The sequence below is a fragment of the Podarcis muralis genome, chromosome 1, assembly GCF_964188315.1.
Source record: "Podarcis muralis chromosome 1, rPodMur119.hap1.1, whole genome shotgun sequence".
Lineage (NCBI taxonomy): Eukaryota > Metazoa > Chordata > Lepidosauria > Squamata > Lacertidae > Podarcis > Podarcis muralis.
In genome coordinates this window covers 108,358,854-108,570,022 of record NC_135655.1, presented here as the reverse complement: position 1 = coordinate 108,570,022, position 211,169 = coordinate 108,358,854, and the positions used below count along the sequence as shown (strand labels likewise).

Below are 211,169 nucleotides of genomic sequence, written 5' to 3'. Positions count from 1 at the left end.
TTTGCTTTGTGTGCTGTCTGAAACAGCGCTCATGCTTTCTCTTCATCTTGATCTCAGCTTGTGATGTGAAGAACTGATCTCAGGTAGGGTGTTCCCCAGCTGAGATTCTTCCGTGGCTCCCAAAGGAGCCAAGCAAAGGTTGAGGGGGTAGGGAAGAGATATAGGAAGGAATGAACATTTAGCACCTCTTCCTGAGCTCTTCCAGCCTGAAGATGTGGTCCTTCTGCCATCCATTCCCCAGTAGCAGCAGAAGAACAAATAAAGTCAGGGTACTAAATAAACATCATTTATGCTCTCAGTGTTTTTGTTTGCTTTTAAGATTGATTATTCCTGTTTGGTCTGTTGACCATGGATTCGTTCTTTGTAAAGTTTTTAAACTTTTTCATGATTTTATTATAGAATACATAATGCTTATTTTATAATTTCTTAACTTTATTCTTTTGCTTCTATTCGTTAGTCAGGAAATACTTTCTCTAGTTTGGTTTTCCCCCATTAGGGTTTCCATCTCCTCAGCCTTCTAGAAGCCAAGAGTTTCAGAACCAGAGAGGGTGCCTTTAAAGAGCACCGCCAGCTCCCTCAAGGAGGGAAGGCCACAAAACAGACCTTGCCAGACTTCATAAGGCTTCTAGTGGCTTCATTAGTGGGGCAACATCCCTCCATGACCCATAATAAGGGGAGAACCAGCTAAGAGAGCTCACAGATAGCTTTCTGTGGTCCTGATAACGCCTGTCAGAATCTGGACGTAGCTTGCCGAATCATCCGGACTCGGCCTGATACGACCCTGCTTACCAGGACTTGACATTATGTGACTGTATGGAAGAGACATTACTTGATGTGACCTTACTGAAATAAGTTGCCCACCGATTCCTCTGTGAGGCCCAAGCCACAATGGAACAGGATAGGTGCCACTGATGGAAAAAGCACTCTCCTTTCTTGCCACCAGCTTGACTTGCAGTGACAGAAGAATCTCAGTGGAAGATCTTGAGATCTGGCCACAATGGCATGGGTCCTTCAGGTACCTAAGTCCCAAAAATAATTACAAAGAAGGAGCACATCTGAAACGCCACCCTTCCACTGTTAAGTTTTAATCATTATTTACTCTTTCACAGTTAACATGCTTCTTTAGTAATGGTAATTTTTGTGCATTTTACCATGAGTGACTAAGGGTGACCAAGATGTCAGTCTGTGAAATGCTCCAGAAATGGGCCACTTCTCCACTTGACTTATAAAAACAGGACATCACACTGTGTGTTTGTGTTTTGTTTTGTTTGTTTTTTGTAATAGCAGCACTTCCAAAATCTATTTTTGCCCTTTTTGCCTTCTTTAATTTAACTTGGAGGCAACTATCACAACAGTTTAAGCCGCAGAGCTTCTATTTAAAAATGTATGCCTGTGACAACATGAAATTCACAGCGCACGGAAGGGCATCCCCTGGAGAAACTGAGGAGAAAGGTTCCAGCTTCCATTTCCTAAAGGGATCGATAGTCTCATCATTTCTGGGAACATGTTAATCACACTTTGTAATGACACAATTGTTCAAGCTGTAGGAGGGCAAGCCGCCTACCAGCCTCTTCTGTACTTTTCTTGCAAGGAAGAGGGATGTTTTACCATATCTTGTTCAGGTTCCATAGAATTACTATTTTGAGGCAAACAGTGCCCTCTCAACAACCCTCACCTTCCCACCCATCCCCAAGAAGTGGAATAACTGGAAAAACAGTGAAAGCTATAGAAATCGTCGTCCATATGCTTTTCCACTCAGGGGAGGGGGACTTGACCACTTTCAAATTTATGTGTAACTAAAATGGTTTAGGGTGTGTTTTTGCACTTCTCAGGCAGCTGCAGGTCAAAGTGACCTGTCCGTATCGATGGGGGAAGAAATTCAGTTTGGTTTAATCGTTTAATGCGAAGCTGTGCTTTTCAAGACAACACACAAGCCAAAGCTATCCTCTTGAAATTTGCACTTTCCCCAATTTTGCAATGAAGTTCTCCAACCAAAAAAAAATGTGCTCAAATACGCATTAAAACGCAAATATCGTCACCATAGGGGTGGGAATTGGCTGTGGGTGCTAGATCCAGTCCAATTTTCCATACATCGGCACTTGGTGGGTGATGCCTTGTCATCCACTGGACAGCGTGGCGAATCTGTTTCGCCATCCATGTTTCACCAAGACCAGATGTCTCCACTGATGTGTATGCACAAATCCTGTCCTGCCTGAGCTGATGTCCTCCGACAGTTGACCGAGTTCAGGAACTGGATATAGATGTTCTTGTTTCTTTTGTGCCAAAGCACTTCTCAGCACAATCAGGGTGGTTGTTTGCATCTCTTTCAGTATAGTCATAGCTACAGAGAAGACGAGGGGAGGAGGGTAGAGGGCAGAATGACACAGCCTGTGTATCATAAATAAATGTAGCATTCTAGGTTTGATTAGGATGAATCACCCAGCCTCAAAGAGAAAGCGGCTTAGTACAGTTGCATCTGGCACTTCGGTGATTGTGACCATTACTCTTCCATGACAATAACACATTTCTAAATAAAGTAGGTAGTAATTTTCTGCCACCCATGGCTATGCCCCCATTCACAAAGAATGAAATTACCACAGACAGATTCTTACAGAGCAGGGGTGCCCTCAGAGGCCTTCCCTGATGCCCGCAGTGTCCCTTCCTACTATGTTTTCAGTTGTATGTGGTGCCCATGACAGTTTCTGTGGGCATTTGCACCGGTACAAACTGGTGCGCAAACAGCAGGCAGAAGGTTTTTACTTTTCTTACCATAACTTTCCTTGGCTGCCCAAAATCAGGTCAATAACTAAACCCACTCCCAAACTGTTCCAGGAAACTACACATTTGCTTATTACATGCAAACTGAGCTATTGAGTGTTGCTCTTTATTGTTTGCTTCAAGTTTGGGACCAGGTATGTTGAGGGATGATGGTGAAACAGAGGTCACGATTAACTCTGTGATTCAACAACTGGGTGTAAGCCATGTACCGTATTTTTCCGTCTATAAGGGGGACTCAGATTTAAGAAAATCCACCCTCAGCACTCTCCGTGTATAAGACGCCCCCTAATTTGGGGCATTATTTTTTAGGGGGGAAACCTAGTCTTATACACAAAAAAATACGGTATTTGTAGCCTATGGGATGGGTCAGGTCCACAGATAGTTCTCAGGGAGTTCTTGGAGGATCTAAGAATCAGTTAGTGAGTTTCATTTTATGCTCTAAGGCACTCCATATTAAATTCTTATGTAACAATGAGCTGAAAAGTTGGCTAAATTCCTTATGCTTTCACTCAAGCTAGAGATCCATTAATTAGATTGAAGGGTAAATTTAATCACTTGCTGTCATGAGATGAACTTGGTGATGCCTCCATTTATTATGGGACAAAACAATGGAACATCCTAAAGGCAATATTATTTGTGATGGCTCCAGTGACCCAGTTTTTCATTGTGCCTACTCTATAGAACTGGGACCTTTTTAACATCCAGCAAAGTTGTTGGTGTCCTCTTTTTATGTCTTCCCTCAATACCCTCGTTCTATTTGGACAGCCTCGTAAGATTACCCACCACCAACTGCCCTTTCCTTTTTCACATTGGAATTGTTGGTGAAAGGGTTCCAAGAATGAAGCCACAAAGCAAAAAAATAAAAATAAAAATTATTATACTGTATGATTCAAAATTGCTGGGTTATTTTCTCCTAATATTTTGAAATATATTTTTTCCCCAAACAGGTCATTTTTACTTTCTTGAAGGACAAAATGATGCATTGCTTTGTGGCAACAGTTCTGATGCAGGGTAAGACCACCTCCTACCATTAAGCTTTAAAAATACAAAGTAAAAAACAGGTTTTAACATTGTTGTGTACCTTATAATTGATAACTGTAACCTGACATGGTGGATAACTGGAGGGTAGCCAATATGGCACTTGCTAGATGTTTTTGAAGCCCTTCACCCAATGTCCCTGGCCACTGGCCATGATGGTCAGGGCTGGTGGAAGCTGGAAGTCCAAGAACATCCAAAAGGCACCGCATTGGCTACTCCTGAACTAGAGAATTGGATTTGATCTGCTCTGATTTAGGTTTCTTTTTAAATAATTTGATTGTGGTCATTGATTAAATATGTCGAATTGGAAATGGGAAGCAAGAGACCAATTTTTTTAAAAATGGGAAACCCAGACTTGAATCTTACCTTACTGGAGGATCTAATTCTCATCCTGAATGGATGTGAGGAAAGCAGATAGCTGGTGGTCCCAATGGAGCAAGAGGGGAGAGAAAAACAAAAGGCAAGGAATTTGGGTTAGGAACTTCCTGTCCAGGGTAGGGCCTACCCACTCAGCTATGCCCATATGTGTATCCATTGCAAAGTAGGCATTTCACTAGCTTTGATGACTGACTGTTTTTCAGCCTAACATCTTTTTTTTCCTTTTTCAGTCAATGTCCGGAAGGATACGTGTGTATAAAAGCTGGTAGAAACCCAAACTATGGCTATACAAGCTTTGATACGTTTAGCTGGGCCTTCCTGTCTCTCTTTCGACTGATGACTCAGGACTTCTGGGAGAACCTCTATCAGCTGGTGAGAGAGGATAAATTTTGTAGCGAGACCTTAACATATGCTGGTTTCAAAACAAAACCTGTCCAAGTAACCTGAGCACAAATATTGTATTGGCTTACAAGAGTCACACGGGGAAGGGTGTTGCAAACTCATATATTACTTTTTTATATTAAAAGAAACCCTATTGTTTTCTCTAGACATTGCGAGCTGCCGGCAAAACGTACATGATCTTTTTTGTCCTGGTGATTTTCCTGGGCTCTTTCTACCTGATCAACTTGATCTTGGCTGTTGTTGCCATGGCCTATGATGAGCAGAACCAAGCCACCATGGAAGAAGCAGAGCAGAAGGAGGCCGAGTTCCAGCAGATGCTGGAGCAGCTGAAAAAGCAACAAGAAGCAGCTCAGGTATATTTCTGATGGGAAATAATTGAACATAATAATTGAACACCGTTCTAGCTAAATGTATCATTTAGAAAGCTGCCGTGCCTTAAAGGTGTTTTCTTTGTTTCAACCAGCTCCCTCAAAGATACTGTGAAAAGAAATCTACCTGATATTTTTGTCTGGTTTTTATGATATATATTTCCTATTTAAGCCCTGCCCAGGTAGTTTGAGGGAAAGAGGGTACTACACTCCCTGGCCTGACCTTAACCTTAATTAGAGTATTAGGGGGGTAGTTGTATTGTTAGGGGCTGGGCGGGTGGCGCTGTGGGTAAAACCTCAGTGCCTAGGACTTGCCGATCGCATGGTTGGCGGTTTGAATCCCCACGGCGGGGTGCGCTCCCGTTGCTCGGTCCCAGCTCCTGCCCACCTAGCAGTTCAAAAGCACCCCCGGGTGCAAGTAGAAAAACAGGGACCACTTACTAGCGGGAAGGTAAACGGCATTTCTGTGTGCGGCTCTGGCTCGCCAGAGTAGCTTCGTCACGCTGGCCATGTGACCCGGAAGTGTCTGCGGACAGCGCTGGCTCCCGGCCTCTAGAGTGAGATGAGCGCATAACCCTAGAGTCTGTCAAGACTGGCCCGTACGGGCAGGGGTACCTTTACCTTTACCTTTGTATTGTTAGCTGCCTTGGCACCTTCAGGTGAAAAGTCAAGGTACACATGTTCTAAAATAAAATAAATGCATAAAATTCGGTGCAGGTGCATGAAAGGAGGAGTATAAGGCACAAAAACGAATATGTATAAGGAAAAGAACCATTTTGATTTTATAAAACTAAATCTACGCTTGGACTTTTCTTATGGAGTTTTGAGTGTTTTAAGTTTAGAAACGCCGTTCTTTTCATGAGGCCAGCGAAATAAAACCCCGAATGCTTTATGGCAGGCAGCGGCGACAGCAGCAGCGACGGCATCGGCTGAGTCGAAGGATCCCAGCGCAGGCGGCGGCGTAGGGGGGCTTTCTGAAAGTTCTTCTGAAGCGTCCAAGTTGAGTTCGAAGAGCGCCAAAGAGAGGAGAAACAGAAGGAAGAAAAGAAAACAAAGGGAACAATCTGGAGGAGAAGAAAAGGACGAAGATGAGTTTCATAGATCTGAATCTGAAGATAGCATCAGGAGAAAAGGTTGCCGGTTCTCTATTGAAGGGAACAGGCTAACACTAGAACGGAAACACTCTTCTCCCCACCAGGTATCTGAGTATTTCGTTTTTCTGTCTTTTAGTAGTAACTGTAGTATATTGCCTTCTGGTATTGCTAATCTAAGAATGACCTCTTTTGCATGGCAGACTGCTTATAATTAAATGCAGTATATAAATGTGGTATACCCAGTGCTTTTTTATATAAAAAATTTTTTAGGGGTACTCTCATTTTGACTCAAGAAAATCACCATTTTATACTTCAAATCGGGGGAAATCAATACAGTAAAGGGTAAATGGACAAAATTATTATTATTTATTATTATTATTTATACCCCGCCCATCTGACTGGGTTTCCCCGGCCACTCTGGGCGGCTTCCAACAAAATATTAAAAAACAATAGTCCATCAAAAATCAAAAGCTTCCCTAAACAGGGTTGCCTTCAGATGTCTTCTAAAAGTCTGGTAGTTGTTTTTCTCTCTGACATCTGCTGGGAGGGCATTCCATAGGGCGGTTGCCACTACCGAGAAGGCCCTCTGCCTGGTTCCCTGTAACTTGGCTTTTTGCAGTGAGGGAACCGCCAGAAGGCCGTCTGCGCTGGACCTCAGTGTCCGGGCAGAACGATGGGGGTGGAGACGCTCCTTCAGGTATACTGGGCCGAGGCCGTTTAGGGCTTTAAAGGTCAGCACCAACACTTTGAATTGTACTTGGAAATGTACTGGGAGCCAATGTAGGTCTTTCAAGACTGGTGTTAGGTGGTCTCAGTGACCGCTCCCAGTCACCAGTCTAGCTGCCGCATTGTGGATTAGTTGCAGTTTCCGGGTCACCTTCAAAGGTAGCCCCACGTAGAGCGCATTGCAGTAGTCCAAGCGGGAGATAACCAGAGCATGCACCACTCTGGCAAGACAGTCCGTGGGCAGGTAGGGTCTCAGCCTGTGTACCAGATGGAGCTGGTAAACAGCTGCCCTGGACACAGAATTGACCTGTGCCTCCATTGACAGCTGCGAGTCCAAAATGACACCCAGGCTGCACACCTGGTTCTTCAGGGGCACAGCTACCCCATTCAGGACCGGGGAGTCCCCCACACCTGCCCGCCTCCTGTCCCTCAAAAACAGTACTTCTGCCTTGTCAGGATTCAACCTCAATCTGTTAGCCGCCATCCATCCTCCAACCACCTCCAGGCACTCACACAGGACCTTCACTGCCTTCACTGGTTCTGATTTGAAAGAGAGGTAGAGCTGGGTATCATCCTCAAAGTACAAAGAACATGCATTACCTCATATTACACAGCTGACAGCTCACAGTAACTTCCACATTTGCGTGAGGTTGTGTGCACTAACATCTTCCCGATTCCTCTGCTTGCTCTTGGTGTCCATAGCCATCGGAGGCGGTAACAACGAAATTGACCAATCACTATGCTAGATTCCAACTCCTACTTCAAACATTAAACGCTCGCTTCTGTCTGTGACTCAGGAAACACTGTGACAGGAAATGAGGCCACCATCGGGGGTAGCAACGGAACTGACGATTCACTGTGCTAGAGAAGAAACTAATTTTTTAAATAATTTTTAGTTTCTTCTCCTGTTAGATTCACAAAATGTTTAGGGGTGTGCATACCCCTGTGCCCCCCCCCCAGAAAAAAAGCACTGAGTCTACCAATTTAATGTATAATAATGATAATAATATGGAACTCGACATGGTGTTTGAGAATCAACGGGTAAAGGGAGGTGGGGATCTGCATTTTGCTTATCCTTTTTTGGACCTCTGTACATGCTCTATAGCTAACTGCCGTGTTCTCCTGTGTTTCTCTGCAGTCTTTGCTGAGCATGCGTGGCTCCCTGTTTTCCCCAAGGCGCAACAGCAGAACGAGCCTTTTCAGCTTCAGAGGTAGAGCAAAGGATATAGGATCAGAGAATGACTTTGCTGATGATGAACACAGCACATTTGAAGATAATGATAGCAGAAGAGATTCCCTTTTTGTGCCGCGCAGACATGGTGAACGGCGCAACAGTAACATTAGTCAGGCCAGTAGGTCATCCAGGATGCTGGCAGTGTTTCCAGTGAATGGGAAGATGCACAGCACTGTGGATTGCAATGGGGTGGTTTCCTTGGTTGGTGGACCATCTGTTCCTACATCGCCTGTTGGACAGCTTCTGCCAGAGGTGATAATAGATAAACCAGCTACTGATGACAATGTAAGGAAGTTTTAAATAGTTCAGGCATGGTGGCCTTTTCTTAATGCACCAGCCAGTGTGTCTACAGAATGGAATCCCTTGGGAATGATCCTTGGTTGGTCAAGCTGTGAATGCTCCTGCATCTTGTAATACCTTTTTATATATACTAACAAAATCAATTTAAAGCATAATTTTTGCAAAACAAGCAGTGGAGAGAGAGAAAAAAAATTGTCTGGAGAATGTGCAAAATATATTGCTTTGTGTGTTTTATATTCAGAAAACCTTGCTGGATCCTACATTTATCTGGCTATGAATTAATTGTATCTGGCCAGGTCCAATAAAAAATTCATCTTACTCCACAACTAAGAGGAAGTTATAACTTTTGGTACCATATGGATTCTGACACTGCCTTGGTTGTACATAAATTTGATTACATTCTGTCTCGTGAACATCATTACAACATACAAACAACGTGGCTAGAAGTTCTGGTTCCCCAAACATTGGTAAAATCACTCCAAAATTTCACTTTTTATATTTAGCATTTTCATGCATCTTTCAACCTGATGCTCCATTTTTGGCTGACAAAGTAAATATGATATTTAATTACCACATTGATGCACACACTTTTCAAATTACAAATATATGTGCACATATCTGCTGTCACATATACACACACTATATTTTTCTAGCTATCTCAATAAAAATTATAGGACTTTTCTGTGCTGATTTGGAGAAGCATGACAATGCTGGATTTTTAATTTTAATTTTAACTTTTATTTTGATTTGGTTTGAATGAAAAGCTTGCTATCCATTTTAAATGCGGAAGATAAGCAAGTGACATGCCTTTTTTTCCTTTTTCTTTCTCTCATTGTAATTTTTATTTATAACCTGGGATTTATGCTGCAATCCTATGTGTGGGAAACGCTCACAAGTAAACGATCTTAGGGTTACAGCTGTTGACTGATTAATTCCAATTCATTTCTTCTTCCACCAACTGTTCTCTTTAAAAGAGAAGTGTAAAAGGTTGTTTTACATAGATCTTGCGCCTAGTATGTTGGGGGGCGGTATTTCCCCATTTGGCAAAGTCTAGCATGCTCTCCAAGGCTGAATTCCTGCTCATCTTTACTTGGAAGCAAATCCCATTGAAATCAATGCGTAGGTTGAAACGTATGGGTAAGTGGGACTTTGCAATGCTAATGAACATAAGCAAGGCAGTTTAAAACGCAACGAGAACCCATGGGATGTTCCCTGAGAGTCATCTGAGAAGTATAACAATGAAGTAACTGAGATGAGGACAGCATGTTTCTTACAAATACTTTTAAGAGATTTTTTAAAAAACAAAAAAAACCCAGGTTAATAATACAATAAATAACTAAGATTTGGCATGAATAATTAAGCGTAACTCAAAAGCATGACGCATGTATGCCTTCAGACTTAGACATTCTTCATATAAGCTGCCATGCTCAACCACTGCTTTCAGGATGATCTTATATTTCACTCTCTCTTTTGCAGGCCACAACCACAGAGACGGAAATGAAAAAAAGAAGATCAAGTTCTTTTCACGTTTCTATGGATTTTTTGGAAGACCCTACTCTAAGAGAGAGAGCAATGAGTATAGCTAGCATAATCACAAACACCATGGAAGGTATATACAGAGAAAGAGAGAGAGAGAGAGAGGGATGTTCCTTCAAATGTACTAAACGTGTTGCCCCAAACTACCCTGTAATGATTACTGCTCTGTGGAATGCCAGGGTTAATTCACAAGATTGTGGTAGGTTACACTAGGCTTTCTCAGATTCCTCGACAGCCCAGCAGCAGAAATGTGAGAATACAGTTTGGAAATGTATGCTGGAAGAACAGGTTATGAAACAGTGGGAAGTGAAAAGAAGGAAGTCCCAATTTCTGGTGAAACTAGAAGTCAGAAAGTTAAGCAACAGCAAAGGCGTCTCAGAGGAGAGGTTTTGTAAAGGCAAGGGGTTGTGCACATGGAATTGGAATTGTCACCTTTTTTAAACAGGTGGAGTTATCACTGCTTTAAAAAAGCAAGTCTATTGCAAGGAAGTGTACCTTATGCCCTCCTGACAATGGCCGGATTCAGCATTGTGAGCTCAATTCAAGTTCCTAGTATTGACCTTTTAAGAATTCTAAGCACCTGTGATCCCCCACAGTACCTGAGGAATTCCATGTGGACATAATAGTCCTGCTGGCTTAGGTGAACGGTTTACCTAGTCCAGCATTCCATTTCCCATGGTGGCCGACCAGATGTCTCGGGGAAGCTCAAAAGCAAGGCATGAGATCAATAGCCATCTCTTGGCTGTTGTTCCACAGCAATTGACATTCAATGGCATCCTATTTTAGAACCTGTAGAAACCATTTTGCCATCGTGACTAGCAGCGATTGACAGACTTATCCTTCACAAATTTGTCCGCTCTCCTTTTGAAGCCTTCTGACCTGGAGGCCATTGCTGAGTTTTGTGGCGGTGAACTGTGCTGAAGAAATACTTCGCCTGTCTTGAAGCACCTGCTAGTTAGCATTATGATGACTTTGGCTTCTAATATTATGTGGGAAGGGTGGGGCTTCTCCATCCACGTTCGCCACCCCCTGCATAATTTACTGTGTCTCCCTTATCTGCCATTTCTGTAAACAAAAAAGCACCAAACGTTGGCTATGTTCAGAAGACACACTAAGCCAAACCAGGGCTTAGCATGAATGTGATAGCAATCCAGGAGATTGCAGTCACTTTGCTTCTCCCCAGACTTTTTCGGTCACTGTGGCCCAGCAGGTAAGCCAATTTTTGGCTTAGCTTGTTGTTTGACCTCAGGATCATGGTCCAGGTCTCTCCTACAATCTGTAGCTAAGTTTGTAGTCATAGTTAAGTGGGAGAGAACTTAAATCATGATCCTGGATTCAGATGAGACACTAGGCCAAACCTTGGTTTAGCTGTCATCCTGCCCTGAAATTAAAAAACAAACATACAGGGAAGAGCACAGCAGGCATGAGCTCCCCCTGAGCAGCAAGTAATTTTTCTGTGGACACTATAAGCTGTATTCTGGCTTATTGTGATGTCAGGCCATTGTAACTTTCCATATAAGAGAGCTACTGTTCGTTTTGGTTATTCTTTTCTATACATTTTGCAGCTCAACAATGCCCTTTTTGAAATGTGCTTCTCTGTGTCCATGTCTCCATGTTTTAAGAGAAGTTCATTCATTGAGGACATGGAGCAGTGATATATGCACTGCTATTTTCCTAGAAAAAGAAAAAGAGGTGCTGGAACTCACCATGAACGCCTCTCTTGTTATTTTATAATGACAGTGGCTCCCACCTGATTTCCGGTGAGTTCCAGCTGGGGGGAAAGCCCTGGATATAGGTGTGCGTGTGTTGTGAGTGCTTGACTAGGCTACCCTCTTTTTTGTAGACTTTCTAAGTTCCCAGACACCATTTTTGAGATCGTACATGACTCAGCCTTTCATCTTTTCTTCTTATTTCTTTATCTCTGGACTCAGGTGGACCAGAGGAAGCAGAAACAATAGAACCATCTCTCTCTCTCTTTTTGGTTTTGTCTTAGCCATGTTTGAGGTGGCATTTCCTGAATTAGGAAGAGTCAGCATGAAACAGTGTGGTCTTCTTTTTCTTTTTAACAGAACTTGAAGAGTCACGGCAGAAGTGCCCGCCGTGTTGGTACAAGTTTGCAAACATTTTCTTGATCTGGGACTGCTGTCCATGTTGGCTGAAAGTAAAGCATTTTGTTAACATCGTGGTGATGGATCCGTTTGTTGATCTTGCTATTACGATTTGCATTGTTTTAAATACCCTTTTCATGGCAATGGAACATTACCCAATGACAGATCAATTCAGTAATGTACTTTCTGTTGGGAACCTGGTAAGTCATCCATTGGATATTGCACAAGATAGCTAACTTTTGTTTGTTTATAAAGGCTAAGTTAAAAATTGCATTCCCCACCCCCACCCCTTTAATAAAGAAACTAGTGGTGGAGAATGCTTGAATAGCTATGTATGCCAACACAACATACAGGAGGTCTCATTTCGAACTCATATAACTTTGTTTTCATAAACCCTTTGATATAAAGTGGTTTTCTTCATTGTTCATTTTCAGTGTAGTGGCATTCTGAATTATCTAAATCAAAGGAGTGTATGGTGGAAATATAATTACATAGCAGGACTTTCAAAAGCAGCAACAATGGCTACCCCTAATCACACACCCAAGATGGCACCTCTGACCAGAATATATGAAGAGAAAGATCTGTCTAGAATTCCACTTCTGAATTTAAAATTGTCTTCAAGATTAGGCAACATAGCTAACTTAAGTCATACTTGGAGTGGAACCACTCAAAGTATTGATTTCAGTGAGTCTACCTGGAATATGACTTAGCTGGACTCAGTCCTAGAAGTTTAATAATGTGATGACTGAAATCCATTGATGTTGACTACTGTAATGCCCTGCTTATTTTTCTGTTTTAGCTATTCTTATGGGGAAATATGCACAGTGTCTTCTGCCGCACTAGCACAATATTGCACTTGTGGCATTGGCACATTTGCCAATGATTGACTAAGCCACAGTTCTCTCAAGGATGGGGGGGGGGGTAAATTAAGTCTGGTTCTCACAGTAATGTGAGCCTACTTAATTTGCACTTCCTGAAACAATATACAGACTGAAACTCATCCATCCTTTGAAAACCACACTTGTCTGAATTTTGAGATGCAGCTCTCCAGTGAAATAACATGTACAAAAATGTGTGTGTTGTGGAAAGGGTGGATAAATGGCATGTATTATTAGTGAAAAACCATGTACAAAATGCATCTGTGCTAGAGGAGAAATACATTGGAAATGTGACCTAACATGCTGACAAATTTTTTTGTGAGAAAATTTATGCGTGCAAATTGAATTTAAGATTGGAAAAATGAGAAAGTGAAATTGACAGATCTGCCCGACAAATGTATCCAGGGAACAAAGTAAGCAGCGAAATGTTCACAGTCTAGATTTGGAGAGAAGCAAAATCAGACAGTTTGGCTCAGATTCAAACTTTGCACAGGCCCCACAGATTGAAGACCTGTCTGGGGAACACTCATGGTTGAAGGCTGGCTGTATGTTCTCCAAAAACAGGGAATCTAATGCCCAGAAAGGAAGATGAGAGTTGGAAAGAGACAAGACAGCTCAGTCATTTTCAGGGCAACCATCATAGATTATTGTTCCAACATTGTTAGGTTTGAACAGTGGCTCAAAGTACAGGTGACAGACATGGGAACATTTTCCCTCAGGGCCATTTGCCATGTGTACAGTGGTGCCCCGCAAGACGAAATTAATTCGTTCCGCAAGTTTTGTCGTCTAGCGAATTTTTCGTCTTGCGAATTATTATTTAGACAAGGGAAACAAAGTCGCGAGACGTTTTCGTCTTGCGAAGCAAGCCCATAGGGAAATTCGTCTTGCGAGGCAACTCGCAAACGGAAAAACCTTTCGTCTAGTGAGTTTTTTGTCTTGCGAGGCATTCGTCTTGCGAGGTACCACTGTAGTTGCCAATGTGCTGTTGTGTATGCCCACATGCTGCTTTTAGAAAAATCAATGAAAGAATCCAGTACTAAAAGATGAATGAACAAAGATCTCCAAAAGCATTTGTAGGCATGCTTCATGTAGCCATGGTCATCTTCTGTATGTCTGCTGTAATTTTAAACTTCTGCAGTAATTTTAAACTTCATGTATTTGTATTTCCCATTTAGGTTTTCACTGGAATCTTCACGGGAGAAATGTTTCTGAAACTAGTAGCCATGGATCCCTATTATTACTTCCAAGAAGGCTGGAACATTTTTGATGGCTTTATTGTCACCCTTAGTTTAGTTGAACTTGGCCTGGCAGATGTGGAAGGACTGTCAGTTCTTCGGTCTTTCAGATTGGTAAATTGTTTCAACCGATATGTCTAGCCGATGTTATTGTTGAATCATCTTATTTCCTTTTCGATGATTTTAGGAATTCTGAGAATCTAAAAATAAAAAATGCTGTAGAGCTATCTTAAGTGGAAAACGTACATTATAAAAGACACAGTCCAGTGAAAGTTAGTCAATACTAAATCCCATTGAAACCAATGATATGGCATGCATTTACTCAACAAGTTCCATGAGTTTTAGTGAGCTGTAGGGCCAAGATTCAAATCAGATATTTAAACAAGGTTGTTTAATCTGGACACTTTGATTCTGGAGAGAAATTTGCCATGGGATCCCTATCTGAAACCTCCCCTGGGTGTGGACTGGGACCCATGGCAGGTTTCTGTTGAAAATGGGCTCCTGCAGCTGCTTTCTATTCCCAAAATTTGATGTTTACTGCAAACACTACCTATGAGGGAGCAAGGAGAAGCCAATTAAGAGACAATTTTTAAACTGAAAACTGAATTAGGGTCCTGATCTATATCAGGAGCATGTTCTGGATCAGAGCTTCAAAATGAATTGGTTAGCTTAACCACCCTTATTTAAACATGTGACTAACATCTCATATTGTTTGGCCTAAGGAAGTGCGCACAAGTTTGCAGGCTTTCAGTGCAATTCTACAGAGAATTCATTTGAAATAAATTAGTTAAACAAGACTTAAATCTACATAATGTTTGAATCATGGCATTACTAAAGCCCCATCAATTTCTGTGAAACTTAGTGGCACTTAACGTTTTCCGGAGTGGGCCACAAACTTTTTCACAAGTTTGTATTTACCCTTACAGACAACATTTGTCAATTTACCTTTTTTGTTTTCCAGCTCCGGGTTTTCAAATTGGCAAAATCCTGGCCGACGCTAAATATGCTGATCAAAATTATCGGCAACTCTGTGGGAGCTTTGGGAAATCTGACCTTGGTCCTGGCCATCATTGTCTTCATTTTTGCCGTGGTGGGCATGCAGCTGTTCGGCAAAAGCTACAAGGAATGTGTGTGTAAGATTGCAAAGGACTGTGAGCTTCCACGCTGGCACATGAACGACTTTTTCCACTCTTTCTTGATCGTGTTCCGAGTGCTTTGTGGAGAATGGATAGAAACCATGTGGGACTGTATGGAAGTTGCAGGCCAAGCCATGTGCCTTACAGTATTCATGATGGTTATGGTGATTGGAAATTTAGTGGTATGTAACTTTTAAAAAAATAAATCTAGATCTATACTGAGTCTAGAAAATAGCCTGGACTGTTTCATCAAAGCTCTTAAAACACATCCATTTACAGGGGAGGTTTTTCAGATAATCAGTGAACAAAGTGATCAAAGTTTCATATTCATTTTAACACTAGAAACAATTGGAAAGCGAAATCATAGTTACCAGCTTATCCAAAAAAATGTTTTTCTAGCATCCACTCTTCCTTCGCTTTATACGCTTTTGGGCCAATATAAAACCTTGCAATGACCTTGAGTAGGAATTGGCAAACAGTATCATGTCAAGCTGTGCAGACAGGAGAGGAGGAGAGCAGTGAATGGACTTACTAGTAGGCAGTTTTGCTGGGAGAGATGTCAGCCTTTAATCTCCTTCATAGTTGCCTACACTATGCATGAATCCCTTCTGAATCTACAATGCTAGGTTTATGTACCGGGCTGCAGGCCTTTATCTCAAACATGTTATTCCAGGGCAATACATAAACTGAGCAAAAATTAGGATCTTTTTCTCTCCCTCCCCTCCCTTTTGTTTAGGTACTGAATCTATTTTTGGCGTTGCTGCTGAGCTCATTTAGTGCAGACAACCTTGCTGCCACAGATGATGACAACGAAATGAACAATCTCCAGATTGCTGTGGCAAGAATAGATAGAGGAGTAGACTACATGAAAAGAAAAGTCCGAGAATTCATCGAAAAGTCCTTTGTTAAAAAGCAGAAAGCTTTGGACGAAATCAAGCCCCTTGAGGAGCTAAATAAGAACAGCTGCATTTCTAACCATACTATTGAAATTGGTAAAGATCTGGATTATCTTAGGGATGTGAATGGAACCACAAGCGGCATAGGGACAGGGAGCAGTGTGGAAAAATACATCATTGATGAAAGTGATTACATGTCATTCATAAATAACCCAAGCCTGACTGTGACTGTGCCAATAGCTCTTGGAGAATCCGATTTTGAAAATTTAAATACAGAAGAGTTCAGCAGTGAATCAGATTTGGAAGAAAGCAAAGAGGTGAACCTTTAAATACTGCTAATCTACTTGATCTAGTAATAATAACAATGATCTATTTCTGTATTGCTTTTTAGGATTTAGCCAGTGTCAAATTAGAGGATTTTTATTATTATTTCATATAATTTATATCCCGCTTGGTTGCTTAAAAAAAAAGACCTCCTTAAAGCCCTTCAAATGTAACAAAGAGCACCCATAATGACTTTTTGTCATCTACTTCATTGATATTGCTGCTGTAAATTGAATCACATGGTTTCAGTCCTGTCGCAAGTTGTGTTGTTTGTGCAATTCCTAATCCAAGGGCAACTTTCATACAAATGACAATATATATAACATCTGATAAAAGTTACCAGAAACACTAGATACAGGTAGGTAGCCATGTTGGTTTGCTGTAGTTGAAACAAAAATTAAAAATTCCTTCCAGCAGCACCTTAGAGACCAACTAAGTTTGTTATTGGTATGAGCTTTTGTGTGCATGCACACTTCTTCAGATACTGAACACTAATAAGCACTAATGAACTGTGAGCAGTCACGCAAGGAGTTTTGCAGACCTGAGTGTACTCTTGTATCAATGTTGTTGTTTTTCTCCACCTTTATTTTTTTCTTTAACAGAAACTAAATACTTCTAGCTCATCCGAAGGAAGCACTGTTGATATTGGACTTCCTGCCGAAGAACAACCAGAAGTAGAACCCGAGGAAGCAGCTGAACCTGAAGCTTGCTTTACAGAAGGTCAATATTCAGAATCTGAAATGTTTGTGTGGCTTCTGGTTAGCTTTCTCGCTAGAAGAGATGAGCTGTGATGGAATGTGAGCCATCTGTGGGGTGGCTAATGCTTTTTTGGTTCAGGGCCACATTCTCTCTTGGCCAACCATCCTAGGCAGGGGGCACATATCCCCGTGGTGTGTCCACAGGACATAGTTGCAGACAGGCAGACATTTATATAAGCACCCACCCACCCACACAAATTCAGCTGATGCATGCAATGGCGCAAAATTGTTAGGTGTGCGAAATTTCAACACAGTGCTGCCTCAATACAACTGCGCACTTCTGTTGCTGGCTCTGCTGAAAATGGCTTCTCCATGCAAACCAGGAAGTGGCCTCTCCAGACAATGGAACAGCTCTTCTTTTCTTATTTCTGCAGCTGCAAACTCCTAGGTGATACAGACACAGTTGAATGTGAATGTGTACTCTGTCCATTTCTCTCCTTCCCACCCCACTCCCTCCACATGGTCCCAGGTGCTGGCAACCCACACTATGTCACTGGGTGTACGTAGATTGTCTGAGGAGAGAGTTAACATTTGCTGATGCCACTACAATCATGGAATCCTACCCGCCCCGCCCCGCCCCAAAATTGCCTATGAAGCTAGACCCTGCCCCCATATGGGGGGGGGGGTTTAGCCACCCCTGTTCTACAGGAAGTTAATATTCTTGGAGAAAGACCACAGCTTAATACAGTGATACCTTGGGTTACGAACTTAATCCGTTCCAGAAGTCTGTTCTTAAACCAAAGTGTTCTTAAACCAAGGGGTGCTTTCCCAAAGCAGCGGGGGACTCAATTTGCACTCAACAGGAAGCGGAACATGTTCTGCTTCCAAGGCAAAGCTCACAAACCAAAACACCTACTTCCGGGTTTGCAGCATCCTTAATCCAAGTTGTTCATTAACTAAGCTTTTCTTAAACCAAGGTACCACTGTAATTCAGATGTCACAGTGGGATATGTGAAAGTAATTAATATCAGGAGGGTTTTCCTTCTGTCTCCTCAAAAATCTAATTTATTGTTTCAGGTTGTGTGAGAAGGTTCAAGTGCTGTGATGTTAGTGTAGAAGACGGGAGAGGAAAACAATGGTGGAATCTTAGAAAAACCTGTTTCCGAATTGTTGAGCACAACTGGTTTGAAACCTTCATTGTCTTTATGATTCTTCTTAGCAGTGGTGCGCTGGTAAGTGAAAACAGAAGAGACGTTAAAAATAAATGTTACATATATATATATATATATATATATATATATATATATATATATATTGCATAGCAGGTGCACTACATCACATTTCTGCTTTTGAAATTATGGAAACTGAATAATAATTTCACTTGTTGCTAGTTGTCTCTAGCACCCATGAAATATCTAATACAAGTGACAAATTCACTTTTGATTAAGACAAGATACAGAGAGAAAATATGTTACCCAATGGAAGTACAGGGCAAATAGGAAATAAGTTGTATTATTTAGACTTGCTGCAGCTCACCCATTCACTGGTGTATGATATTAGTCTCTGCTGTCTACAGTTTGTGTTTTTATAAAGTAGGGAGGGGGAACAACTTCATAGATGTCTTGCAGATGGACTATTAAATATTATGAGAATTCCAAAATGGCCAAAAAATTGTACTGTGCTGCTTCTTTATATGAGGAAATCATGTGTGTTACAGAAATAGCAAGAATGGCAGGAGTGTATGGCGTTATCATTTATACCAGAGATAAAAGAGCGTCTCTAAAAGGGTTGCAAAAAGGTTTTTAAAAATGAAAACTAGGAACAAAGTGAAAAGCAAGCCAATCTTCCAGTCCTTCTACCATAATAAACAATAACACTAAACATTTGGGAACAATTTGCAGGCCTTTGAAGACATATACATTGAACAGAGGAAGACTATAAAGATCATTCTAGAATACGCTGACAAGGTCTTCACCTACATCTTCATTCTCGAGATGCTTCTGAAGTGGGTAGCATATGGATATCAAACATACTTCACTAATGCCTGGTGTTGGCTGGATTTCCTGATTGTTGATGTATGTACCCTAAGTGTTCTATTTATATATATGTTTGTATATATACAGATGTGGAGTGCTCATGTTTTTCAGGGTGCCAGCCAGTTAGCATTGACTTTTTCAAAACATATCCATACCACTTCAATTTCCATTTCCCTTTCTCTCAAACAGCCAATCAACATTGTGCATTCACTGAGCATGCTCAGGACTCATTGGCCTTCCCTCCCCACCCCCAAAAATATTTTTGTGCTTTTCCTAATATTGGGATTCCACACACCCGCCCCCCGGCCTACTGATGCCTATCTCCTGTGTGTGGATTGTGCCATTTTGCATCGGGGTCCACTCTGAAAATGAGTTCACAATTAATATTAGATCCTTTGCAAATAATAATAATAATAATTACCATAAAAGATAAGCACATAACCCATTTTCCACACGGTGGAAGAACAATCACTCTAATATTGCCTTGGAATAGGCTATTAGCAAGTAGTGTATTGCTTTAAAACTTTAGAATGCATAATATATTGGCATCGTATTAGCAAACTTCACAGAGTTCTACTATTGTGGATTTCATATCGGTGGTAGCCAACGTGGTACTCTCCAGATATGGGCTAAAACTTACATCACCCTTGACCATTGGCCATTCTGGCTAGCCTGATGAAAATAGTTGTCCTAAATATCTGGGGGGGGGGGGCAATACATTGGTTATCCCTATTCTACAGCAACACTTGGTACTGGCAAGTGCCATCAGCTATTATGATTACAAATCATAACATCTGGAATGCCCTTTTGCATTTATTTTTTTAAATCTCAAAGAGAACAACATTTAAATTATATATTCACTTAAGAATATATACACATTGTGAAAAGTTAAACCAAACCTTTTTAAAAAACGGATAATTCTCTCCAGTCTTACATATTTTACCGCAGAGAAAGATTTTCCAGGCTTTAACAATGAAATCGTGTTCCTGTATGGGACCCAGCCTTGCACCTCAGTGGTCCTCCCAAAATAGCCAGAGTGTGTGTTTTTACCCTTTGTTGTATTGAAATATTATTTCTTAGCTGTACTAGGCCCTGTTACACATTTCCAGAGTCAACTGAGAAACCCATTTTGACCACTGCAACCCATTCACCTAACTTTCATATGGTGAGCTAATGTATGAATTAAAGGTCCAAAGTTGGCACAGGATGTACTGGTTGATGTGCTTATAGTCCTGTGATTCCTTCAAACTCCACAGTCCTGAATCTACAAAGCCTTATAGCATAATATGATGCAAAATGGCAATTTTTCTTTTTCTTAATTTTTTTTTAACAGGTATCATTGGTTAGCTTAACAGCAAATGCATTGGGTTACTCAGAACTTGGAGCCATCAAATCCCTTAGGACGCTGAGAGCTCTGAGACCTTTACGGGCCTTGTCAAGATTTGAAGGGATGAGGGTAAGATGAAATGAGAGAAAAGTCTGCCAGACATAAAACGCATGCCTAAATGTAAGGAATGTTCTGTGCATGCCTTTGTGAGGAATGACATAACCATGCAGAAATGCTGCCCTTTCATTCTATTGCACATTTATCGGTAATAGATAAGCAGAAAGCTTCATTAGCAAACCTTAACCCTTTATTCAGTACCACGCATAAGCTGTGTGCATTTATATTACTTTACTTTCTAGCCGATTTGAGGAGTTTGTCAGATTTGCTAATAGTGATTTGAAAGGTGAGTTGATGCTGTGTCATTTTGTTTCTGATAAATTAAATATTTTTTACTTCATTATCTAGTTTACACAGCTTGTTGAAAGGGTGTGCTGCTTTCATAAATTCAGATCTGTAAGCTCTCTTGCTAGTTAAATTAACGTAGAATTAATTTATTCCCACTGAAATTAATGGCTTCAGTTTAGAATTTCATTCAGTAGGTCAAATTTGATTACTATCAGGTCTCCATATAGGTCTCTGTCCCTCTCTCTTTCCCTCTCTCAGTTTTTGACAATGAACTACTTAAACCTAGTGGCATACAAGGACAACTAGTAATCATACCATGTAGACAACTCAGTAAGATTTAATTTTTTTATGGTCTCACTGATTGGACTAAACTTGCTTACGTGACTAATTTAACCAGACAACTCAATGGATTATTTTTCTTTCTTTTTCACAATAGCTAATAATTTCCAAAACAGTTAAAGTAATTCCAGCAATCCCCCAGCATTATCTACACAAATCATGCAGTGTTACATGTTTTCTTTCTGGGGTAAGTCAGGACCACTGCTTAACATTTATCTTGGAAAAGTTCCTTACCGCACTATACCCCTGTTTTCTTCTGTTCCTTAAAGTTACTGGGTGAATTTGTGCCTGTGTTGAAGTCACCAGCAAAACTCCAAAGACTTCCGTTAAAAACATTCATTTACACTCCCTATACAACCTGATCAAAACTGCATGTTGTTCAAACCTGTTATTTTTAGAGAATGCTTTTTTTTTGCCACTTCATGGAAACATAAGAGGAAACAGCTTTTGAATAATGATAAAAGAAAACCTTTCTAGTGAGATGGGCAGCCGATAACATAACATGCTGTCTAATTAGTCATCAGATGTAAAAGCCACATCAGTACCATGAAACAAAATTCTGAATACTGGAGCTCAGTTCCTCAAATTGTATCCATCAGGTTGCATATATTTTCTTCAAAATTTCTAAGAAGAAATATTGTAAATTGAAACTGACTCGATACATGAATTTCAGGTGCATCTAACCACCCCTTAATTTCAACAAATCCTTTTAAACAAGAAATTCATGAATTGAGAAGTCAGCAGTGGAATAGGGTAAGAGCTGGTCAATTGCTGTAGTGTTCACGAACATTCATTCAGTTTTTTAACTGATTGTTTGGTTTATCCATGTTCATACTTCTTTTTATTTACTATTCATGAACATTCTTGCAAATATGTTTTTGTTGGCACAAATGTTTGGGGAACTGTTGTCCTTTGTACTCATTCCTAAGTAATCTACAAGAATAGCAATACTGCTAAATGTTCATGTAATACGAGTACCAAGAATATGGCGACCTGAAAATAAATAAATTTCAAAACACATCTGGTTCATATGAATAAGGAATATGATTATACTAGGTTTCATTTTTCCATTCACAATCTCCGTTGTGATTTTTCTCTTTAATGATATTTAAAAGGAACCAAGGAGTCGTGTACACAACAGTCTCAGTTTTTCACAATTTCCTGTGCATTTTTTCCCACTTAAAGGGTGTCTCTCATTAAGCCAAAGAACAAAATAAGCAACATATGGCTGATAATTCAAAGTCCATTATAAACAGATTAAATGGATTAAGGGCACAAACAACTTGAACAGTAAACATTATCTGTCCAAAGCACTTGGCCCAAATTTAGAAAGAGCTCTATACACTCACAGAAATCAGTGTGTCCGTTAATGAATGATTCGTGAACAGGAAAAAAAAAATTCCCAGACATAAAACCTGACCAGCTCTCAAAGGAGTCACTGAACTGCACTCTTTTGAGATAGTTTTCATTTCAGCAACTTCATTTTGTGGGGACAGGCAAAGGCAGGATTGGGTTGGTAGCACAGAAATGATGAATGAAAATCATTAATGCCGCCTTGCTTTCTTCCATGATAACTGCAGCACTGAACTAGTGCCAATGCAGTGCTTCCATATAGAGACAGAATATTACAAGCAAGTCATTCTGACATTGCAAATGAGTCATGGGCACCAGGTTTTCTTCTTAGTCTACTGGATGTTCTGCAAAAAGTGTAAATCTGGATTAAATGGAGGGGGGAGACATATGAGCAGATATTTTGATGCTATGTTGAAGAAACCTGCATGCGTGATCAGTAGAGGGCTACCTCGGAAGTCGAACAGAATCCGTTCCGGAAGTCCATTTGACTTCCAAAACGTTCGGAAACCAAGGTGCAGCTTCCGATTGGCTGCATTCCTCCAGCCAATCGTAAGCCACAGAAGTCGCATCGGATGTTTGGCTTCCAAAGAACGTTCGCAAACTGGAACACTCACTTCCGGGTTTGGGAGCCAAAACGTTTGACTTGCAAGGCGTTTGGGATCCAAGGTATGACTGTACTGATCCCACAATAAACAGCAGTCTCGAAGCACCCTGGGCCCAAAAGCATGCTTCACAAAATTTGTTATAATATCTTTATATGTTTGGCATTGCTAATCTTCCACAGGGACTCCAAAGCTTCTCCAGTAGTATCTGCTATTGGTCTTCTGGGACTTCCATTCTTAGCATGACTCAAATAATACCAGGTTTTTCTGACAAGCCGTGTTCAGAGTCTGGTGCTGAACTGGGAATTCATGACCTCTGACTGAAGCAGCCAACGAGCCAATAGGGTTGGAGGCTACTTTGGAGTGAAAGATGACAAGCACTGCATCTCGATTTGAGGATAGTTTAGAGAGATGAAAACTGTTACAGAATTAAGGGCCAGTCTTGTGAGGGGAAGAAGGCATCATAAACAAGACCTTTAATTAACCACTTTGTAGTCTAGTTGGCGATAAAAAATACTGTTCAAATTTAAATGAAACTGAGGTCAAGCATCAACCGTCTTTTTTTTTAAATGTGTTATTTAAAAATTGGTTTTGTGTAATTGACTGGTGGAATGGACCACACCAAATTTTAAAGCAGCTTGCAAAAAAAAAAAAAAAATCCCCATGAAATCAGAACCTAAAATTCTGACCTGTTGTTCTTACCTATCAAGTTTGGGTTTTCACATATTTGTATCATGATATTTAAATGTGGAGCTTTAAATTAACTTCATATGATTTCTCTGTTCGAAAATTGGTAAAATTATTCCTATGCGGAAGAAAAATCCAAGACCTAAGGACAACGTAAGTCTGTGAAGTATAGCAACTATTTTAACATGCACAACAGGGACAGGGGAATTATTTATCAAAGTAAACGTTTAAAAAATGCAAGGCTGTTGTGTTATTGTGAGAACTGTTTAAATATATTCAAAAGTAAATTTAAACCATCCTAACTCCACAGAGGTGCTGGAAGGCAAAGTAAATAATCGCTTTTATGTGAATTAAATCTGTCACAGATTGGAAGCTATATTCTAATCTCAGTGCACGTAGATCAATGCTTATAACTACATGCAAAGTGAGATTTGAATATACCCATTGCTTTATATTTACCATTTTTAAAACTCCCTGTAATGTAATGATCTTGCAGTAGTTCAAAATATGTAAAGCATGTGTTTATGTGTAAACTCACTGAAAGAGAGCATGTTACGCCGTGCTTGATGTATTTTTCTTAGAGCAGTAAAGCGGAAAAGGAGTTTTTAAAAATTGATCCACCTTGCAGTTTTAGTTTTGCATGTCTTATGCACATTTCTGGCTGATTGCTTTAAAGTGATATCATATTTCAAATTTCCAGTCCAGTTTCCAAGACAGCAACATGAAAAGCAAATTGGTATCTTTATTCTGTACAATTCAGAAGATATGCTTTAAAATGCCTCTTACATTGATGCAGTAATAACTCTTTTTACAATTGACAGAATCAGAAACATGTTTTCCATTTCTCCAGGTCTAATTATTGAATTATCTTTGCATAGCCAATTTATTTTTATGGGTGAGGTGGACAGCTAATTCCTCCTTCAATCCTTCTGCAGTAATTAATTACTTTTCGCAGCTTGATTGTTTCACACAGCTTTCGCCCCTAGATTGTTTCATTCTATAAGGCCAGAAATAATGACAAGAGAGAAACATTAACAAAGGCTAAAATCAATGGGTTGGAGTCAAAGGTGGCGTTCTGGTCATGGAAGGGTTATTCAAACTCGACAGTAGAGTGCTATGTAAGAAAGGTGAAACCAAGACTGAAATACACCAGGAATGGCTAACTTATGGCTCTCTAAATGTTGATGGACTCCAGCTCCCATCATCCTTGACTTTTGACCATGCTGGTTGGACCTGATGGGAGTTGGAGTCCAGCAGCACTGCAGGGCCAGAACTTCCCCACCCCTGCCAACACATTTGTTCTGAAATGATGAGCATTTCAAGTGAATTTTGTTAAGGCTGAAGAAAAATTCATATACTTGAGATTTAACCAGTTCTGTGACTTTATTTATAACAAACTGTCTCCTTGTGAGAAAGAAAAGAGAATAAACAAGCGTTCAGCCCCAAAATACCCCCTGACCAAAAGCACTCTAAATGCCAATCATTATGTTCCACCATAATGCGATAATTCAATTGCCATGCCAACTCCTCCCTCCCCCCTGATTTTTACTGCCATGCAAACTACCTGTACTGTAACCTTCCAATTTATATGTTAGGGTTCCACCTTATAGGACAAAGCTTTATCCTGAAAGGAGAACCTGCAGCAGAATACTGTAGTGTGAAATGCTCCTGCTCAGGCTTTCAGCCAGCCATTCCCCCTTCCAGGATACTCTATTCCACTCACCACAGTTAATAATAATAATAATAATAATAATAATAATAATAATAATAATAATAATTTATACCCCACCCATCTGGCTGGGTTTCCCCAGCCACTCTGGGTGGCTTCCAACAGAACACTAAAATACAATAACCTATTAAACATTAAAAGCTTCCCTAAACAGGGCTGCCTTCAGATGTCTTCTAAAAGTTTGGTAGTTTTTTCTCTCTTTGACATCTGGTGGGAGGGCGTTCCACAGGGCGGGCGCCACTACCGAGAAGTTTTCCATTTCCTCCCAACATTCTGTGCCCACTGAGCATGCTCAGTCTTCAATACACTGTCAGGGGCCCCCTCCTTTTATAGTTTTTCCCTAAATAATTTCTTACCTCTGCTAATCTTGGGTCCCCCCCCCCCCAAAAAAAAACCCCCACATCTTGTGTATGGATGGTGCTGTTTTGCCTATGTAAGGATAGGCACTTGGGGAATGAGCTTGCTATTAGTATATCATGTTCTATTTAACCATCAGCTAGGCAAGATGGCCCCATAGTCACATGAGTTCCCCACAGCGCTGCTCAAGGTTTAGGCTGTCACCTTAGAAGGCAGGCCTGCCTTCGAGAGCACTCATCCTTCACTCCCTATGGCCGCTGCCAGCTGCACAACTTAAGCGCTTAAAATATTGTAGCTGGGGTACAGCAAAAAGAGCCTTGAATGCTGTTTCCAAAATAACCACAGCATGCGGCTGTATGGGAAGTGGTGTTGGGAGAAGGGGCATGAACTAACCCTGAATGCTTTTGAGAGAAAGGAAACTTTGCTGCACCGTAGTTAGCCAGGCTTGAAGCAAAATCATTTTGAAGCACTGCCATACACAACTTTCTAAGTTGGGAAAGGAGCTTTCTAAGCAGCTGTGTGAGCTCCAAGGACACCCCCCCCCCCGCAAGTTCATAACTTGCATTTAGACTAGGTTCTGAGGGCCTGCTCTGGTTGTTCCTTGGTATTTTTACAGTCAGCGAGGCTTTGCAAAAACCGCAACACAGTTTGCTCATCACGTTGTGGTCAAACCATTGTTGAAATGAACCATGGCTTGTGTGCAACGAGCTAACGCAGGCTGCTGAAATCACAAGCATTTCTCCTCTTCTGCTGCCGTGCTGCCGGGAAACAAAGCCTAGGCAGGGTTGCAATCAAACCTGGGCTCACGGTGGTTTGTTTCTCTCTAAAGAAACCGCAAGTGGTAACCAAGGTTTGTTTTTGGCAAGCTTGTTTCCCAGCACTGCACCAGAACACTGCACATTGGCAGCAAACTGTGGTTTCATTTTAACGATGGTTTAACGAGACTTGCAAACCAAGCCTCTAGTGCTCACTCCTCTGAAGGTGATTGATGCTGGGAACATGCATTTAAAAACTCTCTAATTGTAAACAAAGCACATATCTCCCTGATCCAGTTACAGGCTTTTCCTGCATGCGTATCCCTCCCTGGATATGAAGCCACAAATAGGTTGTGCTTGTGCAGTTCTGCTGCTCAATCCATCGATCTATGGATTGTGGACTGTGCATGAAGAGCCCTCTTGGGGAAAAAGTTAAATCCCATCAATTAGAAAAATGTTGGTGGTCAGGAACCCTCTCTCTCTTTCTCTGCCAAAGACCCCATCAGTAGGATTTGAGTTTTTGGAGAGGGTTCCTCAAATAAAGTTGTGGTTGTTCTGTGCCTACATGTTGGAGTACAGCCATGCTAATTAATGCTGAAAAGGAAGTGTATTCCACATTTAAATATTAATAACCTCTCCACCGTCCCCATCCCCCCCAAAAAGCAGTTTTGGGGAGGAAAGAAAACTTGGGTTGGATCTATAGGTGCCATTCTGTTTCTAGAAGGTCCTTTGAGCCAACAGGGGCTCCCACTAACATAAGGTGGAGAGTGAACATTCACAGATTCCCCCAGTCCGCCCCCTTGGACCCCCGGAGCAGATATCTAGGGGACTGCAGAGGGAGTGACCTTTCCACGAGTGGAACTCCACTCAAGGGATCTTAGCCTCGTTAACATCTTAGCTTTCTTGATAGCATTCTTCCCAGTCATGTTTTATTAGATAAACTTACAGATGTATTGCAGTCAATAAAGTAAGGTGTTTCTTGATTTAGTCAAGGAGTCCATTGTGTTTAAATGTTTTTGATACTTCCATTAAACACCTAGCTATAAGGACATACGAATTTTTCATTTATTCATTTTTAAACAAAATGTTTAAACTGAAAATAGATTCATTTTCTCAATAAAGACTGGAGCTTGAAATAAACTATGTGATTATTTAAATAAGCACATATTGCAAAACTGTCTGGCTTTCTTCTGCAAAGAAATTAATCTTTGTAATAATAATGCATGGTTAACTGTACAAGATATATATATATATATATACTAATCTTGACTAATTCTCTTTGATAACATTATTGACATTTTGTGTTTTTAGTTTTAAAGAAGTTATACAGCCATTTCAGTTTATATTTTGATTTTCTGTATTAGTATTTTAACATATATCTCTTTTTTTACAGAGATCAACAATCTTCATGTTACTATTATCAGGTTTTTTTAGTTTTTACTTTTATTTAAGTATTTTAGTTTTCTCATCTTTGATGTTGTTGCATATGTGAAAGTTTTCTTTAAAATAGGGACTCTGTTGCAATCAAAATTGTGATTAGCAATTTAATAATTCACTCTAAAAAATAAAACAAAACAGAAAAATTATGCATTGGTGCAACAGAGTGATTATGTTATTGCTGTAAGTATTCTTATACTCTTTTTTCCCCTCCTGTATTTGTGTATTAGGTGGTTGTGAATGCCCTTCTAGGAGCGATTCCATCCATCATGAACGTGCTTCTCGTTTGTCTTATATTCTGGCTAATTTTCAGCATCATGGGAGTAAACTTGTTTGCTGGCAAGTTCTACCACTGCATTAATACCACAACTGGTGAAATGTTCACAATCGAAGAAGTTTTCAATCAGACTCAGTGTGAGGAGCTCATACAAAGAAATGAATCCGCCAGATGGAAAAACGTGAAAGTTAACTTTGATAATGTGGGATTTGGGTATCTTTCTTTACTGCAAGTAGTAAGTGAACACTCTTTACAGACTACTTCTTGTTTACTTAGTGTACAATAAAAAGTTCAACTATTTTGTCACTTACAGTCTGATCAGGCTCATAGGAATTTGCTAGGAATTCGGTGGTAAGAGGGTCATGGAATCACTGTAGACTGCCAGAATATAAAATGAAGGTAGCCTAAAATGTTACTTTGAGGCTGTGGGACTAGGTCTCGGGAGATCCATTTTCACCTTCTGGGCGCTCATTAGCTATTTGCCAACTCTCAAACTAACCTACCTCACAATGAGCATAAAAGTGGAAAAGACGCAGACACCATCTTCAGCTCCTTGGAGGAAAGTGCTATATTTATAATATGATATGATGTCTGTTCAGAAGTCAGTCCCATTCAGTTCTCACAACTTAATATAGAATTGTAGACCCTCCCAGTGGCATAGCGTGGGTTGCTAGTGCCCAGAGCCATGAGGGGAGGGGAGGAAACAGATGGAGTATGCATGAGCTTTCAACTGCCAATCGCCATCTGCATCACCCAGAAGATCGCAGCTGCCGAGATAAGAAAAGAGTTGTCCTGTTGTCTGGAGAGGTCACTTCCTGGTTTGCATGGGGAAGCCGTTTTCAATGGAGCCCAGCAACAGAAGTGCGCAGCTGTACTGAGGCAGCACCTGGTGTTGAAATTTTGTGTCCCTAACCTTTTAGCATCCGGAGCAACCACCCCTTTGCCCTCCGCACGCTATGCCACTGGTCCCACCTTTTATTCTGCATAGCCCTACCCAGGGTTTTATTTCTTGGTCAAGCTACAAGGTGATGCTCAAGTATGCTGCTAAAGAATCTTAGGAAACATCTTTCATAGAGAGAGCTGACATGCATAATTCTCCTAGTCATTTATTTAGATTAGTGCTTTGTAGCTGGGATCATCTGAACAAGGACTATAAGTATAAACGCTAGTGGCACTGGTTAAGAATAAAAATTGTCCTTGAATTTTTGTGAAATCAGTGAATATGGTTGGATAGTATATATCAAGAAGCTGACATTTCTTTAAAAAACACCAGTCCTTTAAGTATAGTTCTTTAGAGTGTTATAATTGCTCACCAACCTACAATAAATGAATAAATGGGGCATCTGGATTTCCTTCTTTGGTAGCATGGACTCTTCTGCATTAGAACGGGCAGTGGGCATGTAGGTGAGAATAATTATCCCACCTACAGGGGAGTCAGTCCCATTGAACACTGTGAGTGGAATCCAGCATGGTGCTAAGGAAATCGTTCTATCCCTGCAAGGATTTCTGCTTGCACAGCAAGTTAATTAACATGCATAATAAGCAGGGGTGTCAACTTGAATAAAATATTTGAAGTGAGGCAGTTAAGCCCCACCCTGCATCACTGATTACAAGACGCAACGCACCCACACAATTTCAATGGCAATGCCCATCAACTTGGGGGGGCAGCCCCCTCAAATATTTTATGGAGGGATGGAAGGACCTCAGCCTCTAGGAGTTTGCTCCTATGATAATAAGTATCATTGTAGTAGAAATGCGGGGGGGGGGGATTAAGTTCTTTTTGAGCCTGTTATATCTTAGGATACATTAAAGTACCTTATTTCCATATTGCCAAAGGTATCATCTTTTGTACCTGTGCTTTGTATAATGAACTGAAATACTGAAACCTTTGTTTGCTTCTGAATTTTCTTAACTGTATCAGCTGGAGCAGGACTAAGTTAGGCCTCCTTGAAATCAGTGGGACTTAAGCCAGGTCATGACCATCATGCCAATTTGATTTAGTTGGGACCAATTTTATTTCATGGGGAACGAAGCTTAACAAATTTACATCACAATCCTATGCATGTCCACTCAGAATGAGTTCCATAGAGTCAATGGGACTTATTCCCATTGGAGGCATGCTTACTTGTCAGTGAGTCTCTTTGAACTTAACGAAACTTACTTTTGACCAGTATAGCATTCCACTGCATGGCAGGATCAAGCCCACTGAAAGCTTGAACAGCTCCCCCTTTACTTTAGTCCATAGTTATAATATATGTATAGGTAAAGCATTTCCTATTGGTAACTCTGGTACAAGACATTGAGCACGGCTGTGAGTTCAGAGTTTTATGTTTAAAATGTTTTCTTGACGCAGGCTACATTTAAAGGATGGATGGACATTATGTATGCAGCGATTGATTCAAGAAATGTAAGTACTTTGCATTCTTTGCCACACAAAGACTCTAGAATTCTGCTGATGAAATGCGCTTGAGGATAACATTAATGTAAACATGAATTATGTTCAAATTCAATAGCACCCTAATTGGTTTGTGTTCGTTTATACTTTGCTGCAAGCTGCCCAGAGTGGCTGGGGTAACCCAGGCAGATGGGCAGGGTACAAGAAGTTTATTATCATTATTATTATTAAAGATGGGCGGGGTACAAGAAATACCATCATCATCATAACATAAAGAATTCCAGGCATGCTGACCATTAAAGTGAAGATATAGCATTGCTATGGGACTCTCCGGAAGTGCTTTTGCATTGTGCTTTTATGAGCATTTGTACTTATGGTGGTGGCTGTACACAATCCTGCACCGGTTTCATACCACAAACGGTGGCAGCATTGTATTGCTTTTGTTGTGCTGGAGTGCAAGAGTGCCCCTCCAGATGGCAATAGTGCAGTAACAATGGGGAAGCATCGCAGAACTAATAAGGTGTGTTGGTGCCCCCGTATAAATTTGTCACTAATGCTCTATTACTACATCATTGACATGTTCAATTATACACCTGCCAAAACACACACATTCACACATCTGGAGGGGTCCAGAGTTGTCTTGATGCCAACTTGCAAGCTTTTTTAAAATAAACTATGTTGAGGTTTCACAATCATTTCGCTTACTTTGTAGGTATCACAGCAGCCTAAGTATGAAGACAACCTTTATATGTACCTTTACTTTGTTATCTTCATAATCTTTGGGTCATTCTTCACCCTGAATCTATTCATTGGCGTCATCATTGATAACTTCAATCAGCAAAAAAAGAAGATAAGTATTTTACCTGCGTTACCTTTAAAGCTCACATCATAAACTCTGGCTAAATCACGTGAACCGATTAAATGAAATAGTTGCTCTGACTTTTAAAGGGGAAAGTGGAGAGACCTATACATATTCATGGACGTTTGGGAGAGAACCTTACCTTGCAAAACATTGAAGAGCTGCAATGTTTGGTCATTGGAAAGAAGTTCCTGCGGAGTGGTCTAGTGGTTGACCATACCTCCTCTCAGAATGCAGGGGCAGTTAAGGTTTATATTGGGGGTGGGTAATCTGTGCTCCTTCAGATGTTGCTGGACTACAAATCCCATCACCCCAACCATTAGCTGTGCTACCAGGGATACATATGGAAAGCCACAATTTCCCTACCTCTGTTCTACATAAAATCTTCCATTCTTACTGAATTGAGCCTAAATTAAAATTCTTATTCTACAATCAGTAAATGGGCACAACCATTTAAAGGGTATCACCTTTTACCGGCATCGCTGGAAAATTTGGAACAACCTCATTGTAAAAACCAATTAAGCCCAATATTTGTTTTTCTTTTGATTATGAATATGGAATAAATGCAAGTGAGTGTATAGGCCATCTATGAGAATGTGGTTATAACCATTTTTCATGTTATGCCCTTACTTTGGAGGTCAAGATATCTTTATGACAGAAGAACAGAAAAAGTACTACAATGCAATGAAAAAGTTGGGGTCTAAAAAGCCTCAAAAGCCTATTCCTAGACCAGGGGTAAGTGAGTCTATTCTAGATTGAAAGATTCGTTTTAAAAACAGCAAATGAGAAGTGAGTTTCTGTAAATTGGAGAGAGCAATCAATATTTGAATACATTTAAGTGAGTTTGTTTTTCTTGGTTTGGGGCATGCATGTTGTTGTTGTTTAGTCATTTAGTTGTGTCTGACTCTTCATGACCCCATGGACCAGAGCACGCCAGGCACTCCACTGCCTCCTGCAGTTTGGTCAAACTCATTTTGGCAGCTTCGAGAACACTGTCCAACCATCTTGTCCTCTGTTGTCCCCATCTCCTTGAGCCCTCAATCCTTCCCAACATTAGGCATGCATATGTGCAAACTATTTGTACTTCTAAAGACATCTGAAGGTAGTCCTGTACTGAAAAGTTTTTGTTTGATGTTTCACTATGTTTTTATTGTGTGTGTCTATATCTATATATGTTATTAATTAAGTTGTAATCTAGCAATGTGCACACCAGAGCCTTAACTGATTTAATATCTCTTCTTTATACCTCAGAACAAATATCAAGGCATGGTCTTTGATTTTGTGACAAGACAAGTATTTGACATCAGTATTATGATTCTCATCTGCCTTAATATGATCACCATGATGGTCGAAACAGATGACCAAAGTAAAGAAATGGAAGATATTCTGTATCGGATTAATCTGATCTTCATAGTCCTTTTCACTGGAGAATGTGTCTTGAAACTAATTTCCCTGCGCTATTATTATTTCACCATTGGATGGAACATTTTTGATTTTGTGGTTGTCATCCTCTCCATTGTAGGTAAGGCCCGTTCTAAACAAAGCAAGGCAAATGTCAAAACTATATTAAGGTGCTTCAAATGTTGCTTTATTTCTTTCGCTGTTTTCAGTTGCTCAGCCACGTTGATTCCTAGTTGCATCTTCTGTAATTGTGTCATATGGAGCACGATCGTTTCTGAATATGTTTGACAAATGTGCAAAAAAAAAGATTTATCTTTGTCTGTGATGATACAGGTTGCTTGTATCCATTTCATCCAATGAGGGAAATTCCAGACAGGTTAAAATTTCAAATTGCTAGATCTCAGTGAGCAGTATTTTCCTCTCCTTTCTGTATTGGCCCTCTCACTCTTCAGTAAAGACGGGTACTCTCACGCCCACCAATATATTTGCTTAGAAAGTCCCTGCATATTTATCTTCCCACTTTGGAGACTGTGGCATCTCCCCTTCCCCCAGGTTTCTTTCTTAAGAAAACATCCCCAAAAGATGGTGAGTCACATATTCCACTTTTGGGAGTCCTCCTGTGGGCCGAAATCATTCCAACACAGGGGGGTTTTCCTCACCCTGTTTTTATTTTTAGTAGCATGGTAAGTATATTTGGTTATGCACATTGGAAGGGTGGGTGACAAAAATAACACAAGCTGCTTAAAAAAAAATAGAGAGGCTATCTTTTCTAAGTTCATTCTTACACTTGATCTACAAACCAATACTACCCAAAAAGGCTATACAGTGGTGCCCCGCAAGACGAATGCCTCGCAAGACAAAAAACCCGCTAGACGAAAGGGTTTTCCGTTTTGGAGGTGCTTCGCAAAACGAATTTCCTATGGGCTTGCTTCGCAAGACGAAAATGTCTTGCGAGTTCCTGCAGGGTTTTTTCCCCTCCCCCCCTTTTTCCCAAGCCGCTAAGCCGCTTATCAGCTGATCCGCTAAGCCGCTTAACAGCTGATCCGCTAAGCCGCTTAACAGCTGATCGCTAAGCCGCTTATCAGCTGATCCGCTAAGCCGCTTATCAGCTGATCCGCTAAGCCGCTTAACAGCTGATCCGCTAAGCCGCTTAACAGCTGATCCGCTAAGCCGCTAAGCCGCTTATCAGCTGATCCGCTAAGCCGCTAAGCCGCTTAACAGCTGATCGCTAAGCTGCTTAACAGCTGATCCGCTAAGCCGCTAAGCCGCTTATCAGTTGATCCGCTAAGCCGCTTATCGGCTGATCCACTAAGCCCGCTAAGCCGCTAATAGTGCTAAGCCGCTAAGCCGCTAATGGGCTTGCTTCGCAAGACGAAAAAACCGCAAGACGAAGAGACTCGCGGAACGGATTCTTTTCGTCTTGCGAGGCACCACTGTAATTTACAAGCTCTTAAAGAAATGATGAAAAGGAAAATGTTTTTGATGAATGCCCCATTTGCCTCTATATGTGGGAACCAGGACTGGCCCAAGACCTTCTGTTGCTTGAAGCAAAGGTGAAAATAGCAACTACGGGTGGTGCTGTGGGTTAAACCACTGAGCCGAGGACTTGCCGATCAGAAGGTCGGCGGTTCGAATCCCCGTGACGGGATGAGCTCCCGTTGCTCGGTCCCTGCTCCTGCCAACCTAGCAGTTCGAAAGCACGTCAAAGTGCAAATAGATAAATAGGTACCGCTCCGGCGGGAAGGTAAACGGCATTTCCATGCGCTGCTCTGATTCGCCAGAAGCAGCTTAGTCATGCTAGCCACATGACCCGGAAGCTGCACGTCAGCTCCCTTGGCCAATAAAGTGAGATGAGTGCCACAACCCCAGAGTCAGTCACAACTGGACCTAATGGTCAGGGGTCCCTTTACCTTTAAAGAAATGATGAAAAGGAAAATGTTTTTGATGAATGCCCCATTTGCCTCTATATGTGGGAACCAGGACTGGCCCAAGACCTTCTGTTGCTTGAAGCAAAGGTGAAGATAGCAACCGCTACCACCACTCCACTATGTAAAGAAGTTCACTAGAGTAACAGCTGATTCTTATGTCAACACTGGAGATGGGGCAATGTTTTGCACTACACCTGAAGGCAATAGCCTAGCCTATGAGGGTGGAGAACAGGCTGCCTGCACTGGTGTACTGAGGGGGGCAGGGTGAGTGCACCGGGTACCATTTGGGGAAAGGGTGCCATCGCGGCCACACACACACACACCCCAGGATGCGTGCTGGGCACGTGCCCTCCAGGGATGCGCGCCAGCCATGCCCCTGCCTGTTCTCCACTCTGGGGACTGCAGCATGTTGCTCTGCCACTGGCTGCCTGACACGCATATGGTAGCTTTGTCCACCAATACCTATTGCCACTCCTCATTTTGCAGCATCTGCTGCTGAGGTGGCCAACTCATTCAGCCTACTAGTTAGGGCCAGATCTAGTGGGGATGCAGCAACCCATCCAGCTCAGCTGTCAGGGGGGAACCAAGAAGTTGCTAAGTTGGATGGAAACAGCCACCATCCTCCTTTAATGTCAGCCCAGCAGGCTTGCCTGTTCCATAGGGCAGGAGCCTCGGCATTGTTTATTATCTTGATAAGGTATGTTTTTGTTGGTTATCACCATCTTCTAGTATCCAAAGTGCCTTTGTTCCATTTCTGACATCTGCATAAGCCACCTATTGCCTAATGTGTTATATTTAAATTGGTTACTCCCAGATGTGCTGCTTGATTTAGATTTCAAATAACAATAGGTTAAGATGAGTGAATCTAGAAAGGCTTAGATGACATAATTTTCTATGTGTTAGATAAAATATAAAAGTTGACTTCTAGCATTCTTGAGTTGTTACTGCACACTGCCATAAAGTCAGAAACTCGGCAGTTTACAGCCCATTCCTAGGCATGTTTACTCAGAAATAAGGGTTGCTTTGTTCAATGAGATTTACTTCTGAGTCATTGTGCATAGGATTGCAGACTTTGTCACTGAAAGCTCCTTAAAGTTCACAGGTAAGTCAAGGTAGGACATTGGCATTGATAAACAATTAGCCCTAAGACTATTGCTTAATTGTATTTTTAACAGGTATGTTCCTAGCAGAGATTATTGAAAAATACTTTGTGTCGCCCACCTTGTTCCGAGTGATCCGACTTGCCAGGATAGGTCGCATCCTGCGTCTCATCAAGGGTGCTAAAGGGATCCGCACTCTGCTTTTTGCCTTGATGATGTCTCTCCCTGCCTTGTTCAACATTGGTCTTCTCCTTTTCCTGGTCATGTTCATCTACGCTATATTTGGAATGTCCAACTTTGCCTACGTGAAGAGAGAAGTGGGCATTGATGACATGTTCAACTTTGAAACTTTTGGCAACAGCATGATCTGCCTCTTCATGATCACCACCTCTGCTGGCTGGGATGGGTTGCTAGCTCCCATTCTCAACAGTGGGCCGCCAGACTGTGACCCTAAAAAAGACCACCCTGGAAGCTCAGTCAAAGGAGATTGTGGCAATCCTTCTGTTGGGATCTTCTTCTTTGTCAGCTATATCATCATATCCTTTTTAGTTGTAGTAAACATGTACATCGCTGTCATTCTGGAGAACTTTGGTGTGGCGACCGAAGAAAGTGCTGAGCCTTTGAGCGAGGACGACTTTGAGATGTTTTATGAAGTCTGGGAAAAGTTTGACCCGGATGCAACCCAGTTTATGGAATTTGAAAAACTCTCAGAGTTTGCAGCTGCTCTGGAACCTCCTCTTCATTTACCAAAACCCAACAAGGTTCAGCTTATTGCGATGGATCTACCCATGGTAAGTGGTGACAGAATTCACTGCCTTGACATCTTGTTTGCTTTTACGAAGCGCGTCCTCGGGGAGAGCGGAGAGATGGATGCTCTCCGCATACAGATGGAGGACCGCTTTATGCAATCCAACCCTTCCAAGGCCTCCTACGAGCCCATCACAACTACATTGAAACGTAAACAAGAGGAGTTGTCCGCTGTCATCATTCAGCGGGCTTACAGGCGTTACCGCCTAAGACAGACAATACACCAAGCTTCCTTTGTATATAATAAAAATAAATTAGAAGGAGGGACGGGCCAGCGTCTCAAGGATGAAATTCTCATTGACAAGATCAATGAAAACTCTTACACAGAAAAAACAGACCTGACCATGTCCACCGCTCTTTGTCCACCATCCTACGACCGCGTAACCAAGCCCATTGAAGAAAAACACGAAAAAGAAGGTAAAGATGTACAGAAGAAAAAGTAAAGCGCCAGTTTAAAAAAAACAAAACTGATTGGGTGACAAATTGTTTACAGCCTGTGTGAGTAATGTAGTTGTGTCAACAGGACTCCTCTAGGCGGTATATGCCAAACAGACAGTTTTTACAAATATACTGTATTCTTTAAGGTCAGTGCCTATAACAAGACAGAAACCCCTCGTCGTCAAAATGTGACTATATATAAACTATGGGAAGCATGACAGGAGGTTCCTGTTTTCATTACCAGCTGACACTGCTGAAGAGGAGAGGAAAAAATGGCTAATCAGACTGTAGGGACCAGTAAAAGGGGTTGGGAGGGGGGGAACACTAATTTGTGTGTGTGTTAAAACATAGAACACTTAGTACAGTCAGTAAGTATATCCATTTCAACTGCCACATTTGTCATCTTTTTACGAAATCTGTGTTGGTGGATTCCTTTCCTTTCCTTTCTTCCTTCCTTCCTTCCTTCCTTCCTTCCTTCCTTCCTTCCTTCCTTCCTTCCTTTCTTTCTTTTTATTCACACATTGTGACTATTTTTGTAAATGGGGTTTATGCTGGGGAAAGGGGGTAAGTACTACTTTGTCGGTATGAGGACCAGGCGTTCTATTATATGACTCTCTTATATGCACACCAAAATGATTTGCATGGGGGCATGCTGCACTTCTTATAGATCATGCATGGGGGGAAAACATTACGTCCACCAAGAGCAACGAGTTTTTAACAACTCTTGTTAAAACTGCGAGGGAATACTCCGTTCTGAGGTGCTTTAACAAACGTGTTTCATGTTGTGTTACATTCGGGCAAGTGTTTAAATGCCTCTAAAGTCCCCTCAAACTCACCAGAGCAAAACAAGACGGATTATTTTTGCACCGGCAATTAAATCTCAGCTAGAGCTGGAGTCGGGAGTCGCTGTTTTTATGTCTGTGTCAATTATTTTTCCCTGTATGGTGTATTCAAGGCAATGTGCCCTTAAAAAAAGAAAAGAAAAAAAAAGAAACAACTGAACTGACCCAAAACCCCTTTATGAATTTGTTCCGCTTCATCCTGCAGTATTGTTTAGCCATCTTCAGCTCTCAGCCAGGTTGCCAACGTACGTGTTCAATGAAGAGCCCTCTGTTGTGTAAATAGTAATTTTACCTGTGGTGCATGTTTGAGCAAATGAATAACGACCTGAGCACATTTATTGCATCAAATATGTACCACAATAGGTTTAGTGTGCAAGCTTTCAACAGGTAAAAACAATGTATTCTGTACCATTATAGATAGTTTGGATCCTATCAGTGCATGCTTATATTGCCTATGCTACTCTTCCTTCAAGTGTCCAGAATCTTAAATATGGGAAGCCATACGTCAGAGGTAAAGTGGGAAAAAAGTGTTCAACAAGACCTCATCCCCTCATATCATTAAGCAATATTTGCAGCCACTTGAGAGGTTCTTTCTTTCTGTTTGACATTTTTAAATTTGAAGTGAAAACCAATCTGATGTATAGCCCGACTGTACAGACATGTTGCAAACTGCTAAACCTGTTGAAAATAATGTGGTTAGAATTTTATAAGCAAATATAAATATTGTAAAAAAAATAAAAATCATGTTTGTTTTATTTTTGAGCATTATGTACATAAAAATGAGAAATGAATTTTATCTTGAGGTTGACGTTGCAGCCTTTTGGGTTACATTCTGTCCATAGCACTTTCTCACGGAAGAACTTCAGAAAATAAGAAACGAAGAAGAGACGGGTAATTGTAGCTTTCTGCTTTTTAAAATTGTATTTGCAAACATTTTCAAGGTGCAATAATTAAATTATTTGTGAAGGAAAGATTCACAGTTCGCTTGCTTCCAGCAATTCTTTGCACTTGGAAGAGGATGCAATGTTTTTATTTTAAATCTCTAGCAGTGCCTGCATCAGAAAATGTAGCCTTTTTCTTTCACAGAACCATGTTCTTTTCCTGTTTTTATTTACGCGGACTGTGTTTGTTCATTTGACTCATGCTTTAATAGAACTGTTACAAATATATCTTGGGTCCACAGTATTTTTTCACAGAAAAAAATAAATAGCAGAATTATATAACCAAACACATCAGGACATTTTATGTTTCTTACATGGGATATGTTAAATATAGATTATTTCTTTTAATAAACAATCAACTTATACTGTATTGGTGAACTGCATGCAGGAAATGCTACTAATATCCTAAATACTGCTATACATCATTACTAATGTGCAAAATAATAAAGATTAATTTTTTATTGTAATTTCCTTGGCTACTTTTCGTATCTAGGACAAAATGAATTGCAACCTCTGATTGTCAAGGAGCTGTCAGGCGAGCACAAGTCATCCACAGGGCAGGAAAGAACCTGAGACACGAAAGGCAATTAGCTTTTGTTCACAGAAAGTAACAACACAGCAGAGGTCCTTTAGCTCTAGTTGGAGATGTTGCTGAAACTGACCACTGGTCCTGCCTTTTCTCTCTAACCTCTCACTCAAGATCCCCACCCGGCAAGCAGACAAAAGCTGTATCAAGGGAGCGAGCTCGTCTTCTAGGCCTGTCTGGCCCATTGCTCAGCAATGTGCAGGACTGTCCTCGAGCAGGGGGTCGGGGGGGGGGGCAGCAGAACTGGGACTGTCCTGCTACTGGGTAGCATTGGCAACCTCTGACTTCTCCCTCTGAGTCTGTACTGGCACTGTGACTCTCAGCCTCCAGCCCTGTCCTGGAAGAGTCTCTTTCTTGTGCCCGCCCCACCCCCACCCCCATTGCTCAAACCTCCTGCTTCTAGCACCTCCCAGATCGTCCCTTCCCCAGACTGCTCCCCAGTGTCCCACCACCACAATCCAGGGTCTAAATCATCTTCTGTGTTAGGGTTGGCATATTTTGAAGAGCAAAAAAGAGGACACATTTGCCGACTGCTAACTACGGATTGCTTTGACAACTCTCGTTTTAAATACCCCTACTATGTGCAGGCTATGGAAACTGTGATATTTTGCTAGCAGCAATGTTCTTAACTTTCAACAACAAAATAATAGTAATACATATTGCTCCCTCACTTGCCACGTGAAAGTATTTTGGCTCATGTTCACATCTTTGTGAACGTAAGTGTGCACAGAACAATTTATTAAACAGTTTAACATGCATGGCTGTCAACTTTTCCCTTTTCTTGCGAGGACTCCTATTCGGAATAAGGGAATTTTCCTTAAAAAAGGGGAAACATTGACACCTATGTTAACATGTAAATATGGACTTTCCTTGAGGCCAGGGGGATGTTAACTCTTGCCCTCCCAGACTCCTTCTCCAGGATCTTGTAGCTGAGCCAGTGTCCTTTTAGTTCGGCCACAAGAGAATGGATTTATACAGTATGTAGTTAGTTTAAGATGCTGCTCTGTTGTGATTCTCTGCTGCAGACTAGCTTAGCCAAGTGCCTCAGATCTGAGACTAATACACTAGAAAAAAATTATTCAGTTACTGTAAACAAAAACAAACAAAAAAACCCCAGACATTTTGCCAAATTTTAGAAATCCGCCCAGACAAAAATTTTAATTCTGAAAAAGAGGACATGTCAAGGGGGGAAAAGGACATATGGCAACCAAACCTGGAAAAGAGGACGTGTCCTGGAAAAAGAGGGCATATGGCAACCCTCCCTGGGGGACTCTTGGGCAGGTGTCACCCACCACTTTCCCTCAACAAGCCAATCCCGGACACTGATGTAAATAGGAACATAACTAAGTAGTGATTTCAAGCACACTTGTGTGGAACAAAGTTCCATTGATATCAATAAGAGTTCATTCTGAGAAAATCGCCCATGGGAGACATTTTTGGGCTGAGTGCCAGGATGATGGCTCCTGCATCCAGTACCAGAGATTTTGTATTCAATTTCCACAGTGCAGGATCAAGATTCTCACCCACAGTGGTCAGCTAATCAGGTGGTCGGCGCTGTTCGCACTACTGACAGCCAATCACTTTTTGATGGAGAAGGCTGTTTTTCAGCACCATCTGATGATCAACAAGTAATAATGATAATAATTTGTACACTTAGACAAATAAGTACATGCATTCCACCCTTTCGTTTCTAATTTTTTTCAAACGCGTGCACGTCGCCTGTTATGTGAGCATCTCAATATCAACAAATCATAGAAAATACATAAAATACAGTATAGTACACAATCACAAAACAACAATTAAAATAATCATAAACAGGCAACCATCAAGCGGTTTAAAAATTGTTAAAAGATCTGTAACAGCAAAAGACCAATCGCCACGATGTTGCCAGAATGCGTTCCTCAGCAGATAAAGGTTCCCACCTCATGGTTTAGATGGTTTCCCCCTCCCTCGCAAGCACTTCCCAGAACAAATGGTGTGAAATCCAAGATTCTACCTTTATTTTTCTTACGAAAAGATTTATTAATATTGATGTAAAACTGGATCTTGTAACTTCTTATATCTTGCGTATTTGGATGGACTGCAGCTGTGAGGGGGAAAAGGAAGCAGAAAAAAGATAAAGTGGCCATGCTTGAACTCAGAGCATGATCATACTCATACTATCTTGTTTAAAATGTTGTTTTGTTTTAGTTGTTTAAAGCACACCGTGTCTGCATGCAAGTCAGTGGAGCAGTTTGTTGACTCGAGTGCCAGATGTGTCTCAGGACGAGGTATGAGATGGAGAGAGATTTTCATTGGGGCCATTATGTAGAAGGATTCAATCCTCCCCCCACATCCTTTCAGCACTCATGCTCATGACTGCGCCCTGCTGCAGTTGGGAGGGGCAGAAAGAGAGGGGGGAATATGCATAAATATAAAGGCAATGCTATTTGGAAAGGGAAGCGCTAAAGAAATAGTTGATTCCTGGAGAGGCGACTGAGGGTGTAGGAAAGGGAATGGCTATAGCATGGGTAGGCAAACTAAGGCCCAGGGGCTGGATCCAGCCCAATCGCCTTCTCAATCCAGCCCGCGGACGATCTGGGAATCAGTGTGGTTTTACATGAGTAGAATGTGTCCTTTTATTTAAAATGCACCTCTGGGTTATTTGTGGGGCCTGCCTGGTGTTTTTACATGTGTGCTTTTATTTAAAATGCATCTCTGGGTAATTTGTGAGGCATAGGAATTCGTGTGTGTCCCCAAAAAATATAGTCTGGCCCCTCACAAGGTCTGAGGGACAGTGGACCGGCCCCCTGCTGAAAAAGTTTGCTGACCCCTGGGCTATACAAGCCATTACTGCCCAGAATAACAACTGAAATGTTTTGTTCATGCAGGTACCATGTATAAAGTGCATGAACAGAGCATGCCTATGCTGAGCACAATAAACATCCAGTATGGATGTTTGATTTCATGGGAGTTACTTAATATATTACATTATAGAATATTGTAATAGACTGGTTGTATTGTCCATATGCTGTTGTCAAATGCACCTCCTAATCTCACCCATAACCATGGTTGGAATACAGAATTGTAGAATCAGAGAGTTCGAAGGAACCTTGAGGATCCAATCCCCTGCAATGCTGGAATATGCAGTTGTTCCTTATGGGGATTGAACCTGCAACCTTGGTGTCATCAGCACCACACCCCAATCAACTGAGCTACCAGAGGCAAGTACTGCTGTAGCTAGCTACATAGCAAAGAAACATTATGTTGATATGCTTGAAACACTCGTTTTTCAGTGTTCTAATAATATTCTCTCTCTTTTACAGAGCAGTGCAAGGATTGTGTGGGTGTTTGTGTATTTGTGCTTGGCTTGTGAGGTGAGGGGTGATCCATTCACTTGGCTTTCTACTGTGCGCATTATGTGCAATGGTGAGCACCGAGTGCCTGCCTGAAGTGTGCAAACAGGTTTTAAATATTAATATAATCTCCAGAGAAGCCGAGCTTCCAGAGCGATCCTAACCATGTCTACTCAGAAGAAATTCATGTTGAAGTCCATGGGGTTAGGATTCCAGCCACAGCCTGTGCCAATAAAAACAACAACAAAAAGACACCCAAGGTGAGCCTTCTGGTATGTCAAGGGCGCACTAATTTATTGTGACAATCTCTTCAGATGTATACTGTGCAGTGATCTGAAGTTGGCAGGCAGCTTTTGTACAGCGGTGGACCTACATTTTGGGGTCCCTGAAGCTTGAACTGTCATGAGGGCCCCTTCGCCACTAGCAACAAGGTCTGGGTAACCGCTGTTCTCTTCCTCTATGGGGTTGTTCCATGGGGTTGTTGATCCCTATACCTTTACAACATCTGTGCTACTGACTCTCAAATGTTGGGATTGTTGGAATATTTACAAAATCATCATCATCATCAGTTTGTGTCATGTGGCTCAAATTGGGTCTACTAGACCCAAAATTGTTAAGCAACGTGGACTAAAATCACTTCTGGGGCCCCTCTGGGATTAGGGCCCTCCTGAAGTTTAAGCTTAATTCGTTTCATACTAGATTCGCCCCTGGCTATGTGTGTGATTTGTGTGTGCAAACACATGCAACACACGCACATATACAGTACATTTATCTACATACACGACCATAGAGGACGGGAAAGTTAAGCTACTAGAGTCAAATGGTCGTGATGTACATGGTGTTTCCATGCAAAGCTCAATTATTCACAATATAATCAGACAACTGATAACATCAAAACAGTAGAGCGCTGGTCTTCTGCAGCAAAAAAGAAGACGAGAGCACGGTTTTTAAGGCGCTACAAGACTTTTCGTTATTCACAAAAATGTTGATGGGTGAATGGGTGATATAAGACAGTCTCGTTCTGCTATGATAACTATATAACTGTGTAACTATTGTTAGAGGAGAGGGGGTTGAACATTGCTGGCTGAAGCTGCTGGAGACTTGCTACTTGAGCGCGCGAGCGCCCGCTTTTCGTTGCAGCAAAACGGTGGGACTTCTGACGACCCCTTTGCCGTCTCCGGCGTAAGCCAATAGAAACTCACTCCGGCGTCCGCTCCTCTCCATACAAGCGAACCTCCAGCCAATCAAGTGCCAACACAAGATGTTGACGAGCGAACCTTCCCATCTCCGGCGGCGCTCAAGAGCTTCCCTTCTGATTCGCAGGGAGGAGGAGAAGGAGGAGGAGGAACGCGTAACACCGCATTTCCGGCTCCCGTTGGAATGGAGGAGAAATTCCTGCATGCGGGCTCAGAGCCCAGCGTGCGGGTCTGCAAAACTGGCGCCTGAGACGTGTGCTGAGTGTAAGACAGCCCAACCTGGACGGATTACCCCCCCGCTCCTTCCCCCGAAAAGAACTGCCAGTTACTCATGTCCTGATCAAAGTATCATGGGCAGCAGCGCACAGAAAAAGAGAGGGGACGGTACTATATGGATGAGTACTATCACAAACGCATTGATTCTGCTACCCCAGGATTTGGTATTCTGTCCTCGTTTTGTTTGGAAAGAGTATCTGATGCTATTTAAAACAACAACAACAACCAGCAAATGAAAAGGAGCTTAATTTTCTCTTGTTTGTCTTGCCAAACTCTAGCCCAATGGTTGCCATTAATTTGATTTGAACTGATTTTAGAATGAATTGATTTTAGAATGCTGTATTATTTTACTGTTGTTAGCCGCTCTGAGCCCAGCTTCGGCTGGGGAGGGCGGGATATAAATAAAATTTTATTATTATTATTATTGCCTTAAAAACAACCCATAGGTAGATCATGAGCGCGAGGAAGCAGCTTCCACCCCACCCTCCATGGACCACAAAGTTTGGCAGCTTTCGAGAGTGGTTTCCTGCATTTGTAGAAACCAGACATACGAGACAAAGTGCAAGGCCGCTGTTTTTACGCGTCCTCGGTGAGAAGCTGGCCTCCCCAGACCACTTTTTGCACCTTTCCAAAAACCCGGAACGCCTGAACAGCTCCACGCTCGGTCGGTGGAGCATGAGCCTCTTCATCTCAGGGTCGTGGGTTCGAGCGCGATGTTGGGCACCGATTCCTGCACTGCAGTGGGTCGGACCAGAAATGCCCCTCGGGGTTCCTTCCAACTCTGTAATTCTATGCGAGGCGTGTCTGTGTGTGTGTCAATCGAAGAACCTCCCCACCCCCGGACCCACTCCTTTCCCCCCAAGGTAACCCATGGGAGCCCTCTTCCTCCCCAGCCTGCGCATCCAGCGCTGCGTCCAACTCCGAAGATGCGCCGTCCCGTCCACGGGAGCTCGCGCCGTAATAAATGCATCGCGCTTTTCAAGATGCCCCCGGAGCGAAGGCTATGGAGGGTTGGTCTGGGTTCTTTTTTTTTTTCCCCTTGCGGCAACGAATTAGTAGGGCGAGGAGGACCCGCCCGGCAAGGCCCAGCCTTTCCTTCCTCAGGCGCCTCCCCTGGACGCTGCTGCAGTCGCGTTAGCAACCAGGGCCGCTGCTTCCGGCAGCCATGGATCCTTCCTTGTTGCAGGTTTGTCAGAGGCGCTTCGGCTCGTCCCTCCCCTCCGACCCGCGAGCGAAATTTCCCGTTCTTTCCTCCCGCGCCCCTCTCCTCTCGGGAAACGCGCCCCTCTCGGCGGCTTCTGCGCTCCTCCTTTTCTCCCCCCGACGTTTTGGAAAGCTCCCAGCTCTCGCGTAACAAAGCAAGCAAGAGATGGGGGGGGGGGGGGAGGCAGCGAACCTTTCCACCTTCTCCCTCCTAGCTTTCTTTTTCTCTCCCTTTGGAAGTAAGACAAAATGAAGCGAAACACCCATCGCCACAGAATGTTGTTGTTGTTGTTTAGTCGTGTCTGGCTCTTCGTGACCCCATGGACCAGAGCACGCCAGGCACTCCTGTCTTCCACTGCCTCCCGCAGTTTGGTCAAACTCATGTTTGTAGCTTCGAGAACACTGTCCAACCATCTCGTCCTCTGTCGTCCCCTTCTCCTTGTGCCCTCCATCTTTCCCAACATCAGGGTCTTTTCCAGGGAGTTTTCTCTTCTCATGAGGTGGCCAAAGTATTGGAGCCTCAGCTTCACGATCTGTCCTTCCAGTGAGCACTCAGGGCTGATTTCCTTCAGAATGGATAGGTTTGATCTTCTTGCAATCCATGGGACTCTCAAGAGTCTCCTCCAGCACCATAATTCAAAAGCATCAATTCTTCGGCGATCAGCCTTCTTTATAGTCCAGCTCTCACTTCCATACATCACTACTGGGAAAACCATAGCTTTAACTATATGGACCTTTGTTGGCAAGGTGATGTCTCTGCTTTTTAAGATGCTGTCTAGGTTTGTCAGTGCTTTTCTCCCAAGAAGCAGGCGTCTTTTAACCACAGAATAGAATTATTGAAATGACCCTGACGGCCATCTAGTTCAACCCCCCTTTCAATGCAGGAATCTTTTGCCCATCGTGGGACTTGAACCCTTGACTCTCAGATTAAGAGTCTGATGACTGGCTAAGCTACAAATGCCAGTGTTTCTGAGCTGAGCATCGGGCGTCTGAGCCTCCTTCACATGTTTACATGTGTTTTTAAACGTCAGCACACGTATTTGGGAGGACTGCTTCATACTATACTTTCTGCATGGAGAAGGGTGTTTGTGTGTCTTCTCCTGTGAACGTACAAAGTGCTTCTGCCACTGTCTTTAAACATCTGTGCACATTTACCCTTGGGAAGCATGAAGGGACAGTGTGTTTTTACTCCTGCATTGCAGGGGGTTGGACTAGATGACCCTTGGAGCCCCTTTCAACTCTACCGTTCAGTGTTTCTGTGAAGTAAACAAGCATGAGGGAGCAGCAGCAAACTTAGGCTCTTTTCCCGTTACATAGATTACAAGGCAACAAATTGTGAGTTTGTCACCGTGTGTGTACTCAAAAGGCAGCTGCTGCCATTCCCATCTCCCCGATGAGTTCATATATGTTACATATGTTTGCCAGTACAGTGGTACCTCTGGTTAAGTAGTTAATTCGTTCTGGAGGTCCGTTCTTAACCTGAAACTGTTCTTAACCTGAAGCACCACTTTAGCTAATGGGGCCTCCTGCTGCCACTGCGCTGCCACTGCACGATTTCTGTTCTTATTCTGAAGCAAGTTCTTAACCTGAAGCACTATTCCTGGGTTAGCGGAGTCTGTAACCTGAAGCATATGTAACCTGAAGCGTAAGTAACCCGAGGTACCACTGTACCAACTTACCACATTGACACTCTGCAATTTTAGGCACACACTTGAAACTTCTCAGGAACAGGATTTGGCCCACTCTTAGAAGAGTTCTGCAGGACTATACAAAGTCACGACTGGAGGCGGCACAATGGCAACATCTGCAGAAAGAGAGAGTTGCATATTTATTTTTATCCCACCATTTAGCAAAATAAATAAAGCTCCTAGAGTAAGCTTGCAAATCACACTAACTTCTCATTTCATCTCAACTGTATGGCGCTGGAAGTAGCTCTCCTAACTCAGTGGTTTCAGTTTTATTAGTATTTACACCTGTGTGATTGTATCCATCATTTCCTTGCAGACGCTCATTAATTACTATTGCCAAGAAGGCTACTTTCGTCATATTCAGACACTTGCCAGCGAAGGCCTCAAGTTGTTTGGCGATGACCCAATCTTCGTTTTTTACCGCATTTACGGCAGGCTGATGGAAGGTAAGGCTTTTGACTGAATATCTTTCGGAATGTTAAACCCCGCTGATTTTGGCAGGTTTACTCAGAGCACGACAGAGTATGCTGGATACCACCCAATGTAAAGATATGCAGAGAGATGCTTTAGCTATATCGATAATTCTGTAGTCGGCAGTGGGGACCTCCTGGCAGAGGCGTCGCCACCGCTGAATGGGAAGACGAGTGAGTTGATACTATGCAAACACACTTGTAGAACATTCCTTGCCCATGTCTCCCTCTCAGCAAACAGCAGCACCTCCACTGTTGGGAGTTCAGGTAAGCACCCTCTACCACACTGCAGGAATATTAGAGTACTTAATAACTGAGATGTGCAGACTAGGGGGAACGGAAGCCCTGTATAGGGAAGCCTTTCAATGTGTAATGTTTTCTTGTGTTTTTATATCTGTTGGAAGCCACCCAGAGTGGCTGGGGCAACCCAGTCAAATGGGCAGGGTACAAATAAGGAAATTATTATTTATAAGGAGGAGCATCTGCTTTGCTTGCAGAGGGTCTGAGGTTCAGTCCCCCAGCATCTAGCAGAGCTGGGAATGCTATCTGTCTGACATCCTGGAGGACCACTGGCATGTCAGCTAGATGGAGCAATGGTCTGGCTTTTGGTACAAGGCAGCTTCCTGTTTTCCTCTGCTTGATGAAGCACGTATTCCATGGCACCAGAAAATGTAACTTAACCTTCTTGAATTTGATTCCTTAGGGCACATTCAGGAGGCTCTTCTCGACCTCGAACCTCTTAAAAACAAGCAGGACGTATCCCTTTGCACAATGATGGCAATGATCTATGCCCATAAAAAGAGCCCAAATCCAGGTACAGTTTGAACTATCTCTACAACGAATAAAGCCAACAGTCCTGAACGGGGTAACTGTGCCCCTGAAGAACTAGGTGTGCAGCTTGGGAGTCATTCTGGACTCACAGCTGTCCATGGAGGCACAGGTCAATTCTGTGTCCAGGGCAGCTGTTTACCAGTTCCATCTGGTACACAGGCTGAGACCCTATCTGCCCGCGGACTCTCTCGCCAGAGTGGTGCATGCTCTAGTTATCTCTCGCTTGGACTACTCCAATGCGCTCTATGTGGGGCTACCTTTGAAAGTGACCCGGAAAATACAACTAATCCAGAATGCAGCAGCTAGACTGGTGACTGAGAGCAGCTGCCGAGACCACTTAACACTGGCCCTGAAAGACCTACATTGGCTCCCAGTACGTTTCCGGGCACAATTCAAAGTGTTGGTGCTCACCTTTAAAGCCCTAAAGGGCCTCGGCCCAGAATACCTGAAGGAGCGTCATCCCCCCCTTTGTTCTGCCCAGATGCTGAGGTCTAACTCCAAGGGCCTTCTGGTGGTTCCCACACTGAGAGAAGCAAAGTTACAGGGAACCAGGCAGAGGGCCTTCTCGGTAGTGGCACCTACCCTGTGGAACGCCCTCCCATCCGATGTCAAAGAAATAAACAACTATTGGACTTTTAGAAGACATCTGAAGGCAGCCTGTTTAGGGAACCTTTTAACATTTGATGAATCATTGTATTTTAATATTCTGCTGGAAGCCGCCCAGAGTGGCTGGGGAAACCCAGCCAGATGGCAGGGTATAAAAAGTATATTATTATTATTGTTTATTTAGTGAGTTGTTAACATTTCCTTTGCTGTCCTGTTTATTGTGAAAGCACGTGGGGCCTTCAATAAAATGTTGCGGCATAATCTGCCTAACCGAAGTGCACCTGCTCAGAGTGCCTCTTCCAGAAAGCCATTGCAAACCTCCCCCCCCCCCCATTCATTCCCTGCCTCCCCATTTAAAATTACCTGCGGCCGCAATCCTGCGCATGCACGCTTAGGGAAAAGTGCCGCTGATTTCAGGGGGACGCTCCTCTGGGAAAGGGCAACTGAATTTGAACCAGAAATACCTTAGCTAGAGGAATCATCCATTTCAGGTTTAACAGCGGGAGGAGCCAAAGCAGCCTTCCTAATATTTTTACTGTTAAACCATGGCGGTAGGGAGTTTGTCCCTGTTGCATGACGTCTTGCCATATATCTGTAGCATGTACCAAAGACGGTAGGCCGAATCAGGCCTTTTCCACACACCCTCTGTTATGGTTTAAATAACCAGTGCTTAACTGATTTTCTTCAGATCGAGAAGCCATTGTGGAGCTGGATGCCAAGCTGAAGGAGCAACGCAAAGTAGCAGGGGAGCAGGCGTTGTATTTTGCAGGCTTGTTCTTGTGGCATATTGGGCGCCACGAGAAAGCCCGCGAATACGTTGACAGGATGATCAAGATCTCAAACGGCAGCACAGAGGTAAGCCGCTTCCCATAGTCACACTTGGTATCTCTGCTTGCTATAGAACGAGACTTGCTAGCCCTCAGCTATGTTGAGTCATCCTGTAGATCATAGCCTGTTATTACTGCTTCATTTAACGCTCAAGGAATATTTTGGCGGAATCAGTACTGTTAAAAACTAGCCTGATGGTTTCTCTTTAGTTAGCTGTTAAGCGTATCTGGTTCATTAACCGAAATGAGTCACTAGCCAATAGCGTTGTTTGAGGCAGCTAAGCCATCTAATGGGTCTGAATCACAGATGTTCCCAGTGCTTGGGGTTTTCTTTGAGCTGCTGACACAGAAACGCCATGTGCTGTGCATAAACGTGGGTGTTTTCCCGTCAAGTTTAAATTGCAAAAATCGTGAATTTTGTTTTGAATGCTTTCTCACCAGCCAGTTGCATACTAACGGCATGAAACATTAGGAGAATGATTGGAGTCAAATAGATTATATGAAGGCCTTAGACTTCCTTGTGTTTCCATTATTGGTGCTTCGTAGGGATCTTGTGTGTGCAGACATTTGGATTTTTAGGATCTTGGCTCGCCATGTTTCCTGGGTTCCCCCTTTTAACATTTCATCTGGTGCAGTTCGTATGGTATACCTAGTGTTTTGAACAGTACATTTGGCATTGCTGTTTTGGGTTTGGGTTTGGAAGGTTGTTGTTGAGACTCTAGATGGCTTTCTCAGTCATGAGTCCCAGTTGGTAAAACAGAGAAAGGGATCACTTTCATGCCAACTTTGTGAGGATGGATGTTCTAAAAACCATTTTTTTTCTGAAAGCTTTCTTTAAGAAACCCGCATTTTAACATTTTGCTTTTCTTTGCAGGGATTGATTTTGAAAGGGTGGCTTGATGTCACCTCTGGAAAAGAAGCAAGTATTAAAAAAGCTGTGAAATACTTTGATGAAGGGCTGCAAAATGGAAACGATACCTTTGGCCTGATGGGTAAAGTAAGTCTGTTATTAAAACAGAAGCTTTTAATCCTTGCCTGTTAATATAACTAAGATTGTGGTGTGTGCCAATGGATCTCACACAGATTGCTTTACACCTAGTCTGGGTTGCTCAATGTGAGTATCGGAATAAAAGTTCGGAGTTAGTCCCAGGGATGGGAACACAGGTCTGAAAATTTTAGGAAACTGCTCACGATCTCTTGTCATTTCATTATTTTGAGTGGTACAGGTAATGTGGTGTTCTCTGCATTACATATGAGATCAGGGTCCATCCATGGTTGCATAGAATCAGTCTCCAACTGTTTTTGGAAACTACAACTCCCATCAACCCTAGCTAGCAGGACCAGTGGTCAGGGATGATGGGAATTGTAGTCCCAAAAAAGCTGGAGACCCACATTTGGGAAACATGTGTATGGAGTTTCTGAAGTAGACTTTGATGTGTTTGAGACTAGAATAATGTTGTTTAGGGAGGGAGTGGTACGTTCCGTAAAACATCTTTCCTTTCTGCTTGAAAATGTAGAGGATTAAGGGATTTCCTTCGTGTTTCATTAGGCACAATATTTTGAAATGCGCCAGAATTACTCAGGAGCTTTGGAGATGGTGAATCAAATAATAGCCCACGCACCACAATTCCTTCCTTCTTTTATAAAGAAAATGAAGCTGCAGCTGGCTCTGCAAGAATGGGAACAGGCAACCGAGACTGCACAGAGGTGGGTTGCTATTGCTTTGGGAAGGAGGCAGGAGGGCTCCAGTATCCTGTCATAGGCCTAGTGCCCCCTTCCCAAAGCCCGGGAAGCATCTGCCCAACTATGGGATGGAGGCACGATGCTCTCTCTCTCTCTCTCTCTCTCTCTCTCCCTCTCCCTCCCTCACCCACCCACCCACCCACCCACCAATCACCCTCACAAGCTGGTGCCTCTGGCGCTAATTGTTCCGCTATGAAAATTTCCACCACACGCCACTGGTGGCAAGCAGTGCCTTGTTACCTTCTCACTTACCTTCTCTGCTTCTGCAGTGGATTGTAGAAGGTCTTGGAAGGTGGGGTTCAATTATAGTATGAGTTTTTGCTTGAAAACAGAATGGATTGGACACTTAAGTGTTCTCTGTTTCATTGAACGCTGATAACTTGCCCAGGGAACTCCTTGTTCATATGAACGTTGGCCCTCTGTTACGTGAAAACATATAATCAGTCGTGTTGTAAAGATACAGCTCCTGTCTCATTTTGTTCTAGGTTGCTGCAGAAAGATGCTCTTAATTTGGACGCTTTAAAAATGGAGGCCATTCATTATTTGTGTAGGGAAGGAAATATACCTGAGGTCAGTACATAATTTAACATCCAGGTTTGCTTTAAGTTACTAATTATTTAAATATACATATCCTGAACAAGTGTAGAGCACGGTTTGTCATTGTTGGCATTTCTTCACTGTCAAACAGTATCTGCTAATTGGGAAAATAATAGCTACTAACAGTGCAATTCTATACATGTCTACTCAGATGTAGAACTCTGTTGGGTTGCATCTTTAAAATCTTATATTCCAAACATAGGAAATTACAATTTCAGAAAAATGTGGTGACTTTAACTATATTTTATAGACTGTACTAGACTTTCTATTCATTAACACCGTGGCCCTTGGTAAGTACATTGTAAGAACATGCTTTTGAATTAAAAACAAATCAAGCTTTTGTGGTACGTACAACAATCTTGAGCATAAGGAACCAAGTAAACTTATTAGGAGTTTGTGCTTGAGCAGTAGACCAGACATGCCAAGGTTGGGGATGCTGTGGCCATCCAAATGTTACTTGACTCCAACTCCCATCATGCCTGACCATTGGCCACGCTGGCTAGGAATGATGGGAGTAGGAGTCCCAACACCATCTGAAGGGATACAGGTTCCCCATCCTTGTTTTTGCCATACCACAAACTGAAGCTTAGGGAAGTTTCAGAAACAATTGTGATTTTTCCGTGTGGCAAAGGAGGGAATAAGGGTGCTATGCCTCAAGAACCACATGCTGAAAATCCTTTGGAGACTAGTTGGATGGTTCGTGGATCTTTGGTCTAATTTTTATGAGGAGGCATTTCCCCTCCTTCAGGTTGCATTTTTTGGCTTTATTTTCCAGGGTGGAATGAAACCAAAGAGAAAGAGGTCTATAATAGTAAATTCAGTGTAGTCTTGGAAAGGTTAATTCTAAAACCACACAAGGAACGCTTAAAAGACGACTCCCGTTCTAGAAAAGTCAATGGAGATTGTAGCAATAATACATTTTGACTTTTGAGTCCAGCTTTTTATAGCTTCAAGACAGAAAACAGTTTTGGTTTTTTTGCAAACGAGAGATGGATAATTGCTAAAAAAAATAATTAAATTTAAATGTACTTTGCTTAACTTGAGGAAAATATATCTTTAAAAATCTGTTTGCAGGGCAGCTTTTCCAGTACATTATTCTCTGGAAGATTGTAGCCATATATTAGTTGTATGTGGTTGCTTCAGAGAAGGATTCCTTTTGATTGTGGTAATTGGAATGCAGCCATCCAAAGCTTAGCCTATGCTGCCCAATTAAGACATGTTTGCTAGACTGGATACAAAATATTCTTCTGATGGTAAACATTTGATTTCTCAAAGGACTTCTGCAAGGCTCTAGTCTAAACTCACGTATAAAGTACAGTGGTACCTTGGGTTAAGAACTTAATTCATTCTGGAGGTCCGTTCTTAACCTGAAACTGTTCTTAACCTGAGGTACCACTTTAGCTGATGGGGCCTCCCACTGCCACCGCGCAATTTCTGTTCTCATCCTGAAGCAAAGTTCTTAACCCAAGGTACTATTTCTGGGTTAGTGGAGTCTGTAACCTGAAGCGTCTGTAACCCGAGGGACCACCGTACTGCGAAAGATAGAGTGTGTGCGCCTCATTTAGCTCTTAGGCATTTATTTAAGAGTATGTTTTCTTCTCTTGCCATTAAGTGGAATGCCATTAAGTATGCATTTGTATATTACAGTACTCAGGTTAGCATACATTGCACTGCTGCAATGCTTTCGGAGTGGGTTTGTGTAAAACGTGGCTGTTGGCATGAGAACACATTGCAGCTCCATATAAAATAATTTTATGGGGCTCAGCTGTTCAAAACCCACAGATTTCCCTCCCCATTTTATCCCCATACCAAGTTCATTTGCCCTTCCTCAGGCTTCCTCAAAGTTGGAAGATTTGATTAGTGCGTTGGATAAGCTGGAACCGCATAACCCCCAGCTCTTTTGCAAGACGGCGTTGGTGTTCAGCAGAACCGTAAGTGGGCATTTATTTTGGAAAGTAACATTGAAGACATTGATTGTGATCCTTCCGCTGTGAGCTGCTAATTTTCCCTTCATTAAAATGGGAAGCCCCTGTATATGTTGGGTTTGGATCGGTACCTATCAGGCCTAAATAATCCTGTACACAGATGTGTCTGAATCTTTTTAGTAGGCTCTAGGCTTGTTTAGCTGTGCACCAAAGTGCTCTGAGATGCACAGCTGTTTCTGTTTCAGAATGGAAGGTTAAGCATTCACTCGGAATCTTCCTTTACAGTATGAAGTGCATTTTGATTGTGATGGGGAATGAGCATTGGTTAATTTGTTGGTTGTTCCTCCCCACTCCAAAGGCCCCTTGTTTGTTGTGGTGGCTTCCCCTCCCCCCGCCCGCCGCAAGGACTTTGTCTGTGGCGGCTGTCTTCTTGTGACAAATGGATTGCTTGACTCATTCACCCTAAGCAAAAAAATAAATAAAAATTGAGCCGAGTGGTGGCATATAAGTGGAGGTTGTGCTCATGGCAAATGCGCGAGCTGATGTGTTTTGCCCTGAGCTGGGAGCTGTCAGGGGTTAGAGAGGGAGGAAAGTAGCTGCCATAAGTTGTGTAATCATGTGCATTGGCCGCTTTTCTGAATTCAGCGGTGCACTGCAGCATGAGCAGAGCTGGGGAACTGGGTTTTTACTCTGTACATTCAATTGCAGTTAGCAATGCAAGGGACGTTCTTCAGGTGATTATGTAAGTTGCGATCATACCGGTGTTTCGTGCCACCCAAACAAACCATCGCCCTTTCATACAAATGTTTGCCAATTTTTATTTTGACATTTAGCAACTGTTTCTAAAGCTTTAAAAACGAAAATAGTGAAGTGGAGGATTTTAAATCTGCTAAAGTGTTCATGTTCTTGATTATAGTGTGGCCGCAACCCACTGATCCTTCAGCAGACTCAGACTTTGGTGGAACGAGCTTTCAGCTTAGACCCCCACAATGCAGACATTGCTACAGAACTTGGCTACCAGATGATTTTGCAGGGGAAAACGAAGGAGGCCTTAAAATGGTACAAGACTGCCATGGCTCTCGACGAAACAAGCGTTCCCGCACTAACTGGTATGGCTTAAAAACAGGTTTGAGTTTTCAAGAGCATGCAAAGCTGATTTCTCTCTCCTCCCCGCCCCTCCCCCCCCCAATAATTTTATCACTGCAAGTAATCTGGGTGATTGACTTTTTAAATGTGATTTGCATTCTCGTCATCTTATTGCCTCTCCTCCTCGTTTTTGAGCCTCTCTTACGTTCCTATAGACTTTGAAGCCTGGTTTAATGAAAAAGGAATTCTAAACACCGAAGGCTCTTTGTAGGGCAGAGCTGAAATGGGATGACTTTGCATTACAGGAATTATCCGGAGCCAGCTAATGGAAGGGAAGCTAGACGATGTAGAGCAGCAGTTGGAGTTCCTGAACGAAATCCAACAGTCTATCGGGAAATCAGCAGTAAGAGAACGTTCCTTTCCCAAAGTGCTTTGATTCTAACCTCACTGAGGAGGCTAGAATATTTATGTGGGCAGAGAATTCTTGACAGAGGGCTCCAGTCTTGCTTTTCTGCTCCTTGCAATGTCCAGTTCTTGGGTTTCAAGGCAAGGAATCCAAATGTGTGCAAACGAGGTAATACATTTTTGAAGCATTTTTACTCCCAGAGTGGCTAACAAAGATCCGTAATGAGACAGTCCCTGCCCTCAGGTTTACAATCTAGAAAACGTGAGTGACACAAAAGGGGTGGGGGAGCAAACTCTGCACTATTTCTTAGTTATAGAGCTCTTAGATGGAGAGTTAGAAGAGAGGAGGAGCCAACGTTGCTTCAGTTACCCCGCTTCCCATCTCTCTCAGCTGCAGCCTGATTGAATGGCTACTGCTAGGTGACATTCGAGGAAGGAAGGAGCCTGATAAAACTGGCAGTCGTAAGCCGTCTACAGTTTCCCTCAAACTCTGTGCAAAAGTAATTTCTAACCTGTTTCCCCTTCGTGTTGCTTTGACCTCTGTTGCTTACCCAAACAGATGATGATGATAACAATAAAAAATTTTAATACACATTTTTATTGGTTTTTAAGCAAATACAATAACCATTAAACACTTATCCTGCAGTACATTGAATGGTGTTTGTTTTCTCCGTTATATCCGCAATGAAAGGCCAAACCCTTCCTCCAAATCCTGCCTTTGCCCTGCTATCTTTGGACATAGACTTAAGCTCCACCCTGCGCCACAGAGAACTAGTAGGCTTCTTACTGACTGCAGCACGATGAGCGATAGCTCAGCAATGGAAGAACCAGAGTGAAATACCCCTGAGCCTATGGGAAAATCATATCTGGGATATAATGCTCTTTTTTTTTAATATCCTTGATACCAAAGCCTTCGTGTGACTTACATAATGGCTGCATTGAGGGAAGGAAAAGATAAATGGAAGACCACTCCCTTCCAAAAACAAAGGGTGTCTTCCTGACTGTCACGGATTTGGGGACGCAATCAGTCACATACTGGCAAGTTCAAATTGCTTTTGTGCAACAAACTCCCCTGCCCCAGACCTGGTGACAGTTGACACCTCCTCCTCCTCCTCCTCGCAAATAAATCTTAATGAATGCTCAGTAAATAGCCAATGTCATCTAGCCTCCCTGCAAACTGTACTAAGAAATCAGCTCAAGAAACGGGTCGTTTGGAAGTGACCAGAGTGCTAACCAGCAAGTGCTAACCTGCTGTCTTAATTTAGAGGTCTTAATTTATCGGGGGGGGGGGGGAGAATGATACAATTAGTTGCTAAGCAACACAGGCAGTTTCTGGAACAAAACTACAAGCCTGTTCATTCACAAGAGTTCACTGAGTGAAGAATGTCCAGTGGGTTTTTATTACTATTAAGAACTAGATACATGCCAGGAAATGTGCTGCAAATCAGGGCATCTGGGTGCCAGAGGGCAATTTCTAGTTACCAGTGGTGACCAGTGCTAGGTGAATCATGACAGATTTAATTATAGATTTTCCCATGTAATTTTCTATTTGTTTTGTAGGAATTATCTTACTTGCGTGCAGTGTTGGCTATGAAGAAAAACAAAAGACAAGAGGAAGTTATTACTTTATTGAACGATGTGCTTGATACTCATTTTTCCTCATTGCAAGGATTACCTCTTGGTGTAGAATATTTCGAAAAATTAAACCCTGACTTTTTGATAGAGATTATTAAGGAGTATCTTAGCTTTTGCCCAACGCAGGTAAGTAGCTAGGATTTTTGTCCTCCTAAAACAACAACCATTTATTATTATGCTTTGTGCTCAAAAGAAGGTTTCAGGTCGAAGCAAAGACATTTAGGACAAATCGCCGAGATTCTGAGCACTGTCCATTATAAGGACTGAGCAATAGTTAATAGCGGAGTAACTGCTAAAGTATTTTTGTTTTCCTTGTAAATAACTCCAGAAGATTGTCATGACACAAATTAGGTGTGCTACGTTGCGTCATTGGTGGATGTGGCGAATATATGAAAGATTCTTGTTGATCCTGGTCATCTGCTTAAAGAGCTGATTGTTTTGTTTTTAAATCTGGGATGGGGAAACAATAATAATAGAAACAGTAATAATGTCATTATTTATACCCCTCCCATCAGAACGGGTTGCCGCAGCCACTCTGGACGCTTCCAATACATATAAAAAAATAATTAAGCATCAAATGTTAAAAACCTTTCAATACAGGGCTGCCATCAGATGTCTTCTAAAAGTCAAATAGTTGTTTATTTCTTTGACATCTGATGGGAGGGCATTCCACAGGGCGGGCATCACTACTGAGAAGGCCCTCTACCTGGGCGCCTGTAACTTCATTCTCGCTTTGAGGGAACTGCCAGAAGGCCCTCGGAGCTGGACCTCAGTCTCTGAGCTGAACGACAGGAGTGGAGACATTACTTTAGGTAGCCCTACAGATGTTTGTTGGGCCCCACTCCCATCACCCATGACCATGGACCGTGCTGGCTGAGGTTGGTGGAAGTCGGAATGCAATAACATCTGGAAGGACACAGGTTTACCACATGTTTTAAGGACTCTTCTTGAGCTTGAGTGAGGATGACAAAGTAGGTTTGGGGCTTTGCTGTGAGAAGACTTTGAAATATTAGTAGAATCCGACCCCTAACTGTATCTGAACTAGTTGGGATCCTCCCTCCCTCCCCCTCCAAGTTTTTTCTTCCTGGAAGAGAAAACTGAAGATTTGTTCCAGTAGGAGTTTACGTCCACGTTCAGAACCAACTCTCATTATGCCTCTCAGCCCTCTTGTTGGCCTGCAAGAGCTTGCAGGCCTTCCCCTTGAGTCAGGCCAGCATGCCAAAGGCAGAGTGCTGTGTGGATTCATAGAGTTGCCTCAGCACACAGCCTGTGTGGCTGTAAGTCAGCATTGCCTCAGAAAGCACAGGTGCTTCGTTCTGGAAAAGATCTAGAAAACTACTTGTTGAAAATACACTCAGAATTTTTACCTCAGCTCAGATAGACATTTCATTGGGATTTTTTTTTCTCTTTAAAGAAAAAAACCCTTCCGCTTTCTCGATGTAATATATCAAAGTACCGTTTGTTTATCTCAAGCCTGCAGGTCGAGGACAACCTCCTTCCCCGCTTCTCAAGCCTTGTGCGTCCGTCCTTGAAACTGTGGTTAAAACTGTTCCTGGTCTCCTGCAAGCTGCCTATTTAGTCGCAAAGGTGAAATATTTGGCAGGTAAATCTCTCGAGTTTGAACCAATGGAAATATTACATCAGTAGCACTTGCAAAAAAATAAATAAACAAAGCTGCAGTGTGGAGTGCTCTCTGTTAAGGATTACACACTCCACCCCACAATATCAGTTAGTATGCTTGGTCTGCATTGGGGTGTTTTGCTGTTCCCACCCCATCCTTAAACAGTTCCCTAGCCTGTTGCTACCTCCCTCATGTTGTGCTGTTAGACTATGTAAAGCAGTGGCACCCACACCTTAAACCTTGCAAACAGAAGAAATTGTTGAAGCGCGTTTTGTAATTTGAAACTGTACTACAGTATGTGATTCATAAAGCACTGTAATAGCCGAGAGGTAACTTGCAGCTGGTGACTGGTGTGCTCTCTTTCTTACAGCATGTGATTTCATTGCTTCTTTAGTTGTTGAAATATTTTTTAAAAATGTAACCGTTTAATAAATAGTGCTGGGACCTAAGGAGGTATAATCCGTGGAAACGAACCTGTCTTGCAAATGCAATCCTAAGGCATATTGAATTTGTTTCTCCCCTTCATTGTTTTGTTTGCTTAATCTGATTAGGTAACACTGAAGCATCCCAGAGCATCTTGCAGCACTGCATAGAACAGAATCCATCACACGCAGATGCCCATCTCCTCATGGCTCAAGTGCATTTGTTGCAAAACAACTTCAAACTCTGTTCTCAGTCTCTGGAACTCTGCCTAAGCTATAACTTTGAGGTACACTTGATTGGAAAATCTAGCCCAGCATACTGAAGCTCTTTATTTTACTTCCATGCTTGATTGGCATTTTAATTTGCTGCCAGTATTATTATTACTTTTTTTTGCCCATGGATAAATTGTCGGGACATCAATAACCGTCACATAACAAGGAAACATATGCATTTCACTATTTAACAAAGAGCTCTTAGTTGAAATCGGCAGTATCAAAAGTCAGTGCAGGGTTTCAGGCTTAGGAGTTGACTCCGCTTCGTGGTTTTTTTTTCTGCCTGCAGTACAACAGAAACCCTACTGTGGTTGCAGCCCCAAAGCCCTGGCAGTATAAATTTGCTAGGCTTTTCCCTTTTATCTTCATATTCTTGCAAGCCCCATGAATTAGCTTTAGACCCTTTTTGGAAACTTTGGGTTTAAGTGAAACAGGAAACTACTGCTAACTGGATTACTAGTTTGTCTGCCCATTTTGTGCAAAGGGAGAAGCAGAGGGAGTACATAGGCTCATTCATCTTAAGACGAGATGTTACCATGTGAATGCAGTCAGAGGCCATCGATCCTCTGGCTGGCGATAGGGCAAAAGTTAATAGGAAAAATAAATAAATGATTTATAAAAAGTAAAGGACTCCTGGATAGTTAAGTCCAGTCAAAGGCGACCATGGGGTTGTGGCGCTCATCTCGCTTTCAGGCCGAGGGAGCCAGTGTTTGTCCACAGACAGCTTTCCAGGTCACATGGCCAGCATGACCAAGGTGCTTCTGGCACAATGGAACACTGTGATGGAAACCAGAGTGCACGGAAACACCGTTTACCTTCCTGCCGCAGCGGTAGCTATTTATTCGCATTGGCGTGCTTTTGAACTGCTACGTTGGCAGGAGCTGTGACAGAGCAATGGGAGCTCACCACCATCTTTAGTGCGATGTAATAAGTAGTTCCCGGTTGTGATCTCAGTGCACACATAAATAGCAATCTTGCTGAAAGCTAAGCAGGTTTTCATCGGATCAGTGTCTCTAGGATCTCCCTGTATCCTCAGCTCCCTGAAAGAAAGGTGGGATATAAGTAAAAGAAGGGTTTAAAAAAAATGCAAGAAAGGAAAAAATAGGATTTTGAGATATTTTGAATGTTATGGGCCACTCTTGAGCAAATGTAGCTAGCATCAACCTGAGTAGGACGTAGTTGCTTTAAAAGCAGGAGAGAGCCACTCCTGTTGTCCTGTACTAAAGCTTAGTAATTCTAGATTACTTTTACAAATCGCTTAAAACAATGTACATAATTATCCCACTAATATAAGTATGATTTAACATACTAGATGGTTAGGGGTTTTTTTTCCTTCTTGGAAGACTGTACGGGACATAGATGCTGATTATGTACTCTTCATTAGGTCAGAGAGCACCCTGTGTACCACTTAATAAAAGCTCGAGCCCAAATAAAGATGGGGGAAATAGCAGAAGCCGTTAAAACCCTGCAGATGGCAATGAACTTGCCTGGAATGAGAGCAGCCGCACCTTCCTCAAAATCAAAAACAAAGAGGATTGAAATCGACGGGAGCGATCGTGTGTCCGTCTATCTGGAACTAGTAGATGCTCATCGGTTGAATGGCGAACAGGTATGACGAGATTCTGTTTCATACCTAAAACTGGTACATATCCTTTGGATGTGGTCTGCAAATTTTGGATACCTGTTAGCAGAAGTACAATTTTTAGAGAGTGCTTGCGATCACCCTGCTGGCAGTGACAGATGATGGGTTGCATTTGTGGAAGAAGAGGGGGAAATGTTTTTTTCAGATTTCCTCCATACCTCTGTACATGCTGCTTCCCACACCTATTCTGGAGGGTTCCCCATCTCTTTGGAGCTTGCTCACTGCCATGCCCTTTCCTGCAAGGGAAGTACTTTTCTAGGGTACAGACTTCATTCACACAAGACAATGGTGAGGCCCAGTAAGTCTAGTGGTGTTCTGTGTGCCACTGGTGTGCGGGGGGAGAACGCTGCCACAATGGCCGCCTTCCCAGTGCACAGGGGTTCCTGGGCAAATGCGCTGATGTGGAATATTCTCTGTGAAAGTACAAAGTTTGAAAGCCACAGTTTTTGCAGGGGCAACTTAGGCACAGATTTAACAAGAACAATGGTCTCTTTTGAAGCATGAAGCCATTAAAGTCCTCCAAGATGCTATCAACGAATTTTCTGGCACCCCGGAAGAGCTGAGGGTTATGATTGCTAATGCAGACCTAGCCCTTGCGCAAGGCGACGTGGAAGCGGCTTTGACGATGCTCAGGAATATAACCCCAGAGCAGACTTACTTTGTTCAAGTCAAAGAGAAAATGGCAGAGATCTATCTGGAGCACAGGAAGGATAGGAAGCTATACGCAAGCTGTTACAGGTAAGAGCTTAGCTTGCCAAAATCATAATAATACTATGTACCAGGTTCGTTTGGTGCCTGTTTCTTCCTGCAGAAATAAACCACTTCACTGAAAAGTACTGTGCATGGATGTACATAAAAGCCATTCATTTTGAAATATTCTTTAAAACAAAAATATGTGTCGGGAAAACTGCTCTGAGTCACTGCAGCATTGATCAGAAACATACACCTGTATGCCTGCAGTTTTGCTCTCTCTACAGCAGAGGTGAGCAGCCTGTGCCCTTCTCTATGTATGTTTGGACTACAACTCCCATCATCTGCGGCACTGAGGCTGATGGGAGTTGGAGCTGAAAAGCATCCCAAGGGCCACAGGTTCCCCACCCTTGCTCTACAGTTGAAGCTGTCACAGGGCAACTGTGTTTCAGCCTGTAACCCTCCGCAACGAGCATGTGTCCATTTGCTTTTGGAATGGTATGGTTTTGCTTCTTTGTATTGTGCCTTTTTAGTACTTACGGTGCCTAGGGAAGGTATTCAGAGCCCACAGATATCTGCTTCTTCCAACCAAAGTGTGTCCCCTTCTACCCCTTGCCTCAGTTTTTTAAAAGTCTTACAGTAAGTATGCTAGACTCTGTTTTCCAGTTGTTATGATTATCCCAGTTGTTCTCTTGGAGTCCTTTGTTTGAATGAAGATGCTTTTCTGAATCATTCTTTAGTTAGCTACGTGTTCCATGACACAACTGTTACAGCACTGGTATCAACAAGAAAGCACGTCAGATAGCAGATTTCGGTGTCTTCCTTAAATCTAAGATTTCCAGGATAACAGTTCGTCTTAATTTGCTTTCTCTGGAACACCTCCTCTGTCCTTGTTAAATTGAAACATCTGAAGACAAAGGAAGCAAACATTTACTACCAGTCTATTAAAGAAAAAAGAGGGGGGGAACCTGGCCATTGAAAGTTGGCTTATTGCACTAGTAGCAAACAGATTCAACTACTGACATGATTTATTTTCTTTCTTCTTATTTTCAGAGACCTGGTGGAGAAACTTCCAAGTTCTCACACCTTTCTTCTCCTTGGGGATGCATATATGAATATCCAGGAGGTATAAGCATTTGTAGCTTTAGGGGTTATGGTTAGAAGGTTTCAGTTCGGGAAGGAGCACCTCTGTTGTGAAAAGTACTGGCTTACACAAGCCCTGACCCCAGCCTTGTAGACATTTTGTTGTTGTCTTTGGCATCCATTTGTCATGAGAGACAATGGAGTGCCCCATCTTGAGCTGAAGTCAAACTGCTGTGTTAGCAGCACTGAAGTGACTTCCCCAGGGCGCAAGCCTGGGCAGTCTGTATGGAGGTCCTGGGCTGCCCAGACAACAAGACCCCCCTCTCAGTCTCGCTGATGTGGTCCAAAGAAAATCAGAACAATACTTTGGCACCAGCTTGCCAGAAAGAGGCATACAAGGCACCATCCAACAGTCTTAGGGACTCCATTTTGGATTTGTGTAGGGTTTACTCCTTAGCCTTTCTTCTCCTGAAGATGTCCTGCAAGGCAGTGGTACGGATTTTTCCTCTGGGTTTACTCCCGAAGCCTTTCTTACGAATATACCTGCAAGGCTGTGGAGGTTTAGGATCAAAGTTTTCCTTCTCCATGGGCTACCTTTCCAAGCCCCATCTGCCCCTCACTTCCCTATAGAGCAGGCATAGGCAAACTCGGCCCTCCAGGTGTTTTGGGACTACAGCTCCCATCATCCCTGACCACTGGTCCTGTTAGCTAGGGATGATGGGAGTTGTAGTCCCAAAACAGCTAGAGGGCCAAGTTTGCCTATGACTGCTGTAGAGCATGTGTAGAAACTGCCTTCTTGACCATTGGACCCATACTTGTTCTCATCCGCTCAATATGTTGGAGCCTGTCTTTGTATGCAGGGGAAGCCCCTAACTCACTGAGGGTTTGAAACCCATTGACTACTCTCACCTGGTTTAGCTAGCCAGCTGAAGCCGCTTCCTGGGGTGTGGCTGCTGTCACATGCTGACATTGGTAGACATATGTAACCAGGAATTGCATGCAGTTGACAAAACCAAGCAAGTTACTAGAGGGAAGCCCCTCTCCTCTGTGTCCAACACAGAAATGTAGTTTTTTCTCTGTTACTTCCTCCTTGCAGGATAGTAACTTTCACGAGTTTATTTACAAGGCTGCCTGCCCCTCAAGAGGGAAAATGGAAAGAGAATGTACCAGATGGGATCACCATGAGGCTCTTCAGAGTTTTGTTTCCCCACTTGGCTCTGTGCCCTTGCCTTATCCCAAGACTCCCCACTGGAATCTTGTCTTCTGATTAATATTATTTGGTTTGGTTTGGTTGTATCTCTATTGATATACTAGATATAGATATAGATATAGATATACCGTATTTTTCACCCCATAGGACGCACCGCCCTATAGGACGCACCTAGGGTTTTTTTTTGGGGGGGGGGAAATAAAGAAAAAAAATTATTTCCCCCCCAGGCACGGGGCTGGCGCGGGGGAAGCCCGAGCTTCCCCCGACCCCAGCCCCCAGAACAGCCTGCTATCCACAAGCCTAGGGAGCCGCGCCGGTCTCCCTAGAGCTGTGCGGAGAGCTGTGCGAAGCCCGGGTGCGCTCTTCAGCGCGCCCAAGGCTTCGGAATGCAGGCAGCTCTGCGCAATCCTCCGGAGGCCGGCGCGGCTTGGCGCCGGGCTCCGGAGGGTTCCGCAGAGCTTCCTGAAGGCTGGAGAGTGACATCCTCTCGCTCTCCAGGCTTCAGCGAAAGCCTGTATTCGCCCCATAGGACACACACACATTTCCCCTTCATTTTTGGAGGGGAAAAAGTACGTCCTATAGGGCAAAAAATACAGTAGATATAGATAAATAGGCCTTGCAATCATTCATGCTTGGGCTTCTCATGACCTTACTGTTATTTTTCTTTACCCTAGCCTGAAGAAGCCATCGTGATATATGAACAGGCTTTGAAGTTGAATCTAAAGGATGGAGCATTGGCTCGCAAAATTGGGAATGCCTTGGTCAAGACTCATAAGTATACAAAGGTATGTGAAGACTGGCTTGCATGCATCCCGATACAATCATTTCTGTAACATTTCCAGAAATACTTAACCTGCCCTCCAGAAGAGCCCAGGATTGTGGATGTCGATGTGCACACACAAAAAGAATTAGCAGCATGAAGAATGTTAAAATATTCTGCTCTGAAGTTTCTAGCTCTCTCTTTCCTCCATCCAGCTCTTCCTTCCCCAAGTTTTTAGTGGCAGCAGCTGACCAGTACAAAAGTGAAACGACGCCAGCTAGCCAGAAGAGGGTGGTTTTTGTGGGTCAAAGCGAAATGCAGGTTTAAAAAATAATAATTTTTAGGTTAATACTGTTTGTATGAAAACAAACAACAGTAACAAACAACTTGAGGGGGTTAAAGGAAGGAGGGAGAGAGGAAGGAGAAGACTCCTCTCTGATGCACTGGAAATCTGTCTGAAAAAGAAAATAAAAAATATCCACATATGGATTACACGATGCCCAAATGCCCCCGTAAGTGTCCAAGTGTTACTGCGTGCCTATGGTATTTGGCTTGTTCGTGAATGGAGAGAGCTGTCAATGCATGATGGAGGACAATGCCTTATCTTTCCAGTGTTGCCACTCCCATTCCCAGTTTCATTTTCCATGCAGAATTTAAACTGTTGGCCTGTGAAGGGCACTGTGGGCTTTGGGGATGGTCACAGGATCAGAGAGGAAAGTGCTTCATATAATCAAAATTAGCCTTCCCCCAAAGGCTATTAAAGTTGCTAAGAAACAGACTCCTCACAGCTTTAAAGATCCTCGTGGTGAGAGAAATTGGGATTGGGGGATGCCATTGTCAGGCACACATGCGCAAGGTCTGAGGTCTGGGGCTGACAGTGCAGCAAACTCTTAACCCTTAGATTAAGAATGTTCATTGACCTAATTCAAAGCACATCATATCTTGTTGCAGGTTCCTTCTGCGATATTTTATTTTCAGGTTTGAGTATGATTTTTTAAACATATGTATAATCCATATAAAGAATTATTGAGCTGTGACCAGAACAAAATACGGACGTATCAAAAAGAAATTTGCCTCTAGTTTTATATTTAGCTATTAATTTGTACAAAGTATTGCACAGCTAAGATAGTCTGAAGGCAGCTAAGATATTCAAATGGCAAGCGTAATTTTCCATTTGAGTGTCAGGGAATCTTCTCCTTTCTGACACCTGCAGCTCCTTCAGAAATGTCAAACAGGATCTTTCAGATTATTTGTTTGTTCGTTTATTATTTTAGGCAATCAATTATTACGAAGCTGCTCTGAAAACTGGGCAGCAGAATTTCCTTTCTTACGACCTGGCAGAGCTATTGCTGAAATTGAACCAGTATGAAAAAGCAGTAAAAGTCCTTCGGCAGGTTTTGGATCATGAGTCTGGTACGTACATCTTATTTGCTTCATATTTTTTTAAAGAAATAAAGAGATCACTATTTGTCAAGACTTTGTATCAAATATATCTCTATGTTTCTGCAGTAAATGATTTGTCCTCTCTGATGGAAGATACGCGTTACCATGTTCTTCTGGCAAAGGTGTACAGCAAAATGGACAGGACGGACGATGCTGTTGTTTCCTTACAACAGGTAAAGAAATATTAAATATCGGCGTGCTAGGCCTTTGGTGGCAGAAGAGAGATACTTGGTTACCTGGTAGCAATAGAGGAGATCAAGCTTAAAATGGTCCGGGTCTGATATTATTATTACAGTGGTACCTCAGGTTACATACGCTTCAGGTTACAGACTCCGCTTACCCAGAAATAGTTCTTCAGGTTAACAACTTGGCTTCAGGATGAGAACAGAAATTGTGCTCTAGGGGCGCGGCGGTAGCAGGAGGCCCCATTAGCTAAAGTGGTGCTTCAGGTTAAGAACAGTTTCAGGTTAAGTACGGACCACTGGAACAAATTAAGTACTTAACCTGAGGTACCGCTGTACTTCTTTATTGCATTTGTATCGTACCTTCTCTCCAAGGAGTAAGATGATGCACATGGTCTGCTCCTCTTAATTTAAACCTCACAAACAACCCTGTGAGGTAGGTTAGATGTAGATGCAGTGGCTGGCCCAAGGTCACCCAATGAGTAGCACCAGCAGAACAAAAAACACTTTAAGGGTGATAATGAATTATTCCCCTATTGCATGTGTTGGGTGACTTCAACTTTTCCCTCACTATTTTACATTAGTGATGTTAAAACAACTCCTGCCATCCCTTACAAAAGTCATTTCCTTCCACCTACAGACCTTTGACTGTTCAGTTTGTTAAGGTATGTCAGGCAACAAAGGACCAGCTGTTTGCTCCCACCAGTCAAGCACAAGAGTTGGTGGAGCATGAGACTCCTGATCTCAGGGTTGTGGGTTCAAGTCCCACGTTGGGCAAAAAGATTCCTGCATTGGAGGGGGGTTGGACATTTGTGGTCCCTTCCAACTCTACAATTCTACGACTCTTATGTTGCACATATCAAGACAAGGACACATACAATACTGATTTAGAGAACTGGTCCTTTTTAAAATGCACAACTTGCTCCAAATCCACCCCCACCCAAAAAAAACTTCATCCGATATTATTATTTCCTATTGGAAGCCTCTTTTGCTTTTCCACCAGGCTCAGGAATTGCAGGCCAGAGTATTGAAGCGGATTCAGATTGAGCAGCTGGACGCGGTTCCTGTACAGAAGCAACTAGCAGCTGAAATTTGTGCAGAGATAGCAAAGCATTCAGCGGCACAGCGGAACTATGAGAAAGCAATTAAATTCTACAAAGAAGCTCTTGTTCATTGTGAAACGGACAACAAGGTCAGTGAGCACCAAGAGGAACCGTTTCCCCTCCGGCCTTGCTTAAGAGGTGTGGTGGTTGGGATGCATGTTGTAAATAGAATGAGAAATTAGCGAAGAGCTTCTATTTATATTTTAATCCTCAGGTGATGCTAGAACTAGCCCGTTTGTACCTTGCACACGATGATGTGGATGCATGCCAGCGCCAGTGTGCTCTGTTGCTGAAGAGTGATCCAGATAATGCGCCAGCTGCCATGGTCAGTTATACACATGCTCTCTGTAGGATGACTGTTTAATGACATTATTTCAGGTTTTAAGAAAAATGATAAAGGGACACCTCTCTTGCATGAGCAGCTTTTCTCTATTGAAATATGCACTCAGAGCAATGTACTGATGGTAAGAACTACAGTGGAACCTCGGTTTTCAAACGTAATCCGCTCCGGAAGTCTGTTCGACATCCAAAATATTTGAAAACCAAAGCAGTTACCTCCGGGTTTTCAGCGTTCGAAAGCCGAAACGTTCGACTTCTGAGATGCTTGAAAACCAAGTTTCCACTGTAATGTTAAAAGAGAATCTAACAAAATTATTTTTAAAAAAAACTTTTAACATTTAGTACAAAAAACACCAGCAATTTGCTAAACTCAAATGCTGACAGTTGACAGGCATTAACAAGCAAAAGCTTTTTGATACAAATGGTTTTTCCCAAGCCAACTAAAGTTTTATATAGAAAGATTCCATAGTAAGTCTCCCTTGGCCAAGTGTTTGAGAGCATAGGAGCCACTACAGAAATGGCCCTGCTCCTTGGCCTCATTGCCTGTCCGTAAACAGAGGGGTACAGACTAAAGGTGCACTCATTAACCTCTGAAAATGGAGAGAAACCTATGAGAGAAAGAGGTATGCAGAAGCAAGGGCTGTCAAACAATTGCGGAGCCTTAATGTGGTTCATAGCAACTCTGCCATTTTCTACATAAATGACATTTTTATGGAACTACCTGCCATGATCCCGAGTTCTCTTCTGGTCAGCCACTGCTAGTTCAGATCCTATTAGCATATACCATGAATTTTTACAGTCACTTATTACATGGAATCATCTTTGCCATCTTAATGCCCGTTCACCCAACTTGGGGAGTTCCTTTTTGTGCTCTTCACAATCCCTTTTTGCATTTGCTACCCTGAACCATTTGGCATCATCAGCAAACTTGGCCATCCCACAGCTCACCCCGACTCCAGATCACTTACGAACAAAATAAAATTTTAAAAATCACTGCTCCCAATGCAGATCCCAAGGAACCATTGAAGCTGGTTGATTTTTGTTCTTTAACAGCTGTGGGTGTGGCCCCTGGGTATTTGGTGTGTGAAGAAGAGTTTAGCCTCTAGCCCATTTGAGTTTCACACTTCGGTATAGGCTGATTTTGCAGGATAAAATTGCTGCGGAGGAGGTTTTGTGTTGCTTTCTGTTTCCTCAGCATCTCTGCTTTGTGCTTGTAGATGATGGCTGACCTCATGTTCAGGAAACAAGACTATGAACAAGCGGTGTTTCATTTCCAGCAGCTTTTGGAACGCAGCCCAGGTGAGCATCAGATCTTTTCATGGCCCCCTTTTAACAAATCTTTATACTAGAGCTACATGTTGATGGCAGAGCAATGCAAGCTCCCTTTCCACCATGCTAGAAGAGTGGGTGGATTCCGTCAGCTGCCTGCAGAGTGTGACACCAGCATCTCTCTGTTGGCACAGAGGGGTCCCCCTTCTGCCTACCAAACATAGTTCTGGTTTTACTTAACACTCTTAGATTTTTATGCTTCTTTCTTGTGTTTCATTTTCACAATGTGCTTGCTTTCTGTAATGCCCGGAATGCTTACATTAACAGATAATTATGCAACGCTATCACGTTTAATTGACCTGTTAAGAAGAGCTGGAAAGCTAGAAGAAGTTCCAAGATTTATTGCCATGGCTGAGAAACATTCCCCCAGGACAAAACTGGACCCAGGTTTTCACTATTGCAAAGGATTGTATCTTTGGTAGGTGTGGCTAGAAAATCACTCGTATAGTGTCAGTGAGAAAGGGTTGGTTTCCTTTGCTTTCATGACACGCCAGCCAAGCAAATTCAAATAGTGTTAATGTCTGGTTCTTTTAGTTCACTTGTTTTCTTTGTCCTTCCTACCTTTACAACAGTGATGGGAGAATTTCCACTCTGCAGGATTAATGATAGTTTGGCCCAAACAAAGTCCCACCTATCTATCTGCTGACATCTTATGATGTCACACACAGGACAGGTAAACTTGTGGGGTCAAACTGAAATGGAAGATTCAAGAGTGCACTTAGAGGGTGATCCCATTTCTCCTTTTTCTGCTGCTGGTCCTATTCAGGGTCTTTCAAATTTGCCGCCTTTTCTCTATGGCCCTGTAAATGTGCCAAATTCAAAAAACAAATTACAGCTGAAAGATACTTCCTTTTGAAATTGAGTCACTTGGTGTCATGTGATGACAAGTGGTTGGCAGGTGGCGGCTCTTGGGGCACGGGAGTTTTGGATCCTGCCCACCAGCCAGATCCACTTCTTTACTCCTGCTTTGCAACTCCTTGGCTCTCTGCTCCCTCTTTTCTTTCTCCTTGGACTCTTCCTTTCCAAATACAGTTGCCTGCCAGCATCATTTTCCCAGTTTCCTTGTGTTTCAATTCATGCAAGCTGTTAAGTGTAATTTCCTGTTTAGGTACACTGGAGAACCAAATGATGCGCTTCGACATTTTAACAAAGCGAGGAAAGACAATGACTGGGGACAAAACGCTGTTTATAACATGATTGAAATCTGCTTGAACCCTGACAATGAAACAGTGGGAGGTGAAGTGTTTGAACACCTGGATGGTGATGCAAAGTGAGTGGCAATGAGATTTTTAGAACTCCTAGTATTTCAGTGCAGTGTTTTGTTTTGGTGTGTCTTGGCTGGCACATGGAAGAGTCTCTACAAATTCTTTTTGGGTGCCAGCAGTGAGTGACGGGTTGAATTCAAGCAGGGAAATGATGGGAACCAGATTTTATTTTATTTTTTTACTGATTTCTATAAAAATGCATCATGGATAAAAGTTGATGACAGATATATAATTAAAGGCTCCTAAAGGCTAAACTTGCATGCTATTGTCAGCCAGCTTTCTAGGGCTCATTCTAGCTATTTTCAAAATCCTGATTGAGTAATGGAAAGCAGAGTTTCTGATACACAAGAACTGATGCTGTTTCTTTTCTTCATGTATGTATGAAGTAGCTCAACAGAGAAGCAAGAGTCTGTGCAGCTGGCTGTGAGAACAGCAGAGAAGCTCTTAAAAGAACTGAAGCCCCAGACAGCTCAAGGCCATGTGCAGCTCCGCATCATGGAAAATTACTGCCTTGTGGCAACCAAACAAAAATCAAATGTTGAGCGAGCGCTAAACGCCTTTACAGAAATTGTGGTTGATGAGGTGGGTTGTTTATAGTGTCTGTTCAGTTGAACACAGGTGTATTATACACATGTAGGAACCTCATACCTACAAATAAATGTATTCCATGCACTGTCCATTGCTTTAATAGTAGATTATATTTGTCATACATGTGTCATACGTGTGTAGGAAAACCTTAAACATGTTGCAGAGTTCCAAAAAATAGACCAGAGGCAATAGTACTTCATTCCGCAGAGCTTTACTTCTGCTGAAGGCAAATGTAGTGTCATGGTTATCAAATCCAATACAATCAGGACTTGCATACAGAGTTGCAGCACTTACAATCTTAACTCATAATAAGACTGAACCTGAACGCTATACAGAAACAGAAACACCACACCAGAAGGGAGAGAGATAGAACGAGAAAAGTAAAACTCAGGGTTCTTCTGGCCTATATTTATAGTCAGCAGGACCTTAATTGGAAGAGATAAGAGAACTATTTCAAAGCAGCTTCCCAGAAGGTATAACCCAAACAATCATTAACCCTTCTGCCTCTGCTTCTCTCACACAGAGAAGCCTCTAGTAGCCTCCTGTATTAATCCAAATAGAAAAGAATCTTTACACACGAGATCAATACTTTCTGCACTAAGAAATGCAAACTGACAATATTAAATATCATTTTTCAGAGTGTAGTTGTACTAGGTAAAAGATTATTCTTTTCAGAGGTGTTCGTAACAGAATAATAAACATTAGTAAGGAATGCTGGGAATCTCTCCCCCCCCCTCCACTCCAGTTTGTAAGTTTCTTACTGCCACTGTTTTTCTTTCATGCAAGAAGTCCGTTTGTGTGAAGTTTTATTGAATTAATCACATTGTGGCTTTAGAAAGGCGTTTTTGGAGTTGTGATTATTATTATTTTCAACCAGCCCAAGTGCTAACCTAGAATAACCAGCCGCTGTCAGGGCAAAGCACTGTCCTTTTGAGAATGCTGACATTTATACTGGGTTCTCTGTCTTCTGAGTTGCATCATGTTGGTGTTTCTTGCAGAAAGATCACATCCCAGCACTTTTGGGAATGGCCACGGCTTACATGATCTTAAAACAAACCCAGCGAGCCAGGAACCAGTTGAAGCGCATTTCAAAGATGAACTGGAATCCCGTTGACGCAGAAGAGTTTGAAAAAAGTTGGCTTCTCCTCGCCGACATTTTCATTCAGTCTTCAAAATACGATATGGCTAGTGACCTGTTAAAACGGTGCCTTCGTCACAACAGGGTAACGGACAGGCCAGAAGTAATGCTGTATCTGTTCTGTTCATGTTTTCCTACCCCTGGAGTCTTTTAATTAATGAAACTAATTTTATGGAAAGCAGGCAAAATGAGGCCGGCATTCCTTGAACTGGCTGGCAGTGGTGAGGGCAGTGATTTATGACCTTCTGTGCGGTGCAATTGAGGGCCAACAGCACTTCAGCTTACAACTCAGTGGGTCAACAGGCTCTGCAATTTTAAGACTTGCTGACAGAGATTTCTCTCTTTTTTAAATTCTTTTTTAGTCTTGTTGCAAAGCTTATGAATATATGGGATACATAATGGAGAAAGAACAAGCATATAAGGATGCAGCTGCAAACTACGAGATGGCCTGGAAATATGGAAACCAAACAAACCCAGCAATTGGTAGGTTCGCCCTTAGCAACTTCATTTCATTTTCACTTCACTTTTAATTCATATAACACCTTTCTATATTACTATACACAAGGCGGCTGACAAGCTGGAGAAACAAAAAATAGACAGCAAAGATCACACATGTAATAAAATTGAAAACCGAGGTGATTCTTTGCAGCCAAGACTGGGGAGATCCACTCCAGCTCTCTGGCCAAACTCTCTGTGGTTAATAGGTTTTTAAATTTATTATTAATTATTATTACATATTTATTAAATGCTTATGCCATTCTTCCTGCCAAAGGAATCTTGTTCAAACAAAGGGGCTGCAGCAGGTATCCACAAGATCTCAGCTCCCCTTGTACAATCCTAGGATTACATGAAAAGAGAATGCTACTTTTGCATTAACCTCTGATTTACCATTTTTTACAGGTTTCAAGTTGGCATTTAATTACCTAAAAGCCAAGAGATACATTGATGCAATCAATGTTTGTCATAAGGTAAACTGTTTTTTTACAAACATGTTTCTTTGCTTGTGGGTTCTATGAAAAGGGGAAAACTTTTAGTATAGTCCTCATTAATGACAGTATTGATGTCTGCTGCAGTGAAATAGCTTTAGATATATAACAGTAGAATAACTACTTGTTTTAGTTGACAGTGAGACATAACTTTATGTGTCTACGTGTTGTAAACCACCCTGAGACTTGCAGGTATAGGGAAATATACAAATTTAATAAATAACAATAATAAAGTAATAACTTTACTGCTTACTATGAATATATTTTCTTTCAACAGGTTTTAGAACAGCATCCAAACTACCCCAAGATCAGAAAGGAAATACTTGATAAGGCACGCGTAGCATTAAGAACTTGAACAATATTGTATGTATTTATCTTAAATTGGGGGGGGGGGGGGCAAACAGAGAAAGGTCTGTAAAACTATCTGTGTAGCTTGTGATGCTACATGCTCAGTTAGTTCCCATTGAAAAAAAGTGGAGAGTACTTTTAGATTATCTGTCTTCTGGAAGAGGCAGTTTTAGCACATAGAGAGTTCAGCAAATTTAAAAGACAATCAGTGTCTGCTACTACCCACCTGTAGGTATTGGCTACAGTCCAAATAAATCACTTTGGTGTAAGGGAACAACAGCCACAGCTGGAACGTCCTTTGAAGGTTGCTCTGTGACAGAGAGAGTTCCCAGCTGCACCCTCCTTCGCTGGCCTTCGAACATCACCCTCGTAAAGGTGATTTATTTGGAGTACGGCCATGCTTTTGAAATGGTTTATAATCGGGGTCCTCAAAGGCAGCGGGGGGGGGGGGAGACCGCGAGAATGCTTTATTTGTGTCTCACACTTCTAACTGTTTTATTTTTGCAAAACGTTTTCCCAGCTGGAATCCTAGATCAAGTAGACCAAAAATCCCTTCCCCTACCCCAGTTTATTTTACCAATGACTAATTTATTTTGCTATTGTATACTACAGAAATCATTACATAATTGCGCAAGGTGCCAGTAGTTCCCTAAGGATATATTTACTGATTACATACGCAACTTGCCATTCTTTCGAGATGTTCAGCCTCAACCATTTGGCAAGGTGGGTTAAGCTGAAACGATGTCCCATCCCTATAGGCTATCCTACTGAATGGGAGGAATTTGAATTTCATTCTACCACATTCATTTATTAGCTAACGGTATTTGCATGCTACTCTGCAATTATTATTATTTTATAATTCATTAAAATGATTTTAAAATACAATATAAAAGAATTAAAAATACAATTACAACAAAGCACCTCTTGGCAGATAGCGAAAGCAGTAAAATCAGGGACAGACCAATTTAAAAACTTTAGCAAACCAGGGTTCTCACAGTTTGAAACACTTTGATTTAAGATCTAGTTGTCCTCCATGATTAAAGCTCCAAAGTAGTATTATTACTAGAACTTCTAGTAGAAATGACAACGTATTTTACTTCATTTGTATAATTCATTATTTGGATTATTGTGTAAAACTGTCTTTCATCAAGTGATTATTGTCTATGTAGCCTCAAAGAATTCCCATGGCTTTTTCTGAGAGGCTTGTTTCAGTGCCTGCAATATAGCATGTAGGCCATAATTCAAGTGGACAGAGATATGCCTCACCTTTTGTAAACACTATATTTACATACAGTGGTGCCTCGCAAGACGAAAAGAATCCGTTCCGCGATTCTTTTCTTCCAGCGGTTTTTTCGTCTTGCGAAGCAACCCCATTGGTGGCTAAGCGGATTAGCGCTATTAGCGATTTAGCGCTATTAGCGGTTTAGCGAGCTTAGCGGCTAAGCTGTTAAAAGGCTATTAACAGCTTAGCGACTTTGAAAAAGGGGGGGGGAAGCGGGGGGGAAATGGCGAGACTCGCAAGACGTTTTCGTCTTGCGAAGCAAGCCCATAGGGAACTTCGTCTTGCGAAGCGCCTCCGCGACGGAAAACCCTTTCGTCTTGCGGGTTTTTCGTCTTGCGAGGCATTCGTCTTGCGGGGCACCACTGTATGCTTTTATCATATGATTTGCATTGTTTTATGAATTTTGGTATTTTTCATGTAAACTGTACTGAATTACTAATTCGAAAAGAATGTATAAATGTCTTACATAAAATAAATATATTTCTTCAAATCTGTCTTTATGTACCATATCCCATGATCTGGGAGCAATAGTTAAATAAAGGTGGGCCAGGGAAGGTGGGGAGAGGGGTTATTGGTTTGTTTTTGTTCTGCATTACACTGGAAATGACAGAATGTGTTACACAACAACCATTAAAACACAGTTTAAACTAACAGGGTTTTTTTCACAAGAGGGTATGGGTCGTATTATGAACTTCTGCCACTACCATCCACCTTAAACTTGATTTCCACTTCAAGACTGATGTTAAGATTTCATTGTTATAGTTCTTGCAGTTGATTGAAGGTTCCTCCTCCCCACCCCACTGGTATGCTGTTGTATCCACATCCTCTGATTCAGATATGAAACTACCACCACAGTCTTTACTGAGTTCCGATTGCTGCTACTTTTTCACTTTGTTCTTACCGGAGCTAAACATAGAAATGGCTTTTAAGTGAAAAGCAAATTGACTTGTTGCGTTACATAGAGTTGCCCGTATTTATCTTTGGAGATTATATTTGGATCTGTTTGTTTAAAACTCCATTTTCAGCTACCAAAGCTATTAATTTGAAGGCCGCCTTTTGTTTGAAACATCATAGCTCTGTTCTCTGTTTCTGGACTCGTCACAGAGAGCCTCTGTGTTAGGGTTGTTTTCATTTATACAATTGCCTGTATTTTGGAACCTCTTTTCTCCTGCTGTAGCTCACCCGGGCCTTCCATGTCACAGAGGCTATCAGTTCCCAAGCCTTCTAAGTAAAGAAAGGCAGTAAAATAGGCATAGGCAAACTCGGCCCTCCAGATGTTTTAGGACTACAATTCCCATCATCCCTGACCACAGGTCCTATTAGCTAGGGATGATGGGAGTTGTAGTCCCAAAACATCTGGAGGGCCGAGTTTGCCTATGCCTGAAGTAAAACAACCTGTTATCAACTGGCCCCCATGCAGAAGCCTGCCTGAGACAAGGCAATGACACACCTTCCCTATTGCCCATACAGAGACCTTAATGGAGTGGCAGTTGAATCTTCAACACTGGTGATGGGATATCTTCCATTTCTACACCTGAGGGCATCAGGCTAGTTTGGGGGGGAGAGGTGGGTGCAGGATAAGCTGTGCAGTATACACAGGTATGTCCTTCCAACAGAAGGGAATGGCCCCAGGGCTTGAGGGGAACAGCCAAGGGATTACAACTGATGCCTCCCAGCTTTTGCTGAGGGGGTTGTAACCCACAGGCTAGCAGCTATGTCGGGAGTATCAGGAAGCTGGCACACTTCCGCTAAGTGCTGTCAGGGTCACATCTAGATGCATTACAGTCAATTCCAATATAGCTGGGTCAGCAGGCTAATTCTCAGGAGCCGCCATGGCCTATTTTTTGAACATGTTTTCACCTAAGTTGGTCACTGATGTAGAAGACCATCATCAACAACGCATAAAGGTTGATCGCATGCCTTGGATTGCCATAGTCAAAACAAAAAAAATTCCTTCCAGTAGCACCTTAAAGACCAACTAAGTTAGTTCTTGGTATGAGCTTTCGTGTGCATGCACACTTCTTCAGATACACAGAAGAAGTTACCCATCTGTAACTTGGATTGCCAGTTTGCCTAAAATGTGTTTGTTTGGAAGATTCTGTGTTCTGATACATTCTCATCCAATAAGTTTTCCTATTCTTTTCCTCTGCACTCTCCACCCCACCCCACCATGGGCATAGCCAGGCATTATTTTAGGGGGGGGGGGAGGCTTTATGGGAGGGCAGAACAGAGTTATCTGCGACGCAGTTGGTCAGTTGAGTATTTTTATTTGTTTACTTGATGGGGGGCAGCTGCCCCCTTGGCTACATCCATGCATCCCACCCCAATTGTTTGGGTTCACATGAGCCATCTGCCCTCCTGAATTCAGGATAATAGAGTGGCATTTTTCCATGGGTGACCCTACTTTTTTATCACCGTTAAGTGAGAAGACTCCATTTGAGCTTTTAACAATATTTTAAGCAGCATTCTATAACTTAAGCCTCCTTTCTAATACATGGCCTTTGAATTGAAAGGACGAGAGAGAGAGAGAGAGAGAGAGAGAGAGAGAGAGAGAGAGAGAGAGGTCAGTTCAGTTATGTTAATGAAAAAGGAGTCCAGTGTTCAGTATGGTGTTGCCTAGCAACTCATATTCTCTGCCTTTGAAGGAGGAGGAAGGGAGTGTGTCTGCATTTTCTACTGCTCTCTTACACTGGAGATTTAAGCTTCCTATAGCAGCATATACAGTATATATAGCTATGGATACCTATACATACAACTATAGCAAGCTCTTTATATAAGCTCTTTGTTATCATACAGTATGCTTGAAATGTTTTGTGTCCTATAGTTTCAAGGAATAGGTTCTCAGTCACATTGTGTCTTTATGATCATAGTAGCAAGAGAAACCAAAATGATCAACTCTATACCTTTCAAATCTAAACACAAGCAACCCCTACACTAGGTAGCTGAAAAATGAAACCCTTAAGCATTGCATTTAGCATTTCAAAATAGTGGGATAGATAGTGGGATGCACATTTTCTAAAGTGAAACCACAAATAATATTTTTTTCCAAAAATCTTTTATACAGCAGTTTGAGATGCAATCTAGCAGTGGAAGTTTTGTCACTGACTTCAGTGAGAGATGTGTGGCAACAAAAATCATTATAGCAGGGTAGCCACAGGTACGAAAGGGGGCAGGGCTCCTGCACCTTTGATAGTTGTGTAGAAGAGAAGATTTTAGCAGTGTTGCTTGTTATGCCTGCTACAATTCTCTCTTCTATTCAGCTCTAAAGGTGCATGATCCTTGTCCTCTTGCACCTGAGCTATGGCTCTGTGGTAAAGCATTTGATTGACCTGCAAAGGATCCCAGGTTCAAGAAAGTCCCTGGTCTGAATCTCTGGAGAACCACTGCCAGTCATTGCACTGAGTTAGATGGACCAATGGTTTGACATTGCATAAGGTAACTTCCTGTGTTCCTACTCTCTTATGTTAGCATGATACAGTACAGTTCTGGGATTAAATATCAGTGTATGATAAAACAAAAACCATCAATTTACACACTTGCCTATGAAACAGCACTACATTGCTTTGGCAAATTGATAATTATTTAGTTTTTCCATTTGTCTTGAAGATGCTGGAAAGTATTGATTGTACAGAAGAAATGGAGGTGGAAGAAATAGGATGAAAGTAACAAGAAAAAGGGCTTTGCAGTTCTATGCATATTTATATGAATTCAGTGGTACTTCAGAGCAAACATACACAGTATCATGCAGCACAGATCAACAAGAGCAAAAAGCTGCTGTAGAGTATTGTTCAAGTAAAGGTGAAGGTGAAGGTGAAGGTAAAGTACCCCTGGACGGTTAAGTCCAGTCAAAGGCAACAATGGGGTTGCGGCGCTCATCTCGCTTTCAGGCCACACAGCTTTCTGGGTCATGTGACCAGCATGACTAAACCGCTTCTGGTGCAACGGAACACTGTGATGGAAACCAGAGCAGTGCACGGAAATGACGTTTACCTTCCCGCTGCAGCGGTACCTATTTATCTACTTGCATTGGCGTCCTTTCGAAATGCTAGGTTGGCAGGAGCTGGGACAGAGCAACAGGCGCTTACCCCGTTGCAGGGATTTGAACTGCTGACCTTCTGATTGGCAAGCCCAAGAGGCTCAGTGGTTTAGACCACAGTGCCACCCACGTCCCTACAGAGTATTGTTTAACAGAACAACTCTGTGTGTTTACTCAGAAATAAGTCTACTATTGTCAATGCGGTTGTTCCCCAAGTATGCATTTGATTGTTCATTTGAGCAAAAAACACAAGTGAGATTAAGACATTAACAACTTTCCTTTTTATGGTGCTAGATTAATTTACATTTCAACTCATACCATGCAGTGGTGTTGGCTAAAAAGTCACACAGTTCATGACATAAAGCCTAGTTGAAGGGAAAGCAGCTGTTAATGAGGTGGGGGTAAACAACCACTGCTCCCACATGTCCTCGGAATTGACCCTTCATGCATCAGCTTTTCCTGAAGGGAAAAAGGGGGTAGGCTTAAAATTTCTAGTCTTCAGCCTCTTTATGTAAAATCTTAGAAAAGCAATGGGACCTTATTCTTATCATTAATAATACGTCATAACTGAACTAGTCAACCTGGATAAAAAATGAGGGGAAATGTGAGATTTCTTCCCAGCCACCTTACAAGAACACAGAACTGTGAAATCTACTTTATGCTGTTAAAAAGGAGACGATTCATATTTCCTATGGAAAGAACTGAAATACAGTAATGTAAATACTTCTTAAAAATTGCAGCATCTGGTCAACATTACTTTTTTCAGTGTAATTTGAAAATAAAATGCATGATGCCAAACTAAATATATATCTTTCTTTATAAATTACTCAAGCAAGCAACAATAACACTCTACAATTCATACTTGTTTCAATCTCAGAGCATCCTGTCAATTTCCACTATTAAAACAGTTCCCCGTCATTCCCAAAGCATGCAGTTTTCCATTTTCCTTTACACTATTTGTAGCTACTACATAGGTATTTTTGAGCACTGAGTGTCTGACATCTCCAGCAATAAAATGTAGATTTTACAAAATCTTTGTGGTGACACCTGTGCAAAATTCTATTATTGTGTCTTCTAGATTCAAGGACCAAGTGATGCCTGTAGAGGCATTGTTAGGATGTCCCTGTTCTTTTCGTTAAAGCCCCCGACCTCTTGCCCCGTTCCCCATTTCTAAAAAATCTCTTTAGGTTGGCTGAAAATTGTGCAAAGAGTCCCAGGTGAAATCTAGACACATACTAAAAATGCTGTGAAAATGCTTTTTTTACGAAAATGCTTTGAAAAATATATTGAATTTGCCATAGCTCACCATCTCCATCTAGTGTCACATTTGTATAATACACTTTACAACAAACTTAAAATGTTTGATTTGCAGCTGTATAGCTGAGTCTCCTGCCACTCAATGAGCTCAGAGGCAAATTGAACCCTAACAACAAAAGCCAGCTTTGTTTTCTCCCCTCAGAAAATTGGCCAAAATTTGCATCTTGACATAAATTGTTGTACCTATTTCATGCAAGTTTATGTCATGGGTTTGTGCCTATTAAGTAAATGGTAAAGGACCCCCGGACAGTGAAGTCCAGTCAGAAGGCGACTCACCTCGCTTCAGTTGGAAAGTATACCAGTGCAAGTAGATAAATAGGTACCGCCGCAGCAGGAAGGTAAATGGGCTACAGTGGTACCTCTGGTTATGTACTTAATTCGTTCCGGAGGTCCGTTCTTAACCTGAAACTGTTCTTAACCTGAAGCACCACTTTAGCTAATGGGGCCTCCCGCTGTTGTCGCACCGCCGCCGCGTGATTTCTGTTCTCATCCTGAAGCAAAGTTCTTAACCCGAGGTACTATTTCTGGGTTAGCGGAGTCTATAACCTGAAGCGTATGTAACCTGAAGCGTATGTAACCTGAAGCGTATGTAACCCGAGGTACCACTGCATTAAGTTTCTAGCAATGTGCCCGGGGACCTGTATTCTTGATCCGCTTCTATAATGATATTGAACACTCCATCTCTTTCTCCCATTCATATATCACAGCCACACCGATATATTACCCTAAATTTGCCAGCGAACTTTTGCTTTTCGATTTACCCTCATTTTTCCATCCGGGCCTTAAAAACACATAGCAAGTGCCATGCAATTCCCCTTCCTTTTACTGCCTCCACGTTGCAACGAACGCCGCAGGAGCTCATCCATCCCTGTATCAGTTTGCTGAATTAATTCTGCTCTGGAGTTTCCATTGCTCAAGCACACACACACCCCTCCTCTGCCCCTCGGAAATAAGCTTCGCAGGAACCCCAGTAAAGAGTCGCCAAGGAGCGCAGAAGAGGTGGAAACAACGGCAGCGTCCGGGCGGCAGAGCCTCCAGGCGTCAAAAAGCCATAGAGGGCAGCGGAGGAGGAGGAGGAGGATCATTCCGGGGCCTCCGTGCTTCTCGCGCCCGCCAGGGGCACGTGGGCCTGGGGCCTTCCGTTGGAGGAGCGGAAGGAGGGGCTGCGCGCGCGCGCCTTACCTGAGCTGCCCAGGTGAGCCACTCAGGTGAACGCCCTCCTCGGCCCGACGCTCACCTGGGCGCTGCCGAACCTCACGAAGCGGCCAATCGCAGGCCAGGGTTTTTCGCTCGCCGCCCTGGCAACGGAGCGCCGCCGCCGCCGCCGTGGAGAAGGAGGGAAGGAGGGCAGAGGAAGGCGCGCTCGCTCCTTCCTTCCTTCCACGCCGAAGCCGAAACCGCTTTCTTCGCGTTGGTGGCACAGGTAAGGGCAGGGCTTATTCTGCTGGGTGGCTGCCGGTGGAGGTCAATGAGAGCAGCGGGGGGGGGGGGGTCGCCCGCTGCCGTTGCTTCAGGGGGCGAGCGTCGGTTGCTGGCTCGGAGAGCCGTTTGCAGAAATGACCATGTAGGCTGGGAGGCTCCGGGTTGGAGCGGTTGCGCCCTTCGCCCCCCTCCCCACCTCCTGCTCCTCCTCTCCCGCCCTATCCCGAGGTAACGAGGATGGGGAGGGGGGTGTTGCTGGTCTTGTTCTACTAGTCCTCTGGGGAGATTTTATAGGTACAGTATAGATCAGATACAGCTATGTAGTGGAGAGAGAGAGTATATATATATATATATATATATATACACACACACGCACATATTTTTACTCTGTGTGTATGTGTGTGTGTCTATATATATATATGTGGGTGTGGGTGTAAGGAAAAGGTAAATGACCCCTGAACTGTATGTGTATATGTATGGGTATATGTATGGGTATGTATGGGTATATGTAGGGAGGCGGGTGGCGCTGTGGGTTAAGCCACAGAGCCTAGGACTTGCCAGTCAGAAGGTCGGCGGTTCGAATCCCCACAACGGAGTGAGCTCCCGTTGCTTGGTCCCTGCTCCTGCCAACCTAGCAGTTCGAAAGCACATCAAAGTGCAAGCAGATAAATAGGTACTGCTCCGGCGGGAAGGTAAACGGCATTTCCGTGCGCTGCTCTGGTTCGCCAGAAGCGGCTGTACACCGCAGCCAAGAAAGCGAGATGAGCGCCACAACCCCAGAGTCGGTCACGACTTAACCTAATGGTCAGGGGTCCCTTTACCTTTTACCATTATTCCAGCGCCGTTTCCCGCTGCTTCCAGCTGCTATCCCAGATTGTTAGATATCCTGTAGACTGTCCCCGGGAAAGGTGAGGCTGCTGATCCCTTATTTTCAAATCTGAAAGCTGACAGCTATGGAGAGAGAGCCCCTGGGCAATGATGCCCTGTGGGCACATATAACTGCGTGAACGGGTATGTTTCAAACTCACACCAGGTCCTAAGCTGCAGGGGCCAAGGTCCCTTTGCTCCCCCACCCCTCCCAAATGCAGTATTTGAGGAGGCTGCCCCCTGCCCAAGTGGATGGGCATTGCCATTCAACTGGTGTGTGGGTCCTAGGAAGGATCCCCAATGTGGGATGATCCTGGGGTACCCTTGCCAAGGGTCTTTTAAGGTGTGCCGAGATTAGGCATATGAAGTGCTTTGAAAACTGCCTACATAAAATAGTAAGGCTCCAATTTTAAACCACAGGGGGTAAATTTGGTTGAGCCCAGTGGGATTTGCTTCAGAGTAAGTATGCTTAGGGTTAGGTGGGCTCTGGTGTGTAAGGTTTATCATAGGACCCTAGGAAGTCAGGCCAATGGTCTGGCTGTGTTGCATTGTCTGAACTGTTGCTATGCAGCTGGCAGGCAGAACCTCTTGTTCTTGGATCTTTCTCTGCAAAGTTTTGGGATAAGAGATTTCAGGAGACTGCCCTCACCCCAATGTCAGTTGTTAGGAAACAGCTGTGGGAGAGGGCAGCTGAACTCATGTCCTGCTTGTAGGCTTCCCTTGGGCACCAGGCTGGCTACTGTGAAATAACAAGAGTCTGGACTAGATCAGCTTTTGGTCTAATCCTGCAGGGTTCTTGGACCAGGCCTGACTGAATTCAGCTATAACATTTGGGAGCAGCTATAGTACTTTGTGTTTCTTGCAACGGTGCCCCCATGGGGATTAGGGTGGCCAGAGGTGGAGGAAGATGTGAGCATCTTCCTGTACAATTTTAATTGTTGTGTAATATGTGTTGTTCAGTGTATTGAATGGGTGGGATTTTGGGTGTGTGTAACTTGCTGAAATTGTGCAGGAGAGACACAAGATATTAAAGGTTCGAAAGCTTTTTCTTAAGCTCTGCCCAACCTCAGAACAGAATGGTGTGCATTGTAAAAAAGAGTGTGAATAGGCGGCTCTGATCTTCCTTATCCTTCCAGGAACTGCTGCTGCTGGTGATGTGGAAGGTCAACAGAAGATGTTGACATAAAGAAGGGAGGTGTGTGTGGTTGTAGTTGGCTTTCCCATGACTCACAGGCTACACCACATTTTAGCTAGCTGATACATTTAGCTTTACAAGGAGGTGGTAATCTTTAGAATGTCAAATGAGTACTAACTGCCTAACCCATGGATTAGCAGTAGTATCACATATGTAAAGATGTATAATTAATTTGTCATTTTCTGTAGTTATAAGGGTGGGAATCCCAGGCTCAAGAAAATTTGATGTTGGTTCCCAACTACGTGGATTATTTTTTTTGTCCGCCAGACTACAATGCAAGTGCCTAAAAATTATCCATAAAACCAAAATTGAATGCACACCATTGATCCTAAGGAAGTAAATCCCATTGAATCCAATTGAACTTCCTGTATAGTAAGTATTTTAGGATTGGAGCTTTAGAACTTTAATATTTCAGCTGATGTGATTTTTTTATATATTCAAAATATTACTGTTAAAATGTGGTGTTTTTGGAGCTTAGTTAGGAGTTTATGACTTGTGAGAGAGTGCTTCTTGAAGCTTAATTTTAAAGTTCCATGCACAAGCCCATTTTTTTCCTGATGACTTTTGCTTGAAAGAAATGGCACGTGGCATTTCTGCATTTAGGTTAGCATCAAGTTGCATGTTTATGACTAATGAGACCTTTGCTCAGCCAGCGGTATACCATCAATGTCAATTCACTTCATTTGACTGCAGTTAGTTGCATTAGTGTACCATCAGTTTCTGTGATTAGAATATATACAAGGCGGAATAATACATTTTGTATTATTTGTCAAGTACATGGGTCTTAGTACGTTTCCGAGCACAATTCAAAGTATTGGTGCTGACCTTTAAAGCCCTAAACGGCCTTGGCCCTGTATACCTGAAGGAGCATCTCCACTTCCATCGTTCAGCCCAGACAATGAGATCCAGTACCGAGGGCCTTCTGGAGGTTCCTACACTACAGGGAAGTGAAACTACAGGGAACCAGGCAGAGAGCCTTCTCAGTAGTGGTGCCTTCCCAGTGGAATGCCCTCCCATCAGATGTTAAGGAGATGAGTAATTATATAACATTTAGGAAACATCTAAATACAGCCCTGTATAGGGAAGCTTTTTAAGGTTTAATGTTTTACAGTGGTGCCCCGCAAGACGAATGCCTCGCAAGACGAAAAACTCGCTAGACGAAAGGGTTTTCCATTTTTTGAGTCGTTCCGCAAGATGAATTTCCCTATGGGCTTGCTTCACAAGACGAAACATCTTGCGAGTTCTTGCAAGTTTGTTTCCTTTTTCTTAAAGCCGCTAAGCCGTTAATAGCCGCTAAGCCGGTAATAGCCGTGCTTCGCAAGACGAAAAAACCGCAAGACGAAGAGACTCGCGGAACGGATTAATTTCGTCTTGCGAGGCACCACTGTACTATGTTTTTATATATGCTGGAAGCTGCCCAAAGTGGCTGGGGCAGTACAGCCAGATGGGCGGGGTACAAATTATCATTATTATTATTATTTGTAGCCTTTGGTCAGAATTCAAATACAAATTGTGGTAAGTTTAGAAACGAGAAGACAACTTGAGTACTGTACTGAAAAGAATGCTATCCTGCTTTGCACAGGTTTTACTCTGTGCCTAATTAAGCGGATGCATCTGTCCTTATGAAGCATTAAAGTGTCCATTTATACAATAGCATTTATTAACACTTAAAAAACTTTTCTGCAGATATGACCATTTTATGAAGCATCTAACTACCTCTATGAATAAAGAATAGCATCATTGGAAGCACTTGCATACGTGGACAAGTGGAGGGTGGGCATGATGGCTTTCGTAAGGCTGCTAAGACGATTCACAATGAAACATTTGTCCCCGTGGAAACTTTGGAAGTTTACCTTCATTATTTTTATCTTCTTGATATTTTTGTTTCTGCTACAAAGAGAAGTTGGCATTCAGGATTTTAATGAGGAGCCTGGGAGCCCATCAAAAGATGGAAAGATTAATAATGTACTGGGTCTAGTATTAAAAGCTGTGAACAATATTAAAGTTGCAAAGCCAAAAATGCAGATTAAAGCGCCTATTAGGCAAATTCAAAAGGCAGGACAGAAGCGCTGTTTACCTGGCTCCTATACAGCAGCAGAACTGACACCTCACCTGGATCGACCCCCTCAGGACTCTAATGCTCCAGGGGCTTCTGGTAAACCATTCAAAACGGTCAATTTAAGTCCAGCTGAGAAGGAGGAAAAAGAACGCGGAGATGAAAAACATTGTTTCAACGCTTTTGCAAGCGACAGGATTTCTTTACACCGGGATCTTGGACCAGACACACGACCTCCTGAGTATGTTGAAGTATATTTGGATTTCTGGTCTTTAATTACATATGCAAAATATTGAAAAGGGTTTTTGATTCCCCATGTTCTGCATTGATATGTGCTTTGTTGCCACTATCATTAGCATAATTTCTAGCTACTTAATTTTGCATCTGTATGTATGAAGCTGTGTAAGTATGAGTACAGTAATCTTCTAATTATCTCTGATGGAAGCAAATAATGCATCTAAGAAATTCAATAGATTGTGATGTAAATTTGTTTGGGCTTGGTGCCCTTTCACACATTTCCTTTAAGAAAGGGGTTGGAAATTAAAACTCACCAGTGGACCAGATGCTTACTCTGTGCAAATTTGATGAGGTCAGGGACCCGCCCGCAACCTGTCATCACGCTGATTTCAGATGACATGGCACTTTGATATCTCGATAGCCAACGGTTTGTCAGGGTTTCAAAGCACAGCACAGGGCTCTTTGCAAGTACCTTTAAAATGGCACTGTGTTTTGAAGCCCAGACAATCAGTTGATTGTGGCAACTTCAAAATACTGCACAAGGCTATTTGCTACAAGTTGCTGAAGTGCTGCCAGTCATCTGATCATTGTCACTTCAGAAGCCCGCTTTGTCCTCGCCCAGCTGCCTTTTTGCCTTCCCACAACAGATGCGATATATATTGTGAGGTGATTGGCAGATGGGTGTGGCTTAGCCAGAATGGCCTGTTGGGCCAAATGGGCAGGTATAGCGAGCCTAGTTAGGGTCTGAAGGTTCCCCACCCCTGTTTTAAGATGTATTGATGAAACGATGCCCTTTTCTTTCATCACAAGTGTCTAATCCTTGATAAATTGTAAATCCTGGACATTTTATGGTGGCAATTGTTCTAAATTGCCACATGCCCCTTGTGATGTATTACAAAAACATGTTACGGTATTGTTAGGATATTCTGGAAACAATTGCTCCACACAGATCTTGTGCATGGCTTTTTTTTATATTAGTATTGGTGTGAGAAAGAAGTTCCACCATACTTGCCAAGCTTTATCTGTGCCACATCAAAGTATCAGACTTATAATCCATTTTTCATTCTTAAAACTGTTTTTGTCATCTAGATGTATCGAGCAAAAGTTTAAACGCTGTCCTCCACTACCTACCACAAGTGTTATCATAGTTTTCCACAATGAAGCATGGTCTACTCTTTTAAGAACAGTTCACAGTGTGATGTATACTTCCCCTGCAATATTACTGAAGGAAATAATTTTGGTGGATGATGCCAGTGTAGATGGTAAGAACGTATAATGTTTGTGTGTGGTTTTTCACATTTGAGTTTTTCATATTATTTTGTGTTCCTGAAAATACACACTTTTTAAATAACAAAAAATATTTATATTTCTAAAGTATAAAGATCTCTCAAATTGAAATGATTTGTGCTTTCTCTTTGTCTCAGTTCATGATCCTTAATGCTTAATTACATTAGGCATGATGTCTGAATTGCCTATGGTTTGTGAACAGCCACCAAACTAGAATTTGAAAACATGACTTGACATAGGTTTGCAAACCATGGTTTGTGCTAACTGGCTTGATGTGATATCTGATTTTATAAGAGCAATAGCTGCAATTATGCTTTTGTCTCAAGAGGCTGCTGCACTATGGAGACAGGAGTGAATTTACCGACTTGTGAAGCTGGTGATGAGTGGGTGGAAAATAAAGCAGATGAGAAACTCTAAATCATACTTTGTTGTCTGTACATTTGGAAGCTTAAACCATGGTTTGGCAGAATATCAAACCTGAGCTTCTATCTTAATTAGTAGCTGTTGTTTTGGTGCACCAGCAGCCCCTTCTCTTGCCACTCCTCCCCTTCCGTTATCTGCCAAAGAAAGAACGCCTGTAGTTCTGCTTCACAGCAAGTGAAGAAAGACTGGCTCAGACACTACTTTCTACATTTGTTGGAAGTGAGAGAATGCCTTTCTCCCACGTCTGCCTGATGCATTTGCCCCACTTCCCTTGCCACAGTTACTTTTGCAAGGCATAATATTTCAATGAAACGTATGCACACATGACGTAAACAAATTATTGTTGCCTGTAAGCATTGGATTGTACATGCATATAGGACCCACTGGAACGTTAGTCTCCTTTGTGAATGGCAGAAGGAGGGCTCCTGCTCTCTACAATCTGCGGCAATGAGAGAATGCATTCTCTGAACTAGCCAATTGACTTGCTATCTTGCAGCAGTCTTAAAGGGTGAGTCTCTAGGTCAGGACCAGGCAAATTTTCCCTCTCCCCCCCCCCCCTTTCAAAATTATGAAACGCACCTTTAAAAAGGCTAATTTAGTTATGAAAAGAATTCAGTAATGCCCAACCTACTTCATAAATGTGGTAAGGGTAACTAATGTTATTTGACTCCCCTGCCAAACGAGTAAAACTTGTTCTCTTTCTGTCAGTGGAATACTTTTCAGTAGAATGTCTTTTCAAAAAAAAATTATCATAGAAGTGGAGAGTTGGAAGGGACCCTGCAAATCATCTAGTCCACCCCCCTGCAATGCAGAATATGCAGCTGTCCTGTATGGGGATCAAACCTGCAACCTTGGCATTAATCAGCACCACGCTCTAATCAACTGAGCTGTCAAGAAGATATGATGACTTGGCAATGCTTTGTACTAGAAATTGCATTTCCCCCAAATTCTGGTTCCTGGTGTATTTGGGGTCGTATCTCCCTTCCCCCATTCTTCAATAAAAGCAGACACTCTTATCCCTTCAAGCTGAAACTACAGTACAGGCATTTCAGAATAAATGTATTTTGACTTTCCTCTTATTGAGTGGCTAGTTATGAAAAGTGAACTTAACGTTTGCCTTTTATTAAATTGGCAAAGACTGTCTTGTTGTCTTTTTAGAATACTTGCAGGATAAATTGGATGATTATGTGAAACAATTCCAGATAGTTAAAGTTGTCCGACAAAAGGAAAGAAAGGGGCTCATCACTGCTCGATTATTAGGCGCTTCAATAGCAACTGGAGAAACCCTCACTTTTTTGGATGCACACTGTAAGTAATAGCGTTGGACTGTAATAGTGTTTAGTTAGCTAACAAATATTAAAGAATTTTCGTATTGATTTCTTCCTTGTCCTGTTTTAACTGTTTTTCTAACAAATAACACTATAGAAGCATTGCTGTTGAAAATGCACAGCTTTTAAAAATATGGAACTGATTGCAGAAAAACTATTTATTTAAGCTAAGGACAGCTTTTACACAAATGCACATGAATCTCGGGAGAAAGCCAAAGCTAGCCCATTTTTAAAATATCTAATTTGTGTTTCGGACTGAGGTTTAGGATGGGGAAAATCAAAGTTCATTTTCATTTCGTGCTAGCCATATTTTTCATTTGATCATGTATGTGATATTTCATAGCAGGTATCTGTAAGCTAACAATATTTCCAGCATACATGTGGATTTTTAAAAATAACAGCAATCCTATGTAGGTCTACTCAAGCGGGACATGGGTGGCACTGTAGTCTAAACCACCAAGCCTCTTGGGCTTGCTGATTGCAAGGTCGGCAGTTTGAATCTGCTCGATGTTGCTCTGTCCCAGCTCCTGCCAACCTAGCAGTTTGAAAGCATTCCAGTGAAAGTAGATAAATAGGTACCACTGCAGCAGGAAAGTAAACAGCGTTTCCATGCACTCTGGCTTTAGTCATGGTGTCCCGTTGTGCCAGAAGTGGTTTAGTAATGCTGGCCACATGACCCAGAAAGCTGTCTGCAGACAAACTCCTGCTCCCTTGGCCTGAAAGTGGAGATGAGCGCTGCACCCCATAGTCAAATTTGACTGGACTTAACCATCCAGGGGTCCTTTACCTTACTCAGAAGTAAGTAAATTCAGTGGGACTTACTTCCAAATAAATGTGCATAGGATCACAGCCTCAGTGAAATTAAAATGTTCCTGTAACTGCTTTTATGAAAGTAGATAAATCCAGCATTATAATAATTATTTTACCTCCTGTTTCCTCTCTCAGGTGAATGTTTCTATGGCTGGCTAGAGCCATTGTTGGCCAGAATAGCTGAAAACAATACTCGTGTTGTAAGCCCTGATATTTCATCTATAGATCTAAATACATTTGAATTTATGAAACCTTCCCCTTATGGTCAAAACCATAATAGAGGGAATTTTGACTGGAGTTTGTCATTTGGATGGGAATCTCTTCCTGAACATGAAGGCAAGAGAAGGAAAGATGAAACGTACCCTATTAAGTAAGCAATGAAACTTAATTTTTTTTTCCATTTACAAAATCTTTACTTGAAAATATTGTTCCAAAGAATAATTCACATGTAACTTTTTTTTCATTTTGGTTAAAAGAGAAAAAGAATTGCAGAAGGATCAGTGAGTCTTCTACATCTTGTATTCTTTTCACATGGTACTTCAGGTTTTAAACATTTTTTTCCAAAGAACTCTTGAAATTTTAAGCTTTAGTAAGACCTGAACCACCACAAATAAGCTCTATCAGAAGAGTTGTATGTATAGAAAAAGCCATCAGTTGAATTTTAAATTCTGAGAGTGCTATGGATGCTAATGTTGCTTTTTTGGCTGAGGTTTGCTATAACAAAAGCCCGAGTGATGGCATTCTTGGCTTTGAAGGTAGGATGATGGGAACATCTGAACTGGTTGAACAATGCAGCTGTTGGAGGCAGAAAGAGACTGTAAGAGAAAAGTTGGCATCCCTAATTAAAGCTGCTTGTTGCTTCGGGTGTAGAATTTCTGCACCATTACAGAATGCAATTTACACATAGCTCCTTGATTTCATTGAAATTTACCTTAGAAATGGAGGTGGGGCATATAATGACTGATTAAAACTAGGGCACATTTCCTTTCCCCTCCCTTCAGTTGAGTTGAGCAATCCCTCCCCCTGCCCCAAATCACACTATTTCATTGTAGTAATACAACTACTGCACAAGTCATATTTCAGAAGCAATTTCTTCCCAGGACAGTTGTTGACTATTTTATTGTTCTGGCTTTGAAATAGATGCTAATGTGCATATAGCTCATGGTAGCAGCTTCTCTACAAAGCCCAAATAGTAGCCAAACATTTTCACTAATGCGTTTCCCTCTGCTGTTGGCTGTTTGCCTTTGCTGAGGGTTCATAAAGTGTTGATTGCCCATTTATCAGGCTTTCCTGAAGAGGGGTGGGCTTTGGGATCTTAAAAAGAAAAATAACAGGCTTTCCCCAGATTGGGAAATTGCTAGCTTCATTAAAGATTATTCTCCCCCGCCCCCCTTTTCTTTTTTGCAGAACGCCCACTTTTGCAGGAGGCCTCTTTTCAATATCAAAGGACTACTTTTACAAAGTTGGAAGCTATGATGAAGAAATGGAAATATGGGGAGGAGAAAATATAGAAATGTCTTTCCGAGTAAGTTTAGAGACACAATATTCACATGAAGGTGCAATGACAAAACCTCGGTTGCATTTCAGCTGCTCCCTATAGAAGTAGGAGACCAGATGAGCTTGGTCTTCGGCTAATGATAACCTGGAGGGAGAAACTACTGTAGTGTTTAGGGATGGAAGGATCTGTCTATTTCAGTCCTCAGTTTTCCAGCCTTAAATTTGTTTTCTCAGCGTTTTGGAACAATTTGTGATTGATTTATTTTTTAATATCCTCATGAAAACGGACTGTAACAGGGCAGGGCATACATATACATACTCCACTGATCCCCACAGGGGCCAGGAACGGAACCCCCACATGAAATGGTGTCCTCCTGTACTTATTTATTTCCTGGCGCCATGCATATGCACAGTCGTGCGCGAGTTGATTGCGTGTAAGTGCGGGGGGGACGGACGCCTGTAAATGTGAATTTTGAATAATGCCTGTGTTTCAGTTTGCATATTGTTTTGGAAAATGGAAAATGGGTAGATTCATATTTAAATGTGGGCTGAATCTGATCTCTCCCCATTCCTAGTAGTGTGGTGTCAGGTGCTTGGTTGCTGCATCAGTATTGCAATAATATCTTACTTAAGGTAGAAATGTTTTCTTTCCCTGTTGCATGTAGGTAGACAGGGTTTGATTTCAGAAAGCATTTTTATACAAATGCTTCTAGAGCAATATTACCTGCTATCTGGTGATTCTGTTAAAGGCTGATAAGTGAAACTTATTTTTTCAGGTGTGGCAATGTGGGGGACAGCTGGAAATTATACCTTGCTCAGTTGTGGGCCATGTATTTCGCAGCAAGAGCCCCCATACCTTTCCAAAAGGGACTCAAGTGATCACCCGTAATCAAGTTCGTCTTGCAGAAGTCTGGATGGATGACTATAAGTATATATTTTACCGGAGAAACACAGAAGCAACAAAAATAGTTAAACAAGTAGGTGACGATGGTGGTGGTATTAGAAATCAGTTGCTGCACTGAAGTTCTTGGTGAGCAAAAATTATTTATTGTGAAAATATATAAACGTAGTAGGCACTCTGTATTCAATTTGCTCTGCTTGGCAATATATTGAATAGATTCAGTAGTGCCCATTACCTCTTCATTTAATCTTTTATACAATACCTCCCCAAAGCTCTTTGAACTAGAGTAGTGCCGTTAATTGCATCCACCAACTTGTAGTAGGAATGAGGGGGATCTTTCTCAATAATTCTCTTTAACATTCAGTTGATTAATATATGTGAAGTCTAAAAGAATGACTAAAAAGAATCTTGATTTTGCTAAAGCAATATTAGCCAACTAGGATAAATATTAGAAGGCTAGTACCAGGCAGTATCTGTAAGATGCAATGATTGCAAACAGCTTGGATGACTTTTAAAAATATATGCACAGAGTATAAGGCTGTGTTCTACCTCTACTGTCAATGGCAGTATACATCTGAATGCCAGAGTCACAAATGGAGAGAGTGCTGTTGCACTCAGATTTTGCTTACGTGCTTCACATAGGCATCTAATTGGCTGCTGAACCTAGACAGGACTTTGACTTGGTTCAGTAGGCTTTTCTTATGTCATGTTAAATGTAAATAAGGAATTAACAACATTTGATAACCTCAAAAACCCCAAGTTGGCCAGTTGTTTAGGGGGGAAATTAAAGTTAGTGATTTTAAAAATGGATGGCAAAGGATAATGTAGATTTGCATCTCAAGTGTGCTTGTGTGTATTCCTGGCTCTATAAATTTATGTCAATTATTTACTTATTTATATAAAAGAGAGAAAGAGAAAAGGAATTATTGGGTTGTTGCCACCATTATTGGGTAAGTGGTGTTTCTTGCTCCACTTCTGATTCTTGGGGATACATGGAAAAGGATAATTTGATCAGAACATATAATGATTATAGGAAATGTGTTGAGGGCTGCAAGAAGTTGAGTGGCTTCTAAATGGACCTCCAATCTCTATTTTCATTATTAAAAGATACTTTAAAGCTTGTTTAACTGAATTAATTTACAAATTCCCTGTGTGTTTACTTTCAGTAAAAAGTATTATTTGTGATTTGGTTTTGTTATAACACTGTTTAGTATTGTTTTAACAGAAAACGTTTGGTGACCTCTCAAAAAGATATGAGTTAAGGCAACAATTACAATGTAAAAACTTTACGTGGTACCTTAGCAATGTTTATCCTGAGGCATATGTACCAGACTTGAATCCTCCATTATATGGATTTGTGAGTATGCTTTTCTTTTTACAAGAAGAAATAAAGCAAATGAGCAGAGGATTTAGCTATGCTATTCTGCACTTACATTTCCATTTTTTTACATTCCTTAGCTAAAAAATGTTGGAAGAAGAACATGCCTGGATGCTGGAGAAAATAATAATGGCGGCAAGCCATTGATTATGTATACATGTCATGGGCTTGGAGGAAACCAGGTAAAATGTTGCATTTGGTTTTTATGTAACTGTGCAGATAAGCACAACAATGAGTTTTCAGACCATGTTTTAAATTTATCAGGGTCTCATGCCTAGAATATCTACATGAAACCACTAGGTGGGGTTTTCTGGAGGTTTGGAGTAAGTTGTCAGCAGTATGCTGATGACACTCAGCTCTAGTTCTCCTTTACATCTGCAGGTGAGGCAGTGGAAGTAATGGACTGGATGAGAGCCAACAAACTGAAACTCAATCCAGATAAGAGTGAGGCCCTGTTAGTGAGTGGTTCCCTAGACCGGATGGGCAGGAGATTGCTCTTGATGGGGTTACACTTCCTCTGAAGGAGCAAGTTCGTAGCTTGGGGATATTCCTGGATCCTTTGCTGTCGCTCGAGGCTCAGGTGGCCTCAGTGGCCCGGAATGCCTTCCATCAGCTTTGGCTGGTGGCCCAGCTATGCTCCTACCTGGACAGGGATAGCCTAACTACTGTTGCCTATGCTCTGGTAACCTCAAGGTTAGATTACTGCATTGCGTTATAAAGAGCAAGGAGCTCTCCAAGGGCAGCACCAAATTTGGAGCCATCCCTATGGTTAGAAGTTACTGTGTAATCACTGTTTTATTTGGGAAGCCTGATGTTCTTTATGTTCCTGTTTAAGTGTGTATATTGTAAGCATGTCTCTCATTTAAGGTATTCAGTATAAAAAGAGGGCATTGTGTTAGGGGAGAGTAACCTACCATTGCCATAGATGCAGTGGAACCCAAAGTGAAGACCAACTCTCAATTTGAGTCTCCTTCCTCTGCAGAGTCCACATCTTTTATAACCTCATGCTAATAACTTGGATGGCTTCCATAATGCTATATACTGGCTTGGTTACACTAGTTCCCTGACTGTCTCTGCCATGCACTCTTCATCTGTCTTTCAGCTTTTTGTCTGCTTCTGATCTATTCTGCGGGAACACTCTTCATTTCTGCATTGTAAACTTAATAATCTTTACTCTTTCCCTCCCTCTTTCTTCTGCTGCTTTTTCCTTTGTCTTTAGAACTTTTGCTGTCAAGGAGGAAACCAGTGGGTGACTAAGCAACCAGGCCTGTGTCATCTATCCTGTCATACTTACAGCCTCATGCTGGGAGGTTAGAGTGGTCTTCCCTATGCTAAAACCACCTACCATTTTGAGCCTATGTACATTCCTAGATGGCTGAACTTTTAACAAACACTTCTCGGTGCACAACTTGTGGAGCAGAGATGGTTCAGAACATATCGCCTCCCTTAAATGTAGCACCTCTGAAAATGTAACTAGGCGTTGCAAATCATAGTTCATTTCATTCAATAAAAAACCCCACTCCATTTTTATGTAAATTACCCTATCGTGAAAAATACTGTAGTGGCAAATAGGAAAGCCACATAGCCAACGCTGAAACTATCAATTGTCCATCAAAAGATATGGACAATAATTCCATTGTTTGATTCCTTAGTGGTTACCTAGTAACTTGCTGATCTCAATGGTCTCTTCTATTAAATATTATTTGTTTTTGAATTTCATACTATCAGTTTGATACAGGAAGAGAAGAACAATCTGGTATCTTATATTCATTTAATAGCATATATATTCATCCCACCAATCCTCCCAAAGGAGGTCCAGGGCATATTGCAAGTGTCATTATTTGCCTGGTCTGCATCAGCGTTGGCAAGGGTGCCATGCCAGTGGAAGACATTTCACTTCTACTGTTAAGGCAGTGCTGGCACACTATGGCTGGACAGCTGCTTCTATCCTTGCAATTGCCTTGGATATGATCTTGCCAAAGTTAAGCACTGAAATCAGTGTGGCTTTAAAAGTGCTTAACTTTGAGTGGTTAGCACCTTTCAATTGCAAGAGTTCTAGGATCCTTAGACATTGCACAGACTTTTCATACTAATTCAGGGTTAGATCCAGAATGTCTCTTTCATGAATGGAAAGGCTTCCTGTATTTGCTGTTCATAGAAGGGACCAGAGTCAAGCAGAAGCTGCTCCTCTAGAATAAGGGAGAGGAAGGCAGTTTTCATCAATTCTCCCTGCAGGCCCCAGTGCAACTTCCTACATTGTTCCAGAGAGCTTCCTACCTTCCCAAGCAGCTCTGGGATCTGCTCTGTACAAATTGGTTTCATTGGAAATCTGCCACATAGCTATCTCTCCTGCCTTGTCTCTGAGTGGGAGACAGAAGGGAAACGAAAATCTTTCCATTTTCACCCTACTATTTTTAGTGACCTGCCCTTGTCATGATTTAGGCATTGTGTATAAAGCACTCCACCTGCAAAGCATAAAGTTGTTCTGTAAGCATTAATCTGGAGTTCAAAGGGACTCCGTGAATTTGTATGGTTGAGTTTTGGGTGATATTTCCCTGACTGAATTGTTTCTTTATATAGTACTTTGAATATTCTGCACATCATGAAATTAGGCACAACATCCAGAAAGAGCTGTGCCTGCATGCTTTATCAGGAGAAGCACAACTTCATGACTGTGGCTACAAAGGGAAGAACAGCAGAACCCCTCCCGAAGAGAAATGGGAGATCCGAGAGGTATTCTCAAATCAATTTAGCCAAGCAAAAAGAGAACATAGAGCTTTTGTAGTTTGGAGCTGCTAGTTAATTAAATGTGGAGGAGGAGTTTTACATTTACATGTACTGCTCCCATACGATAGGGCAGCTACAGGAGCAAGTTCTTCTTAGAGATATTTATTGTTGCATATAAGCTCCTCTGTGCAAGTCCCTGTCCCCCAGTCTGAAACTTGGCACATACTTAGAATGACTTTTCTTCAGAACATGTGTGAGGTTTTCCAGCTCCTTCCTGGTAGCTGAAAAGTTCTTCAGATGTGTAGAAAAAGCTGTAGTTCGGAGCCCTATGTAAAAACTTTCTAGATCTCATTCTCCCTTCTCCCGGTACCTCTCAAGAACAGCTCTTTACAGCCATGTTTTTAGATACCATTGTAGAACAGTGAACCCATTATGATAAAGGGAAGCATTAAATATATATATATATATATATATAGCTACCTTCAACCCACTGTAAGCCTCTAGGATATAGCAGGCTCTAAATTCAAAGATGTAAATACAGTGGTACCTCGGGTTACATACGCTTCAGGTTACATACACTTCAGGTTACAGACTCCGCTAACCCAGAAATAGTGCTTCAGGTTAAGAACTTTGCTTCAGGATGAGAATTGAAATCATGCTTCGGCGGCAGCAGGAGGCCCCATAGGCTAAAGTGGTGCTTCAGGTTAAGAACAGTTTCAGGTTAAGAACAGACCTCCAGAACCAACTAAGTACTTAACCCGAGGTACCACTGTATAGCTGCAGCTTTCAGCACTGGGGAATTTGTTGCAGAATCATCAGTCTTTGTCAGCATTGATAGAATTTTGTCTCTCCAAGTATTCATGATGTCTACAAAATCTTGGCTGGATTAATGGGCAGAACCAGAGAGACGGTGTGATATAGTACAATCACATGTCGTACTTGGATTGGGCAGAGCCAGTTTCAAATTCCCCCTCAGCCCCAAAGTTTACTGAGTGACTCTGCATAAGCCATTGTATGACCAATCTACTTCACAGCATTGTTTTAAGGTTAAAGTGGGTAGTCCTGGCATGCCCCCCTAATCTCCTTGGAGAAAAAGTAATAGAAAAATGTGTCTTCTCTCTCTCTCTCCTTTTCTAGGACCAGTCGTTGTACAATGCAGCCTTAAAGATGTGCCTGACAGGAAATAAAGAACATCCAAGCTTGGTGACGTGTAACCCCTCAGACGTCTTCCAAAAATGGATTTTTAGCCGAAACAATTAAGTACTGGTAATTAGGAGATGTTTTAAACGGGAACTGTATCTCCTTCAAAATTATCCAGCTTGAACTTAAATTATGCAGAGTCATCTTAACTGTAAAAAATAAAAAAGCATTTTTACTTCAAAATTAAAATGCACAATTTAGCTGGCAAGAAATCCAAGGAATACTTAAGTTTCTTGATTCTTAAAAAAATGTTTACAAATATTGGAAATTATATTTCCAGTATATATATTTTTGTAAGACCTCTGTCTTTAAGACACAATTCTCAGTGGTTTGGGGATAGTTTGTAAAAGTTTTACATACATGCATTCACAAACACATTCTGCTCAATAACTGAAGAAACTTGTTGATAGAGGTTACGGAGATGATTTCCCCCCCTATATTATCTGAAAAATAGAGTGCCTTATAGGTGTTCTTTATAATTTAAACTGTGACAGCTTTCCTTAAATGACCATCCCTGGTTTACACATTGATCTAGTTGGCTCAGTGTTTATAGCAAGAAATATCTATGAAGTTTATCAATTCTTCTGAAACTATGAAGTTCTATTACCACTCCAATGAATAATACTTTCTTGGTGTTAGCCCCTTGCAAACTGGTTGGGTCTCTGTATGCTGCTGTTTTTGCTGTTGTTCATTATGCTTATCAGTGATGAGCTTTGTATGTTTAAGATTTTTGAAACTGATTACAAAATTGTTCTCTTTTGGTTGAAAATGTGTTTATTGCTTCTCCTGATATATCACATTACTTGCTTCTTAGACAATTCTGGCATCTCTCTTTTTTTTTTCTATTATGTGTGGGTTCCAAGTTTCCATATCTCTAATTCCTATTTTCCTCTTTCATGTGTTCATAATTTTAAACATGACCCTTTTAATTCAAAACTATTGAAAAACATTTTAAGTAACTGGTGTCTTTCATCTGAAATTTGTAATTTTTTAACTGAACCTGCTAGGTTTAGAGTTAGGATTATTTGCTTTCTACATGCAAGGAATTTTAACAAAATATCTCACTAGTTGCACATTCTGTGATGAAACACATTAATTAAGAGTCAGTATTCAGCACCTTTTGCTGCTTAGTGTGATGGGTCAACAATGCTGAGAAAAATAGAGGGGTTTTCAAGTACAATGCTACATCAGCTCATGGATTTTCACTCAGGCAACTAGATTCTTCTTCCACAAATCTGCTCCAGAGGGTTGGGAGAGCCCCTGGAACAGATTTAGAGGGCATGCTGGGGAGGAGAGCATTACATTGTGATAGAATCAGATAATTGGCATTACATTCGATCCACCCTTAGCAATTAAACCAAGAAGTTGCAAATAAAAGCTCACTCCTTGTGAATAATTCCTCTAGCGTTTAAAAGAGAGGGGACGGATGCCACCATGGAGGAGCTTTTTCCCCTGAGCATTGCAGCCATATATTTGCTATTCATTCATAGATTCATGTGCACAGGTGTTTCATGTGCACACAGAGACCTTACAAAGCTGGCCCCAGCTCTTCCCCATGGAGGAGTTAGAGGGTTGCCACCAGAAATGAAAATTGCTAATCACCACCCCAGGCATATGTGGAAGCACTTTCTGTGCTCTTGTGGGCCTTTCTGGATACAGCCAAAGCTGGTCTTCAGATCTTTTGGGTTACAACTCCTGTCAGCCCCAGCCAGCATGGCCAATGTTCAGGCTGTAGTTCAAAACATTTGGAGGACATTAGCTTGGGGGAGGTTGTTACAGCAATTGCCATCTCAAGAAGCTGATAAAGCAGTTTTCTTTATTTTGGTATCTCTGGTTTTAAACAACTACTTGAGGCCTTGCATATACACTATTGAAAGCTTATTGTTGAGATGCTGCTTGCATAAGCAGAGTTTTGCAATGTGGCAGATGGCTGAAGCAAAACTATTGTTCTTCCTTAAAAGTATGTTTTCTGTTTATACAGTGGTTTTCCTCTACTTTGTTGATTTGGTGTTTATGTCACAAAGTTAACTACTACTTTTTCTTCCTCTGTGCTTGCATTGCCCCAAACGTTCAACCAAAACTATAAACTGAGGCTATAATTATGACTTCATAGCACTTCGTTATATTTTTATCTTTTCCGCAGCATGCAGTTCTGCTGTGTCTCTACCCGTTATATTTTTATCTTTTCCGCAGCATGCAGTTCTGCTGTGTCTCTACCCGTTATATTTTTATCTTTTCCGCAGCATGCAGTTCTGCTGTGTCTCTACCCGTTATATTTTTATCTTTTCCGCAGCATGCAGTTCTGCTGTGTCTCTACCCGTTATATTTTTATCTTTTCCGCAGCATGCAGTTCTGCTGTGTCTCTACCCCACCACCATACTGGTCTTCCATCTGATTTAAACGTGATACATTTAACTACAGTTGTTCTAGGCTGAGTTCTTAATTCTTCCTTGTACTCCTAAACATTTATTTCAGGTATATGTGTTATGCTGTACAGAACGCCTCTTTAATTTTGTTGCATAAACGTAATAAAATAAAAGTATTTTGATGCAAAAGCTACCCTTTGGGATTTGGGGTGTGTGTGCAGCTTTCTGTTTCTTTGCTTGAGTCTGAGAGTGCTCCAGTGACTTGGTATTGATGTTCAAAGCCACTAAAAAAGGAAACACAAGAAACCTTGGCAACTGCAGCAGCACAGCCCTGGGACCAACCAGGAACAAATGTTTGGCAGTTCTGCAGGCAAAGTGTAGCCATGTTTGTGTATTTGTACTGCTCACTCTGGCAGGATGGAACAGGCAGCCTGATGTGGAATTAATCTGGATTATCCAGATTAATTTCTAGAGCATCCTTTGGACGTTAAAAAAATGAATGCATTGCAAATTACTGAGGCTCGTAGGCACTGGCCTGTAGCAGTAACATGGTTGCATGCCATCTAGAACAGGCACCCCCAAACTCAGCCCTTCAGCTGTTTTGGGGCTACAATTCCCATCATCCCTGACCACTGGTCCTGTTAGCTAGGGATGATGGGAGTTGTAGTCCTAAAGCAGCTGGAGGGCCGAGTTTGGGGATGCCTGATCTAGAAGCTACAGCGTCTATCAGCACCTTATGTTCAAATGCATGCTCTGATTTTTCTCTTATTTCACCTAATCCTCTGTTTTTAAACTTCTTCAGCTATGATTTTCTAGTGCCCCCTTCCTTTAATAACCTGATACCTTTTGGAGCCCTACCTCCTTTCTTAGGCCTCTGGTTCCACAAGGTTCTTTGGAATCTGAGCAGCTCCATTAAAGGCAGACCCAAATCCAGAAGTAAAAAAGTAGGACCACCCATCTGTTTCTGGCAAATGGGAAATAAGTTGTTGCATTCTCCAAAGCTGTTTTCTTGCATTGAAGTGCTTGTGAAAAAGATATTTGTGTTTTTTTGTGATTGTGTCAGTATGTCTCCTCCAAAGGAAGCCACAGAGCTCCATTGATCATCATTCACAGCAGAATAAATAGCAGCATGGCAAGAGATGTTCATGTCTTTCTCTTGCATCAATCCGGGTAAGGTACACCATACATGTAATCTCGTTCAAATAATATATTTTGTAAACTGCAGCATTCTATTATTACAGTTCTATCAATCCTGGGTTATCTTTTATTTTAGTTAATTTCTGTTTTCAAATTCATTGGGACTGTAGCTATAAAATAGCCAAAGGGAATCAGTGAATGGTATAGCTCCTGAAAGGAACATGTTAAATGTTGGGAGATTCATTCCCCGTGTCTGCATTGTATTTAACAGGATAATATTAAGTATCAGATTTATCTAGACTACTGATTATGTACTTTGTGGTTTTATATTCTGATTTTATCCTGTGAACCACCCTGAGAACTGCAAATATAGGGCGGTATATGCATTTATTAATAATAACAACAATAATAAATGCCCCTTTTTAAAACAAGCAAACCAACAAACCTTTTGAAGTTCTTATTTATTAAATGCTTGTTCAATAAACTAACCAGCAGAGGATGCTGTTGCAAAATTATTTCCAATAGCATCTAGAAAAACAGCTTCCTAATCCTTTGTGTAAACCCACATGAACCAAATTCCACTGACAAGGGTGGTGGTGTTTCTGATGGCACAGAGTTTTACCCATGAAAGAAGTGATTGGCTGCTTTGAACATGTGTTTGTTTAAATATTCACATATCGCTGTATCATATCGCTGTATTACAAGATAAAGACCTAAAACTAAACAAGAAAGTCATATAAAGCCCAGTTTAAAATAAAAAAGAACTTAATAACAAACATCACTAGGCCATTGTGGGGATGTACACTTAATTGCCTGGCAGAACAGAGAAGTGTTTAGCAGCCGTTTAAAAGTTGGCACAGAAGGCGCCTGCTGAATCTCTTGTTATTTCACATGACTGGGCTGATAACTCTAAAGGCTGGATTTCTCATTGTCAAACAAGCCTCACCAAGGGCAGGTGGCGATAAATAGAAGCAACCTGCCCCAGTTCTCTCCCAGCCCTATCCCCACTCCCAAATCCTAGTCCTTTGCATCTCTGTATCTTTTAAATTACAGCTCTTCTCAGCCCCTTGAAAATAGGGCTCTCCTCTTAGACCTTGCCAACACTTCTGCGACCTTAAGAGCTAACCTGCTCTCAGAAAGGTACTGTTTTTCCACCACCACTGTTTAAACTGCAGGCTTCTCCTGTTGCTGATTCTGCTGTTGGAAGACTAGCAGAAGATGCAGAAGAGAGTGATGTGGAGGAAACTGGAATGAAGAGGTGGGGAGCAGCAAAGTGTAGCTGGCTGGGTTACCAGTGGGAACGCAACTTTTACTGGGACAGAAGTCATATTGAAAGTCCCATGATTTTTTTTTAAAAAAAGTTTACTTCTGAAAGAAAAAAAGTAGGAATTGCAGGGCTGGGAAGAATGATGTTTTTCATGCTTAGCACCTCAAAGCCCTTCTCAATGTCATGTAGAATACAACAAAGCTTAAATTAGTCAATTCATTGTGGCCCACCAGTGCCTGCTGATTTTTTGCACCTAGTTTTTAGAGGAGGAAAACAGGGGGGGGGGGAAATATTCTGAAACAAATGTACTAAACTATTTAATAAACTACTGGTATATCAGAGTAAGTGTGAGAGGGACAGGAGCTGTATGTTTATTTAGCGTGCGCGCTCGAGCTGAGCTGGGGAGGAGGGAGGGAAGGAGAGCCCGTCCCTCCCTCCTCTGTAGCTCGCTTTAAAGCAGCAAAGCTCTCCGGCTTTGCTGCTTCAAAGCGAACCGGGAAGGAAGGGGAGCCATGGATCCTCCGCTCGCGACTGCAGCGGGATCCCGCCGCCGTCCATAGGCATTCACTCCGTAAGACGCACAGACATTTCCCCTTACTTTTTAGGAGGAAAAAAGTGTGTCTTATGGAGCGAAAACTAAAGTATTTTGGACTTGATCTGATCCAGGAAAGGCACTTTGCTTGTTTTCAGAATTCCCTGTCATGGATAAGTTAAGCTCTACAGTTACGAGATCTTGAATAATATACTCTTGCTTTGGAAATTTTAAAATGTATCAGTAGGCCATAGGGATTCTAGGAAAACCAAGATGGTAGACTATACAAGACAGGTTCGCCTACCCCTAATGCTGGGTTTGTACCACTCAGGATAAAAGTGCTATGTGGCCTTTTGAATGGGGGCATCTGGATAAGTCCTCATTAGTTTTGCCGATTTCCAAAGTAGTAACTCCCAGGTAGAGAAGAATGAACGCATGAATAGTTTGTAATTTTATCAGGACAGGTTATTTGTTGTTTACTGTTGTAATAATTGTTTTCTCAAAATTGTATCTTCTGTACCATGAAAAGAAATAAAAACAGTATTAAACGATTAAGATACCCCTTCCCCAGTAACAAAAGAGGCAGTAATAGATGTAACGTAGAAACCTGATTTACTTTGTTGCAAACAAATAGACAATAAATATATATTGTACAATATATAGTAAAAATACAGCATAATACGAGTGCCACTAAGAAAAAAAATAACCTAATTTTAAGACTTATAAATGCTTATTTTGTAATATATACATTGCAGAAATAAGCCACAATAAATACATCAAATTACATGTCATTCATCATAAATACTGAAAATATAAATACAAGATACAGTTAAAATAAAAGATTACAGCATAAGGTCCAGGTTAAGTTTTGTCAAATGTTTTTGTTGCCTACATTACCCTTTTGGTATTTGTGAAGTTGCAACTTATAAAGCAAAATTAAATCAACACATGGAGGGAATAATGCCAATTATGGGTTTTGAGTTTTACATTAACATTCTATTCTCTTGCCGTAAACGTCTTGGAAGAATGCCTGAGGAACAGAAAACTGGGAGCAAGTGACCTGGTCAGAACAGGGGCCCACAGTAGCTGAGCCAAAGCTACCTTGCATAACACTAACCACCAGTGAGAGGCTTTGGGTGGTGGTGTGTAGCTTCTGTCTACAATGGCTAAGTTGAGAGACCCATCCATGGTGATTAAAAACCACCCTCATAAAAAGATAATCATGTGTATCTACCCTCAAAAGTGTTAAGTTAAAGCAGCATTACAGTTATTTACAATTTTCAAGCAGCTATGAGAATCTACTTCTACATCTTAAAAGCACGAGTTCTGATTTTTTGTTTTTCCTGAATTGGAAATACCATTGGACCCACGGCTGTATACACTATTTACTTTAATTCTTGAGAACATTCCAGATCAGAGTTACAGATGAGCTTTGTGTTTTTCTTTCCGTATATCAGTGGCAATTGAGAAAGAAAAAAGAAAGGACAGTAGATAGGGTAAGTCATACAGAGCTAATAATTGTCCAAAGCAAAGAGATTCCTTATTGGGTGAGTTTTCTTACATAATGTATACACAGTGTGAATCAGTATAAGCTGCATCACTCTAATAAAGTGCTGGGTCACACCTGTCCACACAATGCTTTCCATTTTGAAAACCTTAATAGCAAAGTAGGTAAATGAAAGAAAGGAAGAGCAGTTCAGTTTCATTATGGTGAGTTCCAGGCTGTTGGGAGAGGAAGGGATTTTTCTTTACTATTTATGTCTTATCAAATTTCTAGTACCTAAGATACTTTACATGTGTTATTTTTACCAACTCCACCCCAAGTCTTTTTCCAAACGAAACATCTGTAACTTAGTCCACTGAATGAAGAATTACTGAATGAATGGATTACTTTGCATGGATGAGGTTAATATGGTAGCCATCTGAATCAATAGGTATGAAATAGCAAAAGCTTTAAATTCATGCTCCTATATTAATATTTCTTTTGGCTGTAAACAAACGAGTTTCAGGTCACCTAGGTAACTACCCTCAGAGGGAAAAAGTGAAAACACCCCATTAAAATCTACATAGTTAAGGTTTTGGGGGGCAGTGAGGAAAGGCTATTTTCACCATGCATCGCAAATAAAATTTCCTAAATGGAATTTTGGTGGACTGCCACTCCAACCCTACGGTTTTCTTAACAGACAGCTCAAGGAATAGCTGGCACTGCCGTAGATGAGGCATGGTCCTTTGCAGGTGGGTAAGTAGACCATATTGGTTCTGTTCCCCTTTCCATACCCCCCCCCTTTTCAGTTATTACTGATGGCATTGTCTTCCCTAGCAACTTACAAGAGTTGGGGCTGGACCCTATGCTTATTCCTAAAAGACTTAACAGGTTGAAGCATGCTAGTCCTTTACACTAGCAGCAGGGGACACAGTGTTGCTCAGGTGTTGGCAGGTGATCCTAAGAGCTGCAGCATATATATTTCGGAACTGTGGGTGGCGCTGTGGGACGCGGGTGCTGCTGTGGGTAAAAGCCTCAGCGCCTAGGTCTTGCCGATCGAAAGGTCGGCAGTTCGAATCCCCGCGGCGGGGTGCGCTCCCATTGCTCGGTCCCAGCGCCTGCCAACCTAGCAGTTCGAAAGCACCCCGGAGTGCAAGTAGATAAATAGGGACCGCTTACTAGCGGGAAGGTAAACGGTGTTTCCGTGTGCGGCTCTGGCTCGCCAGAGCAGCGATGTCACGCTGGCCACGTGACCCGGAAGTGTCTCCGGACAGCGCTGGCCCCCGGCCTCTTGAGTGAGATGAGCGCACAACCCTAGAGTCTGTCAAGACTGGCCCGTACGGGCAGGGGTACCTTTACCTTTATGTATATTCCTTACAATGAAACTAAGCTTTCAGTCTTGCAGGGAAGCCCTCCTGCTTGATAATGTAATATTTGGCACCTCACTCCCTCTTCCTTCGTATTACATTCTCTAGCAAATAGGGATATGTATAAACATAATCTTTGAGAGTTGCATTATCTATTTTGATCAGGATATGCATCTATATGAACAGAAAGCACTTGACTGTGCTACAGGATTTGTGCATCTCCCATTCCTACTAGGATTCATCTACTTGTGTTGAACAAGATTAAATCAGTTTAGGTTAGTTGCAAACTTATGTGTTGTGTTCCATATTATCCCACATCCTTGTTGTCATGTTTTAAACATGGTTCTATTTTCCTGTGAAAATTAATGGGGAGGGGGGGAAAGGGAAATAATTACTTGAAGACAAAAATAAATTTATCTAGCACATTGGGAATTTCCTGAAAATTTTAGAGCATTCCCTTATAATGTAAACCAAGTTATACTGGTGCCCCGCAAGACGAAAAACCCGCTAGACGAAAGGGTTTTCCATTTTTGAGTTGCTTCGCAAGACGATTTTCCCTATGGGCTTGCTTCGCAAGACGAAAATGTCTTGCGAGTCTTGCGATTTTTTTTCCGCTTCCCCCCCTTTTTCTAAGCCGCTAAGCCGCTAATAGCCTTTTAGCCGCTAAGCCGCTAAGCCTTTATTAGCCGCTAATCCGCTAATAGGGTTGCTTCGCAAGACGAAAAAACTGCTAGACGAAGAGACTCGCGGAACGGATTATTTTCGTCTTGCGAGGCACCACTGCATCTTGATCCAGTAAGAGCATCCTGTCCCTTTCACATTGGGCCCCATTCCCAGAAGGATGCTATGTGAAGAAAAATTGGATCCAGCATGGTTGTTCCATCTCACGTTTCATCCATCTGTGCATGGAGCTTGATGTAGAAAAGCCTTGTATTCTATGACATGATTGTATCCTTGCAATCATTTCAGTAGAGGCTATTTCTCCATGGGCTCTATCTGGTGTCTGGGGTAAAAAAAATAAAACCTTTTGGTGACTTTGGGACGCACTGGATTACGGTAACTGAGAACAGCAGGCAGACTGGAAGACTTCAGGAAAGAACACTCCTGGCTGTAAAAAAAAAATTTTAAAAATCCTGGAGCCAAATCAATCTGCTCTGCCCATCTTTAAAGATCAATAACACAACATGCAAGTGAGACTTAATTGGCCAGGAAAGTGCTCTCAGTTGTTTTCCTTCTGGCCTGCTAAAATTAATGTGCGGGGTGATTTGTTATTAGACAGAAATAGGTACAACAATGTCTGTTTCCATTGGGAATGCTGTGTTCCAACTTGCTGACTGGTACCTAAAACTAATGGGCATCAATGCATGTAAACTCAGCAAGATCATCTTCATTATCTGTATGGCGTAGAGAGCCATCACGAAAACTAAAGCAGAACATGCAAAACTTGTACAAAACACATTCACTGTTATTTGTCATTTAGTCACAACAAGCCATTTGGCACGTAAGGCTCACAGATATCAAACCAAGGGCTAACAATACAGGAAGTACAGCACTTGTGTGAGCCACGGGAGTTCATTCCACCATCTCCCGTGTATTGTGCTCCATATGGCAAAAAGAAATGGGATTTTTGGGGGCGGGTGGAGATTCGAACAAATCTGTGGTGCTGTAGAATGTGAGAGAGCTTCACATGGGAAGGAAGTTTGACTCCTTGCTAACATCCAAGTGACTCTGGGCCTTGCTGTGTGGCAGACGTTGATCCGGCTGCTTGAATTATGCAGGTTGGTAAAATGGTGAATAAAACTATTAAAGAAGCTTGATGCTTCATGCAACTATGGTGTTTGCCCCCTTGGAGCATGAGCTGATTGACAGAAGGGCCATGTCACCCGCCCCAGGAGCAAGTGCTTAAAGGCAAACATTTACAGCCAATTTAGAAAGGCTGGTTTAAGACAGTACCCTTAAGTCTACAGCAGGGAACAAAATGTGTGCATGGCTGCAAAGGGTATTTCTACGTGATAGGTATAATCTTGATCGAAAATGGATATGGATATCAATTTTAAATGTTACTTAAACTTAAAATACTGTAGCAGTAAGTTCAGCTGATTCTTTTTATCACAGTGTTTGTCCAGTAAGGGTTTGTGTTCCCCCGGCACACAAAGGTACTTCCTCAAGTCCCTTTTTAAAAGAACTGAATTATCCAAACAGATCAGGAAGTGATGTATTTTTTAGATAGGCGGTGCTCAAGGCTTTAAATTTAAAAGTGCCCCTGTAGATGAAAGGATTATGTGTGGATGGCCTTATTAAATTGCCCTTTTCCAAAAAGTAGAGTTTTATATTATCTGTGGATATGGTAAAACTCTTGACTTGGCTGTTAAGTGGGAAAGACAGATGTTGGAGTTTTGTAGTCCCAGGTTACACTCATAGGCATTGTTCTCACTATTGAATAAGAAATCTTAAAAACAATCTTTTCTATTAGCAGCCACCTGATTAGGGATTTCTGTGATGTGCACACAGTGCTATGCTGCCTGCAAGGATCCCCAGTTCACTTCAGCGGAGTCAACGTCTCCAGGCTCCCATTTCTTTGCATACACACACCCGCTTCCTCCACAGAAGTAAATGGAGAAGGCAGAGTCCACAGTAGCCTTGGCTGGAGCATAAATACAGTGGTGCCCGCAAGACGAATGCCTCGCAAGACGGAAAACCCGCTAGACGAAAGGGTTTTCCGTCGCGGAGGCGCTTTGCAAAACGAATTTCCCTATGGGGTTGCTTCGCAAGACGAAAAAATCTTGCGCGTCCCCACGGGTTTTTTTCGCTCCCCCCCCCTTTCCCTAAGCCACTAAGCCGCCTATCAGCTGTTCCGCTGATAACCCGCTTAACAGCTGATCGCGAAAAGCCGCTAGACCGCTGTAGCGCTAATCCGCTAAGCTGTCAATGGGCTTGCTCCGCAAGACGAAAAAACCACTAGACGAAGAGAATCGCGGAACGGATTCTTTTCGTCTTGCGAGGCACCACTGTAGCAAAAAACAATGAGTGCAAAGGCTTGAGTCCTTTAACTGAACACCAGCAACTGCGGACATATTCCTGTTGATTTCAACCTCCTTTTGGATCAGGCCTTTAAAATATTGCTACAGTACTATAGGTGAAATAAGTCACACTGGAGTGAATGGCTCAATGCCCCTAGAACCCTGTCTGTCTTCTATTTACAATGCAGTTGCTTTCTCAACACAAAGACTCCTCTTACTAGTGACTTACTCATATATTCAGAAATTGGCTAGAGAAAACATAGATCATTCCCCCCCCCCTAATTTTTGCCTATATGATTTAAAAGTAAAATAAAATTAAAAAATTAAAAAAACCTACCATCTAGCATACCTTGAAGACTTTCCATAGCCTCCACAAGTAAGGGGAGGCCCTAAAGTGCATTAGTTAGCTGTATATTTGCAGGGCAACAAAGAGCCAGAGTTTTCATCCTGAACGTGAACATGAGGCACACAGTGCACCGAAAGGTAGTTGCAACTAAATTCTACTGAAAGAATTGAAGATGAGGTCCCATTGATTTCACTGGTTCATCAGGCTAGTTTTCTATTAACCATAGCAATCCAGATGGCCTGTTAATTTGAGCATTCATCCTGATTTGTTTGCAGGGAGATTAGAAAGCATTGGCTTTTTAAATAAACATTCATTCTGATACGCTTGTGCAGAGGTTAGATAACAGTGTTATCCCACACTTTCCTTACTGCAAAAAGGGCTGATGTTTGGAGGGTGGGTTGTTGCATGAAACCTGTCAACAATTACGACTGTGCACCCTGGTGTGTGATTGAATCCCACCCCAAAACAGTGACAATCTGGCATGTTCATGTGGCCACTGTAGGTAATGTGGAGTCTGTGTGCATGGGGCTAATGCAGAGCAAGGGTGGTGTTGTGTAGTGGTTAGAGTGGGCAACTCCCAACTCAGTCACAAAATTGACTAGGTGCCTGTCTTTAAAATACCTTCCAGGATTACTGAGAGAATAAAATGGGTAAGGGGAGAACCATGTGCTCCAACCTGTAAACCTAAAAAATGTAAGAAATTAAAGTCTCTCTGGGGGTTTATTTTTGGGTGGGGTGTGGGGTGTCACTGGAGGTCCCGTCCCCATTGTACATACTACTAAAGAAGCAGTGGTTGTACTACTATGATAATATATGTTACATCATAGGTCCAATGGCAAAAAACCACACCTGTGCCTCTGGGAAGTGGAGCGCAGGAAGATGTGAAGAGCAACTAGATTCTGCATGTATTTAATAGTGTTCATTTCCTTACGTAGCTTTTGGGTAGAAAACTGAGCAACAAATGAAATGCCCAAAAGAAAATAAACGCGTGAACCAGTCACAACTAACTTTTGGTGACTTGTGCCCAGCTTCCTTTATTTTCAAGGGATGTTGGTGCCAGTTAAAACCAAAAACCAGAGGATTGTCCTATATTTCACCTTCCTAGCAATTATAGATGCCTATGAGTGCAGTTCAGAAGGCGGAGCTTGTGCACGCCCTTCATTCATTTTATAGAGATGGAACAGGAATGCCCCACACGTGTTGCTGAAACGAGCGAATCATGCCTAGCAGTGGTACTTCCTGGACTGCCCCCTAGTTTACAAGTATGACTGGAGGCTAGGGCACTTCAAAGAACATAATTCAATGTCAGCTTCAGATGTGGTTGCAAAATATTTATATAACTTTCCTTATGAAATTTGAAGTGGCTGTGCTGTGCTGCTCAAATGTTCAGCTCCAAAGAACATGCTGTTCATTTTTTTTATCAAGACATGAGTACTAAGCTACAATAAATAAAATATACATTACCAAACAATTCAGGGGCAGTTTTTTTGTACAGTAATCACATCTACATTTAAAAAGTCACCATCTCTTCAAATATGTGTGACAATTTTGTACTCTAAACATGAAGTTTCCAAAGTAAAATTTTCATTATCTTGTACTGGTCTGATAATACAAAGGGAAGCTTTGAGTCTCGATAGGCCAGCTTCACGTAGTTTAACAGGTAGGCGACTATTTTTTATTATTATTTAATCTAGGTATTTTCTATCAAAAGACCATTTGATCCCCCCCCCCCCATTTTTAAATTTTAACTTTTTACATGAACTGCTTTTGTGCAATGGCCTAAACCAGAAGAAATATTCAAAACACTAACCACAGTCTTGTCCCCTTACCTCTATTGCTAAGAGGGGGGAGAGATTGGTTCCAGGGAATTAAAACAGAGTGCAGTTAAATATAGGGATTCCGTCCTAAAATAATTTAAACAGGTACCGTTTCCATGACAGGCGATTTGATACACTCTTCATGCAGTCTGCTCTTTTCTGAGAGGCTGAGCGAATTCTCAGCGGGATGCTCTGGGAGGTGAGTGCCGCCATTCAAAGCAGAAACAAATCCATCTTGAGAAGGACTTTTCAAGTATGAGGGAAAGTCCACTTGGGAGTGTCTTGGCCTATGCTCAGCGTATAGGCTACTACACGGAACGGTGCCGTCGCTCTCCGAAGACGAGCAGCAAACTATGACGGACGGGTTTGAAGGAGGATAAAGCGAGCCGCTATAACTTTCCTCTGATTGCCGTGTGTAGTCCACAAACTGTTCTGAAGCTGGATTATAAGGCACCAGAGAAAGATTACCATTCTTAACTGTATCCCTTTCAGAGTAAGCCTCACGCATCTGGGTAGGAGCGCCAGGGCTGTGGTTTTCTATTTGGTAATAAAGCGCTGAGGAGTTGCCATAGTAGGAGGAAGCCTTGGAGTGACTCTCGTGCATGGCGGTGCTGTCGGAGTAGCAGAGGACCGAAGGAAGAGCTTGCACCATGTCGCCATGAGCACCCAGGCCTTCCACAAAGTCATCCACCTTTTCCTCGTCGTCATCCTCGTCGTCATCCTCTTCCTCATCTTCATCTGTTTCACTGGGTGCTAAACTCTGGGTGCTGGAATCTGTAACCCCACTACAAAAGCTGCTAGCGTCTTCCTCCTCCTCTTCCTCCTCCTCTTCCCCTGGGCAGTCCAAGTCATCGGCCGACTGCAAGTGCATCACACCGGCCCGAGATTCTGCTTCAATCTCAAAGTTATCCGGGACGGAATATTCTAGCGGGTGGGCTGCGGGGCCCATAGAGCTGCTGTGAGCGCTTATCTCGCCGTGGCAACCGTTCAGCGCAGAGACTTGCTGCTCTCTGCTCTTCTCCAATTCAAGTTTCATTATAGTGTGCAAAAAGTGAGTCCGAACGCGGATAGGGTTAAATTCAATTCTACCTGCCGTATTGCTACATCCTTCTTTAGTGCAACCACATGGGAAAGACATACGATCCACCTTTAGGAAAGAGACCATGGATTAACTAAGGGTCTGGGAAGGAGGAACTCTATAGTGCAGAACCTTGGCAAGCTTGAAATTCGCAGTAAAAGCCAGGAGCTATATTCAGGAAAGCTGCCTCAGATATATGGTCGAAGGGGTGATACGGAAAATAAATGATTTACATTAATTTTAAAATGCCCAGTCCAGAATATTGCATCTTGCGGAAATAAATCCAGAGCAGGGGGACATTGGAAAGGAAGAATCTCAAAATTGGTTGCTCCATAAAAGACACCAAAGGTTAAGGGACCCCTGACCATTAGGGTCCAGTCATGACTGACTCTGGTGTTGCGGCGCTCATCTCGCTTTATTGGCCGAGGGAGCCGGCATACAGCTTCTGGGTCATGTGGCCAGCATGACTAAGCCGCTTCTGGCAAACCAGAGCAGCGCACGGAAACGCCGTTTACCTTCCCGCCAGAGCGGTACCTATTTATCTACTTGCACTTTGAGGTGCTTTCGAACTGCCAGGTTGGCAGGAGCAGGGACTGAGCAATGGGAGCTCACCCGTCGTGGGGATTCGAACTGCCAAACTTCTGATCGGCAGTTTATCTAGGCTCTGTGGTTTATCCCACAGCGCCACCTGCATCCCTTAAAGGACACCAAGGGCAACGTAAATGTAAAACTGCTGATTGCTTGCAAATAGGAAAGCTATCAAGATTTGTCCGTTGGGGTTTCATACTCTTTTCTAGAGCATGAGTTCCCCGTCCCCACTCTGCTGGACCCAAATGATCTCAACTGTTATGTTACCATAACTGTCAACCATGGTTACGCTTAACCAGGCTTAGGACTCCTTATCAGAAGCCATGACTTATGAGAACCTTATTTACGCTGCTCCCCTGTAGCAAATGGATAGGTGGGTGCTGCCACTCACCTGGCCTCCCAACAGCGTAGTTGCTGTTGCATACTGAGATAGGCATTATAAAGAGACTCCTAGAATTTCCTACCACTGGGGGAAGAATGAAAAATACATTAGGAATATTTGAATGGTGGGGGGAGGATGCCACTGGGTTTTTAAAAAAACCAAATACCTGTAATTATACTTTGGCTTCTCCTCGTTTCCCCCGGCCCCTTTAAGACTGTACCTGAGTTCACTTCTCACCTGGCATTTTATGCCTGCAAGGCTGCAGGTACACGTTTCTGGGTCACAAAAGACTCGACAGTCACAGCCGCAGTCCTCCCTTGACAGGCGAATGGCTCGCAGCTCGTGTTTTTCTTCTACGTCAATCTTCTTGACCCCGGAGGCTCTCAGGAGTGCCCTTCGCTTTTTTGTTGGCAGAGGCTGTAGAAAGAAGTACTCGTCTACTTCTGTGTTATCTAGATCTATATCGTCGTCGGAAATGTCGTCCAGTGTCAAAGTGTTTGCTTCCTCAGACTCCACGGTGCCGTTCTTAGTCATCTGCAACACAGAGCCATGAAAGAGCGTGTGGGGGATTCATTGAGAAGAAGAGCCATTCTCAGCTTGAAAACAGTTAACAAGGGCAACAAACCCTGTTTTTATCATGAAAGGCTATATGAACATGGCTTTCAACCAGTGCTTATTTCGGGGGGGGGCACATACCCCTAAACATGTTATGAATCTAAGTTTGGCCTCATTGAGGGGCAGTATTTCAATATGAGTAGGAAAATGAGAGTATGCCTAAACATTTTTTTAGGGGGGGGGGGAAGCACTGCTTTCAACTAAGGAGCTCCTGGCATGGAAGTGGGCTGGCTTGTTCCAGTACTGCTTACTGTTATGTATGGCACTGCCCTATATAGTGTGAGGCCATTCATCCTTCTACCCCAGTATTATCTATCTGAACTGGCAGCAGCTTTTAGCATCCCTAACTCCTAGTACCAGCCACTTTTCCTAGGTGAGGCTACAGACAATCCATGATGGAAAGCATCAAATTTGTCATGCAAAAGAGGGAAAAGAAAGGCACATGGGAGTATTGGCAACAATTTAAGTGGCAGGGCACTTTACCTTTGAAGGAATGGGTTTCTGTGCAGTCAGTTTAAAACCGACTCAACCCCCGCCCCCCTTTTCTTGTTTCTCCAAGAGAGCACTCTAAAATGCATAAAACTTGAGCTGTTGAGCAAATGCATAACAAGGACACAGCTGTATAAACAAACTCTCTCCTTGATCAGTCACGGCAAGGGATGACCCTGACTGTACCAGTAGAACAGAGAAGACACGTCTGTGCCTTATCTTATGTCCTGACCACAAAAGACGCACAAAAGTCCGGGAACAACGCCAGAGCGTGTTCTCAGAGATGACGACCTCCTCCTCCAAGATAAGAGTAGGAAGAGGAAGATCCTTTTATGGTCAGAAGTACAGGAAGGAATACCCTTTCATGGTTAAGAATACCAGAGCAAGAACATATGTGATGTCAACCTGCGTACATAGGCTGACGTGGTTGGATTCCTGGGGAAGGAGGGAGAGGGTGCCTGGAGGATATATATACTGCATGTAATCTCTGATTTCTTTGGACCTGCTGTGGACTCATCACGCAAGTGCCTTCTGCTATCCGGAGAGCAGAATAAACTCTTTCTTTGAACCAACCTTGGTGTCATTTGACTTCCTTCCTCCTGTCCCGGAGCAACGCAGACCCAATCGGTGAACTCCAATAAGGCTACACTTTCAGAAACCTTCCATTCTAATGGAATTGATCTTCAACCTAATGTTAATCTCCAGCTTTGCTACTGCAGTAGTAGCCATCTTGTTTTGCCTTATCTATGACATACTGCAAAGGTCCTCTGAGACCTGAAGAAATCAGTGATGTGGGGCAGAAAATGTTCCTGCTTCACGAGTTCCTTTGTAGCAAGGAACGGATGCCAATTGCAAATATGACGTTAGGGAAGCTTAGCAGGTTCAAAGCTTTGTTTACGGAATACAAGCAAAATAAGCATGTTAAATTGGATCTGTCTGGTGGTAAAGGTCCTTAATTGCCCAACCCTTCACAGGCCAATTTTGACAATCACCTTTCAATCCAAGAGCATCGATGTAACCACTGGTAGCTGGTCGGCAGGTACAACTGATTGGTGCTGGGAGTGTGCCTGCAATGGAGCATGCTCAGTTTTGCACCCCTGGGAACGGAGCTTTTGTCCTTCATTTGAGAAAGTGGCTTGAATGCAAACTGCTTTGGAACTGAGCAAATAAGCCCTCCAAGCTGCGCTAGGGAGTTCTCCCACCAGGAACTGTCTAGTGCGGACAAGCCCAGTGTGGCTTCCTGTCAGTGTGATAGGGAGCCCCACTTGCAAATAAACTTTAGGCTGCCGATTGTCCCTTTGAGGCCACGTTTGCAGCTGCCCCACACCTGCCATTGTGTGCGACATTGGTTGTGGGACAGGTGGGCATGCTTTGTGGGCAACAACCTTGGAGGCCAAATTGACAGGCATAATTTTCCCTGTGACTGGAGGCTCCCTACAGCTGCTCTACAGCAACAGAAAATTTTCCTATGCAAATTTAAACTAATCTGCATAGGAACCCCTCCCCCCAAAAATATTAAGACTGCATATTAATACACCTTCTGCTACATATTTGTATTCAGCCCTACATAGCCTGAGACCTCAGAGATAGCAGGCAAAACAACACCATCTGCACACAGGAGTACTCTTGAGAACCCCAATGTTTGCAGAAATTCTACTAATCTTTAGAAAAAGAAAACCACTAAGTAGGACGGGAACCCTGAAAAAGAACCCAATGAAGACAGAGCATGCTCAGTGGGCATGGAATGCTGACTGACTGTTGATGAGAGGTGGAGATGGAGATGGAATGTCCATAACAGGAGCACTTCATACTGCAAACGTTTATTGCAGGTCCCACATGTAACTGCATGCTCTGCCATAGCTTCTTTGATTCTGCAGAGCCACAGACTAAACAGAACAACGAAGCTGTGCAACAGCATCTACTTCTACTGTACAGCTCGCTCTGAGACCCTTGTCTCACAGACAGCACCATGTACTTCTTTGAAACGTGTAAAAATATTTTTGACACAAAGATGAACCAATGTGCTGCTCTCTTTCCAAGTGGCCAGCAGGAGGAGCTCTCAAACAACCTGCAGCTGACCAGGGACTGTGCACTATGTGCTTTAAAAATCAACAATAGGCCTTTCCTGTTTCAAATGTGGTTTTAAATAATGAGTGGGGTGGGCAAATGTTGCTGGACTCCATCACCCTTAGCAGTTCACCATTCTGGCTGGGACTGATGCTACTTGGAGCCCAATGACATTTGGAGGGCTCCAGGTTCTCCACCAAAATACATTTTGTACTCTTGCTCATTTGTTTGTTTTAAGCAGAGCTGCATAAAACCTGTTTTTCTCCATCTTCACTAGAACGAAGGTTTTTAAGTTGTTGTTTTCATCTGTGCTAATTATTTCCTTTTGTATTTTTTAATTTTGTATAGTGTCGGTTTTGCTTTTGCTTTTGCTTTTTAAGCTGCCTAGAGCATTGATGGGAAGCCATGTACATACCACCACTGCCACCATCATCTTGTAACAACCCATTTCTCGTCTGCTTTGTTCCTAACACTGCCAGCGCGATCCCAAGACATGTGGGATGTGGTCTGCTTTGCCCACTCCCCTTCACAAGGACAGAGTTGAGGGACGAATTTGCAATAAGTTTTGACTCTGATCTGGATGTGATCTGCTTTCAAATCAGCCAAACTGAGTGCTTTAAATACTGCTGCAACCACCTGCTCAATCTGGAGTGCCTCTGTGGCGCTTAAGCAGACGATGCAAGTCCACTATGGCCCACTGGCCATGTATGGTGACTTGTCTTCATGTGTGTGTATTTGCCAGTAGCCTGGGACCATAAAAAAATAAGAGATTCCTCAAGTCCCAGACAAACAATATGAGACACAAAATGTTGCAGAGACAGTCAGTAGCATCATCTCTCTGAACGCCAGGTGTGTCCAGTACCTGTAAGCTCTGACTGGGCATGAGAAGGAACACATAAACAGATTGGTGCAGGACATGCTTCAGTCAGAGTCTCCTGCAAGTAAATACCATACAGAACACATATAAAATGGGTCCCAATATTTTATCCGGCAGCCTCATCCCACATTACCCAGATTCCTAACACAAAGCAGCGCTTTCTTAAAATAACCAGCCAAAATCTCTTGTGCAGAACAATCCGCACTAAGCAATTTGGCTAACCATTTTTAAATTTTGATCAAAGCGAGAACTTTGATGGGGGGAAATGAATTGCCATTGTATCTGCATAGCAGGAAGGAAGCTGTCGCCTTAAAGAGCTCAGGTGGAAGCCTATTACAAATCTGATGAGTTAATGTGGGAAACAGGGAAGATGCCAGCTTCCTTGGGGCAATTGACGTGCAGCCATGTTAGAAGCGGAGACGCAATCTTGCCAAGGATGTAAGTGCGGCAATTCCTCTGTTTCCTGCTTCTTGCCCACACAGTAGAGAGGCAATGCAGTTCGCTAGCCTTGTCCTTACCTTGAGCTTTAAAGAATTCAGTTTCTCCTCCCTGAGATGCTCTCTCAACATCTCTCGGTGAAGCCTCTCTTGCTCCATTGCAAATTCCCCCAGTGTGTACTGGCGCACACTGTTGTGACGTGTGGACATGCCCAGAGTGCTTCCTCCTTGGCTGGGGACGCTCGTGAACCCTTGCCTCCTTGTGAAGTAGTACACCGTAACGCAGTTAAAATGAACATTCTTCGTCCTCTTCCGCTTCTCTCTTTTCAGAATCGATGATGCTGCAAAGAAAGAAGGTGACCAGCTTAGAATGAAAACCGTTCTCACCATTTCACAAATTCTCAGCAGTGGGGTTCCCCAGGCCAGCTGGTGCTGAGCACCTCTGCCTGGGGGAATCAGGGGTGAGGAAGGAGTGCTGGTGGTAGGAGCTGGCATGAGTGCAAGTTGTGTGTGCCTCCACACACACAACCAATTTCCCACGTGGGGAGAGGGAGTTATTCCCATTCTCGGCCTTCCTCGCTCTGTGCAGTTAATTGGGTGGAGAAGCTGGCCTGTTGCCAGTTTCCTTCTCTCTCCCTCCCATATCAGCATACATGCTTAATTCGGCATTCAACTTATTTTCATTCATTTTCATTATTGTTATTAGCATATAGTGCTACTGCCACATTTAGTCAATTCATTAGTTTTGTTAATGGATCAAAAACATTCTGAAAGGCTAACAAACTACCCCTTCCCCCCAATCAACGGGGAAGTAGATTTATAGCCATCTTAAGTTATTTTTAGCAATCCTTAATATAAAACTGACATTTTCAAAAAGGCTTTCATTCCGTGTGAAAACAGGAACTGCCTGTTCAAAGACAATACCTGATGTGACATGTTGAATTCACACATCACAACAAAAGAATATCGGGGGTTGGTTGGTTTTGGTTTGTTTTTAAACTGCTTTCTCACGTGCCTATTTAGGCAGGGTTAATGGATTACTCAGCTAAAACTCTTAGGACTCCTTGGTCATTTAATCAGGTGGTAGTCAATGTTGCTGTTAAAAGTTTTGCTGCAGTGCAGTTCCATCAATGTTCATTGCACTTTCCAGAGCAACTTTAATTTGTTTCCAATCTCAACTTCCGATCTTAACTGTGGAACAACAAAGGTGTTGCAAAAGAGATTCAAAGGTGTTCCAGTAAAAACAGGCACTGCTTCTCTTACGAGACAAACCTAACTGCTTATTTTTATATAAAGCAGAATAGAGGCCTAGAACCTCTAACTATATAGCCAGCCATCTCAGAGGTAACAACAACATGGAGGTTCTTCTTCCCATACTGTCTCTAGGAACCAGGTGCCGGGAGTTAGGACAGGAAGACTTAAATACCCTGGGAGTGGAGCTTAGGAAAGCCTATTTCCTCCTGGGGGCACCTGCTCTCCAAGCCTGTCTGCCATTGACCAATTTAACAGGAGCCAGATTTCCAAGCTGGCGAAGGGAGCCAACGCTTGCCCACCGGAAGTGAAAACCCAGTCAGTCCTGGTTTCCGTCAGGTCCCAGTGAAAGGAGGCATTGCCAACCTGCCACACCCATTAGGGCAAGTGGACTTACTTATTTTTACACACCTGTAAGTTGCATTTCCATTAAAAATATAACAAGACAGAATACAACAGATAAAAGCAAAATCAACAAAGATATCCATAAAACATAAGAAGCTAGACAGTCCTTAAGGGACTTTGACCCCAAGTTGTTTAAGACATTATGAATTAACAGAAGTCCCTTGAACATGGCAGCTCTCTTAGTGGTGGGGTAACATATTGCCAGTAATCTGGTCCTGTGAGCAGTCTGCACAACTGTGGATCAGATAAAAGGGTAATCCCCACATAAAGCACAGCTATCAAGCCTTCAGGCAGTGCCAATGCATGGGCCGCTGTGGTCAGGCTGTCACCGTTCAGGAAAGGTTGCAGCTGGCAAACCACCTGAACCTGGTAAAAGTCACTCCAGAGCACAGAGGTCAACTGGGACTCTAGTGACAAAGATGGATCAAGGAATACCCCAAAATGAACACCTGCTCCTCCTCCTTCAAAGAGAGTGCCATCCCATCCAGAACAGGCAGCTAATCTATCTCCTGGACATGGAAACCTCCAACCCACAAGGCCTCCCTCTTTATAAAGGTAAAGGGACCCCTGACCATTAGGTCCAGTCGTGGCCGACTCTGGGGTTGCAGCACTCATCTCACTTTATTGGCTGAGGGAGCCGGTGTACAGCTTCCGGGTCATGTGGCCAGCATGACTAAGCCACTTCTGGCAAACCAGAGCAGTGCATGGAAACGCCGTTTACCTTCTTGCCAGAGCGGTACCTATTTATCTACTTGCACTTTGACATGCTTTTGAACTGCTAGGTTGGCAGGAGCAGGGACCGAACAAGGGAGCTCACCCCGTCGCAGGGATTTGAACCGCCAACCTTCTGATCGGCAAGTCCTAGGCTCTGTGGTTTAACCCACAGCGTCCCTATCTTTATTTAGGTACCCAACATAAAACAAACAAACACAGGGCTTTCTTAAACCTCAAGTAACTTGGATTGGCTAATTAAGGTTCAAGCAATGGAAACATTATTACCTGCCTAGTGAGTATCTTGCCCCATGTTTTCACAAACCGATTACTCTCTCATGGCATATCTTGTGCATGAGAAATTAATGCCAGAGGCCTGCCACACAGTGATGCTATTTAAGTAGCACGAATGCACGATGTGTGTTTGTCTTGTTTCATTCATTCCTTCATCTCTCCCATGTGCTGCACAAAAAGGTAGACTTGTCGTCATGCAGTTGTTACATCAGAAATAAATCAACCTGTCAGGAGCATAGTTTTCCTACACTCATCACACAGGCTGTGTAAACACCAGACCTTTTAAAGGGCATTCAAAGCACACACCCACACCCCAAGAATTCTGGGAACTGCAGTTTGTTAAGGGTGCGAAGAGTTGCAGGTTTGTGGAGGACAAATTACAGTTCCCAGGATTCTTGGATGTGTGCTTTGAATGTGTTTTAAAGGTCTGGTGTTTATCCCTTTCTCATGCATCCGAACATACTTTCTAGGCAATGCATACTGATTTTGAAAAGAGCGCCTTAAATAAAACAAAACAGCTCCTTAAATGCATTATCCCTGCTGTGCAGCTGGTCCAGACAGAGATACCTCATGCTGGAATTCTGAATGCTTTTGTTTCCCCACAAAGAAGCAGGCCGTTGTTAGCCTGCAGTGTAGAATATTAACCGCGCACACGCATTAGCTGCTTGACTCCTGAAGATATGACAGGAGCCTGCCTGATTTACTGGGAGACGGCAGTAGGAGACTAGGGGGGAAACTAGATGATGAGTTATGGCTGTGCAATTTAGGTGCGACAGTTGCACAGGTATGATGGGAGAACAGTAATGGTCAGAAGGGAGGAACTGAGATGGTCATAAAAGATGCTGACAGCCTTTGTAACATGAGGCCGTATATTTAACAGCAATAAGGCACAACAGGACGTGTGAGCTGGTTAAAAACTCTTCTGTCTCAGGCAATTAGAGCCATTTGGCCTTCAGGCCCTTCTTGCTGCCACACATCCACAGGGAGCAATACCAGGTTTTTTTAATCTTAGGCGATAGATGGGTTTCAACTCATCATGTTATTGGGGCAGGGGTGAGGTGGGACCTGTGACCAGTCAGTGAGTAAAAGAAAAAAGAAAATCACAATATTTTTCTCAAACTGTGTCCTGGGAAGGAACTCTGTGGTTCTTTAAAAGATCATCAGGGACACCTGAGTGAAAAGGTCAATAATGATGGATTTGTGTCCCTGAAGTTGTGAGGCCCAACGGTCTTAGCCAGTTTCCAGTGCAGTTAGCGTGTGCACCTCTGAACATGCTGCAGAATTCTCTGCAAGGCTTAAAGCAGGGGTTGGGGATTATGATGTTGCTGATATTCGTCACCATCCACCTGTCTTGGGAGACAATGGAAGAGTGCACTCTTGGGGGTGAATTCTAACAACTGGAGAGTTACAGCGCCTGCTGTGGCCGTAAAGACCGACATGGGAGACATATGTTTTGCTGCAGCAGGGGCAGAAGAAGGCATCAGGTTGTGCTGATGCAGCTATGCCCTGGCAATTCTTCTCTCTGAGCTCCTCCCAGTGGTCATTCCTCCTCTGGTCACTGCTGTGGATATACAACCTGATTGTCTCCAGGCGCTGTGGTCGTCTGCAAGGGATTCCCACATGGCAACTTTAATGTTGTGGTTCAAGGACCTGATCCCCCCACCCCAAAGTGGAATGAATACACAAGGACACGTGATATAAGGTTAATGGGCAAGAAAAGGCCACAACTTTATTGATTACAGCAAGTGAAAAGGTATTGGCTTAGGCATTGGATTACGTCATCTGACTCCACCCCCTCAAAGAGGGGTGAGTCTGAAACAAGGGGGGTTTATTCACCAGTAGGTGGGGCCTGTTGATGCTAATCCAACTATAGGCTCTCCCCTGATGTCACCGAGGGTCGTGCCATGGCCTCCCGCCAAGCAGGCATCGGACAGAATACACGACCGCCAGATTCCTTTAACGGAATACCCAAAAATTGAAGGCATAGGCGATGGCCACACCTAGCCCTTCAAGTGGAGGGTGGGTGAATTGCGACGGGACAACGAAGAGTGAGGCTGAGGAGGGGCTGGCGCTGCCATATTAAGGCTGCTATACACGCCCCCTCGGAGGCACCTGGTTGGGTGCCTGCCGATGGGCGTGGGCGTCAGCCAGGTAAGTGGGAGGCAGGGGGCTAATGCCCCCTGCTAGAGGCGGGGCTCGGGCTCCCGCCCACAACCACTCCCCTCTCTTCAGGAGAAGAGTCTTTGCCAGCCTTCAAGACTTGCTTGCAGACATCTTTGCTGGTCTGCCAATTGGCCTGGTGCCTGTAGTTTGCTGGACTACAGTTCCCATTATCCCTGACTATCGGCCATGCTGGCTGGGGCTAATGGGAGTTGGAGCTCAACAGCAGCAAGATAAATGGCTACAGATTCCTTGCTACTGGCTTTAAGGTTCCATGAGAGACAAGTCAGCATGGAAGAGGTTCCCTTCCATCATGCTCTCAACAGATGCTTCCATTCATCTTTGGTGCTTCCTATTCCACACTGAGAGTCCCTTCATTTGTGGCTCTTCAGTGACCCCATCCATACCAAGGCCATCGCACAACCTAGCCAAAACCTGGTAACAAAAGTGAGCCAGGTATGAAATAATCAATGTAACTTTCTCTTGTGCACTTAAAACTGCCCAACACAATGACAACATGAGATGGAGTATTATCTCTAGATACGATTAGTGTAGAAAAACACTGGCTCCTTTTTTTATTACCTTTTAGACCTCTAGCACTGCTAAAGCCTAGGACTTCAGGAAACGGAAACAGAATACCTTTCTACCAAAAACACAATCTTTTTCCTATAGGAAGCAATTATAGATCTGTTTCATTTCTACCTCCAGGTGGCCTGTTTTATTAGCTTCATAAATAACTGAGTACACTATCACAGAGGGCCTATATTACTTTACAGCCATTATTTCATTGCTTTTATTTTTTAATTGCAACCTGGAACATTATTAATACACATTTGCTCCCATTCAGCAAGGGACAGCCATGTGAGGAAGCAGGCATCATCTGAAGGCACAGCTGAGGTGCATCCTTATTGCTACATGTGGCAAATCAACAGCCCAGAAGAAAAACAGGATCAACCCTCTTCCAAGTCACGAAAGCTTCCTGCCTGATTGCACGGAAAGCCTGTTTGCCACAGGCGCGTGACCAGGGACAAAACCGTCTTACCAGAATCTGGCCATTGGTTTGGATAAGAGCTGAAATTGGCACAGAATGTGTTCCTTGTTAAGTATGAAGCTCCAGGTTTTATCTCCAAATAAAGCATCTCCTAGATCATCCCCTGATTTTATATCCTGCTCTTGCAGAAGGTTCTCAGTGGTCTCCTGTCCAGACTGCTGAGTGGTTTCACACACGATTAGCTCCAGTAAGGCGACAGCATCTGGTGTTTCCAGCCCATCAACTCTATCCTGTGTCAATTCTGAGTGAGATGCCTCTCTGAGACTTAGAGAGCCAATGTGACCTTTAGTTGGTCTGCATATGAGGAAACTCCTTACACATAATCTTGCTTAAGCAAATTCTACCAAGCTTTCCAAAAATAGATCACGGAATTCCACCGGCGGGTGGAGTGGGGGGGGGTCTCGGCTCAGTTAAAAATAAACTGATGCTGTGAATGGAAAGCATGTTTGCCTTGTTTGCAAAAAATAAAATGGGGGGGCAAGAAAAAGTAGCATAAATGACATGTCAAGTCTTTTAATCTTTTTCAAGCCCCATTTCTACTGTAAAAAGGAGTTACTCAGTTACTAAACATAAATAAATTGAGCTTTCGCTGGCTGGAATCCAAAGTGTAAGCACTTTCCTCAGCAGTCTCAGCTATTCTCCTCCTGTCAAAGGCACATTAAAATAAATGTGAGCCATATGGCTCCGCAGCAGAGTACCCGCAGGTTTACAACCAGCAGGGCAATGCAATTCGTTTACTGCCATCAGAGAAATATTTTAGGGAGAGGGGAAGTCTCAAGGCAAGAGCATGTAGCACAGAGAAGCCCATTTCTCTTTCTTTTTGTTTTTTAAAGCAACGTGGCAGACGACAAGGCTATTCTTAAAGCCACTAACCCATTTTCCTGCTTTTTGATGTATTCTCAGTGCTGTGCTGGAACATTCTAATAAAAAGGATTAACCCCATTCTACACCCACTCCCTGGATTTCCCACATAGTATTCATCAAGTCTTAACAAGATAGGACTGTCAAGTGTAATTCATCATCGCGGTAATCCAGGTCAAAACATCACTTTTCCAAAAGGCCCACTTTTAACAGCCATCCTAGAAAGCAAAGCCAGACGAAAGGCTCACGGACGCTAATGGACTTTAACGTCATGCACTAAACAAAATGAAATCTAAAGAAACAAAACAGATGCCGCCTTAATGTGCACTCCAAAAATAGCTTTGTTCTTTTTGCAGACAAAGAGATGCCTTCTGTTGAGTCACAGGACTAGTCCATCTAGCCCAGTTTTGGTCTGTTCTGACTGGCCACTGCTCTCCAAGGTTGCAGGCAGAAGGTTCTCTCCCAGCCCTGCTTTCCAAGCTTCATTAACCTGAGATTGCAAGGGACTGACTTTAGGATTTTGTATGTGCAAATCATGTGCACTGCTGCTGAGATATATGTGGCTCCAAGACATCAAGCCTTTAATTTGGATCCTTGCAAATCTAAATGTGGACCAAACTGCAACCGTAGCATATTCAGGAAAGGAGACACCCTTGTCTTACATGAGCACTGGCCTCTTAACCAACCATAGGATACCAGGAAGGAATATGTGCTGCACCACTGTCTAGTCTGAATGAATGGAACATAAGCACAGATGACCTTATTTGGCTTAGTGTTACATCCAAACCCAGGGGTATGATTTGTTTCCCCCATACAAACCACGGAGCAGTAAGCCCAAAACAAACCTTGGTTATAGCTCATGGTTTGTTTGGAGATAAACAAACCATGAACCTGGGTTGAGATGTAATGCTAAACCAAACCATGGCTTGGCTCCTGTCAACGCAATTGTAAATACTGGAACCAGAACCAGAAGCTAGTCCCGTTGACTTCAGTGAGACTTAGTCCAAATCAGGTTACAATACTACGCACACAGAACACTAAGATACGCAGCCCAAAAGGGCAGTTTTTAATCCTACACTTCAACTAACATTTATTGTGTCAACAGCTTTCTAGTCTAAATCTTAGCCTCACAGTCACATCATTTCTGTCATAGCTTTAATTCCAATTTATACATAAGTTGGAAGGTTTTCTGAGTTGATTCTGCTGAATGCTGCTGTGAGCCCTGGGCAGAGCTCAAGTTGTAATGTGACTAAGCAAAATACACAAAGCATTTTTGCCATTGCCACCATTGAACGCTGATGTTGGAGGAACAAGGCAGGCAGAGGTTTCTAGGCCTGCTACTTGTGGGGCTTTGTGAGGGTGGACCTCCTTCTCCTCCCTCAGGCCATATCCATTCTATCCTATGGCCCCTGGTATACCCTTCCAGGGACCACAGTATTTGATTTTATTGGCATTTTACTGTTCTTCTCTGCTTAAGTTTTGATATATTTGAGGGATTGATTGTTCTTGCTGATGCTTGTTCTGCAGACTAGTTTTTACTGTTTGTAAGCTTCTGAATATTGTTTAATATAAAAGGGGTCTATAATCTATTTACATAAATAATTAGGTATTCATCAATTTTATAAATATTTTTTAAAGAACAACAATTTACCGTATTTTTCGCACCATAGGACGCACCGGACAATAGGACGCACCTTGTTTTAGAGGGGGGAGAACAAGGGGAAAAAATTCTTCCGCTCTCTGCCCAGCGCCCCTTCAGTGAAGTGGCAGGAGGCGCTGCGCAGAGAGTGGGAGAATTTCCCCCCTCTTGTTTTCCCACTCTAAAACAAGGTGCGTTTAAGGTGCGTTCAGGCGGCTACCTTGGAAGCCTGGAGAGCGAGAGGGGTCGGTGCGCACCGACCCCTCTCGCTCTCCAGGCTTCAGGTTCCTTTCGACCTGCTCTTTGGGGCTGGCGGGGGGAAGCCCACCACCAGCCCCAAAGAGCAGGTCAGGGAGCAGTGGAAAGGCTGCCATAGTCACGCGTCACTTCTCCAGCTGGGAGAGGGTCGCGGGGGGCTTCTTTAGCCCCGCGCGCGCTCTCCCGGCTGGAGAGGTGACGCGTGCCTATGGAGGCTCCTGCCATAGGCGCGCGTCACCTCTCCAGCCAGGAGAGGGTGGCGGGGGGCTGCTTTAGACGCGCGCCTATGGAGGCTCCTGCCATAGGCGCGCGTCACCTCTCCAGCCGGGAGAGGGTCGCAGGGCTACGGCGTCTTCGCTCCATAGGACGCACACACATTTCCCCTTCATTTTTGAAGGGGAAAAAGTGCGTCCTATAGAGCGAAAAATACGTTAAGCTGTAGTCCTATACCCATTTACTTCACGGTAAGTTTAATTGAACTCAATAGGACTTCTGAGTCACAGTGCATAGGACTGGTCTAAATAATTTGCTTTCTGTGTAACATTTTCCTTTTTGTCCAGCTTTGTGTGGGGAAGCCTGCAGATTTTCTTACCAGTATCTCTAATCATTACCATAAAGGGATGCTGAATAAATAAACCTAGCAGTGCATTCAGTAAGATTTTCAAGTTGTACTTGGACTATGTTCAAAGCTACTCTTAGTAGCTATTTAAATACAGTTGTGGCATAGCTCACCTTGGCCTCAAACCCTGAATCCATTCTCCAAAGCAGTCTGCTTTTTTATAGTTTATGTTTTACGTTTTGTATTTAAGCCAACAGTGTTTTCTTAGAGCACTCTGCGAGGAAACACCACCTGATCGGCCTTCGCTCACCAGTATCAATCCTTCAGGATATCCTTCTCTCGCAATTGGACCTCTCCATTTTTCTCATTATCCTCTTTTATTTCCATTCCCTCCTTCATTTTCTTCAGTCTGTTCCACATTTTTTATTGTCTCCCCCTCCTAAATATGTGGTGGTTTCTGAGATGGTTTACACAGCACATCTAAATTCCCATGCACCTTAGGCCCTCATGATGTCTGAAACCAAAAGACCCTCCCGCCAACTCTTTCTACAACTCTGAACAATAGCCATAGTGACAGCTTCTTCAAACTAAAGGCAAGGGCAGCAGGACCAAATAGTGGGTCTTGTGGGCAATGTAGAAAAATATTTGTGCTCTGTCCACACAGTAAAAGCCCAAGTGTGATGGAAGGCTCAGCGTTCCACAGGTAGTCCTCTCCTCCTGAAGATTCTCCAGAGTGACGCCCCATGAGCCAATGTGCACATGTGGAAGTATTTTGCATATGCACACAAGGTCCTGGGGTCCCAATCAATATACTGAAAGCCCTAGACAGAGCATTCTGTTTCTAGTGTCAAGTCCTGGTTTGCTGTGGAACAGGTGTGAAGGGAACAAGACTGTAAACCTTCAAAAGTGTGACCAAAATTATCGCAATGTGTGGACTAGTTCACACATAACGTGCCACATCGTTTGATTTTTCTGCAGTTGATGAGTATCTTTTTATTGACCGGCAGAGCTAAATGTGTCAGCTGACTCCACTGAAAAGGACTGCATGTGATTTAAGGGATATGACAATCCTACATCCATAGCCTAGGGATGCTTGAGAAAAGCAGTATTTGCAAATTCTGACACGAACTGATCTGATCTGCAACTCCCAGTCTAACATTCAGCTCTTGGAACGTAGGCTGGAATCCTAACTCTACCTGCCTGACTTGAATAGGATTTACTTCTGAGTAGGTAAGGTTAGGATTGGGCTGTTAGGCTACCCACCAGCTTTCACATTTCCCAAATATACTGATGCAGTTCTTAGCTCCAAAAAAGGTCGCAAAGTAGCTTTTTAAAATGTGTGCTCCAAGAGAAAATATATTCAGAAATGCATACTTTCAGAGAAAATGCATTTAAAATACAGGGCAACCTCAGAGGAAAACCCACTGAAATCAATGGGCATAACTAACTTAAATGATTTGATTTCAATAAGCATACCCTGAGTTTGACCTTGTTGGATACAGAGCACATACTTTAATATGTATTTAAATATGGATTCCCACCCCCCAAAGGAACGCATGGTTAATGCAGAACAAAATGGAATTCTGGGTGAATGCATGCAAAAATGACACGGGATGGAAACAGACTGGTTCGCCTGTCCTTTCCACAGTGTTGTTGCAAGTCATCACTAGATACTGTAGCCCCAGAACAATGAACACCTATGTGAGAATCAGGCTCTAGTCCCAACATCTATTTCATGATGTTACTTCTTTCACTGACCTATATTCCTTACCCCCATAAAGGATAAAAGGTAAAGGTACCCCTGCCCGTACGGGCCAGTCGTGTCCGACTCTAGGGTTGCGTGCTCATCTCGCTCTAGAGGCCGTAAGCCGGCGCCGTCCGAAGACACTTCCGGGTCATGTGGCCAGCGTGACGAAGCTGCAGCTGGCGAGCCAGCACCAGCTCGGCACACGGAAACGCCGTTTACCTTCCCGCTATAAAGTGGTCCCTATTTATCTACTTGCACTTAAGAGTGCTTTCGAACTGCTAGGTGGGCAGGAGCTGGGACCGAACGACGGGAGCTCACCGCGCCGGAGGGATTCGAACCGCCAACCATCCGATCGGCAAGTCCTAGGCACTGAGGTTTTACCCACAGCGCCACCCGCGTCCCCCCCCATAAAGGATGGGCACCCATAATAATTTCCACTCTCCACAAACCTAACTGAACCATTCCAGGTATGCCCCTGACACCTTCACAAGATCTCAGAAAAGCTGCCCTAGCCAACTTAAATATGACAGACAGCACAACTGGCTGACTGAAGTGTGATCAGGCCATTTTATTTTATTCCCCGCCCCGGAATGACAAAGACATTACACAGAGGCCCCGGGAGAATAGCCTATTACTCCATTAGGCAGATGGACGAGGTCAGAAGTCAAAAATACATTTCAGTGTGCCTTGTTATAGAAGGATTTACTTTGCTGATTATATAGGCTGCGGTTTGCTTTTGTTGGTAAGTCTACCATTCATTAATTTGAGGGCTTTGATGCCACAGCTGTACATGGTTTTTTTTTTTTTGTGTGTGTGTTTTAAAAGGAGTCACCGGCATTGGTTGGAGTCGCGTTTAAAAAATAAGGGACTAGGTCAGGGAGTCCAAGCGTTCCTGTTCACTTATGCAAGCTATATTTCACTCTCCCAAGTTCAGGGCGCAGGATGCTTTGAAATGCAATCGTCACATGCACTCACATCGCTTCAGCGCCTGAGGTTTGTAACTGCTTCCCAGGAGGGAAAATATCTCTCCACTGTCTGGTTTAATAACCAGATGAGACTCCTATTCAAGGCTCTTTCTGAAGCAGCAACAGCTTTGCTTCAATGCTAGGCAGGCTGCTGGCTCTGCGCCAACTCCCTTTCTCAACCTCATCACCAAGGTTATTTCCTGACAGAGCCACAATCCATGGACTACATTAGGAAGAGCGGATTTATTGTTTTCATTATTATTATCATTGCTTTTTTTTCCTGTACAGCAACTTTGAAACCTGGAACATGTTGTCTGATGCAAATCATATACTATAGCAGACTAAAGGACAAAACACCAAGCTGTGCACCCTTATAGCTTATTTGACAGAAAGAGACATGTGTAGTAATGAAAACTGGTAATTTCATTTCTTAATTTGTTTTGCCTATAGCTGACAAACAGTGTTATTAGCTACTATTACATTCGGAAACTGACCCAAACCAATTCGACTTAGCGTCTCCTTGTTTTTAAGACACCACACAATTCTGAAAGAGCCATAGGACAAAAGCATGTCCCTTTATTCCAAATGTCTCTGCTCTGAGCAGTCTGAAATTTATACTGTTCTGTTCCATGTGGAATACTTGTATGTGTTTTTATAACTGTGATGGGCTTGCTACACTCTCTCCCTCTCTCTCTTTATTGCCAGGACCTTATGGTGAAGGATGGGCAAAAGATTCTATGAATAAATAACCAAATAAATGGGCTAGGGGGGAACTATGCTAGTTTATCTTTGCAAATGATACAAGTTGTTGAAGACAGGGTTATCTTCTAGTTGAAAATTTATGATTTGTTGTTCTTCCTGGTTAATTTACACCAAATTTTGATTATATTTAGGAAAGCACTTTCTGGCTGTGCAGCAATTGTTTCCTAAGCAATGACATTTGCTCAGGAGGTATTGTGACTCAGCTTCTACCTTTTAGGCAGAATTTGACCCAGAGGTTCTAACTGGAGAAGCCCTTTTCTTTTCTATTTCTCCCTTCCCACTCCCACGTGCCCCTCAAAGTATTTTTACCCATCTCCTGTCATTTCTACCATTCTCCTCTCACACTCATCTTGTACTTTATCCCACCACCTCTCAAATTGCCCGTTTCTTTCATCCCTCCCTCCCCAACCGCACCTACCCCTGAACCCTGGTCCCTTTACATTAATTTCCTCCTGTTCTAACATCTTACATCTCTTATCCCCTTCCTTTCTGTAGCCAAGCAAGTGAAGAGGAACTGGGGAAGGCTGTACCAATGCGGCCCACCTAAAAGTGGCCCAAGGCCCTACTCTTTGAGAAACACTACTCTAGATCAATGCTCTTCAACTTGGGTCCCCAAATGTTGTTAGACTATAACCCCAATCAGCCCAAATCATTGACTAAACGGGTTGGGGATGATATGAACTGACTCTAGATTATTAGCAGTCATTGCAACGAAACCTGTGCTTGACTATGGGCCCCAAGCTTAAGAATATTCTTCCTCCCACCCCCTCAAATGTGAGTGCTATAAAACATCAATTTTACTCTCCAACCATCAAAACCAACCACTTTAAAGTGAGCCTTTTTCTTTGCTACTCCCAGGCAAATCCTCATCTTTACAAAATATCAGCATAATCATAAGCAAACTCTTGCCTAGAGTAGGCATGCTATTTCTGCACCCAGCAGCTGTCAATACCACAAACTAAACTGTTTGCAACATTTAGTTTCCATCTTCAGCTATAAGGAAAGAGTAATTTGTTTCACAGAGCACTCTTTTTTTAAAAAAAGTGAATATAGTACTTTGTTTCTCAAAGCAACTGGAAAACACAGCTGCTGTGAAGAGCGACGTTACTGAAGACATAGACCACAATATTGCCTTCCATTGCATTGTTCTGAATTCTACTAGCATACACTGCAGTGCCAGAAATGGTCTAATCATTTGTTCATGTTATCTGCTCCTGCACTAATAGACAGTGCTTAGTATTTATAAAGAATCTATGAATCTTCAAGCTGACCTAGAATGCCCATACCAGATACTTAAGCACTGCTGGCTGCACATAGAGTCGCCAGCCCTGCCATGTGCAATGCACTGTCATAATACAAAGATGATTAGCAGTATTTTATTTAGCAGTTTATATCCCACATTTCCAATAAAATGCAATACAAAACACACTTTAAAAACTCAGTAAAATCTCACGTAAAAATCTACAAGGTTAAAAAAAAAAATCACCTTACTCAGATGCCCAGTCAAAGATTCTTCCACATCTCAATGTCTCTCTAAGGGAGTGCACACACTGTATAATAATGTGCAGTCAGCATTGAATGCAGGCACTTTTTGGATGTGCTATACACACAGCATCATCCCCATGTAGTCCTTGTCCCACATTATTTTGTCAATCAAAAGCGTATCGTGCTAGAACAGTTTTAACCCATTTTGTGCAGAGAATGCCCTTCTCAAGCGCTTGCTGAATACATGTGTACACAGAGAATGCATCCTCAGGTCACTTCCTATTAGGGCAGGCCTACCGATATTATTGGACGCGGGTGGCGCTGTGGGTAAAACCTCAGTGCCTAGGACTTGCCAATCGCATGGTCGGCAGTTCGAATCCCCGCGGTGCGGTGAGCTCCCGTCTGTGGTCCCAGCTCCTGCCCACCTAGCAGTTCGAAAGCACTCTTAAGTGCAATTAGATAAATAGGGACCGCTTTATAGCGGGAAGGTAAACGGCGTTTCCATGTGCTGCGCTGGTGCCGGCTCGCCAGAGCAGCTTCGTCACGCTGGCCACGTGACCCAGAAGTGTCCTCGTACAGTGCTGCCCCCCGGCCTCTTAAGTGAGATGGGCGCACAACCCTAGAGTCGGACACGACTGGCCCGTACGGGCAGGGGTACCTTTACCTTTACCTTACTGATATTATAGGGCTGTGCCACTAAAATCCACCTCCATATACCAATATGTATCATTTGCATACCAGTATATCAACACACCAGTTTCCAGCCTCTCTCTTTTGAAAGTTTGTGAAAAATATGTTTTTTAAAAAAGTTTATGGAAACACCAATTGAGGGGAGGGGAAAAGAGAAACCTGTTGCACATTAGTATGGAAATGCACCCACCAGTGTGTATAGACAACACTGACAGTAGCTGCTGCTTTAGATGATGCTACAATGGGAAGGTGTGTAGAGGTAAAAGGTAAAGGACCCCTGGACAGTTAAGTCCAGTCAAAGGGGACTATGGGGTTGCAGCACTCATCTGGCTTTCACACCGAGGGAGCCAGCGTTCATCCACATAAAGCTTTCCGGGTCATGTAGCCAGCATGACTAAACCGTTTCTGGTGCAACGGGACACCGTGACGGAAACCAGAGCACATAGAAATGTCATTTATCTTCCCGCCACAGCAGTACCTATGTATCTACTTGCACTGGTGTGCTTTCAAACTGCTAGGTTGGCAGGAGCTGGGACAGAGCAACGGGAGCCCACACCGTCATGGGGATTCGAACTGCCGACCTTCTGATCGTCAAGCCCAAGAGGCTCAGTGGTTTAGACCACAGTGCCCTATGTACAAGAACACACAGTGGAACAATGACCCCTGTGCATTTCAGTGGCTATGTGTATACACAGCCCTACTCACACCCTTACAGCCATAACAAGAAACCTCCTTTCCTCTCCTTGGGAGGCCCTTCATATTCCATAACCAAGCTAAACCCATGTGCTTTTTGGAAACTTTCCCCTTCTTTTCTCCACCCAAATTCCCCCTTGTGGGTTCCCAATGCTCACCAGAGAACTCTAACCACAAACTCATGGACACACTCAATCTCTCTGGAACATAATAATTGCTTTAAACCAAATCAGACCATTGGTTCATCTAGTACTACTGTCTATACACCCTCTGTCAGTGACTTTCTGGGATTTCAGACCAGCCTTTCCCAGCCCCACCTTGGATTAAACCTTGGGGTTTAAACCTTGGACCAAATCATGTGCTCCATCTGTGAGTTATCCCCACCCCCTTTGTCAAACCCACTTGGGGATATTTCTTCCCTTTCTTATGCCACCATTCGGGGAACCATTAGAATCAATGCTGAATCTTTTATAGCTTCACACTGAAATGTCTTTCTCTCTGCCCAATTATTCCTGCTGTTCAAGTGTTCGAATAAGCAGAGAGAAGGAATCTAAGATTTCAGAATAGGCAGCAGAAGAGTAGGATTATAATGACTGACCTACATTGGTATTCTTAGATTATTCAGAGCCAACTACATTAACACAACTGCTATCTTTACTATAATGGGGCAACAGCAGAAACTGTATGATAAACCCAAAGCACACCCACCCTATTCTCTTATAAACGTGATGATTACTAGCTTGTGCAACAACGGGTTACACTATTTTATACATGTCCTGTTTGTTCTCTTATTTATATTTTGATACATTTGTAGTCTGCTTTTCTATACAGAATATTCAAAGCAGCCTATAGACGACAACAAGACAATATTAAACAAAAACAATGTAAATGATTGATCATTACATAAAGCATTAAAAATAACAAGCACATCCAGATCAAGCTGTCTATAAAGCCACTAGTTGGGTGCTGTATTTCAGCTGGATGCCTTTTGAAATAAATAGGTCATTTGCCCTGAGAAAGTCAAGCAATGATGGAGTCAGGCGGATCTCTCCCGGGAGGGCATTCCATAAGCTAAGGCCCTGTTCCTCATTGTTGACTGCTATGTATCTGAAGACAATTGGATACAGACCAGATCTTAATGCCCAGGCTGGTTCATATGACCAAAGACAGTTCTTCAAGTATCCTGTAAGCTTCTCAAGATCCTGGCCAATTTAGGTCTAGTTCAGCCACTTGGTTCCACAGTAAAGTCATTTGCCTGATCAGGGCCAGTTTCAACACACCCAGCACCATGCAAATGACCTAAAATGTGTGGTGCTGCATAAGTGCATATTACCATGGGGCCAAACCAGTCTACTGCCCACTGAAGAATGCAGGCATTATTCAGTAAGTATAGTAAACAAAGGGGACAAAAGCATGGCACATCATTTGAATGTTTTAATCTGCAGAGCTTCACTCTCCAGGTTTATTACTTACGGGTGAAATGATTTGAAGTGGATGGGTTGACACTATCACCACTGTCAGCGCTTTCACTGCTAGAAACGTCGTCATCCGATTCCCGCACCGAAGAGCAGGGCGAAGAGCCATCAACTTCTTCAAACTTCCTCTTTAAAATTCCACTCATAGCTGCAGCACTGTCACATGTACCTGCAAGAGGAACAGGTGCAATGAAGCAAGGAAACATTTGACTGCAGACCAGGCAATCAAGGTCTTTAAAGTCATTCTGAGATGGGTTTTCTAATACTAGAAATGCTCAAGCTTCTCATGAATAAGTTCCAGTGAGGGAGGGGGGCAGGGAGATAGAAGTGTCAACATTTGAGGCAAGAGAATTTCCTAGGTTCCCTCCTTTGTCTTATTAAGGAGTTTAAGAAAACCTTAACATCTAAATAATCACTGTAACAAGTAACACTGCTTTTCACAGAAAATTTAAATCCATGTATCCAACTAATTGGTAATGCTAATAAAGTTGCCGCTGAATGTTCCAAAACTAGACCTCATACAAAACTGATCTGATGGGATAAAGTCCTACAGTTTCCCTTTTTGTCTCACTTACATTTCAGGTTTCAATAAATCTTGTAAGAAAGGATGTAGAAGGCGGGGCGGGGGGGGGGGAGACTCCTGTTCCCGGCTGGGTATGGTGACACACAACAAGGTGTGCGGTGAAATTTTCCATACAGGGACAGTTAGGGACAGAGGCACCAGCTTGCAAGGGCGATTGGAGGGGGGGGGCATGTCACAAGTGTGAGCATCACATCTCCCTCCCTAAGCTTGGTAGAAGCTTCCCAGGCTTCGGGAAGGAGGCACCAGGCTTTAATGCTCCAATTTACCAGGAACATTTAGGGGACTAGCCTAGGCCCCTAGTCCACTGACCACACACCACTGAACACAGGAAGTACTGTTCCAAAAGGCAGATGTGTTTCTGAGGCAGTGTTTGGCATGCACTAAACTACACTCCTTCTGGTACATGCGTGAGAATGGGATTCAGCATGACCTCACAAGTCCAAGATCTCCATGGCAGAATAGACTTTGTGAAAGGGCAAACCAGACTTTGCTACAAGGCCTAAAAACCTTGTTCCATGATGCCAATCTTCCTGAAGAGTATTGGGCTGAATCTCTTAATTGTTTTGTTTATTCTTATAATCACAGGTATTCTGCACCAATAGGCTGTACTCCCTATGAGATGATGTTTGGTAAGAAACCATAAGTCAAGCACATGAGAATCTTTGATTCTGACATGTGGGTCCATACTCCACAGAGAAGCAAGCTCGGAAATGGTGGTGTGCATAGCATATTTGTGGGGTACAAAAAAGGTGCATACAGAGTGCTGATGACTGACACAAATACAGTATGGTTTACCAGGAGTGTTCAGTACAATGCAAAGAAGTGAGGGGGACAATGTGGGGATTTTCCAGAGTCACCCTGAAGCTGAAGAAGCAGAGGAAGCTGAGGATGATGATCAGGGTTCGGATTCCAGTTCAGTGGGAGGTGCTAGTGCTGCTGACAGTGACACAGCAGACTACAGGAGTGTGAAGGCCTCACTCAGACCATCTGACGGGTCTGACACTGAACTGGAAGAACCACTGTTTTCCATTGGCCACCATTCTCCTAAGAAAGAGGAGATGAGTGAAGACTTGCATCTAGTACGCAGATCTGAAAGGGCCACAAAGGGCAAACCTCCAAAGAGGTATGCTGATGAGTTTGCTAAAACAGCAACAGCTGTTGTTAGTAGCTCAGAGAAGATGTGGGAACCTTCAAGCTTCCAAGAAGTCCAGGAGTTAACCTCAAAGGATGTTGAACCATGGCTTAAAGCCATGAAGGCTGAACTTGATTCCTTAGAAAGGAACAAGACCTGGGAGCTGGTTCCAATAGTCCCAGGGATGAAGCTGGTTGACAGCAAGTGGGTCTTTAAGGCAAGGAATGGCAAGGTAATAAGACACAAAGCCAGATTGGTCACCAGAGGTTTTTCACAGGTACCAGGACAGGACTACCAAGAGACCTACTCACCCACCGTCAAGTATGAGAGCATTAGGCTTATGCTCAAGATTACTGCAGAAGAAGAGCTTCACGTTTCACATCACAATGTGAACACAGCTTTTTTGTACGGGGTGCTGGGGGAGGAGATTTATATGCTTCCACTTGATGAAGTGCAGGTACAGAAGGGTGTACGACACCAATCTCAGAAAATTGCTGATGTATTGACCAGGCTGAATTTGGTTGATGCAAATCCTGTGGATACACCAACGGTAACAGATTTCCAGTTAGGTGATACTGGTGAAGCATTTTCTGACACTACATTGTACAGATGCATTCTAGGCAAACTGAATTTCATTGCCAGATGTTCAAGACCTGATATAGCTGTGAGCACTAATCTGCTTAGCAGACATGCTACCAATCCTACTGTTCAGGATTGGAAAGCTCTGAAGTGCATAGCACACTATCTAAAAGGTACTATGCACTACAGACTCAGATTCACTAGTCAGGGATCTGGAGGTCTTGAGATATTTGCAGATGCAAGTTTTAGAAGTGACACCACAGTTGGCACAAGCACTTATGGGGTGTGCTACATGTACAACCAGAGTCTGTTTGACTGGCTGTGCAAGAAGCAGGCAACAGTGAGCCTGACTTCTTGTGAAGCTGAACTCAATGCACTGTCATATTCACTTATGGATTGTGAATGGTTGTTGCAACTGCTTAAGGATGTCAGGGTTAATATGAAATGTCCTACACAGTTGTATCAAGACAACAGGTCCTGTTTGGCTTTGCTAGCGTCAGAGAGTTGAAAGAAAAGAACCAAGTACTTGCAGATAAAGTTACATCGTGCAAGGGAGTGTCTTTGGAAAGGACTCATTCAGGTGTCCTACATGCCAGGAAATGAGATTCCTGCAGATCTGTTGTCTAAAGTTGTTAAGAGAGAACAACTTCAGTTATATGTACAGCAGTTGCAGTTGAGTTGAAATACTGTGCCACAGGTTACATGGAAAGGGGGAGGATGTTGAGAATTTCTTAAGGAGCAGACATGGGATTGTTAAGTGTCACATGTCTGTTTACATTCCAGCACAGTCTGCTGGGAACTTCCATCTGTTTGTATAGCTTTTGCTTTGATCTGTCTCTCTGAGAAGAAAGGGAGACAACATGTTTTCTTTGTCCTGATTTATGCTTAATAAATCTTTAGCTGTTAGTATGTTTTCACAAGCCTCACGCCTGTTCTGTTTGCATAGTATGCTCTGCTAATATAGCGTGCTCAGGCTTTTGAAGTCTGAGTCACTGATTTACGTCACACCAGAGATCTGGGGATCGTCACGGCTGGAAGGGCATGATCCAGCTGGGGGCTAGCCAGCTGGCATCTCGACCCCCGAAGGATGCCGACAAATGGGAGGAGCAAGCTCTTCCCATAGCCTAGCTCTCTGTCTGTTTCTCAAAAAACTTTCTCCCAGGCAGCTCCATTAACAGAAGAGAACTGGCCCAGGGAGGAAAATGCCACACGTTGTCATTTTGCAGATGTCACTACTCCCACTGGCAACACTTTGCTGAGAGAGAAAATCAGTAAGAACTAGGAGGCAGCAGGTTCTTCAATGGGTGGCAGATTTTAGCCAGGGGTCAAAACTTGGAACCACTTCCATTGACTCCATCCCTCAATTTTCCACCTCAGACAGAAGTCTCTCTACCTCCTCATAAGACCACTTTTGCAACCTACACTCCAAGTCCAGTGATGTGAGTTTTCCAGATTTTTTTTGAACCAGGAGAACTTCTGGGAAATTATCTGCTGCTGCATAAAAGATTGGGATCTGATTTAGTATGCTTGACTTTTATTTGATAAACAAAACCCTCCATGTTTATGTTTTACATTGTGTGTGTGTGTGTTGTATTCTACATTTTCCAGTGACAATAAGAAGTTGAAGTGAAAGTGTTGACTGGGGGGAGAGGGGCATTCAAGAAATGTTACTTTCAAACAAATTCATTTCTGAATATTTTTAATTTTTTAAAATTCATTTTTATTGCAACTTTTCAGCATAAAATACAATGAAAACAAATAAATCTAAATAAAAAAGAATATCATAAAAGGAAAAAAGAAAGAGGGAAAAAGAAATACAAAGCCCTCTATCAGAGGTAAATCTTAACCCTTGTTTCACACAAAAGGGTGTGGATCATTCCAGCTCTCACCTGGGAGCTTCCCTTTCTTCTCCCACCCTGGGAGAACTTCCCTTCCCTGCCTCTGACCCAGGGTCTATCACCTTCCGGTGCATACCTTCCTTAACCCAGGATATAATAATTTTACTGGAGTACTCATAAATGCTTTTAAGATCTGATAACTCAACAGAATACACTTCTTTCATATTATTAAAAATAATAATCATGAAGACCTTGAAAACTGTTAAACCTGCAAAAATGGATAGAATAACAGATGTGACTCCGATAGGTGACATTCCAGTCACATAAAAGCTAGAGGTTTCAACCCATGTAGATGGTCCTCTATCCAAACAAGCAAGAGGCACAATCACAATTCAGACACATTCCAGCCAGGAAAAGTGATTGAGGGGGTGGAATGGGGCTGGTGGGGTGTGTACTCTGAGGGAAGGGTATCCCAAGGGCCAGACAGAGAGACATGGAGGTCCCCAGGCCTACGTTCCCACACCAATATCCTAAAGGTTGTCACCTAGAAAAATATATTTGCAACTCTAGGCAATTGTGATTGATATTGTAGCCATTCATTATGCACTTAAAACAATTTTATGAAACAATCAATTTTTAGAAATGGGGTGTGTGTATGTCCCGAAAACGTTTCCATCCTGGAATGTTTTTCCACCCCACATCTCTGCCCACAACACTGCAGTCTGCTCAGTCTCTAGCTGCCTTATGAGTTGTGGGCACTGATGGGCAGCAGGAAAACCAACAAACACAGGCTGTACTATCTGTTCATGGGAATGTGTCCTCAGTGCTCATTTGTAAAGCACTTTGCAAATATCCATTAATTTGTCATATCATACAGTTCCGTGAAAAACAAGGGGAGAATTTCAAAATCATTCTGCCAGGGCAAGGTTTTTGCCCTCCCTCCCCTTCCCACATTGTTCTGGGGGATTCTCCCAACTTCCCAGATTCTACAGAGCAGGGGAAGGGAAATTCTGTTGCACAAGCAAAAGTCCTTGCTCAGGGCTTCTGCTGCAGGACTCATTACTTAAATCTTACCCAATGAAGTTCATCTTTCCATGCTGTGGGGGCATTTAAAATCTCACAGAGGTATTGCAACTACAAATCAAATCAATGACAGGACCAGAAGAAGAACGCAGAAATTGCTAAGGAATATATATGGCTTGCAAAAATATTTCTCTACCCCTAGAAATGCAAATGCTCAAATAGTCTTTTGAAAAGGCTTTGGGTGATGAGTTAGAAGATACGCTTAGAAATAAAAGAGAGAGAAAATATAGGGTAGGGTTAAATTAATATCTTCAGTGAAAGGATGTGCTTAATTCAACACTTGGCAATTCTGATACAATCCCATTTTATAAGTTGTTATTATCATCACGTAAACCAGTTGCTATGCAGTACCATCTATTCCTCCCAGCAAATTGCCTGGGAATCTCTGACTTGATCCACTTACCTAACAAGTCAATGTGCAGCCTTGCCAATGTTGTTCTGTGTTCACAGTGCACCATATATGGACAAACCTTCTGGTTGAAAATTCTAAGTGAAAAGTTAGCCCCGCCCACATTGGGCAACATTATGACCTCACAACATGGTGGGCACAAGCTATAACTAGATAAGCAATATGCATTCTCAAGTAGAACCTTTTACATCCTCAAACTGGCCAATTCCCCACTATATTGCTTATAAATATTATGGTGCATTTTCAAAGGCTTCATTATCTCTACCTAGCAAGAACTGAGCACCAGTCAAATGAATGTGAGGGAAGGGGAACCAAAACATCATATCATATTTCTTGAAGACAGAATACTATTCCTCGAAAACTTAAATCTGAGTTGTCTAGTCACTGGGGTCGCACTAATTCAATTGCAGTTTGACTTTGTCTATGAATGGCTTTGGTCTCAACCTTGAATAAGCATGCGATGGTATGTATACATGATCTGAATACATTTCCATACATAATACATTTTATTTTACAGCTCTCTGAAAACCTTTGCCCGAAAAGAAAGCTGTGTGGCTTGAATGATTGCATGCTTTGAACAAGTAGCTTTAGTTCAATAAAATGAAAATGCTTCCTTAACTTACTCAACACAGAATGTAATTCCCAAATCTTGCTTTCATTTTGTAAACTTGAAAATCATTACTGAGGATCACAGAATTGGGAGTTTGTGAAATGAGGGATCATCAGGTCACTTCTGTACAAAGGCAGAAAACACTGCACATTGACCACCTGAAGATTAACCCTCATAATCCAGAGCCAATGAGGTGTGACACAGGTAGCAAGACTCCGCAGGCAGCCGACTGCCTAAAAGACAACTGGGGTGTTATTGTTTTATTTTGAAGATAGGACCAATTGAGACGTTAACAGTCATGGCCAGCACTGTGAATTATACTCAGAAATGAACTGGCAATAAGTGCAGTGTGGTAAAAATGTGAGTCATGTATTCAAAGGGGATGAGGACTAGTTCTGGTCAAGAGTCTTGGCAATGCCTGATCAGCTTTTGTCATCAAAAGTGGGGAAACTTGTCTATCATTTGCTACAGAAGTAAGAGAGCCAGGTGGGAGAGGTGGCAAGGCGAAACTGCAGAATAACTATAATGCCCCACCCCCCAGTTCACCTTTTCCTTGCCGTTTGCAGGTATAATTAACAATGGATGTGATCAGCTTATAAGCAGAGAACCCTGGACTCAGCTGACAAGAGTGCAAATGTAGGTAGAAATCCTTTCAATGTTGGCACTTCTGTTGTCATGAATATGCTATCAAATGAACAAAAATTGTACCATCGAAAGCTCTATGAAAGGCAGGGGATGGCGTGACACTGATAAACTTATCCTTCTGGAATCCCAGAAACTTGCTGTAAGCAACACAATGAGGTTAGACCTGCTGCTCAGCTTCGCCTTGGCGTTAGTGCTTATTACCTTGTGCTTGAGGAAAATATGGCCACAGCATATGTAAGCTGTGTGGACTGATCAACACTGTGAACCTATAGTCTGGGCTGGTTCATATGTCACCCTAGACCAAACAATGGCTTCATATGAATGAGCAAGTAATGTACACTCAGGTCCCACTTTCCAAACGCATGCTATGTGAAAATTCACTTATCCATCCACGAGGAATTAGTACCCAAAATCTCACTATACACATCACAGATATGCAAGCAGCCAGAGTCTGTCCACTTCCTTACTTGTTTGTGCTTTGCTGGGTGGCAATAGCCATTTTCAGGCAGAAACCGGGGAGGGAGGGAGGGAGGGAGGGAGGGAGGGAGGGAAGAGGGGGTCAGACAAATCAGGGAGCAGGAGAAATCAGACAAGTCAGTTTTTCCTTTGTCTCTCCTTTTCTGGTTGGCTGCAGAAACCATGGAGGGAGAAGGGAGGGAAATGAGACAAACCATGGATTAGAAATGTTCCCATAAGAAAGAATGGAAATTATAGGCTCATTATGCGAACCTTCGCCTAACGAATGATTTCTAGTGAATGCATTGTGTTTGGAAAGTGCGAACTGCATGCAGGCTCCCAGGGATGAGATCACGTCTGCTTTGCTCCTCCTGGCCACTTTGCTGCTACACCACGCTGAGCTAAACCATGGTTTGGCCAAGCATGTTGTCCAAATCTGGGCTCGTGGTTTAGCTCCCTCCAGATAAACCACAAGCTCTTTCTGTATTCTTATCATAAAGGGTTGCCTCACAACAGGCCTACAATAACAAACCTAAATCCCTAGAGTAATGCATTTTGACCACAAGCAGTAATTTCTGTCCTTTAGAATCATTTTTGGATAATTCAGTATACTGTGAGACTGGAATACATCTAATCTTTTAAACATCCAGCTAAGCAATGGCTATTTGGCTCCTGAAACACTACACAGCATATGGTAAATGATGAAAAAGGGAGAGGTGAGTCTTTTGTGACTGTATATCTTCATATTAGCTGTTTTATTTTGTTTGGATTTGAGATTACTGGTACTGTCAGTTTGGATTTCTTTATTGATTTATTGTATTATTGTATGCTGTTCATTACTAGCTGCTGCAATTTTGCAGGGGGGAAAGTGTAATGTCCCTTTGCTAAATGCTGCATCTTTTCCTTCCAATATTTTGCAGAAAAATTATAGCACATTATAAGCTGATAATGATGTTCCATATAGAACATGCATATGAGCGCTGGCATTTTAAAAATCCATTCCACATTTTAAAAGATAATAGCCCAAACGCTTACTCATCCCTGTAATTGTCCCTACCATCTATGGAAGTCAAAACCCAATGGGTTTAAATATGTGACTCTGAAATATTAAGTTTCAGGTCTTCTTATATTTACATAAGTTTATTAAGACTATATACTGTGAAGAAAACCAAACATCTAAGAACTACTATTTCTTTTCTTCTGACATAAACAATGGACTTACTGTAACAGTATGTGAATGGGTGTCTGTCTGTACCATCTATAACTAGTTTTTAGTCTTTTTCATAGACAGGAATGGGGGTGGCTTAACCACTTACATTTAACATAAAATCACTGCTGGATGATCACTTCAAGGATCCATCTATTCCAGCATCTTGTTGCCAACCAAATGTCTTCAGTAAGTCTTTACATGGCACACAAAGGCAGTGGCCAATATCCCTCCTCTGTTGTCTGTGCCCAATATTCAGAAATGCTATTCTCGGTAGTGGCCTTCTCGGTAGTGGCGCCCGCCCTGTGGAACGCCCTCCCATCAGATGTCAAAGCGATAAACATCTACCTGACATTCAGAAGACATCTGAAGGCAGCCCTGTTCAGGGAAGTTTTTAATATGTGAAATTTTAGTGTATCTTTCATCTTTGTTGGAAGCCACCCAGAGTGGCTGGGGAAACCCAGCCAGATGGGTGGGGTACAAATAATAAATTATTATTATTATTATTATTATTATTATTATTATTATTATTATTATTATTATTATCATTTTGATGCTATTATATTATGATTCTATGTCTTAATTGCTTACTACATAAAATGTCTCAAAGCAGCTTACAATTAAAAAAAACCAAACCAAACCAAAATGTGCACATACATGAATTTAAAACAAACATCAAAAGAAATAAAATGGCATTAGGAAAAGTGCCTATCCTACTGCTCCCCCCCCCCCAAACCTACTAAAAGATGAACACCAAAACAGGCATGGTCACACCATCATACCATATGATTCCAACTAAGAATCAAACGGCCAGGTAAAAAGGAATATGTGTTGGCCTGGCACCAAATAGTTGGTACCGATGGCACAAGGCATTGCTCCCTGGGGAAAGCTTTCCGCAGTGGGGAAGTACTATGCCTCTGCAAAGGCATAGTTCCTGGGGTTCCAATTCGTGACCCACGCAGCCTACCTAGGGAGACTAGAAGCACTGCCAAAAAAAGAAGGAGATATCAAGTAAAATCTTTTAACAGCGCAACAACGCTGATTGACAGAAGAGGTTCTACAAAACAAAGTCTAATGAGTCATATAGTTTCACAAATTACTGATTGATAAATTACATTTATACCTTAACAAAAAAAAATGAGCTTTTATACCTAAGATCACATACGTTCAATGACTTTTAGCTTAATTCCCTAACACATGGGTAGGCAAACTAAGGCCCGGGGGCCGGATCTGGCCCAATCACCTTCTAAATCCCGCCCTTGGATGGTCCGGGAATCAGCATGTTTTTACATGAGTAGAATGTGTCCTTTTATTTAAAATGTATCTCTGGCTTATTTGTGGGGCATAGGAATTGGTTCTTCTTCTTTTTCCAAAATATAGTCCGGCCCCCCACAAAGTCTGAGGGACAGTGGACCGGCCCCCTGCTGAAAATGTTTGCTGACCCCGCCCTAACATATCCAAAAAGGGAGTAAAGACTTAAAATTTAATATGTAATGTGTAAGCAACTTATTACAAAGCCCATAATTGGAAAAAACTTTAACTGCTATCTGACCAACCACGAAATTCAAACATAACCCAAGATAAAAAAATAATTTTTATTTTTTTAAAAAAAGATTTAGTTCTGACATACTGAACATTGCAAGCTAAAGGCCTAGAAAGTAGTGCAACCTTTTACAAACTTGATTTAAATCACCTTTCAAAACTTGCTACTTCAAAGCTTGGAGCGGGGAGAAAACTGGTGGGAATGAGGGAGGAGGCCGAAGAGAGGAGGGGATTCAGAGGAAGGAAGACAAAAGAAGGCTAAAAGTCAAGCCAAGGGTAAAGGTATAAATTAGCAGTGCCTCTGGCAAGAATCAATTAGTGCTGGACAATTCAGCCTTTACAATATTCTTTCATTGTCTGCTTTCCTTCCTGGTTACAGATACATGATGTATCCCATTCAGCAAAAATCTCCCCTCTACATTTTTACGCCCAGCAGGGCTTTTAAGCAGTTATTGTAAGTGATGATCTCTGGTAAATATCACAGGTAATACTTATATAGAGTAGGTATACAGAATTAACTTTCTGGCCAATCACATTCTTTGTGTGAATGGTTTCCTAGGAAGGAACCACTGCCTGAGTTTTTTTGCATCTGCAGCCACCTTGATCCAACAGGAAAAATCTGGAACAGTGTCTTTGGGCACATCTTTTGTCCGTGGAAATGCTACAGCAAGCTCTACCACAACTGCGTAAACCCTCATATCTTAAGGCTCCACCAGGAGAGGCAGCAGAGGGTACCTGCAATGGCACCAAAGCAGTCATTTCATATGACGGAAAGAGCCTAGAATACTACTATCCTGTCTGGCTACTAGATATATGTGTGCCATTCATCTCATTCATTGACAATTGGTGTTCATTTTGTTTCATCAGGTAAAAGGGAAAGTTCCGCCCCCTCTCAGATGTCAGAAGCACAGGGTGACATGTGAATCATTAGAGTGAGGCACCTACATATAAGCTGAATTAAGACCTCTTCAAAAACCATTTCACCCCTTGCTTCTAGACATGATGAAATCAGAAATGGGCCATTCCCCTTGAGAATGAGCCGAAGGGATTGTCTCAATTAGTGGATCCTAGGCTAGATCCAGACCAGTTAGCCACACTACAGTCCCACTGGAATCAATAGGGCAAGGGAGTTATTACTAGGGAATCTTGTGACTTCCAAGAGGAAGTGGCCTGATTTCTACCTCTTGTGCTAATGTGCACATCAGAAGCTATTCACTGGTTTTGAAATATCCCAAAGACTCCAATACAGTCTCTAATAATAAAAAAGTATCAAAGTGCATTAAAATACATATTTTAAGATAAAATGCATCTAAAATGCATATTTATATTTAAATCTGATTTTTGTGATTTGTTTATTTTTAATGTAGAATAATGCAGAAATGGCACAGACTAAATTTACGAGTGAACCCATGAAGAAGTGGCATGGACTAGAAAATGGATTGCTTTGCCCCTGCCTAGTCACACCTAGCTTTTAGATTACTTTCAAAGGGGTCAAAGTACAGTTAACCTGGTCTGAATCCAAACCACCACCATGACCACAGTGGTGCCCTGCAAGACGAATGCCTCACAAGATGAAAAACTCGCTAGACGAAAGAGTTTTCCATTTTTTGAGGTGCTTCACAAGACGAATTTCCCTGTGGGCTTGCTTCGCAAGACGAAACATCTTGCAAGTTCTGGTGAGTTTGTTTCCTTTTTCTTAAAGCCGCTAAGCCGTTAATAGCTGCTAAGCCGCTAAGCCGTTAATAGCCGCTAAGCCGCTAATAGCCGTGCTTCGCAAGACGAAAAAACAGCAAGACGAAGAGACTCGCGGAACGGATTAATTTCGTCTTGCGAGGCACCACTGTATTTGAACATGTGATCTTTCTCGATTCTGGATATTAAACCAGTTTATCCAGAGTCAAGAAATTATTATTTTTTTAAAAACCAGACGTTTGATACTTCTGTAAACCTTGGAAGTTTCTTTGGGTAAAGGTGAAAGAGAAAGGAGATTTGCCCATTTAACATTCTGTACGCTGCTCTTTTTCAAAATCTCTCTCTGTGTGCAGGGAATCAAAGAAACAACAACAGAAGAAAGCTTGCTTGAGGAAGAGACACATGATAGGATGGCTCTGAAAAACTCTTAAGGAGAAATTCATGGTTTTAAAAGATTTTAAAAGGAAACCAAGGTCAGCTTATTAAAATGGCCATTATTATGCTGCAGCCATTTTAAAGGAGGGTCAGCAAAAACAAGGGCCACTTTATTTCTACTAGATTAAATTTAATCTAGCAAATTATATGAGCTGCATATGTATGATTACTACCAGAACATCATTATTTTGTGTTCTGCTTAGATTCACTCACGTTTTAGAGCCAAGAACTGCTGCATGAATTCCACACACATACCCCCATCTACTGAAATTGTAGGCATTTACACATACACAAACACATAAGTATTGCCTTACCAGTTTCTAGTAGGATCCTTATGATGCCATGTCTCAACTCTATAATTGGTTCAGAGCAAAGACAAAGACTGACAGCTGACAAACAGCAAACCAATTCATCTTTCAGAAAAGCTTTCTTGATCTCACAACAGATTACACCTGTCTCATTCAGTACAATCAGCCATCTGGACCTTCCTTGGGATGTGTGCTTAAACTTCAAGGTCTGCTTATTATGAGTACCTTTTGAGAGGAGGGGCATTGTTATCAACAGCAAATGCATTTATCCCTATCCTCAGGATGAAATCATCTTCTTGTTCAGATGATGTGCTTTTGGGCGGGTAGCAACCTTACAGGGAAGTATTGATTTTTAAATCAAGCATACATTAAAAGGGAGGGGAAAGTAGTATCACCGCACTTTTAACGCTCCTACATATTCTGGACCCTGTCCATTTTGTTTGTGATTAAATGGCTGAGGCGTACTTCACTTTCGCCCCATCGTAGCCAAACCCTTTTGTTTTAGTCTCGCAACCTTAAAGAGGAGAACTGTTAGTTTTGTGATAACATTAGGGATGCTGTTAAATTGTAATGTTCCCCTTGTTATAGAAAAAGAGCCATTACATTTAAGTGTGTGTTTACTGTAAGCATTTAACAAGCTCATATATATTTCATACCGAAATCTATAATGCTTGCTTTACACAAACATGTTAGTGGCCACACTGAGGCCCCCCCCCCCAATTATTTCAGCTTTCTGAAACAGATTCTCTGAATGTTGTGCAATTAACTTTAATGGTGAAATAAATAGTGATATGTGTGTTTCAATAGTCCCTTGGCTGAATGTTCTTGGGAGAGTCAAAATTCATCAAACCCACACACCCATATCCTTCCATTGGTGGAATTAAACTGGTGCCCCTGCAATCATGCAAAAACTGTTGATCCAGTGGACATCTCCACTAATAACAGATGAAAGGAGGGGATTTTCCTCTCCTCTGCCCCAACCCAACTGGGTGCAGCAAGTTGAGGGACCCTCCAAAATAGGGTGTAGGGTGACATGGGAGCTGCAAAGAGGCGGCAGAATTAGCAAGAAAACAAAACACTCAACGACCCATTTTCTCCCAACTAAATCCTGTTCACAGAAGCATCTGCTGGGTCAAAAGCCCTCTGTGAGCACAAGGGCACCACTTGGCTACCAAGCCCGTTTGATGAAAATGTCTTGTTCACTCAGTCTTGCATGGACACCAGTAGTGCAGTAGTGTAGCTATTTTCAGATTCTGAAGTTCTTCCTGCCAAATTGCTTTGTTTGATAAAAGTTGCTTATTTTAAAGTTATTGTGATGACTTTTTATATTGGATTAGGCTGTTACTATTAATGCTTGGTGTTTTATTATGTTTTTATATGTGTTGGAAACAGCCCAGAGTGACTGGGGCAACCCAGCCAGGTGGGCGGGGTATAAATAAGTTGTTGTTGTCATAGGAGGGTTTCTGGACTGCTAGCTGCAGTGGCCGTGGGAGGGTTTCAACTCAAGAGATAGAGAAGAAGAAGAAGAAGAGTTTGGATTTGATATCCTGCTTTATCACTACCTGAAGGAGTCTCAAAGCGGCTAACATTCTCCTTCCCTTCCTCCCCCACAACAAACACTCTGTGAGGTGAGTGGGGCTGAGAGACTTCAGAGAAGTGTGACTAGCCAAAGGTCACCCAGCAGCTGCATGTGGAGGAGCGGAGACGCGAACCCAGTTCACCAGATTACGAGACTACCGCTCTTAACCACTACACCACACTGGCTCTCTGGAGTCCCCTGATAAATAACAAATAACAACAGTAACAAAACCAATACATTTAATAATTTACTGATATAAAACAATTTGCCTTATTTTTATTCTGTGTATTTGCATTTTACATTTTAGAAATGCAATTCCTTTTTTTTTAAAAAAAAGTAGTCCCAAATAATTATTGAATCTTATATCACAAGAGGATTAAAATGGTGTGTGGGTTTCTTACTGAATTAAAAACTGTGTCTGCTACTGTGCACAATGCCAACAAATGTTCCAGAGAGAAGTTTAAGGACTTTCAAAGAAGTCAAACCATTTCATTGGTGAGAATTCTGTCATCTGTTTCAGAGGACCATAGCTTGACCCCTGGAGCCAGTTTCAGAAACATGGGGATCTACAGGTTGGTTGGTTGGTTGGTTGGTTGGTTGAGTGTGTGTGTGTGCGTGCGCGCGATAAAAACCTAAATGGGTCTGAATTAATTAAAAGTAAACTCCTCATGGAAGACCTAACTTGTTTCCCTAAAAGGACACATTCTACTCATTTAAAAACATGCTGATTCCCGGACCGTCCACGGGCCGGATTGAGAAGGTGATTGGGCCGCATCCAGCCCCCAGGCTAATAAATAAATAAACAGAAACAATTTAGCACGCCAGATAAGAAAAGGTTTATAAGAAAGTCAGGTCCACTTGGACTTCAAAATATAACAGGAAAACGTATCTAGTCAAAAACTAGCTTTCTTTGTCCCATGATGTTCTAAAGGGGCAAGTCATGTACATGCTTTAGTCACCCAGTTTCTAAATGTCTGTGTTCAGGTCATTTGAAAGTTATCCAAGATGGCTCTCACCACTTGGATTTAAGGCCACCCTCAACTCAGAGCCACTTCCTTCAAGCCAGAGCTATTTTTCTAGCAGAACTCACCAATAATGCCTCCCTCATTCTCTTAGAATGGCAATGGTGCCCACCTGAGAGGTGCCGGAACTGAGTTCCTGTGAGTTCCTTCTGCTTCAAGCTGTTGCTAGGTGTGGAGACAGAGACGATGGAAGAGAGCCAACCAAACCAGAGCTAACAAACTTGTCTCCTTTTTTGAATCTAAAACTTTCAGGATTGGATAAGTGTGTCCACCCATCCTTTCTTATGATGTGGAGAGCAACCATATTTTACAAGGCTGCAAAAGGCAGAACTTGTGAGAAGCCTAACATGAGAACTTATTCTTCTATGATGATGCCCGCATTATCAAGCCATTTGAAGCTTGATTTTTAAACGAACAATCTTATGTGCATAACCTCCCCACTTGAAATAGGCAGGAATTGGAAAGTTCCCTAACATTTCAGATAGCTTATTGACTAAACATTAACCAGTCCAGATGAAGGGGTGAGGAGAGAGCCAGATCTTGTTGCCTGGGTGATAGACAAAGAAATGCATATACTACTCAATACAACTAGCTTTGCTGGCTCCCAAAATGGAGTTTTCTTCTTTTAAAATGGAGGCCAGTACTGCCAAGCTAAGCAGTGCAAGTCAGGTTCATTGCATCCCCTTTGGTTAGGTTTTGATCTGCTGGAAATGGAAATCCTAAAGGCACATAATCCCAATCAAGACTGCATTTGTACCTATACAGCAATGACCCTGGAATTTGGCAACAAAATTGGCCCCTCTTTTGATCTCAGAGGGAGAGGGTTGTGGGGGGTGGATGTTTCTAAGCCTCACATCACAGATAACAGCTGGAAAAAATGGGGACAATGGCACTTGAGGGATAAAAATTCAAAGAGGATACTTTGAAAGAAGGCATGTGCTCATAATTTATCAGGCTTCTCTACTCTGCCCATTCCACCTGAAAAATTATAGGCTCTGTCATCCATTGATCTCCATTATCCTGGTCTAAGCTTCATTGTGCTCCTAAACTTTTCAGTTCTTCTTCCAATTTCTGAAGTTATCCATATATTGGAATTACAATGTATTATGCAACTTTGTATTCTTTGTACTTGCACACTTATACTGAGTTTGGGAGTCCTTGGTTCAGAATCTGAATATTTTTCTAGGCCCAGAATCCTTGATAATGGCTTAGCCTAGAATAATCCCAATGAAACCAAAGCAGACTATTGCCTAAGCACCTGAACTGGTATGGTATTAAGGTCTTAATGATGTGTTCATTTGAATTTTCAACCCTCCCTTGTAGATGCCTTGCTTTGGTTTGTTGGTAGAATGTTCAGGGTACAAATGTGGTCACTGAATAAGACCAAATTACCTGTCATTAGGGATGGGAGAGAAATCTGATTCAGTTCGCATCTAAAGCCAAGTTTCTCAAAATGGCACTTTCCGAAACAATATGAGAACCAAAACACAGCCATCCTTCAAAATTCGCAACTCTGAATTTTGTGATGCAGCTCTCCAACGAAACCATGTTACAAAAATGCGTATAGTAGGAGAAAATGTGCCTAAAATCAATATATTAGTGGAAATAACAAACAGAAATGCATTATATTAGGAGAAATTAGTTACAAAAATGAGTAATTAGTGAAAACTAAATACAAAAATGTGTCTATTAGAAGAAATTTGCACTAGGATGCTGAGTGGTTTTAATTAAGATTAAAAATAATGATAACAGCAAATTGGTGCAGAAAGAGGGAGAACTGAGTTTAAGATTGAAAAAATTAGAAACTGAGAAAACCAAAATACACAGATCCTTTCACCTCTACCTGTCATTATGTGAAACTATAGTTGCCATTCACACACTTCATGTTAATCTTCCAGAGGCTTCAGTGAAGCTCCAGTTGTACTCCAGTGAATGCAATTCATGAACTGTAGTAACGTCTTGACAGACATTCCTCTGTCCCTTAACCAAGAACAGTTTGACCCTAAGGAACAAAACTGATTCCTCTTACTGCAGAGCATGACATCTCACATAGAAACAACAGTGCTCCTTACTCTTGACATTTTGGCTGAGTACATACCATATATTTAACAATAATAGTAATAGTAATAACAACAATAATTTTATTATTTATACGCTGTCCATCTGGCTGGGTTTCCCCAGCCACTCTGGGCAGCTTAAAGCACATTTAAAGTCCACAGCTTCTTCCCAAGAATTTTAGGAACTGCAGTTTGTTAAGGGTGCTGAGAATTGTAGCTCTGTGAGGGGTAAACTATGGTTTTCAGGGTTATTTGAGGAAGCCACATGCTTTAAATGTATGCTGCATACGCAACCTTTGATCCAACAGTCCTAAACTGTAACATTATCAAAAATATTGATTGCAGATGAAGATCCTATCAATAGTTTTAAACATTTTACCTGGACTTTTGCTTGGGACCTATCGGACATTTTTTATTGCCTCCATTTAAGTCCTACTTTTTATATTCTGCTGATGTTCTCTGTTGTTGTGAAATTTTATAGCATCCATTGTTTGTTTGTTGGTCTTTACATTGTTTTTATGTGACATATTTCTACCAGGACCATATAGTGAAGGGCAGACTATAAATAAGGTAAAAAAATAACTGATCAGCTGCAATAAGAGTATCTGGATTGGTCCATAATGCATGGAAATAAATATGAATCAGATGGTTTCTGATACAAATCTCTGGTTGTGAAGGTGCAAGGTATGGGCTACTCTGCAACAAAGCAAACTAACCATGTCTTCTGCCATAAAACTAGACCTTTGCAGTAAAAACCAACTTCTGAGGGACAAAAATGCACACATTTAAGCTTGCATCGTGACTGGAGTTCAAAATCTAGACACAGTCCAACCAATGTTAAATACACTAATGTCAATGGAAGACGTAAGTACATCATCAAATATCTCCCTAATAGTCTTTAGTATTTAAAAATGTTTAACTTTCCCAAGAACGTTCAATCTGATTTGTTTTCAGAATTTATTGTCTTTGTTTTTATGTAAAATGTTCTGTGTGCTACTAAATATTTTGAAGTAATACGATATTCATCAGTGACAAAAAGAAAAAAGAAACCTAACTAGGGATTTTACAACCACATTTTACCCCTGGTATGCCTGTTTTATGCAGTGAGCAAATTAATCCTTTAGTCTTAATAAAAACACTTAAGAGATTATAAATGCTACTGAAACTATAAGGGAAGTGCCACATTTATGCCAAATGGAAGTTTTACATAAGCTGTTGGATATATTGGGGTTTTTTTTATTATGATTTGGGTTCAAATACAACCTTGCTACATTGACACTTCCAAAAATGCTCTGATCCGTGCAGTAAACTGGCTGTGCATTTAAGCTGGATAGCCAGCATACAACATGGATCAGTGCATTTTCGAAGTTTTGTTGCAGAAAGGAGCGCTCAAGAACCAAATCATAATAAGAAACAGTCAAACAGCTTGTGTTGATGCACATTATCAACTTCTACATCTAGCAACTAGATCAGCCCCAAGTTCACATCTCTTAACTTCCATCCCCCAACATGTGATTGGCACTGTCAAATCTGCCCTGTCTATAATCTGGAAATGACCACCCGATGAGAAGCCCAATATGACATGCATCTGGGAGAAACAACCTGTAGGAACTCAAGACCACACATGCCCCATCAACCAATACTTAAAATTCTGTGTGGATTGAAGCCACGTTAAATTCAGGGCTCAAAATTTCATTCAGAAACATTTTTAAACTTGCCACATTTTCATTTTGACAGGCCTAAACATTATTATTATTATTATTATTATTATTATTATTATTATTATTATTTAAAAAATCAAATGGGACACTAAAATCCCCATGCATCTTTCAATGGGACAGAACGGCAATGTTCAAAACCAAGCAATGCCTACAAAGACATACATGCACAGCCACCGAAAGGTTCGTCTAGATACAGGATGACTTTGGTAATCGCAAGTGAGCCCAACGCACTTTCTGGAATGAGGAGCACACAAGGATACAAGCTTTAGATAATACCTGAATTGGGATATAGTTTCAGATAAGCTGCAGGGTCTTTTCAACACAGGAAACAAAACCTCTCCCTCCTCGTTTCGTGCCAGCAAAAGCTCACTGCAGTAGTCTGTGTATTCCGCCCCCCCTTCCCCAGTCAACTGTTACAGCCTTCCACCAGCTCTCTGACCTTTGAACTCATTTCTTCTCTCTCTTCCCCCCCCCCAGCTCCCTCTGCAGTCAAAGCTACTGTGCTTGTCTAATTTGCATAAGGCTTGCGAAGGGCCTGTCAGCAGCTAAAAGGAGAATGCTGGCTGGGTAAGAAATTGTAGAACTGCAGTTCTGCTGGAATACCTGAATCACTGGAGGAAAGCGGAGGCAAGGGAGGAGGTATTATGTTTGCACTAAGCACTGCTGCGACTGGGGCATTTTAGAAAGCCACTGCTCTCACTTCAACTAATGTAAGGCAGAGCATTTTTTTTCTGAAGAATACGCAAACGGAACGTTGTTGCCATCCTGCAGGATAACCCACTAAAATCAGGCTCCAGCGGCTGGTTTCCAAGGTGACCAATATAGTCAAATATCCTATTTAAATCTGGGGAGGGAAGTGGTTGTGAAAATCTCTGCCACTAAAGCTTTGCTGTCTGAAATGCAGCTAGCCTGATGTTGCTCATTATTATTATTATTATCATTTATTAAATAAGGGTGTCTGTCAATGTGTCTGATGATATTTTCATTTCCAATACATTTGCATCATACATCCTCACGTTGCAACAGCTTTGTGCCCATGATACTAAAACTGCATAAATAACGAAGGGAAATAAGTGGTGCTCCGGTTTTCACACCAGTGAAACTGTTTTAACAGCCTGATACAAAATAACACTGCTAAGCTCTGTAAACATAAGTCTGTATTCAATATGGCGCCAAAAGAGTAAGAAGTGAAAGAGTTTCTCAGATTAATTCTCCAAAACGTTCAAGAAGGAAGTGAACATTTTTCTTTATTGGTTTAGAGAAGTAGCTCAGGCTTCTATTATTTCCTGCTTACTCCCATTTTGCTTCCTGCAGGATACCTCACCCCTGTTCAAAGTTACTGGTTTTGTATTGCTGAAATGCATATTAAAGATTAACAGTTCCATTTCTTTCAAGATTGGAAAGCATTTAGATATTCCATTGTTTTCCAAAAAAATGCTTGATGCATGCACCTCTACGGTACTATCAAACTTTTATGTTTCATACAAAGCTAATTTCCTCAAAATCAAAATATTAAGAAGCAGCAACACTTAATTTTGCAACCTACAAATGGTCACTTAAAATGTGTGGTAGCATTCTTTGTAAAAATGAAACAGAAAAGATTACACATCCCTTACAATAAAATCAATAAAACAATAGGGGGGGGGAATACAAAGCAGAGAATAGTCATGTATGTTCTTCTTAAAGCCTGGTGGGATATGTTAGATGCAGGTTCCTTATATGTGTGCTTCTGCCTTTGCATCATCACCCCTAAAATATTTCACAAAAGCTAGTATTGGGGGAAAATTATATGCATCCTAATTAACATTCCAGTGTATGCCATTTATCATTTAAAAACATAAAAGAAAATTGCCATCATGAAACCACATGGTTCCTCTCAAAATAATGAGGTTGACAAGACATCAGCATAATAGATCGTTGCTATACTGAAATAACACAGCATTTCAGAATTGGCTACTGATCAGTGCTAGGGGTTGACTTTAATGAGTGAATGTTCCATTACTCCTGGATCTGTAATGTTTCCGGCTGCAGAGTTTTAATATAAAAAACCCCCACATTAGCTACAGTTACTTTACATGGTTTATTTAACAAGGCATTCAACTCCTGGGCATCAAACAAGCCACACCTTACTGAATTCAAAAATGAACCAAATATATTAGCAACCCAAAATGGTATAAGCGAAACTACTACTGAATGGCATTCAAAAACATTGAAATCTCAGAATAATCTGAAGCAGACAAACAAAAAAACAAAAAACTGACCTGTTCAAATGGGTGGTTTTTTTTCCAGTCCATACACTTTTCCTGATAATTATGCACCAACATAGGCTGTCATTTTGTAAGTGTGTGATGTGTTCTCTGCCTTCCTAGTTCCAGCGGAATCTTCTTAAAATTTCCCCAGCCCTGTCTTTTATTGCCTGTACCATATGCTTTATTGTTCAGCGACAAGAGCTACACTCTGCACAAAGACTCATTACCTACTGCTTGCTTAGCAGCTTCAGTGTCTCTCTGACGCTGCCTATGTGATCACATGGGAGTTTTGTCTGATAAAACCGGGCATACTACTGATTTCACTGTCTATGGATATTTTTATCAGCTTAAGGTCTACTATGAAGAAAGAACAACAAATGATAAAGCTGCTTTAAGTCATTAACGGAATACAAATTATGGAAATCCCTTCACAACCCGTTTCCATGCCCATTACAAATCCCTTCGCAACCTTCTTTACAAAACATGGATTCATTAGAGATTTGAAATTATGATTAATACTTGCTTTGTGAGGACTAATGACAGTATCACAGTAAACTATCTCTATGCAGGATTTAATGTCAAATTCATATTGATATTTGTGAAAAGGAATCAGCAATATGATTGGCATCCTGCCAATAAACCTATTAATACTTTTAAGTTGCTAATATTGTATGAAAACTATGATTGAAATTCTAAGGATCCTTACTCAGAAGTAATCAGTGGGGCTTACTTCCAAGTAAACATAATTAGGAAGAAAGACATTAAAGAAAGCCTTGTTTTGCTCTGAAAGCTTACAGTTGCAGAATTCCACACACACCCCTCTTTTTTTTACTCTTTTAATACTCTGAAACTGAGAAAAAAAATAATCAACTAATTTAATACCCTTGGATTAAATTACCTATCCGACATAGTTTAACACAAGATGCAGATATAGATATTCAGAGTTTAAGACTGTAAATTCAGATTTAAAGATTTCTAAATGGCAGAAATCTTCCATTCCCTTCTGTTGATTCATTACCTTGGTATTTGATAAAATGGCATTTCTTTGGAGGACAATAACTGGCAAAACTTGCTCAAAAGAATCACAAATAATTGAGTACCTCTGGAAATGTGTCATCTCCAGGAAGAAAGGAAAGTTAATTTTACTTTAGAAAATTTGAGATCCCCACACATTATTTTAATTAGAATAGCTATGTATCTGTCTTTTGCTGTGAAAACCAGTTCCGCCTAAATAATGAATTGTTTTCACTGCTTACCGCAAAATTGTATTTATTCATTTTATCCATTTATGATAAAATAGTCATTGCTAAAATTACATTTCGGCTTTGAACGTAGATAAATGACAAATGGCAATGTCATTTACTCATTAACATTCTTCAAATGGCAAAAAATACCTACTTGTTATCCTTTTCAATGGTTCACTCATTAGCATAAGTAATTGACAGCTTGTTGCTCATTAAGGGTATGACCAATCATTGCAAGTGGAGTCAGTAAAAACAACGTTGCTAACCTTGCTGGATTCAGGATTGGCTTCTAACAAAGACCACATGATAGAAGTCCCTTTCTAAAGTCCATAGCACCTCTCCATCTTAGTATGTGTATATGTGTGTGTGTGTGTGTGTGTGTGTGTGTGTGTGTGTGTGAAAATGTTTTATAATGGGCTTTCTAATAATTATACAGTATGAAACATCTAACTGTAATCTGATAATATTATCTAAGGTGTTCCATAGCTTTTCAGATGAGACAAGCAGGTTATTCTGTCACTGAATTGTCTCTAGATTTCAGTTCTAATTAGCATTTCTTTTATATCCATAACATCACAGGTAATAATCAATTTAAGTTCTACCATTTTGGTGAAAACACATCATAATACACAGATTGAACAGATGGTTCTTGGTGAGAATCTGTAGGGGCAAAGATGATAGCCTTATATGTTAATAAGGGGAAACGAAGATCAATTAGGCACCTTATTCATTAAGAGGTGGTTTTTTGTTTGTTTTTTTACTTAACAGAAAGGCTTTTTTTCATTTATGATGCCATAGAATACCAAGGATAGAAATAAACAAAAAATGGTAGCCATTTTGCTGTAGCAGTCTGAAACAGGAAAAAACCCTCAAATGCTTAGCAAATGGTGGAAGATGAAATAAAAGAATAAAAAGTTAATGTGCCATTACTGCACACTGCAGGAAGAAATAAATGGTATGATTGATTGATTGATTGATTGAATGATTGACAGACTGATATATGGATAGACAGGAAGCTAGGGCATGTTAAAAATATATATTAAAATATGAAAGGTTAAGCAAGCTATAGTAATGAAGTCTGCTTCTATACAGACAAACAGTAACTTATATTAAACAATCAATTCTTGGCTTGCAAAATTTTAGCTTTTATTTCTGAAATCTAGTTTTTCTCCAGCTACATCCAAAACGTTAGGAAGTCAGATTCATGCAGAAAGTTTATACCAGTAGTTAAACTGGAGCTAGTTTCCTGCTTGGCAGGGGGTTGGACTCGATGGCCCTTGTGGTCTATTCCAACTCTATGATTCTATGATTCTAGTCTCAGAAATTTAACTGGGGAAGGAGAAAGCACCTCCTTTTGTATATGAGATTTGGTAACTCACACACTTTGTAAGCATGCCAACAAAAGCATAAACAAACATGAACACCAGAGTAACCCATTATACATTATGGACTTTCCAAAATGGTTTTGACAAAGCCCTATTCAGATGTTCCTCAATCATTTTCAGTTGCGCAAGGAAGGACGGAGGAGAGTGATGGTTTACTTGCTGCCTCCTCAGCCTCCGTTGCATTCCTGATTCAGAATCCTGGTTGTGCTGGGTTCCAAATCACACGTGGGGCATCCACAAATAGAGCCAGCTCCTCACTACAGGCATTCGTCACCCAATGAACGCAGGGCATAAGAAGAGACCTGCTGGATCAGGCCCATCTAAGGCAGCATCCTGTTCTCAGTGGCCAACAGCATGCCCATGGGATGTCTGCAAGTGGGAACGCAACAGCATTATCACCTACTTGTGATTCCCAGAAATCACGACACAGAGGCATACTACCTCCAACAGTGGATAGACAATGTAGCCATCATGGCTATTAGCATTTGATAGCCTCGTCCTCCATGGTTGGGCCAACGGAGGGTTGCCCTGTGCATAGTGTATCGCCCTGGGATTGCTTTCCAATGAAATTCGGGCTGAAACTATTTAAATAAACAAGAAGGAAAATGCTTGAGCGGGAATACAGTGGTGCCCCGCAAGACGAATGCCTCGCAAGACGAAAAACCCGCTAGATGAAAGGGTTTTCCGTTTTTCGATGCGCTTCGCAAGACGATTTTCCCTATGGGCTTGCTAAGCCGCTAATAGCCTTTTAGCCGCTAAGCCTTTAATAGCCGCTAAGCCGCTAATAGCCTTTTAGCCGCTAAGCCGCTAAGCCTTTAATAGCCGCTAAGCCGCTAATAGCGCTAATCCGCTAAGCCGCTAGACGAAGAGACTCGCGGAACGGATTATTTTCATCTTGCGAAGCACCACTGTACTTGAAAAGGACTTTAGTCTCCCACCAAAGGTTTCTGAGGGAACCTAGCAGTCATGTGATAGGTAGTCAGATAAATCATTGGTTTAAAAACAAGATGTTAAGAGTAAGAGTTGTTAAGAGTAAGAGCTGCTTCACAATGGAAGGGATGGCAGGTAGGCATTGTGGTTCCTTAAAGGTATGTTTTCAGCCAGGTACTATTTAACATTGATAAACGACCTGGAGTCAGGGATGAGCAGAAAGTAGCCAAGTTTGCAGATAAAACTACCGTAAGTAATTCATAAGCAGCAATAGCTCCAGCAGCCTGGGATAATCTCCAAATGGATCTATCCAAACTGGGCAAATGGGAAACAAAATGAACGAACGCCTGTGTAAGTAAGTGTAAACGTATGTACATTGGTGCAAAGCACCAAACCCAATTTTGCATATGCACTGATAATATATGGCATGGCTGTGATCAGTGCTATTTTTCTAGAAAAAGAATTACTGCAGCTCACCACGAACTTCTTCCTTGTTCTCTTAGAATGGCAATGGCGCCCATTTGAGAGGTGCTGAATCTGGAAAAAAAAGTCCTAGCTTTGACTCTCAAAGTCATTCTGGGATTGTGGTGGATAGCCCAATGACAACAACTCAGTGTGCAGCCACAGAAGAAGGGAAAGCTATAGAACCTTTGGCCCTCCAGGTGTTACCAAACTCCAGTTCCCATCAGCTCCAGCAAACATGGCTCACTGACCAGAGATAATAGGAACTGTAGTTTAGCAACATCTAAAGGGCTAAAGGTTCCAATCCCTGCTATAGAGTTTGAGGGGTTTATTTGTTCAGAAAAAAGACAAAGGGGCAAGTTAGAGGTTAGAGTTGTGAGTGGTGTAGATAAAGTGAGAAAAGAGAGGTTTTTTCCTCCCCCATAATATCGGGATTTGAGGTTGCTCAATGAAATGGATTGGTAGTAGATTCAGGACTGGCAAAAACAAAGGCACGCTTCTTAACAGTCAATAATTAATTTATGGCATTCATTGCTAGTAGATGTGGTGATGACCATTGGTCTAAATGCTTTTAGACACATTTATGGAGGGTAGGTGTATCAATGGCTATTAGTTACGACAGCTAAATGGAACATTCAGATGCAGGCTGCCTCTGAATATCAGCTGGTCGGGAGCAGGAGGGCAAACAACAGGAGATATTTCTTGTCTTTATGCCCTACTTAGGCATAAAAGTATTCCTGGAGGTATCTGGCTGGCCAGTTCATAACAGGATGCTGGGTTGAACGGATCACTTTGTGTGATCTAGAAGAGCTTCTCTTCTTAAGGTGGCCATGGACACAACAAACTTAAAGAGGGACCTCACACATGCCTTGCCATTTTATAGTAGCAAGTCCCAAGAGTACTTTTCTCCCAGATATTTTCCCTCCCCCACCACTCTTGTATCTAGTTCTACAAAAGGGGAACCATCTTTCTAAAACAAAAGATTCATCAAATGGGAAGAGAAAGTGAGTTCCGACGCTGGTTACATCATAAGCAATATATAATAAGCAAATCTCCTACACATCTTTCTCAAACAGTGTCCCTTCCACTTACCATTTATTTAATTGGATGTGAAAAGCATAGGACCATGCGAAGGTACCTTATGCCAAATCAGACTATTGGTCCATCTAAATGTAAAGGACCCCTGACAGTTAAGTCCAGTCGCGAACGACTCTGGGGTTGTGGCGCTCATCTCGCTTTACTGGCCGAGGGAACCAGCGTTTGTCCGCAGAAAGTTTTTCTGGGTCATGTGGCCAGCATAACTGGCGAAACCAGAGCAGCGCATGGAAATGCCGTTTACTGTCCCGCCAGAGCGGTACCTATTTATTTACTTGCACTTTGACATGCTTTTCGAACTGCTAGGTTGGGAAGAGCTGGGACCGAACAACAGGAGCTCACCCCATCGCTGGGATTCGAACCACCAACCTTCTGATCAGCAAGCCCTAGGCTCTGTGGTTTAACCCACAGCGCCATCTGCATCCCATTGGTCAGTGCTATTTACACTTACAGCCAGTGGTTTGCCAGGGTTTGGAAACCATACTTGTAAATGCCAGGGATTGAACCTGGAATCTTCCAGATGCAAAGCAGATGTTCCATCACTGCACTATAGCCCTTTGCCTAGTTGCACACATATGTGCGCGCGCACACACACTCTATATTGAAAATAGTGGTAAATGCTGCCTGTCAGGAGAGGCAGTTCCATGCACTGTTTTTATTGAGTCACAGCAGATTCATTGTTTTAGCTATGTCACTACTGCACAAAATAATTAGGGCATAATGCCCCCATCTGCTGCATACCATATTTCATCTTGGCACATCAGCCCTTTACGGAAGCTTTGCTACATTCTTCTATTGTACCAAAGCCGCTGCAAAGGGTAACAGTTAAGGGACTCGTTTGTGCATTGTCACGATGCACAAGTGATAAGGAACCTCAACGGGGCCTCAGGAGGAGCCAATTTCTTTGATAAGAAGGAAAATGGCAAAAGGTTCTAGCATGTATCAGTTTACAGGATTAAAACAAAGAAAGCAAGTCGTTTGTCAAATTCAGCAAGATGTCCACATATTTCTCTGCAGCACGGTGCTCCTGTTTGCTGGATTGGCTCTCTTTCCTCCTCCATGACCCTATTTCTTAAATGTGTAATAAGGCCCTTCCTAAGGAAACGTAGCAAGTTTCTATGGAAGAAACGAGCTCCTCACCAACTGTTATGCAAGCAGTGTTTTATGAACAAGGCAGAGTGCCAACCTGTCCTACTCTTTACAATTGGTTCAATGAGGACAACGATATACTACTTCCGCTTATTCAGCTGAGCAACTGGGCTTGGAGACAAAGCAACTCATTTGTTTTTAAACAGCTTTTTGCTACTCAGTGGCCTTCCCAATGGAGATGCCTAAATGTTTACTTCCCCCCAAAATACATCAAGAGTTAGCGCTCCCTCCTAATTGTATATCCTGCATTTGAGATAGCTTCAGGATCCAGCAATTTTCCCCCCACCTGGACTTAACATACTGTTAGGCTCTGTTATGTGTATGGCACATTGTGGCCAAGCTGTCTTTGATGAAACTCTTATATCCCAGTCAAAAGATAACCCTGCCTGCTGCAATTTACACACAGCTACTCAGGTAAGCCAAGTACTATTAGCTTTAACAAAACTAATACCCTGCTAGAAGAGTGCAGTTGAATTTGTACCTGAAAATCCCAGGTATCATTAGACCTTCTTTGTATTCTTTACCACAGATGCCATGCTAAAGAACACTAGAGTGCTGAAGTCTATGCTTTCTAAAAACTTGTGCGGTGACAGAATTAAAATAGTATCATTGCTTATGACTTGACACTGATTTACCATTAAGGGAATTTCAGTATATTAAGCACTTTCAATTTATCTAATTTTTAAATTAAAAACATACCCCTAGATCTAGAGCTCCATGTGTGCCCTGAAGTACAGATAGAGCTTCGCCATGAATGGGTTTTCCAATCCATGTGAGAGATTGCTAGTTCAGAGTGACAATTCACAACACAAAAACCAAACGCAATAAATGTCTTTAAGGCTGCTATTTTCAGATCATTTATTCGGGAATTGCCCCATTGAAAGACTTAAGTGGTTTGAGGTTTGCAGTACAATTATTTATTATTATTTTACTCAGAGCACTTTTCTGTTTCTCGCTTTGACACAAAAAGGAAGGTTTCTTGGAGAAAGAAAATCAAAGTTCCTTTGCCTCTTATCTGGGAGGGTGAGGGAGGAAGCATACAGTGAGAAATGCCAAGGTAATAAAAATAAGATGTTACCAATTCCATTCACAGTTTCACTCAATAAAGCAAGTTAGGCCAACAACACATTCTCAGACTCCTGTACCCAGTAGGAGACTTAAGCAGTGCCATTATTCCTAGCACCAGGAGTTGTATTATATCCTTTGTCAACATTTCATCAACACATTCTCTCTTTTGGACACTTGCAGTGTGATAGGAAACGGGAAACTTATGTAAGATTTGTAAATGTCTACGGGTTCCTCCTACACATACACAACAAAACTGCTCTTTTATCAGCATCAGAGTTGACAACAGATGTACGCCTAGAGCAAATTTGGGGAGGTGGCGATTTTTCCTGAGGTAAAACATCTGAGGAGTTTCAAGGGGAGCAAAAAAAAAAAAAAAAGAGTTTCAGAACATGAACATTTCTTCAGTGGGTTCCTGCACATCTCAAATATTTGTTTGGGTTTCTGTTGAGAGATTATTACACAGACAAGGAATTGGTTTTAGAGCTATGTACTAAAGACAGCACCCATAATGAAAATGAAACAACAATTTACTTTTAATTATACTCTGAATTCCAAATATTTACTGAGTGGTTGTGGGGAGGGGGTATATGTGTGTGTTCGATAATGTTGTAAGGAAACATGTTACCTATTGATATATGTCACAAGTTGAGGTGGGAAACCTGCAGCTCCCTAGTTGTTATTGTTGTTGGAGTACAGCTCCCATCATTCTTGACCAGTGGCCAGGCCAGCCAGGGATGATGGAAGTTGGAGTCCAGCAACATATGGAGAGCCATGGGATTCTCATCCTTGGTTCTGGGCAAAATGAATCACAGGCTTTTTTCTTTTCCTTTTTACATCAACTGTAGTTAAAATCTACTCTTTTAGGTGTGGTTTCAAATCCTATTATACTAGAAACAAATGAATAGTACCATTACATCTCTGCCTGCCAGCTTTTCTCCCACATAGCTAGCTATAAAGCTGTTGTTCAAAGCTGAAAAGAACATACTATGCTCTCAGAAGTACTGTGTTTAACTCACAAATGTACATAATACCCTCTCAGATGCTTAGCTGAACTACATTTTCCTTCAATAATATTATCCATGTTCCACTTGCCCACATCAATCTATACATGCTCTTATTTAGTACATTGCTTGTGTGCCCTCATCACAAATGAATGATTGTAAATTGTTGTGGGTGACGCCTTGGGCCCCATGACCATTTGATAACTCCTAAGACAGGGGTAGGCAAACTAAGGCCCAGGGGCCGGATGTGGCCCAATCGCCTTCTCAATCCAGCCCGCGGGTGGTCCGGGAATCAGCATGTTTGTACATGAGTAGAATGTATTCTTTTATTTAAAATGCATCTCTGGGTTATTTGTGGGGCGTGCCTGGTGTTTTTACATGAGTAGGATGTGTGCTTTTATTTAAAATGCATCTCTGGCTTATTTGTGGGGCATAGGAATTCACTCATTATTATTTTTTCAAAATATAGTCTGGCCCCCCACATGGTCTGAGGGACGGTGGACTGGCCCATGACTGAAAAAGGTTGCTGACCCCTGTCCCAAGAGTTGCAAAATGGGTAAATTTTATATACTGATCACAAGAACTGCTTTGGGAAGTGTGGCAATATCCTTCCTTTATTCATCCTTCCCATCAAGCTAATTCTCACGTTGCAGTCTGGAACATGGGGGGGACACAATGTTCCCCTTCAACTTCTGATTGATACTTAGGTCCTGCTGACAGTCAAGAAGAGACTATGTGCTTTTGATTTACTCCTTTCTCCTTCTCCCCACTGCCCATTTTTCAACACACTCATGATCTAACTCCATGCTAGACAGGAGATCTCTAATCCGCTCTCCTGATGTTTAGAGCTGGGCTGGGGAACATGTGGCCATTCAGATGTTGTTGGACTACAATTCCCAGGCACCCTTGAACATTGGTCTTCCTGCCTGGAGCTGATAGGAGTTGGAGCCCAACAACATCTGAAAGAGCTAGAATGCAGAGCTAGAAGACCAATGGTCTGACTCAGTGTAAGCCAGGTTCCTATGTTCCTAGTGAAGGAATGGGAAAGTCTAAGAAGGCTACACTAGGTTGGCTCCCCACACTATTTAGAACTTTGCTTGACTTGGGTTCTAAATGGCATATAGAGCCCACATGCCCAAATCAGGCTCCTTGCTGTACACCTTCAACCTCCAATGCACGAGTGACAGTGGGACTAAGCCACTAGGGGTATATACAGCCCTCATCTCCCTCACACATGTTCAGCACTGAACTTTTAAACAAAACTTCCGCTTTCCTAATGCCTCATGCTACTGATATTTATGAGAAGAGTAAAATTGTGAGTCTGAGATACGCCTGAGCTCTGCAGCAATGAGAATATGCCAGAGCTTGCTCCTGTCCTTGTCAAATCCCTCTGGAAAGGGATCCTTTATTAATGAAGCCGAAAGAGATTTTTCTATTGACCTTAACCAAGCCGTTGAGCAAGAATGGAAATTGCATCTGGCAGAAAATGTATGTACATTATACAACAGCTCCGATCATGTGCCAGTCACAAATACCTTATGGTTTTAAATGTATTTTATGTTTCCAATAAAAAGAAGAAGAATGCACAAGGGAGATGGAAGCAACTATACTAACAAAAGATAAATTTTAAAATGTGTTGCATCCTTAATACTTTATATTTTATTTATAGGAGAGTTACCTATTTGCTTAGGGTAGAGCTTTTGGTACAGCCTAAGATCTTGGCTCAGGGAACAGCAAAAGGAACTTTTGTACACAGAGTGGGAGACACTTATTTGTTCTGTCTGCACACACTTCTTTTTATTTACTTATTATTTATTTCAACATTGCATATACCTCTTAACCCCGTGGTCTCCATGCAGTGCATAGTGAGGTTATAAAAGATACAACACAGATAAAACCAGCTAAAATGAATAACAAAACCAAAGCGCTAACTTTAAATGACAGCTGAAATAAAAAGGTCTTTACCAAGTGCCAGAAGTTCACCAGGAAGGGCACATGTTGAATCATAGCTGGGAGGGAGTTCTATAAAATTGGGCCCATAATACTAAATATACAACTGCTTGTGGATGTGAGCTGTGTGTCCAAGCCATGGGGGATCATTAACAGACTTCTCCCAAGACCTCAGTGATTTAGCAGGGACGTAAGGAATCAGGTGGTCCCCTAAGATTTCCTGGACCCAAGTTGCTAAGGGCCTGGTAAATTAATAAAAAATATCTTGAATTTGTCCTGGTAGCATATAGGCAGCCAGTACAAGTCTTCTAGCATCAGAGTTATATTATGGTGGTAGTCTATTTCCACGAATTATCTAAGCATGGCATTTTGAGGTCTGGGAGGGCAAAACTGCCTCTTTCTTTTGTATCTGTAAGTAACTTATGCTTTATCCTTGGCCTTTTGCACCAGTCGCAGCTTCCAGACCAAACTCATTGCAGTAAACAAGACTTGAAGTTACCAATGAAGTTAGACAGTTGAACAAGCTTCCTCAGGAGTTGGTTGGCTCTCTTCACTGGAGGTTTCTGAGCATAGGTTGGGTGGCCATCTGTCATGGATGATTTAGTTGAGATTCCTGCATTGCAGAGCACTGGACTAGATAACCCTTGAGGTTCCTTCCAATTCTATGATTCTATGAATGCATGACTCACTGTGGCCAGGCTACCCCCATCCAAGAATGGCTGCAGTTGGTGTACCAGCCATAGTTGGTAAAAGGCACTCCTAGCCACTGAAACTATCTGAGCCTCCAGTGACAAAGATGATCCAGGACCAACCTTAAACTATGGACTTGTTCTTTCAGAGGGAGTCCAACCCCATCCAGAACAGGCAGCTTGGCCCATCTCCCAGATATGGGAACATCCATCAACAGTGCCACCATTTTTTCCAGGGTTCAAACTCAGTATATTGGCCCTCATCCAGTCCACTATGGCACCCAGACAATGATCCAAATAATACATAGCCTCTCCTGACTCAGACGTTATTGTGAAAATGAACTCTAGAGGGACAGGGGAATCACAGAGGCACAGTGGGCTGCAGCTACAGGGAAATTGAAGGTTCCCCCTCTCTGCACAACTTGAAATGCTTATCACTTACTCAGTGGGTCTTTTGATTCTTGCCAATGTATAGTAAACAAAAAACTGCCATGCTGCCATGCTAAGTAGGCACTGACATCTGGAATTTTTTTTAGGTAGAGACAACAAAATTTAGAGCAAACTTCCCATCTCTTATGCTCAGGAACCACTGCCTACCCTACTGAACTAATGAAGATGGAAACCAAGAAGCAATTATGACAGTGAATCGCCTTAACACAAATAATACTTTTTATAATAATAATAATAACAACAACATGATAATACTTTGTACGCATTCTGGGAGCTGGAAAAGTTTTAAAACTGTTCCAAGTGTTCACATCCTTTCCCACAGGTAATCCTCTATAATGCTGTAGGAATTATTCTTTGTTCTACGGGAAAGGGTAATGAAGGCTACCTGTCAAATCCTGCCGTTATTTCGCTGCACAATGCAAGCCTTCTCTCAGCTGCCCAGACACCTATCAACCCTCTGTATGCGCTTCTCCATACACTGAATACCAACCTCCAGGAAAAGAATGAAAGCAGAACCTATTCTGACCTTTCCTGCCAGCTGGGGTCGACCTTTCCGACCTCATTAGAGGGCCGAGTACGGAAGCCTAAATAAAGAGTTGTTGATACACTTGAGGGTGAATTAGAAGAGGCAGGAATTTGTCCGGCTAAGGAGCAACTATACATTTTTCCAAGAGCACTGAGTTACTGTGCATTTTCTTTCTTTTTGCTTTTATTTATTTTCTATATACATGTTACATACATTCCAAAAAAAATACAGTTATACAAAGAAACAGATTACCAAATATCACAAAAAATAATTAATAAGAAGAAAAATACAAATAAAATTATACATATAGCAGAAAACAAAAGAGGAAAAAAGAAAAAGAATTATAAAGATTAGCAAAATGTCAGAAGAAAACTAGAAAAAATTGACTTCCTTCGACCTCTGTACATACAGTCTATATGGTCTCGTATCTTAGGTTGTCGGCAATCATTTTAAACTTTATGGAGAGATAATTTGTTTACCTGTGGAGTTTTTAGTCTAGACTAAGCCAATCATAATTTTGGGAACTGACATTCTTCATATAATTTGTAAATTATATGAGTTACTGTACATTTTCATCAGACAGCCCAAGAGATTATCGTTTTCCTCTTCCATTTTCCATGCACAGAGAAACAAAAGACAAAAAGATGGAGACTACAATGCTCTTCATCCAGAGCAGACCCATTTACTTCAATGGGATTCCCTCAGAGTAAACAGGACATGGAACATACCTGAGATGCACATTAAAACAGTGAAAGAATGGATAAGATCACAGGCCGCACTAAGTATGCAGGGTTGCGTGTGGGTCTTGGGCAGATTCAGACTCATCAGATATTTCTGCACAGTGTAAAAAGGTAAAGGTAAAGGACCCCTGACAGTCAAGTCCAGTCGTGAACGACTCTGGGGTTGTGGCGCTCATCTCACTTTACCGGCCAAGGGAGCTGACGTTTGTCCGCAAACAGTTTTTCCGGGTCATGTGGCCAGCATGACTAAGCCGCTTCCGGCAAACCAGAGCAGCGCATGGAAACGCCGTTTACCTTCGCGCCGAAGCGGTACCTATTTATCTACTTGCACTTTGACGTGCTTTCATACTGCTAGGTTGGCAGGAGCTGCGACCGAGCAACAGCTCACCCCGTCACGGGGATTTGAACCATTGACCTTCCGATTGGCAAGCCCAAGGCTCAGTGTAAAACCAAGGCAATCAGGGACATCACACATTACAATTTTAGCAAAGCACCTATTTCCATATGGGCAAGTCCCATGTCATTCTGGCATCATGCAGAATGGGAGTGTGTGGTATAGAAGGTAGAAAAGGGAAGGGAAAGGAAGGCCCTTCAATAAATAAATTTGAGAAACCCTGCTTTTACTCAAAGTGGTACGCTAAATGGTTATTTGCATGAATAATGAGGGATCCACATAGGTCAGTTAAAGGCCAATTTATTCAACCTTCTAAATTAAGGTACCATTAATTTGATTTTTTTTATTGCAATTTGGGTGGGGAGAATAAATAAATCATGAATCTTTGATCATGAGCCTTGGGGTTGTGTTTAAGTATAATAAATCCAGAAGGGAACACAAGAAACTGCCTTATACTGATTCAGGCTTTTGGGTCCATCTAGCTCAGCAGTGTTTACACTGTGTGGCAATGGCTCTCCGGGATTTCAGACAGGGAGTCTCTCTGAGCCCTACCTGGATTGAACCAAGGTCCATTTGCATGCAAGGCAGAGGCTATAGAACTGAGCTAAATTCCATCCCCATAAAGCAGAACCATGGAGATAAACAAAATGAGAGGGGTTATTTACCTGTATTTCCTATGGTGCTTTCCTGCTCAGTGAACCCACCAGGTGGTTTTGAAGGGTGGGGTTATATTGTTGGTTCTTGAGGCGCTTTGTTTCTTCATACAAGTTATGCCTCTGCTGTAGCAAGTTGACGCCAAACAACATGCTTACTTAAATGTCTCTTTTGCAGCACCAATGCCTATATAATCCCGCCTCTTTACATATATAAATTTGTGCCCCTTGTAGCCCCATTTCATTCAAAAGGTGAGCTGGTATCAATTTTCACAGCTGCAGGGTCAGGGAACTTGTGATGGTTCCCGTTCAGCTGTCCTCACCACAAAAGCAGGATTTAATGACACGGTGGTATAAAACAGCTGAGTCTCAGCTTTACTACATCTTTCATTGTTGATACTCAGGCATAAATAAATAAGGAATCTGATGTTTGCCATGTAGTCACAGGCGCTTAAAGCATTATCTTGCAAGCTGGAACTTCATATTACACCCACCCATCCCAAAAATAATGATTTATCTTTGAAACATCTGCTTTTATTACAGACTTTGTTTCTTGGTGTGTGTGTGTGTGTTTTTGTTCCCTTTAAAGCTTGCAAGGTTCACTGGAGGAAGGCTCTTCTGCTGTATGACCAGGGGAAAATGAGAAGTAAAATTATAATCACCTAGCAATTACTCCCTTTTATGTGGAGCAACGCTGCACCTGTATAATTAACTATACATCTTTCAAAGATTTCCTCTAAGCCCCTCCATGTGATACCAGGAGGAAGAGGAGGAGGAGGAGGAGAAGAAGAAAAAAACTAAGACCAGCAGCTTTCAGTGTGAGAGATTGACTCAATCAAAAGTCATCCCCGACATCAAAGAATGCCCCTGATTACCCTTACTCGCTGATTAACATACCATTACAGCAGTGATTGGTGTTGACATTTCTGAAGGAGGACAATCCACAGGAGGTGATAGTCTAAAGCACTGCCATATACTATGGCGTCAACAATTTGCCATCTCATAGTGTGCATGTATAGGTGTATAATCCTTATGGATGAAAAAGAAAAGCTGCCTCATAGTCAAAATACTTGACAGTAGGGATGGGGGAGCAATTCAATCTAAGTCACAATTTTCAATACAACCAAGTAAAAGTGTGTATATTAGGGAAAGGTGAGTATAAAATGCATATACTAGGGCATACAAAAATACATTGTATTGGGATAAATTGCTTGCAAAAGTGTATTAAAATGCTGGTGAATTTTCAAGGGGATTTAAAATAATAATCACAGACCAATGCAGAAATGTTTGGAACTGAATTTAAGATAGAAAAAAAATATGAAACTGACAAATTTGTCTATCGCTTACTGACAGTTCTTGGATTCTGACAAGGAGGGCAAAGGCTGCATGCAAAAATACTGTTTAATATCGTTTGTAAAGGCTTCGGCCTTAAGAGATCAATTATTTTTCCCCTTCAGCACCTCCTGCCTTGGAAGTGGTGGTCTAGGGATAGGAATCAGGCGGAAGAGCAAAGCTGCTACTAAGAAGACCTGGGCAAAACACACACACTTTAAAAAACATTTAAAACTCACAGGTCAGGTATGCAAGTTTTAATAGGAAACAAAACAGTGCTACTTAACTAGTCCGCTCTTAGCATGATAATGGGAGGGTGCTGCTAAGAGATAACCATTCTAAAAACGAAATTGACATGGCTAAACTGTCATGGTAACAAATCACACACCAGTGAGCAGTCATATCCTCACAGAATGTGAGCAGCATAATGCTCCGTTGTTCCCTTCTGAGGGGGATTGTTCCCTTATTCTATAATGGGCAAACCACCCAAATAATGACAGAGAAAGGAAGCAGTACAGCTCCTCTCGCAAACCCTCTGCACAACTGTAGGCATGGTTCCAAAGAAGCTCTGCATAAACCTTTAATTAAGAAAACCATCCTCCAGATAATTAATGAATGTGCTCCAAAACATTTTCATGACCAAAGTCCACAGAAGGAATCCCTCTGCAATTTCGAGCCATGTCAGGTCTCTGAAATAAAATCCGAAAGCCCCAACCCATAACATGAGACAAAAAAGGAAAAAGAAACCCATTGGTAACCAATGCAGCTAAGTTAACCATGACTAAATTTTTGGTAAACTTGGCCATCAATTTCTCTGCCATCTGTAGTTAAAGCTGCAGTAGCTTGGCTAAGAAGTGTTAGAAACAATGAGCAGGAACACTGACTTCCTAAGAGGAGGAAAAAATGGTAACAAGTATTAATTTAGAACTACCAACAGCATAATCCTCACCATGTTTACTCTGGGGTTTATCTGAAATTGCTCAGAAAAAATTTTTCCAACAAAGTTTTTTTTTTGGGTGGGGGTATTTTTTTAGCTCTGCCTGAACTGCTGGCGAATTTCAGTCCTCCGCTGGAAAATAATGAATGAAATTAACTTCTCCTCCTCTATCACTGCTACCATACAGAATGGAGAATTTTGAGAGGCCATTTTTGCTCAGCTTCAGTTTTCTAAGAAGTATATTACACTTAGTCTAATGAGACTAATTACATCATCATCATCATCATTCTTTGTATACTACTCTTCATCTGCAGATCTCAGGGCTGTTCACAGCATAAAAATACAAAATAAAAACACAAAATACAAAAACAAAATACAAACAATGTCAAAACAATAACCCCCTCCCTCTCCCTAGTAAGTGTACTTAAGACTGCAGCCTTAGTTATTATTTAATTAAAAGCAATGCTCTGCACTTCAGCCGAGCAGTATACTGTTTCTAAAAAAATAAATAAAAACCTCACACACCCTTGAAGCAGAGTATTTTTATATCTATAGAAATCTGCATCTTATGTTTTTTTTCTATCAAAGGGACCCTTCAGAATAGTTTTCTGGTGCAATCTCACATTGGACTTTTTCACTATTACACTTACAGTAACAATAGATATTTATGCCACAGTTGTTAGCTGTTCAGTTGTATAAGCAGATATGTTCTGGCATGGCACTTTCCCTTTGCACCTCTAACTTCCACCCAAGGCGTCACCCTAAAAGATATTTTTAGGAACCTCTGTTGGCTTTAAATCCACAGTGATAAATAAGCCATCGTTGTGCAATGTTTTTAAACTCCCAGTCTTCAAACCTACTCTTTGAAAACCTCCAGAGTTCATTTTTCCCTCTTGGCTCAGGCAACCCCCCTCAATGTCTTGAGGATGACGTTCTGATGCAACCTATTGCATCACACTGACATACAGTGGTACCTCTGGTTAAGAACTTAATTCGTTCTGGAGGTCCATTCTTAACCTGAAATGGTTCTTAACCTGAAGCACCACTTTAGCTAATGGGGCCTCCCGCTGTTGCTGCGCCGCCGGTGCGTGATTTCTGTTCTCATCCTGAAACAAAGTTCTTAACCTGAGGTACTATTTCTGGGTTAGCGGAGTCTGTAACCTGAAGCGTCTGTAACCTGAAGCGTCTGTAACCCGAGGTACCACTGTACATCAGAATGTCTGTCTTTCTCTTTAGGGGAGGAGAGAATGAATACCCAACAGCCTGGAAAATTGCCAGCTATTCTAGCTCCTGGTGTTCCAACTGAGTTGGCCCTTTCCTTTCCCCAGCCACCATCACAGAGCTACTCAGGGATCACGTTGCCCCAAGGGGAGGGGAGATGTAGTTTTGAAACAGGTTTCTTTTTTTTCAACCCTTCTAGCTGTCTTTTCTGCTATATTATACAATTTTAACTGATACTTATTGATTTGTAATTCCTTTGTAAACCAATATAATGATGTTTGCCTGAAAAATCAGTATATAAATATCTTATCACCTCACAATGTGCAAAAGCCTACCTGACGTTGAGACATCGCTACTTACAAGAACATAACTGAAAACTATGTCAAAGAATGGCAATCTGTAATAAAAAGTAACCCAATGTATGGCAGAAGGTAAAATAATGAAGGATATATAGGCAGATGTGTAGGAATTTGTGAAGCACACAAAGCAATGTTGTCCTTTACATGCAATATAATTTTGTTAGCTCGGGCAGAGCAGCAAATTGCAAGCCTCTCCCAAGTAATGGTCCATACATAGCATCAAAGGCTGATCAAGTTAATTCTGGCGCCAGAAGCAAAATAAAACCCACTGTCATTTTCTCTGTGAATAAAAATATAATAAATAACCAACTATTTTCATGACACCAAAAATTGGCTGGTTGGCCAGTTAGAACAGGAGGCTGGCATAAATGGGCCTATGGTCTGATCCAGCAGCAATCTTGTTCTTATGTTAGCAGTCTGAGGGAGCTGCCTCGCAGTGACGCTACTGCACTACAAATTTGTTTAAATGTTTTGGAACGCGCTGTGACATTTCCTTTAGATTTGTAAGGGGGGGAAATTAAAAGTTGCGCGAAGACATTCTCCTTCTCGCAATGGCTATGAAATGGTTATAAAATATCTATGTGAAGATCACAATCTCTTACAATTTATTCAATATTCTAAATTATTCAATTTAGACTATTTTGAACAATTTAGAACACATTTTCAAGTGTATGGATTAACTTTTGAATATGTTTTTGATGGCCCTTGGGAGCCAACAATTATATTTAGTTCCGATGGATCTGGTAAAGCAGTGGTGCCAAGATATCTATGAATAAATCAGTTTCTACCTGCCCCTCTCTTGCTGAATCTCACCTGATTCCTGAGAAGCACAGTGATCTCAGAATTCTCAGAATTCATTGAGTGGTAGACCTAGTCCTTCCTGAGAGGCATCATTAAAGCTGAACTCTTGTCTTCTGTATGTTGTCAGGTTTTATTGAACTCCTGTGCTTTTTCTTGCTGTTCTTAGTCATTCACATTGATGGTTTTCTTGTGTATTTTTGTTAAATTTGTGTTTTTCACTTGCCATACATCGTATATGTTAAACAGTATATAAATGGACTTGGATAAATACACAGACACAAAAACGTATACTCAGCAAACACTCACCTGTTTTATCTACTACCACTACACCTTGTCAACACTTCCCAGTCGCCTCTTTAATCTTTCTCAGCCTCTCCTTATTCCTGCACCATATTCCTGCTTTCCTTTCATTGTTGTTAGTAGTAGTAGTAGCAGCAGCAGCAACTAACAGCAGTAGCTGAATGCCAGTTAATGATGTTGCTGCTGTAACAAGGCTTCCCATTTTTTTTAATGTTTTTTTTCTGTGGAGCCTAGAAAATTAGTGGATGTGGTTTGCTGTCTGCCATCAACAGGAATTCATATTTATACAGCGTTCTTGCAATTATAGTACTGATTAATGATAAGTGCCCTGCTGTCTGCAATCTATTCCTTTGAGGGAACCACACTTTATGTTCCAAAAAATGTTTTATACCTCTTAGTGATGCATTATTATTCTTTGCAGATCAAAGATCATGGTTGTCATGGAAACTGCAAAAACTGGAAAGCCAGTCGTGACATAGCAATGGCATAATGGGGAAGATCTGCTGGGAAATCACTCACTAGCCTGGGGTTTTGTGTTGGAAATGCTTGGGTGAATTTAAGTGGAAAGCCAAGTCGTTTCTGAGATCTAAAAGCATTGTGGTATTAAACGCAAAATATCAGTCGCTGTTACAATCAGCATGCTTGACTGTGTGCAGTGCAGCAAAAAAACATGTTCCTAATTTTTTCTTCCTCCAAATGGAATGCAGGAATACTACAGTTTTATTAATCCCATTTTCTACAATCCCACAGCAAGCTTTTGTGGATATATAGCATGCCATACGCCTAATCAAAGGCTCAGTTCCTTGAATTGCAGGCTTTAAAATTTATCTATCTCATTTGCAGAATTAACGACAACGATCCAAATACAGTGGTACCTCAGGTTAAGAACTTATTTCGTTCTGGAGGTCCGTCCTTACCCTGAAATGGTTCTTAACCCGAGGTACCACTTTAGCTAATGGGGCATCCCGCTGCCACCCTGCCACCACCGTGCAATTTCTGTTCTCATCCTGAAGCAAAGTTCTTAACCTGAGGTACTATTTCTGGGTTAGCGGAGTCTGTAACCTGAAGCGTCTGTAACCTGAAGCGTCTGTAACCTGAGGTACCACTGTATCAGAATGAAAGTTGACTAGGAATAAGCAGATGGGCCAATGACAGAATGAATACTTGACTTCATGGTAATCGGTGTGGAACACATTGCAACATGTTAATTTCCAGTGTTAGAAAATGTTGGGGCAGTGTGTGTGTGTGTGTGTGTGTGTGTGTGTGAGAGAGAGAGAGAGAGAGAGAGAGAGAGAGAGAGAGAGAGTGTCTTGATATCTGCAAGTTCCATCTTTCCATGCCAGAAGCAGAGAACCTGTGGCCCTCCAGATGTTGGTAGACAACAACTCCCATTAACTCCCATTAACAGTTGGCCATGCAGGCTGAGGCTGATGGAAGCTGAAGTCCCAACACCATCTGGAAGCCCACAGACACCCCCGCCCATTCCGGTTCCAGAACTTTCTTTTGGAACATTTGGACAGCTTGACCATGAATGCTGTTGCACTGGTACTTATGCAGGACTTATTTTATTTGGGGAAAGTATAAATCTTTCATCTAAGTGAAATTTCTGAAGCACAGGGTTAAACAATTAGGGTTACAGGCATCCTGAAATACACATCCACTAGCTGGTGTGTGTGATACCTGAGGTACCATAAGACACACAGACATTTCCCCTTACTTTTAATCCTGGGACGTTTCTGTTAATAACTTTTAAATCTGTACTGTAAGTCTATGGTGGGCTGTCTGTCCTATCATACTGGATTATGTACACAATTAAGTAGATATATATACCTGTGTGTGTGTGTGTGTATTCCAAAGTGAAAACATTGCCCAAAAAATTTACTTTAAAAAAGAACATGGCTCCACCTTGCCTGGCATCTGTTACTTACGAATAAAATGATTTGAAGTGGACAGATTGACACTATCAGCATCGTCAGCGCTTTTGCCGCTAGAAACTTCATCATCCGATTCCCACACAGAGAAGATTGAGGAGCCGCCAACTTCTTCAAACTTCCTCATTAAAATTCCACTCATAGCTTCAGCATTGTCACATGTACCTGTCAGAGGAACAGGAGAAATGAAGCATGAAAACATTTGACCGCTGACCATGCTATCAAGATCTCCAAAGTCATTGCTGGAGGGTTTTTTGTTTTTTTTTACAAACACACTTGGCTTCTGTTTCTGCCTGGAGACTGGTAATTTTACCAACGGTCAAACTGGAATTAAAAAACCAAACATGTACGTGTTTTGTTACAGACACATACTTCCTCAAATAATTGGGCAGGAACAATCAGTTCTACAGCTTGGCTCAGGCACTACAATAGTCAGCAGTGGACTTGGTGTGCCCCTGCACGACGGAGGGAATCTTACATATAATATAGCTCAACAGCTTTTGGGGTGTCCTGGTTTTTACTTTTGGAAGTATGGCAACCCTAACATAAAATATGCAGTTACAGATAGGTAGCCGTGTTGGTCTGCCATAGTCAAAACAAAAAAAATTCCTTCCAGTAGCACCTTAAAGACCAACTAAGTTAGTTCTTGGTATGAGCTTTCGTGTGCATGCACACTTCTTCAGATACACTGAAACAGAGGTTGCCAGATCCTTCTATATAGTGAGAAGGTGGGGAGGGGTGTTGCTCAGAAGGGTGGTGGGAATGGGTGGTTGGCAGATAGCTGTGATGAGCCTGTTGACGACTCTTAACGACTGCAATAGGTCTTACAGGAAAAAGCAAGGGGTGAGAAGGTGAAAAATGGCTTTGTCATGTATAATGAGATAAGAATCCAATGTCTTTGTTCAGAGCAGGTTTCTCCATGGTTTTAAGTTTGGTAATGAGTTGCAGTTCAGCAGCTTCTCTTTCCAGTCTATTTCTGAAATTCCTTTGTAGTAAAACAGCTACTTTGCACAATCCTATTGCAGGCGAAACAACAAATGATGAACAGTCTTTCCAACACTGAAGAGGCTGGCATGCTCACCTGTTTGCCTATATAAGTATGCAGCATTTTTATTCAGATGTTAATTCCCACTGCATGCATTCAATGGGATTTGTTTCCTAATAAGTCACATATTTATGATTGCGGCCAAATGTCTGAATGGGTCCAATGTTAATATGTAGTATTTGGTTACACAGGAAAGGCTGTTTTATGTCATAGTGCCCTCAGGTTCCCCTCACCCACTGATACTAGGCTTGAAAACTTTATACCATAGCCAATGTTAACTCTTCCCTCTCCAGCTGTAACCCCCTCCCCCCAAAATGTTCCTCTCCACTATGCAAGATACTATTTGTTGGCTTAGGAGGAAATACATGGGGTGGTAGGGCAATCCCAGAGCCGTCCCAGCTCAAGGACATAGCTCTCCCACCTTTCTCAGACTTGGAGGACTTTATTTGGTTGGTGAACATAAACACACTTAAAGCTTACACATCTCCCCAATGCAATATTCCCCTGTAGACCTAGTCTACTCCTTAGAGGCAGCAATGAGCTGGAAGAATCCATAGGCAACAGAAGGGACTGTACCAGTTCAGGCTGCAAGTGGAAGCACCACAATTTGCTCCCCAACTTTAAAAATGGATAAAAGTAGTAGGATGCAGGGGCATAGCATGAAGGGTCAGAGGGGAGCCATGGCCCCAGGCTTACAACTTTTGAGGGGTGCAAACCAGGCACCCCAGCACGGTGCTCCTCTCTGCCTGCCAAGGGCTGCGTCGGCTGGTTGGGCTCCCCTTGCATGGGCAGGCAGCGGCTCAGCTCAGCCCAACTTTTCTCCAGTGGGATCGCTCAGGAGGCATTCTACAGCTCATCTCTAGCCATCAAAATGTTTTTCTTTTAACTCTGCAGAAATCTGGCACAGACTGTGCCATCTGGTCTTCATTTGATCGCTATGTTGTTAGAATATTTGACTTGTAAAGGTAAAGATAAAGGGGACCCCTGACCATTAGGTCCAGTCGTGGCTGACTCTGGGGTTGCGGCGCTCATCTCGCTTTATTGGCCAAGGGAGCCGGCGTACAGCTTCTGGGTCATGTGGCTAGCATGACTAAGCCGCTTCTGGCGAACCAGAGCAGCGCACGGAAACGCCGTTTACCTTCCCGCCAGAGCGGTACCTATTTATCTACATGCACTTTGGCGTGCTTTCGAACTGCTAGGTTGGCAGGAACAGGGACCGAGCAATGGGAGCTCACGCCGTCGCAGGGATTCGAACCGCTGACCTTCTGATTGGCAAGTCCTAGGCTCTGTGGTTTAACCCACAGCGCCACCCACGTCCCAATTGGCTTGTCCCAATTTGACTTGTAGTCTGTTATATTAAGCAACTATATAGCAAGCTAACATCATTCAAATCTCTCACCAACCCCCCCCCCCTTCCCAAGTGACAGTTTATATGGCATGATCTTCCAAGGCTGCCGTCCTCAACTGCCTTTCTAGGGAATAAAGTCTCCTGAACACAGTAAACATGCACAAGATTCCACAGTGAAAAAGAGAGGGATTACAAGTAGCCTGGAGTGCAAACGCCTAATGGGGTTTTCTTTGTTTAGTAGCTTCCTGATTTCTATTTTGCACATGTACTAGCAGAAATTCAGGCCTTCTTCATCTTCGGGGAGAGAGAGCCCAGAGTGGAAGCAGGAAATTCTCTTCTAGGAAAGTTATTTTACAATAACTGGGGGGGGGATGGGCACCTAAGCAATTGTTATGTTATGTGTTCGCATTGACTACATGAGAGTGGGGAATTATGCAGCCTTCTGGACTACCCAGCCACTCTTGAATGCCTCTGCCTCACACCAACTTCTGACTTCTATGTGGCTAGAATGTAGCCTTACTGTAGAATATAAGACTCGCATCTATTGACCCACCTACCATGGGATGCCTCTGAAAGGTCATCTGTGAGGGAGATGTAGCCCTCAGGTTGAAACAGGTTCCCCATCCCTTTACTTTACAGTGGTACCTCGGGTTAAGTACTTAATTCGTTCCAGAGGTCTGTTCTTAACCTGAAACTGTTCTTAACCTGAAGCACCACTTTAGCTAATGGGGCTTCCTGCTACCGCTGCTGCATGATTTCTGTTCTCATCCTGAAGCAAAGTTCTTAACCTGAGGTACTATTTCTGGGTTAGCGGAGTCTGTAACCTGAAGCGTATGTAACCTGAAGGGTATCAAGGTACCACTGTATTGTTAATTGTGAGGTTCTTTTACCTCAGGCCTTTGTTTTTTTACCTCACTGATAAGTGGCACGTGTGCTTTGACATTCTGTTGCATTGACAGAGAATGGCAGAGACCGATATCCTTCTAAGTGGTGACAGAGTCCGGTATTGTCTGAACTGAAACAAAGACATTCATTCCGATTTCTTTTAGAAAGCAGGTTTGTTGTGCAAGACCTTCAAATAAACTTTAATTGTGCAGCTTGGTTTCTTCTCCACGTCTGAATATGTATAATTTTATAAACATTTGCCTCCGAGTGTCCTTTGCCATTAACTACTTTTATACTGACGGCATAGATGAGAGACAGAGAGAGTCAGAGAGAGAAGGTTACAATATGAGGCAAGTTTATCATAGCTCCACAGTCAAAACAGCAGTTATACCAAGGGGGCCAGCTGTTCGTTTAGAATAGGATCCACAAACCAATTAATCTGGCACACACAACAGAGGACATGCCTATCACAATTATATCATAAAGACTGGCCACTATTTCTGAGTTTGCCAGGGTGTTTTGCCTTATGCACACAATTCTGAAAGGAATATGTTTCTTTTTTTAAAAAAAAATGAAATTTTAAAATGAAGGAAAAACTTGATGAAGTTTGTGAAATAAGAGATCCATGTCTTCATTTAAAAGCACAACTTTTCAACCATGGAATTAATGATTGCCCATTGTGCCCAGTGACAGTAGCTGGATGACCTGGAATCAAAATTGAGGTTGTTAGCTTTTAGAATCCACGACTTATGTCAAAAGTAAATGTCCCCCACCCCAATATTCATGTAGGTCAACAGAAAGAACAACAATAACACACCAAACTCAGTTATCCACAGCAAACAAAATATGATTTCTCCACTACTTTCAAATGCACAGGAATAAATGGTTTTACACCTTCCCGAGTGCCACTTGTCTGTAGCTTTTGAGAGCTGCCAGCGTATAGCTAATTATAACCCAGCTGACGTCTCTTGGCATCACATTCCCCAAGAAAAATAATTGTGCGGCATGGATGCAAGGCAGAAAATGCTAATGGAGACAGCAGACAAAGAACTGCATGTTTATACTGGAGGCAGTGATGGGAGAAACCACATCACTTTGTCTGAGCAGCTGAAGCATTGAGACACATCAAGTTGCTCTTGTATCTGCTGTGCAGGAGATGCTACTGTCACTATAAGGAGTAAAAACAACAACAACAAAAGGAGAGAAGGAGACAGAGAGACAGAGAAAGATGTGGTAGGGGATCCCTTGGGTCCTGAGATGAGGCATGTTCAGAATATTTTCATGCCCTCCCCACTCTCTAAACATGTCTCCCACACAACCAGTGTTCCTCACTGTCTCCTGCAATGGATGCTACACTAAACCTGAGAAATCACAATTATTTCCATGGCAACCAGCTGCAACATCAAAACTGAAGGGTTGTGGTTTGACTGGAGCATAGGACAAAAAAAAGAGAGAGCTGGTGGACTCTTAAGCAGAAAATAAACAAATCTCCCCCCCCTCCCCATCCACCTTTTTTTTTTTAAAGGATCTTGTTAAAAAGGGTTGGCAAATGTATTTTTATTTTCTGGGATGAGATCAATCAACACAACAGCAAGATCCAAACATATCTGCAGGAAAAGGTAATGGTAAAAGCAAAAAAGGACAAGCCTTTCCTGATCTGGGGCAAATTAAAAATTGGGAGAGGTCAGGATGCGGTAGGTCAAATTGTCTTCTTTGCATGGATGGAGGCACAGATAACCAGCTCCCCATTTCACCTGTATGCTTGCTACAGTTTTATTAGATGTTTGGTAAATGATTATCTATAGTCACCTATGTGAGGGAATGAAGAGTGATTTACATGAGACTAATAATCTCTGTTGACCACAGTCACACCAGCTGGTATTTATCAAGCACATCTAACACTAACATTCATGAAATCTGCATATTCAAAGAAGAAATGAAGGGCTTAACTTCCCCAATAAACCGCCTATTTACAAACTAAGTCTTGCTAAAAATACACCCTTTTGAAATGGATGTACGTACTTACATTAATCACATCGATTGCAAATGTACTTGGATGCAACCCTGTGTTAAAATATATCAACCTATCTCTACAGCACTTTGCATTAATTTGAGCACCATTGAAATCTGAGTCAGGATAAATGATTTATGTTTCAGGCATTAGCCATACTCGTAATCACACAAAAGAGAAGTAGGAAATGGTCCAAATAGTGTCACAGCAACAGGTACATCATGGGAAAAGAGAAACATCTAACAGGGAAACGTAGATGAAATATTTCAGGAGCTTGCAAATGGGACTGTAGAACAAGGAGGTGGTAACTGAAGAGGACATTCCCTTGATAAATAAAGATGGAGGGGACTGACATGAAGAACAGCTGCTTTGAAGACCAAGTACACTAGAAAGATTTTGAATTCTGTAGAGTTTCCACCTGAAGCTATAGTTTCAGACCAACATGCTTCTCCCTAACTTCTCTTCACCTTTCTTCCCAACTTTGCTTTCAGTTGTTAGACATGGGAGAGGCAAAAATGTAAACAGATGTGATGGCATTGGACTATGGAGGTGGGTCTGCCATACAGCTGTAAGTAAGGTGGTGGTTATGTACAGAGGAGAAGTGGCAGATGGGAGGGAGGCGCTCAACCTTTCTGTCAGGTGCCACTTTTGCTCACCACAGTCTCCTCCCTGCCATGCTCCCAAACCAAATGTTAGTTTGACTGGGGACTGGTGAATAGTGAGCCAAAGCGGTAAGTAGCAAAGGGTTTCCCCCACCTGCTACTCTTCTGCTTCAAATCACTTCTCCACCTGCTTTGCAGCAATGGAACACAACTGATGTCTGAAGACATGGGCTGCAATGCCATCACATCCCATAAGGCTGAGTTCTGTTCTTGGGAGTGAGAAGAGGATTCTAGCCTGTGAGGCATTGGCAGCATGGGTGGTGAAACGAACACGATTTCAGAAAAAATCCTTTCAATGAACCATCAATTGAAAACAGGAACTAGAAGGGACACCCACCCCACCTTTGTCACCTTGGACACAGAGATGTCAGTGCACACAAACCTCACCTAAACAATGGCTAGAAGGAGGGCCTGCCTATTTGCCCAGTCTCGGGGTCTAGCTGTTCGCTGTGCTAAATGATGTCCCACCCAGCCCTACAAAAGGAAGGTGCAGAGGCCCATGTTGCTTGTTAGTCGAATGTCTTAGCTTACACTTAGCCATGCCTTTGCGTTTCCACTTCACCACTGAGCTTTGCAATCTGTGAGCGTCTGCTTTATGTACCACTCAAATCTGAAAACAAAAGCCTTTGGAAAAACCAGAGTGATGAGTTCCAGTTCCTCATTGGATGAGGAAAGTCAGGATTTCCCTCTTCGTTTGAAAAGGATAGTTTTCCACCTAGACTAGGAGTAGGCACCAAAGTGTCCTCTGGTGAGCTACAGCTCCCCTGACCATTGGCCATGCTGACTGGGGCTGATGTGAGTGCACAACACCCGGAGGGCACCTTGTTGGCTACCCCTGCCCTAGACTGTGTGACCTTACCTGCAGGCATCATTAAATCCTTCTGCAAAGGGGTATGCTACCCAGATTGATGCTGGAACCAGCAATGGCTTCTGTCTCAACAAAAGCAGGCTTTGAAGTCCTACCTCCCAGATTGCTGCATGAGACTTGCCCTCAAACAGTCTGCCGCCCTGCTCTACCTCACTCATACGAGCTGACAATACTGAGGAGGTTCCCGGCTTTCAAGTGTGCCTCACGCTTCTCATCATCCAAGTGCTCAAAGACTGCCTGTGTGACTCACAATCACACACAGCTCATCTCCTCAGTGCAGAACACATAAAAAGTGTTGCTGAAGCACATTAAAAGCAGAGACTGAAGCATTTTGCACACCTCTCCAAACACGTTTACTCACTGATGCAAATGGCACGTTGTCTTCCAGGAATCTGACACACAAATTCTCAGAGGAAGCCGCAACTTGCTATGGCAGAAGACAGCTAACGTAAGATTTGTGAGAAGGCTGCTTTGTCCCTTCATTTTTACCTGAACTAACCCTCACATTCCACAGTTTGCCCAACGTAAAATGCACTTAAAGTTAATAGAATCAAAGATAGCCATTAAATCATTACGAAACATGATGTGGAAAAATATGTCCTAAATCTCAATTCTTCTGAGTAAGGGTTTTTATGTACCCAAAATGGAAACACACAGGCACAAAAGAGATGTGACAAACAGGCTTGGGGAAACTACAAAATTTGCCAAAACGCAAAAATCTTAAAGAGGAAACCCCGCCTTAAAAAACAAAAACAAAGATGACTGAGCATGCTCAGTGGGCATGGAATGCTGACCTTTTGGGGATGGGGTGGAATGGAAAACCAAGAGGGGAATGGAATTGTGTGTCTGGATGAACTAAGGATGCAATACTAGGCATGCATGTTTGGGTGTAAGAACAGAATAACCCTTTTTCTGGGATAAACATCCATAGGATTGCCGAGTAAATTCTGCACTATTTCCATTTTTAAAAAAGTTTTATACAGTTGTATAAGATGACTACTGGAAGTTGAACCAATATGACTGATCGCCTAACTTCTGCAACTGATTTTTTTTTTAAGGATTAGCTAAGTGCAGCTATTGTCTCCTTGCTAAACGTTTCTTGGAATGAAAACTACTAATACAGATAAGCCTTGCTAGAGATTCAGTTAAGGAAAATGGCATCTTTGTATGACTACTACACAGATGGGTACACCCACTAGTGAATTATTTAAAAATAATTCTCTCCTTTTTCCCCCCTGTGATCCAGTCATAACATTGTTTAGGGTTGGTTTTTTCCTGAAGAAAATTATAGTAAGAGATAGAAAGCTTAACAGCCAGATCTTTGAAATGCGGAATGAGTCACAGTTTGACATCTCAGTTTGGCCTCAAATGCACCAAATGAATAGAAAAAAATCCAGGTAAAGTCATCTAGAAGCTGAACATGTTTGCTTCAGAACAGAAATGAGCTCTTTTCTAAATTAACATTATTATTAGCAGATGAATGCATGAACCAGATGTTACATATAAAGCATTGTTGTGAAGTACTGAGTCGCACAAAATCCATGTTCACAGCCCAGTAATTGTATATCATAAACTGGTATCTAGGGAATGATGTGAAAGTTAATTTCTGATGCCTGCAGTTCAAGACACTGGGATATTTTATAAAAGAAAATACTTATAGTGAGTTTAGCTCCCTTTCCACATTAGAAAACCGAGTCTGATATTTTTCCATGCTACTGGCTTTGTATGATTTCTGGGTGAACAGAAAACACTGACAAATCCATGCCTTGCTTTTGACCACACATAGGATAGCTTCATCATTCTATATAACTTCAACCTGCAAAGCTCAGAGCAGTGGTTCCCAATCTTTTCCCACGACTTGAAAATTGCTGAGGTCTTCATGACACACACCCCATGCCTGTTGTAGCAACTGAAATTCCACAGAATGAAAATAGTAATACAATAGACTACAATATGAGACGTAAAAGAAGCAATAAGAATACATTTACATATCTATATGGCTATTCAGTATGATGGACACGCCATATCCCATCTTCAACCACAAACCTAGACATGCCACAGACCTGGGGAATGAGGCTTGAGAACCACAGTTTGCGAGTCTTGGCTTAACAGCCTGTTAAATACACATAGCCAACAAAAACAGCAAGTATGTGCATTGCGATACAAATAGCATTGCATTCATGCAAATGTAGGTGTTCAGGTCTTCTTCTTTGGTGATCACTCGTCGCCGAGTAAGATTGTCTTCCATAAACACGGTTTTAACAATGAGTCTGTAAGTGACTGTGGAGGCCAATTCTGGATCCACACGTCCTTCCACAGTGGGGACATTCCACAGGTGGGAGTTGGTCACGGAGTGGATTTGCCAAGTGTGCCTTCCTCTTAGCATGTTTCTCCCTTGCATCCTGAGTTTGAGTGTCTTCAAAGCCCATGACACCTTTGGTAAAGGCTGTTCTCCAACTGGAGTGCTCGCAGGCCAGTGTTTCCCAGTTGTCAGTGTTTATACTACATTTTTTTAGATTTGCTTTGAGACAGTATTTAAACCTCTTTTGTTGACCACCAGCATTACGCTTTCCATTTTTAAGTTCGGAATAGAGTAGTTGCTTTGGAAGACGATCATCAGGCATCCGCACAACATGACCAGTCCAATGAAGTTGATGTTGAAGAATCATTGCTTCAACACTGGTGATATTTGCTTCTTCCAGTACACTGATATTAGTTCACCTGTCTTCCCAAGTGATGTGTAAAAATTTTCGGAGACACTGTTGATGGAATGTTTCAAGGAATTGGAGATGGCATTGATAAATGGTCCATGTTTCACAAGCATATAATAAGGTTGGTAGTACAATAGCCTTGTAAACAAGCATTTTGGTTTCCCTGCGAATGTCCCAGTCCTCAAACACTATGCACTTAAATCGGGAGAAAGCCACACTTGCAGAGCTCAGCCGATGCTGGATTTCGGCATCAACGTGGAAGGAGAACTGCCTAGGTAGGAGAAGTGATCGACATTTTCCAATGTTACACCACTGAGTTGGATTTGTGGTGCTGCAGAGGGGTTCTTTTGTACTTGTTGGTGCAGCACCAAAGGTGTTCAGGTACAGCTGCAGTCACAATAAGGTGACCACAAGACAACAATTTCTCCAGGAAGCATGGTAAATAGATCAGCTTTATCTCCTGGGGGCACAAGTAGCATCTTAAAAATCCTGTCCTTCTATTGTAAACTTATTACAAACTTTAGAAATATTTTTTAAAATCTGATCCTATTCCCTGCAACCTCCCATCCCTGTGATTAGTAGGTGCCACGTTATCCAGAGACCATCCTTTCCTTTTCCTTGACTGCATCATGGGGATTGTGAAATTGTAGCTACTAGACAATAAACTCTGCTTTCCCCATTCCTCTCTACTCTTCTTTTCTCCTCCAACCCCTCCCCTCATTGTTAGTTGTATGAATATGCCTTACCAACCCATTCTTTTCTCACTTCCCTCTCTCTATCCACTGGGAAGCCACTTCTGAACACCTTTTTCTTCTTCTTGTTTGTCCCCAACTGAACTGGTCCTTTAATTTTGTTTGTTTCTGTTGCTAACATCTAAGCCACTTGATGAATCCACAGTGGATAGCATAAAACATCGCTCCATGTGTTCCATAGGAACCTAGTAATATAACCAGTGTTACTTATTGTTGGTGTATCCCTAATTTTGTATATTAAGCTGTTTCTGTTACCACTTCTGTAATCATCAGGCTTTGATGACACTGACTTGTTTCCATTTGTTGAAGTTTAGCTTTCCAGAGACAGTGGTACCTCGGGTTACATACACTTCAGGTTACATACGCTTCAGGTTACAGACTCCGCTAACCCAGAAATAGTACCTCGGGTTAAGAACTTTGCTTCAGGATCAGAACAGAAATCACACGGTGGCGGTGCGGCAGCAGTGGGAGGCCCCATTAGCTAAAGTGGTGCTTCAGGTTAAGAACAGATTGAGGTTAAGAACGGACCTCCGGAACAAATTAAGTACGTAACCAGAGGTACCACTGTACTGGTTTGCATTGAAAAATACCTTATTTCAACTGCCTTTGCTTTACAGTGGTTGCTATGCAACACATGATGCTGTTTTTGAAGAGAGAGATGCCTTGTTAGTTTATAATGCTTTAAAAGAAAGAGCTAAACCAGATATCTGAACCTTATAATCCAGTTGCAGGTATTTGGCATATAGTGTCAATCTGTTCCTTAACAAAGAAAAAACTACTAAGTGCAATTACTGTAGTTAATCAGAAACTACCATATTTACTTGAATCTAATGCTCACCTTTTTTGGCCAAATTACGTTGCGAAAATTAAGGTGCACATTAGATTCGATGGCACATTAAACTTGAGTAAATACAGCAGTATTTTATATATCTTCTAAACCACCTGTTTGTAATCCTAAGGAGCTGCCGAGGAGTTGCAAGCTTCATTGGAATGGGACTTTTAGCAAAAAATTCTAGGGGTACTATATATATATATATATATATATATATATATATATATATATATTTGCTTTCGTAGATTTTCACGGGTATAGGTATGCAGGTTTTGGTGTCCTCGGGTGTCTTCCCGTGTAAAAGTTGGGGTGTCTAGGCGACGTTTCGACGAGGTCTCACTCGTCATCTTCAGGCTGGTGCTTTCGGCTTCTTGTTACTGGAACAGAGCAGGATCTCAGTGTTTGAGTTCCTATAAATACTGTTGAGGGGTGTGCCTCCAATGTTCTGGGCCGAGAGGAAGTTCCCAGGCTAGTGTGCCTTTTCTTCTTTTGTTCCTTAGTTGCTTGAGGGATATCTTGAGTGATTTCTTGAGTGATATCCTGAGTACCACTTAGGTGGGTCATTAGGTGTGGATTAGTTGCTAAAGCCTTTGTGTCTTGACCTCTTGAACTTTGTGAAGAGTTTTTCTGAGAAGATGGCTGTAGTTGTGCTCTGGCTTGGCTTCGTGTATAGGGGCGAGCTGTGGTTTTGTGGCCTGTGCCAGCCAGATCTGTGTAGGGATTGCAGGGGGGTGCAGCATCCGGAGGTGCCATCATGGTTTGGCTACTGGATGGTGTCTGTAATTTATCTGTGGAGAGGGTCTGGGTTTGGGTCTGGTGTGGTTGATTGGTGATGGCGTTCTGTGTGCCTCTGGATCTGGTGTCAGTTTTTGTGGGGAGGGCTAATTTCCAGATGTCTGGCAAGCGGGATGTGTCGTCACGCTTGTTCATGTTGTGAGGGTGTTTCTCTATCTCGATGGCTTCCATGATTATTCTCTTGTGGTGATGTTCCATGTTAGAGAGCAATTTGGAATCTGCAAAATTAATTTCGTGTCCTGTTTCTTTCATGTGTTGGAAAAGAGAGGAAGTTTTTTCTTCTTTTTTGACGGCATTCTTGTGTTCTGCGATACGTGCATTTATTCGTCTGTTTGTTTGTCCAATGTACGTGGCTGGGCAGACTTTGCAGGGTATTTCATAGACCCCTTGGTTTTCCAACTGGATTTTATCCTTGGGGTTTCTGAGGATATTGGCTATCTTTTGGTTGGCGCAAAAGGCTGTTTTGATATTGTGTTTATGGAGGATTTTGCTAATTTTATCTGTAGTGCCCTTGATATAAGGAAGGAGGGCCATGCCATTGTTTTCTTCTGTGTCTTGGTTTTTGGGGGGTGTTTCTTTTTGGATTAGCTTCGTAACCCTGTTTTGCTGGTATCCATTGGCAATTAACACATTTGAGAGATTCTGTAACTCAGTTGTCAAGTGGTCTTTGTCAGCCAGGCGTTTGGTTCTGGAGATGAGAGTCTTGGCTACGGAGTTTATTTGTGCAGGGTGGTGGTGTGATTGTGCATGTAAGTAGCGGTTGGTGTGTGTTTTTTTCCGGTAGATAGTGTGTCCTAGGGAGCCATCAGGTTTTTTGTAGATTAGGACGTCAAGGAAGGGAAGTTGGTTGTTGGCTTCTATTTCCATAGTGAATTGTATTTTGGGGTGTAGGCTGTTGAGATGTGTGAGGAAGCTGTCCAGTTTTTCCTTCCCGTGTGGCCAAATTACAAAGGTGTCGTCAACATATCTGAGCCAAAGTTTGGGTTTGTGTTCTGACTTGTCTAAAGCATTGGTTTCAAAGTGTTCCATGTACAGGTTTGCGATGACCGGTGAGAGGGGTGATCCCATAGGTGCTCCTTCTATCTGTTTGTATCTTTGTCCATTGTGGATGAAGTACGTGTTGGTTAGGCAGTGGTTGGTCAGGTCCAAGATGTATTCGGGGGGATTGTATTTGTTTTGAATGGCTGTCAAGGCTTCATTAATGGGCACTTGTGTGAAGAGAGATACAACATCGAAGCTCACAAGTAGGTCATTGGGATGTAGGTTTTGCTTCTTTATTGTTTCTATGAACTGGAAGGAGTTTGGAACGTGTGAAGAGATGGATTCTGCATAGGGCTGAAGTTGCTTGGCGAGAAATTTAGCGAGATTTTGTAGAGGTGAGCCTATGGAGCTGACTATTGGTCTGAGTGGTGTTCCCTCTTTGTGTATTTTGGGGAGGCCGTAGAGTTTGGGGCATCTGGATGATTTTTCTCTGGGGATGATTCTTAGCTGGATTTCTTCACTGATAGGAGAGGCTTTTATTTTGGATTTGGTGGTTTTTTCCAGATAGGTGGTGGGATCTGTTTTTATAGGTTGGTAGGTAGGGTCTTGGAGTAGATTTGATAGTTTTGCTTGGTAGTCCGATGTGTTCATCACAACAGTGGCATTACCTTTGTCTGCTGGGAGAATGATTATGTTGTTGTCTTTCCTCAGGTTGGTGAGTGCTTTCTGTTCTTCTTTGTGTAAATTGCTTCTGGGTGGTTTGCTGGAGCAGAGGATGTTGGTGACTTCAAGTCTGATTTTATTGGCTTCATCTGGGTTGATTTTGGTTAGGCTAGCTTCGACTCCGCATATGATGTTTTCCGTGGGGATGCGTCTCGGGGCGACTGCAAAGTTGAAACCTTTGGAGAGTACTTTGGTTTCAGTTGAGGTGAGGATCCTGTCTGATATGTTATGTACTGTTTGTTTCATGGGTTGTTGTGGAGGGTGGCTGGGCTTCTGGCGTTTCTCTAGTTTGTGGAGTTTGTTGGTGTGTGTGTCTGTCTTATGTGAGGTCTCCGTTTCAGCTCTCCAGACGGCTAGTTGTTTGCATTTGTCCCAGAGTGCAGGGTGGATTTTGTTACAGAGTTTGAGGTGAAGAGTGAGCAGATCTTTGTTGGTTTGGTTTAGTAGGTATCTTTTCTTGTGTAGTTCGTTTCTGATTAGGGATAGTTCAGTTCGTTTCAGGATCCTTTCGGTGGCTGGGGTTTTAGAGTGGAATTTAAGTTGGAAGCATGTGGGAATTAAGTTGTTGTCTCGGCAGTTGCGTAGGAACAAGAGATCCAAAAAGAAACACCCCCCAAAAACCAAGACACAGAAGAAAACAATGGCATGGCCCTCCTTCCTTATATCAAGGGCACTACAGATAAAATTAGCAAAATCCTCCATAAACACAATATCAAAACAGCCTTTTGCGCCAACCAAAAGATAGCCAATATCCTCAGAAACCCCAAGGATAAAATCCAGTTGGAAAACCAAGGGGTCTATGAAATACCCTGCAAAGTCTGCCCAGCCACGTACATTGGACAAACAAACAGACGAATAAATGCACGTATCGCAGAACACAAGAATGCCGTCAAAAAAGAAGAAAAAACTTCCTCTCTTTTCCAACACATGAAAGAAACAGGACACGAAATTAATTTTGCAGATTCCAAATTGCTCTCTAACATGGAACATCACCACAAGAGAATAATCATGGAAGCCATCGAGATAGAGAAACACCCTCACAACATGAACAAGCGTGACGACACATCCCGCTTGCCAGACATCTGGAAATTAGCCCTCCCCACAAAAACTGACACCAGATCCAGAGGCACACAGAACGCCATCACCAATCAACCACACCAGACCCAAACCCAGACCCTCTCCACAGATAAATTACAGACACCATCCAGTAGCCAAACCATGATGGCACCTCCGGATGCTGCACCCCCCTGCAATCCCTACACAGATCTGGCTGGCACAGGCCACAAAACCACAGCTCGCCCCTATACACGAAGCCAAGCCAGAGCACAACTACAGCCATCTTCTCAGAAAAACTCTTCACAAAGTTCAAGAGGTCAAGACACAAAGGCTTTAGCAACTAATCCACACCTAATGACCCACCTAAGTGGTACTCAGGATATCACTCAAGAAATCACTCAAGATATCCCTCAAGCAACTAAGGAACAAAAGAAGAAAAGGCACACTAGCCTGGGAACTTCCTCTCGGCCCAGAACATTGGAGGCACACCCCTCAACAGTATTTATAGGAACTCAAACACTGAGATCCTGCTCTGTTCCAGTAACAAGAAGCCGAAAGCACCAGCCTGAAGATGACGAGTGAGACCTCGTCGAAACGTCGCCTAGACACCCCAACTTTTACACGGGAAGACACCCGAGGACACCAAAACCTGCATATATATATATATATATATATATATATATATATATATATATGCAATTATTTTAGCATTATATTTATTTGATTAATACATTTATGAATTGCCTCTTTATTATATATATATAAAAAAACATTTCCAGAGTGGCTTTAGTCTACCTAAATCAAATAGAAAATGATATATTACAGTATCACTGGACAGGGATATAGAACAAATAATTATTTGCAGTGTTGCTTGCAGTAGAAACATAAATTAATTAATTAAATGACTTTCCCATTATAATTGTGGGTTTAGTGAATCATGTGACATGTTGAAAATCATAAAATATATCCACACACCGTCCTTCACAGGGAGGAAATAAAATAGTGGCCATTCTCTCTATAAAAACCGCCCAAGTATGAATTATTTCTACCATGACACACTTTCAAAATACCTGTGCAGTCCAATGGGACTTATTCCCAGGTAACAGGGTACAGGACTGCAGCCTTAATTCTTCCAAGAGCAAGACCTTTTTGCTTAAAAAAGACCAAGGTGCTGCAATCCTTTCTCATTTTGAAGTCGGTAGCAATGCTCTCATTGATTTGAAAGGATCAGCATTCCACTCAGGAATGCATTTCAGAGAAAATTCTATATCTAATCTAATATGTGAAGAGACTTCTTTCAGTGACTCATGGTTTCCAGCGGGAGAGAAATGGGTGGGGTGGGGTAGGGAGAAGGAAAAGGGCAGAGGAAAGCAACAGCACTGTTCCACCCTTACTTTCAGCTCCTGGCAGAAGTCTAGCAGGGTGCTGAACTAGGGGCTGAACCTGCCTTCACTCTCCCCCCCCCCACCTCCTCCTTACTGTAGGATTTCAGCCTTACAAGTACCTAAAAATCAATAAAGAGCAGGATCAATGAAGGATAACATTGTGTGTGTAACCCCTCTGAAATAAATGAAGTTGGATCCAGACTTACCATAGTCACATCTACTTAGTCATCGTAAGTAGCTCTACTGATCATTGGTATGCAAATTTAATAACTAATAGTAAATAACAACAACAACAACAACAACAACAACAATAATACTGAAATCAAAGGGATGACTGGCTAACTTTCTTTGCAATGGGTCTTCTCTAGGCATGACTAATGTATGGTTGGTATCCATCTGTCTCAAGATACAATGGAAGAGTGTGCCTTTGGGAGTGAAGTAAACCATTGGAGAGTTACAGCGCCTGCTGTGGCCGTAGAGACTGATACAGGAGAGATATGTTTTGTTGCAGCTGGGGCAGATGGATGAAGGTGTCCAGTTGTGCTGATAGGTGTACCACGGCATTTTTCTCTCCTTCTCCCAGTGGTCATTTTGCCTCTGGTCTAACAGTGACTAACAATGCAATACTAACGGTGTCTACTGTTACTCCCAGGCCTTAGTTTGGATCAAACCCAAAATATTATTTAAACCCACATGCAGAAAATGCAAGAACTCCCCCCGCCCCCGGACAGGAATTACAGTGGTACCTCAGGTTACATACGCTTCAGGTTACATATGCTTCAGGTTACACAATCCACTAAGCCAGAAATAGTGCTTCATGTTAAGAACTTTGCTTCAGGATAAGAACAGAAATTGTGCTCCGGTGGCGTGGTGAATGAATTAAGTACTTAACCTGAGGTACCACTGTAAATCGGTAAACCTTCAGCATTGTGCAGGAAGAAGACTGTCACCATTTAGCCAAAACAAACACACACACAAATGTTAAAGGGTCTGAGACAAAGCTTAACTTCGTTGCTGCTTAAATGAATGGAAGCGGGCATCTTTTGTGTGAGAGGAGCAATGCAGGGATTTCAGAGAGCTGCAATAGTTCCTTTTTCTACATTTACCACCCACTTTCACAGCTACTGGAACCTTTTATCTCCCAGCCTCCCACACAAGCACTCCCTTCCTTCCCCACCCTCCCAAGTAGGAACTGCAGCCAAGGCTGGTGGGCTTATCTCCATTCTACAAGGCGGATGAATGCTTGCCAGCAGCACTGAAAGGTAGCACAGGATAAGAAATTACAGGTCTGTGGTTCACACAATTATTAAAGAACTTTGAAAATTAGCATGGCAATGCTGCGCGTAGCCCCCGTTCTGCATCTTCTCGGTTCCTTGTTATTGTAAGAGGGGCTAGGTGGATATTTTTAGCCACAGAAAGGCAAATCCATCTGCAGTAGAAGGTTTCCAAGGAAACTGAATAATTGAAATATGTGTTGAACTAAGATCTGTTTCTACCAATTTCTCTTGATTACGGGAGCTGCTCCCACACGGCGCCTAGTCACTGAATTCGGGCTTGTGGGAGAGCCGAGTTTGGGAATTGATGGGAAGAGAAGCAGAGTCAGAGAAGAGGCTCACAGACTGTGTACACATGTCATTTTATTCTAGAATCAATGGAAATCGAGTAACATTTCCCCCCGCCACCGCCCACAATCTGGACCTAATTTGTTGCCCCTAAAAAGCGCTTCTTGAGAGACGGGTTTCATTCTGAAAATAAAAGCTCGCTGCAGATCGATTCTGCATTACTGTACAGTACTACAATGTGTCTACTTGAAAATGGGGAAGCAGATGTCAGTGGTCCTGGCAATGGAGCCACACCTGTCCAATGGCATTGGGGGTGAGAATATACCAAGAGTGGAATTACCACTTCCTTCTTCTCTCACCTGGGGCAGGTGCAGGGAGGAAATGATGTGGATAAGCTAATCAAGCGGGAGGTTTTCAAATGCATATCAGGTGACCACACCCACCCTTGAGGATGCCAGGAACTCGACTCAATCTAGATGGAAAGCAGCACATTGCAGATGAGCATGAATGATTCCTGATTGAGGAAAACGGTGTTTGTTTGTTCGGTTGGTTGGTTTTTTGGTGTGCTACAAATGGGGTAGTATACACAGCCTGACTCTGAACAGATAAATGTTAAACTGAATACTACTAAAGACATTTGAAATATAAAAAGGTAAGCATTATAAGTAATGGGGGGATCCATTAAAATTATCTGTAAATTGAAAAAAAAGGTGGCGTATGAAAGGGGGGGTGGGGAATGGCAGAAAGGGGAAAGGAAATGCCAGGATTTTGAAAGAAGTATTGGACCACTGCTTTTGACAAAGTTGAACAGGAATACTAAATAATGATCACATTTAATATTTAGCTGGGTTTCTCCCCCATGTATTTTTAATATTTAATTGCCCTCCCACACTTCTCCCACATGTGTGTTTATGTAGTGGGGGATGGGGTAATGTCCTTTTAAATACTTTCATACCCAGATTTTTTCTTCTCCTTGTGGGATTTTTTTCTTTTAGACTTCTCTCAATCTTTTTTTACATTATGAGCTTTATAATGCGTTTTCCTGTACAGTGGTACCTCGGGTTACATACGCTTCTGGTTACATACGCTTCAGGTTACAGACTCTGTTAACCCAGAAATATTGCTTCAGGTTAAGAACTTTGCTTCAGGATGAGAACAGAAATCGTGCTCCGGCAGCAAGGCAGCAGCAGGAAGCCCCATTAGCTAAAGTGGTGCTTCAGGTGTTTCAGGTTAAGAACGGACCCCTGGAATGAAGTAAGTACTTAACCCGAGGTACCACTGTAACTTTTTAAAATGTGTCTAGATCCAGCCTGAAACTCCTTTGCTCCCAGGCAGCATCAACAATGGTCTGGGATGACTGACTTGTAGTCAAAAACCTCTGGAAAACACCAGGTTGGTGAAGGCTGCTCTAAGGATTATTACCATATACTGAAGCTACCTTCTATTGAACCAGCAACAAAAGAAGATAAAGACTTATCAAAATACTGTGTGTGCGTGCAATACTTTGCAAATGTGCATATTCTTTTAGACAGAATACTCTATATACACTAAAAAGAAGTAGCAGCAAAGACCATGCATAGTACAGATTGATAGCAGCTTTCCCAGGCTCAAAGGGAGGCATTCAAAGTAGAGCGAAGCGCATCACTCCATGAGCGAAAGCATTTCTGTTTGGCTGGTGGAATCATCTGCCCTCTCTTCCCCCATACTCTGTTCCAGGAGGTTCTCTTGATCCCTCAAACCAATTGGGAAGGGGAGGATACAGAGGTGAGTAGGCGGAGAAGTCGGAGAGCCATGTTGTGCCATTTCATTGACTTCCAGAGAAGTCTTTGCATTGACTTCCAGAGAGCTCATTAGTTGAACCCTGCCCACAGAGTAATCCTGGGCTGAAAACAATGGGTGTGCAGCGCAACATTGTACATTGCAGTGCCTAATTGAATGAGAACTATACAACCAGTGCTGGTGTTCTGGCCTGCATAATGTACAATATGGCCTTTGTCATTTGCAAGAATTTACTTATACAGTGGTACCTCAGGCTACAGACACTTCAGGTTACAGACTCCACTAACCCAGAAATAGTACCTCGGGTTAAGAACTTTGCTTCAGGATGAGAACAGAAATCGTGTGGCGGCAGTGGGAGGCCCCATTAGCTAAAGTGGTACCTCAGGTTAAGAACAGTTTCAGGTTAAGAACGGACCTACGGAACAAATTAAGTTCTTAACCCGAGGTACCACTGTAGTCAGTCCATCTAGCCATTACTGTCTGTTTTGAGGGGCAGAGGCTCTCTTGGGTGAAGATCCTGCCTATCTCTGGAAACAGATTGTATTAGGTGGGTGGTACAAGGGATCTTAAGTGGGACGCGGGTGGCGCTGTGGGTAAAAGCCTCAGCGCCTAGGGCTTGCCGATCGAAAGGTCGGCAGTTCGAATCCCCGCGGCGGGGTGCGCTCCCGTTGCTCGGTCCCAGCGCCTGCCAACCTAGCAGTTCGAAAGCACCCCCGGGTGCAAGTAGATAAATAGGGACCGCTTACTAGCGGGAAGGTAAACGGCGTTTCCGTGTGCGGCTCTGGCTCGCCAGAGCAGCGATGTCACGCTGGCCACGTGACCCGGAAGTGTCTCTGGACAGCGCTGGCCCCCGGCCTCTTGAGTGAGATGGGCGCACAACCCTAGAGTCTGTCAAGACTGGCCCGTACGGGCAGGGGTACCTTTACCTTTACCTTTACAAGGGATCTTTGGCATGGGACCATTTGTATGCAAAGCATGAGATCTACAACTATGTTATGGCACACAGAAGAAGATTAAAGAATGAGGACCACCTTCATATTTAAAGCTGGGATTCACTGCAGTTTTTTGTGTGCATGCCCACCAGAATCACTCTTCATATGAATTGTACATCCTTGTGCATTTGTTTTTCCTTAATTTATTATTCATATATAGAATGTTTCCCATCAGCATTTTGATTTTGATACATTAACTGGGAAATGCACCAGTTTCAGTACTGAGAAATGCCATTACAGAAAGGGAGGGCATTTCACTTCACATCTTCAGCTTCCTGCTGCATGATTTTTCTCTCTAAAATATTCACTCTTTTGATGCAATACAGTACAATATTTTGTCCATTTTAATAGGCAGCTCTTTGACACTATACAGGCACATTCATAGAATCACAGACTTGTAGAATTGGAAGGGACCTTGAAGATCATCTAGTCCAACCCCCTGCAATGCAAGAATATGCAGCTATCCCATACGGGGATCAAACCTGCAACCTTGGTGTTAGCAGCACCATTAGATATAAGCTCCCACTCCAAATTATACCAGGAGCTGGTAGCACTCCTAGGAAAGCTATATAGGTCAGTGTATGTTGTCCTAGTACATGTAGTTGCACAATAACTCAATTTTAACTGCTGAACTAATATGGTTTATTGCCATGATTTAAATTAGTGCACAGAACAGCAAACATGGTGAGCTGATGTGTTTTTCCGCTGGTTTTAGCCACTGAAATATCAGTGCTAGAAAACCTGTGGTATTTCAAATCAATAGCAATCCACACTAAACGGTACACTAAACTGTAAAATGCCTTATTCTGAATAGGGCAACTAATTTCCCTTACAAATTATGAGGGAATGGGATATTCATTCAATAACTGAAAGCACGATGAAACCCGTTAAAGCCACTGACCACTAGAAGTTGTTTCCTCACTTCTTCCAATGGCACATTTCTAAATTAACAGCCTAAAGAGCCCGTATCTTGACCAAATGTTACATCATCAAATGCAGTCCCTTTTTTCCTAGGCCTAAAGAAACACTCTTTTGATTTCCCAGCACTTGTCTTTTTGCTGTGATCATAATATCTACAGTCTAGCAAAAGCTTTGTACTGTGCACCTCGCTATCTGTGTGCCCTAACTGCTCCACCTTCACTTAAGACTGACAGCTTAGCTCACACGTTAAGAAAGTTGCCAGAGAGATTTGGATGAGCTACAGATTTTACTGTATATGGATTGCTTACTGGAAGAGATGTACACACAGGAAAGACTAGCAAATTGCTAAACTGCCTGAAAGCCATTAGCACTGCGCAGGCTGCACCAAATGCGCACGCAAGCATTTTATACGACGAAGACAATGCTCAAGGACTTGTGCAACAAGAACAACAAAACCATCTGCTCGGTCCTCTCTCCCTTCCCCCACCCCCTTGAATTACCTGTGATCGGGATTCTGTTATTTCAGCTCCGTCAAGGCAGACTGAAAGGTTCACTCCTTCTTCCACCAGCCATTGAGCGGTGGTCAGCCAATCAGAGACAAGACATCCTGGCATCCTCTGGAATGCTCTCTCTTCCTCTGCCTCCTCCCTTCTACCCAGTTCTGTGCAAACCACGCTGGGGAGGGGGTGGGGAGAAGGAAGATAAGCAAAGCCAAGGCAAAACATGTTGAAACCAAAAATAGGAAGAGGGGGGATTTCTGCACTGAGAAAATGGCCAAACCAAACATTTTCCTAGTAGCTATTGCTAAGGAACTGGTACAGTATTATTGTTTACTATGTCCAAAATAAATCATCTGCTCTCACTCAGCCAAGCAACGATTTGTAGGTAGGCAGCAGGAAGCGAACTAGAAATGTGGGGAAAGTGTTTGGATGCAAATCAATAAATTAATCATTTGCATGAAGCCATCGCACCCGTCACCAGATTTCAGAGCAGTAAATTTCAGCAAACCAGTGCCTGCAGCAGCCTTACTGTTTCAATGAAGCTACCCAAAAGTGAGCGGCTGAAATTCCATGAATGGGAATCCAGCCCTGATGTCACTAACATATGGATCATTTAAAAACTGGTTGCAGGTTCTGTTTTAAATCCCTGTTATATCAGCAAGCTAAGTGCAGTATTATCTTTTTTAAAAAGAAAAGAAAGGAAAGGAATAAAAGCATTCAACAGTGCATTTTACTCCCTCCCTCTGCTGCAATGGAAAATTTTGATTGATGAACCTGACTTGAAACATTAGGTACTTTTATATAAAAAGCAGCAATGCAGTCAGCAACTCCAGACACTGAAGCACCAAATGCCTGGGAATCCAATAATTCCATTCAGGCTATTGATATGGCACAATATGTGAGAAATATTGCATAAAGGCATTATTGTAATGAGTGGCATTCAAATAAGTTTTACTCAGGGTAGACCAGCTGACATTAATGGACCTAACTTAGTCATGTGTAGTAATTTAAATTCCTGTAACACTTTACACCACAAATGTTCCTATTAATTTTTGTTCTGCCTATGTTGTGCTATAGCCCGCCCTTACAGCAATAGTGTGGCATTGGAGAAGCATCACAGAACAAACTGAAGCAGAATAAACCCACCACTAACACACTATTACGGTGTCAAGAACATGTTGCAGATTGCACCCACAATATTTATTTTCAATCAATCAATAAAACACCAGTGGGAAATAACTGCTGCAAGAACTATTTGCCCAGACATGGAAATCATTACAATTATTGTAATGATTCCAACTGCCTTCCAACTCTAAAATTCTACGATTCTACAATTAACTACGGATCAATGGTATAATGCAATTTACTGAACAGCATTATTGGGAGAAAACTGACAGAAAAATTAAAAGCAGCAAGAGGCCAAAAGAAACACAGCAATTTTTATGCAGTCATGTGTGACATTATTGCTAACACAAACAATGAGACATATGGTAGAACAATACTCATAGTTCATAGCACAGTCTAGAGTGTATGAAGTACACATTTTTATTTTCCTGCTTCCCACCTCCCCGCTTCCTATAAATTCTAAATGGTATTGATACAATACCTTTTATGTATGGTCCTCAATCTAAACAATGCATGTTACTGTACATAATTCCATATCTGTAATACTTGTCATAATTCTGGTGTATACACTTCAACACTTGGTTAGCATATTCAGAAACGTTTACGTAAGTGTTTATTGTTACTTTAAGTTTATGCAATTGTTGCATGTCATATTCTCTAACATAAGCAAAGAGATATCTCAATGCAACCGTGTTTATATATGAAAAGGAATGGAAACTATGTGATAACCAAACATTATTTTTTTATTTCCTTTGACAGCGCACTTCGCAACTTTGATGCAGTTTGCTTACATTATTTCTTCCTGCCATTTGTAAGCATACATCTGATCATGGTCATTCATAACCATTCATATAACCATTTGTTTAATAGTCCATGAAGTAATAAATTTTCTGCAAATTAAGAAATGCACATGTTAATGCAATGTTAACCACATAGGTTGGCATTGCTAGATTTACAAGAGAATATGAATTGTTTCCACTCTTTGCTTTAGCTATTGAATGAAAGTTTAGATTAGAGGCTGCCAACCTCTTTTGGACCAATGGGCATATTTCAAATTTTGACAAAGTGTGTGATAGGCACAAAATGGCTGCCACAGGGGGTACTGCATAGCACAAGATGGCTGCCATGGGCAGCATGGCAAAACACAAAATTAGAATGCATACATTGCTGCTCCTCTGGCCCCAGACAACTTCACTGTAGGAACTCAGCTTATGCCCTGCTGGTCCTGATTAAGGAAATAATACAATATTGATTCTCTCTGAGTCTCTCATCTCTCTCTCCCCGATACCTACGATGATGTTGATTTCTAATAAGAGACAGTATTCCCCAGTGCCAGGTGGCCCCACCAAACATATACACATATGTACACATACAGATCACAGACACACATGCATCTTTCTCTCCCCCCCCCCCGCATTTCTCATGCACTTCATCTATGTGCAGCCACACATGCTCTTCCTTCTCTCTCTCTGCCCAGCATCTTTACCAGCTTGAGTGAGAAAGGCCTTAGCAATGTCATGTCAACACATTCCTATTTCCCTTCTAAGGCCACCAAAAGTAAGTGGATATATTAGGACCTAATTCTGATCCCTGAGAAACTTAACTTACTTTTTGTCCCTTACCCTAAATAACCAGCCTTTTAATAAAAATATCTGTCCTCTTCCCTTTCACCAGTTCATTAACGCATACGGATACAAAGCAATTTGCCTATGGTTAAGTTCCAATCTGGTATTGTTCCACGTTCTTCAAAAATGCCAGTTGGCTCACAGCACATTCCTGCACACATGACTACTCAGAAGTCAGTCCTGCTGAGTTCAATGGGACATTCTTGCAGCCAGGTAAGCGTGAAGTGTCAACCACCACTTTCCGTAGGTCTGTTGAAGAAAAATAGAGTTTCAGATTTAGTCTGGCACCTTACAACTCCCCTGTTCCACATATCCTGCCCACCCACAACTTTCATACATGTTCTAGGCCCTTAACAGGTCTGTAATTATTTGCGTTATCCCCTCCCTAATCTCTGCCTTGAATAAAGGCAACATCAGCTATTCTCAAATCACCGGACTGAATCAATACAGTCAAAGAGAAGCCAGGAATATGACTTGAGCTATAGCTGCAATCTAATGCTGACATACAGCGACAAGTTCAGAAGATGACACAAAAGGACATGCAAGGTGAACTGCCTATGGGCACATAATCACTGCAAGTCAGGCCAGACTCCAAGGGCATAAACTGAAAATGTCAAATATCTACAAGATTCATGGACGTAGCATTTGGCTTTCTTTTGCAGCCTTTAGCACATGCATCCCAAAGCTGACCCATTTCTTAAACCTAGCCTGAAGACTGGAGACAAGAGTTTGCAAGATGAAAGAGAGGGAAAGAACAAGCAATTTTTTGAACCAGAGTACAGTAGTTATAATGCATTAAACTCACTATGCAGAATAACCCAAGAAAATTTAGGGAAGGGAAATTGAAAAGCTGAGATTATAACAACGACCATCACACTGATGGATAAAAAACATGTCTCCAAAGCATGCTGCTTTCATTAATGCGATATGAACTGCTGCACCCCATGATTATTTCAAGGGCATTATAGGGCTAGCTGGAAGTCCTGCTAGACCTGTATTTAAAGGCAGGTGTGCCAAGTAGATTAGCAAAAGTTACCTGTCCCTGAACAGTGTGACATGCTTTCTTCCCAAAGCACCATGGATAGGATAATCTAGATCTGGCATAACTTTCTGTATCTCAGTACAGTCGTACCTCGGGTTACAAACACTTCGGGTTACAAACACTTCGGGTTACAAACTCTGCTAACCCGGAAGTAGTACCTTGGGTTGAGAACTTTGCCCCCACGGTGTGGTGGCAGCAAGGAGGCCCCATTAGCGAAAGCATGCCTCAGGTTAAGAACGGTTTCGGGTTAAGAACGGACCTCCGGAATGAATTAAGTTCATAACCGGAGGTACCACTGTATAGCATGCATGTTTAAAAAGCCTAGCCCATTACTTCTGCAACAGAATCTGTGTCCTAATTGTACTTGGAAAACTGAACGAGAAAGTGAGAAAATGTCTGTGTGTATCCTATGTTGGCCAGAGGTACCTGTCTGCACCTAACTTTGTTATTCTGATACATGAAGGATGCAACCCTAAACACAGTTACTGTGGAGTAAGCCCATTTGAAGCTCTTCTTGAGACTTACGTCTGAGAAAATACGCAAAGAATTGCTCTGAAACAAAGCAGTCCTGTGCATCTTTACTCAGAAATAATTCCTACTAAATTCAGTGGGGCTTACTCCATAATACAGCCATTGATTTCCACGAGATAGATTTATACATGTGGTTAATTGATATGTGAAGCAAATGATATGTACTAAATACACCTAACATTGGTAGCCTCCTGTCAATAGATCGCAACAATAGCTGAGATGTGTTGTTTTTCATCTGTCACTTTTTGTTAAGCCGAAGCTTCTCTTAACTTCACATTTGTACTTACTTATAAAAGTGTAAGTCATCTGTTCAGTTATGAAATAAATGAATTATGAACTTCCCATGGATAGTTGCATTAAGTGTTGATAAAATTAAATGCTTTAGCAATCCTATTTGTCAAAACACACACACACACACACACACACACACACAGAGAGAGAGAGAGAGAGAGAGAGAGAAAGAGAGAGAGAGAGAGAGAGAGAGAGAGAGAGAGAGAGAGAGAGAGTGTATTCCTAGATGGTCAAGGCAAAGAATCACATATGCCACTCAAACTATTTTCCGTGAATAGCTTTTGTATATACAGTAGCTTCAATCCACGACACCCTTAGATGTGGATAAATACTTTCCTTTAAATCTCCTTTCAAACTGCAAACCAAACGAAGCATGGACATGATAATGGAGTGACACCTAGTGATCGCTTGAAGACATGACTGAAACTATCAAATATTTATTTATTTTTATAATGAATAAGAAATGAAGGTCTTGTTTCGAAATTATTGGAGGACAGTTAACCAAACTCATTGAGAATATTTTATTCTCTGTTAAATTTTATAGACTCTAAAAGTAATGATTAATACATAATATATGTCCATAAAACCCAACTGTTTTCACCCTTGGGGCTTTTTCATAAGCCATTTCAGAGGTGGAGCAATATGGCGAGACTAATTAAACTTTTTGTGGCATCATCTGATTAGAGGAAAATATACATACACTGGTGATAACAACTAAACTGCAAGAATGAGAATCACAGCTGCAATAATTTATATGGGGATTTAAAAAAAAGAAAACACCTTCAAGGTACAAAAAAAAATTCATGGTGTCCCAGTGCGCAGAATTCTCAAAAGGATGCCAAAGAGCCACAATGGACAACCAAAAAAGCTGTAACACTAAAGCTGCTGTTCTGAAATCCTGAAATACTTCAGCTGCCATTCTTAATTTTCAAGGACATACAGTCCTGAGAAACAAATTTAGTGTGATGGTCACCGAAGTTAATTTTCATCAGTTTCTTTACAAAAGGACAGCATCATTGGGAGAGGCCACATGAATGGGTTTCACAGTTACCAAAAAGAAAGCATTGGTTTCATTATTATTATTTTTTGCATATCCTTGTGTACAGTTTGTGTGTCTGCCAGTATCTGCTGCCAATAAAGAATCATGTCATAACCTCTGTTGCTGTGACTGAGGTCTACCTAAGGCAAAAATGCTGGGGAGATAGCTTGCCAAAAGAGAGAAGTCCACACTTCTTCCTCGCTACAATGTTTGAGGACGTGGTTGCAGGGAATATTCCTTTGTTGACTGTTCAGAAAATTTTCATAAACGCCTCCAAATGTGAGCTATATGACTACCACTGGTGCCATCCTCTTGCTCCCATGACAGTATCCTGGAGAAGGAAGTTGCATGCCTTGCCTACTATAACAATAATTTCCGCCCTCCCTTCCCAACAGGTGGGCGGGGTTTGCGACACCGAGCCAGCTTACCTGGTTGGGTGCCTCTCACCTGTGTTAGGGTGGCCATCGCCCGCCTCTGGCCTGGGAGGACAATGGATGGCCAGCTTGGGGGGGGTGGGGGTGGCGAGGGCCAAGGGAAAAGAGGCCGACCCCTTCAGCCAAACCTCACTTTGTTTCCTCCTCTTCCAGGTTCACCCACCCAACCCTCCCAAATTAATAATATTTTCTTGCAGCCTAATATTTTGTGTTCCAAGTCAGCAGGTCATAAGATGGTGGCTGTATTCAGAACCGGGAAGGAATTTTCCCTGCATTGGCAGGTTTTGCCTTCCCCGTAGTGTTTCGTCACAACTTTGGCGGTTTTTAGGCCTTGGCAAGGTATCCTTTAGTCTATCTTTGAGTTGGGGGGGGAGCATTTCATGTACCCCCCATGTGTCGGCATTTGCAGGGCCCGTTAAAAGGTTGATTGCAGGAGTCCCTGTCCCTAGAGGGGCGGCATGTAGGTCAAACTCCCGGCCGAGGTAAAGTGGGAGGGCACACTGTGTAAGTCTGTGCTTTACAGTCCCCTCCCACTGCACTGCACATCCTCAGTCCCATTCAAGCTGAGAGGGTTACATGCCAAGGCCTATGTCAAGTTTCCCACATTCTGAAGTTCAATAAAGTTGTGGCCAATTTGAACCCATACTTTGGTCTCTCGTCTCATTCTTTGGGGGTGGGGGTGGGGTAGGCTCCACAGACAGGGTTCAGCACGTGTGATTGCAATCTATATCCATGCTTCTCTGTTCTTTCTCTGAAGCTTGGTTTCCACTTAGTCAAATGACAGTGCTCTGCTGTACAGTTGGTACCTCAGGTTAAGAACTTAATTCGTTCTGGAGGTCTGTTCTTAACCGGAATCTGTTCTTAACCTGAGGTACCACTTTAGCTAATGGGGCCACCTGCTGCCGCCGCCACAGGATTTCTGTTCTCATACTGAAGCAAAGTTCTTAACCCGAGGAACTATTTCTGGGTTCGCGGAGTCTGTAACCTGAAGAGTCTGTAACCTGAAGCGTCTGTAACCCGAGGTACCACTGTAGAGGTCTTTCCTGGAAGCTGCATTGTCCCCTCCCACATTGATGTTAGGCTTGGAAGAAGCTTTCTTTAGCTAATAGCTTTTTTTTTTTTAAGCCTGATGACGGTGTGGGGAGGGGTGTGTGCTTTTCATGGGATGGGACAGTTGCAGCATGCGCACAATGCCCATGACGGTTCCTCTGATTTGCAAATGTGCCTGTAGGACCCAAAAGACTGACAACCCCTAATATGAGAGATTTTAAAAAATCTAATTACAAAACTCTGGGAGAAGTTAAGACCAGAATTTAGATTAGACCTCACATTTAGGCTATTCCTCAACTAGAAGCAGTACAAAGCTCTGAATGACTGATTAGACCTCATATTAGGCATTTTAATGTCAATGAGACTAGTTCCTGTTCTTAAAAATTGCATGTTATATCTTGACTTCTGCTGCAAAACTAAAAATAGCTGTGAATAGCTGGCAGTTGAAGTACATGACACCTTGAAGTAAATGAAACCTTTATATGTTTGCCATTTTCTAGCTATTTGTACTAACTGGCCATAGAATTAAAAGGAAGGTACATGCTTTGTGTGGAAAGTTATACACATGTTGTGTTTCTACAGTTTGAATACCTGTGGTTGATATTTAAACCTTGTGATGTCCTTCCTCCTTTTTTGTGCTTGGATCAGCCAATTATTTTGTTGCAACGAAAAAATGATCCCACATTGCTTTTTCATTTGCAGATAAAAAATTCTGGTTGCCATAGAAATTGCAAAAAGTCAGTTATGGTATCTCAGTTTTACAATAGACAGTGTTTGCTGGGAAACCATTCCTTGTCTAAATTTCTCATGTCAGAAATGCTTGACTTATTTTTGGTAGGTGAAAGCAGTGTCTTCTGGAGTGGGCAGAAAATTTATAAATGGTAAATTTCCCCTGAGAAATGTACTACTTTTCAAAATATTGAAATATGATGGCTTTGTTATATGGAAAAATAATATAACTGTCAATGTTGGGGCAAAGACATCAAATAACATCACTAATAAGACCTGGAGAAAACCTTTTTTGGCATATGATAACCTAATGTGGTTTTAAAAAAAATAGGGTTATCTTAGTTTAGCAGCAGATACTGAGGCAAAACCAAGTCCAAGCTACTCTGTCAACAAGTCTAAAGTGGATAATATACATTCTTGAGGGAGCCAGAAGTGATTTGTTTAAGAGCTCACTGCTTAGAAGCTTAGCCAGCTTCCCCATTGAAGTTATAGTGAGCTAACATTAGCACAAACAGTTTCTGAGCTCTGGGCGCAGTATTGCGCCTAAGATTTCAGATTAAAACTGCAGAGTAGAAGGAACAGAGGGCCTTTTTCTGCCTCCCCGCTTCCAGCTACTCTCTGAAGACTGGATAAGAGACCCTTAAAAACTACTGTGGGAATTTTAGCGCTGTGAAGAGAATAGGGTTTCTTAAGAACTCTCACCACCCTTAACAACAGTTCCCAGAATCCTTTGGGGGAAGCCATGATGTTTTAAAGTAGTATCATAGTACTTTAAATTTATGGTGTTAATGTGACCACACTAAGGCACCCAGGGCATGGGAGGTTTCTCCACTCCTCCATGAGCGACTTCTGTTTCTTCTTTTTCCTCAGAGTAGTAGCATCTGTGCTTAATGATGTGCTTCTTGTGAGGGATCTTTGTCTGCCATGCCCTCAACAAAATGGCTGCCGGCAAAGGTTAACAACCATTAGGTTGAAGAAGCAATTATGACCAGGGAGAGCATATGGTCACATCTGTCAGGTTGGCAAAACCAGCGGATATTTGAGATTTGAGTAAACACACAGGGTTTGCTCACTCCTGCAAAACCAATAACATTGAGGCTCAGTTATGCTGAGGGGGGATCTCAAAGGCTCCCTGGTATGCACTCACTAAAATGTTCAACTCGAAATCAGTGAGGAAAACTTAGTGTTGCTAATTGCATCTGCTAAGAGCAAATCCTCAATAAAAGTAGTGTAGAGGAGCAGCAGGGAAGCTTTTTCAGTTTGAATGCGTCATTCTCTTCCGTGCAACCACCATGCTGATGGTGGGCAGGGCCAGAAAGAGGCAAAAGAAGATAGCGCAATGCATGTGGTTTTATCTTTGTACAGTAGGCTAGCTTCTTCACACAACTGAGGGTGTGTTCACATTACTGCCTTAGAGTGCTGTGAAGTTGTTCTTCCCCAGTGTTTTCCAGTTGTTCACGACACCACAACCAGATTCATTTCTGTCTGTGTTCATGCCAGGGGGCGCTGATAGCTGACAGTAGCATTTTATAACCAAGTGCAGAATGCATATTTATTTTGGGAAATGTGTGTTCAACGACATGTTCAAACCAAGAAGAAGAAGAAGAGTTTGGATTTGATATCCCGCTTTATCACTACCCTAAGAAGTCTCAAAGCGGCTAACATTCTCCTTTCCCTTTCTCCCCCACAACAAACACTCTGTAAGGTGAGTGGGGCTGAGAAACTTCAGAGAAGTGTGACTAGCCCAAGGTCACCCAGCAGCTGCATGTGGAGGAGCGGAGACACGAACCCGGTACCCCAGATTACGAGTCTACCGCTCTTAATCACTACACCACACTGGCTCTCCAAGCAAAAATACCCAGGGTGTGAAGTGGGGCAGTGAAGCATGTGGTTGCGGCCTGGGTGCGTTGCCTTGGAAGAAGCCCCCAGACCTGAGGTTCCGCACCCCTGGCATAGAGGTACAAGCGGAAAGCTAGGGCATATGATCTCACAAGGGGACTTTCTCCCTCAGTAATGGGGGGGGGGGTTAATTTGTTAGGATTCTTGCTCCGTGTTTACAGTCATGGGATTGTTTCCTATCACATGATGGTATATGTTTTCATTCCACATAGTGGGAAGTGACAGAGACAGGATGTTTTTATTACTGTGTTCCGTGATGTGGGACTACTGTCCTTTGTTTCTTTTTCTTTGCTGTCTGATGAGAAAGAGGGAGCTAAGTCAGAATGCTCCAAGTGTATTATATGTAAATAAAGTAGATTAGCCAAAATGCTGAGCTATTGAGTCTGTTACACGAACTGCTAATACCCTGCAGGATCCCTAAGTGCCTCTTGGTATCAGTCACTGGAGAAAGCTTTTGAAGCTCCTGAACAACTGACCAGGAGGGCTTATGCGATAATTACTGCTCGTATACATGTGTGTCCTCCAGACACAAAACTTGTTGAGCTTTTTGGGGCATAGTTGAGTGTTTTAGAGCCTATTTCAATGAAGTTTGCCAAAATCTACACTGCCAACATGAGCTGCCATACGTCCGGATTTCAGCCTAGATGCTGTTTACGAAAGCTGAATACCGGCTATGTACAAGAAATTTGGGACGTATGGCAACCAAAAACATGTAGCCCCAGTTCTGCTGCTAGGTTCTACCCAGGAGCCAGCTTTTTTATTTCAAGAGTTGGCAATCTAGGAAAGAGACAAACAGAGAGGGAGTTGGAATGGGCCCTGGTGGATAAAAGTGCTTGATGCATTGTAGGAACAATCGGGTCCCAGTGCTGTGCTGCTCTAAAATGTGGATTCCCCCCCACCCTATATTTTTGCCAATGATTTTTATTTGTGATATGTCATCTTCAAAGCAACTTAGGTGTTATTATTGCTGTACTTGATCAGAGTGGAAAGGCTAATTGTAAAAAGGTGGGAAATAGTGACAAGAAACACCACCCCTCCCTTGCACGCCATGAATTTTGCTAATCTAGTACAGTCGTACCTCGGGTTACAAACACCTCGGGTTACGAACACTTCGGGTTACAGACTCTGCTAACCCGGAAGTAGTACCTCGGATTAAGAACTTTACTTCAGGATGAGAACAGAAATCGTGTGGCGGCACTGCAGGCCTCATTAGCTAAAGTGGTGCTTCAGGTTAAGAACAGTTTCAGGTTAAGAACGGACCTCCGGAATGAATTAAGTTCGTAACCAGAGATACCACTGTATTAACACTGTACCATACTGAATCAGGGTGGTGTTCAGCCCCGCCGCTCGAGCAGCCCTTTCCCAGAAATATATTTGTTGCTGAGGTAAGCCTTGAAATTAGGCCAGAAGTCTGTCATGTGACACCTCTTCCTGTAAGGGGCCTGTGGATCTTTCTGTTTACAAGGATGCATAGTAGAGCACTCTTCATTCTGATGTGAGCACATTTCAGTCTTGATGCGCAGAGATCACAGTCTGACTCTAGGCACTGCTGTGAATGACAAGTCTACAGAATAGTCTTCACTCTTGTCACCAGGAGACAGCTGCCGCCCCGTCACTGGCAGACAGCTGCTGCCCAAAGCTACAGGGCAGTGGCATCCATGCTCTCCCTATCCTTTATCAGAATGCTGCATTAATTCTAGGCTTTGATCTTGTATGGCAGGGGAAATAGTAACCAATTATTAAGCAAAACCAACGATGTATCGTTTGTCACTGGAGGAAAAAAAACCCCAACCTTCAATGTGTTATATAGATATGAGAAGGAAGAGTATGCACAGAGGCTTAATTTAGCCAAATCCCATTTCCGAGAGATAACAATAATAGCTGTATAAAATGCAAATTTGTAAGGTGCATATATAAAATATTGGTAATCTAAGGAGGGTGTCCCAAGGGAGCACTTGTACTCACAAAGGTTTTCCTGGGCACCCTCTGTCTGCAGTTAAAATTTAGGCTTGAAACCACTCTGTTGTAGCCAATTGGTGTTTCCCCCCCAATTCAAGCCTAACTATTGGATGAGTGGGTGCATGTGTGACATTTTGTGTGTGTGTGTGGTTCCATGAGTGCCGCTCCAGTTTGCAAATGTACTGACAGGACAAAAAACATTGGCAACCTGTGATCTAAAGGCACCTTTGCACATGCATGATTTCATCTTGATGACTACAATAAGAAGTCAACATTTCCTTCAGAACTGGGGTTTCATGGGCTAACATGTAAAGGCCACTATTCCATCTTGCTGCAGGAGAGGAAAAGATGGTGGAGCAAGACCCACTCCATTAGTTCTGCTGAAATACAAGCTCCATTTGGCTCTCCCCAAACTAATTCTATTTAAGATGCATGTTGTAAGAATTTTGCATAGTAAGAACCAGGTCCTGACTTTGCAAGTTTTCCTCTTCCCTCATCTTTTTGCCCTTTTGTGTGATGTTTTCTAGATTATAAACATGTGGGGAAGGGCTCCATTCTCTGTTACTCATCATATGTAAGATGTTTTGGGAGTCTTTCTAGCTAGAAAATGGGGTAGAAAAAGGTAAAGGGACCCCTGACCATTAGGTCCAGTCGTGGCCGACTCTGGGGTTGCGGCACTCATCTCGCTTTATTGGCCGAGGGAGCCTGCATACAGCTTCCGGGTCATGTGGCCAACATGACTAAGCCGCTTCTGGCGAACAAGAGCAGCACACGGAAACGCCGTTTACCTTCCCGCCGAAGCGGTACCTATTTATCTACTTGCACTTTGACGTGCTTTCGAACTGCTAGGTGGGCAGGAGCAGGGACCGAGCAACGGGAGCTCACCCCATCGCGGGGATTCAAACAGCCGACTTTCTGATCGGCAAGCCCTAGGCTCTGTGGTTTAACCCACAGCGCCACCCATGTCCCAAAGAATGGGGTAAAGCCTTTTAAATAAATAAATGCCATGGATAGAACTTTCATACCATCTCAGGCACAATATCCCCATGGAATCAGCTCAC

At 42.3% G+C, this 211,169-nt stretch overlaps 4 protein-coding genes and 1 long non-coding RNA gene across 20 annotated transcripts in view; 3 read left to right on the top strand and 2 right to left on the bottom strand.

Moving 5' to 3' along the window:
• LOC114605827 (sodium channel protein type 1 subunit alpha) overlaps positions 1-37,390 on the top strand; it is a 110,646-nt gene extending 73,256 nt beyond the window's left edge. The window contains exons 8-27 of one of the 2 annotated variants that reach the window (XM_077936927.1): positions 3,726-3,789; positions 4,425-4,566; positions 4,743-4,949; positions 5,863-6,162; positions 7,923-8,303; positions 9,795-9,927; positions 11,924-12,162; positions 14,016-14,189; positions 15,037-15,393; positions 15,948-16,424; positions 17,034-17,151; positions 18,207-18,361; positions 19,031-19,204; positions 20,499-20,621; positions 28,387-28,668; positions 30,787-30,840; positions 31,541-31,678; positions 32,318-32,422; positions 32,939-33,209; positions 36,192-37,390. In XM_077936927.1, coding sequence (XP_077793053.1) covers positions 3,726-3,789; positions 4,425-4,566; positions 4,743-4,949; positions 5,863-6,162; positions 7,923-8,303; positions 9,795-9,927; positions 11,924-12,162; positions 14,016-14,189; positions 15,037-15,393; positions 15,948-16,424; positions 17,034-17,151; positions 18,207-18,361; positions 19,031-19,204; positions 20,499-20,621; positions 28,387-28,668; positions 30,787-30,840; positions 31,541-31,678; positions 32,318-32,422; positions 32,939-33,209; positions 36,192-37,366 — 5,069 coding nt within the window. In that variant the 3' untranslated portion in view covers positions 37,367-37,390. Of the gene's footprint in view, positions 1-3,725; positions 3,790-4,424; positions 4,567-4,742; positions 4,950-5,862; positions 6,163-7,919; positions 8,304-9,794; positions 9,928-11,923; positions 12,163-14,015; positions 14,190-15,036; positions 15,394-15,947; positions 16,425-17,033; positions 17,152-18,206; positions 18,362-19,030; positions 19,205-20,498; positions 20,622-28,386; positions 28,669-30,786; positions 30,841-31,540; positions 31,679-32,317; positions 32,423-32,938; positions 33,210-36,191 lie in introns of those variants that run through there. The other variant, XM_077936930.1, reaches the window with a different exon arrangement.
• Positions 37,391-44,971: 7,581 nt separating this feature from the next.
• TTC21B (tetratricopeptide repeat domain 21B) lies at positions 44,972-75,747 on the top strand. Of its 5 annotated transcripts, XM_077936874.1 has the most exons (30): positions 45,185-45,723; positions 47,745-47,874; positions 48,602-48,712; positions 50,024-50,190; positions 51,037-51,159; positions 51,712-51,869; positions 52,391-52,475; positions 54,335-54,433; positions 55,344-55,536; positions 55,819-55,916; positions 57,479-57,679; positions 59,027-59,156; positions 59,726-59,883; positions 61,254-61,478; positions 62,011-62,249; positions 63,255-63,327; positions 65,169-65,279; positions 66,529-66,667; positions 66,764-66,870; positions 67,883-68,071; positions 68,197-68,307; positions 69,539-69,620; positions 69,918-70,068; positions 70,759-70,920; positions 71,302-71,497; positions 72,502-72,726; positions 73,004-73,124; positions 73,542-73,609; positions 73,905-73,990; positions 74,208-75,747. In XM_077936874.1, the coding sequence occupies exons 1-29, from the start codon at positions 45,703-45,705 to the stop codon at positions 73,980-73,982; spliced, it is 3,951 nt and encodes a 1,316-aa protein (XP_077793000.1). In that variant the 5' UTR covers positions 45,185-45,702; the 3' UTR covers positions 73,983-73,990; positions 74,208-75,747. The 5 variants fall into 5 exon arrangements, with proteins under 5 accessions (XP_077793018.1, XP_077793019.1, XP_077793011.1 ...); XM_077936892.1 differs by lacking the exon at positions 45,185-45,723 and adding an exon at positions 44,972-45,126 and having other exon boundaries at positions 73,905-75,747; XM_077936885.1 differs by having other exon boundaries at positions 45,184-45,723; positions 71,305-71,497; positions 73,905-75,747.
• On the bottom strand, positions 56,498-81,893 carry LOC144329313 (uncharacterized). Its single transcript, XR_013394800.1, has 2 exons — positions 81,793-81,893; positions 56,498-61,550 (listed from the first exon to the last, which is right to left on the bottom strand). It is a non-coding gene; the product is annotated as an uncharacterized LOC144329313 (long non-coding RNA).
• GALNT3 (polypeptide N-acetylgalactosaminyltransferase 3) lies at positions 81,807-100,497 on the top strand. Of its 8 annotated transcripts, XM_077936901.1 has the most exons (13): positions 81,904-82,033; positions 82,872-82,940; positions 84,362-84,466; positions 85,781-86,391; positions 87,477-87,649; positions 89,256-89,405; positions 90,371-90,605; positions 91,643-91,760; positions 92,509-92,709; positions 93,859-93,990; positions 94,092-94,193; positions 96,592-96,744; positions 97,876-100,497. In XM_077936901.1, the coding sequence occupies exons 4-13, from the start codon at positions 85,874-85,876 to the stop codon at positions 97,996-97,998; spliced, it is 1,905 nt and encodes a 634-aa protein (XP_077793027.1). In that variant the 5' UTR covers positions 81,904-82,033; positions 82,872-82,940; positions 84,362-84,466; positions 85,781-85,873; the 3' UTR covers positions 97,999-100,497. The 8 variants fall into 8 exon arrangements, with proteins under 8 accessions (XP_077793046.1, XP_028603482.2, XP_077793027.1 ...); XM_077936910.1 differs by lacking the exon at positions 84,362-84,466; XM_077936898.1 differs by lacking the exon at positions 82,872-82,940 and having other exon boundaries at positions 81,905-82,033.
• Positions 100,498-103,835: 3,338 nt separating this feature from the next.
• CSRNP3 (cysteine and serine rich nuclear protein 3) lies at positions 103,836-198,515 on the bottom strand. Of its 4 annotated transcripts, XM_028747587.2 has the most exons (7): positions 198,385-198,515; positions 176,574-176,741; positions 134,811-134,981; positions 117,888-118,147; positions 113,559-113,855; positions 111,383-112,420; positions 103,836-106,443 (listed from the first exon to the last, which is right to left on the bottom strand). In XM_028747587.2, exons 2-7 carry the CDS (start codon positions 176,716-176,718, stop codon positions 106,417-106,419), a joined length of 1,938 nt encoding a protein of 645 aa, XP_028603420.2. In that variant the 5' UTR covers positions 176,719-176,741; positions 198,385-198,515; the 3' UTR covers positions 103,836-106,416. The 4 variants fall into 4 exon arrangements, with proteins under 4 accessions (XP_028603420.2, XP_077792982.1, XP_028603436.2 ...); XM_077936856.1 differs by having other exon boundaries at positions 103,836-112,420; XM_028747603.2 differs by lacking the exons at positions 176,574-176,741; positions 198,385-198,515 and adding an exon at positions 155,972-156,213.
• Between the last annotated feature and the right edge of the window lie 12,654 nt (positions 198,516-211,169).

What these genes read in the sequence shown, in the direction of transcription:
- GALNT3 (XM_028747649.2), top strand. Translation starts at nt 85,874, where the DNA reads ATGATGGCTTTCGTAAGGCTGCTAAGACGATTCACAATGAAACATTTG. An exon ending in CCAGACACACGACCTCCTGA is followed by an intron (nt 86,392 to 87,476) that starts GTATGTTGAAGT and finishes TTTGTCATCTAG; the next exon opens with ATGTATCGAGCAAAAGTTTA. An exon ending in ATATAGAAATGTCTTTCCGA is followed by an intron (nt 91,761 to 92,508) that starts GTAAGTTTAGAG and finishes TTATTTTTTCAG; the next exon opens with GTGTGGCAATGTGGGGGACA.
- CSRNP3 (XM_028747587.2), bottom strand. Translation starts at nt 176,718, where the DNA reads ATGAGTGGAATTTTAATGAGGAAGTTTGAAGAAGTTGGCGGCTCCTCA. An exon ending in TTGCAGGCATAAAATGCCAG is followed by an intron (nt 112,421 to 113,558) that starts GTGAGAAGTGAA and finishes TCTTTCCTAAAG; the next exon opens with GTGGATCGTATGTCTTTCCC. An exon ending in AATCGCCTGTCATGGAAACG is followed by an intron (nt 106,444 to 111,382) that starts GTACCTGTTTAA and finishes TAATTTTCACAG; the next exon opens with GAAAATAGAACCATGTTTAA.
- TTC21B (XM_077936874.1), top strand. Translation starts at nt 45,703, where the DNA reads ATGGATCCTTCCTTGTTGCAG. An exon ending in ATAATGCGCCAGCTGCCATG is followed by an intron (nt 68,308 to 69,538) that starts GTCAGTTATACA and finishes TTGTGCTTGTAG; the next exon opens with ATGATGGCTGACCTCATGTT. An exon ending in CACCTGGATGGTGATGCAAA is followed by an intron (nt 70,921 to 71,301) that starts GTGAGTGGCAAT and finishes GTATGTATGAAG; the next exon opens with TAGCTCAACAGAGAAGCAAG.